This window comes from Oncorhynchus clarkii, chromosome 29, assembly GCF_045791955.1.
Source record: "Oncorhynchus clarkii lewisi isolate Uvic-CL-2024 chromosome 29, UVic_Ocla_1.0, whole genome shotgun sequence".
Lineage (NCBI taxonomy): Eukaryota > Metazoa > Chordata > Actinopteri > Salmoniformes > Salmonidae > Oncorhynchus > Oncorhynchus clarkii.
This window is the reverse complement of record NC_092175.1, coordinates 23,633,339-23,921,696: the sequence shown is the minus strand read 5'-3', so window position 1 is coordinate 23,921,696 and position 288,358 is coordinate 23,633,339. Positions and strand designations below refer to the sequence as shown.

The 288,358-nt window shown below is 42.6% G+C and overlaps 7 protein-coding genes and 1 pseudogene across 13 annotated transcripts; 6 read left to right on the top strand and 2 right to left on the bottom strand.

Moving 5' to 3' along the window:
• The first annotated feature begins 14,415 nt into the window (after positions 1-14,415).
• LOC139387926 (glutamate receptor ionotropic, NMDA 1) lies at positions 14,416-44,368 on the top strand. 5 transcript variants are annotated; one of them, XM_071134311.1, is made up of 23 exons: positions 14,416-15,074; positions 19,244-19,378; positions 19,748-19,924; positions 22,888-22,950; positions 23,654-23,751; positions 24,011-24,132; positions 25,510-25,684; positions 25,793-25,937; positions 26,172-26,258; positions 27,366-27,504; positions 28,265-28,392; positions 29,010-29,174; positions 29,299-29,417; positions 29,787-29,899; positions 30,151-30,299; positions 30,565-30,722; positions 31,233-31,394; positions 31,646-31,755; positions 32,105-32,250; positions 32,555-32,611; positions 36,996-37,022; positions 37,821-37,934; positions 41,262-44,368. In XM_071134311.1, exons 1-23 carry the CDS (start codon positions 14,826-14,828, stop codon positions 41,328-41,330), a joined length of 2,907 nt encoding a protein of 968 aa, XP_070990412.1. In that variant the 5' UTR covers positions 14,416-14,825; the 3' UTR covers positions 41,331-44,368. The 5 variants fall into 5 exon arrangements, with proteins under 5 accessions (XP_070990412.1, XP_070990414.1, XP_070990411.1 ...); XM_071134313.1 differs by lacking the exon at positions 32,555-32,611; XM_071134310.1 differs by lacking the exon at positions 22,888-22,950 and having other exon boundaries at positions 37,821-44,368.
• A 30,857-nt stretch (positions 44,369-75,225) lies between these two features.
• On the top strand, positions 75,226-109,269 carry LOC139388605 (ectonucleoside triphosphate diphosphohydrolase 2-like). The gene is made up of 9 exons (XM_071135364.1): positions 75,226-75,431; positions 100,321-100,438; positions 102,057-102,207; positions 105,083-105,242; positions 105,649-105,876; positions 107,592-107,864; positions 108,075-108,194; positions 108,377-108,511; positions 108,739-109,269. The coding sequence occupies exons 1-9, from the start codon at positions 75,315-75,317 to the stop codon at positions 108,952-108,954; spliced, it is 1,518 nt and encodes a 505-aa protein (XP_070991465.1). The 5' UTR covers positions 75,226-75,314; the 3' UTR covers positions 108,955-109,269.
• A 50-nt stretch (positions 109,270-109,319) lies between these two features.
• On the top strand, positions 109,320-113,172 carry LOC139388361 (14 kDa phosphohistidine phosphatase-like). Its single transcript, XM_071134979.1, has 3 exons — positions 109,320-109,637; positions 112,352-112,479; positions 112,634-113,172. The coding sequence occupies exons 1-3, from the start codon at positions 109,472-109,474 to the stop codon at positions 112,724-112,726; spliced, it is 387 nt and encodes a 128-aa protein (XP_070991080.1). The 5' UTR covers positions 109,320-109,471; the 3' UTR covers positions 112,727-113,172.
• Positions 113,173-114,084: 912 nt separating this feature from the next.
• LOC139388359 (MAM domain containing 4) lies at positions 114,085-132,431 on the top strand. Its single transcript, XM_071134978.1, has 29 exons — positions 114,085-114,236; positions 114,833-114,925; positions 115,223-115,384; positions 116,930-117,055; positions 117,203-117,439; positions 119,040-119,165; positions 119,245-119,403; positions 119,502-119,605; positions 120,063-120,218; positions 120,410-120,500; positions 120,675-120,791; positions 125,491-125,577; positions 125,766-125,903; positions 126,039-126,178; positions 126,306-126,414; positions 126,558-126,662; positions 126,864-126,998; positions 127,173-127,300; positions 127,466-127,679; positions 128,294-128,431; positions 128,961-129,088; positions 129,334-129,424; positions 129,513-129,662; positions 129,873-129,998; positions 130,161-130,285; positions 130,805-130,910; positions 131,004-131,209; positions 131,334-131,408; positions 131,511-132,431. Exons 1-29 carry the CDS (start codon positions 114,182-114,184, stop codon positions 131,544-131,546), a joined length of 3,663 nt encoding a protein of 1,220 aa, XP_070991079.1. The 5' UTR covers positions 114,085-114,181; the 3' UTR covers positions 131,547-132,431.
• Positions 132,432-137,463: 5,032 nt separating this feature from the next.
• Positions 137,464-139,883, top strand: LOC139388174 (glutamine synthetase-like; annotated as a pseudogene).
• A 6,679-nt stretch (positions 139,884-146,562) lies between these two features.
• LOC139388127 (arrestin domain containing 1b) lies at positions 146,563-207,170 on the top strand. The gene is made up of 8 exons (XM_071134702.1): positions 146,563-146,698; positions 181,026-181,136; positions 196,867-196,917; positions 199,492-199,646; positions 201,493-201,675; positions 203,034-203,210; positions 203,785-204,250; positions 204,432-207,170. The coding sequence occupies exons 1-8, from the start codon at positions 146,581-146,583 to the stop codon at positions 204,497-204,499; spliced, it is 1,329 nt and encodes a 442-aa protein (XP_070990803.1). The 5' UTR covers positions 146,563-146,580; the 3' UTR covers positions 204,500-207,170.
• A 5,732-nt stretch (positions 207,171-212,902) lies between these two features.
• LOC139388579 (myosin-IIIb-like) lies at positions 212,903-266,295 on the bottom strand. 3 transcript variants are annotated; one of them, XM_071135323.1, is made up of 30 exons: positions 265,917-266,295; positions 263,153-263,218; positions 262,664-262,794; positions 249,174-249,276; positions 240,107-240,209; positions 239,787-239,943; positions 238,936-239,038; positions 238,599-238,724; positions 236,386-236,494; positions 232,008-232,124; positions 231,785-231,885; positions 230,203-230,289; positions 228,672-228,737; positions 228,335-228,448; positions 227,765-227,876; positions 227,317-227,360; positions 227,072-227,137; positions 226,748-226,867; positions 221,526-221,611; positions 221,315-221,362; positions 221,119-221,166; positions 219,903-219,994; positions 219,313-219,423; positions 218,905-219,026; positions 217,853-218,097; positions 217,463-217,552; positions 216,913-217,078; positions 216,386-216,763; positions 215,419-215,491; positions 212,903-213,249 (listed from the first exon to the last, which is right to left on the bottom strand). In XM_071135323.1, exons 1-30 carry the CDS (start codon positions 266,016-266,018, stop codon positions 213,242-213,244), a joined length of 3,294 nt encoding a protein of 1,097 aa, XP_070991424.1. In that variant the 5' UTR covers positions 266,019-266,295; the 3' UTR covers positions 212,903-213,241. The 3 variants fall into 3 exon arrangements, with proteins under 3 accessions (XP_070991424.1, XP_070991425.1, XP_070991423.1); XM_071135324.1 differs by lacking the exon at positions 212,903-213,249 and having other exon boundaries at positions 215,314-215,491; positions 217,857-217,966; positions 218,041-218,097; positions 265,917-266,161; XM_071135322.1 differs by lacking the exon at positions 212,903-213,249 and having other exon boundaries at positions 215,314-215,491; positions 265,917-266,209.
• A 13,002-nt stretch (positions 266,296-279,297) lies between these two features.
• On the bottom strand, positions 279,298-281,688 carry LOC139388721 (boophilin-H2-like). The gene is made up of 6 exons (XM_071135578.1): positions 281,601-281,688; positions 280,832-281,041; positions 280,389-280,553; positions 279,953-280,021; positions 279,729-279,807; positions 279,298-279,547 (listed from the first exon to the last, which is right to left on the bottom strand). Exons 1-6 carry the CDS (start codon positions 281,662-281,664, stop codon positions 279,493-279,495), a joined length of 642 nt encoding a protein of 213 aa, XP_070991679.1. The 5' UTR covers positions 281,665-281,688; the 3' UTR covers positions 279,298-279,492.
• Between the last annotated feature and the right edge of the window lie 6,670 nt (positions 281,689-288,358).

The window sequence follows — 288,358 nt, the reverse complement described above, 5'->3', positions numbered from 1 at the left end:
AACGCTATATCCACCAATTCTTCACTGTTATGGGTACCTTTATGTTTGTGTAAAATATTACTGTCCTCAGATTTGTAATGAATTGATTTGGTTGAAAAACGCCACACCCGTTGTTTAGCTGAATGGAACGTTCATACCCTGTATATTTAACATACTGTTTAAATTCAACACATCATAAATCTAGTCTCATGATATAGTGTTTGGTTAGAGTTAGGGTCTTGTCCCAAATGGCAACCTATTCCCTATATGGTGCACTACTTTTGACCAGAGCCCAGATCTCATATTGTATTGATTCATTTTTTTCTATCAATTTTTTAAATATTGATGTCACAAATCATTTGTACGGTTCTTTATCATAAATGCCATTATTTGTCACATTTGACTGTGTAATCCAATGCAATTATACTTTATTCTCTGAGAGTGAGGTGGATATATGTAACGGTTTTCTTCTATCTCCTCCTCTGATGAAGAGGTAGAACAAGGATCGGACCAAAATGCAGCGTGTGGTTTACGATCCATGTTTATTAATAATACGAAACACGAATCTCCAATACAATACTACAAAACAAAACGTAACGGACGTAACGAAAACCTAAAACAGCCTATCTGGTGAAAAACACATAGACAGGAACAATCACCCACAAACACACAGTGAAACCCAGGCTACCTAAATATGGTTCCCAATCAGAGACAATGACGAACACCTGCCTCTGACTGAGAACCATATCAGGCTGAACATAGAAATAGACAAACAAGACATGAAACATAGAATGCCCACTCAGATCACACCCTGACCAATCAAAACATAGAAAATACAAAGTAAACTATGGTCAGGGCGTGACAATATATCTCCTTTTGCATCAAAATGTGATTGTCTCTGAAATGAAACCATCTAGTAAAAGGTTTCAAACAAATACATGTCTGTCATTTAACAACCCCATGCCATGATGAGATGGGGGAACACACCAGTCTCTTCCATAAGTTCATTAAACTGTTGGATTCGAGCTTGAAATATGCTTATTCATGTTACCATACCAGAACTTAGTGATTCCTTTAATATGTATAAGGAATGTATATGTTGGGGGTCAAGGAAGGGTAAAGAGGAACTTTGTGTATGGAAGTGAGTGAGAAAAGGGGAAGTGCATAAAGTTAATATTCTGTGTGTTATTGTTGAATGTGAATGTTCCTAAGGGGGAGACAAAGAGCAACAGTCTAGTTTAAATTCTTGACGAGGCAGGTCAGCTGCTGAGGAACTAGGACCATGAGGGATGTGGAACTCAACTCGAGATAAGGTCAACAGTTGAAGAGAGAAGACACTGCTGGGAGGGGTCTGAAGACCATCTGATTACAGTCCTATCACACACACACACACACACACACACACATTTCCATGCCCATAAGGGTACTAGATTTAGGCAGGGCCATGACAATACCAATAAGATGAACCTACTGTGTTTCTGCCTAACAACAGAGAAGCAGTGTTTTTCTTAGACATGCAAGGAGGTACAGGAACTCTGCCTAGTCGCAAGGTATAAATATGTGCTTGTGTGACTTGTATGTTGTGTTCGTAGCTGAAGCACCTAGTGGGTTGAATAAACTTCTTGGGTTTGAGCTTTTTCTAGTTGTCTGTTTGAGTTTTCACTCTGTTTGTTCAGAACCTAACAAAACAAAAAAATAGAATTTACCAACATTTCTGAAAATGGATAAAAACTTAAAAAGTCACTAATTAGCAATTTTTTGCTTTTTATGTGAACATTCTTTTCAAATTCATCACTCTTTACTGAAGGTTTTGATGTGTAACTAACCATTTTTTGTTCTGACTGTTTGTGTCCCAGTTTGAGTGGGACGTGATGATCTGGAACAATAAGAAGGACATCTCTAAACCCCTGCAGGTGGAGAACTCTACCATCCAGAAACACAGGCGCTGGTTCAGTCAGTTCTACAGCGACAACAGTCCTCGCCTGCACTACCAGCACAACACACTGGACTTCTTACCTCACACACTGGAGGAAGCAGAAGAAATCCAACAGAGGCAATGGCCCAAAAAGACATTAAATCTCCAAAATGCATTAAAACATAAAAAAGAAGAGGACACCCTTGGAGAAAATGAACACCAGAAAACGGTTAGTCTTTTGCAGAAACCATTACTTTAATCCAGCCAGTTCCTTCATGGTTATATTATGTGATTCAAAGCAGCGTTAATTAAAAAAAGCATTTGTTATTGTTTTGATAACTGAGCTTTAACCAAGTGCCCAAAGGGCCGGTTATTCTACCAAAGCCCAAAACGAATTCCCTGCTCAATGTTCGCTACATACTTCAGTGTGAAATTGCCATCATTAAATTAGTTTGTGGTGATCTGAAAATGAGGGGCGTTGTACTAAACAAAGTAATCAGCGGTTGGATCATCTCTAACCAAAGCAAATGACACATTTTTTTAAACGTTGCTTTGCCCACTTGTGTTCTGTCTCTGGCCTAAGCCATCGGATTCAGGGACCAATCAGAACGGTTAGAATGTGTTTGCGTTCTAGAAATCATTGGGGAGGTACTTAAGAGGTAGTCATGTGCGTAGAATAAACTAACGTCCGTGGGCGTGGCGTAGAGTTTGGTCGGAGCAAAGCATTTGTGCTCCACATTTTCTCTTCATTGGACTTCCATAGCAAGACAAAGTGCTGGTGGGAGGTTTTTTCTTTTCCCTTTCTTGTTATTTTTCAAACAAAGCAAAACAATTCCCTCAAATCTCTCATCACCGCTGTACAGGTGTAAAAAGTTACCAGACTATCTTTGGGCTGTTCAGTATAGGAAATGACCGGTGGCTGTGATCTTGTAGGATTGAGGACTGCTCCCCTTTCACTTCTCTTCCTTCTGATTTCTTCTGATTGTCTTAAATCCAGTTTATCCCCATCTCAGTCGTACAGGATCCAGCCCATAGTACCGGGAAAATAAATCAGATCCAAGCAATATGAATAGATATGCCAGAATGCCTAGCCTAACTGATAGTAAGACTACATACTGTGTGAATGAACAAGAATGTATTGAAAAAATGTATGCTGTCTGTACATTGTTATATGATTCCAGCAGGCTTCAGTTTGATCTTTGTATCTCCAGGAACCATGGACCTGTGAGTACCATACAAAATAGGCCAGTGTGAAAACATTCACTCCCAATAACTGAAACCACGTCATTTATTTTCGGCCTAAGCTCTCAAGGAAGTCCCAAATCAAGCAGTCGTGGCTTGTGAGTGTAACGGATGTGAAACGGCTAGCTTAGTTAGCGGTGCGCGCTAAATAGCGTTTCAATCGGTGACGTCACTTGCTCTGAGACCTTGAAGTAGTAGTTCCCCTTGCTCTGCAAGGGCCGCGGCTTTTGTGGAGCGATGGGTAACGATGCTTTGTGGGTGACTGTTGTTGATGTGTGCAGAGGGTCCCTGGTTCGCGCCCGGGTATGGCTGAGGGGACGGTCTAAAGTTATACTGTTACATGAGGACAACACTAAGTGTTCCAAAACGAGTGCTTAAAGCATTCATGTAAGAGTCGATGTCCGCGCCCAGTGGAAATCTAGTTAACGTAATAAAAAAATCCCCATAAAATCTGTCAGTTTAAGCTAGAGATATCAATTTCTTTGCATTGGATGCGTCTCAATCCACCGTATCCGCCGATGTCACACTTTCACATCTGAAAGGTGACAGAGCTGGAGCCGTGTCAGACCATGACACATCCTGAATATCGATCTTCTCATCTGTAGTTTCCGAACGGTTTGGCCTACAAACAATCATGACTCCTATATGGAAAGATGACACTCTGTTTTGCTCTACGATCCCTACAAGCGTCTTGGGAATCGTTTGAAGTCGGCACAGCCGATCTGCCAGCTTCTGTCTGTAGCATCCGAACAGTTTGACTAAACACTAATGTGACCCGTCTGTGGAAAGGTGAGACTCGCATGAACACGTACATGATGGTTGTTTTGAGGAAAGATGAGAGTCTCTCTAGGACGCCCATAGGCTTCACAAGACTCTGAAGGCCCCCCAGGACCAGTTGAAAAAATGAATGTATATAGAGTACCAGTCAAACGTTTGGACATTGTAGAATAATAGGGAAGACATCAAAACTAAGAAATAACACATATGGAATCATGTAGTTACCAAAAAAGTGTCAAACAAATCAAAATATGCTTTATATTTTATGTTCTTCAAAGTAGCCACCCTTTGCCTTGATGACAGCTTTGCACACAGTACTTGTTGGTTGCTTTTCCTTCACTCTGCGGTCCAACTCATTCCAAACCATCTCAATTGGGTTGAGGTCGGGTGATTGTGGAGGCCAGGTCATCTGATGCACTCCATCACTCTCCTTCTTGGTCAAATAGCCCTTACACAGCCTGGAGGAGTGTTGGGTCATTGTCCTTTTGAAAAACAAATGAAAGTCCCACTAAGCGCCAACCAGATGGGATGGCGTATCACTGCAGAATGCTGTGGTACCCATGCTAGTTAAGTGTGCCTTGAATTCTAAATAAATCACTGACAGTGTCACCAGCAAAGCACCATCCCACTTCCTCCTCCATGCTTCACGGTGGGAACCACACGTGCAGAGATCATTCGTTCACCTATTCTGCGTTTCACAAAGACATGGTGGTTGGAACGAAAAATCTCAAATTTGGATTCATCAGATCAAAGGACAGATTTCCACCGGTCTAATGTCCATTGTGTGCTTTTCTTGGCCCAAGCAAGTCTGTTCTTATTGGTGTCCTTTAGTAGTGGTTTCTTTGCAGCAATTCGACCACGAAGGCCTTGTTCACGCAGTCTCCTCTGAATAGTTGATGTTGAGATGTGTCTGCTACTTGAACTCTGTGAATCATTTATTTGGGCTGCAATTTCTGAGCCTGGCAACTCTAATGAACTTTTTCTCTGCAGCAGAGGTAACTCTGGGTCTTCCTTTCCTGTGGTGGTCGTCATGAGAGCCAGTTCCATCACAGCACTTGATGGTTTTTGCAAATGCACTTGAAGACACTTTAAAAGTTATTGAAATGTTCCGTATTGTCTGACCTTCATGTCTTAAATTAATGATGGACTATCATTTCTCTTTGCTTATTTAAGATGTTCTTGCCATAATATGGACATGGTCTTTTACCAAATAGGGCGATCTTCTGTAAACCACCCCTATCTACACAACTGATTGGCTCAAACGTATTAAGAAAGAAAGCAATTCCACAAATTAACTTTTAACAAGGCACACCTGTTAATTGAAATGCATTCCAGGTGACTACCTCATGAAGCTGGTTGAGAGAATGCAAAGCGTGTGCAAGGCTGTCATCAAGGCAAAGAGTGGTTACTTTGAAGAATATAAAATGAATAAATAAAATATATTTTGATTTGTTCAACACTACTACATACTACATGATTCCATATGTGTTATTTCATAGTTTTGAACTATTATTCTATAATGCTATAACCTTTGAATGAGTATGTGTGTCCAAACATTTGACTCGTACTGTCTATGCACTCAAATGTAGCAAATATTATGTGGCAAAATTGTTTGAGCTACTTCACTTCAGACTCTAAAACATGCTCTGTAATGAGAAAAGCTGTGAGAGTGCTAACATGGTGCTGATGATGCAGTACATTATTTCTGTGTTAGGCCTACTGTATGTGACTGTGTAGGTCTATGTGTGCCAATGGTATGGACTTGCATTGTATGATGCTGTGTTACTTGCTGTGCTCTAACAATCCTAAATACAGCCATATTCTGATTGCACTCTGTGACAACAATGCCTTTAGGTTGTACCACATACATGTTTTTCTGTCTAATCTGTTCTGATGGAAATGTGAGCGTAATGACCCGTGGATGAGTGAATTGAATGTGCTTTGTGACTGCATTGATGCTCTGGGTCAGGCATAGTGTGACTGCCTTAACTTATCTCAGTTGGCCCACTATGGCCAACAGTCACATATTCCCCAAAATGGGGAGGTTTGTTTAAAAAAAACGATCAGCAAAGGTGGAATATCACAATAAAATAACCCACCTTTCTCACATGACATATGAGATTCAAAATATTATTTTGTAATTGAGTTCTCTAGAAATTCAGTGTTTATGTAAATCAGCAGAATAAAGCTACTCTGATCTAATGTGTTTGCTCATGCATTGTAACAGTTGAAGGCGAACTCGTCCAATGCATGATTTAAAATGTTAAATTGAGTGGAATGCTTAGTGTACTGCTTGGCCATCGGCATTTCTGGATTGTAGACACTTGTGCTTATTGCTCCTTATCTGTGAAAGTGCTTATTGGGACTGAGGTCACGGAGGAAGAAGCTTTCCTTCTCTGCAATAAACAATCATTATGTGAACACTTCTGCCTACTTTCACGTTGAGTCAAGCTTTGTCCACATAGAGAGTTGTGACTGACAAATAGATCTGCTTTGTAGATGCCACTGCAATTCTGCTCAGCCTAATCTTAAATGTGATACAGGATGCTGTTTAGTTTTATCTAACGAAATATGGATGAAGCGGTGGGCGACCATGAAACGGGGCAAGCGGGGAGTGAGGTGACACTTGAGAAAAATTATTTTGCTGTTGTTGGAGTGAGGTGACACTTGAGGAAAATGATTTTGCTGTTGTTGGAGCGAGGTGTCCTGCAGTGTTAAGTACGGTTGAGGAAACTGAGAAGGTAGAGGGAGCAGGGAGAGGAGCGCTCGGTGAAAAAAAGCCCCTGCTTCCACAACAGCATGTCCAGGGAGAGGTCAGGCAAATTCACTGACCAGTCACGCAAACAGGGCAAACAGATGGGGATGACCAAAATACATCTGTTCAACAAGAGCTCCATTCTGACAACACAGAGCAGCCTTAAAGCAAAGGGACAAGTGTCGGGAGTCAAAGCAATAGTGACAACCTAGGGGACAAAGAGCACTCCATCTGCAGTGAACTGTACGACTCTGCACACCATCGGATGGCTTTGTTGAACTGTGACCACACGTTGTGCCATCGCTGTCTGGCCAGCATCTAAAGCGTGCAGCAGATCCTAGCCGGGTGCAGCGCCCCTTATGTCGATAGAAAACTCCCCTACGTCACTGGGAGGTCAAGAGGATTCAGGAGGATACAATACACCACCAGGCCAGTAGCTCTAATCCTGGACTCATCACAGACCATCTGCCTGAGCCTGAGAACATGCCAGCTCCACGACTCTGCTTCGCCATGGAACCGAGGCTGCAGTCTTGCATGGACTCGACATTGCTGTGTGGATGCTGCCTGTGTACCCTTCTCGTCTGAGTCATATGCAAGATGATGCTGTAGATGATGCTACCTGACATTCCTTGTGCTTCTCTTCCTGATAGAGCTGAGCTGTCTGCTGGTTGTCTTCCTTCCTGTTATCGTGCTTGTGTTGTTATTCACTCTAGTGAAGTAGATGGTTGGTTAATCTATGCATATTCATCTCCTCTAACATCTACTGTATATCATTATTAATAATAGTGTTGTCTGTCTTTGGAATGTGCCTTTAGTTATAAAAAATCATAATTGAACCATGTGTTTCTCTCATATTGCTCAATAACGAAGGAATCCTCCATGGACCTTGGCTTAAAATTAGACCAGGATTTAGTGTTTATCAAATGCCACCATCTTTCACACAGAAAGGATGCAAATTAACAGCACACTTCTTGAAACATGGCGACACCGCCTCTAATATATTAGCCAAATATTTCAATGTCTCTTGCAGTGTCTGGGCCCTCAGCTTTTCCTCTGACCTACTTTAGCAGTTTGGATGTCTGCTATTGTGTATTCCTGCTGTTTATTCCTAACTACTGTAGTCCCGCTTGTTCTATTTTCATGATATGCACTTGGATGTTTTCAATAAGACTTAGTAGTAAACCCTGGTTTGAGATACATGATTGATCAGACATTTAAATTGCCTCAATTACTCGAAACATTACCATATTTGAATGTATATACTTTGTAAGTAAGTAAGCCATCTCTTTTCCAGGATGTATACACTGAGTGTACAAAACATTAGGAACAGCTTCCTAATATTGAGTTGCACCCACTTTTGCCCTCAGAACAGCCTCAATTCATCGGAGCATGAATTGAGGCGTACAAGGTGTCATCGGAGTACAAGGTGTCAAAGCTGGCCCATGACTCCAATGCTCCCCACAATTGTGTCAAGATGGCTGGTAGTGGATCTCTACTCCTAATAGCTCATTCCCTCTCATACCACAGATACTCAAATGGATTGAGATCTGGTGACTGGGCAGGCCACTGCAGTAAGCTAAATTGTCATGTTTGTAGAACCATTCCTGGACAATCCTAGCTTTGTAGCATTGGCACTATCCTGCTAGATGCACTGCTGCCATGAAGGGATGCACCTGTTTGACAATGAGATATTGTGATAGAAAAATTAAATACTTACCTGATATGTTTGATATTAATAGTAAACAATATATATTTAACTAAGAGTAAGACTGGCCTGCTACGGCTGAGTTTCATGGTGTCCACTCTAGCTTCCTGCAGCTAGTCTGGGTGTCATGGACCAGGGTTTTACTAGAGATAGCTTGAAGCTGACAATTGATTAATTTCTCTGTTATAAAAATAAAAAGACAGCCACATTCCAGTCTAACATTAGTGGTGAATGTGAGACATATGTCTCTGGTCTGATTGAGCCTGCATTCCATGGGCAAAGATATGGTATATGTTTAGCTGGGATAAAGATAGCCTGGAGGAGCAGAACAAAGGCATCAGTATTCCTAATTATCCTGGCATCTGGGAAACTAAGACAAGGTGGGGTTAGAAATAACACCAGAGGCAGATGAAACTAAGGAGATGAACCCAGAGTGGCTTATGATGCCCCTAGTCTGCATGGGATGTGTGGAGCCAGCCATGACAGCATGTTTAGGTTTAATTTATATACAACTCTGCATTTCTGTAAGAGTTAAGCACTCGGTCCGACAGTCAAGACTGTTTGATTGACGGCTTTATTATTGCAATAAATAATCAATATTAATTAAAGATAATTGTTTGAAGAAATGACCAAGTCTCTCTCAGTACTGAATTTCCACGACAATATCCTGTGGCATTCAAAAATTGCTCAAATTTTGTCAAGGGGCCTAATGTTTGCCATGAAAACACACCCCACACCATCACACCACCACCAGACTGCAATGTTGACACACATAATGGATGAATGTACTCATGGGATTTTCTCCATACCCTAGTCATCCCATCAACGTGAAACAGCAGGAACCAGGATTCATCAGTCGAGGCAATGCTTTTTCAATTCTCCATTGTCCTGTGTTTTCGTTCCTTAGCCCACTGCAACCGCAGTTTCTTGTTATTTGATGAAAGAAGTGGAACTCTGTAAGGTCGTTGGCTGCAATACCCCATTCGTTTCAAGGTACGATGAGTCGTTAATTATTTAATGTGTCTTCGGGCACCAATGTTGTTCATGGGTCCTTCGTCCTCTTTCTTCAATGACCCGTTTTCCACCACTGGTCTGCCGTTGGCTGGATGCCCTTCGTCCTCTTTCTTCAATGACCCATTTTCCACCACTGGTCTACCGTTGGCTGGATGTCCTTTGGGTGGTGGACCATTCTTGATACACACAGGAAACTGTTGAGGGTGAAAAACCCAGCAGAGTTGCAGTTCTTGACGCACTCAAACCGGTGCACCTGGTACCTTAAAGGCACTTAAATATTTTGTCTTGCCCATTCACCCTCTGAATCGCACACCTCCTCAATCCATGGTTCAATTGTCTCAAGGCTTAAAAATCCTTCTTTAACCTGTCTTCTCCCCTTCATCTACACTGAGTGAAGTGGACTTAAAAAGGTGACATCAATCAGGGATCATAGCGTTCACCTGGATTCACCTGGTTAGTCTATGTCATGGAAAGAGCAGGTGTTCTTAATGTTTTGTACACTCTGTGTACATCTAAGTGAATGTTGAATACTGCAGCTGGCAATTGGGACATGGCCAAATAAAACGAGGGAGAGCTGCTCATCCATAATTGATGCAAGGACCGCTCTCTACACAAGAAACGCATCATACATGCATCTTAGAAGGCACGGTTAGAAAACCTGCCTGTATGAATAACAATACTCTATTTGTGCGAACATATTGACAGCAGAAGAATGCTTCACGCACACCTCTCAATCAACCAATGTGGCTAAACAGTCACAGCACTTGATGAATACATACGCATGTAGATGAAATTAGCAATGCAATGTGACGCTGGTGAAATACTGTGTTTTACTGGTTCCGCTCCTGGAGGCGTACCTGTTTTCTGCTACTTTTGATTCACATTGCAACATGTAACTAAAGGTAATGGCTGGCATATAAATAGATTGCTGCCAGGCTATGTGTTAGTGTGTAGGAGGGGAGGGAGAGATTGAGAGAGACATACACACACACACACACACGCACATAGGTCCCTTAACCCTCTTACCTTCCACTGTGTAGGTGGTGTGTATGTATGTATGTACTTGTCTCTGTGTGGGTCGATGATTGTGTGTGTATGTGTGAACTTTAGAGCGAGTGTATGTGTGAACTCTAGAGCGTGTGTGTGTGTGTGTCATTGCTGTGCATGAGAATCTTGAGTCTTTGTTCTCTGCCAGTGCACATCGTTATATAATGTCTGCATTGCAGGCTGGCCAAGCTGTATTGATGTATGAGTGGAGGGAGGAGGGACACTAATGGCTACAGGAATCCAGCAAACAAGAGTCCTTGTCGCTGTTGGCCATCCCTCAGAGTGGCTCTCATTAGGCAGTGTTTAACACATACACACACAGTGCCACAGTCTTACAGCTGTCCCACAGCCATACAGTATATAGTAATACATCTCTATGGATCTGAGCTATCTGAAAACCAGTCATGCTGTTAAAATGTTCTATTCTCGACACCCGTGTTTTAAAATATTACTCTATATCACATACAGTAAAATATAGGTTATTTAAACCAATCGAGAAGCATGAGGGAGGTGTTTAAGATGTTGGCATTGATCTAAATATAATTTAATACTAAATAAATCTATTGAATAAGTCTATAATAATACTCGTTTTTTTTCCATTACTGCGGAAACACACACTTCATAATATGTTTCCTATGCCTACTAAAGACGTGTCTAGCCTATCTACATGTTTCCTATGACAGGTAGGACAGTCAGCATCTATGGATAACAGAATGACTGGTTTGCCAGTTTGAATCCCGGGGTGAGCTTGCAACTGAAGGGTTGCTGGTATCAAATCCTAGATGCCAGTGCCCGTCATTGTTCCTTTGAGCAAGGAACTTAACCCCCCCCCCCCCCCATAACAACAGCTCCCCCGGGCGCCCAGTGTGTCTTTTCGGGAGGGGTTGGGTTTAAAAGCGGAAGTGAAATTTCGGGGGGGCCTTGTGTGCAATTGACCAATCAAGTGATCTTAATATCTTATTCTATATGCCGACTAAAAATATAAAATCTCTATACGTGTGCCTCTCGTAGAGAGACATCTCTGCCATTCCCACGGTGTAAAAGCCAGTTGCTTTTTGCCATAATTGCATGGGATTTGTGCAAGCTGTTTGGCTGCTACCTAATACCATATTTTGGTATTCTATATCACATGCACTTTTAGGGGCCTTAACAAAACAGACCAAAACAGATATGGAAAATACTCAACCATTACAGTTTTGTGACTTGCTGCCATTTCAATCTATCCCCTATACACATTTAATTGTTGGGGCACTACTACCACATATCAATGAAATTGGTACAGTACTCTCCATCACTGGTGGCACAAATGTTACCTCTTACAAGACGCCTCAAAATATGTTCATGAGCCTGAAACAACAATACCATGCAACCACTAGCGGTCAAAATGACTCTTGCATTTGAAAATCTATGACATTTACATTGTAAACACACAACAGGGCTCACAGATTACTTCCTGCTAAATAAAATATTGATTAACTATTGATTAAAGGAGATAAAACAGATTAGATTTCACCATTAATCATCTGGTTTATAAACAAACCATCACTTTTACAGCCCTTGTTGACCTTGTAGCCTAACTTCCCTAGATGAAACATATGATTTTACTTGGAAATGTGTGGGGTTTAATGTGGGCAGAACAGTGTAAAAAAAAGTTGATTCAATGAACAATTCTAAGGCAACCAGCTACAATCGGATTGTGAGTTTGGGTAGCAATGTTGTTGTGCAAACTCACAACAAACAGTTTGTGTGTGATTTTTTTTAAATAGCAAACTCACAATCCTATTGCAGCTGATTGCCTTTCAACTGTACATTGAATTATCTTTTTCTTTTTTACTTTTTCTTTTACAGTGAACTAGGATAGGCTTTAGGCCTATCTTCCAATAGAGCCCCACAGTGGAGGTGTCATAATACCCATAAAACCTAGCGGTCAAACATGGAAATGGTTCCAATCATTTTCCCACCATTCCTTTTTCCCATAGGGCATTTTAGAAACACTTCAAATAAGAGCTGTGTTTCTTGTAGTCTTACCCTGGCATGACATTTTGATAACCATGTAAATCTCTCTCGGACAAGGTGACATTTATTAATATATTTGGCTCTATTTACTCTCAGATTCGAAAATGCTAATTAGCATCAAAGAAGACGTCATGCAAGACCACAAATCCCTGCAAGCTCCTGCACGTCATCTCTAGCTGACACCTTTGCTAACAGGTATTGTATCAATTTAAAACTTGCACAACACAGTTCCCAGAATTGTCAATTTAAGTATATTCAGCCAATTTATTCCTTACCAAATTTAGCTAACATTAGGTAGTTAATCCAGAGATTCTTACCCTAACCTTGATTCGACAGTCTCATCCAGATCATGGCATTTGGAGTTCTTTATGGTAGCCACATTAACATTTCATTTTTTGGGGGGGTAAATATCAGCAAATATATTAATAAAAGTAATCTTGTTATTAAAATGTTACCCTGCGGTAAGCCTACATGAAACACAGCCCTTATTTTAAGTGTTTCTAAAATCCCCTATGGGAAAAATGAATGGTGGAAAAACGATTGGAACCAATTTCTTGTTTGACCGTTAGGTTTTATGGGTATTATGACTCATACTGTGGTACTCTATTGCAATGACATTAAGTCTAAATAAACCTAGGCTACTCTGCTTTGTCAATACTCCAGTGTGATGTGCTTCAAAGTAATAGCTGTGCCATAATTTATTTGATGTTCAATAGCCTACATGTTATTTGATGTTAGGCATTATGAATGTTCAGAAACTTAACACTGTGGAGAGAGAGGCTTGTTTCCTAGGTAACCAGAATGGTTGAACATTTTCCCCCTGCTTAGCAAGATGGATGCTCTTGTGCCTCCTGTGGTTACTTGGACACCTTGCTCCCGTTCTCCATTCAGGGACATCTCAAATGACATTACCCGCCCCCACAATCAAACAAAACATCTAACCAGCACACATATCTGTCAATACAAATAAGGTAAAACGACACATTCATGTCACACTTTTGGAAGAAGTCGAGCTTCAATATTTCATTGTACACCAGGCTGGGCAATGCTTTAAGATGCAACTCTATAAATGATTCAGCCGTTTTTATATTTGTGTATCCCCATGTCAGTGCTCGCAGTAGCCTAGACAAGCAGCATACTGTGCTTACGTTGGAGGTTTTGCATGATTGAAGAGGTTGAAATATGGATGACATGGTTACATAATTGATTGGCTGTTTGAAAGTAAGGGAGAGGGACGGGATGTAGCCTACAAGTAATTGGTGGTCCTGGTTGGTCTGAGTCTATGAAATGATGGGGATTTACAGCAGGAGCTAGTTCAACTGAGACCGGAGACACATCCCCAGCCAAATAAACAAGCAGGCTTCCAACTGGGCACAGACATCAATTCAACATCTATTGCACGTTGGTTCAATGTAATTTCATTGAGATGACGTGGAAACAACGTTGATTCAACCAGTGTGGCCAGTGGGTTGGGTCCATCTACTCCGTGCATTATAGGAGTACTGTTTGAGAAGAAATCTCACATATTGGAATCGTTGGGTCACTGGATTATTGAGCTGTCAATTTTCATTGCAATGGCAGCAACCATCTGCAATATGTATTTATCCTACCTAAAGTAACCTACAATATTCACACTTTAAGAAATAATTCGTTTTTCATCACATATTATGTTTTTTTAATGAGATCAATTGTTGTTGTTCTCACACACCAATTGTGTCTTGCTTTTCTTTGATGCCCTATTCATAATCTAAACTGCCTACTACCATTCCTGTCATATAGTGAATAACATTGTTGTTGAGATGTTGAAAATACTTTTTGTTGATGATTAGCTTCCTTTGATTCATTTCCTGTGACATTCTAGAAGAAGAACGCCAACGCGAAATCATAGATAGATCGCGGAGGCGCGCGCCACTGCGCGTGCACAGCTGTCAGCACCAAGGACAGCCGCTCAGCCCCGAGCATAGCGTCAGTATTATCACCTCACAGAACAGCCCGCGCCGAGCCCACAGAGGACCGGTAGAGCAATAATACTGTGCACAAAGGGAGCCGCATACGCCGCGAAATATGCTCTAACTCGTTTATATCGACATTGGAAGAAAGACAATGGGGGAAATAGACAAAGGAAGATAATAATCTTTGAAGAAATGCTTCTGAAACAGCGGAGATAGTTCAACAACGGATAAGGTCCTGACCATGCACATTCCTCCGCATTGCACTTAAATCAAATGTGCAGATTGTCCACACTGTCCAGCGGGACGGTGGTTCAAGTCGTGGTAACCGGGTGAACAGTGCAGTCCAGAATCCGGGAAAGCCCACCTGCCAACACGAGGGAGAGACGGATCTGGGGTCCACTGTGCGTTTTGGTCGTTTACACGATGCGTTTGTTTCTGCTGGCGGTGTTCCTCTCGTGCTCCTGTGCGCGGGCTGGCTGCGAGCCGAAGATAGTGAACATCGGAGCCGTCCTGAGCCAGAAGAGGTACGAGCAAGTCTTTAAGGATGCAGTGACCCAGGCGAACCAGATATACGGGAGAGATAAATTCAAGTTGACCGCCATCTCCGTAACGCACAAACCCAACGCTATCCAGATGGCTCTCTCCGTCTGCGAGGACCTCATCTCCAACCAGGTATCTCAGGAGTGCGCCAGCGTGCCAGCATTGGTGTTAAATGATAATAGCCTAATAACATGAGTCATGAGCACATATATAGCCCATCTATTCAATGTCAATCATATGAATCCAAATCATTTAGAGGGCTCAGAGAATTGTCCAACATTTGTATGAAGCCTATGGCCACTATTGGGGGGGAAATTAATCATCCTCTTTAGTGTGTTGCATCTTCCCGTTTCTGCTTCAAGGGAACTGACTGATGTGAGTAATTGGGCAGATGAGGTCGATATATTGTGACGATCACTTTATTTGCAATGAACAAACCAGTAAGCATCTCATTCTAGACTATAACCTCAGTGCCTGCGAAACAATGTGCCACCTGTTTCCTGCCTGATCTCATAGATCAAACATAGCAGTAAATCCGGGACACTCAAATTAGTATGATATGTAACGTTTGGTATGTGTAACAGTGTTGCTTCCATCCATCTCTTTGCCCCAACCTGGGCTCGAACCAGGGACCTGGAAGTATAAAAAAATATCTATATATAAACAATTATTGGAATAAACATTTAATTTGGCCTTACTGCTATTAGCGCATAGAAACGCATTGAATAACATATTTATACATGGCAAAACAGGTAGTTAAAAAATGATTCAAAAGGAAGTATGTTTTAAAGTGAATCCTATATGAAAAAATGTTGAATCCAATTTTATTAATCACATGTGTAGACCTTACAGTGAAATGCTTACTTACGAGCCCATAACCTACAGTGCAGTTTAAAAAAATACAGATAAGAATAAGAGATAAAAGTAAAGTAATTAAAGACCAGCAGTAAAAAATTCAATAACAATATATACAGGGGGGTGCCTGTACAGAGTCAATGTGCGGGGGCACCGGTTAGTTGAGGTGGTATGTACATGTAGGTAGAGTTAATTAAAATGACTATGCATAGATGGCAACAGAGAGTGGCAGTGGTGTGGAAGGGGGGGGGGGGGGGGGGGCAATGTGAATAGTCTGGGTAGCCATTTTACTAGATGTTCAGGAGTCTTATGGCTTGGGGGTAGAAGCTGTTTAGAAGCATCTTGGACCTAGACTTGGCACTCCGGTACTTCTTGCCGTGTGGTAGCAGCGAGAACAGTCTATGACTAGGGTGGCTGGAGTCTTTGACATTTTTAGGGCCTTCCTCTGACACCGCCTGGTATAGAGGTCCTGGACGGCAGGAAGCTTGGCCCCCGTGATGTACTGGGCCGTCTGCATTACCCTCTGTAGTGCCTTGAAGTCGGAGGCTGAGCATTTGCCATATGATGCAACCAGTGCTCTCAATGGATGCTCTCAATGGTGCAGCTGTAGAACCTTTGAGGATCTGAGGACCCATGCCAAATCTTTTCAGTCTCCTGAGGGGGAATAGGTTTTGTCGTGCCTGCTTCACAACTGTCATGGTGTGCTTGGACCATGTTGGTTTGTTGGTGATGTGGACACCAAGGAACTTGAAGCTCTCAACCTGCAGCATGTTAGCTAATCCTTCCCCTTTAACCTAACTCCTAACCTTAACCTTAACCCCAAACCTAACCCCTAGATTAGTTGAAGTTAGCCACCTAGCTAACATTAGCGTTAGCCACTTATAACCCGAATGTCTACCAACCCAAAGGTTGTGTGTTCGAATGTCATCACGGACAACTTTTGCATTTTAGCTAATTAGCAAGTTTTAGCTACTTTGCAACTACTTAGCATGTTAGCTAACCCTTCCCCTGATCCAAACCATTTAACCTAACTCCTGGCCTTGCTAAAGTTAGCCACCTAGCTAACATTAGCCACAACAATTTGGAATTCATAACATATCATACGTATTGCAAATGTGTCTACCCACCCCTGAGTCCAGGTTGCTATTTATTTATTTTTTATTTATTATCTAACTAGGCAAGTCAGTTAATACAGGATCGATGCCCCCCGGCCAAACCCTAACCCAGACGACGCTGGGCCAATTGTGCTCCGCCCTATGGGACTCCCAATCACGGCTGGTTGTGATACAGCCTGGATTCGAATCAGGGTGTCTGTAGTAACGACGCTAGCACTGAGATGCAGTGCCTTAGACTGCTGCGTCGCTCGGGAGCTGATTGCAACAATATCAAATGTTTTATTGCAGTTTATATTTTTTGTTTAAAAAAAATGGGACAGTTTATATGGTTAAAAATGGGACTGTATATTAGGGAAAAAGTCAGTTTCTTGCAAATATACACTGTGTTACTCTAATATACAATATTTCTTCAAGCCGAGGCTATGATAACAATACAATGAAACTGCAGCCAAGCCTTTAAGAGATCCATCACATATGGTAATACAGATGGAAGCTGAAGTGAAATTCTACCTATTTATGTTGGATATCCATATGTTGTTGTTACACAAACAGTAGCCAATAAAATGAGTAACTACCAAACCAGAACTTGAGGCCAAACATTAAAAATAAAATGGGCAGTGAGCCTGTGGCTAAGTCTCTATCCCCATATCTGTAGTCTATTATCCAGACAAAGCTATGTGTTCAAGGGTTAATGTAAATCTTATACAAAAGTTATTCTTTATCATTTAGAACTGGACAATCAATATATCCTTTAAAAGCCATGGACGGATTTTTTTTATCTAAGGGCCAAAAACACACAGATTTGTGGGGGATGAGAGGCCAACTCACTTCAGTGTACACAGCTGCAGATCCACTGAACTGCAAACAAACTAACTAACCAAGAGAGAAATGAGTGATGCATCCTTAAATGAGTTTTACTGCAGTTTCTATTTTCACAGCTCGTGCCATGTGACAAAATGTTGCCTAAAAGGAGGCCAACATGGCCACGTACGCAATGGGCACGTCCATCAAAGCATCACGGGTAGCAGCTGGGGTGAATGCCTTGGTTCATTTGCCGTTATGTCACCGAGAAGGGCGTTTAGTTTGTATTATGGAAAATTGTATGATTTAATCATTAGAAATGGGTAGTTAGAACTGGTTTATGTTATTACTAGATCAATAATGAGACACACAAGTGTATGGAAGGCAATGGTTTTTGGCTCTAGACTCGAAAAATGACTGTGTTTTTCACTTCAAGTGTGATTATTTTTTAGGTCATAATATCTTTTGTGTATACGACTGGTGCAATTTAAACCTAACAATGAAAACAACATTAATAAGTTATGCATTGCGATGTTACCCCTTTGAGATTTGTTTCAACACTGAAACACATTGCTAAAACCCTCGTCCATCCCATTCACATTAAGCATTACATTGCTTCTGAAAGCAGCAATATCATGTAGTGAAGAGAACTGAGGCGTGAACCACCCCTCCCCCATCCCTCTTTCTCTCTCTCTCTCTCACACACACACACACACACACACACACACACACACACACACACACACACACACACACACACACACACACACACACACACACACACACACACAAAGGTCTCTCCCTAATTCCTCCACTCAATTCCAATGTCCCCGGTCCTCTTCATTGTAATGATTGTTGTAATTGATAGAGATGGTTATGTGCTGACATATCTTTGCTCCCTACGTTCCACAATATCTGAGTCCCATCCTATTATCTCAGAGGGCTGCAGGGATGAGAAAGGTGCCAATGTTCTACATGTACCTTTACTTGTCAAATGCATGGAACAGTGCCTACTAACTGCCTAGATGGAGACCTAACCATGTGAGAGACTCAATGAGATGGTCTTGGCTCTGTGGTCATGTTAGTCACTCGAGAGAGGGTCCATGACAGATGGTATGGTAGATGCCTGGAAGCGCTCTTCGGATGAAAGAGGCCCAACCATACGGGCTGCACACACTAACCATCATGCCTGCATATCATGCCAGTTTTGTCTTCCCCCTCAGTTGGATCAGTTTTCCATTTCTAAAGAATCCTATTAATCTAAGAATCGATATACAGTTAGTAGAGCTGCATTGAGGAGCATCTATCTACTTCATCCAGGATAAGTGTCATGCAGCTTTGAGCCAAATGAATAACCATCTACCATGCAGCAATTATGCTAATGAAAAGTGAGGATGGTTTAAAAGAGGAAAGAGCTGATTTGACATTTCCATGTCGCAGTGTGGAATCAATAGTCCATACACTTTATTATCCTTTCACCTCTCTTTACAGGTGTGTGTTTTTCTTTAATCCCTGTACTTGTGTCTGCAGGTGTATGCCATCCTCGTGAGTCATCCTCCCCAGTCCAACGACCACCTCACCCCCACGCCTGTGTCCTACACCGCAGGCTTCTACCGCATCCCTGTTGTGGGCCTCACCACACGCATGTCCATCTACTCCGACAAGGTGAGAAATGACAGAGAGAAAGAGAGAGAGAGAGAGAAAGAGAGAGAGAGAGAAAGAGAGATAGAGAGAGGGAGGGAGGGAGAGGGACAGAGGGAGAGGGAGGGGGGGAGAGAGCTGAATGATGGAGCAGACCATGGGGATCTAAACAAATAAGAGAGACATACATTCTACTCCACTTCTTCTCTAGCTACCAAAATAGCTGTGGACAAATTACATTCTGCTCCAAATGTCCTGCAAGGACAAGACATTTCTGTTTGATTGTGAACAACTGCAAAGGCCTCATGAATATGTTAGAAAGAACAGAAAAACCGTGGATAACAAGCAAATAATTTCCTCGCACTCCTTCTTCTTATTTTGCTTTCTCCCCAGAGTATCCACTTGTCTTTTCTGCGGACTGTCCCCCCGTACTCCCACCAGGCTCACGTGTGGTTCGACATGATGCGAGAGTTTCGATGGAACCACATCATCCTGATCGTCAGCGATGACCACGAGGGGCGGGCCGCGCAGAAGAGACTGGAGACCCTACTGGAGGAGAGGGAAACAAAGGTGAGACGCTCGGGCTCGCCGGACCCCCAGTGTGTGTGGTGTGTGTGTGTGTGTGTGTGTACTCTCTGTTTAACTCTCAAAGGTCTTCTATGTATATAACTGTTTTCCTTTCTGTCGTGTGAACACATCTCTCACTGACCATTGTGTAAACATTGGCTAACATCAAAATGCTAGAGACATCTACAGCGTCTAATGTGTTCTGATCTGAGTACATCTTTTACTCATCTCATGTTGCTTTTCACCATAGTCAAATTCTCCTGGGTCAATCCACAACGGGAGCCAAATAGCGGACTTTAACCTGGGGCTTTGCAAAATATCAATGACTCCCAAACAGAATGATGGTTCATAGATCCTTGATGAATATTTGTGCTGTGGTACATGTATGTTGTTTGGAAGGGATGCAGTTCACAAATTCAGTGTAATGCTCACTTGGAGACTTGTAATGTGATGGATGGTTGACATACAGTAGTATATCAGATGGTCATCGTGTCCTGTGCTAAGAGACTAAGATGGTGAAATACATATCTTTGGTTTTATTGTGTCTTTGTCAAATGATGGACTGAGACCATACAAGTGAAATGACAGGCATGTGACAAACTGTCCATAAGCATTACTTTAGCCCAGAGTCACCTCTGAGGTTGTGTTGCTGGGTAGCTAGCTCATTAAATGTGCTGATCCACCTAAAGCCTAAAACACAGCAGGGATGAACACATGTGTCAAACTCATTCCACGGAGGGAATGGGTTTTCACTCCACCCCTGTACTTGATTGATTAATTAAGGTCAGTAATTAGTAAGGAACTCCCCTCACCTGGTTATTTTGTTCTTAATGTGAAAAAAACCTGCCGACACTCGGCCCCCCGGGGAATGAGTTTGACACCCCTGATCATGTTCCCTAAAGGAAAAGAGAAGGACCAATTTACATATTGTTAAAAAGACAGGATGTGGTTAAGACTTTTTGACACTGCGCTGTTTGTTCCCCTCAAGGGCTCCTTCCTGTAATTGTGTGACGGAGTGAAATGAGTCCTGATTTGAAGAGTAATTTAATCAGAGGCTGGTAAAACGGTTCATGTGACAGACACATGCTCACGATAATCCACACCGAAGGGAGAGGTGAAATGTCAAACATGTTGTGGTTCATCAGTCACACTCAAACATGATCAAGATTGATTAGGAGTTACTAAGTATACTTTTTGTCAATAAATCATCTTGTTATAAAGGATTTTGACTTTATTGGATCATACAATGACTTTACCTGTGTTGAAGTGGTGTTTTCTATGGTAAATACCTACATTAGATTATATAATAGTTGGTTAACCGCTAGCTACATGTTTCTTCCTTCTTGGAATCCATCTTGTCTGACCTTGGCTCTCTCTCTCTCTCTCTCTCTCTCTCTCTCTCTGTCTCTCTGTCTCTCTCTCTGTCTCTCTCTCTCTGTCTCTCTCTCTCTCACTCTCTCTTTTAAATAATGCCATAAGCAACAATTGGATAGATTTACAGTTACCAGATTGAATTAATCTATCAATGTCACAGAATCCTTGGGATGGTAGATAGTGTGATGTGATGCTGTAAGGAAGTATCTGTGTTCTTTATCAGTGGTTTTAAGAAATTACTCAGCCAGCTAGTTTGGCAAATGCTGAGTTTGCCACATTTGGGGAGTTTGTGTCATTTCCTCATTTAATATAAATATTCTATTTATTCACATTTCATATTCCGTATCGTGCAGATTATTCACACTGTAATTGCAGGTTTATGTGCTGTGCTGCTGTGACAAGTCACAGGGACAGTAGTTATATGGGGTTCTATACCACAGCCGGTAGCGAGAATCTTCTACCTGTAGTGGATTCAGTCAGAATACTGACATGAGCGACACAACATACAATATTCATGCTTGCCTGAAGTAGCAAAAATAGAGCCCCCAAAGAACTCTTTTGGGAAAACAAAGCCAGTCATCTAGACAGTTTTTTTTTTACCAAGGCATTGCAGTGCCACACAGAGACAGCTGCAAGATGGTGGAGCGCTAGAGAAAGAAATTTACAAAAATAGATTTGGGTTTGGGGACTCAATACATAATTTGATTATTTATATTCTAAATGAAGACTGTAGTCCCATTCACTCCAGTTTGATTAATACTTGTTTTGTAATGCCATGATTTATGATTGTGCACTGACCGTGAAACACTACGACACAATAGCATGCAACATTTGGAAGGGGAGCAGTGTTTTACAGAGCAGCAGTGACTACAATAACTTCAGATTACATTTGAGGCATAACAGATCTGTAATCCTTTCAATGGAGTGAGCGTGAATACAATTGAGGAGAACGGGATTTACTTTGGATTTGCTTGTCAGGCAGTATAATGAACAAATGTGGCAGAGTCACTGTAGCATTTGGGATGTGGAGGACGTAGATCCTGAGCGCTCTGCCTGCCTGCGGTCTGAGCTGAAAGGTCGGGCATCAGGGGAGGCAGGTCTGTCAAGCAGAAGATGCTGTGTTTCACTGCAAAATGGCTCCCTGACTAAGGCAAAGCAGGAGACTGCCTTGCGGCTCCTTTCACAATATACAGGAACTGAGTGGAATTCAAAATGGAGAGAGCCTGAGGGCCATTAGTTTGCAGAATCAGACTGTTTACCTGTTGGGATTGCTGACACACAGACATTTTAGCCCTCTCAATCTCACAGTTGTACAGAGAGTATGACTGTTTCTGGACCAATGCTGGACAATGGTTTGAGGGTCTTGAGTTGTATTTGAAAGATTGTGAATGAGGTCATATGACATAGCATTAAATAGGATTGCTAGTTGTCAGTGGCTGTCTTTGATTTACTTTGCAAGCCCCAGTGTTAGGGATCCCAATTTGAAGCAGAAAAGTGAAGATTTGTTGGAATGCTTTACTGCGATCCATTTTCAACAGTTTTTTAATATTCTTCTGTGTCTGCATATTTTCTCTGTGCACATTACTCATCAGAATAAAAAAAGGAACTATGAAAACCTCGACCAACTGTCCTATGACAACAAGCGAGGACCAAAGGTATATTTGCATGGTCAATGCACGCCGCCCACCAACTTTCCAAACGTAGCAACTAGAAACCAGCCCAAGCAGTCACCAGCCGACCCAGAAATGCCCCTATCTTGGTAGCACGTGTTTTTTTTTACTTTGAGACATTATCCCTATAATTTCACTGAACAATGATTTTGTTATGGAAAGACTATAAACATTAACAAATGAACAGCGCTCCGTTTCAACCATTTTCATTTTTTTCATTCAAATAAAGGAATGCATGTTCTCAGAAGAAAAAAAAAGAGATTGCAAGTCTATTCCTTTGTGGAGATCCGGTAGTGTGGGACAAACACTTTCCCAGATTACTACCCCCTCTTGTTTTGTAGCACCTCCCTAGTTTTCAATAGTTTTTTGTTGGGGGGAAAAGTTTCCCCGTCATTCCTCTTTACCTGTTTTTAGTTACTGGTTGCATTGACCTTCTTCTCCCCCCTACCTAACATGCACGTCCTTCTTTGGAGCCTTGATAACCCTCAGTTTGCATGCGAAAAATGCAAACATTTTCCCCCTCCAATTTTTTTTTAGTTGAGCCGATTTCCCTGGATCGCTTTCCTTTTTTTCCTCTCTCCCTTTTTCAACAAAATCTGCCAAATCGAGCACAACAGGTAAAGAGTCAGCATGGTTTCTGAGGTGGGGGTAAGTAGTTGGCTTGACTTATTTTGTGCCCCAATCACAGGCAGAGAAAGTCCTCCAGTTCAGCCAGGAGACTAACTTAACTGCGCTGCTTCTAGAGGCCAAAGAGCTGGAGGCTCGCGTCATCATCCTCTCCGCCAGGTGAGACCCTCTTACAGCACCTCCCACTTGTCCCATCAGGCCCCTCCCATCAAAAAGCCCCTCCCATAAGTACATTTTCACTATTCCTATTTAGACCACAACATGATTTACAATGACTTACATTTTACACTTCAAAGTGGTATAGTTTACACCTCTATTGCTAAATGCTGGCATAATGTCACACAGTAGTGATTTACTGCAATGATTTAAATTAAAGATAAGTAACCATGTCTATGTCACTGAACATCTCCCTTTTCAGTGAAGAGGACGCTGCTGCAGTTTACAAGGCTGCCCGTTTCCTCAACATGACGGGCTCGGGTTACGTGTGGCTGGTGGGAGAGCGGGAGATGTCGGGTAAAGCCCTGAGTGAGGCACCAGATGGTACGTACCGTACGCTGCTACCCAGCAGCCACTTGGAAAACACTTCAGAATGCTGCCCTTTTTCTGGGGTCACCTTTCATCTCACCTCTACGAATAGGGCGAAAACCCATAATATCGAGAATGCCTCGTTATTAACAATGTATTATGTATGATTATTTGTTGAGTGTTAAGCATTTAAACGTTTAAGCATTTTTTATGTTTAAAGGTTTTAAATGAGTCACAGAAATGTACACTATAATCTCTTAAACAAATGTTAACACAGTGTTAAGTCCTGTGTCTCCGAACCTATTTATTTATAGACAGAACTATTGATAGGTTAACTCGTACATGTATGTTTCCTAAAAATATATGTTGGGTTATCCAAAATTTCGCTTGCTGCCTTTATAGTGCCATTCTGATATTTTAATAGCTTGGTTCTCATGAGTTTATAAAGGGTGTTTTGCAACCCCCACATTGAAGTGTAACTGAAATAGAATGGTAAGCTACAACTGTCCTTTCTTATGTCCCGGAGTCTGCACAAGTCTCACGTAATATGTCACTTTGTGGTCACAAACGTAAGCGTAAACCCCTAGGCACTCCAACACCCCTGACGCCCATTGTCTTACGTTAGGTCGCGTCACTCCTACGTGACGCTCGTCCCTCAGTGCAGACGATTAGTAGCGCTATCTAACGTAAGGCAATGCCCCGATCCCTGCAGATAATTCTTTGTCAGTCATGTCCATGTCTCAGCATCTGTTGCTGTCTTAAACTCACCTCTGTGGCTTCTTTCAGGAGTCTGCAAGACTACTGGACCAGTTGCAATAAGAAAACTTAGCTGAAGTTGGATTGTTAATGTCATTTGTACATTAATTCTCTAATCTAGTTGATGTATGTTTGTTTGGTCCCACACATACACTATAGCTTTCTGCTTGTGGTATTTTCCAACCTAACCCCTATAAAGTGGGTGATAGAATTGAATCGATCCAACTTCAAGGGACTCTTTTTTTCCCCCATGCTGGGCAAAGTTCACTAACAACCTCAAAATATTGATCTAGCTATTACTCTCTGATCATGTTGCCTCTTCTTCTCGGAAAGGAATAAAAAAGAACATCCGAAATCAATTTCCATCAAGATGAAGTTCATGCTTCAAAGACTTCCAGGGCTTGTTTATTCCAGTGCTTGTTTATTCCAGTGCTGGATGATCCAAATTAATTTCACAAATAGAGCAACAGGATGGTGCTGGATCAAAAACTTGCGGTTGGACCTTTCCTCGTGATGGCTGAACAAGAGGTTCCTATAAGTTTTTAGTGTGTGTATTGCAAAAGGATCCGGATGGTTGGTAGTCTAGCAGGTCACTGATTTACTTTGTTCTGCTTGCTGTTGGTGTGATGTGAGCAGGTCTCATTGGCCTCCAGCTCATCAACGGCAAGAACGAGTCGGCCCACATCAATGACGCAGTGGCCGTGGTGGCCCAGTCCATCCAGGAGCTCTTTGAGAAGGAGAACATTACTGAGCCACCCAGAGGCTGCGTGGGAAACACCAACATCTGGAAGACCGGGCCCCTCTTCAAAAGGTACATTTGTATAATTTAGGAAGACACCAACACACAAACACTTTCTCACTCTGCCTATTCCCCTACACTCTCACACTCAGATCTACTTCAATTTCTCCTCTCGCTCAGGGTTCTGATGTCATCAAAGTACCCAGAGGGCCTCACTGGACGAGTGGAATTCAATGACGATGGCGACAGGAAGTACGCTCACTACAGCATTCTCAACTACCAGAAGAGTCGACTCATTCAAGTTGGGATTTACAATGGAACACAGGTAACTTCATGGCAACAGTGATTATTTCTGTTTTTACTGTGATCTTCCTGTCTATTGCTATTACACCTCTATGAAGAAGTAAGCATGGTAGTTAGAAAGCAGGTTTTATTAGCTAGATGCTGAGCTGTTGCTAAAGCAGCTGACTCTTCAGTATTGGACTCCCCTGTGCTTGGCTCTCATCAGCTCCACACACTATGTCAGCACTCCTCTAATCATGGTGTCATGACCATGTAGGTGGTTATGAATAATCAGAGGAAGATCATCTGGCCGGGAGGAGAGACAGAGAAACCGCGGGGCTTTCAGATGTCCACGAGACTAAAGGTATCGCATTTTACCCTCTTCAAACAATGATATTCCGTATATACAGTATATATATATATATATACTGAACAAAAATATCAATCGAACATGTGAAGTCTTGGTCCCATTTTTCATGAGATTAAATAAAAGATCCCAGAAACTTTCCATATACACAAAAAGCTCATTTTTCAAAAATGTTGTGCATGAATTTGTTTACATCCTTGTTAGTGAGCATTTCTCCTTTGCCAAGATAATCCATCCACCTGACAGGTGTGGCATATCAAGAAGCTGATTAAACAGCATGATCATTACACAGGTGCACCTTGTGTTGGGGACAATACAAAGCCACTCTAAAATGTGCAGTTTTGTCACACAACACAATGCCACAGATGTCTCAAGTTTTGAGGGAGCGTGTAATAGGCATGCTGACTGCAGTAATGTCCACCAGAGCTGTTGCCAAAGAATGTAATGTTAATTTCTCTACCATAAGCCGCCTCCAACGTCATTTTAGAGAATTTGGCAGTACGTCCAACCGGCCTCACAACCGAAGACCAACTATGCCAGCCCAGGACCTCGACATTCTTCACCTGCAGAGACCAGCCACCTGGACAGCTGATCAAACAGGAGTATTTCTGTCTGTAGTAAAGCCCTTTTGTAGGAAAAAACTCATTCTGATTGGCTGGGCCTGGCTCCCAAGTGGGTGTGCCTATGCCCTCCCAGGCCCACCCATGGTTGCGCCCCTTTCCAGTCATGTGAAATCCATAGATTAGGGCCTAATGAATTCATTTCAATTGACTGATTTCCTTATATGAACTGTAACTTGTAGCATGGTGCATTATATATATTTTTTGTTCAGTGTATATATATATAGATATATTATAAGTTAAACAACTCTTTATATCTTACAGAATCTTCAATGGAATGGGCCTGCAAAGGATTCTACTATTCTTTCTCTCTCATTCTCTCTCATTTTCTCTCTCCATTTCTACCATGTGTGTGTGTGTGTGTTTTATGTGTTCCTTGTGGAAGGGTTGTTGTCTGGAGGGCTGGTGATGTAGAGCTCCCTCAGGGTCAGTGTGAGCTAAAGCCCACTGTGTGATAAACAGCATTCTCTCCCGTCTGTTATAGATAGTGACCATACACCAGGAGCCCTTTGTGTATGTGAAACCCACTGAGCAGGATGGAACCTGCAAGGAGGAAAAAACCTTAAATGGAGTGGCAGATATTAAAAAGGTGATCTGCACTGGACCAAATGAGACCATCCCAGGTAACACAACAGGGACGTTTATGATATCACTGTGCTTTTACTACGCCCGCTAAGTACCAACTGGAGATGCATACATATATATGCAGTAGGTATCTATATATGTATGCATGTTGCTGATTGTGCCTTTGTGTGATTGTTGGCATGTGTGTGTGTGTGTGTGTGTGGTGTGTGTGTGTGTGGTGTGTGTATGTGTGTGTGTGTGTGTGTGTGTGTGTGTGTGTGTGTGTGTGTGTGTGTGTGTGTGTGTGTGTGTGTGTGTGTGTGTGTGTGTGTGTGTGTGTGTGTGTGTGTGTGTGTGTGTGTGTGTGTGTGTGTGTGTGGTGTGTGTGTGTGTGTGTGGTGTGTGTGTGTGTGTGTGTGTGTGTGTGTGTGTGTGTGTGTGTGTGTGGTGTGTGTGTGTGTGTGTGTGTGGTGTGTGTGTGTGTGTGTGTGTGTGTGTGTGTGTACAGTGTGTACAGTGTGTACAGTGTGTACAGTGTGTATGTACAGTGAGTGTACATTGTGAATACTGTATGCTAGAGTGTTTGCTTAAATGTTTGCCAACAGTGTGGGCATGTTCCAGCCTGTTTTAAACAAAGAGTGTAAGTGTGTGAAGTCTGGTTGCAGTGAACATATGTGCAGTGTGTTACTGTATTATTAAGTGAATGGGTGATTTTGATTGAATAGTGTGTGGGCAAGTGATGTCTGGTGTTATAAAAAAAATAAAAAAAATGTTGATTGATTGATTGTAACTTGCAACCCTCTGCTGGTTTGGTTACAGGACGTCCAATTGTACCTCAATGTTGTTATGGATTCTGTATTGACCTACTTATCAAGTTGGCTGGAACCATGAACTTTACCTATGAAGTACACCTGGTGGCTGATGGGAAATTTGGAACACAGGAGCGGGTCAGTTCCTATAAAAACTCAGACTTCTCTCTAGATAGAAAACCTTACTGGCCAAAAATGATTTGACCAACAATTGTCTATTTGCATATTTATATTCCATTCTATTAAGTAAGTTATGAAGCAAATTACACAAATCTTATCACTGAGATGTGCTTTTTGCAGTTGTAACGTTTTGAAAATTACACAGAATCCTCTTATGTTATTGCACTCACAAAAACTGTTTTCACTAACTAAATCACTAACTAAAATAAGTCCTTTAGCCGAGAGAGCCATGGAAACCTAGGGTCCCACCACATTGGGGACTTTAGGTCCGTGTTGGAGGGACAAGGTGGTGGTGAGACCCACGTTGATCTGTCAGGATTTACTGAACAAGCAAGATGGGCTGAATGGAGCTTCTCTGGAGATCCAAGCTCAGTTACCACATCTCTGAGCCAGAGAATACCATTCAGACCATACTGCTCATTTTCATTTGGGTTAAAGGCACCCAGGTTTTCGCCTTTGGCTACTCACCAGAGTCAAGAGAGGGCTTACTTGTTGTTTCTGATATAGGACAATTCATTCTGAAATTCATTGTCAGGTTGTTTTGGTTATTAACCTTTTACACCCATCTACCACAGGTGAACAACAGCAACAAGAAAGAGTGGAATGGCATGATGGGAGAGCTCCTGGGGGGTCTGGCAGATATGATCGTTGCCCCGCTGACAATAAACAACGAACGAGCCCAGTACATCGAATTCTCCAAACCTTTTAAGTACCAAGGCCTAACCATCCTTGTTAAAAAGGTATGTCCCCGAATTCCTCCCAAAACCTATGAGACAAACTATACCTGATTTAGTCCTCATTGCAGATGGGATGGTTGTAGACTGTAAGTGGTCTGTGAATGACTGTCGGTGCTGTGTGTTACAGGAAATCCCTCGCAGTACACTGGACTCGTTCATGCAGCCGTTTCAGAGCACACTGTGGCTGCTGGTGGGTCTTTCGGTGCATGTGGTGGCGGTGATGCTTTACCTACTAGACCGGTTCAGGTACAAGGGGATCCATGTGTCCGTCTGTCTATATGTGTGTATATGTGTGTGTGTGTCTGTGTGGGTGGGTGCGTACGTGTGGGTGCATTCGTGCACACGTGTTTTTGTGTGTGTGTGTGACATACTCTACCTCTGCTTATGCTCCAGACCTCTCCAGATGCTTCACAGTGGATGAGGGGACAGAGGTGAAGACTGGCTCCAATCATTCCACTGCTCGGCTCATCTGGCCTTCTCTTTCTCTTTTCTTTCTGTGCTCTAGCTCGCTCTTACGTAGCCACTTACACAGACTTCCTCCCTGTCTGGTGTTGCCAGGGTTTTCTCCTCTGTCTTCTCGTGTATGTCTCACTTCACATCTTGCTCTCTCTCTAGCCCGTTTGGGAGGTTTAAAGTAAACAGTGAAGAAGAAGAAGAAGACGCCCTCACCTTGTCGTCAGCCATGTGGTTCTCCTGGGGAGTGTTGCTTAACTCCGGTATTGGAGAAGGTAGGAGAATTACTATCACTAAAGAACCGTTAAAGATCAGTACAGTTGTTAGTATACTAGCTAGTTAGTGTACTATTTCTGCAAATACTACCCGTTTGTGATACTGATATTAACTGTGGAAATATTAGTGTTGCATGTCGATAAATAATGTCATATTTGGGAGATGCTACACATACATCAATATATTGAGCCACATTTGATGTCCCCTAGAGTGAACATAATGTAACGTTTTATGGGCTTTTCTTATCCAGGCGCGCCGCGCAGCTTCTCAGCGAGAATCTTGGGCATGGTGTGGGCCGGCTTTGCCATGATCATAGTGGCATCGTATACTGCCAACTTGGCTGCCTTCCTGGTGCTGGACCGGCCTGAGGAGCGCATCACCGGCATCAACGACCCGAGGGTGGGCATCAAGAAATAGTCCTGCTTTAAATACATACAGAGAATCTTTGAGTACACCTCCACCTCGATAACTTGTGGATAGTAGGTTACATACTACCAAAAATGTACATGTTTAGCGAGGTGCGAAAATTATTGGGGTTTAAATGCTGTAAAGTAAGTGGTTGTGTAGCGTCAAAAGTTTTCATTTTTACAGAATTCCAGAATTGGTCAACTCTATGTGAATGCTGAATGTAATGTTCCCTCCAACCATTCCTATCCTTCAACAGCTGAGGAACCCATCAGACAAGTTCATCTATGCCACAGTGAAGCAGAGCTCTGTGGACATCTACTTCCGGCGGCAGGTGGAGCTTAGCACCATGTACCGCCACATGGAGAAGCACAACTACGAGAGTGCCGCTGAGGCTATCCAGGCCGTGCGCGACAAGTGAGTCCCGGCCGGGCCGGCCTGGCCTGGGCGTGTCGGCCGGAGCTGGTCAGATAGTCAGGTTAGGGAGAGAGAGAGAGGGTCAGTCAGTCAGACCTGGGGGTTGTGGACCTCTGGAACAGTGAGACCCAGCAGGTCTTACTGCAGCGCTCCTTCTGGTCCAGGCCCATCATCCAGCCAAGACAGATCCAGGCTCAGACTTAGAACAGGGCTGCATGAACTGTGTCAGTAGCACTGACACCAGTCTATAGTTGAGCTAACGTTGAGTTGAGGAGCACCCTTTTTCAGGTTTTATCCAAGACGAGCTTCTTTGAGGTGGGGAATCCAATGGGGGACGCGCCGTCGTCCGTCCGGCATTGGATTTCATTTTTCAAGCGGCGGTAGACATGGCTGGTAACGCTGACTCACACGCTTTGTGTGGCCAAAGGGGAGCCGTAAATGTGTGTTGTGACAATCACTGTAATGTTGCACCGTAACCCCCTCCTCCCCCCTGCCTCCCTCCGCCAACAGCAAGCTGCATGCTTTCATCTGGGACTCTGCGGTGCTGGAGTTTGAAGCCTCGCAGAAGTGCGACCTGGTGACCACGGGAGAGCTGTTTTTCCGTTCGGGCTTTGGCATAGGCATGCGCAAGGACAGCCCCTGGAAACAGAATGTGTCCCTGGCCATTCTCAGGTCTGTCCCAGCCCAAGCAGCATTGTGTGTATGTTGTTATTTTTATTTTCCTTTTTTAACCATCCGACACACCGCTGTGTCAGCTCTCTTCTCTCTCTGTATCTCCTCATTCCTGCCCTTTGTCTGTCAGTCAGTCTGTGTTTGTTTGTGTCGTCTGTGTTAGTAACATTCTGGGATTTCTCTTCTGGAGTGTATGGCTTGGCTTTTTGTTAACTGTCTTACCTCTCTGCCCACTCCCCCCACCCCTGCAGTTCCCATGAGAATGGCTTCATGGAAGATCTAGATAAAACCTGGGTGAGATACCAGGAGTGTGACTCACGGAGCAATGCCCCAGCCACACTCACCTTTGAGAACATGGCAGGTAGGGTTCCTCTTTTGGGTTTTAAGAAACCTAAAAGTGATTGGACAAAAACTACAGTGGTAAGGTACTGTAGCCTTTTTTTTTGTCCAATACTTTTTTTTTCGTTGTTACGTGAAGTGTGTAAAGTCATTTGTTGTGGGTTACTGTAGTTCTAGTTGTTATAGTTGTGATCCTAATATCAACTTGCAAGGTTTGCAGCGGACGGCGTGAAAGCAGGTCGACGAAAGGACAGCAATCGTTGACCTATTAGACTAGATTCACACAGACACAGTCATGGTCAGTGGGTTGCGGTCAGTGTCAGACGGCGACTCACCACCCATCCCTGTGTCTGTCTGTCTCTGTCTGACAGGAGTGTTCATGCTGGTGGCAGGAGGCATAGCAGCAGGGATCTTCCTCATCTTTATTGAGATCGCCTACAAGCGACACAAAGACGCCCGAAGGAAGCAGATGCAGCTGGCCTTTGCGGCCGTCAACGTCTGGAGGAAGAACCTGCAGGTATGGCATCTCTTTCCCCCCGTAAGCACTGGCACCCGGGGGGGGGAGGGCAGAGATGGGCTGAGACACGCCCAGCATAGCCCTTCCTGCAGGTTCCTCCAATACAGGTGTACGACCAATCTTTTTTTTTTGTGTCACTATTAGCATCCTGTCTGACCTTGTTGCCAACTGGTGACAGTCACTCACGGATTGCTGTGTCACAATCAGTGATGAAGTTGTTCCCAAGGCATTACCATGAGCCACCGTGGGTCCATCCTCCAGTCCCTTAGACCAATGGCCCCTATGTCTCCTCTCTGTGCTGCAGGACAGTAAGGAGGCCTCTGGAAGCCAAGCTGTGGGCGCATCGATGACCCCATCGTTAGTATGTAACATAGACAAGAAACATTTCCACCCCACGTCACCCTTCGCTTTTCGAATAAGAGTTCAGCTAAAATAAAAGTAGCTCTAACATGAGAACATTTGAAACTAAAATATGCATTCCACGTTCATGGCATAAGCCAGTTAAGCCTTAACGCTTACTTTAGCACGTATGCAACGCAAGAACACAATTAGCTACGCAAAATGGCCCTTCTGCATACTTGCTTTGTAAAAATATGCAAAACTGTGCAGCCCAAAATGTATAATGCATTGCAACTACGCAGAAGGGCCATTTTGCGTAGATAATTGCGTTGTTGCATTGCGTACCTGCATAGGGTATAAATTTGACTTTGTATGCTGCTGCTATAAAGCTTTTAGGCTTTGTAAGGTCAGATGATGAGGACATGCAGGGGAATAAGGTAGTCAATGAAAGCTATTTAAATAAGGAGAATCTCACATAACTATGAGATTCATAGATAAATCTCATGCTTTTTAATAGCTGTAACAGTGTGTTGTTACACTGTAATTTCTGACCCCGACTCTCCTATGCTTGACGTCTATACTTGTCCAGTATTTACATCACTCCATCCCCCAGTATCCCCACCCCCTACAGTGTTTATGGACCCTAAACATGAGTCCTCTCAGAGAAATCCTGCGTGTCAGTGACTTATTTCAGAATGGTGGTCACCTAAAGATAATCAGGCAAAAAACATTCCAGCTACAGCTGAGTTATGTGCTCGCGCCTCAGTGCGTCTAGTCGCTGAAGAACATGATTTGCCCTTAACTCCAATATCTTCCGCTGTGAAGCGTTGGTGCCCCCCCCCCCCCCCCCCAACTCCCTCATTCGCCTTTCCGCATCTTCCCGCCCCACCCCTACCTACCCTACCTCCCACCCTGCGCTGACCTACCATCCTCAGCAGGAGGAGCGTGGTGTGGGGGTACATGGGAGGGAGGTGACGGGGGCACACGAGCTGAGACGGGCAGTGGACACTGTGAGCCTGTGATGTGGCTCTGGCAGCCAGCCTGCCCCCATGCTGGCTCTTTGTTAAGCACTCACAAAAGGTCAGTGGTGCACCGGTTGTATTGACAGCAGGGCTGGAGGAAGGTACGGTAAGATCACAGTCTCCAGTGCGTGTCAGCAAATCAATGTCCTTCCGAGACTGTCTGTCATCTACCTTACTACCAGATGTAACTGTTGTCCATGTCTTCATGTCTGTGTACATGTATAGGCACATACAGTAGACAAATGCATGCAGGCGCCCGCTGAGAAAGGAAAAGGTCTGTGTAATATCTGTGTTAAAGACAAGGTTATGTTGACACAGTTTATTAATAATTCCAGCACTACTGAACAAAGATGGCTTCATCCATGCAAATCGTACACAGCATTATTCTCAATAGGGCCTAGAGCTAATATGGGGTTCACATGCTTTAAACAAATGACAGTTTTCTGCTCTTATTCCTTAACTGGGGTATCATGCTTGGAGTAGCAGAAGCGAGCAAATCATTGAATCTAATACAGTATGAAATGAACATTATTCAAATGAATTGTCTCTCGATGCCATCAATGTGATTACTTACAGAGGAAGTATAATTCATACAGTATTTCACACTATTCAGTATACACGATTATCATAACAACAGGGTTCGGTGACAGTTTATATGAACTTTTCCTTTCTCTGTGGGTATTTCCAGCTAGGTGTCCAGCATCATTTTTACTGCTTGTGTGTTTGTATTTTTATATTTTTGTTTGTTTTTATACTTCTGTGCATAATGCAACATGTTTGTACATCTATGCCTTCCAACACAGGTACCTCCAGAGGACGTGTAATTCTGAATAACCTGTTTGAGTCCCTCTTATCGTTCACTATGTTGCTGCTCTGAACTGCTTACACCTTAGTATCTTCTCCAGTAACTAACCGACCCATTCCAGCTAGGGCTAAATTCCATTTGGAATTTCAATTCACTTCCTGAATTGATTCAAATGAATTATACTTTACCCCAACTCTCAGCACCTTTGTTTGCTTGTATCTACTGAAAAAGCATTGTGAACTGTCCCCCTCCCTAGTTTAAGAGAAGCTACGGTATCTAGCCGTTAGTTTTCTCTGTTGTAGCAGGTCTTATTCAGAAGTGCACTGCCTTAAAGTGGAGGAGTTATTAGGAGTGAGATCAACGAAATGTCAACGAGAACTAATGCACTCTAGTGGCTGTTGTTTCCTATTGGAGACAGGAAGCTGCGGCACATGCGTCCAGTGGGAAGCTTCCTCCATTGGACCAGCATGCTTTGCATGACCGGAACTTTGCAAACACAGCACTTCACAAGCGGTCGGTGTCGATTGATGTCACGTGAGACCTGGATATTCTACGCTGAAAAGTACAACAAGAAAAAACAATTTTGACGAGAAACAGAAAAATACAAAAGAATATAAAAAAACAATGCTTTGAGTTGCTTGGGCAATGAGCATTATTTGTTCAATCTAAATGTCTCTATGCCTCATCTTTACCTCACTGATGGAGTTTTAACATGAGGTGACTTTGACCATTGACTAACGTCTAGATGTCATCTTCCAACAGGAAATCCATTTTATTTACTTTTTTCTCACTGGTGACTTGTCCATCACTCCTCAGCCAATCAGCTCCACCCATCTTCCACACCACCCAATAGAACATCACCTCTTAATGCTGTGGCATTAAGATAATGGGGATGGTTTGGGTGGTGATGGGTGGCTCAAACAGAGGCCCAGTCATGTGATCTGATGACAGGGGATGTTCTGTGGGTCCAGTGCTGGCCTGGGTTGACTGTCATGCTTTATGTTTTTTGTCTCCTTCTCTACCCCTTCCCTTACTGTCCCTGCCAAGCTCTTCCCATCCTTCCGTACCCCTTTCTGCATGTTCTCAGATTAAATTCACACCACACTGCCCCCCAAGTGCCTTCTCAACTCCTAACTCACCTTACTCTCTAAATCTCTTACCCATCCACTCCTAGGGCCTCCCCATTCCCTATGACTAATTCACCTTACTCTACATCTCTTACCATTTATCTAGGCCTAGGACCTCCCTAACTCCTACATCTCTTAACATGTATCTAGGCCTAGGACCTCCCTAACTCCTACTTTCTACATCTCTTACAATTTATTTAGGCCTAGGACCTCCCTAACTCCTACTCTCTACATCTCTTACCATTTATCTAGGCCTAGGACCTCCCTAACTCCTACTCTCTACATCTCTTACCATTTATCTAGGCCTAGGACCTCCCTAACTCCTACTATCTACATCTCTTACCATTTATCTAGGTCTATTATTTAGGCCTAGGACCTCCCTAACTCCTACTCTCTACATCTCTTACCATTTATCTAGGTCTATTATTTAGGCCTAGGACCTCCCTAACTCCTACTCTCTACATCTCTTACCATTTATCTAGGTCTATTATTTAGGCCTAGGACCTCCCTAACTCCTACTTTCTACATCTCTTACCATTTATCTAGGTATATTATTTAGGCCTAGGACCTCCCTAACTCCTACTTTCTACATCTCTTACCATGTATCTAGGCCTAGGACCTCCCTAACTCCTACTCTCTACATCTCTTACCATTTATCTAGGCCTAGGACCTCCCTAACTCCTACTCTCTACATCTCTTACCATGTATCTAGGCCTAGGTCCTCCCTAACTCCTACTCTCTACATCTCTTACCATGTATCTAGGCCTAGGTCCTCCCTAACTCCTACTCTCTACATCTCTTACCATTTCTCTAGGTCTATTATTTAGGCCTAGGACCTCCCTAACTCCTACTTTCTACATCTCTTACCATTTATCTAGGTCTATTATCTACGCCTAGGACCTCCCTAACTCCTACTCTCTACATCTCTTACCATTTCACCTAGCTAACCATCCCCATCCAGACCTCACAACAACTTGGCCAAAACCTCTCATGCTGCCTATCACCAAAACCTTCCCACACCCCCTACCTAACCAGCTCGCCAAAATCTCTCATATTTCTAAATTCCACCCCCAATCCCTGCTCTAACAGTTAGTAGTATACTGTATATAGTACATATACTACCACCCCAACACCATCTATTTCACTCCCTAGGGAATTTCCATTATACCCAGCCACAGGTATAATGACTCAAGGAGCTTAAATTATATACTATTATTTGTTGTTGTTTATCTTATGTTGGTATGCATTTTAGTGGCTCCCCTGCCTTATTGAGCACCTTTTTATGACTGCTTGGCTTGTGATGTGGTTGTTTCCTTTGCTAGCTTTTCTATTGGCTCGTTTGGTTCCCTTGGCTTTGCTTCTGGATCTTAAAGTAATAACTATCTAATAGCAAGAAGATGGATGTTTATTTATTGTTCTTTTCTCCCCCCCCCCCCTCCTCCCCCCATGCAGCCCTCTTCCTCTCTAGAGACTCAGGATGTAAGAATACCTTAATATGAGCTTTTGCACATGAACACTGCCACGTACCTATAGAGAGTAGCTGTGGGGCACTTTGATGGCATGAGGGAGGGAAGAAACACAGTTGATGTGTGAACATGTTGTAAGGATATGGCTAAACATGGGTTTGGGAAGATGCTTGAACCTCCAATGAATACAGTTGATTCTGTTGACTGTGACATTTCATAGTCATAGTATACTGCCCATTTAGTTGTTCCTCAGTCCTGGCTAATGTTTATTTTCTCTCTGAAAGGTTGTGTGTCTTGGGGTGAAGGGGTGGAGGTAGGGTGGAAGTGATTATTTGATGTGTGGGTGTGTGTGTGGGTAAGAGTGAGTGTGTGAGTAGGATGTGGTAGATGATTAAAGCAGCATATCACAGGTGTCACCTACACATGCTCCTCAAACCATTCCAATACATTTCTAGGGGCATGGGGGTGTTTGGATGTGTCAATGCTTGGCTAGGTATTTTCCATCATGTCCAGTCCCACTATGATGAAATGGCTGCTAGTGTAAAAACATTCTTATGGGATTGGCCAGACTACAGTGCCAGACAGTCCCACCACTAAAAGAGGTGCAAAACTCCTGTTGCCTCCAATATCCAATGGAGACAACTTTGTGTCGGGAAACTCACTCTCATACCACTTCAGATATGAAGTGAAATGGAAGAGGGAGGGAGGGAGGGTGTGGAGAGAGGGTGAGTGGGTGAATGGGTGAGACTGAGACCAAGGTATCACTCCACCCCAAGAATATGAATAATTGTTCTACATATATTTATTTTAGGATAGGAAAAGTGGTAGAGCAGAGCCCCCCGACCCCAAAAAGAAAGCCTCTTTTAGGTCCATCAGTACCTCCCTGGCCTCCAGCATCAAGAGACGTAGGTCATCCAAAGACACGGTAAGGAGATGGAGAAGGGAACAACATCTTCCCTTACTCTTCCTACTCTTCTCTCTCTTTTCTTTTTCTCTACCTCTGTCTCCTCTTCTCTCTCAATCTTCCTCTTTTTCCTCTGTCTTTTCTACCGCCATTCCCATCTCTTAATTGTGAGAGAGACCCATTTCTCTCACCCATCCTACATGGCTCAGCAGCCATGGCCACATGTCTGTCAGTCCACCATCGATCAGCCATCCAACCAGATGCCATTTGTAAGCCGATGCCCCCTTCAGGATGCTAGGCAGCAGTGCAGGGCAGAGCAGGGCAGGGACTTGAGCTGGTGTGCTGGCAGTGGGGAGAGCAAATGCAGGGCCAGGCTGGGCTGGCTTCATGGGATTAGTGGGTGTAGTACTGGAAGAGAGGGCAATTCAGCAGTCTGTCTTGCTTGTTTGGGCTGCTCTTCCTCCCTGCCAATGATCTGGATGTGGTTTTGACCAATTTGTCTCTTGGTGACTTTGTAGTGTGTGTATGTGTGTGTATTTGTGTTAGTCTCCTGTTTCTTTGATTGCCTGATCCTGTTCAATACATATTTTATACACTTAAATCCTGCACTTCTGTTTTGTTTGTTTGTTGGTTTTGATTTCAAAGCATGTGCCAACGTTATGCCATTTGCCAAAGTCAGTCAACCGTTCTGAAAACAAACTAACATATTTTTTTTTACCAACAGACCATCTATTTCAGGATTTTCTTCGTGGAGTTATATTATTAGATCTACTGTCTACTTTTGATTTGTCATGTTTACTTTGTGATGTTTGCAATCATATTGTCTGACAAAAGGATTTTCTGTGTCAATTTTGCATGCCTTTTAAGGTCTATTTCTAGGTTGTTAACGCAGGTGGTTCTATCATGTCTTCCTCTGTTTGTTGCCTTTCTCGGCTTGAGATTCTTTGAAACATCACACTTCTATTGTGTCCGCAGCTTAGACCCACTATAAAACGAACTCAGGCCTTATTCACCTCTGTTTCTATTGGATCCTTGCTGCAGCACAATAAGAGTGGGATGCTCTCTCATTTTCTCCACAGTCCAGTTGGAAGGGTCTACTCTTTGCTGGTGGGGAGGCTCCTTCACAGTGGTCTGACAATCCAGTGAATTGCAACGTTCTCTGTCCTGCTGTTCACCCTAACATAGCTGGCTGATGTCCAAAATCTGAGTTAACCAGCTATGCTCAATCGGGATTTAGCTGAGAGTTGCACAGTAGATATCAAAGCTTTTTGGTTTTCCTTAATTACATATTGGCCAAATCGAACATGGAAAAAAGGTCTCTGTTGGTCTGTCTTTGTTTGATTTTCTCTTTTTTTCTTGATCTTATATCTATTGTCTCTGACATTTAGAGTGATGTTATTCCTTTGATCCAAATCAAAACTACAAATCTGCCATCCGCCACCTACTATCACCTGGAGGTGTTTCTATAGAATTGGTCAACTATTGGAGTGGAGAAGATGGAATGACTGTTGCTGTTGTGGGAGGTTTGGGATGGTGGTTTGGGAGTTATCGTGCTCTTACACAAATCTATGGTGAAAAAGAGAAACCACACAAGTTACAACTAGATTATAACCAAATATGTACCATCCTCAATCTTTGACCATTATTTTGATTTTATATAAGTGTTCTTCTTTTATATTAATGGTTATCAATGGACTTTTGAGTGTCAGTGTCCCTCACCCACATGCCACACTGCTCCTCTCTCCCTCTACAAGCATGTGAATTACTGTTATTGTTGTCAGTAGTGGTACTAGCAGTAATACTAGTAGTTGAGGTAGATGTAGTAGTATCAGTAAGATATATTATTTTAGTACTAGTAATTGTAATAATACAGAATTCATTGTGGTAGTGGCCATACTGTAAGTATTGACGTATTGAAGGGTCTCTCTTTTGCTGGTCCACCATCGGCTAGTAGGGGGTGCCCTGAAGTAGGCCCACGTGAACGTCTAAACAGAGGTTGTAGCCCTGTGGTGATGCAACGTTTAGATCTAAGTGTTAGGTCTTTTGTAATTATTAGTCAAACATCTGTGTTTTTTTTAAATCTATAATACCCTATGATGATGTTGACCCTTGACTTAGCATGGTAGTTGCATCATAACTTATAAAACGCAATATGGGTCAATGCTTGAAGAAAAACATCAACACAGCTTAAAATGAGACAATCATCAACATCTAAAATAATAATAATAATTTGCGGATTTGCGAAATTGACACACAAAATAGATTTCATCAGGAATTAAAAAATGTATTTTTGTGAAGATAGAATGGATGGAGGTACACGGTGGATTATGATTGGCTTGTACTGAAGTGACCCTTTTCATCAAGCCATTTTCTTTAAGTCTTTTCACAGTGTGAAAAGGTGATGTTAATCAGGTTTTTCCAACTTTTACACTGTAAATCGGAATCAATGGCAAAGTAAGTTGGATTTCGATTTGACATGTTGGAAACAACGCTGATGAAAACAGTATGTCTTGTAGACAGCATGATTCAGCACAGTGGTATGGTATGGAATTATAGGAAGGCAACAAACTTTACAAAAACACTCCCTTATATTTTGCAAGATCAGTTCATGGCCATATTTGCAATGTATAAGGAACAATCCACAGCAATTGCAGTGGTTAGTGATATTGCTACTGCGTCAATTGCTAAAGGAACCATCCTTACCATTGTCAAGTATGTTCCCTGACATTAAGCCCAAGGCAGATTACACAATCAATGACACTAAGTTACGCAATCCCAAAGTCACAGTTGCCATAGTAACTGAGCACCTGCATGGTGCTGGGTATGTTGCTACCCAGCACTGTAGATACCCATTAAAATCAACAACTCTGCTCCTCTGGAGTACAGTGAAATATGGCCTGGAAGTAAGAGTCCAACTGCACAGCACTTTGAACCAGCCGAGAGGCTCAAGCATAAACCATATTTTTCTCTCAGCTTAGCTGCGGAAAATTAAACAATGTCTACATACAAATGAGTGGTCTTATTTTTTGGCTGATTCAACTGTGTTCTACGCTCTGGGCCTTACCTCCACACCACTGTAGTAATATGATAACCCTCCTCAGACAGAGCAACCAACACATGTATTCCCATGGTTGTATTGTACTAATCTGAGAAACCCACAATGGAACCAAAATGTTTCCACCTTTCCTAACTACACTGCCTTTGGGGGGGGTTATAAAACATCTCTGCTTCGACGATTCCGACTGAAATGGAGCATAGATGTTCTCTTCTATATCAGACTTCTGTTTAGGGCTTTTGTAGGGGACTGACCGTGGCTCAGTTTGTCTCATGTTCTCTCCATCTCTGCAGCAGTACCCACCCACCGACATCACGGGCCAGCTCAACCTGTCCGACCCGTCTGTCAGCACGGTGGTGTGAGAGGGACAGAAGGAGAGAGAAACATTCACTCCTTGGAGAGAGAGAGAGAGAGAGAGGGTGGGTGGACAAAGATAGGCTTCCCCCAGCTCGCTGCATTATTGGATCCATCACTGCTGAAGCTTTTTGTCCCATTGGCTTTACAGTGGAGCCATGGAGATAACCCTACATTGAAGAAAGGACTGATCTGATCATGGCACTTGTTACAGCTGGATCTAGCCTGGCATTAGTCAGCTCTAGGGTTCTGAGCTTACTTACACATACTGTGTTTTTTTCTGTTTTCTCTAGTCACGCTCAATTTATGCTTAAAACAGTCCTATCTTTGTCTAATTTTACTTACTGCAGTGCAGACATTGTGGTGTTGGATACAACTACTATTTAATATATCTACATTATCAATGTTGCTGTTTAAAAAGTCCTGTTTAGTTATATGACTTAAGTAGAAAAACAAGTGGACTTAAGCACTGTACATATCATTTAACTGACAAGAACTGACTGTAACACACATTATTATTTCACAGTATGAAAGGTGCACTGCTAAATATCAACGTTTAAGAAATACCTGTCTTTTAACTCCACATATTTAAATAAAATATGTCTGATAAGTTGGACATGTTTTAATAGTGAGAACATAAACTTCTGTGCCAATATAATATTTTGAAGCAACGATACTAGAGATGGAAGCATGCATGTATTGTAAATGCATACCCACTGGGCACAGACATCAGTTCAACGTCTAGTTTGAACTTACATTTTGTTGAGTTTTCAACTAACGTAAATTTAACGTAAAATCTACAAAACATTTCACCATGTCATTGGATATAGATAAACATTTGGGTGGAAAAAAACAGTGCCCTGACGTTGATGACTCTTTACAAGTCCAATCAGTTTTCCACATTGATTCAACGTCATCGCATAGATTTTTGGTATTGAAATGACATGGAAATAACGTTGATCCAACCAGTTTTTGCCTAATGGGTAGATGCAAATGAGTATTTATTTAATTAATTATTTGTCCCCATGGTGTTAATACTGATACTGCTATTCTAATCACGTACGTTTTCTGAGATAGAAAAATGGTGATCTTTGTTTCGATTTTATTCTTTGCCCCTAAATAATGAATTGAATAACTGTCCAGTCAGTATTATCCCTTAGCGCCCCTTGAAAACTTTCTGCCTGTGACGTAATGTTCACATTTACCTGTATTTGGTCCAATGAGGTCTTTACACCTTTGGTATCGAGAAAGTGGCAATACTATATTCTTATTTGAAGGGGATTTTCAGTCACTAATCCAGTTCGAAACTATAGGAAATATGTTATTTGTTATCACTCTCTGAAAGTACACTATCAATGTTTCTTAATCCTGGTCATTGGGACCCAAATGGGTGCACATTTTTGTTTTTGCCTTAGCACTACACACCTGATTCTACTAATCAAAGGTTTGATAATTAGTTGATTAGTAGAATCAGGTATGTAATGCTAGGGCAAAATCTAAAATGCCCACCCATTGGTCGTATTCCCCTGCTCCGATGTTGCTGACACATGCGAGATCTTACACAGCCTGGATAGGTATTTTACATGTTAGCTTACCACATCATATGTAATAGCAATCTGGTACCAGACTCCACAGTCGATGACATGACACGCAACCATTGGTTGATGCATGCAATGTCTGGGAAGGGGAACATGACCGTTGTTATCGGCCATATGTTTGGGAACACCCTCTCCCTTGCTTTCATTAGTCTTTCTCATCTCCAGTTTCAAGGGGTTGCATCAAAGGGCCAGGTTTTTCACCCAACCAGCACTTGGTATTTCATGCAAAAACCTCCTACCTGTGCACAACAGTCTATCTTCCATTTGCACTTTGGTATGTCTTACATGGAAGGAACCCAAGTGAATTGATAATTCAGCTTAACTTGCAGTCTTTGTGATGTGAGGTTGTGTACATATCTTGGTTAGATGCGAAAACGGGCCGTTTCCCAGGCTCTGGAGTTGAGAAACAACTGTGGCATGTTGAAAGAAGGACTATTGCACAGTTCTGGCATGGCACTGCAGAGCACTTTAAAGGGATACTTCGGGATTTGGTAATGAGGACCTTTATATACTTCACCAGAGTTATCTACTTTGCCAAGTCATGGATACCATTTTTATGTCTCTAGTATGAAGCAAGTTAGAGGTAGTTTCACGAGTCAATGCTAACTAGCGTGCTAGAAGATACCCATAGACTTCCAGTCATTGCACTAACACTAGTTAGCAATTGCGCTACCGGTTGTTAGCAACTTCATTCAAACTGCACGCAGAGACATACACATTTTATCCACGAGTTCATCTGACTGGGGAAGTAGATAAAGGGACTCATTGCCAAAATCCCGAAGTATCCCTTTAACTTGAGGGCTTCCTCACACTGTTCCCATAAACAAGGCTGATTGAGATATTATTATGCATTCAGCAGGCAAGTACATAAAAATGTATATGAATAGTAGTAGAAAAAGACTCACAACAGAGATTATAGTCTAATTGTTATAATATGAGTATCTCATACAAACACACATTTCTTTATTTGTTTGGTGGCCAAGTTTTTTATGAAACATGTAGACTGTAGTACTTCGCTGGAGAAAAAAACACATATTTGTCTATTTAAAGCACTAAAACAGCATTTAGTTTCTGAATGTGAAATTTGATCATTTAAAAAGTTACTTCTGGTCATGTTCTCATTCTGGCCTATGCATGCTTATGTGTGTTTAGCAGTATTCTTTTTTGGTTCTTGAATGCCTATTGATTATTGGCCATGCAGATCTTGTTTCGTTTTCTGAAACGCATACTATGAATGCAATGTAAATAGAATATTGCACTTGTCGTAATACTGCTGAAGAGAATGTCATTTTCACACACACACACACACACACACACACACACACACACACACACATGCACTGTACACATTTTTACGTTTTATCTCCTCAATTATAAAGATGATATAGAAAATGATTTTCAATAAAATAATATTGTTTGTATAGATGCACTTGTAAATAAAATGTATCTATTGCCAAATGTAATTATAGATGCTTTCATTTTTACACATATACAACGTAGCCTACACACATTGCAATCTAGCTTGGGACACAACATCTGACGTCTGTATTGGTTGGACTCCCTGAGTTGTGCATCATTTTGGCGGGTGGCGATGGAAAATAACCCTACCACAATATAGCCGGCAACAAGGCATATGTACCAGTAACTGCCAAAATGAAAGGAAACACCAACATAAAGTGTCTTAATAGGGCGTTGGGCCACCACGAGCCAGAACAGCTTCAATGAACCTTGGCATAGATTCTACAAGTGTCTGGAACTATTGAAGGGATGTAACACCATTCGTCCATGTGAAATTCCATCATGTGGTGTTTTGTTTATGCTGGTGGCACCGCTCCAGAATCTCCCATAAGCGTTCAATTGAGTTGAGATCTGGTGACTGAGAAGGCCATGGCATATGGTTTACATAGTTTTCATGCTCATCAAACCATTCAGTGACCGCTTGTACCCTGTGGATGGGGGCATTGTCCTCCCATGGGGGAACAGCCATGGGAGCTGAAATAATGGCCTCCCCAGCATTTTTATACATGACACTAAGCATGACGGGATGTGTATTGCTTAATTAACTCAGGAACCACATCTGTGTGGAAGCACCAGCTTTCAATATAGGCCTACTTTGTAGCCTATCCCTAGAGCAGAATTGGGTAGCAAATTGGAGCCCTTTACACCTCCTTGCCCTCAGAACAGCCTCAATTGGTCAGGGTGTCTCAATCTATGTCATGGAAAGAGCATGAAAAAGCGAAAACCTACAGGATGGTAGCTCTCCAGGAACCCTACAATACATACAGTATATTATGAAGGCACACAACTTTCACTGGGGACGGAGACTGTTTCAGGCAGCTGGATTTAGGACCACCCGGACACCACAGAGAGGGCGGAAAGGCTGTGTGAAGGCAAAGCTTCTGAAAGGCTGGCTGGACCAGCACGGGAGAGTTGAACAGAGGCAGCTGTAGAGCAAGCAGAGCAGCAACTGGCTACTCTTTAGTTGACTGATGTAGCTGACAAGGTAACTGCTGTATAACTTAAAAGAAACAAAACTAAACTAGTGTTTTTTCCCAGTGTTTTTTTCCCAGTGTTTTTTCCCACTTGATGTATCGTTAGAGAGAGCTGGCCAAAACTAGGTTGGGATTATTTTTGCCTCATTCACACTAGACCTGAATCAAACGATGAAACCAGCGGGCAAACGATTGAAGACCTATAATTCTGACATTTCTTTTGTGCAATGTGAGTTTTTATTAGAGTCAGGATAGCGATGTAATGTTATCGATTTGTCAGGTTCCCTAGCTAATTGCCTACTTTTAACACTAACACAGTAATAAACAGCTCTACAGGCTTCACCGTCAGGACACAATACTATGATCATCATGTCTTAACAGGATCAGATGGTGACATGTGTCCCAGTAACGGTCAGACAGCCAGTCTATAGAGCTCAGGTGAATTTTGCAGTATACTAACAATAACAATATCAGTGAATGATACAAAGTTCCATCTTGAGTTGATGGTTGGACCTACAGTAGCTACAGGACAGCTTATTACAGTCTGGGATCTGGTTCAATTACTGAACCATTGATTATATTCTTGGAAAATATAATGTATAAATGTTCACCAAGTAAATCTATGTCATGCCTCATTTTAGGAGGATCAGATTGTGCCGGGTCTCAGCAGGGTCAAGCAGCCAGGGAAGTCCAATCTGTGATGGAGCAGAGGTGAATTTTTGCAGATACAACACTTTATTCTCTTTGTGCAGCAACACTGGGCAACGCAGATGGTTCAAAGATTTAAACTATTGTATAGCAGTCTGACAAACCTCCAAAGTTGATTTCAAACTGTAACAAGTGTTGATAGAGGCTTTTCCTGATGACACAAAGCATGTAAAATCAAAATGTGAGGAAGACATGCTAGAAGCTATTGATGATGAATTGATACAGATATGTTTGAATGCCCAGTCATGTTCATATAAATCTCAGACACACAGGGCATTCGGAAAGTACTCAGACCCCTTGACCTTTTCCACGTTATGTTACATTACAGCCTTGTTCCAAGATTTATACAATAATCTTTTCCCCTCATCAATCTACACACAATACCCCGTAATGACTTACCGAAAACAGGTTTTTAGATTGTTTTGCAAATGCATTAAAAATGCTAAGCAGAAATACTTTATTTACATAAGTTTTCAGACCCTTTGCTATGAGACTCGAAATTGAGCTCAGGTGCATTCTTTTTCCACTGATCATACTTGAGATGTTTCTACAACTTGATTGGAGTCCACATGTGCTAAATTCAATTGATTGGATATGATTTGGAAAGGCACACACCTGTCTATAGAAGGTTCCACACAGTTGACAACGCATATCAGAGCAAAAACCATGCCATGAGGTCGAAGGAATTGTGCGTACAACAGGATTGTGTCGAAGCACAGATCTGGGGAAGGGTACTAAAATATTTCTGCAGCATTGAAGGTCCCCAAGAACACAGTGGCCTCCATCATTCTTAAATGAAAGAAGTTTGGAACAACCAAGAATCTTCCTAGAGCTGGTCAAACTGAGCAATTGGGGGAGAAGGGCCTTGGTCAGGAGGTGACCAAGAATCCGATGGTCACTCTGACGGAGCTCCAGAGTTCCTCTGTGGAGATGGGAGGACCTTCCAGATCGACAACCATCTCTGCATCACTCCACCAATCAGGACAGACGGAAGCTACTCTTCAGTAAAAGGCACATGACAGCCCGCTTGGAGTTTGTCAAAAGGCACCTAAAGGACTCTCAAACCCTGAGAAACAAGATTTTCTGGTCTGATGAAACCAAGATTGAACTATTTGACCTGAATGCCACGTGTCACATCTGGAGGAAACCTGGCACCATCCCTATGGTGAAGCATGGTGGTGTCAGCAGCATACTGCGGGGATGTTTTTCAACGGCAGGGACTGGGAGACTAGTCAGGATCGAGGGAAAGATGAAAAGAGTAAAGAACAGAGAGATCCTTGATGAAAACCTGTTCCAGAGCGCTCCTGGACCTCAGACTAGGGCGAAGTTTCACCTTCCAACAGAACATCGACCCTAAGCACACAGCCAAGAGAACGTAGGAATGGCTTCGGGACAAGTCTCTGAATGTTCTTGAGTGGCCCAGCCAGAGCCTGGACTTGAACCCAATCGAACATCTCTGAAGAGGCCTGAAAATAGCTGTGCAGCGACAATCCCCATCCAACCTGACAGACCCTGAGAGGATCTGCAGAAAAGAATGGGAGAAACTCCCCAAATACAGGTGTGCCAAGCTTTTAGTGTCATACCCAAGAAGACTTGGGGCTGTAATCACTGCCAAAGGTGTTTCAACAAAGTACTCAGTAAAGAGTCTGAATACTTATGTAAATGTGATATTTCTGTTTTTTTTAAACATTTCTAAAAATGTTTTTTTACTTTGTCATTATTGGGTATTGTGTGTAGATTGATGGGGGGGGGGGGGGGACAATTTAATACATTTTAAAATAAGGCTGTAACATAACAAAATGTGGAAAAAGTCAAGGGGTCTGAATACTTTCCGAATTCAGTGTACATACCTGCAGTTTGAGACCATCAATAGAATGTACTATATGCAAGTGTAACTGAATAACATTGACTCAGAAACTGCCTCTGGAAGCAACATCAGGACACAAACTGTTCATCGGGAGCTTCATGAAATGGGTTTCCATGGCCGAGCAGCCGCACACAAGCCTAAGACCACCATGCGCAATGCCAAGCTTCTTCTGGAGTGGTGTAAAGCTCGCCGCCATTGGAATCTGGAGCAGTGGAAACGTTATCTGGAGTGATGAATCGCGCTTCACCATCTGACAGTCCGACGGACAAATCTGGGTTTGGCGGATGCCAGGAGAACGCTGCTTGCCACAATGCATAGTGCCAGCTATAAAGTTTGGTGGAGGAGGAATAATGGCCTGGGGCTGTTTTTCATGGTTCGGGCTAGGCCCCTTAGTTCTAGTGAATGGAAATCTTAACACTACAGCATACAATGACATTCTAGACGATTCTGTGCTTCCAACTTTGTGGCAACAGTTTGGGGAAGGCCCTTTCCTGTTTCAGCATGACAATGTCCCCGTGCACAAAGCAAGGTTCATAAAGAAATGGTTTGTTGAGATCGGTGTGGAAGAACTTGACTGGCCTGCACAGAGCTCTGACCTCAACCCCATCAAACACCTTTGGGATGAATTGGAATGCCGACTTTGAGCCAGGCCTAATCGCCAACATCAATGCCCAACCTCACTAATGCTCTTGTGGCTGAATGGAAGCAAGACCCGCAGCAATGATCCAACATCTGGTGGAAAGCCTTCCCAGCATGGAGGATGTGCTGTTTCTCTGTGTAAATTTACATGTGTAGTTGTAGTTTTTTTTTTTTTTTGTTATTTTTTAAACTTTTGTTTTTAAAACTTTCTTGGAATAAAACTTTTTAAAACTTTTTTGGAATAAATAAAAAAAGGTGGAGAAAAATGTGTTTTGGGAGAGAGTTTAGGTATTGACTAGACTGTTGGGGGTGCAGGTGGCTCAGGCTAGCTCGGCGGTCTGGCAGAAATTTTATATAGAGGATGTCTTAAAGAATGTGTTTGATTGTTAGGCTATTAGTTAAAAGTGCAACACTATATTGATTATTGAATTACTTTTTATCTAGTTCAGTCTTATCAATCACTTAAAAACATATTTAACAATGATCTCTTGCCTAGCTTGATGACTGGGTGCATTTTTTCTTAATTTGAGTTGTTCTGAATAGAGAGGGCTAGAAGTGCCATGGGTTATATTGGATTGTGTAGAAATGCAGGAAATTTGCTTTAGATGCCAGACCCCTCGCAAAGTTATGCTCCCCCCACTTCTAAAACCAAAGCTGGGCCCCTTATATTAAGGTATTTTAATGTTGCGTGAACCACATCCAAACCGCACGCGGGCAAGCTAAATCAAGCTCTTTCGTTTTCAGTGGCTGGAGGTGGGTTCAGTGTTGCCAGCTCCTCAGTAAGGAAAGTAGCTATTGGCTGTCCTAAAAGTCACTAGAAATCGCTAAATGATGTCATCACCTAATTTACATAATTGGCCATGTGTATGTAATTGTGATGGACGCTGTAGGTGAGAGGAATAACGTCATGGGAGGGACAAAAAGTGAGTGAAAAACACTAGAACTACAAATGAACTTTCTTCTGTTTTTTATGTCACAATTCCAACCCTCCTCCTCTATCCGGGCTTGGGACCGGCAAAAGTGACCCAAAAGAGACACTCTGGCGGAGTTACTCAGTTTTTAAAAAGTTTTTTTTATTTAGTTTTTTTTAGTTTAGTTTTCTTAATTTGGTTTGGTTTTTAACTTTATTGGGAGCCTACAACAAGTCACAGTAAAACATGAACATTTTTAACCATAACATGTTTAACATTTAAAAAAAAATACAATCTGCATTAATACATCTAAATGGACCAAAAAGAGACAATAGAAAAACAATGTCAATGGTAATGTGAGAAAATGATTTTCAGGTTAATAAAATTTAAAAAATGGAAACCAGGGCGGGATCAGCCAACTACGGCTTCCCGCATGCGCGATTCATTTGCAGTCTGGACGCGGAGGAGTGCTCTGACTGAAGCTGGGAGGGACTGCTATGCGAGGACTGGGCCGCCTGTGAGTGCTTTGGGACAGGGGTGCTCGTTGAGAAGAGTAAGAACGATACGTTCTTTCACGTCTCCAATAACACCAGAAAGGGGTCTGAATACTAAAGGGGTCTGAATACTCGCTAAATATAGCGACACATTCGCTAAGTTGGCAACACTGGGTTTCCACTAGATACCACAGCCACAAAGCTGTGTCATACTACTTCAATATTGACTATATTGTAAAAATTCATGAAAACACACATTTGCTTTATGGGCTTCATTTAAGGTTAGTGCTAGGCATAAGGTTAGCAGTGTGGTTAATGTTAGGTTTAACATCAGATTTGAAGAAGAAATGGTAGAATTAGGCGGGGTTTATAATTTTGTGGATGTGGTAACTAGTGACGACCCCGGAGGTGGAGGCTAGGACAGCAGGACGTTCTCGCGCCTGCTCATCAGGTAGAAGGTTTCCAATTGGGTGTGGCTTACGTATTTTTGTTTTGTTTTTGACTGTTGTTGTTTCTTCAGAGGCGATATGGGTCGTGAATCGTTTTTTAAGTGTTAGGTATATCATATGGGACTATTTTATAGAGAAATATACCTAGACGTGTTAAAACCGTCCACACCTGTTTGGAGCTGAACCTCATCTGAGTTCTGGAGTAAGGTAAGAAGCTCGACGAACTCAGGGCTTTTCCTTTTCAGTAAAATATGTAGACGGTCATTTACAGTATTCACCCGCAGGGTTGTGTGCCGTTACTGTACAGACTACTTCTCTTGTATTTAAACAGTAACAAATTGCAACAACAAACATGTCCCATATCCGTTTGTGACTTACTGTGTAGAAAAATAATTTACAGAATATGGGTATGTATGCCTAACTTTAGAAGACTACTTCACTGCTGAATCTACTGTACTAGTTCACATCAACACCCACAGATTCAGTCTTGAGACTGCATAGCCAGACACTTTTTGATGTCTGGGTTTTACAAAAATGACAGTACAAACTGATGTCATAATGGCAAATTGTAGTAATAGTAGGCCTAGAGTATCAATAAGAAGTAGTATGACACTACCATTGTCTTTTGTCCAGCTTGCCTTAAGTTCTCAAGTGAGATCTATACAAGGATCAGGATGGCTGAGACTGAGCCATGGATCAGGGCTGGAGGTCCATGGGAAGCCACTGTCCATCGCCTCCCTGTCTCATGGATCAAACAATGGCTGTGGCATCCTCCAACCTCCAGACCCAAGGTTGAAGACCTGGAGAGACATTATGCAGGACTGTTAGAAGACAGCACTACCAGTCCCTCCAGTTGCTGCTCTCGCCAGCGCATCCTCCTGGCCATCCTCATCATGGTGGCCCTGACAGTCATGGCACTGCTGCTACTGTGGAACTACCAGTGCATCATGGTGTGGCACCTCTGCCAGGAAGAGCACTCTGGCTTCCCTAAGATGATGGAAGGGGGTATAGGACTGGCACGTTGGGGGAGAGACTAGGGCAGCTTGAACAGGTTTAAGGAGTGATAATGCGAAAGCACATTAACCCTATCCAAACATATACACTAGCTAGCTCATTTTTGTCCTGATTTTGTTTGTTTTTCTGCTTGGATTCTATGGTGCCATACATTTTGCACAATGTTAGTTTGTCCATATAAGTTATGAACAGGTGACAGGTTTTTCAGTTACTGTCAGATTTGTTTGTTTGAAACGCAGGTTCAGAAATAAACAAGGCCAAAAGTATGTGGACAGCTTATTCCAAAATCATGGGCATTTAATATGGAGTTGGTCCTCCCTTTGATGCAATAACAGCCTCCACTCTTCTGGGAAGGAAACTTGATGTTAGAACATTGCTGCAGGGACTTGCTTTCATTCAGCCACAAGCATTAGTGAGGTTGGGCACTGATGTTGGGCGATTAGGCCAGACCCGCAGTCTGCGTTCCGATTCATCCCAAAGGTGTTCGATTGGGGTGAAGACACGGCTCTGTTGGTCAGTCAAGTTCTTCCACGCCGATCTTGAAAAACCATTTCTGTATGGACCTCGCTTTGTGCACAGGGGCATTGTCATGCTGAAACAGGAAAGGGCCTTTCCCAAACTGTCGCCACAAAGTTGAAAGCGCAGAATTGTCTAGAATGTTGTGTGCTGTTGCATTAAAATTTCCCTTTACTGGATCTAAGGGGCTTAGCCCGAACCATAAAAAAACGCCCCAGACCATTATTCCTCCTCCACCAAACTTTACAGCACTATGCACTTGGCCATCCCGTTCTGTGAGCTTGTGTGGCTTACAACTTCGCAGCTGAGCCATTGTTGCTCCTAGAAGTTTCCACTTCACAATAACAGCACTTATAGTTGACTGGGGCAGCTCTAGCAGGGCAGAAATTTGATAAACTGACTTGTTGGAAAGGTGCATCCTATGACGGTGCCACATTTGAAAGTCACTGAGCTCTTCAGTATGGGCCAATCTACTGCCAATGTTTGTCTATGGAGAGTGCATGGAAGTGTGCTCAATTTAATAGAACTGTCAGCAACGGATGTGGCTTAAATAGCTGAATCCACTCATTTGAAAGGGTGTCCACATACTTTTGTATAAAACACACTTTCAATGGTTTATTTTTGCCATGTGTATTACTCAAGCTGGAATATATAAACTCTTATGCTCTTATTTCTTTTGTGAATATTAGAGGGTGATTTTATATTTTGTAAGTGTTCCTACACTACAAATAAATTACGATACCTGTTTGTCATATTAAGCTTGACCCAAGTTTGCCAACCTACTATAGTTTTGTTGTTGTATTTTACCACAAGGGGGAGTTATTGTCCATAAATAAAACATCAAGTCCCAGCTCTCAGATGTTTCAAGGTGCAGCACTAACTGTTGTTTTGCATATCTTTTGGGGTTGAAGGTGGTCTCACTGATTTTCCTGCTAATTTAAACCAAGGGTTGGATAAAAAGAAATAAAACAGTGTGGCTCTCAAATGGACTGTGTGTCTGTCTACATTGTGATGCCTCTGTGTGGTCAAGCATGGGGGGAAATGTGTGTGTGATTATGTGAATGTGATTTTCACTTTGGTGGTATCGGGTGTAATCATTCCGCAGATTTTTGCAACAATCTTTTTATTCCAAACGGAAAATGTTTTGTAATGAAAACAAGAGTTTCTATTGGACAAGTTCATGTAGCTCCTTCGTCATTTCATTCCATTTGGTTGGTTCTTAAACGGTAAATGGTTTCCATTGCAAGACATAACGAATACCTCCCATGCAACAGTGTTCCTGTGATAAGTGAGTCTTGTGGAACACAGTCCATTCTGACCCTTAGATTCTGGTGTCCCAGGGCCCTGTCTGGTTTGAGGAAATGACCATTTGTCCCTTGGAATTGGCTGTTTAGCCATGTGTGTCTTTAAGGATAAAAGGTATGTTGAGCGGACACAGGTCCTTCTTGTTAAGGACCGGTAGTTGTGCCATTCTTCAGGGGATCAATCACATATTTTCCAATGGAGGCAATGAGGCATAAGCCCAAGGGATGGAGGGGAAGTAGACACATCGGAAGGCTGGTAAAGAACATTCTGAAAGTGGACAATAGGACAATCCCTGTTTGTCATCAAAATTGTTTTACGACTATCACACTATCTTGTATGGTGTCTTATTGTCGTTCAAAAAGGTGAGGGCAAATTAAAACATGGTCATTATTGCACTTGTTGTGGAATGAAGTTGCCATGTAGGCCTAGTTTATAATGCCAACCATCATTTTTCCAACACTGGTGCAATGCTGTACTAGCCCACCATCTTTATTGTCCCCGGCGATGACAACCGGGAGGGGACTGTGGATCTGTCCCAGTACGTTCGTTTGTGTGTTCTTTCTTACAGTCGTCACACGATAACTCAGACAGCACTGGCCCGATTTTCTTAACAAAACTTGGGCGAATGATGCGTCTTGCCATAGAGATCCAGCATTTACAAAAGTACACTGATTTTGCAGATTGTGGCGCTATAACAAGATATTGAAAATGCAAAGTTTGAAACGTCAAGCCCCCCTCACCCTGTTTGACCTAAAGTATGAAATTCGGTGCATGGGTCCCTCTCCTCAGAAGGAACAAATGAGCCCCAGGGACCCATAAGGTCTGAAATGATGGATTTTCCGTCATTTTGAATTTCGTGAAAAATAATTTACGCAACACTTCAGGCAGCAAATTACCTATTTGCATGCAACTTGATATGTGGCATCTATGGACAAAGGTGTCTCAATGCAATATTTTCCAGACTAGTGCTTAAAACAACATTCAGCCTTGGCAATACAGCCACACCAGCCCACATCAATGTGTGTCTGTCTGACACTGTTTTTCTGTCTTTGTTCCTCTGTTGTCACTGTGTCTGTCTGTCACTCTTAAGTGTTAATTGCTATAACAAATAGAGCCAACAAATTAAGGAACTGGCAGTACATCTGTGTCTCTCTGTTTTCTTCATACCTACACTGCACTCACCTCTGAGCTGTGTCTGCTAAGCCTAGCATCCTTTCCCACATCACTGGTACCAGAAGACCAGAGGATCACACTGCCTGTGCTGGGTCGAGCAACAACCTAGTTGTGAATGAATAAACACATTTATTTGATAAAGAAGAAAGATTATTGAACCTTTTTTTTTACATTGTAGAATAATAGGGAAGACATCAAAACTGAAATGACATATGGAATCATGTAACCAAAACAGTGTTAAACAAATCAAAATATATTTTATATTTGAGATTCTTGAAAGTAGCCACCCTTTGCCTTGATGACAGCTTTGCACACTCTTTGCATTCTCTCAACCAGCTTCATGAGGTAGTCACCTGGAATGCATTTCAGTTAACAGGTGTGCCTTGTTAAAAGTTAATGTGGAATTTATTTTCTTAATGCATTAGTAGTGTTGTGACAAGATATTGTTGGTATTAGTGATGCACTGATATGACATTTCTGCCCAATACCGATATCCAATATTTTCCTTGCCAGAAAAACCAACACCAATAACCGGCAGGGTAGCCTAGTGGCTAGAGCGTTGGACTAGTAACCGGAAGGTTCAACCCCCCGAGCTGACAAGGTACAAATCTGTCGTTCTGCCCCTGAACCCACTGTTCCTAGGCCGTCATTGAAAATAAGAATTTGTTCTTAACTGACTTGCCTAGTTAAATAAAGGTAAAAAAATAATAATTTAAAAACAATTTTAGTGGCCTTTTAAGCATTCTAGTACAGTTAAATAGTTGGACGCAGTGGTCTAAGGCACTGCTTCTCAGTACAAGAGGCGTCACTATAGTCCCTGGTTCGAATCCAGGCTGTATCACATCGTCCGGGCCATCATTGTAAATAAGAATTTGTTCTTAACTGACTTGCCTAGTTAAATAAAGGTTACACACACACCACACTGACCAAAAAGTTATTTATGTCCCCATTACCAGTAAAACATAATCAAAACCAATTTCTTTCACTTACTTGCTGTGCTGTTTCGTTGTTCATTTGTTCAGTCGTTTCATTCTCAACCAGGATTTCTATGTAACACCGTTTGGGTCTTTGCGTGTCAAAAAAGATACACGTCAAATAACACTATTTGACGTGTCAAATAATACAACAATCTGTTGGTAGCTAACCTCACACTCAACGTCAACAAAACTAAGGAGATGATTGTGGACTTCAGGAAACAGCAGAGGGAACACCCCCCTATCCACATCGATGGAACAGTAGTGGAGAGGGTAGCAAGTTTTAAGTTCCTCGGCATACACATCACAGACAAACTGAATTGGTCCACTCACACAGACAGCATCGTGAAGAAGGCGCAGCAGCGCCTCTTCAACCTCAGGAGGCTGAAGAAATTTGGCTTGTCACCAAAAGCACTCACAAACTTCTACAGATGCACAATCGAGAGCATCCTGGCGGGCTGTATCACCGCCTGGTATGGCAACTGCACCGCACTCAAACGTAAGGCTCTCCAGAGGGTAGTGAGGTCTGCACAACGCATCACCGGGGGCAAACTACCTGCCCTCCAGGACACCTACACCACCCGATGTCACAGGAAGGCCATAAAGATCATCAAGGACATCAACCACCCGAGCCACTGCCTGTTCACCCCGCTATCATCCAGAAGGCGAGGTCAGTACAGGTGCATCAAAGCTGGGACCGAGAGACTGAAAAACAGCTTCTATCTCAAGGCCATCAGACTGTTAAACAGCCACCACTAACACTGAGTGGCTGCTGCCAACACACTGACACTGACTCAACTCCAGCCACTTTAATAATGGGAATTGATGGGAAATTATGTAAATATATCACTAGCCACTTTAAACAATGCTACCTTATATAATGTTACTTACCCTACATTATTCATCTCATATGCATACGTATATACTGTACTCTATATCATCGACTGTATCCTTATGTAATACATGTATCACTAGCCACTTTAAACTATGCCACTTTGTTTACATACTCATCTCATTTGTACATACTGTACTCGATACCATCTACTGTATCTTGCCTATGCTGCTCTGTACCATCACTCATTCATATATCCTTATGTACATATTCTTTATCCCCTTACACTGTGTACAAGACAGTAGTTTTGGAATTGTTAGTTAGATTACTTGTTATTACTGCATTGTCGGAACTAGAAGCACAAGCATTTCGCTACACTCGCATTAACATCTGCTAACCATGTGTATGTGACAAATAAAATTTGATTTGATTTTGAGCTAACTATTAGCTAGCTAACTATATAGCTAGGTGTCATCATCTAAAAAAAAACAAATTTATAAGACAGTTCTTATTTGATTTATTAATGGTGGTCGGACCCATCTATGTGAAGCTAGCCACAATAATGATTATCCACAATAGTGGACTTTGCAGGTAAGCCTTCAAAATAAAAGTATGGCATTCTACTATTTGTATTACTGTCAATGCCATACTTTTATTTTGAAGGCAAACAGCAATTTCCACTATTGTTCCTAATCCTTATTGTGGCTAGCTTCACAAAACAACCCGGTGTGGTCGAGCCTCACTAGCCAGATAGCTGGCTGCTTACAACGTTAGTTTTTGGCAACAGGGTTAAGTTGCTGACTAGCTATTTATTTTCATGAAATGAAGTTCAATTTCAATAGGCAAACAACAAGTGGCAACCTAGCAAATACTTACAAGGATTCCTAAATCATTGCTAAGATTGAATGAAAATGACTGCAGGTTCTACTGGTCATTGTTTTCAGGCTGATTGTATGGGGGCTAGCTAGGTACTAAGCTAAAGATAGCTACCCCAGACTTTGTGGTCGAACAAATGATGCTTAATTACCAGCGCGATATTGTAAACACATCGTTTGTGGCCGGTGTTTGCTTGTTTGCAGACTTTTGTACAGCTTTGACCGTGCTACTGTATCTTTTTTGACAGGCAAAGACCCAAAGGCATTCCATCGTATGTATGCTGTGAAGCTAATAGCAGTGACGCTATTACTGTGTAACTCCGGTAGGGCAACATCTGAAAAATAGCGCACTTGGTAGTGTGGTCGAGCACCGGTACAGTCGGCGAAAACCAACATCACCCACAAAAGAGAACGGTTGATTGCCAAGGGCAATGAATTCCATTATCTTGGTATTAATGGATTAAGCCTTTTCGTTGTCTCGCTGAAGTTTTGTTACTCTTTCAAATGACTGCTCAACTTGTTGTCTGTTCGATCCACACAGCAGACATTGTGGGCTAATTTAGGAATGCTGTGTTGCATGAATAGCGCCAAATTTTACGTGGCGTCATTACGTCATGTACCTCCGTTCTATAGGTATGCACGTCAGCTTTGACATCAGTTTTGCACATCTGGGTGTCCATAATATGGCAAGAACAGCACAAATAAGCAAAGAGAAACGACAGTCCATCATTACTTTAAGATGTGAAGGTTAGTCAATCTGAAAATGTCAAGAACTTTGAAAGTTTCTTCAACTGCAGTCGCATAAACCCCAGGAAATCTTAAGTCGTATTACATACACCCGGGAAGAACTATTGAATAAAATAACGTCAACTTACCAACATTACGACCAGGAATATGACTTTTCCGAAGCGGATCCTCTGTTCGGACCACCATCCAGGACATTTGAGCTAATTCCAGTAGGAGATCCAAAACAACGACCCCGCAGAAGGGACAGATGAAGCGGCCACCTGGCCAGGGTCCGTAGATGTGCACACCGCTCCCGAGTATTCTACTAGCCAATGTCCAGTCTCCTGACAACAAGGTAGACAAAATTTGAGCAAGGGCTGCCTTCCAGAGAGACATCAGAGATTGTAACATGTTGTCGGAATCGGTTCAGCCACCGGGCTTCTCCATGCATCGCGCTGACAGAGATAAACACCTCTCTGGGAAAAGGAAGGGCATTTTACCTACCAAGAGAATTCTCATCAGTTATAGTCACAGCTGTGTACATTCCCCCGCAAGCAGACACCAAGACGGCCATCAAAGATCTTCACTGGACTATATTCAAACTGGAAACAATACATGCCGAGGCTGCATTTATTGTAGATGGGGATTTTAACAAAGCAAATTTGAGAATAAGTACCTAAATTCTTCCAGCATTTTGACTGCACTACATGCATGCGCAATACCGTCGACCACTGCTACTCTAACTTCCGCGATGCATACAAAGCCCTCCCCTGCCCTCCCTTCGGCAAATCCGACCACAATGCCATCTTGCTCCTCCCATCTTATAGGCAGAAACTTAAATGGGATGTACCAGTGACAAGAACCATTCAATGCTGGTCTGACCAATCGGAAGCCACGCTTCAAGATTTTTTTGATCACGTGGACTGGAATATGTTCCGGTCAGCCTCCGAGAACAACATCAACCAATACGCTGACTCGGTGAGTGAGTTTATAAAGAAGTGCATTGGAGATGTACCCACTGACTATTAAAACCTAACCTAACCAGAATGGCGGAATTCGTGCAAAACTGAAAGCGTATTCCACCGCATTTAACCATGGAAAGAGATCTGGGAATATGTCTGAATATAAACAGTGTAGCTATTCCCTCCGCAAGGAAATCAAACAAGCAAAATGCCAGTACAGGGACAAGGTGGAGTCGCAATTCAACAGCTCAGACACAAAACGTATGTGGCAGGGTCTACAGGAAATCACGGACTACAAAAAGAAATCCATCCACGTCACGGACACCGACGTCACGCTTCCAGACAAACTAAACACCTTCGCCCGCTTTGAGGATAATACAGTGCCACCGTCGTGGCCCGCTCCTCTGTGGCCAACGTAAGTAAAACATTTAAATGTTAACCCTCGCAAGATTGCTGGCCCAGACGGCATCCCAAGCCGCATCCTCAAAGCATGCACAGACCAGCTGGCTGGTGTGTTTATGGACATATTCAATCCCTCCCTATCCCAGTCTGTTGTCCCCACATGCTTCAAGATGGCTACCATTGTTCCTGTACCCAAAAAGGCAAAGAAAACTGAACTAAATGACTACTGCCCCGTAGCACTCACTTCTGTCATCATGAAGTGCTTTGAGAGACTGGTCAAGGATCATATCACCACCACCTTACCGGCCACCCTAGACCCAGTTTGCATACCGCCCCAACAGGTCACATGGCACACTGCCTAATCCCATCTGGACAAAAGGAATACCTATGTAGGAATGCTGTTCATTGACTACAGCTCAGCATTCAACACCATAGTCCCCTCCAAGCTCATCATCAAGCTGGAGGCCCTGGGTCTCAACCCCGCCCTGTGCAATTGGGTCCTGGACATTCTGACGGGCAGCCCCCAGGTGGTGAAGGTAGGAAACAGCATCTCCACTTTGCTGACCCTCAACACTGGGGCCCCACAAGGGTGCGTGCTCAGCCCCCTCCTGTACTCCCTGTTCACCCACGACTGCGTGGCCATGCACGCCTCCAACTCAATCATCCAGTTTGCAGACAACACAACAGTAGTGGGCTTGATTACCAACAACGACGAGACAGCATACAGGGAGGAGGTGAGGGCAGTCGGAGTGAGGTTGTTTTTCTGATACCAATCACTCAACGTCAACAAAACAAAGGAGATGATCGTGGACAGGAAACAGCAAAGGGAGCACCCCCTATTCACATTGAATGGCAATGGAGAACGTGGAATGTTAAGTTCCTCTGCGTACACATCACAGACAAACTGAAATGGTACACTCACACAGACAGTGTGGTGAAGAAGGCTCACAGCGCTTCTTCAACCTCAGGAGGCTGAAGAAATTTGGCTTGTCACCCAAAACCCTGACAAACTTTTACAGATGCACAATCAAGAGCATCCTGTTGGGCTGTATCAAAGCCTGGTATGGCAACTGCACCACCTTCAACCGCAAGGCTCTCAAGAGGGTAGTGCGGTCTGCACAATGCATCACCGAGGGCAAACTATCTGCCCTCCATGAGGCCTACAGCACCCGATGTCACAGGAAGGCCAAAAAGATTATCAAGGACATCAACCATCCGAGCCACTGCCTGTTCACACCGCTACCATCCAGAAGGCGAGGTCAGTACAGGTTAGAGGTCGACCGATTATGATTTTTCAACGCCGATACCGATTATTGGAGGACCAAAAAAGCCAATACCGATTAATCAGCCGATTTTTATTTATTTATTTATAATAATGACAATTACAACAATACTGAATGAACATTTATTTTAACTTAATATAATACATCAATAAAAATCAATTTAGCCTCAAATAAATAATGAAACATGTTCAATTTGGTTTAAATAATGCAAAAACAAAGTGTTGGAGAAGTAAATGTGCAATATGTGCCATGTAAAAAAGCTAAAGTTTGGGTTCCTTGCTCAGAACATGAGAACATATGAAAGTTGGTGATTCCTTTTAACATGAGACTTCAATATTCCAAGGTAAGAGGTTTTAGGTTGTAGTTAATATAGTATTTATAGGACTATTTCTCTCTCTACCATTTATTTCATATACCTTTGACTATTGGATGTTCTTAGGCACTATAGTATTGCCACTATAACAGAATAGCTTCCGTCCCTCTCCTCGACCCTACCTGGGCTCGAACCAGGAACACATTGACAACAGCCACACTCGAAGCAGAAAGCTGTGGCCCTTGCAGAGCAAGGGGAATAACTACTCCAATCTCAGAGCGAGTGACATTTGAAATGCTATTAGCGCACACCCCACTAACTAGCTAGCCATTTCACATCGGTTACACCAGCCATTAGGCTTGAAGTCATAAACAGCGCTGTGCTTGCGAAGAGCTGCTGGCAAAACGCACGAAAGTGCTGTTTGAATGAATGCTTATGAGCCTGCTGCTGCCTACCATCGCTCAGTCAGACTGCTCTATCAAATCATAAGACTTAATTATAACAAAACACACAGAAATACGAGCCTTTGGTCATTAATATGGTCGAATCCGGAAACTATCATTTCGAAAACAAAGTGTTTATTATTTCAGTGAAATACGGAACCGTTCTGTATTTTATCTAACGGGTGGCATCCCTAAGTCTAAATATTGTTGTTACATTGCACAACCTTCAATTACGTAAAATTCTGGCAAATTAGTTTGCAATGAGCCAGGCTGCCCAAACTGTTGCATATACCCTGACTCTGCAACAGCGCAAGAGAAGTGACAATTTCACCTGGTTAATATGGCCTGCTAACCTGGATTTCTTTTAGCTAAATATGCAGGTTTAAAAATATATACTTCTGTGTATTGATTTGAACTTCTTGCTCCTACTTGAGACGCAGATGTCTCAAGTAGACACCTGGAAATGCAAATGCGCTACGCTAAATGCTAAATGTACTCGTTAAAACTCAAACCTTTATCAAAATTCACATGCAGGGTATTGAATTAAAGCTACACTCGTTGTGAACCTAGCCAACAAGTCAGATTTTTAAAATGCTTTTCGGCGAAAGCATGAGAAGCTATTATCTGATAGCATGCAACACCCCAAAATGCCTGAATGCGACGTAAACAAAGATTTAGCTTAGCCGGCGCTACACAAAACGCAGAAATAAAATATAAAACATTCATTACCTTTGACGAGCTTCTTTCTTGGCACTCCTATATGCCCCATAAACATCACTATTGGGTCTTTTTTTCGTTTAAATCGGTCCATATATACCCAAAATAGCTTTCTATGGAAGCTGTGTGATTCAGAAAAAAACATCGTTTTAAAACGCAGCGTAATTTTTTAAAATGAAAAAAGTTGACGATAAACTTTCACAAAACACTTCGAAATACTTTTGTAATCCAACTTTAGGTATTAGTAAACATTTATAATCTATCAAAATGATTACAGGGCGATGTGTATTCAATAGCTCCTCGTCTTCAAATCAATGGCTGAAAATGTGCACCTCACAACATCCTGGCTGAGACCGGAAGAAATTGAATCCAGTTAGTTGGATTTACCAAGAAAAAAGTCCCTGGAAAATGACGACAATGGCGACATCGTGTGGAATCTGTAGGAATTGCATGCATGTCCATAATTAATTTTGTGCCCTTTTAACAGCCCATGAAAGTGACGCATGGAAATTATTTTTAGCTTTCAGAGAGCAGTTTTTATTGCGCTTTTCGATGAAACACACAATCTGTTATAGTCACAGCCGTGATTTAACCAGTTTTAGAAACTTCAGAGTGTTTTCTATCCACACATACTAATCATATGCATATACTATATTCCTGGCATGAGTAGCAGGACGCTGAAAAGTTGCGCGATTTTTAACAGAATGTTCGAAAAAGGAGGGGGTAGACTTAAGAGGAAAGGCATTGGTGTTTATAGTTAGGTACAGCCGTCCAACGATTGTGCTTTTTTCGCAAATGAGCTTTTGTTAAATCATCCCCCAGCGTTGCATCGATTATATGCAACGCAGGACACGCTAGATAAACTAGTAATATCATCAACCATGTGTAGTTATAACTAGGGATTATGATTGTTTTTTTATAAGATAGGTTTAATGCTAGCTAGCAACTTACCTTGGCTTCTACTGCATTCGCGTAACAGGCAGGCTCCTTGTGGTGTGCAAATAGAGGCAGGTGGTTAGAGTGTTGGACTAGTTTACTGTAAGGTTGCAAGTTTGGATCTCCCAAGCTGACAATGTGAAAATCTGTCGTTCTGCTCCTGAACAAGGCAGTTAACCCACCGTTCCTAGGCCATCATTGAAAATCAGATAATAATAATCTGCGCCCAAAAATACCGATTTCCGATTGTTATGAAAACTTGAAATTGGCCTTAATTAATCGTCCATTCCGATTAATCGGTCGACCTCTACAATGGATATTAGAATGGTTGAAATCTATCCTGTCGTCTGATGAGTCGAAACTTGCGATTTTTTATTCCACCCGTTGTGTCTTTGTGAGACGCCAAGTAGTGAAACGGATGATCTCCGCATGTGTGGTTCCCACAGTGAAGCATGAAGGAGGAGGTGTGATGGTGTGGGGGTGCTTTGCTGGTTACACTGTCAGTGATTTGATTTAGAATTCAAGGCACACTTATCCATCATGGCTACCACAGCATTCTGCAGCGATACACCATCCCAACTAGTTTGTGCTTAGCGGGACTATAATTTGTTTTTCAACAGGACAATGACCCAACACACCTCCAGGCTGTGTAAGGGCTATTTGACCAAGATGGATAGTGATGGTGCTGCATCAGATGACCTGGCCTCCAAAATCACCTGACCTCAACCCAATTGAGATGGTTTGGGATGAGTTAGACCGCAGAGTGAAGGGAAAGCAGCCAACATGTGCTCAGCATATGTGGGAACTCCTTCAAGACTGTTAGGAAAGCATTCCAGGTGAAGCTGTTTGAGAGAATGCCAAGTGTGTGCAAAGCTGTCATCAAGGCAAAGTGTGGCTACTTTGAAGAATCTCAAATATAAAATACATTTTGATTTATTTAACACTTTTGTGGTTACTACATTATTCCATGCGTTATTTCATAGTTAAGTCCTCACTATTATTCTACAATGTAGAAAATAGCAAAAATAATGAGTAGGTGTGTCCAGACTTTTGTCTGGTACTGTGTATGTATGTGTTTCTTTGCTAGGTAATTAACATTAGCTAGCAGTAGTCGACTCCACCTGCGCAAAAACTTTGGTATTTCTCCTTCTACAGCTTTGCCTCTAATCTTATTTTTACTGGATGGTGAGACATGTTTCCAGCACTTTTATTTCCATGATTTATCAAAACTAGTTTTCTCGGGGCTCTATTGTCCCTCTGCAGCAGATATATATATTGATATATATATTTATAATTAGCAATAAAATCGCAGTATTGAATCGAAAATACATGGGTCATTTCACAAAATTAGTGCCTTTTGCATCCCTTTGACATTTTTAGTAGAAATTGTGCACAGATATTGAATTGTAAAAGCCTGTTATTTTAAATGAACTGCCCTTTAATATAGACCACATGGAAAATTCAATAAATCATTTTTTTTATATGTTTAAATATTTGCTAAGGTGCTCAAATTCAGTATTTTGATATGTCCCTCTGCGACTTCTAGGAGATTTTAACCCAATTAATTTTATTTTGTTGCTTTGACAGTAATTTCTGATGATTATTTATTTAATATGATTAGTGAACCATGTAATGTGAACTGAACTCTCATTTCAATATAGTGAAACTATTCCTTTTTTTAAATATATATTTTTTAAACATTGAACATCTAATTTAATTAGATCAAATTTTTTGCAAATGGATAAAAAATAAAAAACATACCTTATTGACATAAGTATTCAGACCCATGAGACTCAAAATTGAGCTCAGGTAATCCTGTTTCCATTGATCATCCTTGAGATGTTTCTACAACTTGACTGGAGTCCACCTGTGCTAAATTCAATTTATTGGACATGATTTGGAAATGCGCACACCTGTCTATATAAGGTCCCACAGTTGACAGTGCATGTCAGAGCAAAAACCAAGCCATGAGGTCGAAGGAATTGTCTGTAGAGCTCCGAGACAGAATTGTGTCGAGGCACAGATCTGGGGAAGGGTACCAAAACATTTCTGCAGCACTGAAGATCCCCAAGAACATGGTGGCCTCCATCATTCTTAAATGGATGAAGTTTGGAACCACCAATACTCTTCCTAGAGCTGGCCACCCGGCCAATCCGAGTAATCAGGGGAGAAGGGCCTTGGTCAGGGAGGTGAGCAGGAACCCGATGGTCACTCTGACAGAGCTCTAGAGTTCCTCTGTGGAGATGGGAGAAGGACAACCATCTCTGCAGCACTCCACCAATCAGGCCTTTATGGTAGAGTGGCCAGATGGAAGCCACTCCTCAGTAAAAGGCACATGACACTGTCGATTGAACCCAATCGAACATCTCTGGAGAGGCCTGAAAATAGTTGTGCAGCTACGCTCCCCATCCAAACTGACAGAGCTTGAGAGGAACTGCAGAGAAGAATGGGAGAAACTCCCTAGATAGAGGTGTGCCATGCTTGAAGTGTCATACACAAGAAGACTTGAGGCTGTAATTGCTGCCAAAGGTACTTCAACAAAGTATTGCGTAAAGGGTTTGAATACTTATGTAACTGGTTTATTTTTAATAAATTACCAAAAATGTGCTTTGTCATTATGGGCTATTGTGTGTAGATTGATGAGGGGATAAAAACAATTTAATCAATTTTAGAATAAGGCTGTAACCTAACAAAATGTGGGAAAAGTCAAGGGGTCTGAATACTTTCCCAAGGCACTATGGCTGATTTTAAGATGAAATCGTCAACGCTTGCTTTATTTATTACGTAATATACGCTTACTATAGTCATTTTTATTTAACCTCCTGAGATGGAAAATAACATTTTTGATTAAGTTGAACATGTGCTCTTTTATTTGTATTTTTTTTAACTCTTAAGTTTTACACACACACAGACGAGACAACACAAAGCAATATAAATCATATACTCAACTAGAAAAAATACAAAATATACATTTAAAAAAAATAGTTTAAAGATACCATACTTTAGACAAGTTAAACACACCAGGCAGAAGGCTACAAAGGTTAAAGGGCAATTTATAGTACAGGGACAGAGTAAACACCTCACCATTTGTTCCTGTATACAGTCAAGGGATAGGAGTGGAGAAATGCAACCACTCACAGACCGTCATGGCCACAGACCGACCATCCAGAAAAAACACAAAGAAATGCTCATCCAACCCTTAAGTCACAGGGGGGTCAAATACAGACTTATTTTGGTTTTAATAGGAATGCCATCAGAGGATGGACTGTTTAAAGTAAGACCGGAATGGAGCCCAAGCCTCAATAAACAGTTTGGGGTTCCCACGTGAATTGAATATAATTTTTTCTCGTTTCAGACAGCACAACACATCTCTCACCCAATATTTATAAGATGGGGGAGCTGCCATTCATTTTACATCTGACACAGGTAGGATCAAAATCAGAGAACATTCTTCCAAGTTTGGCCCCAGACCAGTGGATACAGTGAACCACCTTGAATTGAATGAGGCTGTGTCTAGTGCTAAAAGAGGATGAATGCACCCTGTGCAGCACAGATTCCCAGGTGTCTTCCCCAAGTTCCTTCCACAAATCCTTTTCCCATCGAGTCTTTAAAGGCACCAAAGAAGGGTTCTGTAAGTCATGAATGATTGCATATACATCTGAAATTGCGCCCCAGGAAGCTTATTCAGCTCCAAGATGCTCTCTATGGCTGTATTCGCAGGCCTATGGGGAAATTGAGGTGTGTTAGCTCTGACAAAGTTCCTAGTCTGGAGGTAGCGGAAAAAGTGGAATTGGAGGAGGTTGAACTTTTCCTGTAGCTGAGCAAAAGAGGCAAATGTATCATCAAAGAATAATTGGGCTAGTGAGGAGAGGCCTAGTGAGTGCCAGATGGCAAAAGCCCCATCATTCAAAGATGGAGGAAATAAAATGTTATGATTAATTGGGCTTGATAGAGAAAAGCCTCGGAGGCTAAAGGCTAAACGGAACTGATTACAAATTTTAAGAGACTGCTTTACAATTGGTTTGACACACCTTTTGCCTAGGGACACTGGGAGAGATGAGCACAACACAGAAGAAAGTGCAGCAGGTTTACATGATTCAGACTCCATCTGGACCCAGAGTGGTCTAGGATCAGTCTGCAGCCAGTACAGTAGGGCTCTGAAATTTGCAGCCCAATAGTAAGTCTGAATATTTGGTAGAGCTAAACCCCCCAACGACTTAGGCTTCTGTAAATGTTTTCTACCAATCCGTGGTACCTTGCCATCCCAAATAAAATACATGAATGTGAAATAAAAAAAGATTTTGGAATAAAAATGGGTAAATATTGAAATAAATATAAAAATTTGGGCAACACACTCATTTTAATGACATTAATCCTACCGATAAGAGAAAGAGGTAGCGAATTCCAAAAAGTTAAAGATTGTTTCAAACTGTCTGCTAGAGCAACAAAGTTTTCCTGAAACAAATTTGAATATTTCCTTGTTACTTTAACTCCCAAGTAGGTGAATTGATCCCAGACAATCCTAAACTGAGAACTTGTAAAAGAGCACTTTAAAGCAGCCTTATTTACAGGAAAAAGCTCACTCTTGCATAGATTCAGTTTATACCCTGAGATTGATCCAAACTTTTTAAGAACAGAAAAGGCACGTGGCAATGAGGTATCAGGGTTAGAGATAAACAAAAGGAGGTCGTCAGCATATAGCGAGACTTTCTGCTCTAAGCCCGTCAGCATATAGCGAGACTTTCTGCTCTAAGCCCGTCCTGATTATTCCTTGAATGGCAACATTAGAGTGTAGTGCAATGGCGAGAGGCTCGATTGCCAAAGCAAACAACAAGGGGGAGAGTGGACAACCCTGTCTGGATCCGCGGTGCAAGGGAAAATAGTCAGAGGACAAGTTGTTAGTCCGTACCGAATCCATGGGGGAAAAATAAATAATCTTTATCCATGCAATGAATTTGGGGCCAAAGCCAAATCTATAAAGGGCAGCTGTTAGGTAATCCCACTCAACGTGGTCAAAAGCTTTTTCCGCATCAAGTGAGACCACCACCTCCGGGTCCTCCGACACTGGGGAGTACAGTATATTCATAAGGCGCCTAATATTGAAAAACAAATGCCTATTTCTCACAAAGCCAGTCTGGTCAAAGTGTATTACTTGGTGCAGCAAGCCTTCCATACGGATGGCTAAAAGCTTGGATAGGATTTTGTAATCACAATTTAAAAGCGAGATTGGGCGATAGGATCCACATTCCAGGGAGTCTTTGTTTTTCTTGAATAGTAATGAAATTGAAGCCTGATAAAGACAAGGCGGTAGCTTTGAGGTATTAAGGCACTCTGCAAATAGATGTTTGAAAAAAGAACTAGAAAGACAGAATGACAACATTAGAACTGAACAATTCAACCTCCCCCAACCCCCCATCCCAGACAGTACCTCCCCAAACGAGGTACAAGCCTAAATAGAACATGTTCTCTTCGCACAGTATGTCTGTGAGAGTGCGGTCTTAAATCTAAACCCACAGTCCCACTCTTTAAAGTCGCGTTTTGTTAGTGGATCAAACAGAAAAAAGAGAGATTTATTTTTTATAAGTTAATCCCTTGTGCAAACAAAGTTACAAAAGCACCACTTGTAGATGTATATAATTATATTCCCAGTCTTATAACAGGCATTGAGAGAGAAAATAAATAAAATGTATAAAGGCTCTCAGCCAAAAACCTAATTTGAAGTAAGGAAATCGTAGTAAGACAATAAAAAATAAAAAAATTATAATAATAGTTGTCTAGTTGACGCTGAGACAGCTTACAACCAAGACCAAAAAACTACGTGTGCGCAATGTTGAATGTTTGCTGGGCATAAATGATGCTCAAAACTTTTAAAATTGAAGTGAAGACCCCGAAAAACATGTAGCCTCAGGAAACATTTACCGTTTACTGGGTCAATGCAAACGGATGCAGTAAAAAAATAACCAAAAATATTTTGAGTCACTGAGATACTATGTAAACAAACTGAATAGGTGAACGAGACAACTCCTGTGTTTCTAGGCTAAGTAAAACCTTAGTACAATTAAATTAAAATGACTGAATGGTTGTAAGGCAAGCACACTAGATGATCAAAACATTAGATCACATAAAATAAGCCTGAATGGGTTCGCCAACTCCCCAAATATACAAGACTAGCATGTTATAACTTAACATAATTGTACCACAGGTGGGATACTTACTATCCACAGTTCGCAAGCAACAGTTGCTGAACTGTGAGCAAGTTCAAGACTTCTTGATGTGACGTTGAATGTGAGCCATAGCCTCATCCGGAGACTCAAATGTGTAGTCTTTACCATCATGACATAGCCATAAACGGGCTGGGAATCGCAGTCCATACTTCACACTTGGATGGTCCCGAAGTAGTCGTTTGGCTTGTCTGAAAGCTGAGCGCTGCCTGGAAACGGGGGAGTAGTCCTGGTAGATGGAGAAGCTCTGTCCTTGAAAGCTCAGTGGTATTGCGGGCTCGTCGGAGAATCTCCATCTTCTCATGGAAAAAGTGCACTCGAAGAATTATGTCATGGGGCCTCTCCCCATCCCAGGGCTTTGGGTGCAGCGACTGGTGGGCACGATCAATCAGGGGCTTTTCATCTAAGGCAAAAACATCCTTCAGCAGCCCGGAAACTAAATCCGTGGCGCGAGGCATTTCCGCTGACTCTGGAACCGATACAAGTCTCAGGTTATTGCAGCGAGAGAATCCCTCTAAACTCACACAGCTAGAACCGGAGGTCTCCAGTGCTGCAATCGTTGTAGTGTGCGACGCCGTTGTTGTTTTGAGTGATGTGATTGCTGGCACCGTCTCGTTCCGCAGGATGGTTAGATCTGCTTTTAAAGTATCCGAAACCTCCTGTATTCGGACCTCAATCGTAGCAACCACCTCCGTTTTCAGTTCAACTATCTCAGAGCGTAGTAGTTTGATGGCCTCGAGAATGTTCATTTTAGCGCCGCCAGACCAAGCCGCACCCCCGGGTAAAGTGTGAGTCTCCGGGCCCTCAGACTCAGGAGAGGGCGGTGATGAGAGTGAGTCTTGTAGGCCGGGTTCTCAAAGTCATGGTTTTGGCCTTATGTTTCGTCGACATGCTGACATTCGAAAGCAAAGTAGTCTTGGTTTTTACGGAAAGGGATCACCAAACTAATATTTGAAAATAAATACGGTTCTGCTGCAAAATTCACATAAACTTTAAGAATACCACGGGAGCAAACGGAAAACACGTCAGTCGCACATGGCGTCCCTCCAATCCCCCCGCACATGTGTTCTTAATGCCAGAATGTAAAAGCGGCAATCTGGAGTTGAAACAGTAAAGTGGAATCCCCACCCATTTCGTAAAGAAACTGAGGGATGGGGCTGGAGAATGTAGCCACTCTGGAAATCATAGACAGAGCTATGGATGTAAGGACTGACCATCCATGATATACATTTTTGTAGTTTTAATCATGATTTGAGGCTATAGTGTTTGTTTACATTTGGCACCGAAGGAGATGGCCGCCTTTTTACGATCGCATAACCAATTGTGTATGTTTTTTCGCATTATTTGTAATATACACTGCTCAAAAAAATAAAGGGAACACTAAAATAACACATCCTAGATCTGAATGAATGAAATATTCTTATTAAATACTTTTTTCTTTACATAGTTGAATGTGCTGACAACAAAATCACACACAAATTATCAATGGAAATCAAATGTATCAACCCATGGAGGTCTGGATTTGGAGTCACACTCAAAATTAAAGTGGAAAACCACACTACAGGCTAACAAGTCAAAATGAGGCTCAGTAGTGTGTGTGGCCTCCACGTGCCTGTATGACCTCCCTACAACACCTGGGCATGCTCCTGATGAGGTGGTGGATGGTCTCCTGAGGGATCTCCTCCCAGACTTGGACTAAAGCATCCGCCAACTCCTGGTTAGTCTGTGGTGCAACGTGGCGTTGGTGGATGGAGCGAGACATGATGTCCCAGATGTGCTCAATTGGATTCAGGTCTGGGGAACGGGCGGGCCAGTCCATAGCATCAATGCCTTCCTCTTGCAGGAACTGCTGACACACTCCAGCCACATGAGGTCTAGCGTTGTCTTGCATTAGGAGGAACCCAGGGCCAACCGCACCAGCATATGGTCTCACAAGGGGTCTGAGGATCTCATCTCGGTACCTAATGGCAGTCAGGCTACTTCTGGCGAGCACATGGAGGGCTGTGCGGCCCCCCAAAGAAATGCCACCCCACACCATGACTGACCCACCGCCAAACCGGTCATGCTGGAAGATGTTGCAGGCAGCAGAACGTTCTCCACGGCGTCTCCAGACTCTGTCACATGTGCTCAGTGTGAACCTGCTTTCATCTGTGAAGAGCACAGGGCGCCAGTGGCGAATTTGCCAATCTTGGTGTTCTCTGGCAAATGCCAAACGTTCTGCACGGTGTTGGGCTGTAAGCACAACCCCCACCTGTGGACGTCGGGCCCTCATACCACCCTCATGGAGTCTGTTTCTGACCATTTGAGCAGACACATGCACATTTGTGGCCTGCTGGAGGTCATTTTGCAGGGCTCTGGCAGTGCTCCTCCTGCTCCTCCTTGCACAAAGGCGGAGGAAGCGGTCCTGCTGCTGGGTTGTTGCCCTCCTACGGCCTCCTCCACGTTTCCTGATGTACTTGCCTGTCTCCTGGTAGCGCCTCCATGCTCTGGACACTACGCTGACAGACACAGCAAACCTTCTTGCCACAGCTCGCATTGATGTGCCATCCTGGATGAGCTGCACTACCTGATCCACTTGTGTGGGTTGTAGACTCCGTCTCATGCTACCACTAGAATGAAAGCACCGCCAGCATTCAAAAGTGACCAAAACATCAGCCAGGAAGCATAGGAGCTGAGAAGTGGTCTGTGGTCCCCACCTGCAGAACCACTCCTTTATTGGGGGTGTCTTGCCAATTGCCTATAATTTCCACCTGTTGTCTATTCCATTTGCACAACAGCATGTGAAATTTATTGTCAATCAGTGTTGCTTCCTAAGTGGACAGTTTGATTTCACAGAAGTGTGATTGACTTGGAGTTACATTGTGTTGTTTAAGTGTTCCCTTTATTTTTTTGGGCAGTGTATTTTTTACATAATGTTTCTGCCACTGTGTCTTATGACCGAAAACAGCTGCTTGATATCAGGACAGCGATTACTCACCCCGTACTGGAGGAATTCTTCTTCAACGAGTCGAACGGGAAGGATTTACTCCAGACACCCGACATGGCCCTCATTCCTGTCACTCGCAGGAGGAAAAGATGGAGGTATCATGTACGACGGTCCAGGTGCCTTGTAAGGATCCGATACCGAGAGGGTAATCTACCTTTACCATCGGTCCTATTAGCCAAAGTACAATCAATCGATAATAACATAGATGAACTACAAGCATGTATATCCTACCAAAGGGACATTATAAACTGAAATATCTTATGTTTCACAGAGTCGTGGCTTAACGCCGACATGATTAGCGTACAGCTGGTGGATTTTAAGCTTTTACGGCAGGATACAACAGCGGCCTCTGGTAAGACAAGGAGTGGCGGCCTATGCATATTTGTAAGCAACAGCTGGTGCAAGGAAATCTAGAGGTTTTAAGCATTAGACCACACTATTTACCAAGAGAGTTTGCATCTATATTTTTCGTAGCTGTCTATATACCACTACAGACCGATGCTGGCACTAAGACCGCACCCAACGAGCTGTATAAGGCCATAAGCAAACAGGAAAACGCTCATCCAGAGATGGCGCTCCTAGTGGCCGGGGACTTTAATGCAGGGAAACTCATCAGTTTTACCTCATTTCTATCAGCATGTTAAATGTGCAACCAGAGGGGAAAAAACTCTGGACCACCTTTACTCAACACACACAGAGATGCGTACAAAGCTCTCTCTCCCTCCATTTGGCAAATCTGACCATAATTCTATCCTCCGGATTCCTGCTTACAAGCAAAAACTAAAGCAGGAAGCACCAGTGACTTGGTGAATAATAAAGTGGTCAGATGAAGCAGATGCTTTACTATAGGACTGTTTTGCTAGTACAGACTGGAATATGTTCCGGAATTCTTTCGATGGCATTGAGGAGTACACCACATCAGTCACTGGCTTCATCAATAAGTGCATCGACGACGTCGTCCCCACAGTGACCGTACGTACATACCCCAACCAGAAGCCATGGATTACAGGCAACATCCGCACGGAGCTAAAGGCTAGCGCTGCCGCTTTCAAGGAGTAGGACTCAAGGAGTGGGAAGCTTATAAGAAATCCCACTATTGGGTTCTGATGGGGTATGGCGATTGAATTAAGCTCATGAGGCATTTATAAGTTATATTCTTCAAGAATCAATGGGTAGGCTACATATCAATAATTTACATATTTCATGAGCTGAATAAAAAGATCCCAAGTTTGTGCATGTTTGGGATGCTCTAGATCGACTTGACGACAGCGTGTTATAGTTCCCGCTAATATCCAGCAACTTCGCACAGACATTGAAGAGGAGTGGGACAACATTCCACAGGCCACAATCAACAGCCTCATTTAATTCTATGTGAAGGATATGTGTGGGCTACATGAGGCAAATGGTGGTTACACCAGAGACTGACTGGTTTTATTTATTTATTTGTACTTTTTACCCCTTTTTCTCCCCAATTTGTAGTTAGTCTTGTCCCATTGCTTCAACTCCCGAACGGACTCGGGAGAGGCGAAGGTCGAGAGCCATGCGTCCTCCGAAACACTACCCCGCCAATCCGCACTGCTTCTTGACACACTGCTCACTTAACTCGGAAGTCAGCCGCACCAAACTGGTGACCAAAGTCAGCATCCATGCGCCCAGACCGCCACAAGCAGTCGCTAGAGCCCCAAATCGACAAGGACATCCTGGGATCAAACCCGGGTCTTTAGTGACGCCTCAAGCACTGCGATGCAATGCCTTAGACCGCTGCACCACTCGGGAGGCTACTGACTGGTTTTCTGATCCACACCCCTATATTTGCATATCTGTATTGCCAGTCAGGTGAAATCCATAGATTAGGCCTAATGTATTTATTTTAATTGACTGATTTCTTTATATGAACTGTAACTCAGTAAAATCTTTGAAACCTGTACCCCCGCACACTTACTTGGTACAGGTACCCCCTAGAGGTCGACCGATTTAATTAGGGCCGATTTCAAGTTTTCATAACAATTGGATATCGGCATTTTTGGACGCCGATTACATTACACTCCACGGGGAGACTGTGTGACTTCAAGCCTATCAACTCCTGAGATTAGGCTGGCAATACTAAAGTGCCTATAAGAACATCCAATAGTCAAAGGTATATGAAATACAAATTGTATAAAGAGAAATAGTCCTAGAATCCTTATAATAACTACAACCTAAAACTTCTTAACTGGGAATATTGAAGACTCATGTTAAAAAGGAACCACCAGCTTTCATATGTTCTCATGTTCTGAGCAAGGAACTTAAACATGAGCTTTTTTACATGGCAAATATTGCACTTTTCACTTTGATTTTGCATTGTTTAAACCAAATTGAACATGCTTCATTATTTATTTGAGGCTAAATAGATTTTTATATGTATTATATTAAGTTCAAATAAGTGTTCATTCAGTATTGTTGTAATTGTTATTATTACACACACATTATATATATATATAAATAAAAATCGGCAGATTAATTGGTATCGGCTTTTTTTGGGCCTCCAATAATCGGTATCGGCGGTAAAATCATAATCGGTGAACCTCTAGTACCCCCTGTACATAGCCTCCTTATTGTTATGTTATTGTGTCACTTTTTATTATTTACTTTATTTGGTAAATATTTTCTCAACTCTTGAACTGCACTTTTGGTTAAGGGCTTGTAAGTAAGCATTTCACGGTAAGGTCTACACTTGTTGTATTCGGGCATGTGACAAAGTTTGATGTTGTGTTTATATTTTTGTTCAATGTGCAAGATTTTAACTGCAATTTTAAATTCTGTGAAATAAACCTTTTTTCCCCCACCAATTTACACAACTCAAAAGGCACCTAATTTTTGGAACAACCCACATAGAATCGTGATACATGTAGAATGGCAATACATATGGTATCGCCAAAGTAAAAGTGATAATATCTTATTGTGAGGCACAGCCCTACTACCAATGGTTCTATCTGTGGGGTTTTGTGATGGGAAGTAAATAAGTAATTGCAAGTCATGCCGAAGTGACTTAAATTATGCTTTGTATGAAGCCAAACCCATTGTGTTATCCAAACTCCCTTGCCTTCACTGCCAAATCAGGCAGCGCACGCACTGTGGATTTCATCTGCAAGAAGAGCACTGCTCAATTTTTTAACAATGGCCAAGCGACGCTGTCATATATTCGCTACGGTTGCGCTATTACTGTTTGGGATTGTAGCCATTCTCCTTCTAACAATTCCCACGGATGACTTGACCGAACCTCCGGAATTTATGGTAAGATTCGTTGGGCTATTTTTGGACTGTGTATGTCAGCGTTTTATGCTGGTTCGTGAAATGTAAGCTGAAAACAATTAGCCTCACCAACCCCTTACGAAAAAAGATTGCAGTCAGAGTGCAGTTTAACTGTAGTATAATGCAGTATAACTGCAGTTAAAGCGGAGTTAACTGCAATATGCTGCAAATACTGCTTCCAAAATACTTTTTTTTTACAACTAATTTTGCAGTGCGACTGCAGTTATTCTGCAATTACTGTGTCCAAAATACTACAGTGGACTGCAGTTACTGCACTTTTACTTCAGTTTCAAAAGTGCTATATATTTTTTGTAAGGGACAGTGTAGGCTGTGAATGGAGTGGAGTGAGGTGTCTATCTGCAGGCAGCAGCATGCAGAATATAAACGGCATATTCGACAAGGTAATTTATGTCTACAACACTGAAGATAATAAAATTGTCAACAAGCATTCAACAATTCTGTCAGTCTATCCATCTCTGCAACCTGGTCCCGAAGCATTTCATATTATTCTTTATGTAAACCCAAGATGCTCCTTTTAGTATGCATGTCACGTTTCATATGGTATGTGTACATTTTTGGATGCCCATCATCCATTTCATATGTTACAAATTACAATTTGTATGATATGTTATGAATTGTTACATTTGCAAATTCGTAACATATTGTACAAGGTATGAAGCCTTACGAATTGCAGTTTATTGTGGCTAACGTTAGCTGGCTAGGGATTAGGGTTAGCTAACATGATAAGTAGTTGCAAAGTTGCTAAAATGCTAGTGTCCATGATGAGATTTAAACACGCAACCTTTTGGTTGCTATACATTCACATTATACACCCACTCATCCACCCTGACCAATGACCCTCTCGTTTTTTGCCTCAAGTAACCTGTCTTATGTAACCATACCAAAGGTAACACATACTAATTTGAATGTTTACTATGCTAAGTCTAAATCAAATCAAACTGTATTTGTCACATGTGCCGAATACAAGTGTAGACTTTACCGTGAAATGCTTACTTACAAGCCCTTAACCAACAGTGCAGTTTAAGAAGAGGTAAGAAAATTTTTACCAAATAAACTAAAGTAAAAAATAATGAAAAGCAACCCAATAACATAACAATAACGAGGCTATATACAGGGGGTACCGGTACTGAGTCAGTGTGCGAGGGTACAGGTTAGAGGTCATTTGTACATGTAGGTAGGGGTGAAGTGACTATGCATAGATAAACAGCGAGTAGCAGCAGTGTACAAAATAAATGGAGGTGGTTAATGTCATTGTCCAGTGGCCATTTGATTAATTGTTCAGCAGTCTTATGGATTGGGGGTAGAAGCTGTTCAGGAGACTTTTTGGTTCTAGACTTGGCACTCCGGTACCTCTTGCCGTGCAGTAGCAGAGAAAACTGTCTATGACTTGGGTGACTGGAGTCTCTGACATTTTTATGGGCTTTTCTCTGACACCGCCTATTTATATAGGTCCTGGATTGCAGGAAGCTTGGCCCCAGTGATGTACTGGACCGTATGCGCTAACTTCTGTAGCGCATTACGGTCAGAATCCGAGCAGTTGCCATACCTGGCGGGGATGCAACGGGTCAGGATGCTCTCGATGGTGCAGCTGTAGAACTTTGAGGATCTGGGGACCCATGTCAAATCTCCTGAGTCTCCTGAGGAGGGGGAAAAGGTTTTGTCCTGCCCTCTTCACGACTGTCTTGGTGTATTTGGACCATGATGGATCGTTGGTAATGTGGACATTTCTCTGACCACCTCCCTATAGGCTGTCTCATCGTTGTCGGTGATCAGGCCTACCACTGTTGTGTCGTCAGCAAACTTAATGATGGTGTTGGAGTCGTGTTTGACCACGCAGTCGTGGTTGAACGGGGAGTATAGGAGCGGACTAAGTGCACACCCCTGAGGGGCCCCAGTGTTGAGGATCAGCGTGGCAGACGTGTTGTGACTTACCCTTACCACCTGGGGGCTGCCCGTCAGGAAGTCCAGGATCCAGTTGCAGAGGGAGGTGTTTAGTCCCAGGGTCCTTAGCTTAGTGCTGAGCTTTGTGGGCACTATGGTGTTGGATGCTGAGCTGTAGTTAATGAACAGCATTCTCACATAGGTGGTTCTTTTGTCCAGGTGGGAAAGGGCAGTGTGGAGTGTGATTGAGATTGCGTTATCTGTGGATCTGTTGGGTCGATATGCGAATTAGAGTGGGTCTAGGGTATCTGGGAGGATGCTGTTGATGTGAGCTATGACCAGCCTTTCAAAGCACTTCATGGCTATCAACGTGAGTGCTACAGGGCGATAATAATTTAGGCAGGTTACCTTCGCTTCCTTGGGCACAGGGACTATGGGGATCTGCTTGAAACATGTCGGTATTACAGACTCAGGTTGAAAATGTCAGTGAAGACACTTGCCTGTTGGTCCGCAGCATGCTTTAAGTACACGTCCTGGTAATCCATCTGGCCCCGCGGCTTTGTGAATGTTGATCTGTTTAAAGGTCTTGCTTACATTGGCTACCAAAAGTGTTATCACACAGTCATCCAGAACAGCTGGTGCTCTCATGCATGCTTCAGTGTTGCTTGCCTCGAAGCGAGCATAAAAGGAATTTAGCTCGTCTGATAAGCTCGCGTCACTGGGCAGCTCGCATCTGGGTTTCCCTTTGTAGTCCGTAATAGTTTTCTAGCCCTGCCACATTCGACGAGCGTCTGAGCCCGTGTAGTAGGATTCAATCTTAATCCTGTATTGACGCTTTGCTTGTTTGATGGTTCATTTGAGGGCATAGCGGGATTTCTTATAGGCGTCCAGATTAGTGTCCCGCATCTTGAAATTGGCAGCTGTAGCCTTTAGCTCGATGCGGATGTTGCCTGTAATCGATGGCTTCTGGTTTGGATATATACGTACGGTCACTGTGGGGATGACGTCGTCGATGCACTTATTGATGAAGACGATGACTGAGGTGGTATACTCCTCAATAACATTGGATGAATCCCAGAACATATTCCAGTCTGTGCTAGCAAAACTGTCCTGTAGTGTAGCGTCCGCGCCATCTGACCACTTCCGTATTGAGCGAGTCACTGGTGCTTCTTGCTTTAGTTTTTGCTTGTAAGCAGGAATCAGGAGGATAGAATTATTGTCGAATTTGCCAAATGGAGGGTGGGGGAGAGCTTTGCATGCATCTCTGTGTGTGGAGTAAAGGTGGTCTAGAGTTTTTTTTTTCTCTCTCTGGTTGCGCATGTGACGTGCTGGTAAAATAATTGGTAAAACTGATTGAAGTTTGCCTGCATTAAAGTCCCTGGCCACTAGGAGCGCTGCTTCTGGGTGAGCATTGTCTTGTTTGCTTATGGCCTTATAGAGTTGGTTGAGTGTGCTCTTAGTGCCAGCATCGGCTGTGAAGGTAAATAGATGGCTACGAATAATATAGCTGAGAACTCTCTTGGTAGATTGTGTGGTCTTCCTTAGGTGAGCAATCCTCAGGTGAGCAATACCTCGAGACTTCTTTAATATAAGACATCGCGCACCAGCTCTTATTGACAAAAAGACACACACCCCCACCCCTCGTCTTACCAGACGCAGCTTCTTTGTTCTGAGGGTGCATTGAAAATCCCTCCAACTCTATATTGTCGGTGAAACATAGGATATTACAGTTCTTAATTGGTAGGATAATCGTAATCGTAGGTCATCCATTTTATTTTCCAATGATTGCATGTTAGCAAGTAGAATTGATGGCAATGGGACTTTACTCGCTCGCCTACAGATTCTCAAAAGGCAGCCTGATCTGCGTCCTCTTTTCCTCCGTCTTTACTTCACGCAAATGATGTGGATCTGAGCCTGTTCCAGGGAGAGCAGTATATCTTTCTCGTCGGACTCGTTAAAGGAAAAAGCTTCTTCCAGTCCGTAGTGAGTAATCCCAGTTCTGATGTCCAGAAGTTATTTGTGGTCATAAGAGATGGTAGCAGCAACATTATGTACAAATAAGTTACAAACAATGCAAAAAAACGTCAACCATCCTCTTCAGTGCCATTCTACCACTACTGGTCTGTGAGACCAGGCTGATCCACCTCATACATAAAATAATATAAGAAACTTGTAGCAATTTAGTTAGCCTACCATCTTAGGGTTAACATTCTTCCTTCCATACGTTTGAATAAGGTTGATAGCTAACCTTGCTGAGCATCTATCCAATATTACAGTCACTGAAAAGTACCAAAACATATTTGGCCATTAATGTGTCTGGGTCACATTGTCATCATATAATATTCACCCTGAGAAGTGTTAACATGGGTGTGAGTTGCTAACAACCTAGTGACACTACTTTGTGGTGTCCAAAGCAATCTGCTGAGACAATGTATCTTTCACCTTATGTCACTTACTGGGGTCCAACATATAAAGAAAAAGACATTACAGAAAAGACTACAATTTACATACATTAACATGTAGTGTAGAGGTCAACCGCTTAATCTGCTTTTTTAAAGTTTTCATAACAATTGATAATCGGCTTTTTTGATGCCGATTATGGCCGATTACATTGCACTCCACAAGGAGACTGCGTGGCAGCCAGACCACCTGTTACACGAGTGCAGCAAGGAGCCAAGGTACAGTGGGGCAAAAAAGTATTGTCAGCCACCAATTGTGCAAGTTCTCCCACTTAAAAAGATGAGAGGCCTGTAATTTTCATCATAGGTACACTTCAACTATGACAGACAAAATGAGAAAAAAACATCCAGAAAATCACATTGTAGGATTTTTAATGAATTTATTTGCAAATTATGGTGGAAAATAAGTATTTGGTCAATAACAAAAGTTTATCTCAATACTTTGTTATATACCCTTTGTTGGCAATGACAGAGGTCAAATGTTTTCTGTAAGTCTTCACAAGGTTTTCACACTGTTGCTGGTATTTTGGCCCATTCCTCCATGCATTCCTCCTCTAGAGCAGTGATGTTTTGGGGCTGTTGCTGGGCAACACGGACTTTCAACTCCCTCTAAAGATTTTCTATGGGGTTGAGATCTGGAGACTGGCTAGGCCACTCCAGGACCTTGAAATGCTGAAGCCACTCCTTCGTTGCCCGGGTGGTGTGTTTGGGATCATTGTCATGCTGAAAGACCCAGCCACGTTTCATCTTCAATGCCCTTGCTGATGGAAGGAGGTTTTCACTCAAAATCTCACGATACATGGCCCCATTCATTCTTTCCTTTACACGGATCAGTCGTCCTGGTCCCTTTGCAGGAAAACAGACCCAAAGCATGATGTTTCCACCCCCATGCTTCACAGTAGGTATGGTGTTCTTTGGATGCAACTCAGCATTCTTTGTCCTCCAAACACGACGAGTTGAGTTTTTACCAAAAAGTTATATTTTCGTTTCATCTGACCATATGACATTCTCCCAATCCTCTTCTGGATCATCCAAATGTTCTCTAGCAAACTTCAGACGGGCCTGGACATGTACTGGCTTAAGCAGGGGGACACGTCTGGCACTGCAGGATTTGAGTCCCTGGCGGCATATTGTGTTACTGATGGTAGGCTTTGTTACTTTGGTCCCAGCTCTCTGCAGGTCATTCACTAGGTCCCCCCGTGTGGTTCTGGGATTTTTGCTCACCGTTCTTGTGATCATTTTGACCCCACGGGGTGAGATCTTGCGTGGAGCCCCAGATCGAGGGAGATTATCAGTGGTCTTGTATGTCTTCCATTTCCTAATAATTGCTCCCACAGTTGATTTCTTCAAACCAAGCTGCTTACCTATTGCAGATTCAGTCTTCCCAGCCTGGTGCAGGTCTACAATTTTGTTTCTGGCGTCCTTTGACAGGTCTTTGGTCTTGGCCATAGTGGAGTTTGGAGTGTGACTGTTTTAGGTTGTGGACAGGTGTCTTTTATACTGATAACAAGTTCAAACAGGTGCCATTAATACAGGTAACGAGTGGAAGGCAGAGGAGCCTCTTAAAGAAGAAGTTACAGGTCTGTGAGAGCCAGAAATCTTGCTTGTTTGTAGGTGACCAAATACTTATTTTCCACCATATTTTGCAAATAAATTCATTAAAATTCCTACAATGTGATTTTTCTGGATTTTTTTTCTCATTTTTTCTGTCATAGTTGAAGTGTACCTATGATGAAAATTACAGGCCTCTCATATTATTAAGTGGGAGAACTTGCACATTTGGTGGCTGACTAACTACTTTTTTGCCCCACTGTAAGTTGCTATCTAGCATTAAACTTATATTGTAAAAAACAATCAATCTTAACAATCACTAGTTAACTACACATGGTTGATGATAAGTCTACCCCTTCCTTTTTCGAACATTCTGTTAAAAATCGCGCAACTTTTCAGCGTCCTGCTACTCATGCCAGGAATATAGTATATGCATATGATTAGTATGTGTAGATAAAAAACACTCTGAAGTTTCTAAAACTGGTTAAATCACGGCTGTGACTATAACAGATCGTGTGTTTCATTGAAAAGCGCAAGAAAAACTGCTCTCTGAAAGCTAAAAATTATTTCCATGCGTCACTTTCATGGGTTTTTAAAAGGGCACAAAATTAATTATCGACCTGCATGCAATTCCTACAGATTGTCGTCATTTTCAAAGGAGTTTTTTCTTGGTAAATCCAACTAACTGGATTCCGTTTCTTCCGGTCTCCACCAGGATGTTTTGAATGTGCACATTGGCAGCCATTGATTTGAAAACGAGGAGCTATTGAATATACATCGCCCTGTAATCATTTTGATAGATTATAAACGTTTACTAATACCTAAAGTTGGATTACAAAAGTATTTCGAAGTGTTTTGTGAAAGTTTATCGTCAACTTTTTTAATTAAAAAAAATGACGCAGCGTTTAAAAACAATGTTTTTTTCTGAATGACACAGCTTCCATAGAAAGCTATTTTGGGTATATATGGACCGATTTAAACGAAAAAAAGACCCAATAGTGATGTTTATGGGGCATATAGGAGTGCCAAGAAAGAAGCTCGTCAAAGGTAATGAATGTTTTATATTTTATTTCTGCGTTTTGTGTAGCGCCGGCTAAGCTATATCTTTGTTTACATCGCATTCAGGCATTTTGGGGTGTTGCATGCTATCAGATAATAGCTTCTCATGCTTTCGCCGAAAAGCATTTTAAAAATCTGACTTGTTGGCTAGGTTCACAACGAGTGTAGCTTTAATTCAATACCCTGCATGTGAATTTTGATAAAGGTTTGAGTTTTAACGAGTACATTTAGCATTTAGCGTAGCGCATTTGCATTTCCAGGTGTCTACTTGAGACATCTGCGTCTCAAGTAGGAGCAAGAAGTTAACTAGCTTGTCCCGCGTTGCAAATAATCAATGAGGTGCCCGTTAATTTATCATCGAATCACAGCCTACTTCGCCAAACGGGTGATGATTTAACAAGCGCATTCGCAAAAAAAGCACTGTCGTTGCTCCAATGTACCAAACCATAAACATCAATGCCTTTCTGATAATCAATACACATGTATTTTTTAAACCTGCATATTTAGTTAAAATAAATTTATGTTAGCAGGCAATATTAACTAGGGAAATTGTGTCACTTCTCTTGCGTTCTGTGCAAGCACAGTCAGAGTATATGCAGCAGTTTGGGCCGCCTGGCTCGTTGCGAACACCATTTCTTCCTAACAAAGACCATAATTAATTTGCCAGAATTTTAGATAATTCTGACATAACATTGAAGGTTGTGCAATGTAACAGCAATATTTAGACTTATGGATGCCACCCGTTTGACAAAATATGGAACAGTTCCGTATTTCACTGAAAGAATAAACTTTTTGTTTTTGAAATTATAGTTGCCGGATTTGACCATATTAATGGCCTAAGGCTCGTATTTCTGTGTTTTATATTATATTATAATTAAGTCTATGATTTGATATATGATAGTCTGACTGAGCGGTGGTAGGCAGCAGCAGGCTTGTAAGCATTCATTCAAACAGCAGCTCTTAGCAATGTGGGATGCACAGCGCTGTTTATGACTTCAAGCCTATCAACTCCCGAGATTACGCTGGCAATACTAAAGTGCCTATAAGAACATCCAATAGTCAAAGGTATATGAAATACAAATGGTATAGAGAGAAATAGTCCTATAATTCCTATAATAACTACAACCTAAAACTTCTTAACTGGGAATATTGAAGACTCATGTTAAAAGGAACCACCAGCTTTCATATGTTCTGAGCAAGGAATTTAAACGTTAGCTTTCTTACATGGCACATATTGCACTTTTACTTTCTTCTCCAACACAGTTTTTTTGCATTATTTAAACCAAATTGAACACGCTTCATTATTTATTTATGTATTATGTTAAGTTAAAATAAGTGTTCATTCAGTATTGTTGTAATTGTCATTGTTACAAATATATATATAAAAACCGTCCGATTAATCGGTATCAGCTTTTTTTGGTCCTTCAATAATCGGTATCGGCATTGAAATATCGTAATCGGTCAACCTCCAATGTAGTGTGTGTGTGTGCATCAACATGCCTTCTGTTTTCACAAGTGAAGCCTTGACCTCCACAGAAACTATGCCTCACTGACATAGGCCTGCATTACATTGCAGCCAGGGTCCTTGGAACTACATTACCTTCATCTGAAATATCCTATTGGTGGTGTCTGGTGTCTGCTTTCTCACCTCTCTCTGTGTCTCTCGCTTTCTGTCTCTCTGTGTTCTCTTCACTGCTCATGGAGCAGTCGCCTGGACTTCTTCAAAATTCTCTTTACACGGATGGCATGTAAACTAACAACACAATGTGGGCAACATGATGTGTGGTCAGGTATAGTGAAGTGTTTGCATTTTAACAGTCACATACCCTAATGCATGCCTGGCTCTTTGTGCAATGCTGAAAGGAGCCTCTGTTTGCTCGAACGGATGTTGCCAATGGCTCAACCCTGTGTATGTTTGGGTGAATTTAAAAACCTCAGAGGGAAGAGTAGTTGAATGCCTTGAACCATAACAGATAACTACTACTTGCATGGGTTATTGACCGTCTGTGTATATAAAGAATGTGAATCAAATCTCTACTGGTCCTCATATAAATGTTATGAATACCCTTCAAGTTGTATGAATACCCTATATGGTGTTGTCAATGGAAAAACAGGAAAGCAGCTCTTTGTGGAGGACTGGTCTGCAGTTCTGTCTGATCACACCGTAGAACCCTACGAATGACTACTGCTGTATTTTTTGTCAATGGGGCATATTCATTATGTTAATTTAGTTGCATATCCATGTTGCTCTGTTTTTGGAAGACTCTTCTTCCTTCTCTGCCTCTTGCCTCTCATTGGGTGAGTTTGTGTAATTGAGAAATCTTTGTTTAAAAATCAGAAAACCTATCATCACAGCTAGAGACTACTATTAGTTTTCTGTGTGTCGCCCCTACCGGCTCGCTCTCTTCCCCCCCATACCGAAGCCATCGACCACAGCTTCCTGTTAGCTGGTGAAATGGTTAACAGTCAGTTTGTTTAGAAAAAGTTTGAAGGTCTCATCCTGTTCCACCCCCGCCCCATCAAGCATGTCATCGGGTGAGCTCGTTTTCAACTGAAGAGTTTTGGGGGGGTTTATTGGGAGGTCAAAACAGGAAGTTGTAGTCCTGGGGTGGAACATGCCGGCCATGCCAATCAGCTGTTTCTATTCCATTTAGTGCCAGATAAATGTACAGAGACAGCGCTTCAGTTAAATATAATTTCAGCTATCTACAGTATGCAAACCAACTCAGTGACCTTGTGGTTTCAAGGTTGGGAGTTAGATCCCCTGCCGAGTCGTACCAAATACTGTAAAAATGGGACCCAATGCGTCTCTGCTTGGCTCTCAGCATTAGAGCTTCAGTGCATTCGGAAAGTATTCAGACCCCTTCCCCTTTTCCACATTGTTACATTACAGCCTTGTTCTAAAATGTATTAAATACATGTTTTCATCAATCTACACACAATACCCCATAATGACAAAGCGATAACAGGTTTAGACATTTTCGCCAAAAAATAAATAACCTTATTTACATACGTATTCAGATCCTTTGCTATGAGACTCGTAATTGAGCTCAGGTGCATCCGGTTTCCATTGGTCATCCTTGATGTTTCTACAACTTGATTGGAGTCCACCTGTGGTAAGTTGATTGGACATGATTTGGGAAGGCACACCTGTCTATATAAGGTTGAACAGTTGATAGTGTATGTCAGATGAATTGTCTATAGAGCTCCAAGACAGGATTGTGTTGAGGCACAGATGTGGGGAAGGGTATCAAAACATTTCTGCAGCACTGGAGATCCCCAAGAACACAGTGGACTCTATCATTCCAAGTGGAAGAAGTTACTCTACCTAGAGCTGTCCGCCCGACCAAACTGAGCAAACAGGGGAGAAGGCCTTTCGTCAAGGAGGTTACCAAGAACCCGATGATGACTCTGACAAAGCTAGAAAGTTCCTCAGTGGAGATGGGAGAACCTGCCAGAAGGACAACCATCTCTGCAGCACACCACCAATAAGGGCTTTATGGTAGAGTGGCCAGATGGAAGCCACTCAGTAAAAGGCACATGACAGCCCACTTGGAGTTTACCAAAAGGCACCTAAAGGACTCTCAGAACATGAGAAACAAGGTTCTCTGGTCAAATGAAACCAAGATTGAACTCTTTGGCCTGAATGCCAATCCTCACGTCTGGAGGAAACCTGGCACCATCCCTACGGTGAAGCATGGTGGTGGCAGCATAATGCTGTGGGGATGTTTTTCAGTGGCAGGGACTGGATAGACTAGTCCAGATCGAGGGAAAGATGAACGGCGCAAAGTACAGAGATCCTTGATGAAAACCTGCTCCAGAATGCTCAGGACCTCTGACTGGGGTGAAGGTTCACTAAGCCATAACGCAGGAGACAAGTCTATGAATGTCCTTGAGTGGCCCAGCCCAGAGCCTGGACTTGAACCTGATCCAACATCTCTGGAAAGGCCTGAAAATAGCTGTGCAGCGGCGCTCCCTGTCTAACCTGACAGACCTTGAGAGGATCTGCAGAGAAGAGATAGGGGAAACTCCCCAAATACAAGTGTGCCAAGCTTGTAGCGTCATTCCCAAAAAGACTCGAGGCTGTAATCGCTACCATATATTTTTTGGGGGGTGGGGTGGTAAATGTCTAAAAACCTGTTGTTGCTTTGTCATCGTGGGGTATTGTGTGTAGATTGATGGGGGGGAAACACTTGAATACATTTTAGAATAAGGCTGTAATGTAACAATGTGGAACAAGTCAAGAGGTCTGAATACTTTCCTAATGCACTGTAGATTGGGAGTAATGGTAATCAAGCATTCTCACGCTACAAAAACAGTAAATAGCCTCCTGCTCCTATGAGCTGTTCAGGCTTGCACAAGCCAAGTCTTGTCCTAGGCTACTTACTTATGATGTATGTTAGTATCACGTTTCCTTTTTGCAGGTTCACATATGCATGAATGCTCTGAGAGACATACAATCAGGTCAAAAATGATTGGCACCCTGTATAAAATTAATACATACTGAGCTATATTGTATGTAAAATAGCTCTTTTCATGTGATCTGATTCCAATCCAAGTGCCAATGCTGTTTAGCAATCTCCAAGCATTTACATTTGTTAGATGACATGAAGATAGAGCTCTTTGCCCACGCACACCAATGGTGGGTTTAGTGTCGAAAGAAAGATGCATGAAAGATGAATTCACTGAATCCCAAGGTGGAATGTACAAGAAATGTAGCTAGGCCAACTGAACATGTAGCCGATAAATGGACGCACTCGCTTTGGCTCTACTGGTGCCTATATTGCATTGTTACAAGTCAGTATACCACCCTGCTCTTAGTGAGCTGCCCGTTTTGAAAACCAGTGCGCCCCTATCGGTGGTTGTGTGCTATATAATAGAACTGTAGGCTACTTCAGTGATTGTATGCCTGCATCTGTACTATAGATGCCTAATTCCTAAATAATCAAATTCATTTTATTTTCAATTAACACTGTTTTTCACAGTGTTTTTCCTTTGTTATTGACCCTGAGAGGGATAACATATCCCTTAAAAAAAACAAGAGGTAGGTCTATCACACTAGCCAGGACAAATTATCAATGTATATTTTAATGTGACAATATATATTTTTGTTCTTTGGTATTTTACTTATCTATTTTTTACTCAACAGTTATTTTCCTTAACTGCATTGAGGGTTATGGTCTTGTAAGTAAGCATTTCACTGTAAGGTCTACTACACCTGTTGTGTCTCAGAAGGCAGAAGCAGACCTAGACAGGGCTCATTAATAATATTTACTATATTTACTTCAAACACTCTAAAAACAATTATAATAATAAAGGAATTTGAAGAAAAAAAGTAATTTCATCCTAGTTATACACTCAGTAGCCAGGTTATTAAGTACACCACCCCTTTCAATAAAATTGTTCACTCCTACAGATACAGTTGAAGTCGGAAGTTTACATACACTTAGGTTGGAGTCATTAAAACTTGTTTTTCAACCACTCCACAAATTTCTTGTTAACAAACTTTGGTTTTCGTAAGTCGGTTAGGACATCTACTTTGTGCATGACACAAGTAATTTTTCCAACAATTGTTTACAGAGATTATTTCACTTATAATTCAGTATATCACAATTTCAGTGGGTTAGAAGTTTACATACAAAGTTGACTGTGCCTTTAAACAGCTTGGAACATTCCAGAAAAGGATGTCATGGCTTTAGAAGCTTCTGACAGGATACTTTACATAATTTGAGTCAATTGGAGGTGTACCTGTGGATGTATTTCAAGGCCTACCTTCAAACTCAGTGCCTCTTTGCTTGACATCATTGGAAAACCAAAAGAAATCAGCCAAGACCTCAGAAAAACAATTGTAGACCTCCACAAGTCTAGTTCATCCGTGGGAGCAATTTCCAAATGCCTGAAGGTACCACATTCATCTCTACAAACAATAGTATGCAAGTATAAATACCATGGGACCACGCAGCCGTCATACCGCTCAGGAAGGAGACTCGTTCTGTCTCCCAGAGATGAACATGCTTTGGTGCGAAAAGTGCAAATCAATCCCAGAACAGCAGCAAAGTATCCATATCCACAGTAAAACGAGTCCTATATCGACATAACCTGAATGGCCGCTCAGCAAGGAAGAAGCCACTGCTCCAAAACCGCCATAAAAAAAGCCAGACTACGGTTTGCAACTGCACATGGGGACAAATATCGTGCTTTTTGGAGAAATGTCCTCTGGTCTGATGAAACAAAAATAGAACTGTTTGGCCATAATGGAGGAAAAAGGGGGAGGCTTGCAAGCTGAAGAAAACCATCCCAACCGTGAAGCACGGGAGTGGCAGCATCATGTTGTGGGGGTGCTTTGCTACAGGAGGGACTTTTGCACTTCACAAGATAATGGCATCATAAAGAAAGAAAATGATGTGGATATAATGAAGCAACTTCTCAAGACATCAGTTAAAGCTTGGTCGCAAATGGGTCGTCCTTAAGCCATTTTGCCACAACTTTGGAAAACAAAGTCAAGGTATTGGAGTGGCCATCACAAAGCCCTGACCTCAATCCTATAGAATTTGTGGGCAGAACTGAAAAAGCGTGTGTGAGCAAGGAGGCCTACAAACCTGACTCAAATACACCAGCTCTGTCAGGAGGAATGGGCCAACATTCACCCAATTTATTGTGGGAAGCTTGTGGGAGGCTACCCGAAACGTTTGACCCAAGTTAAACAATTTAAATGTAATGCTACCAAATACTAATTGAGTGTATGTAAACTCCTGACCCACTGGGAATGTGATGAAAGAAATCATTCACTCTACTATTATTCTGATTATTATTATTCTGATTTCACATTCTTAAAATAAAGTGGTGATCCTAGAATATTTACTAGGATTAAATGTCAGGATTTGTGAAAAACTGAGCTTGAATGTATTTGGCTAAGTCAGTTCCAGTATCTCAGAAGCGGCCGGCCTTCTGGGCTTTTCACACACATCAATCCAGCAGCAGTCCTGTGGGCAAAAACAGCTTGTTGATGAGAAGTTCGAAGGAGAATGACAAGAATCGTGCAAACTAACAGGCGGTCCACAAACAGGAAAATAAACAATTAAGTAAAACAGTGGTGTGCAGCACGGCATCTCAGAACTCGTCCTTGTCACGGATGGGCTATTGCAACAGATGACCACACCGGGTTCCACTACTATCAGCTATAAACAAGAGACTCCAGTGGGCAACCGATCACCAACACTGGACAATTGAGGAGTGGAAAAACATTGCTGGTCTGACAAATCCCGGTTCCTTTGCATCATGCTGATGGCAGAATCAGGATTTGGCGTAAGCTGCATGTGTCTATGCCCCATCCTGCCATGTGTCAACGGTACAGGCTGGTGGTGTAATGGTGTAGGGAATGTTTTCCTGGCACACGTTAGGTCCCTTGATACCAAATATAGCAACATTTCTAGGCCCCAGAGAATTCAGACTGTTCTGGGGGTAAAGTGGGATCCAACCCAGTACTAGATGGGTGTACCTAATAAATTGGACTTACCAATGGAATCATGAATCGTGTTATTATATAGGTTATATCTTGTTGTTTTTTTATACACACCTTATTTAAAATATTACATTTGTGGTTGACTAGAGCACAATTAAGTCTGGCCAAGACTATATATTTTTTCTTTGTATTGCATAGAGACAGTCACTGACCAATATCCTGCATTTAAGGGAATTACCACTACAGAGGCACCAATAAGGTCGCTCTCACTGGTGCATCAGTACAGGACAGATTCACGCAGGAAGCATCAAAGGGGAAAGGGGAGGAGGTGAAAGAGGAACATGGGGGATTTGTATTTATTTTTTTATGTCTTGTGAATACATGCCCACTTAGAAGCTTAAGGGTTGATCAATACTGCTTTCATTGTAGCTGCTTATGTAGTGTATCAACACCTTACATAAGGTATGGAGTCAAAATGAGAAAATATATGAAGACCCATCTCAATGTTATGTGTTTTTGTGGGAGGGGTATTGGAGGACAACTGGAGGTCTACTTAGAGTTAGTATGGAGAAGTATTTCAAAATGGTTGTAAGGACAGCGATGAGTATCTTAAAATGTAACCCATCATGGTCATCAGTGTATTAAGTATAGCTAGCTATAATTCCACTGTTTTTATGCTGATAATAAGAAAATAATTTTTACATGGCTAAAGGACAAGGATTACATATTCTCTTCTGGAAGCTCATTCAATATCTTTAATGAAGTGCCCTGGGAAAAATAATGGGATGGTCAAATCTATTGCGGTCGGTGGGTAAAGAAATTCAAAAGGTGTTATGATCCTACTCAAAAACAATTTGGATCTTGAGGTACGATATGTTACAATGGATTTGGAAGGAAGATGGATTGCCTTGAATATACTATTTGATGATTAACAGTTGTCTCAAAAAATGACGACACCCCTTTAAATGAGTGGATTAGGCTATTTCAGCCAAACCTGTTGCCCACAGGTGTTTAAAATCGAACACATGGCTATGCAATCTCCATAGACAAACATTGGCAGTAGAATGGTCTTACTGAAGAGCTCAGTGACTTTCAAAGTGGCACCACCGTCATAGGATGCCACCTTTCCAACAAGTCAGTACTTCAAATCTCTAGCCTGCTAGAGCTTCCTCGGTCAACTGTAAGTGCTGTTATTGTGCCGTGGTCTGGGAGCAACAACGGCTCAGCCACGAAGTGGTAGGCCACACAAACGCACAGAACAGGACCGCGGAGTGCTGAACTGCGTAGAGTGTAAAAATTCTGTCCTCGGTTGCAACACTCACTACCGAGTTCCAAACTACCTCTGGAGCAATGTCAGCACAAGAACGGTTAGTTGGGAGCTTCATAAAATGGGTTTCCATGGCCAAGCAGCCACACACAAGCCTAAGATCACCATGCACAATGCCAAGCGTTGGCTGGAGTGGTGTAAACGCACGGCCATTGGTCTCTGGAGTGTTGAATCACACTTCACCATCTGGCAGTTCATCGGATGGATCTGAGTTTGGCGGATGCCAGGAGAACACTACGTGCCCCAATGGATAGTGCCAACTTTAAAGTTTGGTGGAGGAGGAATAATGGTCTGGGGCTGTTTTTCATGGTTCGGGCTAGGCCCCTTAGTTCCAGCGAAGGGAAATTTTAACTCCATAGCATACAATGACATTCTAGACGATTCTGTGCTTCCAACTTTGTGACACCAGTTTGGGGAAGGCCCTTTTCTGTTTCAGCTTGACAATGCCCCCATGCACAAAGCGAGGTCCATACAGAAATGGTTTGTTGAGATCGGTGTGGAAGAACTTGACTGGCCTGCACAGAGCTCTGACCTCAACCCCATCAAACACCTTTGGGATTAATTGAAATGCTGACTTTGAGCCAGGCCTAATTGCCCAAAGTCAGTTCCCAACCTCACTAATGCTCTTGTGGCTGAATGGAAGCAAGTCCCCGCAGCAATGATCCAACATCTGGTAGAAAGCCTTCCCAGCATGGAGGATGTACTGTTTCTCTGTGTTAATTTACATGTGTAGTTGTATGTGATTTTTAAATATTTTTAAAAACTTTTGTTTCTAAACCTTTCTCTTGGGAATAAAGACGAAAAAAAAGGTTGGGAAAATGTGTTTTGGGAGAGTTTAGGTATTGACTAGACTGGTGGGGGTCAGGGGTGCAGGTGGCTCAGGCTAGCTGGGAGGTCTGGCAGAAATTTGATATAGAGTATTTCTTAATAAAGGCATTTTTTTAAAGTGATTTGTTAAAGGTGCTACACGATATTGATTATTGAATTCCTTTTTATCTAGTTCAGTCTTATCAATCACTTAAACCTATTTAACGACGATCTCTTACCTAGCTTGATGACTGGGTGCATTTTTTCAATGTTTTTGTTCTGAATAGAGAGGGCTAGAAGGGCCTGGTTATATTGGATTGTGTAGAAATGTAGTAAATTTGCTTTAGATGTCAGACCCTTTGCAAAGTTATGTCCCCCCCACTTTAAAACCAAAGTTGTGCCCCTTATATTAAGGTATTTTAATGTGTGAACCCCATCCAAACCGCATGCGGGCGAGCTAAATCACGCTTGTTAATTTTCAGTGGCTGGAGGTTGGTTTCCACTGAAATTATTTGTTGATTAGTGTAGAAGAACTTGACTGGCCTGCACAGAGCCCAGACCTCAACCCCATCGAACACCTTTGGGATGAATTGGAATGCTGAATGCGAGTCGGGCCCAATTGCCCAACATCAGTGTCGGACCTCACTATGCTCGTGGCTGAATGGAAGCAAGTCCTCGCAGCAATGTTCCAACATCTGGTGGAAAGCCTTCCCAGAAGAGTGGAGACTGTTATAGCAGCAAAGGGGGGCGGGCAACTCTATATTAATGCCCATGATTTTGGAATTAGATGTTTGACAAGCAGGTATCCACATACTTTTGGTCATTGTGTATTTATAAGAATCTAATTTGACTCATAACTATTTTACAATGGTAGGGAACTAGGAAAGGGGATACCTAGTCAGTTGCACAACTGAACGCATTCATTCATGCATTCAGTTCTCATGTCTTCTGCATTTAACCCAATCCCTCTGAATTAGAAAGGTGCACACTCTATTAAGTACATCAATAAACCGTAAAGGCAATAATACTGCTCATTTTCACCCTCTGGCGCTCATATTATGAATTATGGACACGTTGGCACTGGTTGATGTATGGACGCTTAAAAATTCGGACATACTTGTCCCAAAGTCACTCCTGCGTTTGTCTTGGGTGTGTGCTTAGGGTCGTTGTCCTGCTGGAAGGTGAACCTTCGCCCCAGTCTGAGGTCCTGGGTGCTCTGGAGCAGGTTTTCATCATTGATCTCTCTATACTTTGATCCATTCTTCTTTCCCTCAAAACTAGTCTCCCAGTCCCTGCCGTTGAAAAACATCCCCACAGCATGATGCTGCCACCACCATGCTTCACCGTAAGGATGGGGCCAGGTTTCCTCCAGACGTGAAGCTTGGCATTCAGGTCAAAGAGTTCAATCCTGGTTTCATCAGACCAGAGAATCTTGCTTCTCATAGTCCGAGAATATTTAGGTGCCTTTTGGCAAACTCCAAGTGGGTTGTCATGCCTTTTCCCGAGAAGGGTCTTCTTCCATAAATGCCTGATTGGTAGAGTGCTGCAGAGATGGTTGTCCTTCTGGAAGGTTCTCCCATCTTCACAGAGGAACTTTAGAGCTCTATCAGAGTGACCATCGGGTTCTTGGTAACCTCCCTGACCAAGGCCCTTCTCCCCCGATTGCTCAGTTTGGCCGAACGGCCAGCTCTAGGCAGAGTCTTGGTGGTTCCAAACTTCTTCCATTTAAGAATGGAGGCCACTGTGTTCTTGGGGACCTTCAATGCTGCAGAAATGTTTTGGTACCCTTCCCCAGATCTGAGCCTCGACACAATCCTGTCTCTGAGCTCTACAGACAATTCCTTTGACCTCATGGCTTGGTTTTTGCTCTGACATGCACTGTCAACTGTGGGACCTTTATATAGACAGGCGTGTGCCTTTCCAAATCATGTCCAATCAATTGATTTTACCACAGGTGGACTCCAATCAAGTTGTAGAAACATCAAGGATGATCAATGGAAACAGGATACACCGGAGCTCAATTTCGAGTCTCATAGCAAAGGGTCCTAATACTTATAATAAGGTTTGCAAAAAAATTCCAAAAAACCATTATTGCTTTGTAATTATGGGGTATTGTGTGTAGATTGAGGATTTCAAAAATTATACATAATCCATTTTAGAGTAAAGCTGTAATGGAACCAAATGTGGAAAATGTCAAGGGGTCTGAATACTTTCCGAAGGCACTAAATCCTAACTGGTTATCCAGTAGGCTACTAAGAGAGACACATCCAGTGTTTCAAAGGGGTCTCTTTTCTGTTATACAGAATAAAATCATACATTTCCAGTCGCTTGACAATGGAGCCCTGTTTAAATTATCCTCTTTTTTAAAATGAGGCTTTACAGAGTTGGCTACTATTCCAATTTTATCACCCAGAAGAGGCACAACATATTACAGCAAATAATATGGCTAGACGCCAATATACGGAGAAGATAAACCAGTTCTCGTGTAGATAATGTTTTAGGAACGTATGGTTATGAATGATATAAAACAGTCAAATTATGTCACGCAATTAATCAAGGGGTATGGAGATGTATGCTCAATACAAAATGATAACCAACTCATCCCAGCTCTGCCACAAAAAGGTGAGGAGGATTATTTAAGATACTGTTTGAAGAGGTAAGGTTCCAGATGTTTTCAAAAGATATGCATGGACTCTGTATGGGTGGGAGGGCAAAGAGACCGGAGGTGGCACAACGGAGTGCTGGGGTGTAGGGTTTTAGCGTGGTCTGAAAGTAGGGAGTAGCAGTTCCTCTTGCTGTTCCGTAGGTAAGCACCATGGTCTTGTAGTGGATGCGAGCTTCGACTGGAAACCAGTGGAGTGTGGGGAGGAGCGGGGTGACATGAGTGAACTTGGGAAGGTTGAAAACCAGGCAGGCTGCAGCGCCCTGTATAAGTTGCGGGGAGCCCAAACAACGAGTTGCAGTAGTCCAGATGGGAGAGGACAAGTGCCTGGATTAGGACCTGCGCCACTTCCTGTGTAAGGTAGGGTCGTACTCTACAGATGTTGTAGAGCATGAACCTGCAGGAGCGAGTCACTGCTTTGATATTTGCAGAGAATGATAGGGTGTTGTCCAGGGTCACACCAATTTTATTTGCACTCTGGGAGGGTGACATTGTGGAGTTGTCAACCGTGATGGAGTTATTTGAGCTGGCAGGCCGTCCCTGGCAGGAAGAGCAGCTCTGTCTTGTCGAGGTTGAGCTTGAGATTTTGAGATATCTGCCAGGCATGCAGAGATGAGTGTTGCCACCTTGGTGTTAGAAGGGGGGAAAGGAGAAAAATAGTTGAGCATAGCAATGATAGGAGAGACGATGTGAGGATATGACGGCGCTGAGTGACTTGGTGTATAGAGAGAAGAGGGCCTAGAACCGAGAACTGGGGGACACCAGTTGTGAGAGTATGTGGTGCAGACACAGAATCCTCTCCACGTCACCTGGTAGGAGCGGCCTGCCAGGTTTGATGCAATCCAAGAGTGTGCAGAGGCTGAGACGCCCAGAACAGAGAGTGGAGGGGATATGATGGTTCATGGTGTTGAAGGCAGCAGATCGATCTAGGAGGATGATAACAGAGGAGAGTCAGCTTTGGCATTGTGGCGAGCCTCCATGACACAGAGCAGTCTCGATTGAGTGACCTGTCTTGAAGCCTGTCTGGTTAGGGTCAAGAAGATCTTTGTGAGAGCGTTTAGAGACCGCACACTCAAGTGTTTGGGAAAGAAAACAAAGGAATAGGTCTATTGTTTTTGACGTCAGGAGTCGTGTTGTGTGTTTGAGGAGGGGAGCGACTCGGGCCATTTTGAAGACAGAGGTGTCACGACCAGTGGTCAGGGCTGAGTTGATGAGGGAAGTGAGGAATGAGAGAAGGTCTGGAGAAGGGGATGGGGTCCAGCAGGCAGGTTCATTGAGAGGCCAGACCTCACTGTCGCAGGATTTCATCTGGAGAGAGAAGGGAGAAAGGTCAGGGCGCAGGGTAGTTCTGTGTGAGTGAGACCAGTGGACTCAATAGGCTGAGTGAATGAGTAGCAGATGTCGTGAACCTTCTTTTCAAAGTGGTTGACAAAGTTGTCTGTATGGAGGGAGGGGGAGATTAAAGAGGGAGGAGAAGGTAGAAAATAGTTTCCTAGGGTTAGAAGCAGAAGCTTGAAATTTAGAGTTGTAGAAAGTGGCTTTTGCAGCAGATGCTGAGGAAGAGAAGGTAGAGAGGGAGCGAAAGGATAGGTACACCGGAAGATTTCTCCATTTTCGCTCAGCTGCCCGTAGCCCAGCTCTAAGCTTGCAATGAGTTACTCAGCCAAGGAGCAGGAGGGGAGGGCCGAGCCGCCTGGGAGGAAAGCGGACAGTGCGAGTCATGGTATGCGGAAAGAGAGGATAGTAGGGTAGAAGAGGCAGAGTCAGGAGGTGGGAGGGAGAAGGATTTAGCAGAAGGGAGAGATGACAGGATAGAAGAGGAGAGTAGTGGGAGAGAGTACTGCTACTACCAGCAGTACAATACCTGCACCTGTCAACGACACAAGCTGTTCTGCTTCCACAAGCACATCCAATGCTAGCATCAGTAATTCTACATTTGTTGCTAGCCCAGCTAGCATGCATACTGACAGTTGGGAATCTGATGCAGCCGAAGAGCTACTGCCCCCTTACCCAGGAAAGCACCGAACAACAGACAGGGACGTTGGACCATCGAAGAGGCGCAAATTTGATAACTACATTGATTTGGGGTTCACTTATATTGGGAGTAGTGCCTTTCCAGAGCCACAGTGTTAAATGTGCAAAAGTACTATCTCACAACTCGATGAAACCTTCACTCTTGCGCAGACATTTAGAGACAAAACATGCCAATTTGAAAAATAAGCCTCAGGATTTTTTTGAGCGAGAATTAAGATGACTTTCGAGTAGTAAGACATGTATAAAAGCAACAGATACCATTAATAAGAAGGGGCTAGAAGCGTCTTATATGGTGAGCTACCGAGTGGCTAGGACAGGCAAGCTCCACACTATTGTGGAGGACTTAATTCTTCCTGCTGCTGCAGATATGGCTGGGACAATGCTGGGGGAAAAGGCCCAAAAACCTATACAGACCATGCTTTCATCAAACAACACTGTATCACGATGCATCAGTGACATGGCTGGAGATGTTTTGAAACAATTACTGTTTTGCATACAAGCCAGTGAATTATATGCGTTACGGCTGGATGAGTCAACAGACATTGCAGGCCTGGCACAGCTCCTGGTATATGTCCGTTACATTTATGGGGGGTCAATTAAGGAAGACATTCTCTTCTGCAAACCACTGGAAACCAGGACAACAGGAGAGGATAGTTTTTAAGTACTGGACAGCTTTGTGACATCAAATGGACTTTGGTGGTCAATATGTGTTGGTATCTCTACCGATGGCGCAAAAGCCATGACAGGGAGACATAGTGGAGTGGTAACGTGCATGCAAGCAGTTACTCCCGACGCCACTTGGGTACACTGCAGCATCCACCGAGAGGCTCTTGCTGCCAAGGGAATGCCTAACAGCTTGAAAGACGTTTTGGACACTACAGTGAAAATGGTTAACTTTGTTAAAGCAAGGCCCCTGAACTCTTGTGTATTAAATGCATAATGCAATGATATGGGCAGTGACCATGTTACGCTTTTACAACATACAGAAGTGCGCTGGTTATCAAAGGGAAAATTATTAACAAGTTTTTTTAATTGAGAGACGAGCTTAAAGTTTTCTTTACTGACCATAATTCTCACTTGTCTGACCGCTTGCATGAGGACTAGTTTCTCACACAACAGGCCTATCTGGGTGATGTTTTTTCTTGCCTGAAAGATCTGAATCTAGGATTACAGGGACTCTCCTCAACAATGTTCAATGTGCGGGACAAAATGAAGGCTATGACTAAGAAATTGGAGCTCTTCTCTATCTGCATTAACAAGGACAACACACAGGTCTTTTCATCATGCAAATGAACTCAAGCTTACAGACAATGTCAAATGTGATATAGCGAGTGAGTGAGCTGAGTGCGCAATTACACAGGTATTTTCCCGAAACAGACAACACAAACAACTGGATTCGTTATCCCTTTAATGCCCTGCCTCCAGTCCACTTACCGATATCTGAACAAGAGAGCCTCATCGAAATTGCAACAAGCGGTCTGTGAAAATTGAATTTAATCAGAAGCCAGTGTCAGATTTCTGGATAGGGCTGCGTTCAGAGTATCCTGCCTTGGCAAATTGCACTGTTAAGACACTGATGCCCTTTGCAACCATGTACCTATGTGAGAGTGGATTCTCAGCCCTCACTAGCATAACTAAATACAGGCACAAACTGTGTGGGAAATGATTTAAGACTGAACTCTGCAATGTTGGGTTGTATTGGAGAGAGTCTATGTACATCCTTTCAAGCACACCCTTCTCATTAGCCTGTGGTGAGTTATTCACAATTGTTGATGAACAAATAAGGTTTTATATGTAAGATGGCTAAATAAAGAACAAAATTATTGATTATTATTATTTGTGCCCTGGTCCTAAAAGAGCTCTTTGTCACTTCCCACGAGCCGGGTTGTGACAAAAACTCACTCATTCTTATGTTTAATAAATGTGTCGTATAGTTTTGTGTGTGGCAGGCTTACAATGATGGCAAAAAAACAAAATTTGAGAGTGTGCTGACCCTGGTGCTAGAGGGGGTACGCAGCTGGAGGTTGAATGTTTGAAGGGGTACACGATTATAAAACGTTTGGGAACCACTGCCGTAGGCTATTCCCAAACACCCCCTTCCACCTGCCTTACCTTTGGTCTTGGGTCCTACACCCATAGTTACATATTTTAATTGCTGTCTCTCTTTCTCTGACACTGCTGTTGAAACTTGTATAATTACCTGACTGTTTGGCATCTGACTGGTTTATGATATTTGTTTCGTGATGTATAACTATACTGAACAAAAATATAAACGCAAATGCAATAAAAACGCAATTTCAACAAATTTACTGAGTTACAAGTTAAATCAGTAAATTTAAATAAATGAATTAATCTATGGATTTCACATGACGGCAGGAGCGCAGCCATGGGTGGGTCCACCCACTTGGGATCCAGGACCTGCCAATCAGAATTAGTTTTTTTATTACAGACAGAAACACTCCTCAGTTTCATCAGCTGTCCGTGTGGCTGGTCTCAGATGATCCCGCAGGTGAAGAAGTCCTGGGCTGGCGTGGTTACACGTTGTCTGCGGTTGTGAGACCAGTTGGAAGTACTGCCAAATTCTCTAAAATGATGTTGGAGGTGGCTTGTGGTAAAGAAATTAACATTCAATTTTCTGGCAACAGCTCTGGTGGTCATTCCTTGCAATCTGCATGCCAATTGCACACTCCCTCAAAACTTGAGACTGTGGCATTGTTTTGTGTGATAAAACTGCACATTTTAGAGTAGCCTTTTATTGTCCCCAGCACAAGGTGCACCTTTGTAATGATCATGCCGTTTAATCGGCTTCTTGATTTGCCACACCTGTCAGGTGGATGGATTATCTTGGCAAATGAGAAATGCTCACTAACAGGGATGTAAACAAATTTGTGCTCATAAGAAATAAGCTTTTTGTGCGTACATTTCTGGGATGTTTTATTTCAGCTCATGAAACATGGGACCAACACTTTACATGTTGCATTTATATTTTTGTTCAGCATATTTTGGTCATAGCAAGTTCCGCTGTAATAATGTCATCATTACAAAGTGGCCTCATGCAGGATGTTGGCCCAAGGGTTTTAATAGAAGACAATATCTTAGAAAGTTAATGTTGCCTTACTCATTTGAATATTTACACACAATTTACCATGTTTAGAGTTTATGATTCATAGCATAATCACGATTGGAGCGTACACACTCTAAACTGTTCCTTCATGATTTGCAATCATGGGTTGTTCTCAGACCAGACAGGGCCTCTTACTTCTCCTAATTAATTCCCTCATCCTCTTTCACATCCTCTACAACTTTCCATCTATCTTACCATGACGTAAACATGCAAGCAACATTCTTGCTGCCCAAAATGTATACACGATGTCATAAAAGCAAGAGGACAGGCCTTCAATCTAGTTAAATGTCTTCCAGATGTCTCTATCCATATTAAATGTCTTGGCATAGATGGATTTCAAACACCTGATCGTTTGTAACCTGTTATGGTTTGGAGTATACCCAAATAGGTTGTCTTTTCTTGGGTATTATTCTGAATCAGCTCTTTTTTCTCAAGATTTGTCTCTAATCTCCCTCTCTTCTCTTCTCTCCAACCCTCTCCCCAGTATGGGATAGTTCTGGACGCAGGCTCCTCTCACACAGCCATGTACATCTACAAGTGGCCGGCAGACAAGCAGAATGGCACGGGTGTGGTCACTCAGCACACTGAATGCCACCCCAAGGGTAAGACAGTATCCCAATGGAAGGATTCTTCCAGGTGGTTGTCTGCTATTTACCAAATGTTTACATAGAAATTACTTGGTAGAATCGTAATTAAATTGTTATTACTCTTTTGTTCCTTTTGAGACTTAAAACAAGTAGTATTACCATGTGTTACCAGTGAGTAACCAATTATTTGAAGTACCAGAAAGTACAGATTTGCATCCAAAATGTTTATCAAAGAGCAGGCAAATGGGGTGGCAGGTAGCCTAGTGGTTAGAGCATTGGACTTGTAACCGAAAGGTGGCTAGTTTGAATCCCCGAGCTGACAAGGTAAAAAATCTGTCATTCTGCCCCTGAACAAGACAGTTAACCCACTGTTCCTAAGCCATCATTAAAAATAATAATTTGTTCTTAACTGACTTGCCTAGTTAAATAAAGGTAATAAAAAAAATATATATATATTTTTTAAACAATAATAATTGTAAAATACTGTATTACCCAAAACCTTAACCCCAAGAAGAAAACTTTTTGGGCGCTCCAGTTGGCAAAGAACAGTCCCCATTGTGTGCTGTGTTCACGCCGTGTGGGTTACGGTATCTCATCACACAAGGCCAGAGATAAAGAAGCAGAAAAACATAGATGCCTAGCAACGGTGGATCTGTCAATAGTTCCGCAGTGACTCAGTGCACTGTGTGGTTTTCCAGTCCTGTCATGCCTAGAAGAGTTACGTGTTTGTATAGATCACAGTAGTTGGCTGCTTTAATTCATGTGAAGTATTTGTAAGTACACCAGCTCTCCTAGAGTACATGTAAACAGCATATACATTTACATTTTAGTCATTTAGCAGAGGCTCTTATCCAGATCGTTAGGTCAGACAACTACATGTCATAGTCATAGTAAGCACAGTAAGTTATCAGAGAAGTCAGTGCAAGTAGGTTGCAGCTAGGGAGTTCTGTATAGCACTTTGTGACATCGGCTGATGTAAAAAGGATTTATAAATACATTTGATTGATTGAAGCAGCAACATCAACTCCTCAACAGCTCCTCCCATCTGTCATCACCTGTACCGCTAGTGCCAGGAAACAATACATGCTTCACTTACTGTACTTTACTGTCTTTCAGCAACCGCATGGGTTAAGACCTTTAAATATCCTGGGATTCTCTGACCAGTATAACATGATGGGATCAAACACTGAAATCTCGACATCTTCTTCCTCCTCTACCTCACAGGGTATTAGAAACAAAGAGTTCAAGGGTGTTAGACTCAAGGTAGCACCTGGGCAGTTTGGTCTGTCTTGGAATTCGTCGGGCTCCAGCTATGCTAGCTAACTGTATTGGAAAGTAGTTTGTGTGCGTGTGTGAGTTTTGTGTGTTGGAACAGAAGCATTCCAAGGGGTGAGACTACCCAACTTCTCCCTCACAATGTAATGTGTTGAGCAGAAAGCTCTGCCTCCTGCTTCAATGCCCCACAGAATGCAGGGAATTCTCTTGATCTGGTCTGAGTTAGGGGAAGGCATACATGACCTGATCCCTGGGTCACTGCCTGGGCTTAATCCTGCTCCATGAACCAGGGCATGGACACCCAGGTGAGGGGTGTTTGTTCTGCCATAAAGTATGTCTGGGTGTTCCCGCTATGCAGGTGGAGGAATCTCTAGCTATGCGGGACAGCAGCGAGAGGCAGGGAGAAGCCTCCAGTCTTGTCTGGACCAGGCCACTCGGGACATCCCCAGAGCCAGGCACCACCTCACACCTGTCTACCTCGGAGCCACCGCTGGCATGAGGCTGCTCAAGTGAGTTATAGTTTGTGTATGCATCTGTGTGTGTTTGAGTGTGAGTGCACAAGCATTTGTGTCTGTGTATCTTTGTGTGTGTGTACCTTTGTTTACATACAATCAGTGGGTAAGGATTTCACACTCAGAGGCAGACAGGCAAGAACAAGCCCCCACCTTTCATCTGCCGAGCTCTAAGCAAACACTACCACACCTGTTTAAAACACAAGGGATGTCATATTCCTACATTTTGATCAAAGAAGCATACACAACAGTAGAGGCAGCTGAGGGGAGGACGGCTCATAATAATGTCTGGAATGGAGTGAATGGAATGGTATCAAACACATCCATTCCGTCATCCTCCCCTTCCTCCCCTCCACTGATACACACACATTATGTACACACAAAGTTACACTAAGACACCCATGTCCATGCAGATATGTACACATATACATTTCTCATGCTCTTGCACACAATGGTTTTAAACACAAGCAAAGTTAACAGAATGTACTGTACATCAAAGAGACAGACAGACGGACGGACGAAGTCAGAAGTTTACATACATACAGTTGAAGTCAGAAGTTTACATACATACAGTTGAAGTCAGAAGTTTACATACACCTTAGCCAAATACTTTAAACTCAGTTTTTCACAATTCCTGACATTTAATCCTAGTAAAAATTCCCTGTTTTAGGTCCGTTAGGATCACCACTTTATTGTAAGAATGTGAAATGTCAGAATAATAGTAGAGATAATTATTTATTTCAGCTTTTATTTCTTTCATCACATTCCCAATGGGTAAGACGTTTACATACACTCAATTAGTATTTGGTAGCATTGCCAAACGTTTCGGGTAGCCTCCCACAAGATTCCCACAATATTTTGGGTGAATTTTGGCCTATTCCTCCTGACAGAGCTGTTCTATAGGATTGAGGTCAGGGCTTTGTGATGGCCACTCCAATACCTTGACTTTGTTGTCTTTAAGCCATTTTGCCACAACTTTGTAAGTATGCTTGGGGTCATTGTCCATTTGGAAGACCAATTTGCCACCAAGCTTTAACTTCCTGACTGAAGTCTTGAGATGTTGCTTCAATATATCCACATAATTTTCTTTCCTCATGATACCATCTATTTTGTGATGTGCACCTCCTGCAGCAAAGCATCCCCACAACATGATGCTGCCACCCTGTGCTTCACGGTTAGGATGGTGTTCTTCGACTTGCAAGCCTCCCCCTTTTTCCTCCAAACATAACGATGGTCATTATGGCCAAACAGTTCTATATTTGTTTCTTCAGACCAGAGGACATTTCCCCATGTGCAGTTGCAAACCGTAGTCTGGCTTTTTTAATGGCGGTTTTGGAGCAGTGGATTCTTCCTTGCTGAGTAGCCTTTCAGGTTATGTCGATATAGGACAAGTTTTACAGTGGATATAGATACTTTTGTACCTGTTTCCTCCAGCATCTTCACAAGGTCCTTTGGTGTTGTTCTGGGATTGATTTGCACTTTTCGCACCAAAGTACGTACATCTCTGTGAGACAGAACGCGTCTCCTTCCTGAGCGGAATGACGGCTGTGTGGTCCCATGGTGTTTATACTTGTGTACTATTGTTTGTAGAGATGAACGTGGTACCTTCAGGCATTTGGAATTTGCTCCCAAGGATGAACCAGACTTGTGGAGGTCTACAATTTTCATTCTGTGGTCTTGGCTGATTTCTTTCGATTTTCCCATGATTTTAAGCAAAGAGGCACTGAGTTTGAAGGTAGGCCTTGAAACACATCCACCACGGGTACACCTTCAATTGACTCAAATTATGTCAATTAGCCTATCAGAAGCTTCTAAAGCCATGACATCATTTTCTGGAATTTTCCATGCTGTTTAAAGGCACAGTCAACTTCGTGTCCCAGTGGAATTGTGATACAGTGAATTATTAGTGAAATAATCTGTCTGTAAACAATTGTTAGAAAAATTACTTGTGTCATGCACAAAGTAGATGTCCTAACTGACTTATAAAACTATAGTTTGTTAACAAGAAATTTGTGGAGTGGTTGAAAAATAAGTTTGAATGACTTCAACCTAAGTGTATGTAAACTTCTGACTTCAACTGTACATAACGTTACTATAAAATACATTCACACACAAAGTTGCACAATAAGAGATTCTATTTCGAATTGTCGCCTTGTCTTTCTCTTTGTGTTATTGCAGGGTAAAATGTGAGTCAGGTTGGGGTTCTGAGATGAGTCAACAACAAGATTGAGAGATGTGCGTGTCTCGTTAATAGGTTATTGTCAGTGGTGGAAAAAGTACCCAACTGTCACACTTGAGTTAAAGTATAGACACCTTCATACAAAGTTACTCAAGTAAAAGTGAAAGTTACAGAGTAAAATATAGCATAATTAAAAGTCTAAAAGTATTTGGTTCTAAATATACTTAACTATCAAAAGTTAAAGTATACATCTTTTCAAATTTCTTATATTAAGCAAAGCAGACGGCAACATTTAATTGTTTTTCAATTTACGGCTAGCCAGGGGCACACTCCAACACTCAGACATAATTTTCAAACGATGCATTTGTGTTTGGTGAGTCCACCAGAGGCAGTAGGGATAACCACGTATTCTCTTGATAAGTGCATGAATTGGACCATTTTCCTGTCCCGCTAAGCATTTCAAATGTAACGAGTATTTTTGGGTGTCAAAGAAAATGTACATTATTTTCTTTAGGAATGTAATGAAGTAAAAGTAGTACTTTAAACTATTTCTACTTAAGTACTTTACGTCACTGGTTATTGTTGTCAAGCTGAGTAATGTTGTTCATTCAATACCCCCATGTTGATTCGTGCCTGTATCTTCTCTTTGCGCATCTAAAGTATCTGAAGTGGTACATTTCCCTTTCTCAACAGTATCTCCAGCCCTGTCCAGTCAGCTCAGGTCTTAAAAGAAGTGGGTCGAACAATCCAGTCCTATCCTTTTAACTACCAGGGGGCAGCCATCTTAAGTGGCCAGGAGGAGGGAGCGTACGGCTGGGTCACTGTCAACTATCTCTTGGAGAACTTCATCAAGGTACCATGGCTCAGCTTTCACCATTCTATAGTTATTTATGGCACCCCAAATAAGTGTTTATTTATACAGTTGTTTGTAAATAAAGATCCTGCATAAACATTTCTATGGTGGTTGGAAATCGATCCCTGCCTTATGCTTTTCTTTCAATGCAACCATAAGCAGTTAAAAACTTAAGGACCCTGTGTTAGTTTCATTTCAAGCTTCTGTAGACATTCTTTGAAGATTGAAAGGAAATTGATTATAGCTACCAAATGACCGATTTCCACTAAGGCTGATTCTTGTGTTAGGATTAATTGGTTGAGTAGATGGCTACCTGAGGACCTCTAGTGACCATTACAGCACAGCTGACTAGACAAGCTACCCACACACCTCTCATATTACTCATGTCCCTATGTGCCCGCTGCAGTATGGCTTTGTGGGCCATTGGCTGAGCCCAGGCAGACAGACTGTGGGGGCGCTGGACTTTGGTGGGGCTTCCACCCAGATCACCTTTGTGACCAAGGACGAGGTGGAGGACAAGAGGGACAGGATGAATCTACGTTTGTATGGCCATGACTACTCCCTGTACACACACAGCTTCCTGTGCTACGGACGAGACCAGGTCTTCAAACGCCTACTGGCTCACTTGGTGACGGTAGGAAACACTCTGTTTGGCCACAACAACATCAGAACCCTCTAAAGACTACTTACTGTAAGCTTCACTCCATTTCACTGCCTGTTCACCCTGCCATCATCCAGAAGGCGAGGTCAGTACAGGTGCATCAAAGTTGGAACCGAGAGAATGAAAAACAGCATCTATCTCAAGGCCATCAGACTGTTAAATAGCCAACCCTAGCCGGCCTCCACCCATTACCCTGCCCTGAACTAAGTCACTAGCTGGCTACCACCTGGTTACTCATCCCTGCACCTTAGAGGCTGCTGCCCTGTGTACATAGACATGGAACACTGGTCACTTCAATAATGTTTACATACTGTTTTACCCATTTCATATGTATATCCTGAAGGTTGGCCTTGAAACACATACACAGGTACACCTCCAATTGACTCAAATGATGTCAATTAGCCTATCAGAAGCTTCTAAAGCCATGACATAATTTTCTGGAATTTCCCAAGCTGTTTAAAGGCACAGTCAACTTCATGTATGAAAACTTCTGACCCACTGGAATTGTGATACAGTGAATTATAAGTGAAATTATCTAGAAGATTGAAATTCTGCTTGTTTTTAATGACTGCATGCTTCCGAAAAACGAGCAATCTCGCCCCAATGCTAGGATTCGCATTTTCATGGAATCCAATTGGCTGCAATAGCATGCTGACAAAAAACTAGCAGTATTTCAATATTCTCGATGTGTCAGTTGTGATAATGGGATAATTAGGAGTACACTTCCATCTCCCACCCCTGGGTTGAGGTCCGTTTTCTCAAGCTGGCTCCGCTCTGTCCTGACCATGGCATAGTCGCATTCTGACTAGAGAGAGAAGATAATGAAGGTCTAGACGGATTTTGGTTAATATAGTCTATATATCAGATCAAGGAACCAAGCGACAACACTGCACCCATGTCTGCAAAAGGAATGAGCCACTTTTCAGTTTTTAGGTTGTACAAAATTGCGCCGAATCCCGGACTGTATTACAAGGAGCCGAAAAAGGACATTGCAGTACCGTGCAACGCTCTGTACCTTCCGTCTCCATCGTGTGTGTATTTACCTTTATGCACTCCAGCAAGGGCCCGGAGTCTTTCCCAGTCATGTCACGTTACAAGAAATCTAGAAACTTTGTTATAAATCATTGGAAACCCACCCACTAATATATCACCCCCAGATTGTTTCTATGTGTTGTATCTATAACAGATTAAGATAACCATGTGTATTTGAAAGTCATCCCAGGCATTAATTCCAACAATAGATATTGGTCCTCAGTACCATAGTACTCCATTTATGACTGTAGCTTGGTCTCTACTTGTTATAGGAAAGTGTCAAGTTACTGTAATAAATTCTCTCTCTCTGTCTCTCTCTCTCTGTCTCTGTCTCTCTCTGTCGTCTCTCTCTCTCTCTGTATCTCTCTCTCTCTGTCGTCTCTCTCTCTGTCGTCTCTCTCTCTCTGTCTGTCTCTCTCTCTCTGTCGTCTCTCTCTCTCTGTCTGTCTCTCTCTCTCTGTCGTCTCTCTCTCTCTCTGTGTGTCTCTCTCTCTGTCTCTCTCTCTCTCTCTCTCTGTCGTCTCTCTCTCTCTCTCTCTCTCTCTCTGTCTCTATCTGTCTCTCTCTCTCTGTCTCTCTCTCTCTGTCTCTCTCTCTCTGTCTCTCTCTCTCTGTCTCTCTCTCTCTCTCTCTCTCTCTCTCTCTCTCTCTCTCAGGGTCAGGGTCACACAGGGAAAATGTCCCACCCGTGCTTCCCTGCAGGCTACAACGTCACCATGAAGGTGGGGACATTGTTTGACTCTCCCTGCACGGTGGGCCTGACACCCAGCTCTGGCTACAATCCCCAGGCAGCCCTATCTGTGGAGGGCAGTGGCGACTATGATCACTGCCTGGGCAACATGACTGAGATCTTCTCCTTCCACAGCTGCCCCTTCTCCCAGTGCTCCTTTGACAAGGTGTTCCAGCCCAATGTCAGTGGCAGCTTCATGGTGAGAGGCATTAGGAGGGGCCCATACAGTGGTTGAATCAACCCTAACCCTATCCTCAACTACAACCCTAAACCTAGTTTCATGTCCACATTGTGGTTCAACCCTAACCTTAAACCCAACCCTCAAAACACAAACCTAACCCTAACTACAGCGCCGACCCTAATCATAACTCATCCTTTTTTTCTCTCTTTCGCTCCATTTGTCCATCAGGCGTTCTCAGCCTTCTTCTACATTCACCAGTTCCTACAGACTACTACAGGAATTCTTGTTGCCACCCCTGCCCAACTGGAAGAGGCAGCCCGTGCTGTCTGTAACATGAGCATCAATGAGGTCAGCAGCCCTCTCTTTGTGTGTGTGTGTGTGTGTGTGTGTGTGAGAGAGAGAACATTTGTGTGTGAAGGGGAGAGAGCCTGCATGCATGTGAGAGACCCTGTCAGTGTTTGCATGTGTTTTCATGGATTTCTGGATGGATTTCATGGCTATGCAGTACACATTTTTGTATCCTGTTTCAGATGTTGGTGCTGGCCCCAGACCAGGAGCCTCGTCTGCAGGACTTCTGTGCTGCTTCTGTCTTCACCAAGGTGCTCTTCACGAGAGGCTATGGCTTTGACGAGATCTCATTCCCCCGCATTTCTTTCCAGAAAAAGGTAAGCTTGCTTGATGTGAATATGATTTATTTCTCGATCTCCTTATTTTACTCCAGATACCAGCATTATCATTGACATTACACAAAGTCTTGTTAGTGTTTGTAATTTACTTATTTTTAGGCTACAGCCTCTCCATTTCAGCTTTAACCCCTAGTGCATCAAGTGCCTATCAGAATGCTCTGAGTGTACCCAGGCTAACCTGAGGTGTTTTTTTGAAATGTCACTAGGCAGGGGATACCTCTGTGGGCTGGGCCCTGGGCTACATGCTCAGTTTGAGCAGTCTGCTGCCGGGGGAGAGCGTAGGCCTGAGGAAGGCTCTGAAACCTGGAGCCTGGGCGGCCCTGCTCTTCCTCTTCGCCCTACTCCTCACCACCGCCCTGATGTACGTCTCCCTGCAAGCCTGCCGCGGGAAGAAGAAAGGAAGCAGTGACATTGCCAGCTAATCATCATAAGGGAGTCCCTTATGCTGGTGTTACTATCCTGGAGTGTGTAGATATAATGTTGGATAAAGTATTAATTATATTGTCTCTCTTTACACAGAGATAAAAAAGTGAGTCCTCCCAGGCTGTCAATACATTTTAAATATCTTCGCTTTAACAAATAGGGGGTTTTCTGTACAGCACGCAATGTAGGCTATAATTAATGTTCAACATCACTCTCACAACACATTTACCCAACATTTAAGTGCCATTTGTTCGTGATTTATATTAATTTTGTATTTTGATAACAAAAAATAAACTGTTTTGTTTTGTACATGAGAAGTGTTTGTATATTGACTACAACTGACTAAAACTACAAGTACCATAATAGCATCTTTCTGTATTTCCGGAAGTGTGCTACGGATCTTTCTTTCCACATTGATCATCGCAGGAAGAATTGTCTACTATTTCAAATTCAATCATTATCAGCTGTGCGAACTAGCTAAGTACGTTGCATTTCGTGGAAGTATTTTAAGGAAAAATGTGTACTCAAACGAAGGCTGCTTCCCTAATGGCGAACATTCCAGAGGCAGAAATCGACCCGACGGGTGTGTTCAAATACGTTCTCATTCGAGTACACAGTAAAGAAGACGGCGACGATTCGAGCCTAGATATTGTACGTGGATATGCCTGGGCCGAATATCATGGTAAGAGGACCAAGAATGAGGATGCTTTTTGTATTTCACTTTTAGTATAATTCATGCATATGTCACTGATCTACTCGTACTGTGCCGGCAGTGACGCTTGCGAGCCAGTAGGTGGGGCTTATGTCACTGAAAATGTCAGAGGTCAGTCAGTCCAGCCCTACCTTGCTATATTGTTGTCTTAGGTCTCTCTTCATGTAGTGGTGTTTTGTCGTGTGTGTGTGTGTGTGTGTGTGTGTGTGTGTGTGTGTGTGTGTGTGTGTGTGTGTGTGTGTGTGTGTGTGTGTGTGTGTGTGTGTGTGTGTGTGTGTGTGTGTGTGTGTGTGTGTGTATACAGTTTAAGTCGGAAGTTTACCTAGACTTCGGTTGGAGTCATTAAAACTCGTTTTTCAACCACTCCACAAATTTCTTGTTAACAAACTATGATTTTGGTAAGTCGGTTAGGACATCTACTTTGTGCATGACACAAGTAATTTTTCCAACAATTGTTTACAGACAGATTATTTCACTAATAATTCACTGTATCACAATTCCACTCGGTCAGAAGTTTACATATGCTAAGTTGACTGCCAAAAACAGCTTGGAAAATTCCAGAAAATTATGTCATGTCAATTAGCATATCAGAAGCTTCTAAAGCCATCATTTGAGTCAATTGGAGGTGTGGATGTATTTCAAGGCCTACCTTTAAACTCAGTTCCTCTTTGCTTGACATCATGGGAAAATCAAAGAAATCAGCCAAGACCTCAGAAAAAGAATTGTAGACCTTCACAAGTCTGGTTCATCTTTGGTCAGCAATTTCCAAATGCCTGAAGGTACCACGTTCATCTGTACAAACAATAGTATGCAAGTATAAACACCATGGGACCATGCAGCCGTCATACCGCTCAGGAAGGAGACCCGTTCTGTCTCCTAGACATGAACGTACTTTGGTGCGAAAAGTGCAAATCAATCCCAGAACAACAGCAAAGGTCCTTGTGATAATGCTGGAAGAGACAGGTACAAAAGTATCTATATCCACAGTAAAACGAGTCCTATATCAACATAACCTGAAAGGCCACTCAGAAAGGAAGATGCCACTGCTCCAAAACCACCAGAAAAAAGCCAGACTATGGTTTGCAACTGCACATGGGGACAAAGATTGTACTTTTTGGAGAAATGTCCTCTGGTCAGATGAAACAATAATAGAACTGTTTGGCCATAATGACCATCGTTATGTTTGGAGGAAAAAGGGGGAGGCTTGCAAGTCAAAAGAACACCCTCCTAACCGTGAAGCACGGGGGTGGCAGCATCATGTTGTGGGGATGCTTTGCTACAGGAGGGACGGGTGCACTTCACAAAATAGATGGTATCATAAGGACGGAAAATGATGTGGATATATTGAAGCAACATCTCAAGACATCAGTCAAGTTCAAGCTTGGTCATAAATGGGTCTTCCAAATGAACAATGACCCCAAGCATACTTCCAAAATGGCTTAAGGACAACAATGTCAAGGTATTGGAGTGGCCATCACAAAGCCCTGACCTCAATCCTATAGAAAATTTGTGGGCAGAACTGATAAAGCGTGTGCAAGCAAGGAGGCCTACGAACCTGACTCAGTTACACCATCTCTGTCAGGAGGAATGGGTCAAAATTCACCCAACTTGTTTTAGGAAGCTTGTGGAAGGCTACCTGACACGTTTGACCCAAGTTAAACAATTTTAAAGGCAATGCTAACCAATACTAATTGAGTGTATGTAAACTTCTGACCCACTGGGATTGTGATGGCTGAAATAAATCATTCTCTCTACTATTATTCTGACATTTCACATTCTTAAAATAAAGTGGTGATCCTAACTGACCTAAGACAGTTAGGAATTGTCAGGAATTGTGAATAACTGAGTTTAAATGTATTTGGCAAAGGTGTATGTAAGCTTCCGACTTCAACTGTGTGTGTGTGTGTGTGTGTGTGTGTGTGTGTGTGTGTGTGTGTGTGTGTGTGTGTGTGTGTGTGTGTGTGTGTGTGTGTGTGTGTAATGACAAAACACATCACGACGAGAGACAACACACCACTACATAAAGAGAGACCTAAGGCAGCAACACATGACAACGCAGCATGGTAGCAACACAACATGGTACAAACATTATTGGGCACAGACAACAACACAAAGGGCAAGAAGGTAGAGACAACAATGCATAATTGCCTCCACTCTCCTTGGCAGTGGTGTAAAAATACTTTGAAGTACTACTTAGTTATTTTTGGTATCTGTACTATACTTTACTATTTTTATTTTTGACTAATGAGCCGTTTTTGCGCCTAGACGTTTCCACTTCCACAATAACATAACTTCCAGTTGACTGGGGCAGCTCTAGCAGGGCAGAAATGTGACAACATTACTTGTTGGTAAGCTGGCATTCTATGACGGCGCCACATTGAATGTCACTGAGCTCTTCAGTAAGGCCATTCTACTTCCAATGTTTTCCTCTGGAGATTGCATGGCTCTGTGCTCAATTTTATACACCTGTCAGCAACGGGTGTGGCCGAAATAGCCAAATTCACTCATTTGAAGGGGTGTACTTTTGTAGATATAGTGTACATTCCTCATACAAAAAACAACAGACATTCACTGGGTTATTCTGCACATCAGTGCTTTTGAAATATTGTGTATTTTGAGTATTTCAAAGAGATTGGTTCTGAAACCTTGAGTACATGAATGATTTTGTGTTTTTGTCCCTGCAGCGGATATCTATGACAAGGTAGCAGAGGAGCTTGAGAAAGGAGGGCACCTGGACTGTGAATGTATTGGAGGAGGAAGGATTAAGCACGACTGCCAGTCAAAGAAGATCCACGTCTATGGCTACTCCATGGTAAGAGAATGCAGAATAGCGTTGTTCTTTCAGTGGAACTCGTGCGTCTATTGATTGGGTTTTCTGATATTGCATGGCTGATATTACATCTCTTGAGGTTCGTTATTTCCTAGCAGCCAAGTTATCCTTTGAATTGCTTTCTTGTTCTTTGCAGGGCTTTGGCAAAGCAAATCACGCTGTTTCCACAGAGAAACTGAAGGTGCGCTATCCTAAATACGAGATCACCTGGGCTGATGAGGGATACTGACCTACACTGGACCCACCTCTGTGCTTGGACTTGGTTCGGGCCTAACTCCTTCCTGAGTGTGGACCAACAGAACACTGCAAAACCTCAGTGGCATCACAGTATGTGAGATCTGAAGACAAACCTGTCGGTACAAAGCTGGGACTAAGACTGACACATTACCTAGTTCATCGTTTCCCAAACTCAGTCCTAGGGACCCCAATGGGTGCATATTCATGTTTGTTGCCTTACACACAGTGTATTCAAATGATCAAATCAGCATCAAGCTTTGTTTATTTGAATCAGCTGTGAAGTGCTAAGGTAAAAAAAGTTTGGGAAATGCTGACCTAGTTGCTGACTAATATACCCAGAACCCTGCTTGATTTTGTATTTTGTTTCAGTGAAACAATACATGGATACATACTTTTCATGTTTAACCATAAAACGAATAAATGTTTCCATTGATTTAATACATTGTAACGTATGCTTTATTAGCATGAATTCATGTTTAGTAAGGACATTTTATATCATACAATACCGGTACCTGAAAACGAATGAGTATGAAATTCCATCTCCGGTCATGTAGTCATAAAACCATTATCGTGTTGAGCAATGTGGTTCAACATAGGGGAAATATAACACTCCATCTTTCAAATAGTGCACTCCTGGTTTTATAACAGAAAAAAAACGCATCTGTCATTACGTTTCTCTTTACTTTTATCTCACTGTGTAGCTAACTACAGGAAGTTCATATGGTTTTGGGAGCCACTAAACCTCAAATTGCTGAGCAACTGCTACATGAGTGATTTATAAATGTGGATATCAGATAAGGTCAGATGAACTCATTGATCTGAAATGTGTTAACTTCCGATGTTGCCATACAGGCACAGTGGTATAGTGGAGGGTAAATGCAGTTTACATGAAAGTATAGGGAGTGTTACTTTTTACACCACAATCAGTTTACCCACCTATTGTTTTTACCATTACATCACTGTATACTGCAAATCTACACTCAATCATGTACCTAAAATATACCTTGCTGTCAGTATGTGCTACTGCCAATTAAATGATGTATCTATAGTGAATTTAAAGTATCCATATCACAAGTTGGTACCTTCATAAAGGTATACATTGCAAATTAGTATCCTATCACTATTCAGTGCCTTGGCTCTGAGCATGTAGAAGTCAGGTTTCTACATGATACTGAGCACTGCAGCTCTGCCATGAAGAGGAATTCAGGACCTTTGATGAATGCTTGCAGCCACAATATTTAGTCCTCTATTCAGTAAAGTACCTTTAAAGATGGAATGTGCTGTTTTACGACCGACGGCTCTGACCGATGCAGGTGGATGTAAAGTCTACCTGTTATCTATCAGCAGATCAGAGGAGGTCAGAGGCAGACAGTGGCTGTTATCACAGTCTAGTAGGTGCCAGGTGGTGTTCAGACGTCCACAGCTCCAGCAGAAAGAGAAGGGTAACATGGGATTTAACAGAGGGATTTCAGCACTGGTTTTACTGCTGACGTTTCTCTGGGGTAAGAACATTGACACTAGTCTTCATGCAATACTTTGCTAAACGTAGGCTAGTGTTTACTGAACTCACTGTTCGTGTCAGCAACAAGGACATTTTTTAAATTCACAGTTATCAAGGAAGTGCAATATCGTTTTTGTTTTTGACTTGAAATAGGCTGTGTAGATCACAGGTGCATGATGAACCTAGGTGCTGTGGCTTTGGAAGTTACTGCTACCACAAAAATGGTTGTTTATTATTTACAGTGTTACTTTATGGACTCTTGTGACATGGATTCTGTAATAGCTGCTGTCAGGGACCTTGGATTGAACATTTCCCAGATTACTGCACTGTATGGCCTTTGAGCCTGCTAACATTAGCAGCCTCATAAAACGTTGATTATAATGGGTTCTGATAAGAGGGGAATTAAGGGGTTAGTTACTGCCCGGGTAATTATTGCACGTACTCACTCGGGTCCGAGAATGGAAGATCCTACTGGGGCATTTATGCAATTGGCCACTTAAAAAAGACAGTTTTAGTTTTTTTTGCTTAAATCACTCTCCTACTGTACTGTAGATTGAGATTATTGTCAAAGTCAATGATGAGTCTGTTGTTTTGCAGCGATTGGCTCACAGACACTTGCATGCCAGACCCCAGAGCTGAAGTGTGACTTTGTTTGTGACTGTACAGACTGCATCGATGAAAACGGCTGTGGTAAGACTCCCTCTGCTCTGACTGAGCCGTACAAATCAATTCTAGTACCTGCGCTCCAGTGACTGTGCCCATTTGCCACTGAACACCAATCATGCAGCTCTGACATTTACCAAACGTTATGTTATATCACTAGAACGGGATGGAAAAAGGAAGAAAAACCAATTTCCAAGAACACACACTGCAGCTCCCTCAGACAAACACATTGCAATACAAGCTTTTGATTTTAAGTGATGCCTGTCTGTCTGCTTGCCTATCTGTCTGCCTGTCTGTATCGTGCGTGTTGGTGTGAAACCCAAGGCTACAGAGGGATGGACTTTGTGTGTGACTTTGAGGACCCAGACGTGTGTGGCTGGCAGGACCAGTCCTTGGAGAAGGCCTACTCCTGGGAGAGGCGTCAGAGAGGGGACACACTGCCAGACAGCGGACCCTCCTCAGACTTCACCATTGGGACAGCCACAGGTACACTCTCGACAGTACTACAACACACAGATAGGGACTCGGTGCACTCAGATACTCACACTCCTGCTCTCCCAGTGAATGTACACTAATTTTAAAAACACTAAAACACAGGGCTAAGAAGATTTGTATCACACACTACTAAAAAATGTAATTCACATCTATTTTTTATTTTATTTTTTTATTTAACCAGGTAGGCCAGTTGAAAACAAGTTCTCATTTACAACTGCGACCTGGACAAGATAAAGCAAAGCAGTGCGACACAAACAACAACAACAGAGTCACACATGGAATAAACAAACGTACAGTCAATAACACAATAGGAAAGAAATCTGTATACAGTGTGTGCAAATGAGGTAAGGCAATAAACCGGCTGTAGTGGCGAAGTAATTACAATCTAGCAATTAAACACTGGAGTGATGGATGTGCAGAAGATGAATGTGCAAGTAGAGATACTGGGGTGCAAAGGAGTATTTTTTAAAATAAATATATAACAATATGGGGATGAGGTAGTGTCACGAGAATTTTCAATCCCAATGATAATAACTGACAATATATAGCTCTGACCAATCCCTGAGATCTGTAAAACAATGGGTTTAATAATAATTAATCAAAAGCTCAGCTTATGCAAAAAGATAGAACGTTCTTTGAATAAACTGTACTAAAGTCCATTATACAAAGACATCCATTTTATAGCTGCGCACATACTTCCACACAAGCAGTAGGGGAGTTTTAAACTTCTCCATAGTTCTCACCACTGTGTATCACTGCCCAGCCGACAGTTCCATTCCCCCGAGATTAGGGAAACCTTGAGAAGTACTCCCTATGCTATCATAGGTTCCTCAGAGGCCTAGCCAGGTCGGTCCAAACACAGTTTAACTGTTCTGTTTTTTTCTTCGGCACACACATACAAGTTCAAACACTAAACTACGCCTTGTTCAGACAGTCTGTGTTTTTCCACTATACAGATACATTGTTTAACCTAATTCTGACTAAAACTACACACATCATCAGATTATAATTTTATGATTCTAATCAATTTCATACAGTTATAAGGTTTCAGAATGGAATCAATTTATCATTATCTTTCAACATATACATTATTTTATCAGGTAGTTGGATGGGCTATGTACAGATGCAGTGATCTGTGAGCTGCTCTGATAGCTCATGCTTAAAGTTAGTGAGGGAGATATGAGTGTCTCCAGCTTCAGTGATTTTTGCAATTCGTTCCAGTCATTGGCAGCAGAGAACTGTAAGGAAAGGCGGCCAAAGTAGGAATAGGCTTTGGGGGTGACCAGTGAAATATACCTGTGCGTGCACACACCCGTAGCGCGTGCTACGGGTGGGTGCTGCTATAGTGACCAGTGAGCTGAGATAAGGCAGAGCGTTTCCTAGCAAAGACATAGATGACCTGGAGCCAGTGGGTTTGGCGACGTATATGAAGTGCGGGCCAGCCAACGAGAGTGGTGGGTAGTATATGGGGCTTTGGTGAATGGGGCTATTTGTGTGTGGGAGATTATACAATGACTGCGTGTTTTATTTTTTCAGGTTGGTTTATGGGAGTGACCGAAGTGAAGGCACATTCTCCCAGCACTGCAGTGATGGCATCTCCAATGATGAAACAGTCTTCTCCCTCATGCCGAATGCACCTCAGATACTTCCTCTGGGACCCAGGTAACACAATAGCATTACAAAATCAAGGGTTTTACAGTAATATTTAGCTAGTTCTTCTGATCAATTTTAGCATGGGAAACACAGGGGTTAGCCACTGTGTAGAATGAGGTAAATTCCCCCAAAATCTAACCTTTATACTATTATCAGGGTTCACAGGAATGGGGCCTGCCCCACTGTGGGCATCTGTGTATAGGGAGGACAGCACCCAGCAGGCAGTGGTGTGGCGTCCTGAGAGCACCAGCGTGCGTGGCTGGAGGGAGGCAACCGTCTTCCTGGGACGCATCCCCACCACCTTCCAGATCCGCCTCCACTCCCAACGCACCGAGGGGCGCCGCGGAGACGTGGCTATAGACCAGCTGCAGTTCTTCGACTGTGCCCTGCCTTGTGAGTCTCGCTCTTTTTCTGTCTTTTGATTCCTCTGTTTCTTTATGCACTCTTCCTCAGATCTGTTATTCTGTGTCAGTGTGTTAACCTTTCTAGCGCAGGGGTTCCGCTAGCGGAACACCTCAACAACATTCCCCTGAAAAGGTCAGCGAGCGAAATTCAAAAATATTTTTTTGAAATATGTAACTTTCACACATTAACAAGCCCAATATAGCAAATGAAAGATAAACATCTTGTTAATCTACCCATCGTGTCCTGTTTCAAAAAATGCTTTACAGCTAAAGCACAACATATGATTATGTTAGATCACCACCAAGTTGAAAAAACACAGCCATTTTCCCAGCCAAAGATTGGAGTCACAAAAAGAAGAAATAGAGATAAAATGAATCACTAACCTTTGATGATCTTCGTCAGATGACACTCATATGACATCATGTTACACAATACATGTATGTTTTGTTTGATAATGTGCATATTTATATCCAAAAATCTCAGTTTACATTGGCGCCTTACGTGCAGTAATGTTTTGATTCCAAAATATCTGGGGATTTTGCAGAAATACTAATAATAAACATTGATAAAAGATACTAGTGTTATTCACAGAATTAAAGATAGACTTATCCTTAATGCAACTGCTGTGTCAGATTTAAAAAAAACTTTACGGAAAAAGCATAATCTGAGAACGGCACTCAAAACAGCCAGAGGAATAGCCGCCATTTTGGAATCAACAAAGTTAGAAACAACACCATAAATATTCACTTACCTTTGATGATCTTCATCAGAATGTACTTCCAGGAATCCCAGTTCCACAATCAATGACTGATTTGTTCCATAAAGTTCCATCATTTATGTCCAAATAGCCACTTGTTGTTAGCGTGTTCAGCCCAGTAATCCATCTTCATGAGGCACAAGCATTTCATCCAGACATAAACTCAAAGTTCCATTACTGTCCTTTAGAAACATGTCAAACGATGTATGGAATCAATCGTTAGGATGTTTTTAACATAAAACATCCATAATGTTCCAACCGGAGAATTTCTTTGTCTTCAGAAAAAGCACTGGAATGCGAGGTAACTCTGTCGGGAGTGTGCGTCATGAGAGCAAGGCTCTCTGCCAGACCACTGACTCAAAGAGGTCTCATGAGCCCCTACTTCATAGTAGAATCCTCATTCAAGTTTCAAAAGACAGTTGACATCTAGTGGAAGCCCTAGGAAGTGCAACCTCATCCATATCTCAATGTGTACTCGGTAGGTCAAGCATTGAAAAACTACAAACGTCAGATGTCCTACTTCCTGGTTGGATTTTTCTCAGGTTTTCTCCTGCCATATGAGTTCTGTTATACTCACAGACATCATTCAAACAGTTTTAGAAACTTCAGAGTGTTTTATATCCAATACTAATACTAATATGCATATATTAGCATCTGAGACAGATTAGGAGGCAGTTCACTCTGGGCACGCTATTCATCCAAAAGTGAAAATGCTGCCCCCTATCCCAAAAAGGTTTTAACATCACTTTGAGTTAAGAGAGATTACTCTTTTAACTCTTTCTCTCTCTTTTCTCTCTTTCTCTCCACCTCTACCTCTCTCTTTGTTCTCAGTGCCAGTCCCAGGGGAGTCGTGTGCTGCAGGGTTACTGCAGTGTAACAGGGAGGGCTGTGTGGAGCAGCGTCAGGTCTGTGACGGCACTGATGACTGTGGTGACAAAACTGATGAGCAGAATTGTGGTGAGAGTCACCTTATTTCATCCTTATTTTAACCCTGTTCCACTATTTTTATGAACTCTGTATGGCTTTGTGTGTTTAGGAGGCTACTGGGGCTGTGACTTTGAGGAAGGAGTGTGTAACTGGGACCTGAGGACTCTCTCCACTAGTCTGAAGTGGACAAGGACCAGTCAAGCCAATATCTCCACAACAGACCCTTTTAAAGGACCTGGTAGAGACCATTCCGACAATACTGCATCGGGTACAAGCTCAATGACATTATAGAAACATAGTAATACTTGTTCTGTCCTGATTTTTTTCCTCAGTGAGATGTCTTCAACTTGTGTTATTGCCCTGAAGGTCACTTCCTGTATGTCACTGTACCTGAAGGCGGGCTCAAATCTGATTGGACATCCTTTCAAAGCCCTCTACTGGAACCAACCAATAGCACACATCCTTGCAAGGTATGCACTAAGGCACAATAATGCTGTCTCCACACACACACACATGGCTTCTACCTTGGCAGGCCAGTCTTTTGAACTTTATACGCACATTTACATGTAACATTTTTTGCCATTTAGCAGACGCTCTTCTCCAGAGCGACTTACAGGAACAATTAGGGATAAGTGCCTTGCTCAAGAGCACATCGGCTGATTTTTCACCCTGTAGACTCAGGGATTCAAACCAGCAACATTTATATTACTGGTGTAAGGCTACCAAACGCACATCACACATACACACACTATCACACACTATATCATCACTCTTGACAGTCATCATATTGCTAACCTCTCAGTCAAGGTAACAATAGTTGAATCAATCATTATGTTCACTTTTATTACTAATGTACTACAGTCTGTATAGATACTTGTCTTTAATGTGAGCAAAAACACCTAAATAAACATCATGTCTGCCCTGTAGATGGTGATGTACAGCCACCAGTTTGGGCCAAGGTCTGGAGGCCTGTCTGTGCTGGTGGCAGACACTGAGATCTACCCGGTGTGGCAGAGGGGGGGTGCCCTAGGGGACCTCTGGGTCAAGGCTGAGGTGGAGATCATTAGCAACACCAGCTTCCAAGTGAGTGGACTGGATAGGGCTTTGTGGACATAATCAAAGCGTGGACATCTGTTTCAGATGGTTTTCCAGATAATCAAAGAGCTTTACATTGTATGAGGGACAGTATTGTTATAAAAGCCTGTTGAATACTGACCACCTTTTCATTTGCATATTGCTCTCTTTCTCCTTTTAATGACATTCATCTGTCTTAGCTTGTGTTTGTGGCTGCGATCCGAGACAAGGAGTATGGAGGGGTTGCTATAGATAGCATTATGATGTCTCCTAACTGCCGTCTCTCTAAAGGTGAACCAAATAAACACATACAAGGAAGGTATCTTCTGAATCACACAATGTATACAGAACTGAACTACTAATAATGTAAACCAACAGCACAGTGCAATATGAGCATAACATAGCATGTATACTACATCAATTTACGCCACTTACTCTGTCCCCTTTCCACCTTTCCTCTTGCAGAAAATTTTACATTAGCAAATTTCCCCAAACCTCCTGGGCATCCTTGCACTAGCGATACCAGTAAGATCTGTGACTTTCGTGAAGACTGTGAGGATAAAGATGACGAGGCCAAGTGCGGTGAGTACTCTGCGTTTACGATGTATGTATTATTGTAGGTGTATTATACAGTTGAAGTCGGAAATTTACAACACCTTCGCCAAATACATTTAAACTCAGTTTTTCACAATTCCTGACATTTTAATCCTAGTAAAAATCCCACTTTATTTTAAGAATGTGAAATGTCAGAATAATAGTAGAGAGAATTATTTATTTCAGCTTTTATTTGTTTCATCACATTCCCAATGGGTCAGAAGTTTATATACACTCAATTAGTATTTGGTAGCATTGCCTTTCAATTGTTTAACTTGGGTCAAACATTTCAGGTAGCCTTCCACAAGCTTCCCACAATAAGTTGGGTGAATTTTGGCCCATTCCTCCTGACAGAGCTTGTGTAACCGAGTCAGGTTTGTAGGCCTCCTTGCTCGCACAAGCTTTTTCAGTTCTGCTCACACATTTTCTATGGGATTGAGGTCAAGGCTTTGTGATGGCCACTCCAATATCTTGACTTTGTTGTCCTTAAGCCATTTTGCCACAACTTTGGAAGAATGCTTGGGGTCATTGTCCATTTGGAAGACTCATTGCGACCAAGCTTTAACTTCCTGACTGATGTCTTGAGATGTTGCTTCAATATATCCACATAATTTTCCTTCCTTATGAAGCCATCTATTTTGTGCAGTGCGCATATCCCTCCTGCAGCAAAGCACCCCCACAACATGATACAACAAGTTCTCATTTACAATTGCGAACTGGCCAAGATAAAGCAAAGCAGTTCGACACATACAACAACACAAAGTTACACATGGAGTAAAACAAACATACAGTCAATAATACAGTAGAAAAACAAGTCTATATACAATGTGAGTAAATGAGGTGAGATAAGGGAGGTAAGGCAAAAAAAGGCCATGGTGGTGAAGTAAATACAATATAGCAAGTAAAACACTGGAATGGGAGATTTGCAGTGGAAGAATGTGCAAGGTAGAGAGAGAAATAATGGGGTGCAAAGGAGCAAAATAAATAAATACAGTAGGGGGAGAGGTAGTTGTTTTGGCTAAGTTATAGATGGGCAATGTACAGGTGCAGTGATGTGTGAGCTGCTCTGACAGCTGGTGCTTAAGCTAGTGAGGGAGATACAGTGCCTTGCGAAAGTATTCTGCCCCCTTGAACTTTGCGACCTTTTGCCACATTTCAGGCTTCAAACATAAAGATATAAAACTGTATTTTTTTGTGAAGAATCAACAACAAGTGGGACACAATCATGAAGTGGAACGACATTTATTGAATATTTCAAACTTTTTTAACAAATCAAAAACTGAAAAATTGGGCGTGCAAAATTATTCAGCCCCCTTAAGTTAATACTTTGTAGCGCCACCTTTTGCTGCGATTACAGCTGTAAGTCACTTGGGGTATGTCTCTATCAGTTTTGCACATCGAGAGACTGAAATTTTTTCCCATTCCTCCTTGCAAAACAGCTCGAGCTCAGTGAGGTTGGATGGAGAGCATTTGTGAACAGCAGTTTTCAGTTCTTTCCACAGATTCTCGTTTGGATTCAGGTCTGGACTTTGACTTGGCCATTCTAACACCTGGATATGTTTATTTTTGAACCATTCCATTGTAGATTTTGCTTTATGTTTTTGATCATTGTCTTGTTGGAAGACAAATCTCCGTCCCAGTCTCAGGTCTTTTGCAGACTCCATCAGGTTTTCTTCCAGAATGGTCCTGTATTTGGCTCCATCCATCTTCCCATCAATTTTAACCATCTTCCCTGTCCCTGCTGAAGAAAAGCAGGCCCAAACCATGATGCTGCCACCACCATGTTTGACAGTGGGGATGGTGTGTTCAGCTGTGTTGCTTTTACGCCAAACATAACGTTTTGCATTGTTGCCAAAAAGTTCAATTTTGGTTTCATCTGACCAGAGCACCTTCTTCCACATGTTTGGTGTGTCTCCCAGGTGGCTTGTGGCAAACTTTAAATGACACTTTTTATGGATATCTTTAAGAAATGGCTTTCTTCTTGCCACTCTTCCATAAAGGCCAGATTTGTGCAATATACGACTGATTGTTGTCCTATGGACAGAGTCTCCCACCTCAGCTGTAGATCTCTGCAGTTCATCCAGAGTGATCATGGGCCTCTTGGCTGCATCTCTGATCAGTCTTCTCCTTGTATGAGCTGAAAGTTTAGAGGGACGGCCAGGTCTTGGTAGATTTGCAGTGGTCTGATACTCCTTCCATTTCAATATTATCGCTTGCACAGTGCTCCTTGGGATGTTTAAAGCTTGGGAAATCTTTTTGTATCCAAATCCGGCTTTAAACTTCTTCACAACAGTATCTCGGACCTGCCTGGTGTGTTCCTTGTTCTTCATGATGCTCTCTGCGCTTTTAACGGACCTCTGAGACTATCACAGTGCAGGTGCATTTTTCCGGATACTTGATTACACACAGGTGGATTGTATTTATCATCATTAGTCATTTAGGTCAACATTGGATCATTCAGAGATCCTCACTGAACTTCTGGAGAGAGTTTGCTGCACTGAAAGTAAAGGGGCTGAATAATTTTGCACGCCCAATTTTTAATTTTTTGATTTGTTAAAAAAGTTTGAAATATCCAATAAATGTCGTTCCACTTCATGATTGTGTCCCACTTGTTGTTGATTCTTCACAAAAAAATACAGTTTTATATCTTTATGTTTGAAGCCTGAAATGTGGCAAAAGGTCGCAAAGTTCAAGGGGGCCGAATACTTTCGCAAGGCACTGTAAGTGTTTCCAGTTTCAGAGATTTTAGTAGTTTGTTCCAGTCATTGGCAGCAGAGAACTGGAAGGAGAGGCGGCCAAAGGAAGAATTGGTTTTGGAGGTGACCAGAGAGATATACCTGCTGGAGCGCGTGCTACATGCGGGTGCTGCTATGGTGACCAGTGAGCTGAGATAAGGGGGGACTTTACCTAGCACGGTCTTGTTGATGACCTGGAGCCTGTGGGTTTGGCGACGAGTATGAAGCGAGGGCCAGCCAACGAGAGCGTACAGGTCGCAGTGTTGGGTAGTATATGGGGCTTTGGTGACAAAACAGATGGCACTGTGATAGACTGCATCCAATTTATTGACTAGGGTATTGGAGGTTATTTTGTAAATGACATCGCCGAAGTCGAGGATCGGCAGGATGGTCAGTTTTACAAGGGTATGTTTGGCAGCATGAGTGAAGGATGCTTTGTTTCGAAATAGGAAACCAATTCTAGATTTATTGGAGATGTTTGATATGGGTCTGGAAGGAGAGTTTACAGTCTAACCAGACACCTAGGTATTTGTAGTCCACATATTCTAAGTCAGAACCGTCCAGAGTAGTGATGTTGGACGGGCAGGCAGGTGCAGGCAGCGATCGGTTGAAGAGCATGCATTTAGTTCTACTTGTATTTAAGAGCAATTGGAGGCCACGGAAGGAGAGTTGTATGGCATTGAAACTCATCTGGAGGGTTGTTAGCACAGTGTCCAAACCGTAGTTAGCTGAATAATAACGTTAGCCAGTAAACTGGCTAGCTTCTTGCTAGCTTCTGGTTAGCTTCTTGCTAACTTCCGGTTAGCTTCTGGCTAGCTTCTATTGTGGATTACAGATTTGAGGTAAATAATACTTGGCGGGTTGCAGGAGAGTGTTTTGAAGTTGAGTTTTTGTAAAAAGAAAATATATAAAAGATATATACGAAGAAAGATGTAAATATATATATACACGGGACACGAAAAGAAAGAGGATAAAGGACGTCTGACTGCTATGCCATCTTGGTTTATTCATGATGGTCATTATAGCCAAACAGTTCTATTTTTGTTTCATCAGACCAGAGGACATTTCTCCAAAAAGTACAGTCTTTGTCCCCATGTGCAGTTGCAAACCGTAGTCTGGCTTTTTTATGGCGGTTTTGGAGCAGTGGCTTCTTCCTTGCTGAGCGGCCTTTCAGGTTATGTCGATTATAGGACTCGTTTTACTGTGGATATAGATACTTTTGTACCCGTTTCCTCCAGCATCTTCACAAGGTCCTTTGCTGTTGTTCTGGGATTGAGTTGCAGTTTTCGCACCAAAATATGTTCATCTCTAGGAGACCGAACGGGTCTCCTTCCTGAACGGTATGACGGCTGTGTGGTCCCGTGGTGTATATACTTGCGTACTATTGTTTGTACAGATGAACGTGGTACCTTCAGGCATTTGGAATTTGCTCCCAAGGATGAACCAGACTTGTGGAGGTCTACAATTGTTTTTCTGAGGTCTTTGCTGATTTCTTTTGATTTTCCCATGATTTTAAGCAAAAGAGGCACAGAGTTTGAAGGTAGGCCTTGAAACACATCCACAGGTACACCTCCAATTGACTCAAATGATGTCAATTAGCCTATCAGAAGCTTCTAAAGCCATGACATTATTTTCTGGAGTTTTCCAAGCTGTTTAAAGGCACAGTCAACTTAGTGTATGTAAACTTCTGACCCAGTGGAATTGTGATGCAGTGAATTATAAGTGAAATAATCTGTCTAAACAATTGTTGGAAAAATTACTTGTCATGCACAAAGTAGATGTTCTAACCGACTTGCCAAAACTATAGTTTGTTAACAAGAAATTTGTAGAGTGGTTGAAAAACAAGTTTTAATGACTCCAACCTAAGTGTATGTAAACCTCCGACTTCAACTGTATTTGTCAAAAAATGTTTGGTGTGAATCTGCATGTTCTTAGTGTGTGTGTTTGTGTAGGAGACTTCTCCTATGAGAAGGGCAGCTCTGGATGGACAGACAGCAGCATTGGAAGCCAGCAGTGGGTGCTGAATGACACCCCCAAAGGTAACTTTTGGACAGATGAGTGTGTGCGTATGCGTGTGCATACTTGCTTCTGTGTGTTATGCTTGTGTGCATATCAAGATACTATAAGGTATGAGTGGCCATGTCTGGTCAGCTGTACATTTTGTTTAGTTTGTTTTTCAGTATAGTGATAGACCTCCAACTCTCTCCATCTCTCTCTCTGCCCTCAGACAAGTACCTGTTTTTAGCTGAAGCCCCAGGGCAGCAGTTAACTGAGGCCCAGACACGCACCCCTCTCCTGGGCCCCTCGGGGCCAGCCTGCACCCTCAACTTCTCCTACTCCTTGACCAGCAAGAGCAATCACACCGGTAACACGGCCTCAGACACCTGCAAGAAAACCCTAACAATCCCCTTAACCAAAACCTATGTCCCTCCTACAGTTCAGGACATCTGCCGCTCCTTGTCTTTACCTCTGCCTCTTTGTTCCCTGTTTTCTCCCCTAGGTGAGCTGTCCATCCGGGTGATTGACAGTCTGTTGGGCATTCTGCCCAGGCTGTGGGAGTTCAGTGGGAAAACAGGATCTGTAGAGGGGGTGTACCAGCAGGCGCAGGTGTACATCGGAGCCAGGGATCACCGCTTCCAGGTATGATACCTTCAGGACATGCTTATGGTTTGGTTTGGTTTATCTTGTATTATCTACTACCATATTAATTGTATTCATTTTTTGATGCTGTGGTTACTCTTTCTTTCACTCCTCCTCTCTTTACAAGATGGAATTTGTGGCTCGTGCTAGGAAGTTGTGCCCATGTGCCAGAATATCTGTGAAGGATGTTCGTTTCATCAACTGTCACGCTCAGTATTTCCCATCCTCTCCCACAGGTAAGCAATTTATGTTTCAGTTTGAACAAATATTGTTTTGTTGTGATCATTTAGTATTTCAGTATGGTCACACACATCCTGTATAGTATATAGCATTTTATTTTGTTGATTTTCTGCTGATATGATTTGTTTCTTCTGGACAGCTCTGTCATGTAACTTCGAAGAGGGACTGTGTGGCTGGTACCAGGATCAAACGGACAACTTTGACTGGAGCCTGCTCACAGGGATGGACCATTCCATTGGCGTCGGTACTAACATGACCTTACACCTGCATAGAATAGTTAGCTAGGTTCACATAACCACATACCAGTTTTACATTCTAAACATGTCGTACTTCTCACATAGTAGCTTTACTCCAAGTGTTCTCTGCTCTCTATGTAACCAATGGACCTGATCATTAAGTCATTAGGGATCTATAACGCCTTAATTAATCCTGCCTTTGATTACAGGTAAAAACCTTGCTGTAGACGTATGGAGCCCCTTGTTACGGGGTGTGTCTGGCCGTCTGTTATCGTACCGTCAGCCAGGCACCCCCGGACATCACTGCCTGTCCTTCTATTATAAGCTCTACGGGCCTGAGACAGGTGAGGATGAAGGGCTCTCCTTGACTTCCAGAAGAGTCACTCCTGAACACAATGAACACCACTTTCACATTCTATTTCTATCTCCCTCTTCTCTTCCTCTCACATCCTCTTCCTATGTTTTTACTCCTTCTCTCTCAACTCCCCTCCATCTCACCCTCTCTCTATCCCTCTCAGGTGCACTCAGTGTTAAGATGCGTGATGCCTACGGCGGTGAGAGTCTGCTATGGAGCCGCAGCGGTGCCCATGGCAACTTCTGGCATGAGGGACACTGTCCAGTATCTGAGCAGCTAACTAGCTTCCAGGTATGAGTGGGTTCAATACACGATTCAGGTCCAGTTACACGTAAACATAATAATAACAAAAATAGAATATGTCTGTTCATGTTGACATTGATATGACACTTCCATCTCCACCCCTGCTCCCCGCTCCCCTCTCCTTCCTCCTCTCTGATTCACAAACACACACAGCTGATATTTGAAGCAGTGCGCTCCGGCTTTGACGGGCGGGTTGCACTAGATGACGTGGCGTTTGTGAACGGCCCATGCACCGTGCCCAATAAGTGCTCCTTTGAAGGCCAGCAATGCGGCTACACCAGCGCTGGCACTGCCAGCTGGCTCCACACTAACTGGCAGTCCTCCAACACTGGGCCAAAAACAGACCACACACTGGAGACAGTGATGGGTGAGAGACGGAGAGAGAGAGAAATAGAACGACAAAAGGACATACTTTGTATTTATTATGGATCCCGTTACTCTTCCTGGAGTCTGGCAAAATTAAGGCAGTTATACAATTTTGAAAACATTACAATACGTTCATAACAGATTTCACAACACACTGTGTGCCTTCAAGGCCCTACTTCACTACTACATATCTACAACACAAAATCCATGTGTATGTGTGTGTAGTGCGTATGTTATCATGTGTGTGTATGCATGTGTCTGTGCCTATGTTTGTGTTGCTTCACAGTCCCCACTGTTCCATAAGGTGTATTTTTATCTGTTTTTTCAATCTGATTCTACTGCTGCATCAGTTACCTGATGTGGAATAGAGTTCCATGTAGTCGTGGCTCTATGTAGTACTGTGCATCTCCCATAGTCTGTTCTGGACTTGGGGAGTGTGAAGAGCCCTCTGGTGGCATGTCTTGTGGGGTATGCATGGGTGTCTGAGCTGTGTGCTAGTTGTTTAAACAGACAGCTCAGTGCTTTCAACATGTCAATACCTCTCAGAAATACAAGTAGTGAGAGATACAAAGATACATGGAATCTACTTAAACATATCCTATTGTTGGTCCTTAGGGTACTACATGATGGCAGACAGTGATGTGGAGATCCTACCACAGGGCAGTGTAGCCACCCTTAGATCCCCTGTGCGAGTAGGCGTGGCACAAACAGAGTGTGTTCACTTCTGGTACCACATGGGGGGAGAGAATCCTGGTGAGTATATACCTTTTACAGTACATACCCACCCTCAATCACACGTCACACTTTGCATGCTGGGGCCTCCAGAGTGGCGCAGCGGTCTAAGGCATCGAAATGCTTGAGGAGTCACTACAGACGACACACAATTGGCCAGGCGTCGTCCGGGTCAGGGGAGGGCTTGGCCAGCTGGGATGTCCTTGTCCCATCGCGCTCTAGCGGGAGTTGCAGCAATGGGGCGGCAGGGTAGCCTAGTGGTTAGAGTGTTGGACTAGTAACCGGAAGGTTGCAAGTTCAAACCCCCGAGCTGACAAGGTACAAATCTGTCGTTCTGCCCCTGAACAGGCAGTTAACCCACTGTTCCTAGGCCGTCATTGAAAATAAGAATTTGTTCTTAACTGACTTGCCTAGTTAAATAAAGGTAAAATAAAATAAAATAAAAAAATGGGACAAGACTGTGACTACCAATTGGATATCACAAAAAAGGGTAAAAAATACTACAAAAAAATATGTTCGCCAACATTAGTGTGTGTGTGATCTATTTTAGGTTTGCTGACTGTGTACATGAAGCCAGTGAAAGGAGATAGGGTGAAGATCTTCTCCAACAACCTGGACCAGGGAGATGTCTGGCGCCAAGGCAACGGCAACATCAGCAGCACCATCACAGACTGGCAGGTAGTGTACATGATGTCATGTGATCAAGCCACTGGTCAGACACTGCAAGCACTGAAAGGTCAGATGTAAGCAGCCTAGTGTTGGGCCAGTAGCCGAAAAGTCGCTGGTTTGAATCCCCGAGCTAACTAGATGAAAAATCTGACGATATACCCTTGTGCAAGGCACTTAACCCTAATTGCTTCTGTATGTCGCTCTGGATAAGAGTGTCTGCTAAATGACTGAATTGAAAATTGTTTGTGTTTCAGTTGGAGTTTGAGGTGCAGGGAGCGGGTGGCAAAGGCACTCATGTCTCAGTTGATGACGTAATTTTCTCAAGCCATCCTTGTCAAACACTTGGTCAGTACTTTACACACTCACGAACACACTGAGAGATAATTATTCTTATTGTGTGTGTTAGTGACATGCATGCTGGTGTGTTTGTCAGGTACTAAGTGTGACCTGGAGATAGGAATGTGTGACTGGACCAACACTCAGAACCCTGAGCTAGACCAGTTGGACTGGGAGCTGACCAGTGCTGAGGCAGAGACCCACTACCCCATCCCATCCCATGACCACACCCTTGGGACAGAGAGAGGTGACACACTGACACATTTAAATGCATTTACTGTAAGCTACGGTCTTGATTAATCCTCACACTTTACTTACAAGATGCAGGTATGATGCAGTTATAATGCATTATAAGAGTCGTCATAAGCATCAAATTGGCCTCTGAAATCCTACTCTTCCAGATTAGAATCCATGTTCTGATGGTCCCAGTCTTATTGTCCTTGTGTCCATTCTGCAGGTCACTTCCTGTTCCTCCCCAGTAGCACCAGGGACACAGCCAAATACAAGGCCTGGTTACTGAGTCCTCATCTGCCCTCCACCATGGGCACCTGCCTGCGCTTCTGGGTGTACAAACCAGTCTCCCGTAAGACCCAACCTACACCACTGGACTTTACCACTGCTGTCTTAACTCTATCAAACAACCTGCCTTACCTGTCTGTTTCTATGTGATGATGCCGACCATGATGGTGGTGATCCTGGTTGCCAGTTTGTTAATGCCGTAATATTCCATACTGTGTCCATGCAGATGGTAGTCATCTGAAGGTGTGTAGGCAGTCTGAAGGGAACCTGGAACAAATGTTGAGTGTGGAAGAGGTTGGAGCAGTTTGGTCACGCTTCAATGTTGACATCACTTCTGCTGAAGAGTATCAGGTCAGACATCACACAAGCACATACACACACACACACAACACAGGTGTGGTTCCTGAGTTTATTAAGCAATTAACATCCCATCATGCTTCAGGTCATGTATAAAAATGCCCAGTTACCCATTATTATGGCTACCATGGCTAGAAGAAGAGATCTCGGTGACTTTGAAAGAGGGCGTCTCAACGGAGCATAGGGGGCTTAAAGTGTGTGTGTGCGATCGTGTACGTGTGCATCTCGGTCACAAGATTTGAACCCAATTGAACACTTAGGGGAGATTCTGGAGTGACGCCTGAGACGACGTTTTTCACCGCCATCAACAAAACACCAAATGCTGGATTTTCTCGTGTCGCATCCCTCCTATGCCAAGGCACATTGGAGCTGTTCGGGCTCGTGGTGGCCCAACGGCCTATTAAGACACTTTATTTTGGTGTTTCCTTTATTTTGCCAGTTACCTGTATATATTGTCTCATATTGTATTATTGCAAGGAAGGGTTGTTGTTCATTGAGAATGTGTGTTTCTAGATTATATTTGAGGGTTTCAAAGGATACGCTGGAGTCTTGGCCCTGGATGACATTGACTATGACATAGGATTCAACTGTGCCGGTGAAGCAAAAGACCCACTAACAAGTAAGACACAAGCATTATCTTTTTCATGGCTCATGCCACTCCCCAGGCCTGGCTGAGCAACCCTTATCTAATAGCACCTTATGTCCAATACAGCCACACCAGAACCAGACAACGCAGGAGGTATTGTTGCTTCCATCATCGTGGTACTGCTGCTGCTGGCCACTCTGGGAGTGTTGCTGTACTACTACCTGCGCACCCAGGACAAAACAAAGGCAATGACTGGCGGAGCTGTGGAACAATCAGCTTCGCCTTCCGCTATCGAAGGCATTGCCAATGACATGTATGACCCACACCCCACAGTGAGTATTATGGCTTGGGGTTTTTTCACCTGATTCAAGAACGGTTCAAGGAACGGCTCAAGAAGGTGTTTCTAACATGAAATATTTGCACATTTGTTATCATTCTCCTTTTGTCCATTTTCAGCAGGACCGAATGACCGTGTCTCCAGTTCCGGCACAACCAATGGCGGGGGACTTCACTAATGAAGTATGCGTCTCTGTAAGTACATGTCCCACTTAGAATCAATTAACTTATGTTGACTTATTTATTCTAATGTGCTCTGTGAATAACCTACAAATATCTGTTTTTGTGTGTCTGCAGGATTCCTCAGAATTAGTGAGGAAGGAGATGGTGTAGAAGGGGAGACTCTGCTGCCTAGTGGCGGCTTTGTGAAATGAAGGCGATATCACAGCAGAAGAACTGCTTGTGTCGTCTTGCACCTGACACACACACACACACACACACACACACACACACACACCTGGATATCAGGATAGCATTGACTTGTTAACTTTGAGTGAATGGCTATAGCATCCACTGCACACCTTCACAAACCCTACACACAAACACACGCACTCTCATCCATGTACCATTGCAATCAATGAAGCAGCTGCAGATTTGACTGACTGGGTCCTGAAGTCTGGGACTTCTGCTGGTGGACTGTCAGGATAGTTGGAGGTCAGTGAGATGAGATGGCTCACTGTATGCAGTTCTAGCTGCCAAAGCATGAAATTGCCCCTTCGGTCCTCAGAGATAAGACAGACACTGCTCTGCTATGGTAATTCTACTAATAATGAGTTAGATGAAGTAGAAATGAAGAACACTGACAAAAATGTCTGTCGCAGAATCCTATCTGTTGGCTACAGTGCTAAATTGTACTTATAGCTTATTGATATGAGAGCCATGCTATATAGCTGTTTATAAACACTGTCATAGAAGGCAGCTGGTTCAACTTCAAGTAAGAGAGACAAAGACAGAGAGAGGGATGTGATGCATTATATTAGAATCTGTGAAAGAGAGGTGCCTTGTTGCAATTTGCTTCCAAATACAGTGTTGATGTTCTGGGGCAAATAAAAGACTAAAAGGAAAACATAATGATGAGCATGTATTTCCAAGCAAAATGCTATTGAAATGTAGCTTAGTTGTATGTTTTGTGATGATGAATAATACTAATTAAATCAGAATGTCATGCACCATATTGCTTCAGTTCAGTTTTACAATAAATATCATCATTTATTTGATTATGAGGCTATTATATATCTTGTGACAAGTAACATGCATGGTAGATATATTAAACTAAAACCAGTCAGACCTATGTGTAGCCTAATTATGGGTCTAATGTGTAATCACAAGGTAAGTAAATTGTCATGTTATTTATCTTGGCTTCCTGATCAAGAGTCCAGAAGGCTTTGCCCTGGTCAAATGAGATTGATCAAAAAAACAGATGGACAAGGGAATCACGACACGACATCCCACCCTAGCAACCGCCATGTCTCCACGGCAACATCCTCCCCTGTCCTCTTCGGTGGCATCAATAGTATTAAAAGCATAATGGTCACTTGCACAGTAGCATGTTTTCGATTAGATGACCAACTCGTACGAAGATGGTTGGGGTACACACTGTATTGATCGGTGGGGGGGGGGGGCATCATTTCGGCTGTAGCCTAGTCTATAGTGAGATTAGCACGGGTGGGGTAGGCTACACAGTGACAGCGCACACACCCATAGATGTGGGTGGTTATTAGGCGCAAATTAGGAAGGAGCAGGACTCGAGAAAATCTCGGTTGCAATTCCATTAGGACAAATTACTTAATTGCTCTCGAGAATAAACGGAGTATACCACGCGCGAACCAATTCTGGCTCCCGCTCCCTGGACAACCTCATTTCCAGACTCGCGCCATCCGTCCTCTTCGAATACCTGCACAGCAGCCCGTTACCGTTCGTTCGGATGGATCCCGCTGTTCTCATCTTCCTGCTGTATATGATGATCGCTCATGAGCTGGTCTGCGGCTGGTTGCAGTACCGGAGGCAAGCTGCCAAGCCCCGCAAACGAGCCGGGCCGATGTGGAGTACCAGGTAAGGGCTATGTGAATGCTATTATGGGATGAATAACAAAATGCATCCATGGTAGTAGACTAAGGCTATTATAATTAACTTTTTTGTGTGTTTGAATAACTAATATTCATCATTACAGGCTATTATGCAGTTATTACAATACAGCATGACAAATACATTATTCATTCAACTGTTACTCCCTCCTCTCTACCCCTCAGTGCCCGAGTTTGCCCTAGCAGCTGGCGGGTCAGTAGCCAGCCTTGCAGGACAGAGAGAGGACGAGACTGGAGGAGGGCTGCTGGGAAAAGTGGGCGACGAATTGTCAGAAAGGCCTGAGCTGGAGAGAGCATCTGTTGAGCAGAATTCCAGACAATTCCACAACCCCAGAGTGGATTGTTGGACTGAAAGACCTCTTCTTGTCTTGAACTTGGAACTTTGACAGGTTTGAAGAGCTTGATCTGCTGCAGCATCTCTTTGCTGTGATTGAGCAGCACATTGCCCATGGGGATTTGGTCAACACAGCTACGAGTCTAAACTCCGGAGAGCAGTACAACATGAGGAAATGTCTGTGGATGTGTGGGAATTTTGTCTATTTATTTGTTAATCTATATGGTCATAGTCCTATGTTATCATGTTATTTGGTGATGTTTGTATTCCAAATCAGCTGTTAGCCTCCCTTCAGGATCTGTCTTTTAGACCACACTTCCAAAAGAATGCTATATATTCCATCAGATCCATCCAGGAAGTTTAAGTGTCCTTTTCATTTAGACACTTAATTCTTTCTCAAAGAGAAAAATACATGTTTGTCATGTTTCCCACCAATGTAGAGACCACCAGGTGTGTTTACTGTGGATGTGGCTCTAATAACGTTTGTATTAACACACACTTCTGAAATGAACCGTTGAAAGACTGTCTGTGATGGAGCAGCCAGTATACTGAACAAAATAATAATGCAACATGCAACAATTTCCGAGACTTTACTGAGTTGCACTTCATTTAAGGAAATCAGCCTATTGAAATAAATTAATTAGGCCCTAGTCTATAGATTTGACTGGGAATACAGATATGCATATTTTGGTCACAGATACCTTTTTTTTAAAAGGTAGGGGTGTGAATCAGAAAACCAGTCAGTATCTGGTGTGACCACCATTTGCCTCATGCAGCGTGACACATCTCCTTCTCATTGAGTTGATTGTGGCCTGTGGAATGTTGTCCCTCTCCTATTCAATGGCTGTGCGAAGTTGCTGGATATTGGTGGGAACAGGAACACGCTATTGTACATCCGGAGCATCCCAAACATGCTCAATTGGTGACATGTCTGGTGAGTATGCAGGCCATAGAAGAACTGGGACATTTTCAGCTTCCAGGAATTGTGTACAGATTCTTGTGACATGGTGCTATGCATTATCATGCTGAAACATGAGGTGATGGAGGCAGATGAATGGCACAACAATGGGCTTCAGGATCTCTATGGTATCTCTGTGCATTCAAATTACCATCGATAAAATGCAATTTTTTTGTTTTCCATAGCTTATCCCTGCCCATACCATAACCCCATCACCACCATGGGGCACTCACTGTTCACAACATTGACATCAGCAAACCGCTCACCCACATGATGCCATACACGTGGTCTGCGATTGAGGCCAGTTGGACGTACTGCCAAACTCTCTAAAATGATATTGGAAGCCATATATGGTATAGAAATGAACATGACATTTTCTGGCAACAGCTCTGTTGGACACTCATGCAGTTAGCATGCCAATTGCGCTATCCCTAAAAACTTGAGACATCTGTGGCATTGTGTTGTGTGACAAAACTGCACATTTTAAAGTAGCCCATTATTGTCCACAGCACAAGGTGCACCTGTGTAATGATAATGCTGTTTAATTAGCTTCTTGATATGCCTCACCTGTCAGGTGGATGGATTATCTGGCCAAATGAGAAATATTCACTAGCAGGGATTTAAACACATTTGTGCACAACATTTGAAAGAAAAAATAATAATTGTGTATGGAACATTTCTGGGATAATTTATTTCAGCTCATGAAACATGGCACCAACACTTTACATGTTGCGTTAATATTTTTGTTCAGTATATATCAAATATGTTGTGTTATAGCACAATATTGGACTGTTGTATCGAATACAAAAGAATAAGAGACTTGATCGGAGATAATGTTACATGTCAATTTTGGTAATGGCCTGCAAAACATAGCATTCCCTTTGAAACAATTAGAACTTTATTTGCATCTTTTTCTTATAAAATTGGAGGAAGGATTCAGTGGCTTCATACCTACTTTTCAAAAGATGACTCATACAGTTTAGGCTTACATAGCACCTCTCCCAATCTCAGTATATTATCTGATTATACACGAGAGAGACACCCGATCTCTCCCTCCTGTAGTCGTTGACTTTGTCAGCAGACGTTGAGCATTGTGCCACATCAGACTCAGAAATACCCACCCCTTCTGTCTTGTGGCCAGTCCCCCAATGTCAGATCAGTAGTCCGTGTCATTAGAAGACCGTGTCAGTCTCAGGAAAGCCAGCCTAGTGGAAAGTAGGTGCGTTTCATAAGGAGCCGTCCTCCGTACTGGCCTGTAATGTGTGCTCTTGTGCACTGAGCTGCTTACAATGCATGGATCACTAAACAGCACTAGTCCTCTCTCAGCAGATGGCCCGCCTGCGATAGCACAGGTGGGTGCTCATGTTTTATTTTTCATGGGAAGGAAGCATTTGGCTGCCGCAGTCTTCCTGGTTCAAAGGTCCATGCTTGTCGAAATCTGGTTGTATTTTTGTAAGAGGGTTTTGTGTTCATTTAGGGGTTAACATGTGTAGGATGTCAACAAATGAAACAGAATTTGAAATTGTTGTTGGTGTTTGCATATAGGATCACATTGTGAATTTGAGTTGGTCGGTGCTTTTGCTTCTCTTCAGTTTATTTTTTCACAGATGTGGACCTGTGAAATACTAAAGGATGTTGTCAACTCAAAGTTAAATGTACATCATAAGACTTACATAGTTGACAACTAGTCAAAGCCGGATGTAGATTACGGAAACCCTTTTAGAAACAAGTTTTTAAGGTGTTTTAATGTTAATTCAAATGTTTGTGTAATTAGTTATACGGTAAAACAATGAACTTCAAAGCAGTTTAACTAGTTGATTGATAGCTCAGCTGTCAGTGATGAGAGGACATGTGAGCCTCTCTTCCATGTCACAACAAGCTAATTTCCATAACCTGTGTAAAAACTCTAAATGGGTTTAGACGTCTCAATCGACTTGGATGATGAGGCTGACAGGAAGAGAGATCAGAGCCCTGCTTCAGTAGAATCAACTCTCCTCACGTCACCCATAAAACAGCAAGTGAAGAAGTTGGAAGTTTGGATGATGTAAAAGAAAGTGAAACGCCTCGCCCACTGGGCACACACTGGTTAAATCAACGTTGTTTCCACGTCATTTCATTGAACCAATGTGGACTGGCTGTTGAACTGATGTCTGTGCCCAGTGGGAGGACATGCTTTACATTAATTTAATGTGTGCACAACCAGCTAAACTTACCAGGTGTCAGGTAGAGCAAATTGTTCAATATAAACAAAATAAAAACTCACAAATACCGTTGTGTGCTCACAAATGATACATTTTGTTAAAGAGGTTTTTTTGATGAAGACCAATTGACAAAAGATTATTGTCCTAGAAAAACATGATATTTGGGAGAATACAACAGTGTGCAGGTTTATTTTGTATGCCTTTTCTTTCTGCACTGAATGTCTACACAGTAACGGAGAACTGTAAATTATATAGTAATTTGGTGTTTTATCATCAGTAAAATACTCTGCAGCATACTGTAAATGATGGTGCATTGTGGGAAATATGGGCAGGGAAAGAATTGCTGTATTACGAATGGTACTGTAATTCCATCTGACAGAATACAGTACCGTACCATACCTTTTAGAGCGCCAAAAACCTCTTGACCACTAGAATCCTGTAACAGTTTAACTCCTATGTGGTTACAATGCCCCATCAATTTGTATTGGGTACAGATCGGAGTGGCAGCAATGGAACATGAATAACAATACAAAATATGGTTTTGTGCAACACCTGATGACACCGTCTGATGAAACAACCATGAGGAATTACCTGCTGAACTATGTGTCACTATACAGCAAGTGTTCTCAAGTATCTGTTTCTCTGTCATTTTAACCCCCTTAGACTCTAAGCCATGGCATCTGTGTCAGTCAGCTCTCATCTAAACAAGGCCATCTATCAGCACTACCTGTCCCTCCCTCAGGGGACCTGTGCCACGTTATCTACATCTGGATCGATGGCTCCGGGGAGGGGCTGAGGAACAAGACTCGTAACCTGGACAAAGAGCGCTGGGAATAGAAGGTAACTTACCAGACCACTGTGCCTGTGTCAACAGGTTTAACTGTGTGGCCAAAACTTCCCACTCAGCAAAACATGTTTTTTTCCTTTGTACCTCTGCAGGAAGGTAAAAATAAGTTCTGACTTTGACTTGTAGTGTTTACCTGACAAAAAAGCATACTTGTCCAGAGGTGACATGTATAATAAAGTTTTGCTTGCTTCATCAAGCCCAAAGCATTAGGCCCATCTCTCAGAACATTTTATCTCTAGTACAGTGATGTTAATGCTGGAATTGATATTGGCAGAACTTTGATGGCTCCAGCCCCTACCAGGTCCAGGGATCCAACAGTGACAAGTACCTGATCCCAGTGGCTATGTTCCCCCTCAGGAGACTGAAAAGATTTGGCATGGGTCCTCAGATCCTCAGGTTCTACAGATGCACCATCGAGAGCATCCTGACGGGTTGCATCACTGCCTGGTACGGCAACTGCTCGGCCTCCGACTGCAAGGCACTACAGAGGGTAGTGTGAACAGCCCAGTACATCACTGGGCCAAGCTTCCTGCCATCCAGGACCTCTATACCAGACGGTGTCAGAGGAAGGCCCTAAAATTTGTCAAAGACTCCAGCCACCCTAGTCATAGACTGTGCTCTCTGCTACTGCACGGCAAGCGGTACCGGACCGAACAGCTTCTACTCTGAGCCATAAGACTCTTTAACATCTAGTCAAATGGCTACCCAGACTATTTGCAGTGCCCTCTCACCCCCTCTTTACACCACTGCTACGCTCTGTTGTCATCTATGCATTGTCCCTTCAATAACTCTACCTACATGTACATACTACCTCAAATAACCAATGTCCCCGCGCATTGACTCTGTATCGGTACCCCCCTGTATATAGTCACGCTTTTGTTATTTCGCTGCTGCTCTTTAATTACTTGTTACTTTTATCTCTTATTCTTATCTGTATTTTTTTTAAACTGCATTGTTGGTTAGGCGCTCGTAAGTAAGCAAGCATTTCACTGCGCATGTGACTAATAAAATTTGATTTGATGTTCCGGGACCATTTCACCCTGTCACCCAACAAACTGGTACTGTGTGAGGTCCTTAAGTACAACCACTTGCCTGCAGGTACTTGTAAAAAAAAATAATTACTGCAAGAGATCACTTTTCTACATCAGTTGACAGAGACCAACTGGTTTTGGTCAAGATAAACAGCAGCCTGTAGGCTTTGACTGTCTAATATTTCCCTGTCAATCAAACTAACCCTACAGTATGCCTATTCTCTCCTATACAGAGTGTAACATACTTTCAGGCTGTAAGAAGGTGAAGGACTATACCCCCTAGTTTTGAATGGAGCAGGAGTACACTCTACTAGGGATGGATGGTCACCCTTATGGCTGGCCCCAAAATGGATTCCCAGGTCCCCAAGGTGACTGACTCTATTGTATTATACCATGTGTCCTTGTTCATTTCATAATTTAAATGGTCTTGTGCACTCGGAAAAGCACTACATGTATTAAATCTACCTCAATCTATATGTCCATATACAATCTTAATGTTATTAAATAGGCCTTTGAATTTGGTTCCATTTAACTCTCTCTTTCTCCTTCAGGTCCACACTACTGTGGGGTTGGTGCAGACAATATCTATGTCAGGGATACTGTGGAGTGTCACTACAAGGCATGTCTCTATTCTGGGCTCAGAATCTCTGGCACCAATGTTGAGGTCATGCCGACTCAGTAAACTTAGACTTTTTTTTCTCCAATGCTGTATAACAAGTCTTTTAGGATGGTTTTAAAGGGGAACTGGAACGGCGCGGGCTGCCACACCGAAGTTAGCACCAAGGAGATAAGTGAAGAAGGGTGGCTGCAGTGAGTATTACTGTAAAAACATTATTGCACTGTCAGGTTCTGTAAGGCTGTATAACTATGAGATTTGGTTCAATACCTAACCCCTCCCCTCTTCAAACAGACATATTGAGCAGGCCATTGAGAAGCTGAGCAAGCAACACGCCGAGCACATCCGTGTGTATGACCCTTGCGGAGGCCAGGACAACATCAGATGCCTCACAGGATTCCATGAAACCTCCATCACCCGCGACTTCTATGCCAGGGTGGCCAACCGCGGGGCCAGCATCTGGATCCCACGCTAGGTGGGCCAGGAGGAGAAGGGCTACATTGAAGACTGTCGGCCCTCCGCCAGCTGTCACCCTTATGCCATGATGGCATCACAAGCACCTGCCTGCTCGGGTGGAGGAGGAAGAGGAGAGTACATGAGAGAGTGACCAGACTCATACAGTATGGTACTGTAGCTGCTGGTTCGGGGAAACCGGCCCGTTGCAGGATTGTAGGAGAGAACTATATTGTAGCCAAAGCAATCTGTAGTGATGTTTTTTGTTTTGCTGACTTTGAATAATCATTACTTGAAGGTAGGTTGAATGTTTATGGTCAATTATAGTTTGACATCTTTCAGATTACAGCTGGTCCAATTGGCATATTATTCAGTTTGTCTGAAATTGAGATTAAATAAAGAGGTGCAGAATTGAATGAGCCGCATGTTCTTTAAAATGACCACTAGGTGGAATCATGATGCAAGTTTTGATTGTCACCCCTCATACTGGACGTGAATGACAATAAAATGAATAGCACGATAAACTCACATTAACCTTTGATTATAAACTATTTGAATATATTGACAACACATGACAACCAGTCAAATTAGACTGTAAATGCATTGAATCAGGTTAGCTTATTTATTACCAACATGTCAGCTGTGGTTAAAACAACACGCACATCACGTCAAGCCATACTGCATCTCACCCATTGACAAAACTTGAATGGTGATGGAATGGTATTACTTTAGTTTGGCATCATGAATTTCTCATCATCAGGAGTTGAAGTGGGAATTTGGAGGTGGAGGAGCCCTGCTCACTGTCATCTGCCATGTCTCTCCACACTTTCCTATCGTCTTATGTTCACACTCTGGCTCAACAGTAACCCTAGCCATAACCCTAGCTTCATGTTCGCACCCTGGCTTAACCCCAACCCTAACCATAACCCTATCTTCATGTTCGCACCCTGGCTCAACCCTAGCCATAACCCTAGCTTCATGTTCGCACCCTGGCTCAACCCTAACCCTAGCCCTAACCCTAGCCCTAACCCTAGCTTCATGTTCGCACCCTGGCTCAACCCTAGTCCTAACCATAACCCTAGCTTCATGTTCGCACCCTGGCTCAACCCTAACCCTAACCCTAGCCCTAACCCTAGCCCTAGCCCTAACCCCAGCCCTAACCCAAGCTTCATGTCTACACCCTGGCTCAACGCTAACCCTAGTCCTAACCATAACCCTAGTCCTAACCCTAACCCTAGCTTCATGTTCGCACCCTGGCTTAACCCTAACCATAACCCTAGCTTCATGTCTGCACCCTGGCTCAACCCTAACCCTAGTCCTAACCATAACCCTAGCTTCATGTTCGCACCCTGGCTTAACCCTAACCCTAGTCCTAACCATAACCCTAGCTTCATGTCTGCACCCTGGCTCAACCCTAACCCTATCCCTAACCCTAGCCCTAACCCTATCCCTAACCCAAGCTTCATGTCTACACCCTGGCTCAACCCTAACCCTAACCCTAGCTTCATGTCTGCACCCTGGCTCAGCCCTAACCCCAGCCCTAACCCAAGCTTCATGTCTACACCCTGGCTCAACGCTAACCCTAGTCCTAACCATAACCCTAGTCCTAACCCTAACCCTAGCTTCATGTTCGCACCCTGGCTTAACCCTAACCATAACCCTAGCTTCATGCCTGCACCCTGGCTCAACCCTAACCCTAGTCCTAACCATAACCCTAGCTTCATGTCTGCACCCTGGCTCAACCCTAACCCTAGTCCTAACCATAACCCTAGCTTCATGTTCGCACCCTGGCTTAACCCTAACCCTAGTCCTAACCATAACCCTAGCTTCATGTCTGCACCCTGGCTCAACCCTAACCCTATCCCTAACCCTAGCCCTAACCCTATCCCTAACCCAAGCTTCATGTCTACACCCTGGCTCAACCCTAACCCTAACCCTAGCTTCATGTCTGCACCCTGGCTCAACCCTAACCCTAGTCCTAACCATAACCCTAGCCCTAACCCTAGCCCTAGCCCTAGCCCTACCCCAAGCTTCATGTCTACACCCTGGCTCAGCCCTAACCCTATCCCTAACCCTAGCCCTAGCCCTAACCCTAGCTTCATGTCTGCACCCGAGCCCTAACCCTAGCCCTAACCCTAGCTTCATGTCTGCATTCTAGCCCTAACCCAAGCTTCGTGTCTACACCCTGGCCTAACCCTAACCCTAGTTAAAACCATAACTCTAGCTTCATGTCTACACCCTGGCTCAACCCTAACCCTAACCCTAGCTTCATGTCTACAACCTGGCTCAACCCGAACCCTATCCATAACCCTAACCCTAGCTTCATGTCTACACCTTTGGCTCAACCTCAACCCTAACCATAATACCCCTGGCCAGTCTCTTTGGCAAGGAGTGGAATGTTAGCTGATGATATTGGTACCAAACTACCTTACCCTAGCCATAACCCTAACATATTTAATGTAAACGCTATGTATACAGTGCCTTGGAAAGTATTCAGACCCCTTGACTTTTTCCACATTCTGTAAGGTTACAGCCCTATTCTAAAATTGATTACATAATTTTTTCCCTCACAATACCACATAATGACAAAGCAAAAACTGTTTTTTAGAATGTTTTGCTAATTTAAAAAAAAGAAGAAAGAAATATTACATTTACATAAGTATTCAGACCCTTTACTCAGTAGTTCGTTGCAGCAATTGCAGCCTCGAGTCTTCTTGGTTATGATGCTATAAGCTTGACACACCTGTGTTCTCCCATTCTTCTCTGCAGATCCTCTCAATTCCTGTCAGGTTGGATGAGGAGCGTTGCTGCACAGTTATTTTCAGGTCTCTCCAAAGATGTTCGATCGGGTTCAAGTCCGGGCTCTGGCTGGGCCACTCAAGGACATTCATAGACTTGTCCCGAAGCCACTCCTGCGTTGTCTTGGCTGTGTGCTTAGGGTCGTTGTCCTGTGTGCTTAGGGTCGTTGTCCTTCATTAAGGATCTCTCTACTTTGCTCCATTCATCTTTGCCTTAATCCTTACTAGTCTCCCAGTCCCTGCCGCTGAAAAACATCCCCACAGCATGATGCTGCCACCACCATGCTTCCCCATAGGGATGGTTTCAGGTTTCCTCCGGACGTGACGCTTGGCATTCAGGTCAAAGAGTTCAATCCTGTTTTCATCAGCTCTGTCACAGTGACCAGTGGGGTCTTGGTAACCTCCCTGACCAAGGCCCTTCTCCCCCAATTGCTCCGTTTGGCCGTGCGGCCAGCTCTAGGAAGAGTCTTGGTGGTTCCAAACTTTTTCCATTTAAGAATGGAGGCCACTGCGTTCTTGGGGACCTTCTGTGCCTCGACACAATCATGTCTCGGAGCTCAACAGACAATTACTTCGACCTTGGCTTGGTTTTTGCTCTGACATGCACTGCCAACTGTGGGACCTTATATAGACATGTGCGTGCCTTTCTAAATCATGTCCAATCAATTGAATTTACCACAGGTGGACTCCAGTCAAGTTGTAGAAACATCTCAAGGAGGATCAATGGATATTGGATGCACCTGACCTCAATTTCGAGTCTCATAGCAAAGGGTCTGAATACCTATTTTATTTTTACTAAATGAGCAGAAACGTGTAAAAAGCTGTTTTTGCTTTGTCATTGTGTTGTGTGTAGACTGCTGAGGATTTTTTTTTAAATGTTAATCTATTTTAGAATAAGGCTGTAATGTAACAAAATGTGGAAAAAGTCAAGGGGTCTTGAATATCTTCCGAAGGCACTATATGTTGAACATAGCTGAATCTGGGACCAATTTAACAACCGTCATGTATACAATTTGAAGGTTGGTTCAAACTGCCGTTGGTACTACGCTTGTAGTTAAATCCATAACACATCATCAAACCACCCAGCAGTAAATGTCTACAAACTGGTTGCATAATACATGTGTTTACCTGATTTGAACCTAGTAGGTGTCTGGATGAGGATGTTGAGTATAATAATAGCCTTCTGAGACCAGAAAGTTAATTTTTTATTTTTTACATAATGTAAAAAAAAATTGATGTGAAAAATTAACTTATTACCTAAACATGTTATTTATTTTTTATTGTATGTGCAAAATTGTCCTCCGTAGTGGTCATTAGGACGTAAATATTAAAACATTAACATTACAGCCAATGGTACAGTAGGTGAAAAACATAGTTGCGGCATCCAGGTGTCCACTACTGAGGGCATTTCTTGATAAGCTCTTATTTATTGTGAAAAAAATATATTACACAGTCCTCATAACTCACGTAACTATTCCTGAGATATTCACTTACTAGAAACAATTTGAATATCAAACTCACAAAAATGTTAATTAATAATTACATACATTTCCATACACACTTCCATAAAATGTGCTAATTTTGACGGCAGCCATTTAATTAAGAACCAGGAAGATAAAGTTGTCAAGGTCACACCCCCACATGTGATATCAGTGAAAAGCCAAGTGTCAATGGTGGGTGTAGCTGGTGCATGGAAGTCAGGCGCAGGAGAGCAGAGATGAATGGACAAAGCACTTTACTTAGGCAATCATAATACAGAACGCAACCGAGTCACAACACAAATGCCCAAAGAACAAATGAGGCAGCACAAAGTATGAAACCCAAGTACAAAGTACCGGCTGCCACAAATCACAGGTATAAATAAAACCCGCCGCAACCCAGCCCGGAAGCATGCCAACCTTGACAATAAACAATACCCCACACAGACATGGAGGGAACAGAGGGCGAAATACACATGTAAATTAGTAGGAGATGTAAATCAGGTGTGCAGGAAGACAAGACAAAACAAATGGAAAATTAAAGGTGGATCGGCGATGGCTAGAAGACCAGTGACGTCGACCGCCGAACGTCTCCCGAACAAGGAGAGGAACCGACTTTGGCGGAAGTCGTGACACCAAGAATGTCCTCTCAAAGGGACAACAGGACTTATACAGTGGTTTGTATGGCATCAGATGTATGGACCAAGAACTGATGTGTACTAGAGAGGACAAAAATGAATTGCTGGATCTCAGGAGGATATGATGTGTGCTACTGATATCAAGTCCTGATATCTGAATGCCTCTATATGCTGGTGTTACTTCCATCTACGCCTTCAGTTGCCATTTCATGTGGCTATGGACTGCTGCTGGAATCACGTTTATATTAATTGATTTATCCCATGCATTTGAAAATGGCTCATAAATTCAGTAATAGAGGTGGAGTGAATGTCAAAGAGGGTCATTTCAGATACTTCTACAGGCGTTTGAACCTACAGTGAATCAGCAACCTGGAGGCATATACAACATGCTGCTTCAAAATTAAATACTTATTCAGACAAGATGAGAGCCATTTCCATGGATACTGGCAGTAACTTGGCAACTACTGTGTCTGTCTGTTGTCATGGAAGCATCTGTCTCATTGCATGTGATGTACTCTGCTTTTTTAACAGCCCAGTCATTGTCTCTCTCTCTCTCTCTCTCTCTCTCTCTCTGACACACACACAAGCTTGTGTGTGTGTGTGTGTGTGTGTGTGTGTGTGTGTGTGTGTGTGTGCAAATGCAATAACTGTATGTTTCACAAGCTTGCACTTCAGTATATCACCTTACTACATGCACTAATAAAGCAATAAGCGTAGATAAATTACTTACTCAGCTTAAACGGGGAACAACTAGCTCCTCATTTGGGAACAGAAGTCCCATTACCACTTCAGCTTGGGAGCTCATTCTCTCCAGGACACTTTCATTATTTTCTCTGAGAGCTGTGAACTATCACATTCCTTTGCTCCAGGGGTAGGCAACCATGGTCCTGGTGTGCCGCAGTCACTTCATGTTTTTGATTTAAACACTCTGGAAAACCAGGTGTGTTGAATTGTGTCAATCACTGAACTAATCCATTAGCTCAGTTGGTCTGACGTGGTGCCCAGTTGGGACAAAATCCTGCAATATCTACGTCACTCCAGGAACAGGGTTGCCTACCTCTGCTCTGATCAGCCATCCTTTCTGAGTGAGACAAATTTCTGATGTCAGCAGCATGTAGCTAATCTCGATCTGGAGATGGGGAGTGCCCTGCTGTCTACCATTTTCTAGTGAGGTGGGGATGGAGGTGGAGATGGGTGAAGAGAGGGGTAACCCACCATACAGTGTTTGATGCATCCGTCCTGTAATTCAGTGAATGTGTGGTCCAACTCAATCAATGGCTCAATGTCTGCAAAATAGCATGTTTAAGAAATATAGAACATTTCAGAGACCAATGTTGAGTAGTGTGTAATGTGTACTGTGGTTATTACAGTGTTATCTCCACTGGGAGGTGTACTGTGAATATGCCAAGATGACCTAAACGCAACTGCTTGAATAACATATATTTACATTATGTGGCTATTTATGAAAGAGTAGGCTACCAACCTTGAATATTTTTTTAGAAATATATATTTGTTATTATTAACAACAAGTATAACAAAATACACTTGAATATAATACATATTTGTTTATTGACGTCACTGCTCTTGAAAACTCGGTGGAATGCATGCTGCAGGTGAGATTAGAGAGCCAGAGACGGAAGGGGAAGCGAGACATCCCACTCCCTCGTTTTTCTGGTTATATTACAGTCCATGAACTAGCAGACTAGACCCAGCTGCTATCGCATTGGTGCCTATCGGGAGAGCCACCCCCTTAAGCAGACCGAAACTAACCATGTTTTTCAGTGGTAACGGCCTTAGTAGTACATCTTTATTTATCCACCATCTTCGAGAGAGCTCGGTTCAAATTTCCATAGGCGGCGGTAGGGTAGACCTGTCCCTCGCGCACCATAATCCGTTTTTTTGTTGTGAGACGCGGAGGGTAGCGAAGTCATGGGCAAGCTTCAGGAATTCGATATTACTTTTACCAACAACAAAGTGGTATACAGCCCTGGCGAATCCATAAGTGGAACTGTGAAAATTACAAGTGGTAGCTCACTGCAATATAAGGGTAAGATTTAATTATTTGTTGATACATTTACCACTGGCTCAACGAAGCGCATTAGGATTCGATTTCGGTGGACGAACTGCGGGAGGGGTGGAACTTTTCCGCTCTTTACATGGTTTAAATGAAAGATGCTGTCCTTAATTTCCAAAAATGACATGTATGAGTTTTCTATTGTCTATTGTATTTGCCTTTTGTCATGTAACATTGTATTAGTAGTATCCTACAATTATGTTTGGATAGCTATTGTGCATTGGTGCTGGGTAGTGGGCATGCCTGTTCTTGACTGTGACAGCTGCTGATTTCAGATGTTTACAGCAGTTTTGGTAACAGTTACTTTCAGACAGTAGCAACATCCCGTAACATTATCGCATCCTGTTTAGTTCTAGTTTAGTATGACCTGTAGTTTAGTTATCATAGTTGTATATATGTTGCCAGTTATTCCAATATGATGTGGAGAAAAACCACAAGAACAGAAAGTCAACAGGTGTGGCAGTGTAGTGTTTTTTTTTCAAGGTGTGAATGTCTGATTTTAATCTGGTCAATTCCCACTGGACAGACGACAATTCAACGTCTATTCCACGTTTGTTCAACGTTTAAATGAAATTTAAATGACGTGGAAACAACGTTGATTCACCCAATGTGTGCTCAGTTGATTGTTACTTAAAAAGACGGATCATTTTAGGTTTTATATAGATTATGTTTTTGAGATGGTAGAAGGTCGAACATAGGTTAGGTAAGGTGGAGGGCAGCTTGTGAGGTTTCCATGAAGGTACACAAAGCACTCGTTGTTTAAATTGTGTGTAGAAGTGATCTTAGATGAGATTCCTGGCAGATAATAGGGGAATGCAATCAGCCCATAGCCATAGACAACTTCACAATAAGTATATTTCACTTCACATGATATATGACTATTACACAACATCATTAACAGCTCCTTGCTTGCAATAATACAGTATATGCAATTTTCAGACTTGTTAGATGGCAGTCTCATCTCACAGACAAGCCTAGTGCGATGGCAATAATCTATTAGGCAATAAGATTTTGGCCCTTTAAATTGGCAAGTATGGTTACTTGAAATGCAAACCCTTCCCAGAATCCCCATTAATGTAGTTTGACTAATGCCAAGTATTTTGCAAGCATCCTTTGTCTGACTTCCACTTTAATCTGTTTGCTTTCTTTATTAAACACCTGCATATGGATCTGATCTAAATTTGAAATCACATGTGTGTTATTCAAGTATTGCTATTAAGTTTGAATATCATATATATATTTTTCTGTCTCAATCATGTCGTGTGACATGGTGAATTTAAGGAGACTGAGAAATGTTGGCTTAATCCACCTGATCCACCTTGACATGTATGTATTAGTAGATTAAGACCGTCCCATGTTTGCAGACCTGTGACACATCGCATTAAGACGGGTCGTGGCGCGTACTGTGAAACGTTACACTGGGAGGTCATATTGGCACCGGGCCGGCCGATCACACATCCCTATGGTGACTGATGAGACTAGTAGGTGTGAGCTCCGACGACGGAGACACTTGGGGGGTAGTGTTAGTGGGTAGGTGTTGTCATCAGCCTAACACCAACACCCTCATAGAATCCGGCAGTTGTCAGTAGATAGTCTGTAACTTGCCTACCACATTCTCTGTTTAAGTAATACACTCACAGCATTCACATTAGACTTCTAGTGTGAAACCTGTGACCAGACCATGTTATCATCCCCCAATGTGATATATGGCACATCCTTGTTGAATGAAGGCTCCTTAGGTTAAGAGATTCTGGACCCATTTCAGGCTCTTTCTCAGGCATGACATCACCCTTTACTGTAAATGCCCGTCTATGTGATCAATGACATCATCCTTTTAGATGCAATGGCTCCCCTATTTGATTGATGACATCATTATCCATTAAATGCCTTGACTCTAAATCTAATTAACGACAGAATATTTTAAATGCCCTGGCTATAACCGGATAAATTGTCTTGATTTCTTTCCAGTAGTAATGCCAGCCATGTTTTTTTAGACTGTGATTGGTGAAACATTAATACCAGACAAATAGGGTCCAGGAGTACTCTGTATTCCTATCACAGGCTGTTCCCTCTCCCAATACTCTCACTATCTATCTCAAAACACCAGACATATAAACCTGTTTTTTGGAGACCGAAAGAAAATCTATGTAGATTAGTGAGAACAGAAAATACATCATGTTTTCTGTGTCCACCCCTAATGTTCAGATTCAAATTCAGAATGCCATTGTTCAAATGTATCCCATCTTCTCTTGATATGGTTGCTGCTGCCTCATTCCAAACCGATGGTGATATATACCATACTTTCCTGTGTGACAAATGTCAGCACTCTTGTCTTCTCTCCCACAGAGGTTTGTTCCTCAAGCTTCACTGCCGATTGCCGGAGGGCCACTGCCACCCCGCAGAGAGAAAGGAGGGGAAATTGGTTGAAATTGATCTCTGTCTCCTAGCCACACCATTGTCCGTGAGCTACCTAGTGCCTACACAATCAGCCTAGTCTCTCCTCTCGTTTAGTCAGTATGCATGAAGTCTGTAAGGCCCCAGGAGACAATGGGTACTCAAGAGCTTTTTAAAATCATTCTGCTGATGTGTAGCCATGTCTATTTGGCTTTAGAGCCAGCCCTAGCAAGCCCTGAATCATGTTGAGGTCAATCGGGTGTGTCGTTTCTGTGGATAAATATGTACTTTTGTGTGTATACACTATCTGGCACTACAGTACATACTATTATGTGTATGCTATCCATTACATGGATGTCTTCATTATGTGAGCTTTATGGACTGGCTCAATACCTGCCTTGCATCTGCATTGTGGTCTGAGTGAGGTGTATACAGTTACCCAGTGTTGTACAGCAACAAATAGAATAGCAAGAACAGTGGTGTGGTGCAGCCTATGGTGTGTCTGTATGTAGAGACGGACCTTGAATGATGAGGGAGATTCACTGGCCCACTGTATTATTGATGAAGAGTAGACCATTAGTCTATTTCCATTGATTATCTAGCAGAGGAAGACAAACACAAGGGGCGGCAGCATTGGGCCAGTAACTGAAAGGTTGCTAGATCAAATCCCCGAGCTGGCAAGGTAAAAAAAACTGTCATTGTGCCCCTGAGCAAGGCAGTTAACCCACTGTTCCCCAGGCGCCGTGTATGTTGATTATGGCAGCCCCTCACATAAAGGCTAGCTCAGGTAGGCATAGGTAGACCATGGTGTTCTGTTTTTCTTTGGTTACTTAGCATTCATTCAGTGGCAGGGGAACCCACAGAGTCAATAATAAGACTGTGACCGTCCCTTTATAGATCTGACGTGGTGGCTGTGAGAATCATGGTGTCTATTACATGTATGTTCACTGTACTGCTCTGTGTTGACTGGCTGTCTGTCTTTCCTGGAGCTTCCCCTGGGTGAGCAGCATGGTGGGCCCCAGTCTGAATATGTGACCCGATTCAGGAAACTAGGCGTAGGTCGCAAGTCACGACTTCACAGGAGAGCAGTTTCAATGTAAAAACATTTTTTATCGAAATGTGTTTTTTTTGTCGGCAGAAATGCCTTCTTGAACATGTTAACTTTCATGTGCCTTAATAACAAACTTGTATGCCATCTGTAAATATGAATAAAATTGTTCAATTATGAGCCTTGTTGGTTAAGCCACATAAAAAGATAGCAACCTTCCACCTAGTCATGATTGGCTGAGATAATGAGTGGGCTGGACACGCCGAGAGATGAGTTCGGATTGGTCTGCCATACAGAAGGCTTTTGTCTATTTTAGCTGGTCAGTCTGTGTTGGAATTCTGTCGAACGCTGATTTTTTAAAATGTAGCTGCATAATGTTTGCTCTCCACTTTCTGGAGGATCGAGTCTTGAAATCAGTGGAATTAGAGTACGATAGCTAGAGAGATGGCGAAAACACTTGTTTCCGGATTACGTCTTAAAACTAAAACCATTTGTGGCATAGATTCATGACAGGGAGACGCGTCCACCATGTATGTAAGATAGTCTAGCTAGCTACATTTTCAGATATTACACTTTTAACATTTTTACAAAGTGGTTTCATTTCAAGCTAAAGTGTATTGTTAGCTACTGTTAGCTGGCTGGCTCGTTAGCTAACGTGATGTGATGTGTGTGATCTTACATGTTGTTTGCCTAGCTACGTTCCTTGTTTACCTAGGTAGCTAGCTACAACACCCATTGAATATGGCCGGTGTCAGTAAAAGTCGGCAAAAAAGCATAATGAAATTGTTGCCGGCAGAGCCGTTTAGGCTGTTTTCATGTTATCCAGAGGTAAACAAATTATCGTCCAGAGCATTAACGAGATGGGGGGGGGTTAAAGCTTAAGAGGGTGTGAACAATGCTAAATGGGTGTAGACAAAGAAGAGCTCTCTCACCGAAACACTAAAATGCAATTTTCTCACAAATGAGTTGACAAGTTTATCAACTTTCAAAGCAGAATTACTTTCCCATTGTTCTTCAAATGCAATGCAACGATATACCATTTTGTAGCTCTGAGTCTCTACTTTTATCCAATGTAAAAAACAGAAATTAAAATATTGCTACATGAGACTGAATCCAGGTGGTGAGTCACATATAGACATCTGATACAGTAAGGTAACCCCACTGTATTGATACTGCTGGTTTCATCAGGCTTTGGGAAGCTTGTGGTCAGGATGTATATAATTGACTCACACATTTGATGTCCATCTGACTTTCACTGGAAGTGTCCAATTATGAGGCTGGTAGGAAATGAAACTAACATTTCAGGTGAAAACGCCACATCAGTCTGATGAAGTCCCATCAAAGGGCTCTTCGAGAGTTATACGTAAGGGGAGGCTGGTTTTTCCCAACCTGACATTTCAGGTGAAAACGCTATCTGATAACCTCTTGCAACTAGGCCAATAAAGAGAAACCAGAAACGAAACAGGTTTTCAGACCCAGTATGGATGGTTGATACTAGCATCTAGTCTGTTGTTCTTTTGAAGTGGCCAGTAATGCATGTTTGGTTTAACTTTACAAGCCTAAGCAGACTGTAAAGAGCAAGGTGGGGAAATTAGACCTGGACCTATTCATCCTATTTGTTTGTGGCTGGCTGATAATGGATGATGCCTGCGCTTGCAGAAAACAGAAACAGACAAACATTTACTGTAACCCAACACTCATGAACTGTAACGGGAACAACTTCCCTCATGCCAACAACACTAAAGACTCTTTACTTTCTCCTGTCATGTGCTGTTTCCATGACTGACTAGCATGTTTCAGTTTGCCTTGCTAGGCCTACAAAACACAAGGCTTTCAAACGCATGTCATTTGGATGGTGCGACTGTGCAAGGTTTTGTTATCACTATCAGTTTGAACTTTTATGGTTCATTCCCTAGTGATCTGGGAAACCACCAACCAGCATGAACCTTGATGACTCTTCCGTCTCCCCCAGTTCAGCACACACTCCCTGCCTTCCTGGCTGCAAATTGTAGTGAGTCACAAAGAAAGCCTTCCCCACAGGGCCAGAGTCTCAGTTTCTCCCTGGTCTGTATAGATTGAGGGGTTTGACTAAATCATGATATCATCATAGCCCTGAAGTAGTGTGGAGGGAAAGTTGTTGGTGATTAACCTAGATGTATCAGACTCAGGTGGCAAAAGGCCCAATCATCAGACTTTGACTGGACTACTTACCAAGGGTAAAAAAAATATTTATACAATATTGTTTCATGGCATCCCTAACAGCCACCAACCACTACCTCCCCCTTGGCTTAGATATGATTTAACCTTTTCTGGCCTGCGTACCCCAACTCCCTCATAAACCCCTAATCTATCAGAATCCATTGGTGGAATCCCACGCCTTCCTCACCTCACACATCTCCCCCACTCTTTTTTTCTAAGTTAACAGGACTTAGTTCCCTTATTGTATTGTAATATTGTAATATCTGCATGGCGAGTGTACTTGGCTCCACTGGAGACATTGGTTTTAGTAGACTTCCTTTCCGCTTGTCTCTTCTGCAATGATCTGTAAAGGTGTAAGCAACAAGTTCATTCTCATCATTTGACTGGCTTTAACTTGTTCAATCGTTACAGATCCATGAAGTCAGAGGAAAGGATGTACTGGAGACTGCCAAAATAAAGCAAACACCAACATAAAGTGTCTTAATAGGGCATTGGTAGAGTTGGGACGATATGGACAAAAATCCATTGCAATAAATTGCCTAAATTAATGTGATAACGATAAATAGAAAGATAATTAATGTGCAATAAAAAAATATGATCCTTTAAACTACTAGTACTAGTTTGATTGTTGTAGCCATCAATTGTCCCATTAACAGTCACCCATTTTAGCAAACATATTTAATTTCAAACTTCACATTCCTCTAGTAAATATCGTTGTAATGAACGATATGTGACCGACGGCCTTGATTTGGTCTTATGTGTTTATTATTATATATATTTTTTAATTCTACCCCCTTTTTTTCTTCCCAATATCCAATTGTTAGTAGCTACCATCTTGTCTCATCGCTACAACTCCCGATTTCGTGGTATCCAATTGTTAGTAGCTACCATCTTGTCTCATCTCTACAACTCCCGTACGGGCTCGGGAGAGACGAAGGTTGAAAGTCATGCGTCCTCCAATACACAACACAACCAAGCCGCACTGCTTCTTAACACAGCGTGCATCCAACCCGGAAGCCAGCCGCACCAATGTGTCGGAGGAAACACCGTGCACCTGGCAACCTTGGTTGGCGCGCACTGCGGCCGGCCTGCCACAGGAGTCGCTGGTGCGTGATGATACAAGGATATCCCTACCGGCCAAGCCCTCCCTAACCCGGACGACGCTATGTCAATTGTGAGTCGCCCCACGGACCTCCCGGTCGCGGCCGTTTTATGTTTGATGAAAGGAGAGACACAGAGCTACAAAATAGTATATTATACACTGCATTTGAGGAACAATTGGAAAGTAAATCTGCTTTGAAAGTTGACAAACTTGTAACCTCACTTTTGAGAAAGTGGCCTTTGAATGTTTTGGTACCTACTGAAGAGCTCTTCTTTGTCTACACCTATTCAGTATCATTCACAACCTCTTAAGCTTTAGCTCCACCAATCTCTTTAATTGTTGATCCGAGCATTCTGTCCTAACAACAGCAGTCAAGCACCCAAGCGAACTGGCTAACAGTTGTTGCATTGACATTCTATTAAAATGGACACTTGCATAGTGGAGTCTTTTGTTAAGACATGTAGCTAGCTAGCTAAACAATGAACCATAATCCCAACTCATGACATTACTACCCTGCATGAATCTGCAGGTAGCTAACCAAACAGGTTCAATGTTAGCTAGCTAATATTAGGCTATAACTAGCAAAGCAAATGGCTCTGAGATACGAATAATAGGATCATACATGTAACGTTAGCTAGCGAGCCAGCCGGCTAAAGCTAGCTAGCTAACAGTACACTCTAACTTGAAATTAAAAGATTTGATGTCAAAATTAGAAACGTGTAATATCTGAAAATGTAGCTAGCTAGACTATCTTACATTATGGTTGTACGCTTCTCCCTGTCACAGATGCCATGATTGCCCTTAGTTTGAAAATGTAATCCGGAGACAGGTGTTTTCTCCATCTCCTTAGCTATCAAACTCTAACTCCTCTGATTTCAAAACTTGGTCCTCCAGAAAGTGGAGAGCAACACTTATGCAGTTCTACTAAGCAGTATATTTTTTTAAAAGCTGCGTTAGACAGGATTACCTACACATACTAACCAGCTCAAATAGACAGAAGCTTGCTATATGGCAGACCAGCCTGAACTAATTTCTTGGCATGTCCAGCCCAATCATTATCTCAGCCAATCATGGCTAGCAGGAATGTTGCTGGCTTTTTATGTGGCTAAACCAACCAGGCTCGTAATTTAACAATTTTATTTGTATTTACAGATGGTAGAGATGGAAACTCGAGTCCGAGACTCGGTCTCGAGTTGCACTTAAGTCGCAAAACGACTTGCGACTTGACTTAGACTCGTGATCAGTTGCCTTGAGACTTGACTTGGATTCTAGATGAGAGACTTGTGAACAATGTAAGTCAGTACTGGGATAAGTTTTTGTTGTACATTCTGTCAGATAACATGGAACACGTCTGTAGCCACGAAGTGCTTTGAAAGGCTGGTCATGGCTCACATCAACACCCAGAAACCCTAGACCCACTCCAATTTGCATACCGCCCCAACAGATCCACAGATGATGCAATCAATATTGCACTCGACACTGCCTTTTCCCACCTGAACAAAAGGAACACCTATGTGAGAATGCTATTCATTGACTGTAGCACAACGTTCAACACCATAGTGCCCTCAAAGCTCATCAATAAGCTTCCTGATGGGCCGCCCCCAGGTGGTAAGGCTAAGTAACAACACATCTGCCACGCTGATCCTCAACACAGGGGCCCCTCAGAGGTTCGTGCTCAGTCCCCTGCTCTATTCCCTGTTCACTCATGACTGCACGGCCAGGCACGACTCCAACACCATCATTACATTTGCTGATGACACAACAGTAGTAGGCCTGATCACCGACAACAACGAGACAGCCCAAAGGGAGAAGGTCAGCGACCTGGCCATGTGGTGCCAGGAGAACAACCTCTCCCACAACGTGATCAAGACAAAGGAGATGATTGTGGACTACAGGAAAAAGAGGACCGAGCACGCCCCCATTCTCATCGACAGGGCTGCAGTGGAGCAGGTTAAGAGCGTCACGTTCCTTGGTGTCCATGTCACCAACAAACTAACATGTTCCAAGCTGACCAAGGCAGTCATGAAGAGGGCACGACAAAACCTATTCCCCTCAGGAGACTGAAAAATATTTGCCATGGGTCCTCAGATCCTCAAAAGGTTCTACAGCTGCACCATGGTTGCATCACTGCCTGGTATGGCAACTGCTCAGCCTCCGACCGCAAGGCACTACAGAGGGTAGTGCGAACGGCCCAGTACATCACTGGGGCCAAGCTTCCTGCCATCCAGAAACTCTATACCAGGCCGTGGAATGAGGCCCTAAAAATTGTCAGACTCCAGCCACCCTAGTCGTCGACGGCAAGCGGTACCGGAGAGCCAAGTCTAGGTCCAAGAGGCTTCTGAACAACTTCTACCCCCAAGCCATAAGACTCCTGAACATCTAGTCAAATGGCTACCCGGACTATTTGCATTGCCCCCTCCCCCCCTTTATACCACTGCTACTCTCTGTTGTCATCTATGCACAGTCACTTTAATAACTCTACCTACATGTACATACTACCTCAACTAACCGGTGTCCCCGCATATTGACTCTGTATTGGTACCCCCCTGTATATAGTCTCGCTATTGTTATTTTACTGCTGCTCTTTAATTACTTGTTACTTTTATCTCTTATTCTTGTCCATATTTTAAACTGCATTGTTGGTTTTGGGCTCGTAAGTAAGCATTTCACTGTAAGTTTGTATTCGGCGCATGTGACTAATACAATTTGGTTTCATTTGAACAGGCGGCATTGTAACACAAAGTAGTTTAATCCAGAGGGCTGAATAGCGTTCTAGAATGTCAAAAAATATGCAGACAAGAACGTACCGATTTCAAGTGTTGGCTGTGCCTGCCACCAGTGCCCCAGTGGAGAGAGTGTTTAGTCATGGAGGCCTCATCATGCGCCCTCATCATGCCAGGCTCAGTGCAGAAACGCTGACAAACTTGATCTTTCTGAAATGTAAACTGTCTGCAACAGAAATGTTCTCCGTCTTAGGGCACAGGATGTAATTTGCTACTTGTATTTCTGTTAAATGTCATGGTCAGTAAGTATATTTTAGTATATTTTTTTCAAATCAAATCAAATTCATTTGTCACATACACATGGTTAGCAGATGTTAATGCGAGTGTAGCGAAATGCTTGTGCTTCTAGTTCCAACAATGCAGTAATAACCAACGAGTAATCTAACCTAACAATTCCACAACTACTACCTTATACACACAAGTGTAAAGGGATAAAGAATATGTACATAAAGATATATGAATGAGTGATGGTACAGAACGGCATAGGCAAGATGCAGTAGATGGTATAGAGTACAGTATATACATATGAGATGAGTAAAGTGGCATAGTTTAAAGTGGCTAGTGATACATGTATTACATAAAGATGCAGTAGATGATAAGAGTACAGTATATACATATACAGTGCCTTGCGAAAGTATTCGGCCCCCTTGAACTTTGCGACCTTTTGCCACATTTCAGGCTTCAAACATAAAGATATAAAACTGTATTTTTTTTGTGAAGAATCAACAACAAGTGGGACACAATCAGGAAGTGGAACGACATTTATTGGATATTTCAAACTTTTTTAACAAATCAAAAACGGAAAAATTGGGCGTGCAAAATTATTCAGCCCCTTTACTTTCAGTGGAGCAAACTCTCTCCAGAAGTTCAGTGAGGATCTCTGAATGATCCAATGTTGACCTAAATGACTAATGATGATAAATACAATCCACCTGTGTGTAATCAAGTCTCCGTATAAATGCACCTGCACTGTGATAGTCTCAGAGGTCCGTTAAAAGCGCAGAGAGCATCATGAAGAACAAGGAACACACCAGGCAGGTCCGAGATACTGTTGTGAAGAAGTTTAAAGCCGGATTTGGATACAAAATATTTCCCAAGCTTTAAACATCCCAAGGAGCACTGTGCAAGCGATAATATTGAAATGGAAGGAGTATCAGACCACTGCAAATCTACCAAGACCTGGCCGTCCCTCTAAACTTTCAGCTCATACAAGGAGAAGACTGATCAGAGATGCAGCCAAGAGGCCCATGATCACTCTGGATGAACTGCAGAGATCTACAGCTGAGGTGGGAGACTCTGTCCATAGGACAACAATCAGTCGTATATTGCACAAATCTGGCCTTTATGGAAGAGTGGCAAGAAGAAAGCCATTTCTTAAAGATATCCATAAAAAGTGTCGTTTAAAGTTTGCCACAAGCCACCTGGGAGACACACCAAACATGTGGAAGAAGGTGCTCTGGTCAGATGAAACCAAAATTGAACTTTTTGTCAACAATGCAAAACGTTATGTTTGGCGTAAAAGCAACACAGCTGAACACACCATCCCCACTGTCAAACATGGTGGTGGCAGCATCATGGTTTGGGCCTGTTTTTCTTCAGCAGGGACAGGGAAGATGGTTAAAATTGATGGGAAGATGGATGGAGCCAAATACAGGACCATTCTGGAAGAAAACCTGATGGAGTCTGCAAAAGACCTGAGACTGGGATGGAGATTTGTCTTCCAACAAGACAATGATCCAAAACATAAAGCAAAATCTACAATGGAATGGTTCAAAAATAAACATATCCAGGTGTTAGAATGGCCAAGTCAAAGTCCAGACCCGAATCCAATCGAGAATCTGTGGAAAGAACTGAAAACTGCTGTTCACAAATGCTCTCCATCCAACCTCACTGAGCTCGAGCTGTTTTGCAAGGAGGAATGGGAAAAAATTTCAGTCTCTCGATGTGCAAAACTGATAGAGACATACCCCAAGCGACTTACAGCTGTAATCGCAGCAAAAGGTGGCGCTACAAAGTATTAACTTAAGGGGGCTGAATAATTTTGCACGCACAATTTTTCAGTTTTTGAGTTGTTAAAAAAGTTTGAAATATCCAATAAATGTCGTTCCACTTCAAGATTGTGTCCCACTTGTTGTTGATTCTTCACAAAAAAAATACAGTTTTATATCTTTATGTTTGAAGCCTGAAATGTGGCAAAAGGTCGCAAAGTTCAAGGGGGCCGAATACTTTCGCAATGCACTGTACATATGAGATGAATAATGTAGGGTATGTGAACATTATATTAAGTAGCATTGTTTAAAGTGGCTAGTGATATATTTTCCATCAATTTCCATCAATTCCCATTATTAAAGTGGCTGGAGTTGAGTCAGTGTGTTGGCAGCAGCCACTCAATGTTAGTGGTGGCTGTTTAACAGTCTGATGGCCTTGAGATAGAAGCTGTTTTTCAGTCTCTCGGTCCCAGCTTTGATGCACCTGTACTGACCTCGCCTTCTGGATGATAGCGGGGTGAACAGGCAGTGGCTCGGGTGGTTGTTGTCCTTGATGATCTTTATGGCCTTCCTGTGACATCGGGTGGTGTAGGTGTCCTGGAGGGCAGGTAGTTTGCCCCCGGTGATGCGTTGTGCAGACCTCACTACCCTCTGGAGAGCCTTACGGTTGTGGGCGGAGCAGTTTCCGTACCAGGCGGTGATACAGCCCGAAAGGATGCTCTCGATTGTGCATCTGTAGAAGTTTGTGAGTGTTTTTAGTGACAAGCCGAATTTCTTCAGCCTCCTGAGGTTGAAGAGGCGCTGCTGCGCCTTCTTCACGATGCTGTCTGTGTGGGTGGACCAATTCAGTTTGTCTGTGATGTGTACGCCGAGGAACTTAAAACTTACTACCCTCTCCACTACTGTCCCATCGATGTGGATAGGGGGGTGTTCCCTCTGCTGTTTCCTGAAGTCCACAATCATCTCCTTAGTTTTGTTGACGTTGAGTGTGAGGTTATTTTCCTGACACCACACTCCGAGGGCCCTCACCTCCTCCCTGTAGGCCATCTCGTCGTTGTTGGTAGTCAAGCCTACCACTGTATTGTCGTCCGCAAACTTGATGATTGAGTTGGAGGCGTGCGTGGCCACGCAGTCGTGGGTGAACAGGGAGTACAGGAGAGGGCTCAGAACGCACCCTTGTGGGGCCCCAGTGTTGAGGATCAGCGGGGTGGAGATGTTGTTACCTACCCTCACCACCTGGGGGCGGCCCGTCAGGAAGTCCAGTACCCAGTTGCACAGGGCGGGGTCGATACCCAGGGTCTCGAGCTTGATGACGAGTTTGGACGGTACTATGGTGTTAAATGCTGAGCTGTAGTCGATGAACAGCATTCTCACATAGGTATTCCTCTTGTCCAGATGGGTTAGGGTAGTGTGCAGTGTGGTTGCGATTGCGTCGTCTGTGGACCTATTTGGGCGGTAAGCAAATTGGAGTGGGTCTAGGGTGTCAGGTAGGGTGGAGGTGATATGGTCCTTGACTAGTCTCTCAAAGCACTTCATGATGACGGAAGTGAGTGCTACGGGGCAGTAGTCGTTTAGCTCAGTTACCTTAGCTTTCTTGGGAACAGGAACAATGGTGGCCCTCTTGAAGCATGTGGGAACAGCAGACTGGGATAAGGGATGATTGAATATGTCCGTAAACACACCAGCCAGCTGGTCTGCGCATGCTCTGAGGGCGCGGCTGGGGATGCCGTCTGGGCCTGCAGCCTGGTTCTACAATGTAAAAGGAAATTTCCACACATTGATGCATTTGTCTTAATCAGACTTAATGATTATTAATGATATTTCAACACAATGCATACATAGAACAATAAGTTTCTCTTATTCAACGTTCTGACTCCAAAGCGTGGATTGCAGGCCACGTAACATATTTCTATGCACACTGAGGCACGTGTGATTCTATTTCGCACAACCAGAATGTCAGAGACATAGGACACAGACGTACGAATCTCTGAACTATGGTGCGTCTTTGCCACAGTAATAATTTTTTTGAATCAAATTCCAAATGCAAGCTTCATAAGTAAATTATCAATTTCAAGCAACTGTTACTTCCTAAAATACCAGTAGGCCTATGCTAGTAATTATTGACCCATTACTGATGGGCTTGCAATGTAAAAAGTTAATTTTCTTCTTCCCAAAAATGTTGATACTGCATATTTATTTATTACGGCAATCTTCTCTTCCTATAATTTGACTTTTGCGCTGAACCCAATCCTATAGCTGTACAGCAAATCAGCAATCTGTTTGCTAGCTTGCCACCAGACCTGTATTGATTGACAGTTTGCTGGTCCAGTCAGAGTGCCAATCTGTTGCAGGTTGTTTTGTAAGAGCGATGGTGCTGCTACTGTCTCTGGCTGTGTGTAGAGTAAACCACGTAGACTCTGTGCCACAAAATTAGTGACAAAACATTACCAAACCTGGCCAGATAAGATCAAGTCATCAGTCTCAAGTCAAAGTCGAGTCCCAAGTCTTAAAGCTCCAAGTCAAGTCTCAAGTTAAATTATTTTCTGTCGAGTCTCAAGTCATCAAGTTTGTGACTCGAGTCAGCCTTGAGTCCGTGTCATGTGACTCGAGTCCATAACTCTGCTCTATACCATCACGATACTCGTTACCAAAACGATACCACGGCAAAAAAAGAAGGCGTATTAGCCAAAGTCAGAGAATGGCACTTGATTCAGACAGATCTTTTGAGTTCATTATTACATTTGAAATGTTATTTTTTTAAATGAATTAATCAATTATACAATCATACAATCAATTTGACATATATTTTTTAATCAATCTAACTACATAACATAAGGGTAATCATTTATTTGAATTGTAAATCTCGAGTCTATTAAGGAACTAGGTAAATCAAGATGTAGCCTAGGCTTATTCACAATACAGGTGAATGCATATTCAATAGGAGTGCATGCATTGAGTTATTGAGCTTGTTTTGGTTGATTTCATGAGGCTACAGAGGAAAAACAGTCTGTTCCCTTCCATTTGGGACTTATTTTATTGTACTGATCAACAGCTTTTCCATAGAAGAATCAACCCTTTATTTTATGGAAGTGCGCACTGTTTCTATACGTTATTCTCACGCACAGAAGATGATATTGAGAGATGTGAGGCAGGGGAGATGAAGAAAATGAATAATGTTTTTGGTGACAATCAACTTTGAAATCAGTAATATTTTGCATTATCACTGTTTTGTACTATGGGTAGTGAATTGATGTTGTAAGCTAGCAAGGAATGTTGACCTACAAAGCTTGAAGCTACCGGTATCTTCTTGCATTGTAAAGTGTTCTAGCCTGTAATGCTAATGGGCATTGTTGTGTGAACAGTAATTAACAGTTTAAAAAAAAATGTACATGCCTTGTAGCATTATTCAAGTGTGTTAACTTCTATGCAACATAAGGGACGATACAGCCCAGACTCCCAAGGGAGTGCAGTGTCTCCTCAGGACAGGCTACAGCTAGCAATGAGTAAGTGGAGCAGGCATGGAGCAGGCACGGTGGCAAATTTTCGGTTTATCGTCCCAGCTCTAGGCGTTGGGCCAGCACGAGCAGCCAGAACAGCTTCAATGCGCTTAGGCATATATTCTACAAGTGCCTCTATTCGAGGGATGTGACACCATTCTTCCACAAGATGGTGGTGGAAAATGCTGTCTTAGGTGCCGCTCAAGAATCTCCCATAAGAGTTCCATTGGGTTGAGATCTTGTGACTGAGACACACATATACACACACACTCTTTTAACCCTCCATGCACTTTTGAGATCCCTCTTTCAAAGTCACTGAGATTTCTTCTTCTATCCATGGTAGCCAAAATAATGGGCAAGTGTTTCCTTTATTTTGGCAGTTACCTGTAACTAGTCTAGAGATCAAACCCTTCCTGGGTGGAGATGGATGAGTCACCTACCACTTGTACATTGTGTAAGAGACAGAGACATTGGTTTCCTGCTTAGAGATACAGATTACATTTTGATTGTCATTATCTACACACCAAGTGGATTTTCCAGTTAGCGTGTGCTGTTCTCTGTTGTTAACTTGACATAATGTGACAGGCACTTAGCCTGGTGTTGTATTGTTTAAGGCTGTATGAGCTCACAAAACTATCTGGTTTCCTGTAACCCTCATGATAACAAGGATCCAAACATTGATCAAGCCTTGGAATGATTGTCTTGAAAGGCCAGGGTTCACCCATCCTTGGAGACAGAGGCCCTTGTAGACAGATGGGATGGGAGAGGTTGTGTTGGGGGTGGTGGGGAGCTGGAAGATTGTCTGGAATGTCACACATTCCACAGTTAACAGAACCACTCTCTACTGCTGGACACAGAATGGGTGGTTTGATGGATCTGAGCTGACTACACTACACACAAGACCACACTGTACACTGAGTGTATAATAGCCACTATCACTTGAGACAGGTAAGCAAGCCAGCAGCTGTTGTGTGTGTGTGTGTGAAGGTAATGTGTTGGTTACCATGACACCAACTCTGATCAATGGCCACTGGAGAGAGGAGGTTTCTACCTTCCCCCTTCACCTCTCCACCTGTGATAGCCCTCCCCTCTCCTCCCCCTCTCCTCCCCCTCTCCTCTCAAAACAAAGGCTCCTCTTGCCTCAGGAGTCTCTTTATCTTCATCTAGTTTACATCATGTCACACAACAGTTTATGCTACTTGTCATTTTTTTGTATGGTTATGGAATCATGCTCAAAATGCATTTATCAGGTTTCTTTCATTTCTTTATTTGACCTAGTTTTCTGTATGTCAGATCAAGTGGCAAAATTCCCAACCTGGCCCAATTCCATCATGGCTACCTAATTATCCCCCTCATTCCTAATCGGCATATATCACTCCTCACCTCACCACCTGATAGCTGATGTGTGGTGAGTGTTCTGGCACAAAAATGGTCACCGTGCATCACCCATTTGGGGTGAGGTGAGTTTCTCCCTACTATGTAAAGTGCTTTGACTATCCATGTTGGTAGAAAAGCACTATATAAATCCAATCTAGTATTATTCTTATTCTTATTATTATTAGGTTGAGTATTTAAGGATTCAACGCAACATGACCCAAACTGACATGATTATTTCCTATTGCACCTGGGTAAATACAAGAGTAACAACATTCACCCGTTTTTGAACTTCTCAGGATTCTAAGAAATGCTATGAAGTAGTAGTTGAAGTAGTAGTTGAAGTAGTTTAACTACTTTGATGAGTATTTGAACAGGCCTTTACATAGACACATTGATGTGCATAGACTTCACAGATTTCCTCAAATTACAATCTACTTCTTCCACAATAATTCAGCAGATCCTCCAACTCAACAATGTGTAACATAATTAGGATTTTATTTAATCAGATTTTTACAAGATACTACGAGGCAACAAACCAGTTTGTACAGTAGGCTATACATCGTTTTATATAGGCCATATGATATAGTCCTATTTCCAAAGGCTCAAAGATTAACATTATAGACAAAAGCATAATGGCAATCAGTCACAATCAACATTTCGAAAAACTGCCTTTTTGATGGATGATTTAACATATACTCATCTTGCTGCTGTGCCTTATCTGTATGTACACAATCAAAGCAGATCCCATATTGCAAATAAATCCCTCTGAAAGGCAAGGCAGGGTTTAGGCCTACCTCTGGCTCTTATTTTAACTTTGCAGGATGGTTGGTGGAAATGTACAAGGCCTGTACAAAGTCTTAAAAGGAGAGCGAGGATGCCAAGAGTAGCCGACTCTACAGTTTTGTTACATGGTTTGTAATGGCTCGGCTGTGGGCCAGACTGGCTCAGACAGAGGATGCTTGGTAGGGAAATGTGTGGAGGGGAACTGCATACTCTTCCAATAATATACAGTGCATTCGGAAAGTATTCAGACCCCTTGACTTTTTCCACATTTTGTTACGTTACATCCTTATTCTAAAATGGATTAAATCGTTTCCCCCCCTCATCAATCTACACACAACACCTCATAATGACAAACCAAAAACTTAAATATTTGGTTTTTTTTTATACGGAAATATAAAATGTACATAAGTATTCAGACCGTTTACTCAGTACTTTGTTGAAGTACCTTTGGCAGCGATTACAGCCATGAGTCTTCTTGGGTATGATGCTACAAACTTGGCATACCTGTATTTGGGGAGTTTCTCCCATTCTTCTTTGCAGATACTCTCAAGCTCTGTCAGGTTGTATGGGGAGCGTCGCTGCACAGATATTTTTATGTCTCTCCAGAGATGTTCGATCGGGTTCAAGTCCGGGCTCTGGCTGGGCCTCTCAAGGACATTGAAAGACTTGTCCCGAAGCCACTCCTGTGTTGTCTTGGCTGTGTGCTTAGGGTTGTTGTCCTGTTGGAAGGTGAACCTTTGCCCTAGTCTGAGGTCCTGAGCGCTCTGGAGCAGGTTTTCATCAAGGATCTCTCTGTACTTTGCCCCGTTCATCTTTCCCTCGATCCTGACTAGTCTCCCAGTCCCTTCCGCTGAAAAGCATTCCCACAGCATGATGCTGCCACCACCATGCTTCACCGTAGGAATGGTGCCAGCTTTCCTCCAGACGTGACGCTTGGCATTCAGGCCAAAGAGTTCAATCTTAGGGACTCCCGAGTGGCTCAGAGGTCTAAGGCACTGCCTCACAGTGCTAGTTGTGACCCTAGAGATCCTGGTTTGAGTCCAGGCACTGTCGCAGCCGGCCGCGACCGGGAGACCCATGGGGGGAGCAAAATTGGCCCAGCGTCGTTCGAGTTAAGGGAGGGTTTGGCCGGCAGGGATATTCTTGTCTCATCACGCACTAGCGACTCCTGTGGTGGGCTGGGCGCATTGCACACTGACACGGTCACCAGGTGTACGGTGTTTCCTCTGACACATTGGTGTCGGGTTAAGCGGGCATTGTGTCAAGAAGCAGAGCAGCTTGTCTGGATTGTGTTTCGCCTCTCCCAAGTCCATACTGCAGTTGTAGCAATGGGACAGGATTAAGGAGATAAAAAAACAGAGAATCTTGTTTCTCATGATCTGAGATAGAGGTCGACCGATTATGATTTTTCAACGCCGATACCGATTATTGGAGGACCAAAAAAATCCAATACAGATTAATCGGCCAAGTTTTTTATTTATTTTTAATTGTAATAATGACAATTACAACAATACTGAATGAACACTTATTTTAACTTAATATAATACATCAATAAAATCAATTTAGCCTCAAATAAATAATGAAACATGTTCAATTTGGTTTAAATACTGCAAAAACAAAGTGTTGGAGAAGAAAGTAAAAGTGCTATATGTGCCATGTAAAAAAGCTAACGTTTAAGTTCCTTGCTCAGAACATGAGATCATATGAAAGCTGGTGTTTCCTTTAAACATGAGTCTTCAATATTCCCAGGTAAGAAGTTTTAGGTTGTAGTTATTATAGGAATTATAGGACTATTTCTCTCTATACCATTTGTATTTCATATACCTTTGACTATTGGATGTTCTTATAGGCACTTTAGTATTTTCAGTGTAACAGTATAGCTTCCGTCACTCTTCTCGCCTCTACCTGGGCTCGAACCAGGAACACATCGACAACAGCCACCCTCGAAACATCGTTACCCATCGCTCCACAAAAGCCGCGGCCCTTGCAGAGCAAAGGGAAGAACTACTCCAAGTCGCAGAGCGAGTGACGTGACCGATTGAAACGCTATTACCACGCACCCCGCTAACTAGCTAGCCATTTGACATTGGTTACACCAGCCTAATCTCAGGAGTTGATAGGCTTGAAGTAATAAACAGCTCAATGCTTGAAGCATTGCGAAGAGCTGCTGGCAAAACGCACAAAAGTGCTGTTTGAATTAAATCGTACAAGCCTGCTGCTGCCTACCATCGCTCAGTCAGACTGCTCTATCAAATATCAAATCATAGACTTAATTATAACATAATAACACACATAAATACGAGCCTTTGGTCATTAATATGGTCGAATCCGGAAACTATCATTTCGAAAACAAAACGTTTATTTTTTCAGTGAAATACCAAATGGTTACCTGGACTATTTGCATTGTGTGACCCCCCCCAACCCCTCTTTTACACTGCTGCTACTCTCTGTTTATCTTATATGCATCACTTTAACTCACATATGTCAGAGTCAAGGCCCGCGGGCCACATCCGGCCCGCAAGAAGGTTTTTTACGGCCCCTGGGATGATCTTGATTTATTATTAGAACCGGCCCGCAGCAAGCCGGCAGCCCGCAGATCTTTTACACGCACCAATACTACATTTCCCACAATGCAAAGGTGACGCACCGAGCAGTAGGCTGCTTCATTTCAATATTTATTGGCACAGCAGTCGTCAGCATCACAGTAAAATTAACTTTCAGATACCCATCAAAAATGGCAAAACGGAAGGTGGATACTGAGAACCGGGGGTTTCAAACAAGGTGGGAGTCGGAGTATATGTTCACGAAGGTAGCTGGAAAACCTGTGTGTCTTCTGTGTGGAGAAAGTGTGGCGGTACTGAAAGAGTATAATCTGAGACGACATTATGAAACGAAACACGCGGACAAAAACAAGAATATGGACATGGAACAAAGGCTACAAAAGGCAGAGGAATTAAAACGAGGCCTCAAATCTCGACAGGCTCTGTTCAAAAAAGCCAAATCACAAGGCCAGGCTGCTGTCAAGGCCAGTTTTATTTTGGCAGAAGAGATCGCTAAATCAGCCCGGCCATTTACGGAGGGGGATTTCATCAAAAACTGCATGATTAAAGTTTGTGACGAAGTTTGCCCAGAAAAAAGGCAACTCTTTTTAAATGTGAGTCTGAGCAGAAACACCATTGCCGAGAGAGTAGACCAGTTGTCCATCAATCTAAAAGAGCAGCTTGTGAAAAAGGGAAAAGATTTTATTGCATATTCCTTGGCTGTGGATGAGAGCACCGACATTTCTGACATTGCCCAGTTGTCAATTTTCATCCGCGGAGTGGACTCCAACCTAAGCGTGACAGAGGAGTTTTTGGCTTTACGTCCTATGCATGGCACAACTACGGGGCATGATTTGTATGAAGAGGTGTCAAGATGTGTAAATGAGATGGAGCTGCCTTGGGAAAAACTCGTGGGTTTGACAACCGACGGAGCACCTGCGATGTGTGGACACAGGAGCGGACTGGTGGCGAAGATACGGGAAAAGATGCAAGAGGAAAACGCGACAGGTGAGCTGACAGCTTATCATTGTATCATACACCAGGAAGCGTTGTGCGGTAAAGCCTTGAAAATGGAGCATGTAATGAGCATCATCACGCGCACAGTTAACTTTATCAGAGCCAAAGGTTTGAATCACCGCCAGTTCAAGGCATTTCTGACGGAGTTAGAAACGGAGCATGGTGATTTGCCTTATCACACAGAGGTGCGATGGCTAAGCCAGGGAAAGGTGCTTCAAAGATGTTTCGAGCTTCGTGAGGAGATTTGTCTGTTCTTGGACAGCAAAGGGAAAGACACAACACAACTCCGAGACGAAATGTTTCTGTGTGAAATGGCTTTTCTGTGTGACATTACGAGTCATCTGAATGCAATAAACTTGCAGCTGCAGGGTCGGGATCGTGTCATCTCTGATATGTACAGTACAGTGAAGGCATTTAAAACCAAACTGACTCTGTGGGAGACGCAGATGCGGAAAGAAAATTTGAGCCACTTTCCCAGCTGCCAGACCATGAAAGAGAAGCTCTCTACCAGTGCGTTCCCGAGCACACAGTTGGCTGATAAAATAGGTATGCTTGCCGCTGACTTTCGACGCCGATTTGCTGACTTTGAAGCACAAAAAAGCAGGTTGGAACTGCTCGGTAACCCATTTGCTGTTGACGTGGAAAGCTCACCACCAAACCTCCAAATGGAGTTGATTGACCTCCAATGCAATGATGCACTGAGGGCAAAATATGCGGCAGTGGGTGCTGCGGAGTTCGCCCGTTTCCTCCCCGGCACAATGCCCCAGCTGCGCATCCAGGCTGCTCAAACGTTGTCTATGTTTGGCAGCACATACCTGTGTGAACAACTGTTTTCTTTGATGAACCTGAACAAAACATCACACAGAAGTCGACTTACTGCTGAACACCTCCACTCAATTCTGAGGATTTCTTCAGCTCAGAGCCTTACCCCGAACATTGATGAACTTGTGGAAAAGATGGGACACCACCAAGTATCACCCTCAACCTCAAACAAGTGAACATTACTGTGCAATCACATATTTAGAGTTTTTACTCAGTTCAAGTTTAAAAGTTAAAATTTAATATTTGTTTTCACTGCATGTTACTTCTCCTTAAACAAAGTGTTGTTTTTGATTAATAGATTTTTGCACTTTATTTTTTTGTATTTCAATCCAATTATATTTTAAAAATATTTCAGTTGAGTGGATGATAGAAAATTGCTATTATTGTTTTTTCTTTGAAGTAAATTTAGCCCACTTTTGCTAAAATAGAAAGTATAGTCTACTGATGGTGCCTTGAATACCGGTTTCTTTCATTTAATGTTCATGTTATGGGGATATTTATATAAAGGAAATTTGTCTTTTGTGTCTGTTGAAAATTAAAGATTACTGACAGAGCCATAAGAAAATATTGCTTTATTTATCTGATCATATTGTAATATATTTGTTAGGTTTTCAGTAGGTTCAATTAGGTTCACTAGACTATATGCGTCATTTAAAAATTTTTCAATGAACATTCGAACAGTCCGGCCCTCGTCTTGTAGCTGATTTTTTTATTTGGCCCTCCGTCCATTTGACTTTGACACCCCTGCTTTAACTATACATTCATGTACATACTACCTCAATTGGCCCAACCAACTAGTGCTCCCGCACATTGGCTAACCGGCCTATCTGCATTGTGTCCCATCTGCATAGTCACTTTAACCATACCCACATGTACATACTACCTCAATAAGCCTGACTAACCGGTGTCTGTATATAGCCTTGCTACTCTTATTTTCAAATGTATTTTTACTGTTGTTTTATTTCTTTACTTACCTCCACACCGAGACACACATACTTTTTCCCCCCTGCAGTATTGGTTAGAGCCTGTAAGTAAGCATTTCACTGTAAGGTTCGGCGCACGTGACAAATAAACTTTGATTTGATTTGAACCGTTCAGTTTTTTATCTGACGGGGTGGCATCTCTAAGTCAGGTTTAAAAATATATACTTGTGTATTGATTTTAAAGAATGGCATTGATATTTATGGTTAGGTTTGGTGCAACGACAGTGCTAAATCATCACCCGTTTGGCGAAGTAGACTGTGATTCGATGAGAAATTAACAGGCACCGCATCGATTATATGCAACGCAGGACCCGCTAGATAAACTAGTAATATCATCAACCATGTGTAGTTAACTAGTGATTATGTGAAGATTGATTGTTTTTTACAAGTTTAATGCTCGCTAGCAACTTACCTTGGCTTCTTGCTGCCCTCGCGTAACAGGTAGTCAGCCTGCCACGCAGGCTCCTCGTGGAGTGCAATGTAAGGCAGGTGGTTAGAGCGTTGGACTAGTAACCGGAAGGTTCCAAAAACGAATCGGTAACGCTTGTCGTTAGGAGATGGAGAGAAGGACCAAGGTGCAGCGTGGTAAGTATTCATATTCTCTTTTAATGAAAACGAATACTCAAACAAAAACAACAAAACACGAGAACGAAACGAAAACAGTCCTGAACGGTGAAATACAAACACAGAAAATAAACACCTACGAAACACAAGTGAGAAAAGGCTACCTAAGTATGATTCTCAATCCGAGACAACTAACGACACCTGCCTCTGATTGAGAACCATACCAGGCCAAACGCAAACACAACATTAAAAACGGAACAGAGACCACCCACCCAACTCATGCCCTGACCATACTAAAACAAAGACATAACAAAATAACTAAGGTCAGAACGTGACAGTACCCCCCCCCCCCCCCCCCCCCCCGGACCTCGGACTGGGGACCCTCGCCATGGGTCCCAACTGGACGGGAGATTCCGGCAGAACCGGACAGGCGGGAGACTCCGGCAGCTCCGGAGTGAAGGGCGATTCCGGCAGAGCCGGCGTGACGAGAAACTCTGGCAGCTCCTGGCTGACAGACGGCTCTGGCAGCTCCTGGCTGACGGACGGCTCTGGCAGCTCCTGGCTGACGGACGGCTCTGGCAGCTCAGGACTGACGGGCGGCTCTGGCAGCTCAGGACTGACGGACGGCTCTGGCAGCTCAGGACAGACGGGCGGCTCTGGCAGCTCAGGACAGACGGGCGGCTCTGGCAGCTCAGGACAGACGGGCGGCTCTGGCAGCTCAGGACAGACGGGCGGCTCTGGCAGCTCAGGACAGACGGGCGGCTCTGGCAGCTCAGGACAGACGGGCGGCTCTGGCAGCTCAGGACAGACGGGCGGCTCTGGCAGCTCAGGACAGACGGGGAGCCTCTGGCAGCGCTGGGCATGAGGAAGACTGGTAGCACTGGACAGGCGGGAGCACCTGTAGGGAGGAGACGGAGAGACAGCCTGGTGCGGGGGGTTGCCACCGGAGGGCTGGTGCGTGGAGGCGGCACCGGATAGGCCGGACCGTGGAGGCGCACTGCAGGTCTCGAGCACCGAGCCTGACCAACCATACCTGGCTGAATTGCTCCCCGTAGCCAGGCCAGTGCGGCGAGGTGGAATAGCCCGCACTGGGCTGTGCTGGCGAACCGGGGACACCATACGTAGGGCTGGTGCCATGTACCCCGGCCCGAGGAGACGCACTGGAGACCAGATGCGCTGAGCCGGCTTTATGGCACCTGGCTCGATGCCCACTCTAGCCCGGCCGATACGAGGCGCTGCTATGTACCGCACCGGGCTATGCCTGCGCACCGGGGACACCGTGCGCCTCACGGCATAACATGGTGCCTGCACGGTCCCTCTCTCTCCAAAGTAAGCAGGTCAGGTCTCCTACCTGACTTAGCCACACTCTATGATTTTTTTTTTTACAGTGCCAAGTAAGACAACTGAGATGGTAGCCTATGATTTAAAAGTAAGCTATTTCATCTAACATATCCAGGAAATGCATGATTTATATTTTGATGTGCAACATTTCAAACATGTCAAAATAGGATCCAGAGATGTATTTTTGGCTCTTCAGAGGATTTGCCAACAACTTTGTGCATATTGGTCCCTATAGGCTATATTATTCACCACCTGAGATAGAGGGAACTCAAAACACTTATCTAGATTGCTAACTCTAAATATGATATTGTTGCTATATAGCCATGTAGGGTAATTAAATAATATGTCAGTAAATGTAGGCTAATGTCCTACAAAAAGCCTAGACCTATTCACTGCAAATAGCTCGCTCTGCTCCACTCTGCGGGTGCATCAAAACCATACTACAGCCTACTCCGGTTGAAAAGTGGTACCATGAGTTCAACATTAAGAGGTGAAAAATAAATTATATACTCACAGAAAACGTCAATTAAAAATAAAAAATCTAAATGCATTTTTGGGCATTAATTCCTCTGTAACGTGAACTTTCATGTGCTTTAATAACAAACTTGTATGCCAACTGTAAATACAATATTACGAGCCTTACCACAGAAAAAGACAGGAACCTTCCTGCTAGCCATGATTGGCTGAGATAATGGGTGGGCTGGACATGTCGAAAGATGCGTTCGGATTGGTCTGCCATGTTGCACGCTTCTGTCTATAACATGAGCTGGTCAGTATGTGTAGGTAATCCTTTCTAACGCTGTTTTTTTTTATGTTCTGCCGTTTGATTGCAAGTATGCAAGTAGGCTGTTGTATAAAACACCTGTCTCCGGATTACATCTTCAAACTAAGGCCACCATGGCATCCGTGACAGAGAGGGAGAAGTGTCCATCCATGTATACCCACCCATGTATTCGGGTAAGATAGTCTAGCTAGCTATCTACGTTTTCAGATATTACACGTTTCAAATTTTGTCAAAGTAATTTTCATTTCAAGTTAAAGCTTACTGTTGCCGTATTTCTCTCCCTTCCACTCCATCTCCTTCTCTCTGTCTCTCAGTAACGCTCAAAGAGCACACAGTGAGTTCATCTAATGATCTAGTTCAAATGCCTGTAAGTGAATCCTGCACAGACAGGACTGCAGGAGCTGTCGGTTCAACTAAGGTCCCACAGGGCCTGGGGTAGATAAAGAAATATTTGCATTTAAATTGCAATTCCTCCAAGATAAGTCTGGGTGAGAGTAACCAAGAGTATCTTTATTCAGTAGTAGAAGGTAGTAGGCTAACAGAAGGGTCTGAGGTATTTTGCATATACCATTTCCTCTGGTATAGTAGGTCAATTATTATGCGTCTGCATGCAAAGCGATTGTGTGTTTATGTGTGTGAATTAAAGCTGGGAATTTTATGATATTATCATGATACGTAAGTGCTGGTACGCTCAACAGTTTTCCGTGTGTATCTCTAATGGTCCACCAACCAAAGGACATCCAGCCAATTTGACACAACTGTGGGAAGCATTGGAGTCAACATGGGCCAGCATCCCTGTGGAGCGCTTTTGAAACCTTGTAGAGTCCATGCCCCGACAAATTGAGGCAGTTCTCATGGCAAAATATTAGGAAGGTCTTCTTCTTAAAGTATTTTACACTCAGTGTAAATATATTACAATTCGATACAGTGGTTCTACTGAGATTCGATGTTCCAAACATATTGTTCACCATACAGTGCATTCGGAAAGTATTCAGTCCCCTTTACTTTTTCCACATTTTGTTACGTTACATAATCTATGAAATAGATTTTTTCCCTCATCAATCTACACAAAATCTACACACAATACCCCATAATGAAAAAGCAAAAACATTTTTTTATACATTTTTGCAAATGTATTACAAATAAAAAACGGAAATATTACATTCACATAAGTATTCAGACCTTTTACTCAGTACTTTGTTGAAGCACCTTTGGCAGAGGTTACAGCCTCGAGTCTTCTTGGTTGCACAGCTATTTTCAGGTCTCTATAGAGATGTTTGATTGAGTTCAATTCTTGGCTCTGGCTCGGCCACTCAGGACATTCCAAGACTTGTCCCGAAGCCACTCCTGCGTTGTCTTGGCTGTGTGCTTAGGGTCGTTGTTTTGTTGGAAGGTGAACCTTCACCCCAGTCTGAGGTCCTGAGCACTCTGGAGCAGTTTTTCATCGAGGATCTCTCTGTATATTGCTCCGTTCATCTTTCCCTCGATCCTGACTAGTCTCAATCCCTGCCGCTGAAAAACATCCACACAGCAAGATGTAGCCACCACCATGCTTCACTGTAGGGATGGTGTTGGCCAGGTGATGAGCGGTGCCTAGTTTCCTCCAGACGTGACACTTGGCATTCAGGCCAAATAGTTCAATCTTGGTTTCATCAGACCAGAGAATCTTGTTTCTCATGGCCTGAGATTCCTTTACGTGCCCTTTGGCAAACTCCAAGCGGGCTCTCATGTGCCTTTTACTGAGTTGTGGCTTCCGCCTGGCCACTGGTAGGTGGAGTGCTGCAGAGATGGTTGTCCTTCTGGCCGTCATTGTAAGAATGTGTTCTTAACTGACTTGCCTGGTTAAATAAAAATGTATTAATTAACATGGACAGGACTAAGGAGTTTAGAAAATGTGATGAGTTTTTCGCTTCCTGGACCAAACCTCACACGGGTAAAGCGCTCACTAAATAACACCTTTCCAAATAGGAGATGCTACGTCTGTCCTTTTATAGGGTACCCCTCTCTGACGCACACTTCTCGACGTCCAGCCAATCATGGCTGGCATAGTGCAATGAAGGCTTCTGATGAATATACTGGGGGTGTATCCCATAGTGAAATACCTCACTTATACTATCAGAGAAACAGGGTTAAAGTCATAACCTAAAGTTTTCACTTTGGGTGCTCCTGCAGTAGCACCGTGCCCAGACCCCAAACATTTCCCCCCAATTAGGCTCAGGTCCAGGCCTCATGACCTGAGAAGTTTGGTTATCCCCAAAGAGCACATAATGGTATCAGTGGAAATCAGCAGAGATTAAGAAGGGGGATGGATGTCTGTTCTGCCCCTTCTTTTATGGCCAGTTAGCAGACAGAGATGAGGAGTCAGGCATGAGCACTTACTGACCACTATACTCTCAATTAGAGCTAGGACGATAAACAGAAAGTTACCGACATTGCCTTCCTCTTACTGAAGCATTTTGCATAAGCCAGTAATTTTCTTTGATTTTGCAATACAACCTTCCTGCAGATAGGCTAATGGTTTTAGAACAATTTGATCAACAGTAATAGCCTATGCATTATTTTGTATTCCTGCTATGAAAGTATCTGCTTGTCCACTTTTGCTGTCGGCTGCTGTGTGAGCAAGCCACTTGGACTCCCTCTCCTCACTGTGAGCATGGAGAAGTGAGAGATGCGGCTCAATCTTATTTGGCAAAATTTTAAATTGTGTCTTTTACATTGGATAAAAGTAGATACTCAGAGCTAGAAAATGGTATATCATATACTGCAGGAGGAACAAAAAGTAAGTAATTCTGCTTTGAAAGTTGATAAACTTGTAACCTATTTTGTTTGAAAATGTCTCTTGAATGTTTTGGTACATCTTTAGTATTAGAGAGCTCTTATTTGTCTTCACCCATTCAGCATCGTTCACACTCTCTTAAGCCTTGGCCGCACCCAGCTCTTTAAGGAGACACATGTGAGGCCATGTATTAAACAACCAAATATTTCAGACTAAAGGCTGGTTTATACTATGGGTGTGATCATATATTCAATCTGGAGTGCTAGAGTGTGCTCAGAGTGCGCTCTGGACGTTCATAAACTCAGAGCTTTGTCAAATTGTCCGTTCATAAACACAGAACTTTCAGAGCTCACACTGGACACTGGCCGAAGAGTAGGGTTGATCGAGCTTTCTGACCGAAGAGTAGGGTTGATCGAGCTTTCTGACCTAACAACAGCAGTCAAGCACCCAAGCTAACTGGCTACCGTTGGCTAGCTACTTCCAGACACAAATGAGGGAACAGTTCACTCTGAACATTTTACTAGCCCTAGCAGAGCTGGTTACGTTATTTCTATGTTATACCGAGCGTTGGTGACTACAAATGTGCTGCTGGCAAAAATTTAATTACGCTTTTTTGCCAACCTTTACTGACCAGTTCAACGGGTGTTGAGCGTTCGAAAATTCGTAAATTCGTCAGTTATTCTGCGCTCTGGCACACTCAGATGAGTGCTTTGAAATCAGAGTAGATAGCCAGAGCGAATTTACCAGCTACGTCTTATGACAGTTGTCGCAGTGACATCATGAACATTCTATTGAAATGGTTACTTGCATAGTCGAGCCAGCCAGCCAGCTAACATTAGCTAGCTAGCTGAAAGCAAGAGGCTCTCTAATTGTTTGCAGCTCTTTAAGATTGAATGAGGATAGTGAGCGTGGCATTGGATTACTGGAGTGTAAGGATGGGATATGTTGAAAATGACGAAGTACGGGTGATCTCTGCCCTGCTAATGGGCCTCATGTAAAACTGGAGTCTACAGGTTTTCATTGGTGTTGTAACTTAAGTGATATGTGCGGTGAATAGAAACATTCAAGTAAAGTGAAGGTGGACAGATCTCAACAGGGAGTATCAAGTCTTCAGCTTTCTCTCTTGTTGCAAACACCTTTCTTTATTTAGGGGAAGTCAGCGTGGATTTGGCTCCTTAAAAGGTACCACCCTTTTTTATCTTAGGATGCTTTATCTTATGTGAACTTGTGTGTATATGTGTGGGTGTGTATGCTACTGTTGACATCACGTGGACCTCTAAGACTCTGAGAACATCCATGGAATGTTCCTCCTGGTCTCCCAATAAATTCAGCAGACCTTTTTAATCTGCTCATTAATACTCCTGATCTAGCTGTGATGAAATACCAGCCTCTGGACAGACACAATCCTCCCCTTGTTTGAGCCACAGTTCCGCTCCTTGTTTTGGCTGGAGGAAAACGAGCTACCGCTGTCTTTTATTGTTCTCTTAAATGCCAGACCTTAAACAAACCCACTGTAGCTCCTCTGTTTTCCGCCCCACCAGTTGAAACCCTTCTAAGGGTGCTCGTAAACAAGGAAATATCATTATCAGCCCAAAGTTAGCAGTCTGTCTTTTGTTTTCCCTGCCAGTTCCTCTCTCCTGACACACACGCTGACTCATTGTTGCCATGCAGGGATGTCACTAGGGGTCATGTTCTCTAACTGAATGACTTCATATCATGGCCCTGATTGGTTGCACTGTCAGGGCAACCCTCTATCTGTTACCGAGGAGATTTCTTCCCAACAAGATAGTTGCATTGCCCACCTAGGCATGTACCAAAAGATTAACTAGGCCAATAACATTAAGGTTTAAAAATCCATGTCAAATCACAGGAACTCTAGGTTCTATAGTCCTGTGTAGCTAAATTGGTAGAGCATGGCACCAGGGTTGCGGGTTCGACTCCCACGGGGGGACCAGTATGAAGAAAGTATTAAAATGTATGCAGTCACTACTGTAAGTCGCTCTAGTTAAGAGCATCTGGTAAATGACTAAAATGTAAAATGTTTGAAAGAACACAGACACATGCAATATTGCATAATAGTTTCTATGAAAGTGTGCCCTCAAAGACATTCCTGTGGGAAGAGGAGAAAGGTTGTAATGTCAGGTATAATAGGTCCTAGACAAAAAGTCCTTCAAACCTACACAAAGAAGTAGGGAAGGGGAAGAAAATGTGAACTATTCTAAACTCTCAACCAAGGGATAAGGAGTGCTTATAATTAGAGGTCGACCGATTAATCGGGATGGCCGATTAATTAGGGCCGATTTCAAGTTTTCATAACAAAGGGGTAATCTGCATTTTTGGACGCCAATTATGACCGATTACATTGCACTCCACGAGGAGACTGTTTTCCGCCCCACCATCATATTGCATTTGGACATTTCTTATGGCATTTGGCCAAAAAAAAGTGACTTTTGACTTCCTATGAAATCATATTCCACATGGACAAAACATATGCCTTATGCACAAGTTTTAAAAAATTAAAAATAAAATAATGATAATAAAATTTGACAAAAGTATATTCAGCCTACGCTGCCTTAATCACCACCTGTTACACGAGTGCAGCAAGGAGCCAAAGTACGTTGCTAGCTAGCATTAAACTCATCTTATAAAAACAATCAATCTTAACATAATTACTAGTTAACTACACATGGTTGATGATATTACTAGTTTAACTAGCTTGTCCTGCATTGCTAATAATCAATGCGGTGCCTGTTAATTTATCATCTAATCACAGCCTATTTCGCCAAACGGGTGATTCGCAAATAAAAGCACTGTCGTTGCACCAATGTACCTAACCATAAACATCAATGCCTTTCTTAAAATCAATACACAAGTATATTTTCTTAAACCTGCATATTTAGTTAAAATAAATTCATGTTAGCAGGCAATATTAACTAGGGAAATTGTGTCACCTCTCTTGCGTTCTTTGCAAGCAGAGTCAGGGTATATGCAGCAGTTTGGGCCGCCTGGCTCTTTACAAACTGTGTGAAGACCATTTCTTCCTAACAAAGACCGTAATTAATTTGCCATAATTTTACATAATTATGACATAACATTGAAGGTTGTGCAATGTAACAGCAATATTTAGACTTATGGATGCAACCCGTTCGATAAAATACGGAACGGTTCTGTATTTCACTGAAAGAATAAATGTTTTGTTTTCAAAATACGTTTTTACGGATTTGACCATATTCTGTGTGTTTATTATATTGTAATTAAGTCTGATCGAGCAGTAAGCATTCATTCAAACAGCACTTTCCTGTGTTTGCCAGCAGCTCTTCGCAATGCTTGAAGCACAGCGCTGTTTATGACTTCAAGCCTATCAACTCCCGAGATTAGACTGGCAATACTATAGTGCCTATAAGAACATCTAATAGTCAAAGGTATATGAAATACAAATGGAATAGAGAGAATTAGTCCTATAATTCCTATAATAACTACAACCTAAAACTTAACTGGGAATATTGAAGACTCATGTTAAAAGGAACCACCAGCTTTCATAGGTTCTCATGTTCGGAGCAAGGAACTTAAACGTTGGCTTTTTTCACATGGCACATATTGCACTTTTACTTTCTTCTCCAACACTTTGTTTTTGCATTATTTAAACCAAATTGAATGTTTCATTATTTATTTGAGACTAAATAGATTTTTATTTATGTATTATATTAAGTTAAAATAAAAGTGTTCATTCAGTATTGTTGTAATTGTCATTATTACATTATTGGTATCGGCTTTTTTGGTCCTCCAATAATTGGCATCGGTATCGGCGTTGAAAAATCGTAATGGTCGACCTCTACTTATGATACAACCATCCATGGTGGTCAAGGTCCTGATCATATGAACACTTCCAGTACTGGAGTAGCCTACGCTGGCTGATCCTTTGGGGATCAGCTTTAATCTGTATCCTGTGAACGGGGAGAATAAACGTTGAAAATTGAAACTAATAAATGGAGCCGGTGTTCTCCACGCCTACTGACATGTTTCTCCTACACTTATTGAACCGTGGAATAGGCCTTGGAAGGACTCCAGCATATTAGAGTGAACACAAAGACAGACACTGAGTCAGAACTCGCTCTAGTCTCTCCTCTCTCCCACCCAGCAATGCATTCTCTGATCATTTGTTGTGTTTGTTTGATGCTCAGAGGTTGTAAATACTTAATGTGTGATCTGATAAGGGATGGCTCAAGACTGCTAAACTTCTGTTAACATTACTATGTGTGAGTGATTCTTGTAGGCACTGCTGGTAGGTGTATGAAGGCATATAGTTCTGCTGACACAGGAAGTCATGTGCTGCCTTACAGTCAGTATATCTGCTGTGGTGGTGGGGTTAGCAGATTAGAGATGGCTCCCCTCCACTGGTGACAGTAGAGTTAGCGAGCTATCTTCTACTTGTGTGTGTCACTCGGTCACACAGTCCATAACTGCGCAGTGTCATATGCTACCACTTCCGTCCCTGTACAGATCTCTCCATCTCTGACCTCTCTCTCTCTCCCTCCATTTTTGACAATGTGAGGCCATGAGGGAACATGATGCTATAAGAGAGGAGGAGCGTGACCTTGTGTGAACATGGTGTTCCACTGCACATTATCAAAAGGTTTCAGTTCTGAGAGATATGGACAGAGTCAGACAGAGCTCTGACTACAGGGAAAGGGGGATATCTAGTCAGTTGTACAACTGAATGCATTCAACTGAAAAATCTCTGAATCAGAGAGGTGCAGGGGGCTGCCTTAATCAACTTCCATGTCAACAGCGCCCAGGGAACAATGGGTTACCTGCCTTGCTCAGAATGACAGATTTTTATCTTGTCAGCTTGGGGATTCGATCCAGCAACCTTTCACTTACTAGCCCAATGGTCCTACCCGCCAGGCTACTTGCTGCCCCTACAGCCATTGACGTGCTGTAATGCAGTGCTGTGTGGTGACTTGGGCTTTAGAACATCCCCCAGGCTTACCCAACCAGAATTTTTTTCCCAGTATGGATTTTTCTAACAATCATTGGACACAAAATGGTCCCCATTCAACACTTGTTTCATATGAATATTGGCAAACACTGATACTGTTTCTTCGCTGTTTCCTCCACGTTCTCTATCTGTTAACTACACAATACAATCAAGTGTCTGTTTTGTTTTATTATTTACAACCAAGAGAGAATAGAGCCACCCTACCCAGCAGCAGCAGCCGCCGCTAATGGCAAAATTTAACCCATTGTGCTTTTTACAGCAAAACATATGACTGGCTCAACTGTTATGGGGAACTACTGTAAGCTTCATATTGTAAAATAATGTGACCAATGAAATGAAGGATGGAATCTGCTTTATCTCCTAACATATTGCACAAGTTGACTCTACGTATTTATTAGCTTAAAAAGTAGCCTTAAATATTAAAATGTATTGAACAACTTCAAAGAAATTGTTTTGACAGTATTGACGCTATTGGAAAAACCATCCTGTGAAGTTTTCCAAATACCCCAATATACAATTTACCACCCAAGCCTAGTATTGAACTCAACACAGCGGTCCTTAAACCACACAGAGCCTCTCCATACATCACGTCACATGTGTTGTGTCTGCTGTGTGCGGTGTGATCATGATGTCACTCTCAGATCCCTCTGAGGATCACACTAACCCTCTGGGGAGAGATAGGAGCTTATCATAGATTAGTAGTGGCTGCATGTATGCTACATCATTAAACATGATAAAAATCTCCTGGAACACGTCTAGGTTGACCTTTACTTACATAATGATAATATTACCCAGAAAACTTCGGGTTTATCTGAAGTTTGATGTAGAGTCTGCCTATCCCGATAGGGCAAGGGTGGCTGGCTTCCCCGATTATAGGCTAGCAATTGGAATTTACTTGCATTAGCTTCTTAGTAACATATTCAATAGCCCCATCGAACAGGTGAGTGGTGAGGCTATTCCAGTCTATGATACAGATCACTCTACAAACCCCTCGCTATTGAATGTTTAGTGCTGCTATTTTTACACAGCACAGTGAGCACACCAGGGCCAAGGGTTTCATTTAAAGGGGTTCATGTTGAACATGTGGCTTCCTGTCAACAGCAAAACATATTTATAGACACCATTCATTGAAAACTCTGCTATTTGGTGTTTATAGCATCCATATGTGGGCTTTTTTTTTTATACCAACTCATGACAGATAGAAAAACTCATAATGGAAACACCCATTTTAGGGAACTATGAATGATAGACAAAGTTAGTTAACTGCACAGTTGATTGAATCTTTTATTTCTTTCCATTCCAGCCATTAAGGTGAACTGCCTGGGATCATGTGGGGTCTCCAACAAAATGAACGACACGTCGTGGACACTGGAAGAGCAATACTTCAGCAGCACACTGTCTGTAGCTGACAAAGGTGAGGATTATGGAAGCCATTTTGGGGCTACTGATACAAAATATATAGAGTATTATCATATAGAATGAGAATCTAAATAGAGGCTGGTCGAGTTGCAGCCCTCTTCTTCTGTTGAATTATAAAATGCTGTGAAAATAATGTAGCATTCTGCCGCTCGATTAGGTTTTTGTCCTAAAGAGCGGTTTTGAACTTTTTATAGTGGTGATAATTCTGAAGTATAATTGCAATTTTACACACCTCTTGAGACAAAATACTGAAACTGCCAATCAGCTGAAGTAATAGGTCCCTGCAGGGGTGTTCCTGTACTAAATGTTCTGTCTGCGAACGTGGCTCTACCTAACAATTGCTGATAAAGAGAAGGGATGTGCTGTGCTCCACAGAACCCGTCTGTTTGTCTCCCAATGGTCTTGTGGTGGTGTTCTGGCGTAGAACATTCATAGTCATTTACTCTGTGTAATTCTGTAATTGTCACACCCTTATCTATTTCACTTGTCCCTGTGATTGTCTCCACCCCCTCCAGGTGTCGCTTATTTTCCCCGGTGTATTTATCCCTGTGTTTCCTGTCAAGTTCGTCTTGTATGTTTTCAAGTCAACCAGCGGTTTTCCCGTTCTCCTGCTTTTTGCATTCTCCTTTTTCTAGTCCTCCCGGTTTTGACCCTTGCCTGTTTCTGGACTTTGTACCCACCTGCTTGACCATTCTGTCTGCCTTGACCAGCCTGTCTACCACTCTGGACTCTGATCTGGTTTGGACCTTTTTGCCGGTCCACGACCATTCTCTTGCCTACCCCTTTGGATTAATAAACATTGTAAGACTCCAGCCATTTGCTTCCTGTGTCTGCATTTGGGTCTCGCCTTGTGCCTTGATAGTAATGTATAAAGTATTTCATGTACACTGTAATTGTTTTGAGTGTTAATTATTTTATGACTAATACATTCTATTAGTTGAGTTGAGTAAATGTGTTCCTCGTTTTACAGTGTAATTCTTTGATTGACTAAACGCTTATATTTTAGTAGGTCTATTGATAGTTGTTAATTACACTATACACATAGCACATGCTGGGGTACCACCTTGTCATCTATGATCTGCTTGCCTCTAAATGAATGCTAGAATATTGGTTGCCAGGATTAGCTATCTAGTCTCTTAATAATCACCTAACGGTGCAAGTTAGACACATGTTCATTATAGTCATACTGAGAGGCCTTAATGAAGAACCCAGTTAAGTTGCTTCCTGTGAGCAACAGGTGCACCTTTTTTTGTTTATTATTAGTATTATTTTGAAGCTCTTATGGAAAACAGCAGAAAATGTATGTAAATAATGATTGTGAAAAAAGAAAGAAGCATTACTACAATGTGACGTCATCTATAAATATGGGTGACGAAGGCTGCTGCCAAAACGCATCTGTTTGTCCTGACCTCTGTTAAGAAGGCATTAAAATGTAAAGACTATTTCAGTGAGTGCAGAGTTTTCCTTCTAGTGTGTTAATATTGTCCATACCTCAACATGTGAATGATCTGCCATGCATACGTGGTGAAACCTGTTGAGAATGTAGATTTGAGTGGAACAACACACTGGTACTGGAAGTCATTAAACCCAGGCAGGCCTGGTTGTGCTGTATGTGAGCTGTGGAGCATGCCCAGTAAGCAAAACGAGTATTTGACATTGACATCAGGTCATTTTACGTGCTGAGTGAAAGGTGAAAATATGTCATTTCTGGACGTTGAAAAAAAATATGAAAAAAGTGTTATTTTGATATAATGCTTAAGGCATTGAAAATATATGTGTAGTTGGCCATAGAATTTTCAACATCTGTAAATTACGTATTTTCAACATCTGGAAAATATGTATTTTTACGTCCTGAAAATACGTAATTTACAGATGTTGAAAATATGTATTTTTACGTCCTGAAAATACGTAATTTACAGATGTTGAAAATGTGTATTTTTACGTCCTGAAAATACGTAATTTACAGATCTTGAAAATATGTATTTTTCGGTCATTAATTCTATGGCCAAATTTCAACTACACATATATTCTCAATGCAGTAAGCATTACATCAAAATAATCATTTTTCATGCCTCTTAACGGGATACTTTGGGATTTTTATCTACTTCTACTGAATAAAGTTAGAGGCTATTTTGTGAGCCAATGCTTACTAGCATAAGCGCAATGACTGGAAGTCTACGGTATCTACCAGCATGCTAGCTCATACCATAGACTTCGAGTCATCGCGCTAACTCTAGTTAGCAATTGCTCTAACTCTAGTTAGCAACTTCCTTCAAACTGCAAGCAGAGATATAAAAATGGTATCCACGAATTCATCTGACTCTCGGGAAGTAGGTAAAGGGCTTCATGGCCAAGATCCTGAAGTATCATTTAATAGGACAAATGAGCCAACTGAAGATTACAACAGAATATTTATTATTACTCCCATCTGTCACATGCACTTATGTTGGTGTTTATCTACCTTAGTTGAATGCGCTTGACTGACTAAGTCTCTCTCTAGATAATAGCGTCTGCTGAATGACCAACATGTACACTTACAAAGCATGCTGGGTATTATTGTGATGAGCTCCACCCCCAAACAAGTACATATTTGGTCTGTGCGGACCAGATCCAAATCTGAACAAATCATATACTTCTAGGCTATGTTTCACAACTTTGAACATCACATTATAGTACGGCACAGCTTAGTGCAGTAGAGCACAGTAGAGTCATGTACAGGACAGTCATCAAGTTTTATTCAGTAGAGTAGAGTGTAGTAGAGTACAGTACGGTATAATTCAATTCAGTAGACTACCGTGGAGTTTAATTCAGAAGAGTACAGTACAGTTTAGTTTAGTTCATTATAGAAGAGTACAGTACATTAGAGTAAAGTTGGGTACAATACAGTACACTATACTTTACTCTGCTGTACATAACTGTACTATATTCTACTTTTCTTTACTATGTACTGTAATGTACTGTGCTGTTCAAACTTGTGAAACATGGTTGTCTATGATTTGGTCCGAACCTGATTTGGTCCGGACCAAATCTGAACCAATTATAGACGTCTATGTTTGGGCCAAATCAAGGCCAGTCCAGACCAGATCAAATCTCAACCAAACATAGACAGCTTTTTTTGGTCCTGTCGGGACAGACAACTGGGTATAATCCATGCTGGTTAGGTTAGCACACCACTACTATGTTGCTTAATGTTTAACTCTGCCTCTCTCACCTATAGGCTCAGTGGTTTTTCACAGAGCTGGGAGGTGTTACTAGAGAGCAGTCTATTCAGCTCTGTCTTCCTTCTTTCTGTCTTCATTCTTCCAGTATACTCCATAGACTTTCCTTGTATATTCATATATTCAATATCCATACAGATTCATTAACCCATAATTTTGGTGTTGCAAGCACTTTTCTCCAACAACCCACTGAGCCGCCTGACCACAAACATTTAGAGAAAAGCCCCTCGTGTTGTGTTTGTGTGAATGTGCTATTGGGTATCGTCAAATACACTCCATGGCCAAAATAATGTGGACACCTGCTCATCGAACATCTCATTCCAAAATCATGTGCATTAATATGGAGTTTGTCCCCCCTTTGCTGCTATAACAGCCTCCACTCTTCTGGGAAGGCTTTCCACTAGATGTTGGAACATTGCTGCGGGGACTTTCCATTCAGCCACGAGAATTAGTGAGGTCGGGCACTGATTTTGGGTGATTAGGCCTGGCTCAAAGTCTGCCTTTCAATTCATCCCAAAGGTGTTCAATTGGGTTGAGGTCAGGGCTCTGTGCAAGCCAGTCAAGTTTTTCCACACCAATCTCAACAAACCATTTCTTTATGGACCTCACTTTGTGCGCAGGGGCATTGTCGTGCTGAAACAGGAAAGGGTCTGTTGCCACAAAGTTGGAAGCACAGAATTGTTGTATGATGTAGCGTTAAGATTTCCCTTCACTGGAACTAAGGGGCCTAGCCAAAATCAGGAAAAAAAGCCCCAGACCATTATTCCTCCTCCACCAAACTTTACAGTTAGCAATATGCATTCGGGCAGGTAGTGTTCTCCTGGCATCCGCCAAACCCAGATTCGTCTGTCGGACTGCCAGATGGTGAAGCGTGATTCATCACTCCAGAAAACGCATTTCCACTACTCTAGAGTCCAATGGCAGAGAGCTTTACACCACTCCAGCCGACACTGGGCATTGCACATGGTGATCTTAGGCTTGTGTGTGGCTGCTCGGCCATGGAAACCCATTTCATGAAGCTGCTGACGAACAGTTATTGTGCTGACGATGGTTCCAGAGGCAGTTTGGAACGGGTGTTGCAGCTTTAGCAGGGCGGAAATGTGACAAACTGACTTGTTGGAAAGGTAGCATCCTACGTTGACAGTGCCACTTTGAAAGTCACTGAGCTCTTCTGTCAATGTTTGTCTATGGAGATTGGATGGCCGTGTGCACGATTTTATACACCTGTCAGTAACGGGTGTGACTGAAATAGCCAAGTCCACTAATTTGAAGGAGAGTGTGAATGTGAAACTATCAAACAGTTATTTATTTATTCAGTATTTATTGAAGCTGGTGTGATCACAGATTGTGAATTGCAAATATGAATCTATTCAGATTTGGCTGGCCATGTTACTACTTGTCCAATAGACATTTCTTGCAGTCAATATTAATTACTGTCTCATTAACACTCAGTTGTGTAACGACAGATCAGTTCCATGCCTGTTTGTTTTATGTCCTAGTTAGTGTTTGTAATGTTCTGTCAATTCATTGGATCAGTTAAGGGGAATTTAATTAGATGCACTTGAATGTCTTTGCTGCTCAAAATTCCAGTCGATAGAGCTGATTTAATATTTTTGATGTAGATTAGCCTCACAGAAGCATGTGAAATCCAGGACTATTCTTAGATCAAAGAACAACCATTTCCGAGAGCTGAAAGCAGTTGGAATCCAAGTACTGATTGTGCATGTTGCATACAAATAGGCGGAGGCATGCACAAACTCAAGCACGAGCCTTTACAGTGATTGTAGATGTTCTAGCATGCATGCATACAAATATGTTGGAGGTCGTTTAAGAGTGAAACCTTATTTGTTTTCATTTCTTTGTAGAATTCCAATGTGTGTACCGATCCTATACCACACATCCATCACGTAAACATCCCAAGAGATTATTAGAATCATCACTGGATGGGTTTGTGTAATTTACCACTTTTAACTATCCCAACACCTCTGACACACACACACACACACACACACACACACACACACACACACACACACACACACACACACACACACACACACACACACACACACACACACACACACACACACACACACACACCAAAACTGAAGAGTCATAAATAATTAATTTCACATCCTCCTCCTTTTTATCTCAATGTTTTTTTCCTATCCCATTTTTCCTCCCAACAATGGGCTCCTCTGCCTCTAGGTTATGTGACACAGGCACAGTAGGGACACTGAGACAGGGAAGGGTACAGCAGTGGCCAACCACACAAGGGGACACGGACTGTCAATGTGGTATGCCATGAGGTATGCCAGCCACACATGTAGGGGGGTTACGGGGATGAGGCAGCGTACCCTCCCATACTCTCCTACTTCTGTTCATGTGACCCTCAGATATATCATGCAGATGGTAGGGTGGTGTGTGTGTGTGTGACTGCGGTAAGCTGTCAGTCATCTTTAGCCAAGCTGTGAATAGGTGTTTGCATCTCATCTCTTTCCCAGTAGTCAGTGCATCAGTGCAAATTTCCTGTACAAGTGTCTTAAAGGCCTCTATTGCTGGCTTTGGGTTTTTAGGAACAAATAACAAGTGATTCTGTAACCAGGTTTCTATCCAACCTTTTTATGCAAGTAAAGTACATGTCAGATAAAAAAAATCTGAAAAAACTAAATATGCTAGACAAAGTGGGATCTTTTTGTGTTGGTAATATGAATTAAATGAGAAATGTTGAGGGAAATGCTTTTATGCGAAAATATGGATATATTAACCATCATATGGAAGTAAACATGGAGTCACCTTGTGTGATCCTCCCACTACGTCTGGAAAGCATGCAGTTTATTAGGCTACAGATGAAATAAGTTATGATGAACTTCACAGGGTGGTAAAAGTGCAAGGTGATGTGCTTGAGGCTCCTTTACAATACATCTTAAGGGTTTTATTCTGGTAACAATGATCATCGACGCTAGGTTGTGTTAGGCAAATAAAAATTGTTTTTGTCCGTACTAATCTCATCATGTAGGCTATAGGTGCGCTCTAGTCAGCAGCATGCAGATACAGTTCTGTAGCAAAACAAAACATTTTGGTGAGAAAGTCATCAGTGGAGTTGGAAATTTGATGGAAACCCATTTAACCTGTTACGGATGATGCAAATTCTCGCAGCTTTTCGCAACTTTTTGTTAAAAATCGCGCAACATTTCAACGTCCTGCTACTCATGCCAGGAATATAGTATATGCATATGATAAGTATGTGTGTATAGAAAACACTCTGAAGTTTCTAAACCTGGTTAAATCATGTCTGTGGCTATATGTTCACCAAAAACACAAAAAAAAATATTCATCCGCCAGTCTTTGAATTGTCTAAGGCGATAGAAAATAGATGAGGTTCCGTTTACAACGCCTACAGCTTCCACACGATGTCGCCAATACTGGCATTTCGTTGCAAGTTTATCCTTGGTGGGATGACGTATAGGCACTTCCTGTCTTGGGGTGCACCCAGGAAATTATGAAAGTGAAAAAAATGGACGATGATTTCAAGACTTGCTGCTATCGAATACAGATCGCCCCGTGATCAATTTGATCGATTATTAACGTTTATTAATACCTAAAGTTGGTTTACAAAAGTAGTTTGAAGTGATTTGTAAAAGTTTATAGGCAACTTGAATTTTAAAAAGTGACGTTGCGTCTTGTAAAGTTGAATTTTCCTTGGATCAGACGGCCTTCATAAATGGACATTTTGGGCATACTTTGACGGATTTAATCGGGAAAAAGACCCAATTGTGATGTTTATGGGACATATAGGAGTGCCAACAAAGAAGCTCGTCAAAGGTAATGAATGTTTTATATTTTATTTCTGCGTTTTGTGTAGCGCCAGCTACCGCAAAATCTTTTGTTTAGGTCTCGTTCAGGTATTTTGGGGGGTGCATGCTATCAGATAATAACTTCTCATGCTTTCGCCGAAAAGCATTTTACAAATCTGACATGTTGGCTAGATTCACAACGAGTGTAGCTTTAATTGAGTACCTTGCTTGTGTGTTTTAATGAAAGTTTGAGTTTTATCGAGTACTACGAGTGGCGCTCTGAAATTTCCGCTGACTTTGGTTCCTGTACAGGAACCACAATACGTAAGAGGTATTTTTTATTCAGTACATGGGAATTTAACCACAAAATGTATGTTTATGTGTGCTGCACCATCATGCACTGCCTTTTATCTGCAACAACTCAATTTGATGAAAACACATTTTGGTAGGAAAATGTGCATATTGTTTTTATGCAGAGTTTTGAATATAAAATCTGTCGCCAATTGGATGTTAACCTAGCTGGTTACCATGAGGGGCCCCTGTGTTGAGGATCAGCGTGGCGGATGTGTTGTTACCTACCCTCATCACCTGGGGGCGACCCGTCAGGAAGTCCAGGATCCAGTTGCAGAGAGAGGTGTTTAATCCCAGGGTCCTTAGCTTAGTGATGAGCTTTGTGGGCACTATGGTGTTGAACACGGAGCTGTAGTCAATGAAAAGCATTCTCACAGGTGTTCCTTTTGTCCATGTGGGAAAGGGGAGTGTGATTGAGATTGCGTCATCTGTGGATCTGGAAATTAGAGTGGGTCTCAGGTTTCCGGGATGTGAGCCATGACCAGCCTTTCAAGGCACTTCATGGTTACCGACATGTTACCTTTGTTTTCTTGGGCACAGGGACTATGGTGGTCTGCTTGAAACATGTAGGTATTACATACTCGGTCAGGGAGAGGTTGAAAATGTCCGTGAAGACTTGCCTGTTGGTCCGCGCATGCTCTGAGTACACGTCCTAGTAATCCGTCTGGCTTGTGAATGTTGATCTGTTTAAAGGTCTTGCTCACATCGGCTACAAAAAGCTCACAGGTCTTGCTCACATCGGCTCACAGTCATCTGGAACAGCTGGTGCTCTCATGCATGCTTCAGTGTTGCTTTCCACAAAGCGAACATAAAAGGTATTTAGCCCATCTAGCAGGCTCGCGTCACTGGGCAGCTCGAGGCTGTGTTTCTCTTAATCCTGTATTGACGTTTTGCCTGTTTGATGGTCCTTCTGAGGGCATAGTGGGATTACTTGTAAGCGTCCGGATTTGTGACCCGCTTCTTGAAAGCGGCAGCTCTAGCCTTTAGCTCGGTGCGGATGTTGCCTGTAATCTATGGCTTCTGGTTGAGATACAGTTGAAGTCGGAAATTTACATACACCTTAGCCAAATACATTTAAATTTAGTTTTTCACAATACCTGACATTTAATCCTAGTAAAAATACCCTGTCTTAGGTCAGTTAGGATCACCACTTTATTTTAAGAATGTGAAATGTCAGAATAATATTAGAGAGAATGATTTATTTCAGCTTTTATTTCTTTCATCATATTCCCAGTGGGTCAGAAGTTTTCATACACTCAATTAGTATTTGGTAGCATTGCCTGTTAAATTGTTTAACTTGGGTCAAATGTTTCGGGTAGCCTTCCACAAGCTTCCCACAATAAGTTGGATGAATTTTGGCCCATTCTTCTTGACAGAGCTGATGTAACTGAGTCAGGTTTGTGGGCCTCCTTGCTCGCATACGCTTTTTCAGTTCTGCCCACAAATGTTCTATAGGATTGAGGTCAGGGCTTTGTGATGGCCACTCCAATAGCTTGACTTTGTTGTCCTTAAGCCATTTTGCCACACCTTTGGAAGTATGCTTGGGGTCATTGTCGATTTGGAAGACCCATTTGCGACCAAGCTTTAATCTCTTGACTGATGTCTTGAGATGTTGCTTCAATATATCCACATAATTTTCCTCCCTCATGGTGCCATCTATTTTATGAAGTGCACCAGTCCCTCCTGCAGCAAAGCACCCCCACAACATGATGCTGCCACCCCCGTGCTTCACGGTTGGGATGGTATTCTTCGGCTTGCAAGCCTCCCCCTTTTTCCTCCAAACATAACGATGATCATTATGGCCAAACAGTTCTATTTTTGTTTCATCAGATCAGAGGACATTTCTCCAAAAAGTACGATCTTTGTCCCCATGTGCAGTTTCAAACCGTAGTCTGGCTTTTTCTGGTGGTTTTGGAATAGTGGCTTCTTCCTTGCTGAGCGGCCTTTCAGGTTATATCGATACAGGACTCGTATTACTGTGCATGTAGATACTTTTGTACATGTTTCCTCCAGCATCTTCACAGGGTCCTTTGCTGTTGTTCTGGGATTGATTTGCACTTTTCGCAGCAAAGTACGTTTCTCTCTAGGAAACAGAATGCGTCTCCTTCCTGAGCGGTATGATGGCTGCGTGATCCCATGGTGTTTATACTTGCGTACTATTGTTTGTACAGATGAATGTGGTACCTTCAGGCGTTTGGAAATTGCTCCCAAGGATGAACCAGACTTGTTGAGGTCTACAATTCTGTTTCTGAGGTCTTGGCTGATTTCACAGTTTGTTTTACTCACTGCTTTAGCACACTCTGCCAACCCTGATGTCCTTGCCGTGTCTGAATCCTGGTTTAGGAAGGCCACCAACAATTCTGAGATTTCCATACCCAGCTACAACATTTTCCGTCAAGATAGAACTGCCAAAGGAGGAGGAGGTGCAATCTACTGCAGAGATAGCCTGCACAGTTCTGTCATACTTTCCAGGTTTATACCCAAACGGATTGAACTCCTAATTTAAAAAATGAACCTCTCCAGAATTAAGTCCCTCATGTTTAAGCCTGCTATCAACCCCCCCTCCCCTCCCAGCTGTGCCCTGGACACCATTTGTGAATTGATCGCCCCCCATCTAGCTTCAGAGTTCGTTCTGTTAGGTGACCTAAACTGGGATATTCTTAACACCCCGGCAGTCCTACAATCTAAGCTAGATGCCCTCAATCTCACACAAATCATCTAGGAACCCAACAGGTACAACCCTAAATCTGTAAACATGGGCACCCTCATAGACATTATCCTGACCAACTTGCCCTCCAAATACACCTCCACTGTTTTCAATCAGGATCTCAGCGATCACTGCCCCATTGCCTGTGTCCGCTATGGGCCCACGGTCAAATGACCACCCCTCATCATAGTCAAACGCGCCCTAAAACACTTCTGCGAGCAGGCCTTTCTAATCGACCTGGCCCGGGTATCCTGGAAGGATATTGACCTCATCCCGTCAGTCGAGGATGCCTGGTCATTCTTTAAAAGTAATTTCCTCACCATCTTAGATAACCATGCCCCATTCAAAAAATGCAGAACCAAGAACAGATATAGCCCTTGGTTCACTCCAGACCTGACTGTCCTTGACCAGCACAAAAAAACATCCTGTGGCAGACTGCAATAACATCGAATAGTCCCCACGATATGCAACTGTTCAAGGAAGTCAGGAACCAATACACGCAGTCAGTCAGGAAAGCAAAGGCTAGCTTTTTCATGCAGAAATTTGCATCCTGTAGCTCTAACTCCAAAAGGTTTTGGGACACTGTAAAGTCCATGGAGAACAAGAGCACCTCCTCGCAGCTGCCCACTGCACTGAGGCTAGGTAACACGGTCACCACTGATAAATCCATGATAATCAAACATTTCAATAAGCATTTCTCAACGGCTGGCTACTCCAACCCTGGCCAACAGCTCCGCCTCCCCCGCAGCTACTCGCCCAAGCCTCCCCAGCTTCTCCTTCACCCAAATCCAGACAGCAGATGTTCTGAAAGAGCTACAAAACCTAGACCCATACAAATCAGCTGGGCTAGACAATCTGGACCCTCTCTTTCTAAAACTATCCACCGCCATTGTTGCAACCCCTATTAGCAGCCTGTTCAATCTCTCTTTCGTATCGTCCGAGATCCCTAAAGATTGGAAAGCTGCCGCGGTCATCCCCCTCTTCAAAGGGGGTGACACCCTAAACCCAAACTGTTACAGACCTATATCCATCCTGCCCTGCCTATCTAAAGTCTTCGAAAGCCAAGTTAATCAACAGATCACTGACCATTTCGAATCCTACCTTCTCCGCTGTGCAATCCGGCTTCCGAGCCGGTCACGGGTGCACCTCAGCCACGCTCAAGGTACTAAACGATATCATAACCGCGATCGATAAAAGACAGTACTGTGCAGCCGTCTTCATCGACCTGGCCAAGGCTTTCAACTCTGTCAATCCCCGTATTCTTACCGGCAGACTCAATAGCCTTGGTTTTTCTAATGAATGCCTCGCCTGGTTCACTAACTACTTTGCAGACAGAGTTCAGTGTGTCAAATCGGACCTCTGGCATTTTCTATCGGGGTACCACAGGGTTCAAATCTCGGACCGACTCTTTTCTCTGTATTTTTCAATGATGTCGCTCTTGCTGCAGGCTATTCCCTGATCCACCTCTATGCAGACGACACCATTCTGTATACTTCTGGCCCTTCCTTGGACACTGTGCTAACAAACCTCCAAACGAGCTTCAATGCCATACAACACTCCTTCCGTGGCCTCCAACTGCTCTTAAACGCTAGTAAAACCAAATGCATGCTTTTCAACCGTTCGCTGCCCGCACCCGCCCGCCTGACTAGCATCACCACCCTGGACGGTTCCGACCTAGAATATGTGGAAAACTATAAATACCTAGGTGTCTGGCTAGACTGTAAACTCTCCTTCCAGACTCATATTAAACATCTCCAATCCAAAATTAAATCTAGAATCAGCTTTCTATCTCGCAACAAAGCCTTCTTCACTCACGCCGCCAAACTTACCCTAGTAAAACTGACTATCCTACCGATCCTCAACTTCGGCGATGTCATCTACAAAATAGCTTCCAACACTCTACTAAGCAAACTGGATGCAGTCTATCACAGTGCCATCCGTTTTGTTACCAAATCACCTTATACCACCCACCACTGCGAACTATATGCTCTAGTCGGCTGGCCCTCGCTACATATTCGTCGCCAGACCCACTGGCTCCAGGTCATCTATAAGTCTATGCTAGGTAAAGCTCCGCCTTATCTCAGTTCACTGGTCACGATAACAACACCCGCCCATAGCACACGTTCCAGCAGGTATATCTCACTGATCATCCCAAAGCCAACACCTCATTTGGCCGCCTTTCCTTCCAGTTTTCTGTTGCTGAATCGCTGAAGTTGGAGACTTTTATTTCCCTCACCAACTTTAACAATCAACTAACCAATCGCTGCAGCTGTACATAGTCCATCTGTAAATAGCCCACCCAATCTACCTACCTCATCCCCATACTGTTTTTATTTTATTTACTTTTCTGCTCTTTTGCACACCAGTATCTCTACTTGCACATCATCTGCTCATTTATCACTCCAGTGTTAATCTGCTAAATTGTAATTATTTGCTCCTATGGCCTATTTATTGCCTACCTCCTCATGCCTTTTGCACACACTGTAAATAGACTTTCTTTTTTCTACTGTGTCATTGACTTGTTTATTGTGTTATTGGCTTGTTTATTGTTTACTCCATGTGTAACTCTGTGTTGTTGTCTGTGTCACACTGATTTGCTTTATCTGGTTTGCTTTATCTGGCCAGGTCGCAGTTTCAAATGAGAACTTGTTCTCAACTAGCCTACCTGGTTAAATAAAGGTGAAATAAAAAAATAAATAAAAAACAGTCAACTTAGTGTATGTTAACTTCTGACCCAGTGGAATTGTGATACAGTGAATTATAAGTGAAATAATCTGTCTGTAAACAATTGTTGTAAAAATGACTTCTGTCATTTAGATGTCATGTCAAGTAGATGTCCTAACCGACTTTCCAGACAAGACATTTGTGGAGTGGTTGAAAAATGAGTTTAAAAAAAAATTACTACCTGGAACTACCACCATTCTCGTTGTCGGAGAGTCAGAGAATGCATTTGGCATCATGGCTGCAAGGATGAAGATTTTTGATGTACACACAGACCCAGTTCTTTGTGTGCACTGTGTTTTAATTTAGATTAGCTTGAACTACACCAGAAGTAGAAAAAAGCCAGTAAAATCTGTGGCACACAGCTCTTCTGTACTTCGTCAGCGCAAATAGAATGCGTTCAAACACCTTGTGTCGCGATGAAGTAATGCTTTTTCAGCACACAAATAAACCTTTATTATTGCTTCTGAAAGTAAACCACAGTACAAAAGTCTCTGCTGAGAACAGACATGTAAACAAGTGTCTATGGAATAAAACATGTCAGTATAGTTACAAATATTTCTGAATATACGTATTTCTTAACAGTAGTACAACAGTATCTGCTATGAACAGACATGTAAACAACAAAAGGGTGAAATATGAAGTGTCAAGAGTGTAGATACAAATATTTATGAGCCATATAAATATTTCGGAACAATAGTAAAACAGTGTCTTATGAACAGACATGTGAGACACACAACATTGCGAACAAGACATGCTCGGAGATCTTGAGATATGTCTTCAATCAATGCCTTTGTGAGTGATGTCTGCAGCTGTTTTCTCCCTTCTTCTCACACCCCTGCTACAGAACTACTGCTGCTGCTCTGTGGCATCAGTGGAGTAGGTCTTGGAGGTGGGCCCAGGATAGAGCTTCCCAGGTCCAGCATGGAGATGTTTCTAATTCTGCACTGCAACTCAGTGCGGGAGATGGGCTGGGAGGCGACCACCAGTCAGTACTGGGGGTAGAGGTAGTGCTTGGGGCCGGTGAACAGGCTGTGCTGGGACGCAGAGAACAAAACCAGGTGCTGTCTCCATTCACTGGTGTTTGTGTCTTGAAAATAAAAAAGTAGAGGGCTATTTAGTACACATCCAAAACATTAATGAACGTCAAAAATCATTAACCGAGACTACAATATAATGTACAGTATAACTTCCTTCCATCTCATATTGCTCAAATAAACAGCAAACCTGGTTTTAACAAAAGGTAAAGCGGCACAAACAAAAACATCACAAAATGTCATCATAATATATGTCGAACTGTACCAAACTGGTGTTGAAAAGATCTTTATAATACAACTGCTCTATATTGTTGCATAGCTAGAAACGCTGTACGCGTTTTAAACTGTCTTGAACTGCAGTAGACGGCTCTGTCTCTCACCTAGAGCTCATTTGAAATACAGCCCCATCAACTTTGTTTAAGTTTCCCTGTACTGTACTTTCTCTCAGCAGCATGTGGAGACTGGTTCTCTACAAGGTTGAGTGAGAAAGTTTTACAGAGTTGAGTGAGAAAGCTCTACAGAGTTGAGTGAGAAAGAGAGAGCGAGAAAAGGTGGAAGAATGTGGCTACTACATGAGGCACCTGCAGAGTTGCTTTCATAGCGTGACACCCTTGCCTTTTCTTGCAAAGAGATGCTTCCTCTAACAGTAAACAAGTGATGTAAATGAAAATGTGGAAATCCCTGAGCGCTTCCCCTTTAGGAAATGGACACAAACGAAAAACACATTGACGTCTTGATGCAGTGAACGAACACTGCTATTTGAACAATTTTAATTGGACTGTCGGCTTATGAGGAAATGAATGGCCAGAGAGGCTTTAATGTCTACAAGGTTTTCTATATTATGAAACCTACAGTATCTATTGGTTTATCGCCTCCATTGGCACAATGTTCTTTTAAAACCACATTATGAGTGAAATATGAGTGTATTCCCACAAAACTTTCAAAAACTCAAGTTGTGTTATCTGTATTATCAGAAGTGAAATGATGTCTCTGGAACTGCAGTTGAACAATGTTGTTGGTTTATCACATAAACTTCACTCTTAAATTAAAAAAAGGTTTCCAAAAGGTTTCTGCGGCTGTCCCCATAGTATAACCCTTTTTGTTTCCAGGTAGAACCCGTTTTGGTTCCAGGTAGAACTATTTTGGGTACCATGGGGTTATTCAAAGGGTTATCCTATGGGGACAGGCAAAGAACCCTTTTTGGTTCTAGATAGCACTTTTTTTTTTTTTTTAAGAATGTAGGTGAACCCTCAGCCCTGCAGGTGTGGCGCTTAACCTAGGGATCTCCATGGTTACCCACTGAGCTGTTCATACACACACACATCGTACTTGCACACCTTTGTGCTGAAATGTCACAGTGGGTTGATATAGAAAAGCAGAGTGAAAAAACATAATCCCTTATTGTACACCATTGTGAGAGCTGTTAAAAATGTGGGGCTCGATTCTATCAGATCTGCTGTTGTTTTGGTGATGTCGGAGGCGGAACTGCATTAGAGCTGTCAAATCCACAAGCGGCTCCTGACATTATACCTAAAGCAGACATTGCCATTGACTGCACAGTGCCGCATTAAGATAAATCCCATGCAGCCTGGTTTACAAGTTCAAACACTGCGCTATGAGATGTAATCTACACCTCGATTAGGCTGATAGTGGTTGTGGCAATGACTACGCGAGCAGCCGCTCTGATTTGACAGCTCTAACGCAGTTACACCTCCGACACTGCCAAAACACCAGCGGGTGTCAGATATCGCCAGTTAACGCTTGATCTGATTGAATCAAGGCCTTAGACTGGCCACTAGTCTACCTTGCGCTCTGTGTCTGTGTCTGTACTTGTCTGTCTGTCTAAATGTGATTTTGCCTGTCTATCTGACCAAGCTATCTCTATCTCTTACAGGTACCCTGGCAGCTGGCGAGCACAGTTTCCCTTTCCAATTTGTCATCCCAGGTAAGTTTGAGATAATTCTGGAAAACCTATTGAACTGCATTCCTCCATGTCAACCACACTGAGGTCCATATCATTATTTTTGTCAGTGCAGTACAGCTGAACTCTTGTTGGTGACTTTTTGAAGGAATCTGGTTTTCAGGTATAACCACTGATAGCGTGAAGTTTCTGAATAGGCACAGTGTGTGTTGCTTTTGTAGTATTGCTTAGGGCCCTTGGCTCTTTGTCTAACAATGAAACAATTGGACTGGATATAATATAGCATTATGAATGGTATAAGAACGTTCAGTACAGTTTGTTCAGGTAAATAAAGAAATGCCTTTTCATATCAAAAGTAGGGTACATTATTGAAACTAATGTCTCTGCCCTTGTGCTACATGCACTTTAATTGTAACTGCCTTAGTCAGCCAGCCCCCCTTGTGTCAGCCAACATCTCCTGTCTGAGTGGGTGATATATGTCAAAGTAGGCCATGTTAGTCACCCCTGGCCAAGGACTAACACAAAGCAAACAAGTGCCAGTAGCCTAGAGACGTATCATGTCCCTACAGACACTCCTTTGTGTCGTAACACATGACATGTAGAATGCTATTCCTTGTTTTCTCCGGAATGCTTTTGACTGGACTGTGAACTCGAGTACATACAGGTGTGAGGGCACAGTGCAGTGGTTGTCTGTCTATTAGGCTACACTCTGTCTATATATAGTCCTTTAGTCCCGTAGTGCTGTCACTATTTAATTGCTCCTTGTGGGCCCCCTGCAATCACCCTGCTGCTCTCCACGTCCCTCCTTCCCCCGTCGTCAACAGAACAGCAACAGAATACATGATAATTATAGAGCTGATGATTGAATCATCCAGGCACTTAATTGAGCTGCGTGACCCAGTGGCAGTGCCCCTTGCTGGTTGTCAGGTCAAGGGGTGACAGGGGAGGCTTTAAAATCCACATTTTATAGCGCCTCCAAATGGGATGCTACATTAAAACTGGTGTTCGTGCTGTGAAGATTGTTGAATGTACATAAACACTTAAAGTAAAGACTTGAAAAAAGGAGCCCTTGGTTCTGTGGAGGAGGCTGGAGAAGAGGAGCAAGTGGTAGAAGAGGCCAGACAGCCACTCTTTCCTTAGGGAGACGTGACTGGCTGGCCTGGTGCTGGGTTCCCTCTGGCCAGGAGCCTGTCTGTGTCTGTTCTGCCAAGCCTTCTGCACCCAGACTGCTGCTCCTCACTAATCCTTTTTGACAGCAGGCAATTCCCCTGTGAGGCACCCGCTGCTGACTTGATCATTTAACCTTTTACTGCAGTGGGCTAAATCAGGGTAGTCTTAAACAAGTCTACTTTGGAAAAAAAAGTATACACCTAACACTTATGGTTATGGGCTTAAAAAAAGAAGACACCAGTACCATGTCAGATATAGAGTTGAAATGTATTACATTTTTTGTTTGCATCCCAATATTACACTTTATATACACCACAGAAGACTGAAATATAACAAAACAGTTTGACATAGAAACACCAGAGTTTTGGCAGGTTTTTTATATTAATAACATTCCACCCGTGAAGCCACTAGAAGATGATTTGGTCATTTGTCTGCAGGAAAGGGCTGCAAGAGGAGGAGGGCTGAATTGGAATTGATAATATTGAGAATGTGAGAGACTGAATTGTGTGTTCTGTATGCATCTCTGTCCTTCATAAGTCTTCCATTTTGCATTATCTATTTATTCCAATGATTCATAGGAAAATCCTATAATGTATTTGGTTAAAAGCATGACATTGGACACAATTACGTTCCAATTTGAATGTATCAGCACCTATCGTGCTTTATGAGCTGAATACAGTAGATGGATATTCAGTATGAACATTTCTTTAACCCAGTATGACATTTGTAAATGTATTCAGATTGTAGATAACAACATGTTTTCCAAGGTTTTTCTCTCATCTCTATCTCTTTTTGTACTAAACTTCATCCTACCATTCTCCATTTCCTCTCTCCTTCAAACCTCTCAGAATTGTTATTTTTGTCTTTCTCTTCTTCAGTTTCCGTTCCTCCATCTCTCCTCCTCTATCCTCTGTCCTTTCGGGAGTCTGTAAATAAACTCTGTCCTCCCCCTGTCCTGTTAGGAGGGGATCTGTGCAGATCAGACAGATAGGCACAGAGCCCTGAGTATCTGTCCCCCTGTCCTGTTAGGAGGGGATCTGTGCAGATCAGACAGATAGGCACAGACACTTAGTGACAGCGCTGCTAGGAGCCCTGAGTATCTGTCCCCCTGTCCTGATCTATCTGCTTCCCACTGCTCAGACCAAGCACTGACTGGCCCTCCTCTGATAAAGTACACACACTGACCAGCCACCATTTTAGACTGCCACCCTGTTTAGGTCAGAATCTCGCATTCCCATTTATAGGTTTCACCTGCAGACAGCAGAGGCTTTATGAAATAAATTAATCAGCTGTGGTCTATGTTGCTGCTGTAGCAGTTGATATTGTGAAATTATTTATGTCCAAGAGTTACATTTAGTATACAATCTTAAACTCTCTGTAGTCAATCTCGCTCTGTCTAATAACTGTGTTTGTATTTGTCCAACTCAGTGGCTGCCCCAACCTCCTTTGAAGGGCCCTTTGGGAAAATAGTTTACCGTGTGAGAGCCGTCATAGACACACCTCGCTTCTCCAAGGACTACAAGGCCCAGAAGCCCTTCTACCTACTCAACATGCTCAACCTCAATCAAGTGCCCGACATTGAGGTAAAGACCACCAGTCACCAATGTCTCAGCACTGTCTCACTGTCTGAACTTGTGTTATTATGCAGTCATTTCCATGAAAACATACATGAAATTAGTTGCAAAATTAATAGGAAATGTAGTCAAGACGTTGACAAGGTTATAAATAATGATTTTTAATTTAAATAATAATTGTGTCCTTTAAAACTTTGCTTTCATCAAAGAATCCTCCATTTGCAGCAAATACCGCCTTGCAGACCTTGGCATTCTAGTTGTCAATTTGTTGAGGTAATCCGAAGAGACTTTGTCCCAAGCTGCTCCCACAATAGCTCAATAGGGTTGAGATCCGATAACTGTGCTGGCCACTCCATTATAGACAGAATACCAGCTGACTGCTTCTTCCCTAAATAGTTATTGCATAGTTTGGAGCTGTGCTTTGGGTCATTGTTCTGTTGTAGAAGGAAATTGGCTCCAATTAAGCGCTGTCAACAGGGTATGGCATTGCAAAATGGAGTGATAGCCTTCCTTCTTCAAGATCCCTTTTACCCTGTACAAATCTCCCACTTTACCACCACCAAATCACCCTCAGACCATCACATTGCCTCCACCATGCTTCACAGATGTCGTCAAGCACTCCTCCTGCATCTTTTCATTTTTTCTGTGTCTCACGAATGTTCGTCTTTGTGATCCAAACACCTCAAACTTAGATTTGTCTGTCCATAACAGTTTTTTACAATCTTCCTCTGTCCAGTGTCTGTGTTCTTTTGCCCATCTTAATCTTTTATTTTTATTGGCCAGTCTGAGATATGGCTTTTTCTTTGCAACTCTGCCTAGAAGGACCAGCATCCCGGAGTTGCCTCTTCACTGTTGATGTTGAGACTGGTATTTTGCGGGTACTATTTAATGAAGCTGCCAGTTGAGGACTTGTGATGCGTCTGTTTCTCAAACTAGACACTAATGTACTTGTCCTCTTGCTCAGTTTTGCACCAGGGCCTTCCACTCCTCTTTCTATTCTGGTTAGAGCCAGTTTGCGCTGTTCTGTGAAGGGGTAGTACACAACATTGTACGAGATCTTCAGTTTCTTGGCAATTTCTCACATTTAATAGCCTTAATTCATCAGAACAAGAATAGACTGATGAGTTTCAGAAGTAAGTTCTTTGTTTCTGGCCATTTTGAGCCTGTAATCGAACCCACAAATGCTGATGCTCCAGATACTCAACTAGTCTAAAGAAGGCCAGTTTTATTGCTTCTTTAATCAAAACAACAGTTTTCAGCTGTGCTAACATAATTGCAAAAGGGTTTTATAATGATCAATTAAACTTTTAAAATAATACACTTGGATTAGCTAACACAATGTGCCATTGGAACACAAGAGTGATGGTTGCTGATAATGGGCCTCTGTGCGCCTATGTAGGTATTCCATTAAGAATCACCCGTTTCCAGCTACAATAATCATTTACAACATTAACAATGTTTACACTGTATTTCTGATCAATTTGAAGTTATTTTAATGGATTAAAAAAAGCTTTTCTTTCAAAAACAAGGACATTTCTAAGTGACCCCAAACTTTTAAAAGGTGGTGTGTATATATAGTACTTGGCTATAGGCTGTGTACTAGAACAGTATATATTTCTGAAGAGGACAGTGGACTGACTACCTGTAGAGTGCCCACTTATTTGATCATGCCTTATTTTGTTTGATAGTTATGGGATTTGATTTCTGCACGATGAGCGCAGTAAAACCACTTTCTCATCCATAATTGAAGATTACACGAGGTCTTCCCCCCCAGCTCTTATTTCTGTTACTACGCTCTGTTCATCTGTCCCTCAGAACTGGTTGTTTTACCCTTCCTATGACTGCTTCTCCCCAGCAACCCAGTTATGCTGTGACCACTAAGAGGTTCAGCTATCTCCTGGTGAAGACGGGCACCCTCATGCTGAAGGCTTGCAGTGACCTGAGGGGATACACACCAGGCCAGATCATCAGACTAGCCACTGAGATCCACAACAAGTCAGGCAAGGACACGGGCTGCGTGCTGGCCAGTCTCATACAGGTACCACACGACCACGTCTCACGGTTTCATGTTGCTACTGGTGTAACTTTTGATCAAATGCTGATACACTATATATACTAAAGTATGTGGACACCCCTTCAAATTAGTGGATTCGGCTATTTCAACCACACCGTTGCTTGACAGTTGTATAAAATGTAGCACACAGCCATTTAATTTCCATAGACTAACATTGGCAGTAGAATGACCTTACTGGAGAGCTCAGTGACTTTCAACGTGGCACTGTCTTCCAACAAGTCAGTTCATCAAATTTCTGCCCTGCTGGAGCTGCCCCGGTCAACTGTAAGTGCTGTTATTGGGAAGTGGAAATGTCTCTGAGCAACAATGGGTCAGCCGTGAAGTAGTAGGCCACACAAGTTCACGGAACGGAACCGCCGAATGCTGAAGCATGGAGCGCATAAAATTTGTCTGTCCTCTGTTGCAACACTCACTACTGAGTTCCAAACTGCCTCTGGAAGCAACGTCAGCTTAAGAACTGTTCGTCAGAAACTTCATGAAATGGGTTTCCATAGCCGAGCAGCCGCACGCACACAAGCCTAAGATCACCATGCGCAATGCCAAGCGTTGTCTGGAGTGGTGTAAAGCTCACAGCCACTGGACTCTGGAGCCGTGGAAACGCGTTCTCTGGAGTGATGAATCACGCTTCACCATCTGGCAGTCAGACGGACGAATCTGGGTTTGGCAGATGCCAGGAGAACGCTACCTACCCCAATGCATAGTGCTAACTGTAAAGTGTGGTGGAGGAGGAATAATGGTCTGAGGCTGTTTTTCAGGGTTCGGGCTAGACCCCTTAGTTCCAGTGAAGGGAAATTGTAATGCTACAGCATACAATTACATTCTAGACTATTCTGTCCAACTTTGTGGCAACAGTCTTGGGAAGGCCTTTCCTGTTTCATCATGACAATGCCCCCATGCACTAAGTGAGGTCCATGCAGAAGTGGTTTGTCGAGATTGGTGTGTAAGAACTTGACTGGCCTGCCCAGAGCCCTGACCTCAACCCCATCAAACACCTTTGGAATGAATTGGAACTCCGACTGCGTGCCTGATCTCACTAATGCTCTTGTGGCTGAATGGAAGTACCTTTAGCAATGTTCCAACATCGAGTGGAAAGCCTTCCCAGAAAAGTGAAGGCTGTTATAGCAGCTAAGGTGGGACCAACTCCATATTAATGCCCAGGATTTTGGAATAAGATGTTCGACGAGCAGCTGTACACATACTTTTGAGTATTTTTAGTGTATATATTTGATCTGTAGTGTTTGTCTGTATTGTTTACTCTAGGCTTTATGTTTGTTGGATGTAGATCTTGTCTCTGATACCCCTCCTCCTTTTCTCTTGCTCAGAAAGTGACTTATAAGACCAAACGAGCTTTGTACGACCTGCGGACCATAGCAGAGGTAGAGGGGGCGGGAGTGAAGGCGGGGAAACACGCTGAGTGGCGAGAGCAGATCATCGTACCGCCCCTCCCCCAGTCTGCCCTGGCCGGCTGCAGCCTCATAGAGATTGACTACTTCATCCAGGTTAGTAACATCCTCAATCGAGTGCTCTGATGGGCATCCACCCGATTAAAGCATGTTGTTCACAGGTGGTATTTCAGAGTTTTAGCAGTTGTATAGTGTTCATTCTATAGAGTTCAGGTGGGTACTTCGCGCTTCAGCAAACAAAGGCAAGGAGGAGTGCTCAACAACAATGACAAAAATAATGAGAGTTGCTTACCAAGAAAAACTTCCAAAAGGACAAATTAGAGGTTAAAAGGTCATTTTGGAAGTTTTTCTTGGTAAACCATTCTCATACTGTTCATTCTGTAGTTATAGTTGCAATATGAACCAGACAATGTTCCTCATACAGTACCATACTGTAGTAATCCTCTCATTAACCCAATGCACCTGCCATGTAGTATGCTGTAAGTCATTCATGCTCAATTTCAGAGGTCTCTTTTGAGTTCAGGGATTATAACTATGGTAATCTGAACAGATCAGATGTCTTGGTCGTCATACAGTATGGCAAAGCGATTTGTGTCAGTACTGTACTTAAAGGATCACCTGGGATGACAGGATATTTAACATTTACATTGTGTCTTTGTGAACGCTGCAGGTATCACTAAAATCCCCTGAGACGGTTGTCACTTTACCCATCTACATCGGGAACATCGCTGTCAACTTGACCCGGTCACGAGCTATGCCCTCAACCCCAGCCCCAACACCCATCAGCCCTAACACCGGCCTGGAAGGGGTTACCCCCAGCGCACCCCCAGCTGAGGAGGACCTGGAGGAGGAGTTGGGTGCAGGGGGTTCAGTCAGCGAGGAGATCCCCACTAAGAGCCACTCCCAGCAGGACCAATCCGGCCAGCCCCCCATCATGTCCCCCAGTGCATTTAGCTACGCTCCCGGTGCAGCTTTCCCACCCAGCCAGCGACGTGCCGACGACACCTCTGCGCCTCTGTTCTGTGTGTCCACTGGGTCCACCATCCCTTTCTTTACAGAGGGAAACGTCACCCCAGTACCCACGTCCTGTCCTCTCATACTCCCCCCTGAGTACAGCACCTGGGACTACCCACATGGTGAGTTACCCCTGCATAATACATCACTATTACATAGTTAGTCACCACTTGCTGCTCCTACACACAGTTTAACCTGTCTGGAGTTGATTCTGTAAATCACTTCTGTTTCATTATGATGATAAATGAACAATAGTCTACTATTTGTCGGACTGTTTCTCTGGTTTGTATGTGGATCTTACAGAACCCCCTCCCACCTATGAGGAGAGCTGCAGCAGCAACAACTCCAGCTTCAACAACAGCAGGCCGTAGAGGAGAGGGGACTGAGCATAATGCAGCTCAAAACTGCAATTACACTCCCTAAAGGACAAATAGGGTACTGCAGCCCTAGCTCCAAGGGGATAGAAGATGCTAACCTCCTAAATGTTACACTTAAACAGGGCTCTCCAACCCTGTTCCTGGAGCTACCCACCTGTAGTTTTTCATTCCGACCCTGTTCCTGGAGCTACCCTCCTGTAGGTTTTCACTCCAACCCTGTTCCTGGAGCTACCCTCCTGTAGGTTTTCACTCCGACCCTATTCCTGGAAAACCTACAGGAGGGTAGCTCCAGGAATAGGGTTGGAGTGAAAACCTACAGGACTGTAGCTCTCCAGGAACGGGGCTGGAGTGAAAACCTACGGGACGGTAGCTCTCCAGGAATAGGGTTGGAGTGAAAACCTACAGGACGGTAGCTCTCCAGGAACAGGGTTGGAGAGCCCTGCTCTAAATATGTTTAAAAAAGGGATCATATCTGTTGTTTTTTATGTGTGTGTCATGATGGTTTATACCCCTTTTTCTCCCTGACTAAAATGTCCTGCTATTATATAGATTGCTTGAGAGAGAACATGAACTGTGTCTAAAATTAGCACTTCAGAGTAAACATATAGTGGGTATGATATTCCATGATTAGAGCCCATTGGAGGCTAAACATTTTTGCATTTGAGAATATTCTTGCATCTATGATGCCTTGAAATTGTTGTAGGCCCGCTACTGTCTCTCCTTCATCCTTCAGACACAACCAAAAGCTGGCCTTTGTTGTAGTTTCTTTCTAAATGTGCACACTACTGTAATTCCGATCCATCACTATCCACTTCCACCACAGTGGCGCCGTCTTTTGATGGGTGGAGTCGGGCTGGTCTAGCTGGACATCAGGACCTGAGCATGCCTACCCCCTGGTGGCCATCAACGGAAGAGAATGTTGCCCATCAACAGAAGAGAATGTTGCCCATTGGGAAAGCTTCTGACCATCACTAAGGGCACTATTTAATCTGTAAAGCTGAAGCGTTGCAGATTCCACGATAGAAATGTAGAGGTCAATTCCCATTGAGCCGACATCTGCAGCGTTTACAGTGAATGCAGTCTCCGCTAAAGCAGGAACATGGTCTTTAAATTTCAAGCACGCTGTAAAGCTGCAATGCAGATTGAATAGAGCCCTAAAGCACTGGAACTCAATGATGCCTGCTAAGTAGAACATACTCCTTCAACCTGTGATCTACTGACCAGGGGCTTCATATCTTGTCACACATCATCATCTTGAAACAGACAAGCGGGACATTGTACTCTTGGGTGTGTAGGGGTAATTGACATAGCAAGGGTTGATATGCATTTATGACATCTGATGCAAACACTTTTACCTTCCTCTTTTTTTTTTTTTACCCTGGATACAATTTTTACCCTGATTTTCCCCATGTGGCCTTAACTCCTTCTGTTCTACCTACATTACTATGTGGTGATGAAGACGGTTGTCTTCAGGGTTTCTGTTGCTTTTGAAATGGCAGTCAATGCAGATAACACATTTGTTGGTGCGACAACCAACAGTGTGAAATGTTCAAGCACAAGACAGCACTTTTTGGCAGTTTGAAACAGTGCATGTATATGTTGTTTTGTGTGAATGTGTATGTAGCGTACCAGTTCCTGTTGGTGATCGCCCCTCCTGTCTTTGGCAGTTGATAACGTTGGACAGCTCAGTTTTACAACTTGACATCAGGCAATATGATCCACTGTGTGTTTATGTTGATTTGTATGTCTTGTTTCTGTCTCAATGACAGCCTCCTTTTGTATGTCTAGGCCAACCACACTGTGGCTTATGTTTCATACAATTCTGTAATTACAAACTTTAGCACCTGCTGTGGGAATAAATGTATATAGCCATCCCTCCTGTAATGGCAGCCTCGTGCTGTCAAAGCCTTCATATACCAGAAAAAAGATGGCAGATGATATTGGGAATTGATCTGCGGTTTAGACCACTGCTCTAAAGTAATAAGGCATCAACTCTGAAAGAACCATAGAAATCACACCTCTACTTTATTTACCATCTTCTCAGAGTTTACTTACGTCACTAACAAATTACATCTACTATTGTGTGAAACATACGATTCCCGAAAATAAGGCCAAGCTGCTAAATCAAAATGTGCAATATATTGTCAACATTTATGGTTTTAATTTGAGGTTAGGATTAGGAATACGGTTAGCAGGGTGGTTAAGGTTAAAATATGATTTGATTTTAAGAAGAGAAGTAGATCTTCCGGCTTTGCAGCTTGACCAGAAAGTGACATCCGAAATATACTATGTAATACACTCATTAAACATCACTAGACATAATATTACACCTTCTACTGTGTGAAACATACTGTGTAATGTACATGTCCACTGAGTTGTTGTTAAACCAAGCCTTAACTACATGATCCCAGTTCCCATTAGTCTGCATAGTCATCATCCAGGTGCTAGAGGTTTGGAATAGGATCTCTTTGTCTAGGAAAATATTGGGAGTGCTTTTGTGGCCCTCCCTGTTTTATCTACTGGTCACCCCTGGACTGAAGATGCACTGAATGAATACTAAAGTAGCTGTGAAACCCGTGAGGATTTTCCTCAAATGTATTTCAGCTCTGCTTGTAGACCTTGGATCTCCTCTTTTTTAATCCTAGAAAAAGAACAAGACAAAAAATGTGCAATTCTGTTATCTCCGTGTTTGGTACGGCAGCTTAGTTCTCAAGTCATTTCATGCTGCGTTTATCCATCCTGCCCCACTGTTTTTATTTCTCTTCACCAAAGGTACTATAGCTTTCTAAACTCCATGTTTTCATTGTACATTCTTTCCCCTCACAAATCGGTGAGTGGTGTACATGTGGTTTTGTATTTTTCTACTTGTGAACAGTTTTCTGGTGCAAATGGTAGCCATTTGAGAGAGAGAAAATATTATGGAGAAAAAAATGTAGCACCATAGTAAATCAAAATTGTACAGTTTACCAATAAAATGATAATCTGACATATCCTTTGTACTGGTTTTGCAAAGGAAAATGGTTTCTTGGGCCCTATATTTACCTGTCCCAAAGCACAAAGATATCATGTTATGATACTATAAATGGTTGGATGATAGAGAATTAAAGGTGACCTCAGACCCATTTCCTTTGACGGCACCTATCAACTGCTTTAAAAGATGGGAACATATGCCTTGTGTTCTGCCTGTGTAATCCTACATGCCTTGGTGTGACTGAGATGCTATACTTTAGCCTCCTTCCTTATAATGTTTTGACAATGACATGGCCCAAAGACTGTCCAGTAGCCATGACAATGGGAGCAGCAGGGTAGAGCGTGAGAAGAGCAAGGAAGAAACAGCCTTTTCAGGCATCATCCCCGGGCTCGCCACCTCACTGTTTACCGCAGCATCGCTCATCCTCTGTTGCCATAGAAACTGCTTAGCCCCAATCCGACAGCCTCCCTGTGTCACACATGGACCACAGAGCTCATGTCTGCTTGCATACCTGCCAAGGGATGGAGGGAATATAATCTGCAAGGGCAACCTAATTTCACATTTCACATAATGTGCAGAATCACTGCTGGATATTCTATGCTGGTATGTGGCCATTGCTTAATTTTTGTCATGCTGCAACAGCTACACTGTTGGATCTTTTATAATGGAAGTAAATATTGGGGCCAACATCTAGACTATTGCCTTGTCTTCAGCTCCACCACCTGCTGTGATGATATAATGACCCAAACAAGGTGTGTGGGCTACAGGCCTATATCATTATCAACCACAGGAGACAGAGCTAGTGGTGAGTTAAAGTTAGCCCCTGTATATACGGTATATCGTTTGACATTATTTTCATAATTTTTTTACATACACCAGAATGTACAAACCACTTGTGAGGTAAATCATTTGAGGGTTTAGAATGCGTGATGTCAGAGAGCGCACAGAAAACCCCTCCCTGACACCCCCCCCCCCTCCCGCTGACCTATTTGTTACGTCACTGGCCTACTACAGTGTCCTTGGATGACTGACCTATCGTCGATCATAACCAATTTGCATTTCATCATAGTAAATTGGACGAGCAATCCAACGCATACATGGATGAAGAAATGGTAAATTGCCTACTTAACTAATGAAATATGGAAGAACTACAAAAAAAAAAATCAAAATTATTTATATAGCCCTTCGTACATCAGCTGATACCTCAAAGTGCTGTACAGAAACCCAGCCTAAAACCCCAAACAGCAAGCAATGCAGGTGTAGAAGCACGGTGGCTAGGAAAAACTCCCTAGAAAGGCCAAAACCTAGGAAGAAACCTAGAGAGGAACCAGGCTATGTGGGGTGGCCAGTCCTCTTCTGGCTGTGCCGGGTGGAGATTATAACGGAACATGGTCAAGATGTTCAAATGAGATTAATGGCAGTATGGTTAAGTGATTAGAATGATCTAGGCCTAATTATCTAGGGTAACCATACAATGAGCTCACTACCCATTGATAAAAAAATGCTGTTTAGTGTTTCAACCAATTAATCTGGTTGTCAGATCCAAACCAGTTTTTATTCTGAGCCAATCAGATGTTTTTGGCCTATGGTGGTTTTGAAAAATGTAGCAACTCTGTGCACTTTCCTGATGAAGTCTACGACTGAGCCTCTTTATCAGCTACTATGGCCTTTGCCAAGGTCAGAATACTTTCTGTTAACAGTCTCTTTTGTGTGGCTTCACTCCGTATGCCACATACTAGTCTGTCTAATGGTGTAATTTAGAACATAAATAAACTCAGAGAATTGTGAGTTAAATTAACACAGCAGCAAACATTCTGCAGCGATACGCCATCCCATCTGGTTTGCGTTTAGTGGGACTATCATTTGTTTTTCAACAGGACAATGACCCAACACAGGCTGTGTAAGGGCTATTTGACCAATAAGGAGTGATGGAGTGCTGCATCAGATGACCTGGCCTCCACAACCACCAAACCTCAACCCAATTGAGATGAGTTGGACCGCAGAGTGAAGGAAAAGCAGCCAACAAGTGCTCAGCATATGTGGGAACCCCTTCAAAAGTGTTGGAAAAGCATTCCAGGTGAAGCTGGTTGAGAGAATGCCAAGAGTGTGCAAAGCTGTCAGAGGCAAAGGGTGGCTACTTTCAAGAATGTCAAATATAAAATATATTTTGATTTGTTTCACACTTTTTTGGTTACTACAGGATTCCGAATGTTACTTCATAGTTTTGATGTCTTCACTGTTATTCTACAATGTAAAAATAAAAACCCTTGAATGAGTAGTTGTCCAAACTTTTGGCTGGTACTGTATGCAAATTAGATATTTCAGTACCTCATTTAATAAAATGTGCTAAAAGTTATAAAAACATGTTTTCACTTTGTCATTATAGGGAATTGTGTGTAGATGGGTGAGGAATAAAAATATATTTAATCCATTTTGAATTCAGGTTGTAACACAACAAAATGTGGAATAAGTCAATGGGTATGAATACTTTCTGGCCATTTTGAGCCAGAACCCACAAATACTGATGCTCCAGATACTCAACTAGTCTAAAGAAGGCCAGTTTTATTGCTTCTTTAAATCAGCACAACAGGTTTCAGCTGTGCTAACATAATTGCAAAATGGTTTTATAATGATTAATTAGAATTTTAAAATGATACATTTGGATTAGCTAACACAATGTGCCATTGGAACACAGGAGTGATGGTTGCTGATAATAGGCTTCTGTACGCCTATGTAGATATTCCATTAAAAATCAGCCGTTTCCAGCCACAATAGTCATTTACAACATTAACAATGTCTTCACTGTATTTCTGATCAATTTGATGTTATTTTAAATGGACAACAAAAATGCTTTTCTTTCAAAAACGAGGACATTTAAGTGACCCCAAACTTTTGAACAGTAGTGTAGGTAGGGGTAAAGTGACTAGGCAAAATAGATTTAAAAAAAATCCGTAACAGCAGTGTATGTGATGAGTCAAAAGAGTTAGTGCAAAGGGGGTCAATGCAGATAGCCCAAATACCTACTTGGACTAACTATTTAGCAGTCTTATAGCCTGGGGGTAGAAGCTGTTCAGGGCCCCGTTGGCTCCAGACTTGGTGCATCGGTACCACTTGCCGTGCGATAGCAGAAAGAACAGTCTATACTAGGGTGACTGGAGTCTTTGACAATTTTTAGGGCCTTCCTCTGACACCACCTGGTATACAGGTTCTGGATGGCAGTGAGCTCGGCCCCAGTGACGTACTGGGCCATACGCTTTATCCTCTGTAGCGCCTTGCGGTCAGATGCCAAGCAGTTGCCATACCAAGCGGTGATGCAGCCAGTCAAGATTCTGTCAATGGTGCAGCTGTACAACTTTTTGACGATCTGAAGACCTATGTCAAATCTTTTCAGCCTCCTGTGTTGGTGTGTGTGGACAAAGTTAATTCCTCAGTGATCTGGACACAGGAATTCAAAGCTCTCGACCCGCTCCACAACAGTCCTGTCGATGTGGATGCAGGCGTGCTCGGCTCTCCGTTTCCTGTAGTCCACAATCTTTGTCTTCCTGACGTTGTCCTAGCACCACACTGCCAGGTTATTGACCTCATCTCATAGGCTGTCTCATCATCATTGGTGATCATGCCGACCACCGTTGTGTTGTCAGCAAACTTAATGATGGGGTTGGAGTCGTGCGCGAACAGGGAGTACAGGAAGGGACTAAGCACGCAACCCTTTGAGGGGCCCCCTGGTCAGCATGGCGGATGTGTTGTTGCCTACCCTCAACCCCTGGGGACGGCCCGTCAGGAAGTCCAGAAGCCAGTTGCAGATGGAGCTGCAGGTGGGCAGGTCAGTGTGAAGTGCAAAAGGGATTTCGTGATCTGTTGTTGCAATTTGGAGTGGGTCCAGGGTATCTGGGATTGATGGTGTTGATGTGAGCCATGATGAACACTTCAAAGCATTTCATTGCTAGATGTGAGTGCTATGGGGCGATAGTAATTTAAACAGGCTATCTTGGCATTCTTTGGAACAGGGCCTATGGTGGAGGTGAAAAATGTAGCAACTCTGCACTTTCCTGAGCCTCTCAGGTTCCATGGAAACACTGACTTCTATGGCCTTGCCAAGGTCAGAATACTTTCTGCTAACAGTATCTTGTGTGGCTTCACTCCGTATGCCACATACTAGTCTGTCTCTAATGGTGTAATTTTGGACACAAATAAACTATCAGAGCATTGTGAGTTAAATTAACACAGCAGCAAACATTGTCACTGATTCTCCCCATTTCTGATTTCTCTCTTATGAACCTAAACCTTTCAGCAACTAGTGGTTTTGGTGAAAAGTCTCCTTTCATGATTCCCACAATATCACCATACGTCATTTTACCTGTTCTGTCTGGCTGTAGCAGGCTGTGTAGTAAATTAAATGTTTGGCCCTATCACACAAAAAAAAATGTAGGCACCATTTTGTCCTCAATGTCATTTGCAAGAACAAAAGATTCTAACCATTCTGTATAGGAGTTCCACTGCTCAATACTTTTATCAAACTGTCCAATGATTCCGACAATTCCAGCCATTTCTTGTTTCTCAATAGGCTCCTGATTGTCACTCACTTCAATATTATCCTTAACCACGGCAATATTTTCCTCAGATCTTCATTAATTTCACTCACAAGTTCTCATTTAGCACTTTTCCGCTGCAACGTCCGTCTCGAATCATTTTCTGACATCCATGAGTTGTGCACAACGTATATCCATAACAGTTTCACAGCAGCATCACATTACCTTGGATGGAGTAGACGGTGACACAGTGCGAGAGCCAGAACCCTGAGATCCATCAATGAGATTTGGAGTCCTACAGTGTATGGTCGATTTAGATCTATGGCCCAGTGACTCCTGTTTGCCTGATCTGATCATAGAGATCGAGGACTCATCTTTGTATCGGTGTCATTATAGTGTGACAGCACCAAAAGATGGACTCAGATTAATAAAGTACTCTTTCTATTTTGAAGTAGTTAATTTTCTTCTTCATGATTGGCTGATCGCTCCTGATGACCCGGACTCCAACAGAATCACCAGGAGGGATCAAACAATGAAGTTGGAAGTCCCACCCAGTTGGCTACATTAAAATGGTGGAAGCCCTCAATGGCACTGCCCATGACAACATGGCTTTTTGATAGAGGCCTCTATGGTTTTGGGCCCGGTGTTCAAAAGCATCTTAAGGCTAATAAATTCATCGTTAGAACCATAGGTCATATAAGATGAGATGCTTTTGGGAAACTGGGCTGTGATCTGTCTACTACTCTGGATATCACTGGTTGCTAGTAATATCTGTTGAAGTCCAAACCACTCCTCTGCACAGGTCTGTAAGCATATTGGATGATTATTTAACTGTTAAAAATAAAAAATAATAACTCAATGATGACTGATGGTGAAACTAAAGAAGGAATACATGGCTGTGGCCTAAGCTTTTTTGACTGCAGATTTTATTATTATGAAGAAAAAAAAACTTGCACAACCAGATATCTAAAATGTAAAAAACACATTCAGTAAAACAGTGAATGTAAAATGCCCACTGAATAATTTACATACACACATAAAACAATATTCAGAAACGTAAACAAATTTATATTAAAATTGTGACTAAATAAAACACTAGTAAAACAAGGAAGTATCTCCTTACAATTTGTTTATAAAAACCTGGTTAACGCTTGACAGAATAAGGTACAGTTAACTCATTCAGATGGGCAAAAACAACAAATAGCAGCTTTGAATGAACTCCCTCCATCACATGGGTTATGAATCTGCAACAGAAACAAAAATAGCATAAGTCAGTTTAAATCACTGCTTAGCTAAATATTCTACACGACAAAGACATGTCTGGACACAATATATTGCACAATGCCTTGTTGAGCCCTGCTGGCCAGAACTATGAGTAGAAACATGCATATAAATTGTTAAAAGGTTTTTAAAAACAATTCTAATAAATACAACAGTTGGACAATGGTTTACATTTTAAAAACTAATCAGATGTTGACTGAATTATAGCACAAAGTTCAGGGATTTTGGTGGGAATTCAGGTATTAAATGTGTCAAATTACACATCTCTTTTCTTAGAATGCGCTCCTATATATATTTTCTAATGCTATTAGGTTTTTTTTTTTTCTTTTTAAATATGTTGCGTTAACTTCTTGAGTGTAGGGGGTAGGATTTTTGTTTTTGGCTAAAAAACGTACCCATTTGAAACGGCCTATTTCTCAGGCCCAGAAACTAGAATATGCATATAATTGTCAGATTAGGATAGAAAACACTCTAAAGTTTCAAAAACTGTCAAAATATTGTCTGTGAGTATAACAGAACTGATATTGCAGGCGAAAGCCTGAGGAAAATCCAACAAGGAAGTGCTGTTTTTCCTGAAAGCTCTCTGTTCCATTGGATGCCTTGTTTCCATTTAAAGGGATATCAACCAGATTCCTATGGCTTCTTCAAGGTGTCAACAGTCTTTAGACATAGTTTCAGGCTTTTATTTTGAAATATGAGCGAGAAAGATCACACCGCGTCAGTGGATAGCTGGGTGTTCGCAGAGTTTTGCTTGCGCAACAGAGTGGGGCAGCCATTGTCTCTCCCTCTCCTATTGAAAAAGCTATAGTCCCGGATGATATATTATCGATTATATAATTTAAAAACAACCTGAGGCTTGATTATAAAAAACATTTGACATGTTTCTGTGGACATTACGGATACTATTGGAATTTTTGTCTGCGATGTCGTGACCGCTCGAGCCTGTGGATTTCTGAACATAATGCGCCAAACAAATGGAGGTAATTTGGATATAAAAATCATCTTTATGGAACAAAAGGAACATTTATTGTGTAACTGGGAGTCTCGTGAGTGCAAACATCTGAAGATCATTAAAGCAATTTAATTTATTGCTTTTCTGACTTTCGTGACCAATCTACTTGGCTGCTAGCTGTTTAATATTGTCTACTGAGAGAGATGTTCTTACATAAACGCTTGTTATGCTTTCGCCGAAAGCTGTATTGAAATCTGACCAGGTGGATTAACAACAAGCTAAGCTGTGTTTTGCTATATTGCACTTGTGATTTCATGAATATTAAATATTTTTAGTAATTTCATTTGAATTTGGCGCTCTGCAATTCAGCGGATGCTGATGAAAATGATCCCGCTAACGGGATAAGTGTGTCAAGAAGTTAAACTAAAGAAAATTATATGTGCCTCATTTGTATAAATGCACTGGGTATATTTGCATATATTAATATATTACCAATGGGGTGGAACAGGTCAGCAACCACCAAAACCGTGCTCTGTTTAGGCCCACCTGCACGGCCTAGACTGCCTCACTAATTACTGTCGTCACGTTCTGTTGCATAATTAAACAAGTGTCAATAGCAGGATACCCTCTTGAAAATCAACAGGCATAATCTAGAGCCAAGCGTATCTATACATACTTTACATGGTTTGCGAGATCAGACACAATATCACTATAATTTGTGTTCATTTTCAGCAGTTGCTTTTATTTCAGCGCCTCTAGTTTGTAAATATTTCAACTGTACAATTATTTTTTTAATTTTTTTTTATTAGTGAATTTTTTTTACATCCATCAAAATAAAGTTCTTTCTTCTCTTTCTTGTGTTGAAAGTGTCGAGATGTGTTAAATCTCCAACGAAACTTAGCATTTTTCTCGATGCCACGGGAAGACAACGCATTCCATTGAGCCCATTTCAGCCATTATCGGGGTGTGTTTGACAGGTCATTACAAACATTTCCGCGGTCGTAACATTATATCATTTCATTTTAGTCCTGCGACAATTTAGTTGCAGGACTAAAATGAAAGCAATCAATTCAGCAAGGTTTACGTGACAAGTGGATTCTGCACCCCACAGGGGAAACAGACGGCTGAAAAAGACAGATCCTCAGGTGGGCGGGGTATGCGCGTAGCTACTATGACCTACCTGTCCTCCTCCGGGAGGGCTTGGGTGTACTGTGAGAGACAGCGGGGCTCTGTTCCTGGACATCTGAAAAGTGCTGCAGACACAAGACAGAAAAGATCACAAATGCATCCACAATTCTTTATTAATGCAGATTAATGAACACTCGGGGCACAGTACTCCAGCATGAATTGTGTCAGTTTGGCTATCTATTCAGATAAACATGGTTCAGCATAAAAGTCAGGTCCTAAAATCAACCCTGAGGTTCTGAAATGATCTGGGTTGGAAGAAAACAAAGACAGGGTTCAACCTATGATCTGGGTTGGAAGAAAACAAGACAGGGTTCAACCTATGATCTGGGTTGGAAGAAAACAAAGACAGGGTTCAACCTATGATCTGGGTTGGAAGAAAACAAAGACAGGGTTCAACCTACATTGTATACATTCAAAAAGCCCATTTGATAATAGTGAATAATGAAGTAGTATGTTGCGTCATGACAAGTTTTAAAGAATAGGCCTACAGTGTAGCTATTCTAATGGTTTAACACCATATACTGACTGCCATCTATACGCAGATGTAACTGACCCAGTTCTAGCGATAGACCAGATGTGCCCAGCCAGTTATATAGACCCTGACATTCCAAGAAGATGTTTGTGTAATTTTATTGAGAAATTAGCTGAAACTGAGAAATTATGACTGACTGGATCCAGCATTAAAAGGATACTTCGGGATTTTGGCAACGAAGCCCTTTATATACTTCCCCAGAGTCAGTTGAACTCTTGGATACCATTTTCATGTCTCTGTGCAGAGACATAAAATGGTTTCCACAAGTTAATCAGACTCTAGGGAAGTAGATGGAATGGCTTCATTGTCAAAATCCTGAAGTATCCCTTTAATACGTAGGTCATAAAGTCTAAACTATATGTCCAATCACCTTCTCATTGAACATATTAAGTCTCCCATCTATCCACCCTCTTCCCTTTCCTCTCACCTGTTGGATCTGCTGGATCTCCCTCATAGCCAATCGGATGGAAGGATACAACCGGGGAAAGGGCCTGCTCTTGCGGTCCCGCTCATCTCCCCACGCTCTTCCTCTCTCCCCATCTCTGAGCTTCCCTCCCAGGGCCTCCCCTCCTCCTTCAGCCTCGGCCCGGTGTCTGCGGTCAGATATCCGCCTGAGGACAGGGGGTCTCTGGGCCTCCAGGGCGGGGTTCTGCCCCGGAGGCAGGAAGAGCTGCTGGAACTCCAGGTGGACCTGATCCGGGCTCAACTCGCCCTCCTCTTCCCCAGACACGGTGCTCCTGCGGTCAACCACGGCCAGGTGATCCAGGCCCTTCAAGTCCTCGTAGTCTGTATTGTGGTCACATGTCTGGAACAGCAAACATAATAACATTAGTGCATAAAATGTTTGATTATCCCTTCTTAATGTACAGTATTACACACAGGTCCTGCCAGAGCCTGTGCCAACAGTGAGTAAATTCCACAGGAGCCAGACCCTAAAGGGGTCCAATTGCTGACCTGTCCACAGGAGGTGGTGAGCAGCTCGTTGAAGGGTTTGATGCCCACCCGGCTGTGGTGCTGCACCAGGTCAGGCAGGGAGGGGTGGGCTTTATCCTCCCCCAGGATCACATACTTCCCGTTGGACTGCATCTCAATCATGTAGTGCCTACAGCGATTTGCCCCCCTGACATCGGATAGATGGAGAGGACAGAGGGTAAAGGGTACATATCGGTCAGACAGGGTGAGGGAGCAAACAGGAGTTAGGGGTTTAATGTCTTATATCTCACGCTATAGCGCCGGGTCGTTTTCAGCACACTGTAGTAAAACAATTTAACGAAAAACAAAAATCCCTCTAATGGGGACAAGTTCAGTTAGTACCTCCCCATTCCAAATCTATATCAAAACGTTTACTGCCTACTGAACACAACCCTGTCTTCTGTTCTTGTTTCTACTCGTCTATCAACCCCTTTCAAATACACTTAACTGCACCCTTCCTCAAGGTGACCACTGAGAACAAGACCCAGTAGGGGAAGGTCATTTGGATCCAGATTGTCATCCGTAGTCTTACTTGTATGTTAGTGTGTAGCCCTCCCGGCTCTGTCCTACACGAATCAGGAAGCAGCCTACAGGCTTGTCCGTCATCAGATCCTCCGCTTGTCTGGAGAGGAGACATACACAGTGCGTTTAAAACCACCCTGAAATCTGACAGAATTAAGTCTGAAGTGTGTATTACTATCCTCGTTGGTACTGGACAGTAAAACAAGGGCAATTCTCCCTCGTGGGGACATTTTACAGGTCCCCATGAGGAAAAGGCCATTTCAGGCTTAGGAGTTTGGGTTACAATTAGCGTTAGGTTTAAGGTTTGGAAAATAGGATTTTTAATGTCAATCAATTTTAGGTCCCCACAAGGATGGTAAAACATATGCTGTGTGTGTGTGTGTCCTCCTGTCTTACGGACCTACGTGTTATCATGCCATGGAACCAGCAGGGGAAGGCACCGTTGCGGACCACCTTGCGGGCCTGCGTCTCCTTGAACCAGCGGATGTTGTCCCTTCTCTTCTTGCTCCTCTCCCTGGCCCGCTCCTCTCCCTGGCCCGCTCCTCTCCCTGGCCCGCTCCTCTCCCTGGCCCGCTCCTCTCCCCCCACCTGGCCCATCAGCTCAGCCAGTTCACTGTGCACCTCCAGGTTGTCAAAGGGAGTGGCCTGGGAGAGACCGAGGGAACCGCATAGGGTCAATCTTAGGGTAGTTTAAGGCTCAGTTTAGGGTTCTATTCAATCAGATCTCATTAGCCAACATCCGCATAGTGGTTGTTTTGGCGGTGTCGGAACTGTGTTACAGCTGACCAATCCATAAGCAGCTCCTAGAATTATACCTAAAACGGACATTGCAATTGGCTACATGGAATCGTAATAAGAAAAATCCCATGCAGCCTTCTTTACAAGTTGGAACCCTGGAATGTGAGATGTAATCTACACCTCGATTAGGCTGATATAAATCCTCATTATTTAGTTTAATGATTTTTTATTTGAGTGTCTTTATTTCTATATAGCCTACACTTTCCCGTTCTGAACTTCTAACGTGAGTGGGACGCTTTAGGCTTTATGACAATGATGAAGAGCAGCAGCTCACCTATTGGACAACTCCAACGCTTGATTTGATTGAATCTAGGCCTTAGTCATCAGAGAGTAGGAGGGGATGTCAAGGAAAGAGGGGGAGGGCGATTGTCGAAGGGTACAAGATCAGTCAATAGCAGGTTTTAACTAACATGCTGTCTATGGGCTAGCTAGCACCAGAGATCGCGAGACTAAACATGAGATTACTTTTTGAAAATTACTTTTCACTGTTTCAAATTAATTAAAGGTTACCAGGGTCTTGAGTGTAGAAATGTACCATCGAGGACCACTTTGGAAACAAGCATTTTAAATAATACTTTCAAGTGATACCCTCTAGGTTCACATTGTTTATTGCATGTCTGTTATCCAAAATAAATTCATTTCAATATGGCCCACCTCAAACTGTTTGTTGCGGGGCCGGGGGACTGGGGCCAGGTGGGCAGCTGTGGGCATGATGGAGCGAGGCCGGGGCTGAGGCTTCTTCCTCCTGGGTAGGGGCACGGGTGGAGAGACGGGCCCTGAGACACACACACAATACTGTTGATACAGCACTAATAGGGCTGCATATGTTGAGTGACAAGGATCCTTACAGTGCTGAAATATTCAAGACATCATATAGAATTGTCTTTGACAACAAGCATGTAGAGGGGTAGAGAAAGAAAGAGTTGAGGGGTAAAGAGGTCAAGAGCAAAAATAGAACAGTGGTAGGGAGAAAGAGAACAAGTAGGGGGATTGGAGGGAAGGTGAGCAAGAGTGAGATGAGAGGGCAAAAGAGAAAAGGAAAGCGATATTCCTTCTACTTACTCTTGTTCTCCTCCTCTAGCTCCTCCTCCCTCTCTCTCTGAGCCTGCCTCTGTCTGCTCACCTCCAACAGTAGGGACAGGTACTTCCTCCTGTAGCGCAGAGAGAGGTAGTCTGCAGCAACACAGCAACAGAGACAATGTGAACAGAGAGCCAGAGGGGGAGAGAGAGCCAGAGGGGGAGATACAGTGAAGAGAGATTACTACATTACTACTGGATGACATGGTAAAGAACCACATTCCGACACAAAATGATGCAACAGTCATCACAGGCCTTGAAATCAAGATACCAGACAGTAGAACAGTATAACAGGGAAACTATCATCCATCTTACAGGGTTGTGGGGAGTTGCAACACAAAGACTGCAGGTAGCACTTAAAACACCAAGTAAGGTGCTGATGGCAATGTCTGAAATACATCATGATGGGATATGATTCAACAATGTCAACGTCATCTACCTAATCTACCTACCTGCAAGGTTTTCTAGCCTCAGGCCTGAGTTTAAAAGCAGTAACATCTCACAGAGGCCAGTGAAGCTGTTTGACAGACATTTGAGAGACTATGTTCCAGATACTATTGATGAGTGACCCTCACTTTTCTGGATGACAAGTGCTGCCTTGCCCAGTCTCTCCAACAGCTTGGACAACTCCTCCTGGTGCCAGTACTTAAAGAACAGACGAGACGACCTGCCATAGTGAGAGAGAATGTTTGAACAGTGTTCATAGATATTAAGTACTATTTGCAGGGGGAATTGTTGCATAGAGCACTGTTATAGTTGAGAAAGATTGAGATTACCACTTAACTCCAGTAATCATTAATCCATATTCATAACTTTGGGACATTTCTAAAGAACAACACAGCAGTAGAAAGCAGGAGCTGGGGACCAAGAGGGTGAAAGAGTGTAACTGAGATAAAGACCTCTACTCAATATAAACCCTGAGCTGACCTCCCAGTACAAGCCACTGCCTGTTCACCCCGCTATCATCCAGAAGGTGAGGTCAGTACAGGTGCATCAAAGCAGGAACCGAGAGACTGAAAAACAGCTTCTATCTCAAGGCCATCAGACTGTTAAACAGCCACCACTAACATTGAGTGGCTGCTACCAACATACTGACTCAACTCCTGCACACTTTAATAATGGAAATTGATGTAAAAAAAATGTATCACTAGCTACTTTAAACAATGCCACTTAATATAATGTTTACATACCCTACATTACTCATCTCATATGTATATACTGTACTCTATACCATCTACTGCATCTTGCCTATGCCGTTCTGTACCATCACTCATTCATACATCTTTATGTACATATTCTTTATCCCTTTACACTTGTGTGTATAAGGTAGTAGTTGTGGAATTGTTAGGTTAGATTACTCGTTGGTTATTACTGCATTGTCGGAACTAGAAGCACAAGCATTTCGCTACACATTCGCATTAACATCTGCTAACCATGTGTATGTGACAAATACAATTTGATTTGAAGCCAATGACAACGCTAACCTGTTAACTGAAGAATGAGCTGCTTTTGACAGACTGATTTTCACTTGACTGATTGAGTTTTATAAGACTTGAAATTTAATGTTGGAATCTAGGAGGCAGCTACCTAAATGTCTTGAAACTGAAATCTTATCAACACTATTACCTCTAGCGTAAACGCATGAAAACATCTGATGAGTATAGCCTGAATGACATGCTTTGATGAACGGATATATTATAAAAAAAGGACGATTCAGGAGTAAGTAAGTTAGTCTTCTAGGACCGATTGACAATTAATTTAACACAACAAAAGCAACTACTGTAGACTTACCCACACTTCCAGCCATGTATCGCAGTAGTGTTGAGGATGGACAAGCAGCTGAAAAAGACCCACAAACCACACAGGTTACATTTGATAAGATGTAACAAAACACAGCTACAAAGATCTGTTTAATATCTCAAATGGACTTTGATGTATGTCATATTTTTTAAATTGCTGGAATGAGAGCAAGTGTCTTTAAACATACCTTTCCTTGGTTAGTGGTAAATCTGGCTTGATCAGCAGAATGTTATATCTGAAGACAGAGAGTTTAGCATGGTGCAGCGAAAATAAAACGGCAGTGTACAGAAATATCATGCATACAAGTTTATGTGTTGGTCAAGATTATTATACAAATAATACAAATTATACAAATAATGCAAAGTTTGATAAAAATATATAAATTCACACACACACACCTCTGAGCAAATTCTTTGAATGAGGGTCGCCAGGAGAAGCCATCTCTTCGTATCCTGATGGTTTCTAGCAGGCCGTTGTATCTTAGCTGGAAAATATTTAATTATTCTTAGTTAACATTTGAATATGTTCCACAGAGACCAAACAGAATCAGGTGTTACTGATGGCCATATTAGGGACCTACTGGACTTATTTGAAACTAAATGCAATCTCAAGGATGAACAGCAGGTGGCGATGTAACATAATGCACCGTTATGATGATTATTGTTTAAAACACACACACCACAGATGGCCAAGCAGCTCCAGAATGATAACTATTTTGGCTTGTCTTGAACTAGTCTTTAACTAGTCTAGCTTATGGAGGGCAATAGATCTACAGAACAGAGATCTCAATGATGAACATTGTAAAAATCTGTATATTATGCCCCTATAACAACATACATGGGTTGTGCCACAAAAACACTGCCTTTTGCATGCCTTTGATATTTTAAGTAGAAATTGAGCACCAATATTGAATTGTAAAAGCCTGTTATATTAAATGAAGTGTCCTTTAATATAGACCACATGGAGAATTCAACAAATTAATAAAACATCCATTAAAATTATTTTATTTATTTTATTTAAAGAAGCCCTGTATCACTTCCAGGAAGATTTTAACCCACTTAACCAAACATGTATCCAAGTTTCATCATCGTAAAGCCTTGGTTATTTTGTTGCTTTGACAAAGTAATTTCTGAAGATTTACTTATTTCATGTGATTATTGATTGATTTACATCTGAACTCTCATTTTAATATGGTAAAACTATTTTTTAAATAAATCATACAGTAAAAGCAGGTGAGCTGGTTCTACTCTTCTTGGTCATTTCCTGGTGTTTTGTGGAGGTAAACGGAGTGGACCGAGCAAAACACGTCAACCCTGTTACCCATAGACAGACCGGCTAGAAATGCTTTAAAATTATTCCCTGTTGCACACACCAAGCTTCCATTCCCCCTGTCACAAGGGGATTTATTAATCATTTAAAACACGTCAACCCTGTTACCCATAGACAGACCGGCTAGAAATGCTTTAAACTTGCATTCAAATGATTCCCTGTTGCACACACCAAGCTTCCATTCCCCCTGTCACAAGGGGATTTATTAATAATTTAAAACACGTCAACCCTGTTACATTTGGCACTTCCATTTTTTTTTGAGATGGGAAAATTAGTTTTTTTTTATGAAGTTGAACATGTGCTCTTTATGACAGAATGTAAACATTTTGTGAAATAAAAATATATATATTTACCAAGTTACACATCTCAAAAGTCACCGTATTGGTGGAATGACCCACATATGTAATGAAAAAGACCTTAAATCAGCTTTAACAGACTATTCACAGTAATTAATTAACAATAGTTCCAGTTTGACTATTGTCCACCCACCCGCCAATACTGCATTGTACTGTTTTATCAGTTCAGCCCTAGACAAACAAATTAAAAAGCACTACAGATGAGGAGGAGAGGCGAGGGAAGAAAGACCCCTGGTGTCAGACTAGACAGCAGTGTTCACTGACAGGGCAGAGTATTGACCGGCTTCATTGTGCCATCAGGGCTATACTAACCCTCCCCTGGGGCCAAATCCACTTCCTATGAACATCATCAGACAGTCACACACTGACCCACTAACCTAGTACCTAGTCCCAGGGCTGGCAGCAGAATGAATCCGTTGGAGGGGCTTTTGATTTAAATAGGCGTGCACATTTTTTCACAGAACATTCTCGTTTCTCAAAATCATTGTCACGTGGTTAATCATACAAATCTGAAGTAAAATTATTTAAAAATATATAAATTCAACTAAGGCGAGAGCACCAGTCTCTGCCATATGGACACATTGATCCATTTGCAAAGGATGTTAACCTCTCTAGGATATTCAGGAAGGTAGCATCCCACCTTAACAACAGCCAGTGAAAGTGCAGGGCGCCAAATTCAAAACAGAAATCCCATAATTAAAATTCCTCAAACATACAAGTATTTCATACCATTTCAAAGATACATTTGTTGTAAATCCAGCCACAGTTTACGATTTCAAAAAGTCTTTACGACGAAAGCACACCAAAGGATTATGTTATGTCAGTAGTCACAGAAAAGCACAGCCATTTTTCCAGCCAAAGAGAGGAGTCACAAAAAGCAGAAATAGAGATCAAAGGATAGTGATTCATTTTATGATCTTCATCAGATGACACTCATTGGAGTTCATGTTACACAATACATGACTGTTTTGTTCGATAAAGTTAATATTTATATCCAAAAATCTCAGTTTACATTGGCACGTTACGTTCAGTAGTTCCAAAACATCCGGTGATTTTGAGCCACATCAATTTACAGAAATACTCATAATAAACATTGCTAAAAGATACAATTGTTAGGGCCTCCCGGGTGGCGCAGTGGTTAAGGGCTGTGCCACCAGAGACTCTGGGTTCGCCTATGTCGCAACTGGGAGGTCCGTGGGGCGACGCACAATTGGCCCAGCGTTGTCCGGGTTAGGGAGGGTTTGGCCGGTAGGGATATCCTTGTCTCATTGTGCACCAGCGACTCCTGTGGCGGGCCGGGTGCAGTGCACGCTAACCAAGGTTGCCAGGTGCACGGTGTTTCCTCCAACACATTGGTGCTGGCTTCCGGGTTGGATGCGCGCTGTGTTAAGAAGCAGTGCGGCTTGGTTGGGTTGTGTATCGGAGGACGCATGACTTTCGACCTTCGTCTCTCCCGAGCCCGTACGGGAGTTGTAGCGATGAGACAAGATAGTAGCTACTAACAATTGGATACCACGAAATTGGGGAGAAAAAGGGGGTAACACATTTTTTAAAAAGATAAGTGTTATGCATGGAATTTTAGATCCACTTCTCCATAATGCAACCGCTGTCAGATTTCAAAAAACCTTTACCGAAAAAGCACACCATGCAATAATCTGAGTACAGCTCAGACAACAAAACAAGCCATACAGATATCCATCGTGTTGTGGAGTCAACAGTCAGAAATAGCATTATAAATATTCACTTACCTTTGATAATCTTCATCAGAATGCACTCCAAGGAATCCTAGTTCCACAATAAATGTTTGTTTTGTTCGATAAAGTCCATCATTTATGTCCAAATACCTCCTTTTTGTTCACGAGTTTAGCCCAGTAATCCAAATTCATGAGGCACGAGCAGACAAAGTCAAAAAGTTCTGTTACAGTCCGTAGAAACATGTCAAACGAAGTATAGAATCAATCTTTAGGATGTTTTTATCATAAATCTTCAATAATGTTTTAACCGGAGAATTCCTTTGTCTGTAGAAATGCAATGGAACGCAAGCTAACTCTCACGTGAACGCGCGTGGTCAGCTCATGGCACTCTGGCAGACCCAGACCCATGACGCTCTCATTCCCCCCTCCACACAGTAGAAGCATCAAACAAGGTTCTAAAGACTGTTGACATCTAGTGGAAGCCTTAGGAAGTGCAATATGACCCATAGACACTGTATATTCGATAGGCAATGACTTGAAAAACTACAAACCTCAGGTTTTTTGCCTGCCATATGAGTTTTGTTATACTCACAGACATCATTCAAACCGTTTCAGAAACTTCAGAGTGTTTTCTATCCAAATCTACTAATAATATGCATATATTCGCAACTGGGCCTGAGTAGCAGGCAGTTTACTCTGGGCATCTTCATCCAAGCTACTCAATACTGCCCCCCAGTCTCAAAGAAGTTAAGTTGTGAGGTTACTGTGTGAGGTGAATAAAACATTTGTGAGAAGCTCAGCTTATTAGTGGTGGACGCGGTGAGTTAAGACAATCAGAAATCATACATTGCCACTGTGTTTCTCACAAGCGTAGCAGGTTGTGAAAATTTTTCCACTCCGGGAAAGAGAACAGTAAATGACTAATTAATACATGCATTAACAAATGACTAACCAAATGACTGGGGATTAACAGTATATTTACTGGGCCTACTGGTGACATTTGTAATGGGGAATTGATTCATTTAAAAAAAATAAAAGAACAATCAAAAGGGCAAACAACGCCTATAAGGAAACCATGAAGGCACATGAATTGTCAGGAGACCACTGAGCACATTCTGGAGGAAGTACTTTGAATGTTTTTATTTAGACAGTAGGAATTAGAGAATTTTGGCAAAACATCAACTTACTTTAGGAGAAGCCATTATCCTAAACAGTGCACTGTGCACTTGCCAACTTTCCTTTCACAAGAGTCTGAAACCAGAGCTCTGTATATAACGACAAGATGCTCATGTCTCCACCCTAACAATAGGAGACGTTGTCCCAAAGGCGGGAACGCAGGCGACAAGCTTTAGGTCTGCATATTATACCCATAAAAACACACAGGGCATATTCTGGACAGATTTTGGCGCGAGCGAGCCCACCCGCTTGCTTCGCCTCTTCCCCTCTGCTGAAACTCTCACCGGAGAAAGCATCTTAGTGAGCGAAACAGCACCTCTGTCTTATTATATGTAGAAATAGTATGACATGCCATACTCTTTTGGTCCAGACAGAATCAGATGCATGGTCTACACATACTGAGACAGATGGGCTCGGATGCTTTATCTGAGATTGATGAGTCTTTGTCGGCATGTCTCAGTCAAATAAAGATCAATATTTCAATATGTTTTTTGGACAGGCAAGGAGGTACGGTAGGGCGGGCCCCCTATGGCCCTGACCTAGACCCTGTTACTGCTGCTGCTTAGTCAACCCCTGATTGCCATACTGGGAACTGAATCATGTTCATTAGGACACACCGGAGCAAAACATTTTGCTACGGAAAAGGAAAACAAGCGTTTATTATTGGTCAAATTCAGATAGGTTCAGTCCGATTTCTTCCATTTCGTGCCTATTGAACACAACCCTGACGCTGACGTTCACTCAATCTACACTCACTCTTAGGATCAATACTGTGTTATAGATATAACTTTTAGCACTGACAATTATGCACCGTTCACATAGCTTTTGTAATGCACCTTTGCTTAGCTTTTGAAAGCATAGATGATTCTGAAAAAGGGTTAAAACGTTGAGGGCACAAAAGTACTGGTGTTGTATCAGTAGGCTTGTGCACCCTTCCCAGGAAGTAATCTACAGTAGCTAGGGGAAATACATAAATAAAGCATTGGATGATACCTGGTTAATCTTCAGTGTAAGGTAGATATGAACAGTGCAGTATCTGAAAGGATATGATATATTGGTTCTCACCTGGTCCATGACCCTTTTGTTGTCCACCTGGTCAGGAAGCTTGTTGCCGTTAGGTTTAATGCAGCGAACAAAGTGAGGATTGGCCACAAACATCTTCTCCATCAGCACAGCTAGAGAGTGCTGCAAGGAAGACACACATACACATTGTGGAGATTACTAACTTATCTGTGCATCTTTAATTTACAGCAGTCCAGTCTATAGGTAGGCATATTTAGGATTTTCAGTTTGGTTCATACTTAGTGCTCAGACATTATGAAACCAAATGCTCAGAAATAAGAGGTTTATAAAGCCAGATGTGCTATATAGAGTCAACTTCCATCTTACCTTAAACTGGGCCCCCACCGACTGTTTCCTAGTTGAGTTAAAGTTGTCATCTGCCTTTTGCATGACCTAAAGGAAAAAATATTAACATCCTTTACACCCCCCCCCAAAAATCCACTTTATGCCTCTGACTTGTACTGTAAGAAAGGTCAAAATATGGCCTTGCTGTTAGTTACCAATAATTATTCTACAGAAACTGTCATAAAAAAATAAAAAACATCACTGGACTTGTGATCTACAATGCCGACCTTTGCTTTGCGTGGCATCAAGGTCCCTGTCCTGGAGATTGTGGCTGAAGATACATAAAATATAAAATCATATGAATATTAGATATGAGATGCCAGACAGACTGTGATCAATGTTTTAAACTAGAACAATGCTCAAACTAACCAGAGGCTGTACATGTGATGGTGGTGTGTTCAGATAAGAGTAAGCATGTATTATTTATAAATGCGTACTACATCATTTTCTAAGAGGTGTATTTGTCCACAAGCTCTCATTGGGAACCAGCAAACGTCATTGTGTATCAGCTCTGATTCATGTCAAGCATGTGTACACAACTGATTTAATAGCTACAGTTTAACAAATCACTGTGCAAAAAGACAAATAAGAGATTGCATCAGAAATAAAAACAAAGCCATAGACTGGTTCCTTTCTGGCTAAACGCAGAGCTGTAGAACACAGACACATTCAGACCGGCAAAAAGGACACTGAGTAGAGGGGTGACACTGTTGATGAAGAGGTCTCTGATGCTGGCTGGGATGGTATCTCTGTTCATCTCTAGGAAGCCTCCTCCATTATACTGGACCTGGACACAGGAAGTACAGAACACGTACACTTCATTTGAAATCCATATCTACAATGCTTCATAAACACACTCAGTGAGTTATTATGCAGTCATAATGTAGTATAAGTGTAGTTCTAAACAATAGCTTATAAATGGCCTATATCAATACTCATAGTGCATTATAAAGTACCATTATAAAGGCGGGTATGTAACCTCACCTTCCCAGCATAGTGAACCACAGTGAAGAGGGGGCTGTGACTCCGGACCCCCTCATAGTGCATTATAAAGGAGGTATGTAACCTCACCTTCCCAGCATAGTGAACCACAGTGAAGAGGGGGCTGTGACTCCGGACCACCTCATAGTGCATTATAAAGGAGGTATGTAACCTCACCTTCCCAGCATAGTGAACCACAGTGAAGAGGGGGCTGTGACTCCGGACCACCTCATAGTGCATTATAAAGGAGGTATGTAACCTCACCTTCCCAGCATAGTGAACCACAGTGAAGAGGGGGCTGTGACTCCGGACCACCTCATAGTGGGGGCTGCTTTTAAATTTACTGTTCAACTTGTCCACAAAGTCTCTGTCTGATGCCTTAGGGGACAAATAGGGAAAAGAGATTAGAATTAATACACAAAAATTTATATCAAGGTTGGGGTCAATTTCATTTCAATTCCAGTCAATTCAGGAAGTACAATGAAGTACAATGAAATTCTGTAATTTGGTGTACTTTCTGAATTGAGTGGAATTGAAATGGAAGTGAGCCCATCCCTGATGAATACAGAGATGTATGGGTGTATGGAGACCACTACAGTACCTGAGGAAAGGCACTCTGCTCATCCAGGAGAGAAAGTATGCCAATAGGTTTAGTAAGGATCAGGTCCTGTGGGAGAGACACACATTAGTTGTATACGAGACAAGGAAAAACACCTAAACAAACACATTCTATTGTGAAAATGCATATATTTGGGTTAATCTAGCCAATTGTTAACTGGGTAAAACAAACATGATACACAACTTCATATGACTTTAAAACAGAACATTCTCACAGTACAAGGAGAATCATTTGTTTTCCTGAAGATTGGTTAACAAGGTTTCCAGGTTTTTATTGACTAGGGCCCCTACACTGTAAAATGCTCTTGAAGTTGTATAGTGCTCAGTAGGCATTAGGACAGAGTGGGTACACAGCAAATTACCTGTGGATCCAGGTTGTGCATTATTCGCTCTAGGTCTTCCCACAACTCCTAATGTGTCCATCTTATCCCATAACTTACAGACAGGCTCTACTCATACCTTCAGCCATGGACAGGGACACTATTTTCTGCCAAATGACACCAGGTGCTTCTATATAGACAAGAGGATGATGCCACAGGCTGAAAGCTGAAGTGCCTATTAAGCTACTGGCATGTGACTGAACACTGCCCCGTCAGCATTTCCCCTTCCTGGGGTCTGCGTTCTTTTATATCTGCCAGACTCAGTGGGTTTACACAACCTGTCTGTGTTATTACTGAGAGAGAGGGGGAGGTAAACAGAGTGAAAGGGAGAGCAAAAAAAGTATGCGATAGAGAAAGGGTGTAAAAAGGGGATGCAAAAAAGGCTGAGAGAGAAAAAGAGTACTACTGTAAGTGATGAGGGGTAAAAAAGAGTACTACTGTAAGTGATGAGGGGGAAAAAGAGTACTACTGTAAGTGATGAGGGGGAAAAAGAGTACTACTGTAAGTGATGAGGGGGAAAAAGAGTACTACTGTAAGTGATGAGGGGGAAAAAAGAGTACTACTGTAAGTGATGAGGGGGAAAAAAAGAGTACTACTGTAAGTGACGAGGAAAAAAAAAAGGGGGTACTACTGTAAGTGATGAGGGGGAAAAAGAGTACTACTGTAAGTGATGAGGGGGAAAAAAGAGTACTACTGTAAGTGATGAGGGGGAAAAAAAGAGTACTACTGTAAGTGATGAGGAAAAGAAAAAGAGTACTACTGTAAGTGATGAGGAAAAAAAAAAGGGGTACTACTGTAAGTGATGAGGGGGAAAAAGAGTACTACTGTAAGTGATGAGGAAAAGAAAAAGAGTACTACTGTAAGTGATGAGGGGGAAAAAAAGAGTACTACTGTAAGTGATGAGGAAAAGAAAAAGAGTACTACTGTAAGTGATGAGGGGGAAAAAAAGAGTACTACTGTAAGTGATGAGGAAAAGAAAAAGAGTACTACTGTAAGTGATGAGGAAAAGAAAAAGAGTACTACTGTAAGTGATGAGGAAAAGAAAAAGAGTACTACTGTAAGTGATGAGGAAAAAAAAAAAAGGGGTACTACTGTAAGTGATGAGGGGGAAAAAAGTAGGTTGTGTCTTTTTACCAGGATAGGCTTGTTGTCTTTGAAGGAGATCGTCTCCCACTCGATGCCCTCTTCCTTGTATTCATTCTGCTCCATCAGAAAGATGTGCTGCAGGATGACAAATGCATACAAAGACGCATGAACGACTAAAAACAAAAGGACAGCAGGTATTTCCAGTTTCTTTCACAAGAGCTTTGGTCACAGGGGAACATCTTTCATTGGATCAATCTGCTTTGTCCAATCGTTTCATGAGAAGATAGCACATTCAATAGTGTGTTGCCTTCAGTCACAAAAACGCCAACAGAAGCCCTGAAGCCCTATGCAGTAGTAATCTAGTGATCCGACAGTAGTAAATCATCATAAGCAGATTCCTATGGCATTTGTACCAAATGTATTCAGTGCTCAAATGGACAGGCCCCAAAGGTAAACTGTAATGTTTACTAGCAGAGAGTAGTCCACAGCAGTGTGACTAGTACAAGTAGACTCTTTAACTCCAGCATCCCATGCATACAGTACAGTGAGCTCCAAAAGTATTGGGACACATGTTGTTTTGGCTCTGTACTCTAGCACTTTGAAATAAAGATGATATAATGATGATGAGGTTAAAGTGCAGAATGTCCTCTTTAATTTGAGGGTATTTTCATCCATATTGGTTAAACTGTTTAGAAATTACAGCACTTGTTGTACATTGGTCCCCTAAAACATGGGGACTAAGGTATTGGTACAAACTCACTTATGTGTATCAAAAGTTTAGTATTTGGTCCCATATTCCTAGCACACAATGATAACATCAATCTTGTGACTCTACAAACTTGTTGGATGCATTTGCTGTTTATTTTGGTTGTTTCAGATTATTTTGTGCCTGATAGAAATGAATGGTAAATCATGTAGTGTCATTTGAGACACTTATTGTAAATAAGAATAGAATATGTTTCTAAACACTTCTACATTATTGTGAATGCTACCGTGATTACGGATAATCTTGAATGAATTGTGAATAATGATGAGTGAGAAAGTTACTGATGCACAAATATCATAACCCCAAGACATGCTAACCTCTCACCAATACAATAACAGGGGAGGTTAGCATTTTTTTTTGGGGGGGGGGGTGTGATATTTATGCCTCTAACTTTCTAATTCAGGAATATCCATAATCATGGTAGCTGACAGTCTGCACATTAACCTAATATTCATTGTATCATTTTAAATTCAAAGTGCTGGAGTACAGAGCCAAAACAACAAGAAGAAAAAAATGCACTGTCCCAATACTTTTGGAGCTCACTGTATGTACTGTAGGCCAGCTGACCTAAAATTACATGTTTTTCTGAAGCCTTCCACTGAAAAATAACATTTAAAAAAGATACACTAATAGGCGTTCATAGCCATTTCAAAAAGCAGAACCAATTGCAGACTATGTTTGGATTCCTGTTCCTCTACTAATACTAAATAAAGAGACAAGCTGACCACGTGTTTCTTTTAAGTGTTTGGGTCTTACGCTAACAAACCCTACAGGCTGTCATTTTAGGGGACTTAAATAGAGAATCACTTCTAAGGGACCCAAGATGACAGGGCTACTTCTTTGTGCACTGATATTTACACTTACATGGTTAAAGAAGTACTGCAGCTGTTCATTGGCCAGGTTGATGCAGAGCTGCTCAAAACGGTTCACGGCAAAATTCTCAAACCCGAAAATGTCAAGGATACCTGTATTATATAACAAGAAAATAGAATGGTCAATCTGACATTGATCATCTCTGGTTGAGAAGACGAAAATGTAAAAAGAGTTGTGGAATTTTGTTACATTTAAAGTTTCCCTTGAAACGGACCTATTTCATTCAGCTCAACGTCAAAGTCAACATTGGGAGCCAGCAGTTCGTTAACTTTACTGACAATCCAGCCGAATACTCTCCCATAAGCCACTTTGGCAATGGAGTCCCTGGCATCTGTAGATAAACACACAACAACAACATATTAACGGAGTCAAGTGCTCTTGAAAACATGATTAATAGTATTTCTATTTTGAGCTTCAGTTTATTTTTTTCTTTCCCATTGATGCTAAAGCAGTCAGGCCTGGAGCGAAGCAAAAGTAATCCGCTAACCAAAAATACTAGCTCAAATAGCCAACGAACCAGCCTGTTACCAACCCTTAGTAAACTTTCAGAAAAAACTATGCTTGACTATGCATATACAATGATATTTTACTATAAACAAATTGACAACAGACTTTCAGCATGCTTATAGGGAAGGACATTCAACAAGCATGGCATTAGACAAATTACTGATTGGCTGAGACACATTTATGTTAAAAAAGATTGTGGGGGCTGTTCTGTTAGACTTCAGTGTGGCTTTTGACATTATCGATCGTAGTCTTCTGACGGAAAAACGTACGTGTTATGGCTTTACACCCCCTGCTATATTGTGGATAAAGAGTTACCTGTCTGACAGAACACTGAGGGTGTTCTTTAGTGGAAGCCTCTCCAACATAATCCAGGTAGAATCAGGAATTCCCCAGGGCAGCTGCTAGGCCCCTTACTTTTTTCAGTCTTTACTAATGACACACTATTGGCCTTGAGTAAAGCCAGTGTTTCTATGTATGCGGATGACTCAACACATGAGCTACTGAAATTACTGTAACACTTAAAGAGCTGTAGTTATTTTTGGAATGGGTGGCAAGGAATAAGTTAGTCCTAAATATTTCAAAAACTAAAAGCATTGTATTTGGGACAAATCATTCACTAAACCATAAACCTCAACTAAATGTTGTAATGAATAATGTGGAAATTGAGCAAGTTGAGGTCACTAAACTGCTAGGAGTAATCCTGGATTGTAAACTGTCATGGTCAAAACATGTTGATACAATAGTAGCTAAGATGGGGAGAAGTCGGTCCATAATAAAGTGCTGCTCTGCCTTTTTAACAACAATATCAACAAGGCAGGTCCTAAAGGCTCTTGACTGTTCAGTCTTGTGGTCAGTTGCCACAAAGAGGGACATCGGAAAATTACAACTGACTCTGAAGAGGGCAGCACGACTGGCCCTTAAATGTACACGGAGAACTAACAATAATATGCATGTCCATTTTTTCTTTATTTAAATACATCTCTAATGGCTCAAAGTGGAGGGATTGACATCATCATTAATTGTTTTTGTAAGAACTTGAACTACTAGCACACAGCTCGGACACCCATGCATACTTTTTTTAAATGTATTTTTTATTTCACCTTTATTTAACCAGGTAGGCTAGTTGAGAACAAGTTCTCATTTGCAACTGCGACCTGGCCAAGATAAAGCATAGCAGTGTGAACAGACAACACAGAGTTACACATGGAGTAAACAATTAACAAGTCAATAACACAGTAGAAAAAAAAGAGAGTCTATATACATTGTGTGCAAAAGGCATGAGGAGGTAGGCGAATAATAAAAATGTTGCAGATTAACACTGGAGTGATAAATGATCAGATAGTCATGTGCAGGTAGAGATATTGGTGTGCAAAAGAGCAAAAAAGTAAATAGATAAACAGTATGGGGATGAGGTAGGTAAAATTGGGTGGGCTATTTACCGATAGACTATGTACAGCTGCAGCGATCGTTTAGCTGCTCAGATAGCAGATGATTGAAGTTGGTGAGGGAGATAAAAGTCTCCAACTTCAGCGATTTTTGCAATTCGTTCCAGTCACAGGCAGCAGAGAACTGGAACGAAAGGCGGCCAAATGAGGTGTTGGCTTTAGGGATGATCCGTGAGATAAACCTGCTGGAGCGCGTGCTACGAGTGGGTGTTGCCATCGTGACCAGTGAACTGAGATAAGGCGGAGCTTTACCTAGCATGGACTTGTAGATGACCTGGAGCCAGTGGGTCTGGCGACGAATATGTAGCGAGGGCCAGCCGACTAGAGCATACAGGTCGCAGTGGTGGGTGGTATAAGGTGCTTTAGTAACAAAACGGATGGCACTGTGATAAACTGCATCCAGTTTGCTGAGTAGAGTATTGGAAGCTATTTTGTAGATGACATCGCCAAAGTCGAGGATCGGTAGGATAGTCAGTTTTACTAGGGTAAGTTTGGCGGCGTGAGTGAAGGAGGCTTTGTTGCGGAATAGAAAGCTGACTCTAGATTTGATTTTAGATTGGAGATGTTTGATATGAGTCTGGAAGGAGAGTTTACAGTCTAGCCAGACACCTAGGTACTTATAGATGTCCACATATTCTAGGTCGGAACCATCCAGGGTGGTGATGCTAGTCGGGCGTGCGGGTGCAGGCAGCAAACGGTTGAAAAGCATGCATTTGGTTTTACTAGCGTTTAAGAGCAGTTGGAGGCCACGGAAGGAGTGTTGTATGGCATTGAAGCTCGTTTGGAGGTTAGATAGCACAGTGTCCAAGGGCGGGCCGGAAGTATACAGAATGGTGTCGTCTGCGTAGAGGTGGATCAGGGAATCGCCCGCAGCAAGAGCAACATCATTGATATATACAGAGAAAAGAGTCGGCCCGAGAATTGAACCCTGTGGCACCCCCAAAGAGACTGCCAGAGGACCGGACAGCATGCCCTCCGATTTGACACACTGAACTCTGTCTGCAAAGTAGTTGGTGAACCAGGCAAGGCAGTTATCAGAAAAACCGAGGCTACTGAGTCTGCGGATAAGAATATGGTGATTGACAGAGTCGAAAGCCTTGGCAAGGTCGATGAAGACGGCTGCACAGTACTGTCTTTTATCGATGGCGGTTATGATATCGTTTAGTACCTTGAGCGTGGCTGAGGTGCACCCGTGACCAGCTCGGAAACCAGATTGCACAGCGGAGAAGGTACGGTGGGATTCGAGATGGTCAGTGACCTGTTTGTTGACAAATTTCTGCCTGAAGAAGCTGGCCTTTGCTTTCCTGACTAACTGCGTGTATTGGTTCCTGACTTCCCTGAACAGTTGCATATCGCGGGGACTATTCGATGCTATTGCAGTCCGCCACAGGATGTTTTTGTGCTGGTCGAGGGCAGTCAGGTCTGGAGTGAACCAAGGGCTATATCGGTTCTTAGTTCTGCATTTTTTGAACGGAGCATGCTTATCTAAAATAGTGAGGAAGTTACTTTTAAAGAATGACCAGGCATCCTCAACTGACGGGATGAGGTCAATATCCTTCCAGGATACCCGGGCCAGATCGATTAGAAAGGCCTGCTCACAGAAGTGTTTTAGGGAGCGTTTGACAGTGATGAGGGGTGGTCATTTGACTGCGGATCCGTAGCGAATACAGGTAATGAGGCAGTGATCGCTGAGATCCTGGTTGAAGACAGCGGAGGTGTATTTGGAGGACCAGTTGGTCAGGATGACGTCTATGAGGGTGCCCTTGTTTACAGATTTAGGGTTGTACCTGGTGGGTTCCTTGATGATTTGTGTGAGATTGAGACATACCACCAAAAGGTCTCTTCAAAATCCCCAAGTCCAGAACAGACTATGGGAGTCGCCCAGTACTACATAGAACCATGACTACATGGAACTCTATTCCACATCAGGTAACTGATGCAAGCAGTAGAATCAGAGTTTTTTTTTTAAAACACCATATGGAACAGCGGAGACTGAAGAGAGACACACACATGATAAGACACTCACTCTACACACGTACATATGGATTTTGTATTGTAGATATGTGGTAGTAGATTAGTGGCCTGAGGGAACACACTAAATGTGGTATGAAATGTAATGTCATGTAATATTTTAAAATTGTATATATAACTGCCTAATGTTGCTGGACCCCAGGAAGAGTAGCTGCTGCCTTTGCAGGAACTAATGAGGATCTTTAATAAATACAATACAATTTACAGTGGTTGGTCAGACAGACATGGGCCTTCTTTAAACACACGAGGAGGAAGTTGTGGTCAGTTTACCCTCCCTTAATCCTAACCTTAACCATTAGGGTGAAAACACAAAAAATTGTCAAATATCTTAGGGACATCATTGGCTGGCATTAGTAAGACACGGTACATTTACTGTATTAAACCGTATCCTGTAATGTTCTTTCATACTGTTCTAGCACTGTCAGGAATGTACACAAACCGTGTGCTCTCCAGTTTCATGGAAAGCCCAAATGAATGACGAAACTGGGTTCTAGAGAACCAACAACAGTTAGTATCCATGGTGGTTAATACGGACTCAGGCCCTCCTTTCTAATGGCTAAGGTGATGTGGTAAGGGAAGCGGATCCTGGACCAGAGCTTTTCTCCTTACCCTCGGCCTGCTGCTGGTTGTGCAGCCTGCGGATGGCTTCTCCTCTCGTCACAGACAGAGTACAGGTCAGACTCCTCAGCAACTCCTCCTCCTGCACCCCAAACTGACCCTGAGAAGGCAAACACACCAATATTAAAAGGGATACTTCAGGATTTTGTCAATGATCCTTAATGATCCGTCATCTACTTCCCCAGAGTCATTTGTATGTCTCTGCATCCAGTATAAAAGAAGTTAGAGGTAGTTTCGCAAGCCAATACTAACTAGCGTTAGCACAATGACTGGAAGTTTACGGTATCTACTAGCATGCTAACAGTTACCATAGACTTCATCATTGCACTAGTAATTGCGTTAATGACAGTCAACAACTTCCATCAAACTGCACGCAGAGACAAACGGTATCCACGTGTTAAAGGGATACTTCCATGATCAGATTAACACACAAAAACATAGGCACAGAAAGTGTACAAAGTACACAAGCTTACACACAATAGCTCCTATATAACCCAGCCCCAAGGCCCTTTTAGCCCAGACGTGGCCCTATTGAACATGCAAAGCTAAAGTCATGGCATTGCTAGGCAATGCTATCATGCAAAAACCTGCCAAACATCAAACAAAGACCATCCTCAGACAGCAATACTTTCAATTAATCAATGTTAAAAAAAGGGGAAACAGTCCTAATGCTATAGATTTGTACTATTAGCCCCCAAAAAGGTATATTTCACTCAAACTATACATTTTCTTCATATCTGGATACCCAGTAATAGTCAGTGGACAGTCAGGAACCAAATATTTTGTGTTTGTCTATATTAGCAACAGTTTAGCATTAGGATCACGAAGGGAGAAGCAATTACAGTGGTCGGACACCTGTTGCTAGCGTGCCCTAATCACCCCTGTTGCTAGCGTGCCCTAATCACCCCTGTTGCTAGCGTGCCCTAATCACCCCTGTTGCTAGCGTGCCCTAATCACCCCTGTTGCTAGCATGCCCTAATCACCCCTGTTGCTAATGTGCCCTAATCACCCCTGTTGCTAGAACCCAAATCCCCTCAGTATCCAGATCTGTGAAGATGTTTTGCTCATAATGATGACGATGAAAACTGGGCAAAGACCAGCTGATCCTGCGTCAGGTGGAAGTTAACCTAGCATCGTGAGCAGTACCTCTCCATTAAACTCCAAATATAGCCCCTCGTGACCCTGTGTCTTATCTAAGCTGGCCAGATGTTGCCTCAGCCCACTGCCGGCCTGGGAGGGCTGCTAATCAAGAGGGACTGCGGAGCAGGGTGCAATCATTCACCTGTTTAAATTGAAGGCACGCACACACACGATTACCTGTTTAAATAGCATGTGGATCTATGCATACGCAAACGAACAGACGCAGTAGAACGTTTAAATATCATGGACACACAAACTAGTTGAAAAGAACACACAAAGTGTCAAAACTGTCTCCATGAGCCAGCAGCTGCCCATGTTAGAAAGGTCAGAGGTGATTTTGTAAAGAAAGTACTGTAGTGATTGCCTCAAAAATCCCCTTGTTTGTTTTTTTACCATGTATGCTCAGGACTGATAATCAACAGTTTCTTCCCCTAGCTTAGTCGTTGGACCCCTTCCTTCTGCTGCATAAACCACTATCATATGACTCTTCTACTGTAAACTGTTGATTGGAACTGTTCTTGTAGTTTATATTTTGCTATGTCAATACCACTGATGAACATTTATGGAGGAAAGGGTAAAAAATGCCTACTGTAATCTTAGAAAACACCAATAGGTCAATAAGTAAACTGCATATGTTAACAGAGCTGCTACTAAACGAGGCCAAATGGAATTAAATGTTTATTTTATTTAACTAGGCAAGTCAGTTAAGAACAAATTCTTATTTACAATGACGGCCTTCCCTGGACAAACCCTAACGACGCTGAGCTAATTGTGCGCCGCCCTATGGGACTCCCAATCCTGGCCGGTTGTGTTACAGCCTGGAATCAAACCAGGGTCTGTAGTGACACCTCTTGCACTGAGATGCAGTGCCTTAGACCGCTGGCCCACTCGAGAACCCAAAATATACTCTGTAGCCACCCATTTTAATTAGTTTATTCATGAATCTATTGGTTTGGCAGTACCATCCTCTCACGTTCGTAATAATTGATACTGCCAGACTAGCCATTTCCTTGAGAGCAAAAGAAAGAATGGCAAAGAAGGAGTGGAGGAGGATGTAGACTCACAGCTGTGGCTTTGAGCCAGCCCATGGACTTGCCAGTGACCCTGAGCACGTCGGTCTCTGTGGGCTCAAACATGATGTTTCCCAAAGACAGGATCCCTGCCAGGATAGTCATCATGTCTACCTTCTCCTGATGACACAACATATACATATATACAATCAGTCCATCTGTCAGTCAATCAATTGGTCATTTATCAACTGGTTAATAACATCTAACAATTTGTTTATCAGTCAATCAACCAATTAGTCCAACAAAGTACAATCAATCAGATTCAGATGTTGCCCTCATGGCTGACATACTGCAAACGGATGGATGAGAAAGAGTTTCAGAGAGGTCTTACCTGTTCCTGAAATCCCACCATGTCCATTGCGTTACACACTTCACTGTACTTCTCCCCCCATTTCCTCACTATGTCCTCAGAGCCGTACCGCCCATTCAGATACCTGACAGACACAGCCACAGAAACACATTTATACAGACCTGATGAGTGAGCACAGAACACACACACAGGCTACATATGTAGGGGGCATAACGGTCAACGCATTATGCATATCTGATTGACAAACACTGAGGCTTCTACATTGCTGCACTGTATCATAGGGCACTACAACATAGCTGGACAGCCACTATCGCAGGGCACAACAACTGACTGCATCATAGGGCACTACAACATAGCGGGACAGCCACTATCGCAGGGCACAACAACTGACTGCATCATAGGGCACTACAACATAGCAGGACAGCCACTATCGCAGGGCACAACAACTCACTGCATCATAGGGCACAACAACATAGCAGGGTAGCCACTATCGTAGGGCACAGCAACTGACTGCATCATAGCGCACTACAAACACCACATTGTTTAAATAACTAGCATTTCACTCCAGGCCTAGGCCTGTTCAACTGTCAAGAAGAAGTGAAATACAAGTAGCATTACACATACTGAACAACACTGAGAACTATATGTGGTCGCTATTTGTATAAGCCATAAGAACCAAAAAAGGCAGGAAGGAACATTAAGACTAGATATCAGAGTTCCAAAACAAAAACCTTGGTTTATGGTCAGAAACATAACATTTTTAATTATTACAGTGTGACCCTATGACTCTGTGTAACTTCCCAGACCACACCCACAGTCATCACTACCTGTGGAGGAAACGTTGCAGAATGATAACATCACAGTGGACCCACCTGTACTGCGTGGGGTCCAGGAGTCCATACATGTCTTTGTCCTCCGGGGAGATGCCCGCCAGCATGCAGTAGAAGATATGGAAGTTTCTCTCGCCCTCATCCTGGTGGACCACACGAGACTTCTCCAGGAGGTACTCGTTGATCTTAGCTCCTTTTACTGTTAAGAGCACAGCACCACACACAAGGACACACACAGGATCAAGTCATGCTACATGTCTGTCGTATCAATGCAATCACCACATACATTTAGTGTATAAATAAACAAATATGAACATAAGTACACACAATAGATGAATACACACCCCCACCCCCCCACCCACCTGAGGAGTTGTGGAAGCGCAGCTGAATGTACTTCCCGAAGCGACTGCTGTTGTCATTCATCACAGTCTGGGCATTGCCAAAGGCCTCCAGCAGAGGATTCACCTAGAAATACCATACAGCACAAGATCAGTACAGCACCAGAGCTTACATCATGGTGATCCTACATGGAGCCAGGAGTTTAACATTTCCAAGCCCTAATCACAAGACATCGATAGATTTGCAACTTTCCAAGAGGTATACAGCATTTGTGTAGTTCACTAGCCGTGTGCCTGACCACACTATATTAGAGGGGCACGGTTTATTCAAGGACAACCACCACCCGGGCCACTGCCCATTCACACTGCTGCCATCCAGAAGGCGAGGTCAGTACAGGTGCATCAAAGCTGGGACCGAGAGACTGAAAAACAGCTTCTATCTCAAGGCCATCAGACTGTTAAACAGCCATCAATAACACAGAGAGGCTGCTGCTTACATTGAGACACAATCACTGGCCACTTCAATAAAATGGATCACTAGTCACTTTAAACAAATGGCACTTTAATAATGTTTACATATCTTACAAGTACAACAAGTGTAGACCTTACCGTGAAGTAAGCATTTCACGGTAAGGTCTACACTTGTTGAATCTGGCACATTTAACAAATAAAGTTTAATTTGATGTATATACTGTATTTTATAACATCTATTGCACCTTGCCTATGCAGCTCGGCAATCGCTCATCCATATAAACTCAGCAAAAAAGTAAACGTCCCTTTTTCAGGACGCTGTCTTTCAAAGATAATTTGAAAAAATCCAAATAACTTTACAGATCTTCATTGTAAAGGGTTTAAACACGGTTTCATAGGGCACTACAACATAGCGGGACAGCCACTATCGCAGGGCACAACAACTGACTGCATCATAGGGCACAACAACATAGCAGGACAGCCACACCATAGCTGGTGGCCACACCAGATACTGACTGTTACTTTTGATTTTGACCCCCCCTTTGTACAGGGACACATTATTCCATTTATGTTAGTCACATGTCTGTGGAACTTGTTCAGTTTATGTCTCAGTTGTTGAATCTTATGTAAACACAAATATTTACACATGTTAAGCTGTTTGCTGAAAATAAACGTAGTTGACAGTGAGAGGACGTTTCTTTTTTTGCTGAGTTTACTTACATGTAGAGTCGTGGCCAAAAGTTTTGAGAATGACAAATATTAATTTCCACAAAAGGTTGCTGCTTCAGTGTCTTTAGATATTATTGTCAGATGTTACTATGGGATACTGAAGTATAATTACAAGCATTTCATAAGTGCCAAAGGCTTTTATTGACAATTACATGAAGTTGATATTTGCAGTGTTGACCCTACTTTTTCAAGACCTCTGCAATCTGCCCTGGCATGCTGTCAATTAACTTCTGGGCAACATCCTGACTGATGGCAGCCCATTCTTGCATAATCAATGCTTGGAGTTTGTCAGAATTTGTGGGGTTTTGTTTGTCCACCCGCCTCTTGAGGATTGACCACAAGTTCTCAATGGGATTAAGATCTGGGGAGTTTCCTGGCCATGAACCCAAAATATCAATGTTTTGTTCCCCGAGCCACTTAGTTATCACTTTTGCCTTATGGCAAGGTGCGCCATCATGCTGGAAAAGGCATTGTTCGTCACCTAAACTGTTCCTGTACGGTTGGGAAAAGTTGCTCTCGGAGGATGTGTTGGTACCATTTTTTAATTCATGGCTGTGTTCTTAGGCAAAACTGTGAGTGAGCCCACTCCCTTGGCTGAGAAGCAACCCCACACATGAATGGTCTCTGGATGCTTTCCTGTTGGCATGACACATGACTGATGGTAGCGCTCACCTCATCTTCTCCGGACAAGCTTTTTTCTGGATGCCCCAAACAATCGGAAAGGGGATTAAGAGAAAATTACTTTACCCCAGTCCTCAACAGTCCAATCCCTGTACATTTTGCAGAATACCAGTCTGTCCTTGATGTGTTTCCTGGAGAGAAGTGGCTTCTTTGCTGCCCTTCTTGACACCAGGCCATCCTCCAAAAGTCTTCGCCTCACTGTACGTGCAGATGCACTCACACCTGCCGGCTGCCATTCCTGAGCAAGCTCTGTACAGGTGGTGCCCCGATCCCGCAGCTGAATCAACTTCAGGAGACGGTCTTGGCGCTTGCTGGACTTTCTTGGGCGCCCTGAAGCCTTCTTCACAACAACTGAACCGCTCTCCTTGAAGTTCTTGATGATCCGATAAATGGTTGACTTAGGTGCAATCTTACTGGCAGCAATATCCTTGCCTGTGAAGCCCTTTTTGTGCAAAGCAATGATGACGGCACGTGATTCCTTGCAGTTAACCATGATTGACAGAGGAAGAACAATGATTCCAAGCACCCCCCTCCTTTTGAAGCTTCCAGTCTGTTATTCAAACTCAAATCAGCATGACAGAGTGATCTCCAGCCTTGTCCTCGTCAACACTCACACCTGTGTTAACGAGAGAATCACTGACATGTCAGCTCGTCCTTTTGTGGCAGGGCTGAAATGCTGTGGAAATGTTTTTGGGCTATTCAGTTAATTTGCATGGCAAAGAGGGACTTTGCAATTCATCTGATCACTCTTCATAACATTCTGGAGTATATGCAAATTGGCATCATACAAACTGAGGCAGCAGACTTTGTGAATATTAATATGTGTGACATTCTCAAAACTTTTGGGCACGGCTGTACAGTTGAAGTCGGAAGTTTACATACACCTTAGCCAAATACATTTAAACTCAGTTTCTCATATTCCTGACATTTAATCCTAGTAAAAATTCCCTGTCCAGGGGTGAGTCAGGATCACCACTTTATTTTAAGAATTTGAAATTCAATGTCAAAATAGAAAATAGAGAATTACTTATTTCAGCTTTTATTTCTTTCATCACATTCCCAGTGGGTCAGAAGTTTTCATACACTCAATTAGTATTTGGTAGCATTGCCTGTTAAATTGTTTAACTTGGGTCAAATGTTTCGGGCAGCCTTCCACAAGCTTCCCACAATAAGTTGGGGGAATGTTGGACCATTCCTCCTAACAGAGCTGGTGTAACTGAGTCAGGTTTGTAGGCCTCCTTGCTCGCACACACTTTTTCAGTTCTGCCCACAAATTTTCTGTAGGATTGAGGTCAGGGCTTTGTGATAGCCATTCCAATAGCTTGACTTCGTTGTCCTTAAACCATTTTGCCACAACTTTGGATGTATGCTTGGGGTCCTTGTCCATTTGGAAGACCCATTTGCAACCAAGCTTTAACTTCCTGGCTGATGTCTTGAGATGTTGCTTCAATATATCCACAATTTTCTTTCCTCATGATTCCATCTATTTTGCGAAGTACATCAGTCCCTCCTGCTGCAAAGCACCCCCACAACATGATGCTGCCACCCCCGTGCTTCACAGTTGGGATGGTGTTCGTCGGCTTGCAAGCCTCCCCCTATTTCCTCCAAACATAACGATGGTCATTACGGTCAAACAGTTCTATTTTTGTTTCATCAGACCAGAGGACATTTCTCAAAAAAGTACGATCTTTGTCCCCATGTGCAGTTGTAAACCGTACTCTGGCTTTTTTAATGGCGGTTTTGGAGCAATGGCTTCTTGCTTGATGAGCGGCCTTTCAGGTTATCTCGATATAGGACCTGTTTCCTCCAGCATCTCACAAGGTCATTGCTGTGGTTCTGGGATTGATTTGCACTTTTCGCACAAAAGTACATTCATCTCTTGGAGAAAGAACGCGTCTCCTTCCTGATTGGTATGACAGCTGTGTGGTCCCATGGTGTTTATACTTGCGTACTATTGTTTGTACAGATGAACGTGGTACCTTCAGGAGTTTGGAAATTGCTCCCAAGGATGAACCAGACTTGTCTAGGTTATTTTTTATTTTCCCATGATGTCAAGTAAAGAGGCACTGAGTTTGAAAGTAGGCCTTGAAATACATCCACGGATACACCTGCAATTGACTCAAATGATGTCAATTAGCCTATCAGAAGCTTCTAAAGCCTTGAAATCTTCTGGAATTTTCCAAGCTGTTTAAAGGCACAGTCAACCTAGTGTATGTAAACTTCTGACCCACTGGAAGTGTGATACAGTGAATTATAAGTGAAATAAACTGTCTGTAAACAATTGTTAAAATTACTTGTGTCATGCACAAAGTAGATGTCCTAACTGACTTGCCAAACTATAGTTTGTTAACAAGAAACTTGTGGAGTGGTTGAAAAACAAGTGTTAATGACTATCCTAAGTGTATGTAAACTTCCGACTTCAACTGTACTTATTCTCATTCACCTCTCTAGATTGGAGTGTATTAGGTAGTTGTTGGGAAATTGTTAGATTACTTGTTAGTTTTTACTGCAGTCGGAACTAGAAGCACAAGCATCACTACACTCGCATTAACATCTGCTAACCATGTGTATGTGACCAATAAAACGTGATTGTATCATCGGATAAACAAGGGAAGAATGATAGCATTGTTCTCTGGATGCAATACAATACAGAATTCATGACCAGTGAAACCTTTCACTTGTTTCCTGACTAGTAAAGAGCATGAAAGTTAAGGATGTGGTACTTTGAAACCAAGATATCACAATAGCAGAGGAGCAAGGTCAAGAGTTTTCCCCAGGGGAAATGAATAAAGTTAAAAGGTCATTGGATTCATGTGTAAATTAATGATATATAGACACCTCAGGAGAATGAAGTGAAAGTTGGACGAGGAATACAATGCAGTTATTCAGGGAAAACTGATGGCATATTGAAGCTATAAAACACTTTGTAACATCGCCTTCAACTCGATATAACTAGATTACAAGTCATGTCAGTGTGTTGACCTCTAGCAGACCATCAAAAATGTGGTGGTGATGACTTATCAACCTGTGTGCAAAAGTTAACAAATGAACATTAGCAAACATATAAAAGAATGCAGCGAGAGCAATATACTTGTTTTTAAACAATAATGCAAAACACATGATTGTAATGAAACCAATGTCCTGGCTGTGACCACAATGAGGGGATTGCATGCCGAGGTAGGAGTAAATGACACAGGATTTCCTGTCAGCCTTTCAACATATTTCACTCTTAACCTCTAAGTTCTCACTTCCCCCATCCCGTCAATTACCAGGCCAACTGTTGACAACAGTCAGAGAGGGTAGAATATGTACCATATTAGGAATAGTCAAGTGAGATCGTCAATACCATGTACTTGTTCCAGGGAGCACTTTAAGTACAATGAATGAAACATAACTGTATGGTGTGAACAGTGATTTATGAAAAAGTGTTTGCATTATGAATGTTTACTTGGACTCAGTGAACCTACGATTGTCTCAAACTCATCAGAAGACCGCAGCAGAACAGCAGGGGGAAATGGAAGATGTGAAGCTCTGGAAAATATGTTTTATTGACTGCTGGAACTCTGTACTCCCCCTTTGGCTCTCCCAATTATCCCTGCTCTGCAGACACGCAAGCAAACCATTACGTGGCATAGAAAAAGTTGTGACTTTGAACATGTGGCTACAGTATATCTGAAAACCCATATTTCCATTCTTACTCTGTTTTTTAGTGGTCAGTTGAACTGCATTTTCCACTGTTCCAAAAAGGTCTAGAATACTTCATCAGCACCCTGACTGAAGAGAACATGCAGCTGTAACACTTGTGAGAATAACCAGCGAATGTACAGTACATTACAGAATACTGACCTAAGCCATACAAGCTAATCAAATCCATGTCTACTACAACCACATGTACCCTGAAATAACATCAGTGTAATAAAAAGTGTTGTCAAACACAGCCTTTCTCTGAACCCTAGCTCACAGCCAAGGAGCCAGCCAATCACTCCCACCAAGTCCCAGTGATGCAATTCCCCAGAAAGGCTGGAGGAATTTCCCCACACTTCCTAGTTTTCCTCGAGGCCCTCAGTCTCATCCCGTGTCCCACAGAGAACTTCTCGTACCATGAGACAGGCGTGAGAAAACAGGGGCCGGAGAGAGGCGTCGGTCACGTCTGTGTGTTTACCATAGTAATCATCACAGTGGGGGAGCCAAGAGGAAGTCAAAAAGAGGAAGAAAAGTATAACATCCATGATGTTATGATATTCCGTTTGAGATTCCAAAATGGTAGGAAGGAAGTGTCTCTTGGGTTGTGGCAGAAATCCAGAAACGTGGTTGTGTGTATTTGGTGGGTCACAAGAAAATTCTAAAGCTTTTCATTTCGGTCACGATGAGAACAAGTTTGGTAACCAATGCAACACAGTGGACCGTACTGTAGTACACGAAGAAAAAGCACAGCGCTATACCACCATCTTATTTCAAAAGGACCATCCTCAACATGTGTCCAATGACATTTCAAAGGGGTGTGCATTAGATCATACTTCTCCAATATCAAAGCAGATAATAACCTTTGGTCATGATGGATGACAATCCTGCAACATAATACTGTATATGTAGCCATTAGATAAGGTTATCATAGCATCACTTGATTGATGCTATATCACGTTCAACTATCACTGAACACTACTATGAATGAGGGGGAATACACAGCATAGTTAATACAACAGAAGATAGAGACCATCTCTCCTGCCCCCTTCCCCTCAAGCGGTCAACCATGCTGAACAGGGGCGCAACTTTGGTTTCAGAAGTGAGGGAGGGATTCTATTTTTTTTTTTACCCAGTCGGATGCACACTCCAAAAACAGCCTACCCGACCACTCGGAGGCGGCCGCATGGTCCTAAAGCACACCGTTTCCCTGTTTTATACCACATTCCAATGATAAGACTGAGGGGGACAAATCATATTTCAGAATGTGGGCACCACGTCCTCAATCTACCTACACACAATACCCTACAATGACAGAGAAAACAGGTTTAAATTTTTGCACATTAAAAAAAAAAAAAAAAAAAATCCAAATGAAATACCTTATTTACATAAGTATTTAGACCCTTTGGACATGATTCGGAAAGGCGCACAAACCTGTCTATATAAAAATGTGCCACAGTTGACAGTGTATGTCAGATCAAAAACCAAGCCAAGAGGTTGAAGTAAATGCTCCATAGCCCTTCCATACAGGATTGTGTTAGGACACAGATCTGGGGAAGGGTACCAAAACATTTCTGCAGCATTGAAGGTCCCCAAGAACGCAGTGGCCTCCATCATTCGTAAATGGAAGAGGTTTGGAACCACCATTCCTAGAGCTGGCTGCCCAACAAACTGAGCAATCAGGGGAGAAGGGACTTGGTCAGGGAGGTGACCAAGAACCCTGATGGTCACTGACAGAGCTCCAGAGTTCCTCTGTGGAGATGGGAGAACCTTCCAGAAGGACAACCATCTCTGCAGCAATCCACCAATAAGGCCTTTATGATAAGAGTGGCCAGATGGAAGCTACCCCTCAGGAAAATGCACGACATCCCGCCTGAAGGAACCTAAAGGACTCTCCAACCATAAGAAACAAGATTCTCTGGTCTGATGAAATGAAGATTGAACTCTTTGGCCTGAATGCCAAGCGTCACATCTGGAGGAAACGTGGCAACATCCTACCGTGAAGCATGGGTGGCAGCATCATGCCGTGGGGATGTTTTTCAGCGGCTTGGACTGGGAGACTAGTCAGGATCGAGGGAAAGATGAACGGAGCAAAGTACAGAGAGATCCTTGATGAAAACCTGCTCCAGAGCACTCAGGACCCGATCGAACATCTGTGGAAAGGCCTGAAAATAGCTGTGCAGCGATGCTCTCCATCCAGCCTGCCAGAGCTTGAGAGGATTGGCAGAGAAGAATGGGAGAAACTCCCCAAATACAGGTGTGCCAAGCTTGTAGCGTCAAACCCAATTAGACTTGAGGCTGTAATTGCTGCCAAAGGTCCTTCAACAAAGTAAAGGGTCTGAATACTTATGTAAGTGTGATACTTCTAAAAACCTGTTTTTGATTTGTCAGTATGGGGGTGTGTAGACTGATGAAGGGAAGAAAACAATTGAATACATTTTAGAATAAGGCTGTAACGTAACAATGTAGAAAAAGTCAAGGAGCTTGAATACTTTCTAAATGCACTGTATAGGCATAAAACGGTAGTAGAATCCAGAATTTGTTGTTGTAAAATTGGAGAGAACCTTGAGCTAATACATGCCAGACAACAATCAAGGCTATTTTAAGAAAAGCCAAACCCTTTCTTTGATGCAATCGTGACATTTCATTGTTTCTCGCCCATAACAAAACACGTCAACCTGAAGGTGGGACCGTAAAAGAACAAAGTATGACCTTAAACATCCCTTTTTCAACTGAGTGACTCACTAAAATGGCTGACACACAGACGTTGGAATGATGTCGCGTTCAAAACAACTGGGAACTTGGAAATCTTCGACTTCCGACTTCAGTGCGTTCAAAACAACTGGGAACTCTGGGGGGAAAAACAAGCTCCGACTGGGAAAAATAGATTTGAACGGTCATCCAACTCGGGAACTTGGGCCTCTTTCTAGAGCTCAGACTTTCTGACCTGAAGATAACGGACGCCATGATATGACCATAGTTCCCAGTTGTTTTGAACGCGGAATGAGTGTTACGAGCAGGTCACAAGCCCTGTATTTACCGTGACAACTACACACAGAGGTGAATATCAAGATGATGTCAAGGTGGGACCACACGTCATTCATCAGTCCATCAGTGCTACTGCTGCTGAATACTCTGAAAGTAAGCTGGCAAAGTAGCCTTGGATCAACATCCAACTCCTATTCAAACTATGTCTGAGGCATTGGCAATAAGAGGAGTGTCCCATTCTGTTCATATCATGCAAATTCCATGTCCATATTGATTTAAACTGAGGTATGAGGGCAATCCTGAAGTGTTGTAGAAGGGACATGTCAAAACTGGTCTAGCTGCAGTATGTCTCTCATACCTCCAGCAGCCAACCCAATTTGTTATTACTGTCATTTGTCTGATAAAAGACAGCATTGTTATTGGTATAATAACAGACCTCTGTCTTCCCGGCAATTTCTGTTGCTCATAGTATGGAGAATGACAGATCTCTTTCCTGCAATATGTTAGCATTGGTGTAGGTATGCGCATGGTAGAGTCTTACCTGTAGTATCTGTTGCTCCAGCTGTGAGTTGGCTCTGCACAGCTCCATGATCTGTCTGAGCAGCAGCTTGGTGCTCTCGGTCTTCCCTGCTCCACTCTCCCCACTGTGTAACAAAGTACAGGAGACCATTCTAAATAAGTGCCAGTGTATCAGTGGCGCCATATAGTACGGCTGTATTACAACATTGAATAAGGCAATTTACTCAATTGCTCAAATTCAAAGAGAAAAAAAAAGCAGTGCATTGCTAGAATACACAGACTAGAGAAATAGACATTCTGAACACTGACTGGCAGATTAATTTGGTACAGATAACACAATATCACCTCAGAATGTCGACTTTTTAATCTACCTTGTTCAGAACCATATTCCTAATTAAGCTAGGCTTCAACATGATTGTTTACAAATGTGTTCATGTTTCTAGTGACCCAGAATTAGAAGGACATTTGGCAGCCAAATTACAGGAGCTTGATGTATCTCTCTACCAAACTGATAAGCAGTACACATGAGTGAGTACTTGAAAACCAGTGCAGGGTTTTGCATGAGCAATAGGACATGCAAATGTGCATGTGCAGCTGATAGTGTAGCCTAAATACAGTGAAGCTACTGTTGATACCAGGAGTCGCCATTCTGCCAAGGGGAGAAAGCCAAGCGTGGCCTAGGGCTATTGTTATAAGCTCTGATCGCAAATGGCATTTCACAAATAAATGTTTTAAATCTAATTTAAATGTTTCCATGACATCAACGCTGGTTGTATTTCCATTATTCCATCAGTCTTCTTGACTTTCTGCATAACGTTTGCGTTAAAAAAAAAAAAAAACTCTACATTCACCAACTGCAAGTTAATGTCCAAGAACAACACTCAGTTTAAAATCCTGGGAGAACTGATAAGGCTTGGCAGTTGAATGCATTTCTTCCTTATCCCCATGTAAAATCTAGGCTCCATGGCAACTCTATAGCATATTTATTGTCCTACAATGAAGCAAGAAGTAAAAAAGAAAGTCAAAATAAAATAAAAATAAAGTTTGAATGACAGAGGGACAGTATCGTTACAGCTAATGCCTGTTTGCCTGAGCCTGAAGCCTTGCAGGTGTTTGAACACATGCATATACACACACACTCTCATTCAAAATGCACACACGTGCACATACATGGACACACATGTAAATAGTGCCATACATGCACTCAAACATATTCAGTTGGCTTTGCTTTCATGATTTTTGCTCTCTATTTTCCTTTGTCTTTCTCTTTTGTTCATTTGATGGTCGCTGGTGCATTGGGGGACGGGGCTGTGGGGGGCAAAACTGTCAATGTAATTTCATTTTGTCTACTGAACATTTGACACCTTTTGTCTGGCCCTTTCTCATTAAAATAAGAAGTGTTATTTACATCCTAACATTTGGGTATACCTATGCATTTAGGATAGTGTTTTCTCTCCCTGTCATTGTATACTGTAGGTCATAGGGCTGGGCGATATGGCCTAAAAGTAATATATAAAAAAAATTGAGGTTTCGAAGAGTCACAAGATTTTATTTATATATAAATAACAAGAAATTGAGGTGTGTACAAACAAACAAACAAACAAACACACACATCTATTTGTGCAAAACAAATTAATAACACCCACACGTATATTCTATTGTTAAGTCATGTTTGACCACTAGCTGTTTGAATATGTAATTTATATAATCATTTTTGGGAATACAACAATCAGTTGTTCAAGAGCCATGCTTTTATCATGTTGCTCCTGCTGTCAGTTGTCATGTACACCTGTTGGTCTTCGCTCATCTTCCACGATGCCAGAGTCGTTGAGATCCTGGGCCATTACTTCACCCGTATGATCATCGGGGAAGTAAGACGTCTGGAGGCAGACATTTCGCAATTTCCAGTGTTCATTGATGTAGTGGACTGTCAAACTTCGGTACGGCTCTGACGTTCTGCTCGACCATAGATCGACTGTGGTGGAAAAATAAGAAACACTAGCCAGCTTCTCTGCGACTCTTTCGCCGGTAGCAGTGTATAATCGCGGCAGGCCTTCTTCAGTTAAATACCTACGGCTTGGCAGCTGATATTTGTGGTCAACTGTACCTAGCAGCTTTTTAAAGCATGACTTTTCTACTGTAAATACTGAAACCATATACAGTGGGGAGAACAAGTATTTGATACACTGCCGATTTTGCAGGTTTTCCTACTTACAAAGCATGTAGAGGTCTGTAATATTTTATCATAGGTACACTTCAACTGTGAGAGACGGAAACTAAAATAAAAATCCATAAAATCACATTATATGATCTTTTAAGTAATTAATTTGCTTTTTATTGCATGACATAAGTATTTGATCACCTACCAACCAGTAAGAATTCAGGCTGTTCGTTTTAGTTGTTAGTTTTTCTTTAAGATGCCCTCCTGTTCTCCACTCATTACCTGTATTAACTGCACCTGTTTGAACTCGTTACCTGTATAAAAGACACCTGTCCACACACTCAAACAGACTCCAACCTCTCCACAATGGCCAAGACCAGAGTGCTGTGTAAGGACATCAGGGATACAATTGTAGACCTGCACAAGGCTGGGATGGGCTACAGGACAATAGGCAAGCAGCTTGGTGAGAAGGCAACAACTGTTGGTGCAATTATTAGAAAATGGAAGAAGTTCTAGATGACGGCCAATCACCCTCGGTCTGGGGCTCCATGCAAGATCTCACCTCATGGGGCATCAATTATCATGAGGAAGGTGAGGGATCAGAACTACACAGCAGGACCTGGTCAATGACCTGAAGAGAGCTGGGACCACAGTCTCAAAGAAAACCATTAGTAACACACTACGCCGTCATGGATTAAAATCCTGCAGTGCACGCAAGCCAGCGCATGTCCAGGCCCGTCTGAAGTTTGCCAATGACCATCTGGATGATCCAGAGGAGGAATGGGAGAAGGTCATGTGGTCTGATGAGACAAAAATAGGACTTTTTGGTCTAAACTCAACTCGCCGTGTTTGGAGGAAGAAGAAGGATGAGTACAACCCCAAGAACACCATCCCAACGTGAAGCATGGAGGTGGAAACGTCATTCTTTGGGGATGCTTTTCTGCAAAGGGGACAGGACGACTGCACCATATTGAGGGGAGGATGGATGGGGCCATGTATCGCGAGATCTTGGCCAACATCCTTCTTCCCTCAGTAAGAGCATTGAAGATGGGTCGTGGCTGGGTCTTCCAGCATGACAACGGCCCGAAGCACACAGCCAGGGCAACTAAGGAGTGGCTCCGTAAGAAGCATCTCAAGGTCCTGGAGTGGCCTAGCCAGTCTCCAGACCTGAACCCAATAGAACATCTTTGGAGGGAGCTGAAAGTCGTATTGCCCAGCGACAGCCCCGAAACCTGAAGGATCTGGAGAAGGTCTGTATGGAGGAGTGGGCCAAAATCCCTGCTGCAGTGTGTACAAACCTTGTCAAGAACTATTGGAAACGTATGATCTCTAATTGCAATCAAAGGTTTCTGTACCAAATATTAAGTTCTGCTTTTCTGATGTATCAAATACTTATGTCATGCAATAAAATGCAAAGTAATTACTTAAAAATCATACAATGTGATTTTCTGGATTTTTTTTTTAGATTCCGTCTCTCACAGTTGAAGTGTACCTATGATAAAAATGACAGAATTCTACATGCTTTGTAAGTAGGAAAACCTGCAAAATCGGCAGTGTATCAAATACTTGTTCTCCCCACTGTATTTCGCCATGTAATAGGTCAATGCATCCATTCTCCTTCCACCTCAAACTTTTCTTGTGAAAGGCTGTCTAGGGCTGTGATTGGTGGATAACCTCTGTGCATGTGTTGGCACGCGATTGGGACATGATTCGACATTGGGCTGACAGAGACAGTGAGATGCTGCATTTGTAAAACGTTACGTTATAACAGAACCTCGATTATTGCGATACAGGCATTTTCCATATCGCGCTAAAACAAACTCGAATATATCGCCCAGCCCTAGTAGGTCGTCAATCACAGTCCTTCCTTGTTGCCTAAACAATTATCAGCCTCATTCAACCCCTCCCACCGCCTGACTGGCTCATTCATCAGTGGCGTCGCTGTAACCCAGAACGACTGGCCCTATCAAACACTGCCGGGGCTGCTGGGAAGGCGTGTGCTTGGAACAACAAATGGGAAAATACTATACAAGCAACAACCGCATAGATCTGTAAAAGTGCATTAGTCCTTCCATTCATGCTTTAAAGCATTTAAGCCCCCCTCTTTCCAGATGGATCCACAAGCTTCTGTGGATGTAAAACAGAACATCTCACTTCCATTGCAGGAGTTTACCAATCAACATGTCCACAGATGCAAACTACATGGTGTTCACCCTTCCAGTCTACAAATAATTCGCAATAACACCTGTTTCCGGCCCTGAATACCCTCATGTATCACTTTCCTAAAAAGGACACAGCTGGAGATACACATCCTGTAGATACATGTATCTGCAATACTAGAATCCATGGTCTGGTTTGCTGATGTTACTTTTCATTCCAAAGTTGTATGTTATGCCATTTGACATTTTATCTTAGAGAAAATGGATAAAAGTGGCTTAAATATTTAAACATTCACACGCAGGTTGCATATTCATTTAAGGTGACAAAGTGTTTGAAACGACCATATTAAAATCTATACACAAACATCTAAAAAAAGGTCTGTAGCCTGCAGCAGTGGAGAGCAAAGTACAGTACAAAATATCCTCCACTGGAATGATTGACAGGGCTAAAGTTAAGCTCCTAAACGTCTGATAAACCCATTGAGGAGAACCTCCCTCGTGTTAACCAAGTTTACTGTAGCTTTATGCCGGGGCAGACCTTCAGTGTAAATGTATTTCTTAGGGAGGAATCCACATTACTGTAGTGGAAACCTCTGTAGCTTGATACTGGATGCTATAGTGGTATTGTAATTAAGAGACCCAAAACTGCTGTAAAATCATTTCCAGGAGATTTTGGGGGGATAACACACAGGAACCATGAGGAGAGTAGGTTGTGAGAAATGCTCAGATAAGGGGATTCAGACAGACAGACAGAAAGTAAAAAAATATGTTTTTCTTCCATCTGCAATAGAAAAGGGTGCCATATTTCAAGCTAGATGAAGGTCACCAGAGGCAGATAAGGAAAACGGTGTGTTCTCACCAGGAGGCTACACAAGACCTCTTCACTATGGCAGCATTTAGCAGCAGGATAATGCTGACATGACGCAAGCCTGCTGATCTGCAGCCACAACAAACACAGACACAGCTAAGCTGTCAATGTCAGCATAAAAGAGAACCGCGAACGCTGAGCAAAACAAAACCCTGACATTGGTGTTTGTTGCTGTTTGTCAGGAAATGTCTGGATAGTGTTCAAGACAGCTTATGAAAAACCGTTCACACCATCGTGCCAACCCAAACTGAACCATGCTTGTAACAACGGTTCATGTAATAACTTGCCGGTTAACGTAATAAAACATTGAACAGGATGTATATCTCCAGCTGTGTCCTTTAAAGGGATAGTTTGACATTTACTGGGGTAGGAGAGAATAGAGGGTTGATAAACTTTAATTTTTTTTGCTTTGGGGAGGGTTGTGTTTTTTTTATTGGACACAAGGGAGGGTAGTGTGTTTTTTCCCCTGGTTTTACTATATACACACATTTCAAATCAAATCAAATGTTATTTGTCACATACACATGGTTAGCAGATGTTAATGCGAGTGTAGCGAAATGCTTGTGCTTCTAGTTCCGACAATGCAGTAATAACCAACGAGTAATCTAACTAACAATTCCAAAACTACTACCTTATACACAAGTGTAAAGGGATAAACAATATGTACATAAAGATATGTGAATGCGTGATGGTACAGAACGGCATAGGCAAGATGCAGTAGATGGTATCGAGTACAGTATATACATATGAGATGAGTATGTAAACAAAGTGGCATAGTTAAAAGTGGCTAGTGATACATGTATTGAATAAAGATGCAGTAGATGATAGAGTACAGTATATACGTAGACATATGAGATAATATATTTACATACCCTACATTATTCAAGTAGCATTGTTTAAAGTGGCTAGTGATATATTTCACATCAATTCCCATTATTAAAGTGGCTGGAGTTGAGTCAGTGTGTTGGCAGCAGCCACTCAATGTTAGTGGTGGCTGTTTAACAGTCTGATGGCCTTGAGATAGAAGCTGTTTTTCAGTCTCTCGGTCCCAGCTTTGATGCACCTGTACTAACCTCGCCTTCTGGATGATAGCGGGGTGAACAGGCAGTGGCTCGGGTGGTTGTTGTCCTTGATGAGCTTTATGGCCTTCCTGTGACATCGGGTGGTGTAGGTGTCCTGGAGGGCAGGTAGTTTGCCCCCGGTGATGCGTTGTGCGGACCTCACTACCCTCTGGAGAGCCTTACGGTTGTGGGCGGAGCAGTTGCCGTACCAGGCGGTGATACAGCCCGACAGGATGCTCTCGATTGTGCATCTGTAGAAGTTTGTGAGTGCTTTTGGTGACAAGCCGAATTTCTTCAGCCTCCTGAGGTTGAAGAGGCGCTGCTGCGCCTTCTTCACGATGCTGTCTGTGTGGGTGGACCAATTCAGTTTGTCTGTGATGTGTACTCCGAGGAACTTAAAACTTACTACCCTCTCCACTACTGTTCCATCGATGTGGATAGGGGGGTGTTCCCTCTGCTGTTTCCTGAAGTCCACAATCATCTCCTTTGTTTTGTTGACGTTGAGTGTGAGGTTATTTTCCTGACACCACACTCCAAGGGCCCTCACCTCCTCTCTGTAGGCCGTCTCGTCGTTGTTGGTAATCAAGCCTACCACTGTTGTGTCGTCCGCAAACTTGATGATTGAGTTGGAGGCGTGCGTGGCCACGCAGTCGTGGGTGAACAGGGAGTACAGGAGAGGGCTCAGAACGCACCCTTGTGGGGCCCCAGTGTTGAGGATCAGCAGGGTGGAGATGTTGTTACCTACCCTCACCACCTGGGGGCGGCCCGTCAGGAAGTCCAGTACCCAGTTGCACAGGTCGGGGTTGAGACCCAGGGTCTCGAGCTTGATGACGAGTTGAGGGTACTATGGTGTTAAATGCTGAGCTGTAGTCGATGAACAGCATTCTCACATAGGTATTCCTCTTGTCCAGATGGGTTAGGGGTAGTGTGTAGTGTGGTTGAGATTGCGTCGTCTGTGGACCTATTTGGGCGGTAAGCAAATTGGAGTGGGTCTAGGGTGTCAGGTAGGGTGGAGGTGATATGGTCCTTGACTAGTCTCTCAAAGCACTTCATGATGACGGAAGTGAGTGCTACGGGGCGGTAGTCGTTTAGCTCAGTTACCTTAGCTTTCTTGGGAACAGGAACAATGGTGGCCCTCTTGAAGCATGTGGGAACAGCAGACTGGGATAGGGATTGATTGAATATGTCCGTAAACACACCAGCCAGCTGGTCTGCGCATGCTTTGAGGGCGCGGCTGGGGATGCCGTCTGGGCCTGCAGCCTTGCGAGGGTTAACACGTTTAAATGTTTTACTCACCTTGGCTGCAGTGAAGGAGAGTCCGCATGTTTTGGTTGCAGGCCGTGTCAGTGGCACTGTATTGTCCTCAAAGCGGGCAAAAAAGTTATTTAGTCTGCCTGGGAGCAAGGCATCCTGGTCCGTGACTGGGCTGGTTTTCTTTTGTAATCTGTGATTGACTGTAGACCCTGCCACATACCTCGTGTCTGAGCCTTTGAATTGCGATTCTACTTTGTCTCTATATTGACGCTTAGCTTGTTTGATTGCCTTGCGGAGGGAATAGCTACACTGTTTGTATTCGGTCATGTTTCCGGTCACCTTGCCCTGATTAAAAGCAGTGGTTCGCGCTTTCAGTTTCACGCGAATGCTGCCATCAATCCACGGTTTCTGGTTTGGGAATGTTTTAGTCGTTGCTATGGGAACGACATCTTCAACGCACGTTTTAATGAACTCGCTCACCGAATCAGCGTATTCGTCAATGTTGTTGTCTGACGCAATACGAAACATATCCCAGTCCACGTGATGGAAGCAGTCTTGGAGTGTGGAATCCGATTGGTCGGACAAGCGCTGAACAGACCTCAGCGCGGGAGCTTCTTGTTTTAGTTTCTGTTTGTAGGCAGGGAGCAACAAAATGGAGTCGTGGTCAGCTTTTCCGAAAGGAGAGCGGGAGAGGGCCTTATATGCGTCGCGGAAGTTAGAATAGCAATGATCCAAGGTTTTGCCAGCCCTGGTTGCGCAATCGATATGCTGATAGAATTTAGGGAGTCTTGTTTTCAGATTAGCCTTGTTAAAATCCCCAGCTACAATGAATGCAGCCTCAGGATATGTGGATTCCAGTTTGCAAAGAGTCAAATAAAGTTTGTTCAGAGCCATCGATGTGTCTGCTTGGGGGGGAATATATACGGCTGTGATTATAATCGAAGAGAATTCCCTTGGTAGATAATGCGGTCGACATTTGATTGTGAGGAATTCTAAATAAGGTGAACAGAAGGACTTGAGTACCTGTATGTTGTTATGATCACACCACGTCACGTTAACCATGAAGCATACGCCCCCGCCCCTCTTCTTACCAGAAAGATGTTTGTTTCTGTCTGCGCGATGCGTGGAGAAACCAGCTGGCTGCACCGACTCCGATGGCTCACTGGAGAGACGCTATGTTTCCGTGAAGCAAAGAACGTTACAGTCTCTGATGTCCCTCTGGAATGCTACCCTTGCACGGATTTCATCAACCTTGTTGTCAAGAGACTGGACATTGGCGAGAAGTATGCTAGGGAGTGGTGTGCGATGTGCCCGTCTCCGGAGTCTGACCAGAAGACCGCTTCGTTTCCCTCTTTTACGAAGTCGTTTTTTTGGGTCGCCGGCTGGGATCCATTGTCCTGGGTGAAAAGGCAGAACACAGGATCTGCTTCGCGAAAGTCATATTCTTGGTCGTACTGATGGTGAGTTGACGCTGCTTTTATATTCAGTAAGTCTTCTCGACTGTATGTAATGAAACCTAAGATGACCTGGGGTACCAATGTAAGAAATAACACGTAAAAAAAACAAAAATCTGCATAGTTTCCTAGGAACGCGAAGCGAGGCAGCCATCTCTGTCGGCGCCATAGCCAAAATGTCCTCATCTGCTTGCACTATTAAGGTGTTTTGGTACTTCCCGTATGCACTAGGCTTTTCCACACGCTTACGAAACCACAGGTCAATATAGTCTACTAGTCTGCCTAATCCTGTCCTCTTTCCACCATTCAGTGACAATAGTGGTAGGTGGATTGTTTGTCCAGATCTACAATAAGCAAACAACCAATCATACCACAAATAAAATCATTCAAATCTGCACCAATTTTCAATATAAATCCACCAGAACATAGAGGAATAGCTGATAGGCAGCGGAGAGGACAGGTGCGTCGTTGCACATTAAAGAACAGTGAAGACATGAGAAACGCAGCTCAAAAAGCTCCCCTATTGATCTTGTTTTAGATGTGGCACCAACACAACCAGTCACAATGTTTTAATCTGATTAGGCTACTTAAAAAGTATCCTGTAGGCTACCTGTGCATGTTCATCAACTCTACTAATTCCAGCATCCAAACTGGTCATTTGATGAATGGAAAGAGACATCTGTTACAAACCCCAACAAGTTTAATGAAAGTGAGCTTGTCCATGCAAGTGGTAAAGTCGATCTCCACGTTCATAAACACAGGGTCGCTACAGTTATTGTTATTTGAGGTTGTAATCATAATTGTTGGTTAATTCAATGAGGGGAGAGGCGTGTGCAATGTTTAAGTACAAGGGGATGTCCATGTCATTGTTTTGACACAGAGTAAAAACATTTCATAATTAAAGCTGCAAGCAGCTATTCCGGGGTTCAGATGTGTGTCCACTGTGTCACCATCAGGAAAAATTGCACACATTGTCCTAGGACGAGTTATATTTGTACTGTTTACTAAGCTTGCCAAATATCAGAACACAAAATCAAGCTGCTCATGCAATATAATATGCTTTTCAGGTTTTTTGGACCATTTTTAATGATGTTGACCACTTTAAACGTCTTCTTCTCCAGGACCGCTGGACCGAGCAGCACGAATAATAATAGTCAACAAATATAATAGCTTTCACAAGCTTCGCTGCTAAACCCCTAATAAATGTCATCAGAGGTATCCTTTGGGTGCTATAATTCATTGTTTTTGATAAAAATATAATTTGTGTGATGTCAGAACTCTAGTCCGCCCACACCAGTCGCCACTCAACTCCATCGTAAATCGTGGAGTTGGATTTAGTCAGCTAGTTCTGCACAGAAATAAACCAGTCAGTAAGTGGGCTCCCGAGTGGCACAGCAGTCCAAGGAACTGCATCTCAGTGCTAGAGGCGTCACTACAGACACCGTGGTTAAAATCCAGGCTGTATCACAACAGGCCATGATTGGGGGTCCAATAGGGCGACGCACAATTGGCGTCATCCAGGTCTGGCCGGTGTAGGCTGTCATTGTAAATAAGAATTTGTTCTTAACTGACTTGCCTAGTTTTATTTATTATCTATATATTTTTTAACACCAGCAACGATCCAGCTCAAACAACACCAGATATTTCTAATATAAAATAACTGGTAATAAAAACAGGTTGACATTTAAAGAATCTGCAGCATTTACTCAATGCAATCTTCGCGACAGGGGTAACATTGCCTTTAAATGGTGAATAGCCGAAAAGGGGTGCTTGAATCCTGGCCTAAGTAAAGATGTGTTCCATTACAACTTTTATTTAGAAAATTCCATTTCACTGATGTCATGAATGGCATTCATGAAACCTTCTATGAAACCAATCAAGTAAAGTGTTACCCGAGTTTATGTGTGTCTACATTTCAATTTGGTTTGGTAGTTTGGTGAACCACACTTTACCAAACTATGTCTTCATGTAGGAGTACGCAGTTAATTTGGTGTGTGTACATTTTAATTTGTGCGTCTTTACATTCACCTGCAAATTTATTTAGGTACACCCATCTAGGACCGGGTCGGACTTCCCATTGCCTCCAGAACAGCCCGATTCTTCTGGGAATTCTACAAGATGTCGGAAACATTCCACAGGGATGTTGGTCCATGCTAATGCGATGGCATCACTCAGTTGCTACAGATTGGACGGCGGTACATTCATGCTGTGAACAGCTCATTCCATCTCATCCCAAAGATGCTCAATTGGTTTGAGGTCTGGGGACTGCGCAAGCCACTCAAGTGAACTGAACTCGCAGTCATGTTCCAGGCAATGTTTTTCCACTCCTCAAATGTCCAGTGTTAGTGATTGTGTGCCGACTAGAGCCGCTTCTTCTTGTTTTTAGCTGATAGGAGATGAACCCGGTGTGGTCATCTGCTGCAATAGCCCATCCGACAAGGATCGACCATTTGTTCGTTCCGAGATGCCATTCTGCACATCACTGCTGTACTACGCCATTATTGATCTGTTTGTGGCCCGCCTCTTAACTTGCCCTATTCTTGCCATTTTCCTTCGACAAGCTGTTTTCGCTCCGGGACTTCCACCGAATGAATGTTTTCTGTTTATTGCACCATTCTCGGCAAACCCTTGACACTGTGTGAAAACCCCCGGAGGGCGGCCATTTCTGAGATCCTGGATCCAGCTCACCTGGAAACAACGATCATACCACACTCAGTCACTTAGGTCACTTGTTTTGCCCCTTCGAACACTCAATAGAACAGTAACTAACGATGCCTGTCTGCATGCTCTATATAGAAAGCCACATTACTCCCCATCTGCAGGAGCGAGCCATTTGAGAACGAGGTGGTGTACCTAAAACTGTCCGGTGAATGTCTACGACTGTGCATGTGTGTACATTTCAACGTGTGCTTGTGAGTGTTCCTGTATGATGGGCATGTGTTTGAGTTGTAATTGTCAGTGGGTGGTAGTACAGTTGAAGTTGGAAGTTTAGCCAAATACATTTAAACTCAAGTTTCACAATTCCTGACATTTAATCCTAGTTAAAATTCCATGTCTTAGGATCACCACTTTATTTTAAGAATGTGAAATGTCAGAATTGAGAGAATTATTTATTTCAGCTTTTATTTCTTTCATCACATTCCCAGTGGGTCAGAAGTTTACATACAGTCAATTACTATTTGGTAGCATTGCCTTTAAATTGTTTTACATGGGTCAAATGTTTCGGGTAGCCTTTCACATGCTTCCCACAATAAGTTGGATGAATTTTGGCCCATTCCTCTGACAGAGTTGGTGTAACTGAGTCAGGTTTGTCTGCCTCCTTGTTCGCACACACTTTTTCAGTTCTCCCCACAAATGTTCTATAGGATTGAGGTCAGGACTTTGTGATGGCCACTCTAATACCTTGACTTTGTTGTCCTGAAGCCATTTTGCCACACCATTGGACGCATGCTTGGGGTCATTGTCCATTTGGAAGACCCATTTGCGACCAAGCTTTAACTTCCTGATTGATGTCTTGAGATGTTGCTTCAATATATCCACATCATTTTCTTTCCTCATGATGCCATCTATTTTGTGAAGTCATCTCTAGGAGACAGAACACGTCTCCTTCCTGAGCGGTATGACGGCTGCGTGGTCCCATGGTGTTTATACTTGCGTACTATTGTTTGTACAGATAAACGTGGTACCTTCAGGCGTTTGGAAATTGTTCCCAAGGATGAACCAGACTTGGGGAGGTCTACAATTTTTTTCTGAAGTCTTGGCTGATTTCTTTTGATTTTCCCATGACGTCAAGCAAAGAGGCACTGAGTTTGAAGGTAGGCCTTGAAATACATCCACAGGTACACCTCCAATTTACTCAAATGATGTCAATTAGCATGTCAGAAGCTTCTAAAGCTATGCCATCCTTTTCTGGAATGTTCCAAGCTGTTTAAAGGCACAGTCAGCTTAGTGTATGTAAACTTCTGACCGACTGGAATTGTGATAGATTATTTCACTTATAATTCACGGTGTCTAAACAATTGTTGGAAAAATTACTTGTGTCATGCACAAAGTAGATGTCCTAACCGACTTGCCAAAACTATAGTTTGTTAACAAGACATTTGTGGAGTGGTTGAAAAACAAGTTAATGACTCCAACCTAAGTGTATGTAAACTTCTGACTTCAACTGTATGTGCATCAAATTGAGAAAAGTAGCACATAAAAACATTGATTTTGGTATGTTATTACATGATTGGTTGAAGTTATTACATTATTCAGCCACAAAGTTGTTACTCACCGGTTAATGTAATAATTACAGGTTAATAGCGGAACATTTTATTACGTTAACCAGCAAGTTATTACATTAACCCGGTTTTATTACGTAAAAAATGTTAAAGTTATTACAGTAATCAGTGTATTACATTAACCGTTGTTACAGTGCTGGCTTGGATACTTTCTATACATTGTCCATTACAACATGTTTCCAGCAACTATTATAGTGGATATGTGACCAGGCTAGTCCAATACAGCTTGGCTCAGTAGTGTAAAATAAGTAGTAGACTGTTAATGGATTTACCTGATAACAATGCATTGGTTTCGGGGTCCCGTGGCTAACCTTCCCATCATGGACTGGTAGGCTCTGTCTGCCACAGCGAATATATGAGGAGGTAGCTTGCTCTTCTCATGGTACTTATACCTCTCTGACACCTGCACAGATACAAGGAGGAACATCTTTAAAGCCATTGTCTACAAATAGTTTAGTAGATTTTTTTTTTTTAAGATTCCTGGTCAGTTATGTCACCTAAGATAATAAAGGCAAGCATAAGTGCTAAAGCCTCAATATTAGTTGGAGCTATTCAAAAGTCCCCAAAACAATTGCAAGTTCAGTGTCTAGTCCTATTCCAAGAAAATAAGTTATCTTCTGGGTTGAAGTGCCATTATTAATTGCAATATGCCAACTTTAATGTTTTCCAGGTTATAATGAGTCACAAGATAACTAGGGCAGCTTTTAGGAGAAAGTCTGCCAGCACAGCTTAATGCTTATTGGTCTTGTGGGAGTACTTACCTCTTTCACATAGAGAGGGAGGTATTTAAATGGATTTATGGCCACCAAGATGTCCCCAATGTAGGTCTTGTAGAGATAGGTGGTAAGAGGGAAAGAGAGAGAGAGTTTACTAGGTTACTGGCCCAACACTTTAACCGCTAGGCTACCTGCCGCCCAATTAATGTGTATTGTACTGTATTTTCAAACACACACACCACTCCACTCACTGCATAGAGTCAATGTCACTGACTCTACGCACACACACTTCTACACACGCTGCAGCTACTGTCTATTATCTATCCTGTTGCCTAGTCACTTCACCAGTACTTACAGTATATGTACATATCTACCTCAATTTCGTTGTACACCTGCACATCAACTTGGTACTGGTACTCAATGTACAGTGCATTCAGAAAGTACTCAGAACCCTTGACTTTGTCCACATCTTGGTTGTGTTACAGCCTTATTCTAAAATTGATTAAATAGTTTCCCCCCTCATCAATCTACACACAATACCCCATAATAAAAAAGCAAAAACTGTTGACATTTTTGCAAATTTATAAAAATAAATATCACATTTGCATAAATATTCAGACCCTTTCCTCAGTACTTTGTTGAAGCACCTTTGGCAGCGATTACCGAGTCTTCTTGGGTATGACGCTATAGCTTGGCCCACTTGTATTTGGGGAATTTCCCCCATTCTTCTCTGCAGATCCTCTCAAGCTCTGTCTGGTTGGATGGGGAGCGTCGCTGCACAGGTATTTTCAGGTCTCTCCAGAGATGTTCGATCTGGTTCAATTCCGGGCTCTGGCTGGGCCACTCAAGGACATTGAGACTGGCCCAGAAGCCACTCCTGTGTGGTCTTGGCTGTGTGCTCCATTCATCTTTCCCTCAATCCTGACTCATCTTCCAGTCCCTGTCGCTGAAAAACATCCCCACAGCATGATGCTGCCACCACCATGCTTCACCGTAGGGATGGTGCAAGGTTTCCTCCAGACGTGACGCTTGATACCATCTACTGTATCTTGCCTATGCTGCTCTGTACCATCACTCATTCATATATCCATATGTATATATTCTTTATCCCCTTACACTGTGTACAAGACAGTAGTTTTGGAATTGTTAGTTAGATTACTTGTTGGTTATTACTGCATTGTCGGAACTAGAAGCACAAGCATTTCGCTACACTCGCATTAACATCTGCTAACCATGTGTATGTGACAAATAAAATTTGATTTGATTTGATTTGATTTGGCATTCAGGCCAAAGACAACAATCTTGGTTTCATCAGACCAACAAACCTTGTCTTTCATGGTCTGAGTCCTTTAGGTGCCTTTTGGCAAACTTTAAGTGCGCTGCCGTGCCTTTTGATGAAGAGTGGCTTCCATCTGACCACTCTACCATAAAGGCCTGATTGGTGGAGTGCTGCAGAGATGGGTGTCCTTCTGGAAGGTTCTCCCATCGCCACAGAGGAGCTCTGTCAGAGTGACCATCGTGTTCTTGGTCACCTCCCCAACCAAGACCCTTCTCCCCCAATTGCTCAGTTTGGCCGGGCTGCCAGTTCTAGGAAGAGTCTTGGTGGTTCCAAACTTCTTCCATTTAAGAATGATGGAGGCCACTGTGTTCTTGGGGACCTTCAGTGCTGCAGAAATGTTTTGGTACCCTTCTCCAGATCTGTGCCTCAGCACAATCCTGTCTCAGAGCTCTACGGACAATTCCTTCGACCTCATGGCTTGGTTTTTGTTCTGACATACACTGTCAACTGTGGGACCTTATATAGACAGGTGTGCCTTTCCAAATTATGTCCAATCAATTGAATTGACCACAGGTGGACTCCAATGAAGTTGTAGAATCATTTCAAGGATGATCAATGGAAACAGGATGCACCAGAGCTCAATTTCAAGTCTCACAGCAAATAAGGTATTTCGTTTTTTTATACATTTGCAAAAACTGTTGTTTTCGCTTTGCCATTATGGGGTAGTGTGTGTGTAGATTGATGAGGCAAATTTTTTATTTAATCAATTTCGGAATAAGGCTGTAACGTAACAAAATGTGTAAAAAGTCAAGGGGTCTGCTTTCCAAATATATATTCCGTATATAGCCAAGCTATCATATCTAATTTTGTATTTATTCCTTGTGTTACTATTATTCTTTTTTATTTGTTGTATTCTGCATTGTTGGGAAGGGCCTAAATAAGCATTTCACTGTTAGTCTATACTTGTTGACGAACCATCTGACAATTACAATTTATTTGTGACAAAGGTTTTGTTCTGGCAGAAAACAATGGCATGAATTAAAATTATATGTTGATATATGACTGAATATCTGTGTTGTACATAGATCCCAACCCTTTAACATTGTTGAGGGTTTTTTTTGCTCAGAAAACTTGGGGGGCCAAATAAAACCACTCCCGGGGGAATCAGTTACGAAACTCTGCCCTAACCCCTAGCACTAACGTTAGCCCTGCTAGCTAACCTTAGTGTTAGCCACCTAGCTAACGTTAGCTACAACAAATTGGAATTTGTAACACATCATACTTCCTTTTTCAAATTCGTAACATATCATACAAATTGCAATTCGTAACGTAACATACAAATTGTAATTCCTAACATATCATACGAAATGAATGATGGACATCCACAAATTAATACCATGCGAAAACGTAACATACCACACTAAATTAAATGTGTCGGATTTACGTACAGAACAATAGGACATGCTCTGAAACCACGTTGCTTTTCCCAAAACAGTCACATACACATTTCAAGTCTGAACATGTACTTACATAGATGCGATCTTGTTTGAAACGTTGACTCAGGGATTCCAACAAACTTTGTTCATCCAAATCTGACAAGGCTGCCAAATCTTCGTGGAAGAGCCCCTCCATTTCTTTCTAAATCGTATTTATTCGATAAACTCGGATGCAATAATTATATGTAACGTTACTGGACTATACTGAAGCTTGATAAAAACAAATAAATTTGCCTTGGTTTTCTGACATTAAAATCCAACATATGCGCCTAAAAACGACAGCGGCGTCATAAAAAGTCTACTGTGACAGCAGTGCACACAGCGTAACTGAACAGAGTTTACTCTACTCCCAGGGGAGTACTGAAGTTAAAAGGCGTGCAAAGCAAGGGTTCCCTCTCTTTCGTTGCTATACTGTATCCTTGGGACGGCCAACCCTGACGTCACCCCGTTAAAATTAAAATTTATAATGGTTAAAGGAAAACTCCCCCAAACTATATTTTAGTATTTGTTTCATTCGTCAATTGTTGATATAGTCCAGTCATATAGCCTTGATTGGCGGCTCGCAGTAATATTTATATTTTAAATGTACAGACTACCAGGGTTGGGGAGTAACATATTATATGTAATGTGTTACACGTACGGGATTACAAAAAATTAACTGTAATTTGTTAAAATACCAGCAAAACATATTGTAATCAGATTACAGATACTTCGAGGATTACTTTGAAATTCAGAAAGGATGTTTGCGAAAAAAAATCTTTGACACTTCTCTGTTTCCCAATGAAATTCAAAACAGCATTGAAAAAAGGAGCAGAAATGGTCTCTGACCATAAATCAGAGACCACTATGATGACACCAAATGTGTTTGATGGATTGCGGGAAAAGAGCAGGAATAGGCGTTTGTAGGCTACAATCCAAGCTGTTTTTCAATTGTGCGACTGCTGTCAGCATCCAAAGATTATCCAACTTGAATTAAAGCTTGGAAGTAAGGATGACAGCAGTGGACAGCTTTTTACCAAAATAGAGGCGAGGCGGTCCGTTTTGTTATTGTTTCACTGTGGATTTTCCCTTTAAACATATTGTAATGAAACAGCAGGGAGCAGGTCTCAAACCCTCGACCTTCGAGCCCGAGGTCCGGCGCGCTATTCACAATTATCAAGATATCAAAGTGTCACCAACAAAAAGGTAAACAATGGACCCATAGCAAATGCAGAATATGGCATTAATTTCTCACATGTATATAGCACCTTTCAGTAGTGCTCAAAGCATGCCATTCCATGTAACGCAGCATTTATTCAACTTGAATCGATGAGCCCAATCAGTCCTCCATGACAACAAAATCATAAACAACAGAGCAGGGCTGGCTAATAAATCCTTACTTTTGGGGTTATGCTCAGGTAAAATACTTTGGCTAATCTATACTTCCAAATTATATTTTTGAAGATCAAGAGGTATTGCATTCATTGGAATGACTGGAATTCTGATAGACTTTGGTTTTTAATGTAAAGATATCATTTTTTTTGTATTAATATATTTTTAATTTACTAGGCAAGTCAGTTAAGAACAAATTCTTATTTACACTAACGGCCTACCCTGGCCAAACCCTAACCCAGACGATACTGGGCCAATTGGGCACCACTCTACTGGACTCCCAATCACAGCCAGTTGTGATACAACCTGGAATCAAACCAGGGTCTGTAGTGACACCTCTAGCACTGAGTTGCAAAGCCTTAGACTGCTGCGCCACTCGGGAGCCCATGTGTAATAGAAAGTGATGGGTTAGAAGAAGCCTACATAACCATCCCATAATGTAAAATGTAACATCCATATATGGCCACCTATGTAAACTTTAACATGGATTTATCTTGCAATAGATGTGTTCAATTGGTAACATACATTTTTGTCTTCTAATGCATTTTAAGGGGAAAGTAATCTAAAAGTAACTGAATGTAATCAGAGTTTGAGCAGTGAGTTTGGGTAATCCAAAAGTTACATTACTGATTACTATTTTGGACAGGTAACGAATTACATTTAACAGTAACTGTAACAGATTACATTTAGAAAGTAACCTACCCAACCCTGCAGACTACCAAATACAGCACAATTTCAAATAGTTTCTGAGCAGTCAAATTACACAAACACAAACTGCACTATTTTGCTTGCCCAATAGGTGGCAGTATAATATGATGTTGAGCTGCTGAATCAACATCTGTAGTTGAGTAAACTGTTGCTATGCTCTCAACAAGGCTACTAGATACAGAGGCGGGAGGTGGAGAGCAGAATGAAGGTTTTGGGCTGCATCGAAGTCAGTATTTATCCCCATCTTTGGTCGAATCAAACTACCAAACTATTTGTAATAGTCAAGCGCATGCAAAAATGAAATAATGAGCAACCAGTCACTGCAACTGAACATGACAATGAGGAGGGTGAGGATGAGTAAGCTAGTGTACCCGCACACAAAAATGAGGGACAATTTAGCAAAAAGAGAAAGGTACGGCTGTTGAAAGATGAATATCGAATATCTACATCGGCACCAACGATGTTAGGATGAAACAGTCAGAGATCACCAAGCGAAACATAGCTTCAGCGTGTAAATCAGCTAGAAAGATGTGTCGACATCGAGTAATTGTCTCTGGCCCCCTCCCAGTTAGGGGGAGTGATGAGCTCTACAGCAGAGTCTCACAACTCAATCGCTGGTTGAAAACTGTTTTCTGCCCCTCCCAAAATATAGAATTTGTAGATAATTGGCCCTCTGTCTTGGACTCACCCACAAACAGGACCAAGCCTGACCTGCTGAGGAGTGACGGACTCCATCCTACCTGGAGGGGTGCTCTCATCTTATCTACCAACATAGACAGGGCTCTAACTCCTCTAGCTCCACAATGAAATAGGGTGCAGGCCAGGCAGCAGGCTGTTAGCCAGCCTGCCAGCATAGTGGAGTCTGCCACTAGCACAGTCAGTGTAGTCAGCTCAACTATCCCCATTGAGACCGTGTCTGTGCCTCGATCTAGGTTGGGCAAAACTAAACATGGCGGTGTTCGCCTTAGCAATCTCACTAGGATAAAGACCTCCTCCATTCCTGTCATTATTGAAAGAGATCATGATACCTAACATTTCAAAATAGGGCTACTTAATGTTAGATCCCTTACTTCAAAGGCAATTATAGTCAATGAACTAATCACTGATCATAATCTTGATGTGATTGGCCTGACTGAAACATGGCTTAAGCTTGATGAATTTACTGTGTTAAATAAGGCCTCACCTCCTGGCTACACTAGTGACCATATCCCCCGTGCATCCCGCAAAGGCGGAGGTGTTGCTAACATAGCAAATTTCAATTTACAAAAAAAAAGACGTTTTTGTCTTTTGAGCTTCTAGTCATGAAATCTATGCAGCCTACTCAATCACTTTATATGGCCTCCTGAGCCATATACAGCGTTCCTCATTGAGTTCCCTGAATTCCTATCGGACCTTGTAGTCATAGCAGATTATATTCTAATCTTTGGTGACTTTAATATTCACATGGAAAAGTCCACAGACCCACTCCAAAAGGCTTTCGGAGCCATCATCGACTCAGTGGGTTTTGTCCAACATGTCTCTGGACCCACTCACTGTCACAGTCATACTCTGGACCTAGTTTTGTCCCATGGAATAAATGTTGTGGATCTTAATGTTTTTCCTCATAATCCTGGACTATCGGACAACCATTTTATTACGTTTGCAATTGCAAAAAATAATCTGCTCAGACCCCAACCAAAGAACATCAAAAGTCGTGCTATAAATTCACAGACAACACAAAGATTCCTTGATGTCCTTCCAGATTCCCTCTGTCTACCCAAGGACGCCAGAGGACAAAAATCAGTTAACCACCTAACTGAGGAACTCAATTTAACCTTGCGCAATACCCTAGATTCAGTTGCACCCCTAAAAACTAAAAACATTTCTCAAAAGAAACTAGCTCCCTGGTACACAGAAAATACCCGAGCTCTGAAGCAAGCTTCCAGAAAATTGGAACGGAAATGGCGCCACACCAAACTGGAAGTCTTCCGACTAGCTTGGAAAGACAGTACCGTGCAGTACCGAAGAGCCCTTACTGCTGCTCGATCATCCTATTTTTCTAACTTAATTGAGGAAAATAAGAACAATCCGAAATTCCTTTTTGATACTGTCGCAAAGCTAACTAAAAAGCAGCATTCCCCAAGAGAGGATGGCTTTCACTTCAGCAGTGATAAATTCATGAACTTCTTTGAGGAAAAGATCATGATTATTAGAAAGCAAATTACGGACTCCTCTTTAAATCTGCGTATTCCTTCAAAGCTCAGTTGTCCTGAGTCTGCACAACTCTGCCAGGACCTAGGATCAAGAGAGACGCTCAAGTGTTTTAGTACTATATCTCTTGACACAATGATGAAAATAATCATGGCCTCTAAACCTTCAAGCTGCATACTGGACCCTATTCCAACTAAACTACTGAAAGAGCTGCTTCCTGTGCTTGGCCCTCCTATGTTGAACATAATAAACTGCTCTCTATCCACCGGATGTGTACCAAACTCACTAAAAGTGGCAGTAATAAGGCCTCTCTTGAAAAAGCCAAACCTTGACCCAGAAAATATAAAAAACTATCGGCCTATATCGAATCTTCCATTCCTCTCAAAAATTTTAGAAAAGGCTGTTGCGCAGCGGTCTCAACCTTTAAGTCTTTACTGAAGACTCATCTCTTCAGTGGGTCATATGATTGAGTGTAGTCTGGCCCAGGAGTGGGAAGGTGAACGGAATGGCTCTGGAGCAACGAACCGCCCTTGCTGTCTCTGCCTGGCCGGTTCCCCTCTTTCCACTGGGATTCTCTGCCTCTAACCCTATTACAGGGGCTGAGTCACTGGCTTACTGGGGCTCTTTCATACCGTCCCTGGGAGGGGTGCGTCACCTGAGTGGGTTGAGTCACTGATGTGATCTTCCTGTCTGGGTTGGCGCCCCCCCCCCCTTGGGTTGTGCCGTGGCGGAGATCTTTGTGGGCTATACTCAGCCTTGTCTCAGGATGGTAAGTTGGTGGTTGAAGATATCCCTCTAGTGGTGTGGGGGCTGTGCTTTGGCAAAGTGGGTGGGGGTTATATCCTTCCTGTTTGGCCCTGTCCGGGGGTGTCCTCGGATGGGGCCACAGTGTCTCCTGACCCCTCCTGTCTCAGCCTCCAGTATTTATGCTGCAGTAGTTTATGTGTCGGGGGGCTAGGGTCAGTTTGTTATATCTGGAGTACTTCTCCTGTCCTATTCGGTGTCCTGTGTGAATTTAAGTGTGCTCTCTCTAATTCTCTCTTTCTCTCTTTCTTTCTCTCTCCTTGAGGACCTGAGCCCTACGACCATGCCTCAGGACTACCTGACATGATGACTCCTTGCTGTCCCCAGTCCACCTGGCCGTGCTGCTGCTCCAGTTTCAACTGTTCTGCCTTATTATTATTGGACCATTTTGGTCATTTATGAACATTTGAACATCTTGGCCATGTTCTGTTATAATCTCCACCCTGCACAGCCAGAAGAGGACTGGCCACCCCACATAGCCTGGTTCCTCTCTAGGTTTCTTCCTAGGTTTTGGCCTTTCTAGGGAGTTTTTCCTAGCCACCGTGCTTCTACACCTGCATTGCTTGCTGTTTGGGGTTTTAGGCTGGGTTTCTGTACAGCACTTTGAGGTATCAGCTGATGTACGAAGGGCTATATAAATACATTTGATTTGATTTGATATCGAATGTTTAAAGAAAAATGGACAACATAATTTTTCTTTGTACTTAATGGCACATCCACTTTGTTTAATTTGCAAGAAGATGTGTGCTGGTTTTAAAAGGGGCAACGTCATTTCAACACCACACATGCAATGAGAAATACCCACCTGGCAGTGACCTACGGAAAAATTATATTCAGCAACTTACTGAAAGCACAGCAGCAGTTGAACAGAACAACTTCTGCTGCAGAGAAATCGACAGAGACAACATATGAGATTGCATGGATTACGGATGCAGACAGTGAAAAAATGTTTTTTGTATTCAGCAGAAATAATTTATGCTTATTTCAGTAACAAAGATGCAATTCTAAAACAAATTAAAGGACTGCAACTATCGGACACAACCATAATAAGAAGGGTTGAAGAAATAGGAAAGTACATTGGTAAGGATCTAAACGAGGATATATCAGCGGCTCCGTGTTTCAGAATAGCATTGGACGAACGCACAGATGTTTGGGACATCGCTCAGTTATGTATATGGGTCTGGTTCCCGAAAGATGAATCTAATTGGTAAGAACTGTTGTGCTTACTACCACTGCAAGAGTCAAATGAGAGGAGAGGATGTGTTGAATGCACTTCAGACCTTTATGGATGAGATCAATCTGAACAGGTCAAATCTCGCATGTGTGTGCACTGTTGGAGCCCCAAACTTGCCTGGGAAATAGAAGGGACTTGTCGGGGTAATGAGAAGAGAGAAGGGATCCCCAACTTCGCTGTGTTTCATTGCATCATACATCAGGAGGGACTCGTGGCAAAACTCAAGAACAGTGAGTTGAAGAATGTGATGCAACTGCTTGTACAAGTGGTCAACTGTATTGTTTCAAGAGCACTGAATCATCGGCAGTTTCGTGAACTGCTGCAGGAGTATGAGACAAAATACAGTGACAGTCACGACTTCCGCCGAAGTCGGCTCCTCTCCTTGTTCGGGCGGCGTTCGGCGGTCGACATCACTGGCTTTCTAGCCATCGCCGCTCCATTTTTCATGTATCCATTTGTTTTGTCTTGTTCCCTGCACACCTGTTTTTTATTCCCCAATCAATTCATATGTATTTATCCCTCTGTTCCCCATCATGTCTTTATGTAGGATTGTTTGTGTTACGTGTATTTTGATATTGTGGATATTGTTACGCGCATTACTTTTTGTCTATGTTCCGGTTCTGCTCTCCTGCACCTGACTTCGCCTCCAATACACACTCCTAACAGTGACTTGGTGATGCACAACGAGGTGAGATGGTTATCTTGTGGCAGAGTACTTGAGTGGTTTTTGAGTCTCCTCCCCCAAATACACAAATTCCTCTCAAATAAGGAGACAGACGAGCCGGACTTGGAAATTCCTGAGTGGATAATACATTTGGCCACGTTGACTGACATCACTTGCCATCTGAGTACACTGAATCTCCAGCACCAAGGGAATAAAAAAGTCAGGTAACTAGCGGTGGAATTGGGAGAGCGAGCAAAATTATAAAACAGTTTAAAAATATGTTTTAGAATAGAATAGAATAGAATGTGGAATATAAGATTTTACATTGGTGTGTTCCCAGAGCAACTTTTTACTCTAAAATGTAATCCCTGCAAGTAACATGCTACGTGTTATCACAGCGTTCCAAAACAAAATCACAACACTGTTCATATCTCAGAACATTTGTGCACTTCCCAAAACTCATAGCAGTCACCACAAATGACCCAGAACCTTTGCAACATTTCAACTACGATGCATTTGTGGAAGTGTTGGAGGAGCTGAGGAGGGATTTTGAATCAAGATTCCAAGATGTACAGGAGTGCAAGGAATTTTTCCATTTCAGTGAGAACCTCTTCCAAGTCCCAGGGACTTCTCTGACCGCAGTCATCGCAGGCCTCTCCCCTGACCATGCTGCAGTGGAATGTGAAGTTGTTGAACTGCAGGCAAATGACACCCTGAAAGCTGAGCTCATAACAGGTGTTTCCCACTTCTGGAACATGGTCCCTGACACAGAGTGCCCGGCTCTGAAGCCGTGTGTTCAAAAGGTGAGCACATACACTTGTGAATCAACATTTTCAACCATGAACTCTGTGAAGAGAAAACACAGGAACAGACTAACCAATGCACATCTGGACTCCATTACAAGGATTGCCATGAAAAAGTACAAGATTACATGAGAGTCAAGGAGCAGCTGGCACAGTTCCGCTCATCAGGCTATTAAGTATGTTGTTCTTACATAGTGATGTTTATGACACATGATTAGGCCTATATGTTTATGGGAGGAATCAAGGAGCAGCAGGTACACTTCTGCTCATCAGGCTATTAAGCAGGTTTGCTCTTCAATAGGGGTGTTTAAACGAGGCAGCATTTCTGGTGGTCGGAGGCTAACGTGGGGAGACTTAAAACCGCACTACCTCACGTCTACCAACACATCTCCTGCGCCACTAGGGGGCGCTAAAACGAGACCACATTTATTCTACTCATTATTCTACCCATGGTCCTCCCTTTGGCAAATCTGACCATGACTCCATTCTCCTGCTTCCAGTTTACAAACAAAAGCTCAAACAGGAAGTACCAGTAATGTGCTCAATACGGAAGTGGTCGGATGAAGCAGACCAGAGGCTTCAAGACTGTTTTGCTAGTACAGACTGGGATATGTTCTGGGATTCATCCGATAGCATTGAGGAGTTTACCACAGCAGTCACACGCTTCATCAATAAGTGCATAGACGATGTCGTCCCCACAACGTATCCAAACCAAAAAACATGGATTACAAGCATTATCCGCTCTTGGCTAAACGTTGGTGTTTATACTTGCGTACTATTGTTTGTACAGATGGTATCTTCAGTCGTATGGAAATTGCTCCCAAGGATGAACCAGACTTGTGGAGGTCTACAATTTTTTTCTGAGGTCTTGGCTAATTTCTTTTGATTTTCCCATGATGTCAAGCAAAGAGGCACTGAGTTTGAAGGTAGGCCTTGAAATACATCCACAGGCACACCTCCAACTGACTCAAATGATGTCAATTAGCCTATCAGAAGCTTCTAAAGCCATGACATCATTTTCTGTAATCATGTTGTGGGGGTGCTTTGCTGCAGGAAGGGCTGGTGCACTTCACAAAATAGATGGCATCATGAGGATGGAAAATTATGTGGATATATTGAAGCAACATCTCAAGACATCAGTCATGAAGTTAAAGCTTGATCACAAATGGGTCTTCCAAATGGACAATGACCCCAAGCATACTTCCAAAGTTGTGGCAAAATGGCTTAAGGACAACAAAGGCAAGGTATTGGAGTGGCCATCACAAAGCCCTGACCTCAATCCTATGGAAAATTTGTGGGCAGAACTGAAAAAGTGTGTGCGAGCAAAGAGGCCTACAAACCTGACTCAGTTACACCAGCTCTGTCAGAGGAATGGGCCAAAATTCACCCAACTTATTGTGGGAAGCTTGTGGAAGGCTACCCGAAAAGTTTGACACATGTAAAACAATTTAAAGGCAATGCTACCAAATACTAATTGAGTATATGTTGACCTCTGACCCACTGGGAATGTGATGAAAGAAATAAAAGCTGAACAAAAATTATTCTCTACTATTATTCTGATATTTCCCTATTCTTAAAATAAAGTGGTGATCCTAACTGACCTAAGACATTGAATTTTTACTAGGATTAAATGTCAGGAATTGTGAAAAACTGAGTTTAAATATATTTGGCTAAGGTGTATGTAAACTTCCCGACTTTGTACATCACATACCCAACACAAAGACACACGCACTTTCACAATCATAATTTGCTGCTGCTACTCTGTTCTTTATTTTACTATTATTATTATTATCTATTCCGATGCCTATGTAAAGGACAACACCCTGCTTACTTACCGAGTACCACTTCGGCCTATACCTGGCGCGAACTCTGCCATACACGTGATCGCCCACCTCAAGCGGCTTAGCCTATTGCGGCACCTCAAAAGCTTGCTAATGAGACGACGCATGCGGGACACCTCAGGCTGATGAGCACGTTTCACACATCCCCATGTGCTATACACCGAGTCACTTTGCCCTGCCTTCATGTATCAGTGGAGGCTGCTGCAAATGGGATGGCATCTGGAAACCATGTGTTTGATGTATTTGATACCGTTCCACTTATTTCAGGGTAAAATCTACACCAGTTGTTTTCGGTGCATGTGACAAAATAAAATAGGATTTGATTTGACATGGCTAATTGTTTTTTGTGCTGTATTTTAAGTGTATTTTTATAAAAAAAATATGAAATTAGCAGACAACTACTTGGTTATTTTAATTTGCGGTTAAGGTGATGGCTCTCAGTGCATTCGGAGATTATTCAGAAGCCTTGCCTTTTTCCACATTTTTGTTACGTTACAGCCTTATTAAAAAAGGTATTATATTATTTATTTTCCTCGTCAATCTACATAAAGAATGTCGCACACTCCATGTATAATCTCCCAGCCATTTAATGGGTTTCAGCATCACTGTGCCTTCCTCAGGGTAATGTCATGAATACTTGAACCAAGTTATGTATACACACAGTGCAATTAGTGTAACCAATGACAGTGGTGAGGGGTGTGTCATAATGATTAAGTTCATTAAAATTAATTAGTGAAACTGTTAAAAATGGTTAAAAAATAGTATATGGCATATTAAATATATTAAATATATTATGCTATTGTTATCATATTGTTATCATATAGAAACATAATGGAATAGTGCACATCATATTAGCGTCAACATACATTGTTGTTTCATTCAATTTCACTTAATTTCGTATTTCATTTTTGTTACATGTTATATTGGTTCAACCTTAATTTATAATGATCATCATCAACAGTGTAAGCTGTAAAAAGAAGATTTTTTACATTTACAAGACTTGTTCATGAAGGAAAATGTGTTCATAAGGGCCTGAGATCAAAGTCAATATTCAGACCACCAGGGGTCAATGTTTTTAGATAGGACATCCAGTAAGTCTCTTTTTGTAGTAGTGGGATCTCAATGTTACCTCCTCTCCTTGGTAGAGCAACATGCTCAATGCCTGTGTATTTGAGGGAGGAAATGGGATGGTTAGCTTCAACAAAGTGAGCTGTTTCCAGATAGTCAAATGTTCTTACACCTGATTGAGCTGCGGTGTTCAGCTATGCGTTGTTTTAATTGTCTTTTCGTTTGTCCTACATAGGATTTTCCACATGAACAGGTGAGGAGATGGATTACTCCCTTGGTCTTGCATGAGATGATACCCCTAACAGGGATCTTTTGACCTGTATGTGGGTGTCTGAAGAAAGACGTTTTTATAGTGCTATTACACTGTGCATTATACACTGCTAAAAAAAAATTAAGGAACACTAAAATAACACATCCTAGATCTGAATGAATGAAATATTCTTATTAAATACTTTTTTCTTTACATAGTTGAATGTGCTGTCAACAAAATCACACAAAAATGATCAATGGAAATCAAATTTATCAACCCATGGAGGTCTGGATTTGGAGTCACACTCAAAATTAAAGTGGAAAACACACTACAGGCTGATCCAACTTTGATTTAATGTCCTTAAAACAAATAAAAATGAGGCTCAGTAGTGTGTGTGGCCTCCAGTAGTGTGTGTGGCCTTCACGTGCCTGTATGACCTCCCTACAACGCCTGGGCATGCTCCTGATGTGTCTGGACAACTCCTGGACAGTCTGTGGTGCAACGCCATGTTGGTGGATGGAGCGAGACATGATGTCCCAGATGTGCTCTATTGGATTCAGGTCTGGGGAACGGGTGGGCCAATCCATAGCATCAATGCCTTCCTCTTGCAGGAACTGCTGACACACTCCGGCCACATGAGGTCTAGCATTGTCTTGCAGTAGGAGGAACCCAGGGCCAACCGCACCAGCATCTCACAAGGGGTCTGAGGATCTCATCTCGGTACCTAATGGCAGTCAGGCTACCTCTGGCGAGCACATGGAGGGCTGTGCGGCCCCCCAAAGAAATGCCACCCCACACCATGACTGACCCACCGCCAAACCGGTCATGCTGGAAGATGTTGCAGGCAGCAGAACATTCTCCACGGCGTCTCCAGACTCGGTCACGTCTGTCACATGTGCTCAGTGTGAACCTGCTTTCATCTCTGTGAAGAGCACAGGGCGCCAGTGGCGAATTTGCCAATCTTGGTGTTCTGTGGCAAATGCCAAACGTCCTGCACAGTGTTGGGCTGTAAGTACAACCCCCACCTGTGGACGTCGGGCCCTCATACCACCCTCATGGAGTCTGTTTCTGACCGTTTGAGCAGACACATGCACATTTGTGGCCTGCTGGAGGTCATTTTGCAGGGCTCTGGCAGTGCTCCTCCTGCTCCTCCTTGCACAAAGGTGGAGGTAGCGGTCCTGCTGCTGGGTTGTTGCCCTCCTAGGGCCTCCTCCACGTCTCCTGATGTACTGGCCTGTGTCCTGGTAGCGCCTCCATGCTCTGGACACTACGCTGACAGACACAGCAAACCTTCTTGCCACAGCTCACATTGATGTGCCATCCTGGATGAGCTGCACTACCTGAGCCACTTGTGTGGGTTGTAGACTCCGTCTCATGCTACCACTAGAGTGAAAGCACCGCCAGCATTCAAAAGTGACCAAAACATCAGCCAGGAAGCATAGGAACTGAGAAGTGGTCTGTGGTCACCACCTGCAGAACCACTCCTTTATTGGGGGTGTCTTGCTAATTGCCTATAATTTCCACCTGTTGTCTATTCCATTTGCACAACAGCATGTGAAATTTGTCAATCAGTGTTGCTTCCTAAGTGGACAGTTTGATGTCACAGAAGTGTGATTGACAAAAGTTACATTGTGTTGTTTAAGTGTTCCCTTTAGTGTATAACAACATAAAATCTCTACCCTCTAGTATAACTGAATTTCACCTCCATTTTGTACATATGTACATACTAATTGCCATTGTGAGTACGTCACACAGGACAAAGCAGTGAAATTGTCTCTGAGGCATGGATGGAATTTTAAAGCCTTTGAGCGAGGGAATGTTGTCAGTGTTTGTATATTTAGAGACCTAAAGTACATTTTAAATGTAATCCATCTAAAATATGCCATGGATTTTTGGGAGATCAAAAATCATAAGTGGGATTTTTTATATATATTTCACAGAGTAAAACAATCACTTCACAAACAGTTGACTTTTTCATATCAGTTTATTTTTCCATGTGCTTGGACAACTTGGAAGAAAAAGACCATACCAAATTATGAAAATGCATTTATTTTCACGTTTGTACAATAAAGAACAAATGCAAACATTCATATCCAAATGTAGAAACGTAAATCCTTTCAACAATCTATTGAATTGTTTATAAGATAGACTTAGTTGAAAAATAATTAACTTAAAACCAGTGGAGGATGGTGGGAGGAGCTATAGGAGGACAGGCTCATTGTAATGGCTGGAATGAAATAAATGGAACGGTATCAAACATATGGCAATCACATTTGACTCCGTTCCAATTATTTAATTCCAGTCCTTACAATGAGCCCATCCTCCTGTAGCTCATCCCACCAGCCCCCACTGCTTAAAACATGGCATTTTAATTTGAACATGAATAAGTGTTTAGGTTTCTGAAAAAGAGAGTTGATCAGTTTATACGTCTGAGACCAGTTTGAGGGTTGATCAGATCAGTCCTTGTTACAAAATTCAACATACAGGCATTATTTACAGTTTGGTTAATGTGCATCACCTGCTAACTTTGTCAACATCCCACAGTTTGTAAACCAAGAAATATATAGATAAGGCATGGGATACATTTTCCTTTTTTATTCAACTAAAATAGAGTACAACATTTAAAACATAACACATTTAAACAAAATCCAAAACAAGGCTTGAGGGTGATGCATCTCTACTTCATCTCAAGAGTTGGTACCTGCTCACTCCCTTTTCTTGATTTCTCTTTCCTGTGAAGTAAAAAAAAAGTAAAAATTTCAGTGTAATCAAATCTTAAATCTGAATCTATAATTTCCAGAGTTAACATACATTGATATTACCATGAAATCCAAAGATGGATTCTCACCCCTTTCCTTCATTTATTTTTACTGTATTGACTTTGTAAGAGTACATTGCTGCACCTTTGCTTACCTTTGGACAACAAAAAGAACAATAGCAGAGATCACCGCAACTGCGAACACAATTCCTCCTAAAATACCCACAATCAGTCCTGAGACAAACACAACAAAGACAGTTAGGATTAAGAACCAAAAATACAAAAGCAACTCTTTCATAACCACAATATAGCTCAATTACAAAGATTATCATCAAGATATTAGCTAATTTCTTATCTGTACACAAAGGTATTGATGTACCTGCATTAGTGGAACTCTCATCTGGGTTGGTTCCTGGTTCCATAGCACCACCAAATCTTCCTGCTTTGGCTGCAGAAGAATAAAATCTCACATGAACGGGACAAACAAGCATAATAGAGACAGAGTTGCAATAACGTTGTGGAGGAAGGACCTCTAATGGACTAAGAAGAACAGTCCAAACAGTTAGCCAGGTGAATGTCTGTTGTAAAGGACAATTGCACCTTAATGATTCAAATGCACTTCAATATCTACAAACTATTTTCATACAGAAACGAGCCTTTACACATGGCAGTAGAGTGAAATAAAGAAATGTGTAGGTTCATTATATTGAATATGATGGGTTGTTGATTTTTGAGTGCATATTGAGGTATATTGCCATTACCTCAGAGGAAGAGATGAGAAATAGTGGCATCACAACAATAAATAGTGAACTGACCCATGCATGTCTGCAGACACTGCTCTCGGGTCTCGAAGCGGTTGCCATTGCCCTGACAGCCGCTGTAGTGGAAGACACGACAGTTCCCCTCGTCTGCGTTGTAGTAGTGCATCAGCAACAGAGCAAAACAACTACCATGGTCCACTGGGAGGCCACACACTCCATCTGAGAAAGCAGAGAGAATAGATGAGGAATATGAATTGGTTTGACAAACTTCTATGAACAGCTCAACGATTCCTCCTTAAATGGATGGATCATTTTGAGAGGTTAGTGTAGCATAATAATCAGATTATAGGATTGCTGTGTATGCTGTCTGTTTGCTTTTTATGTGGTTTTGTTAATATCTTATATTTTATGTTCATGAATCCTCTTAGAATCTACACCTAACAAAATGGCCGCCATACAGCAGCCGCTCTCCCTCCCCACCCGCTGTAGCAGCCTACCTGCAGCTGGATAGAGCTCTTCAAACTTGTCAGAGCAGGCATTCATACACTGCCTGTCTGTGTTGAAGCGGTTCTCATTCCCTTCCAGTCCTTTGTAGAAGAAAGGAAAACAGGCGCCTTTTCCCTCATTGTAGTAATACTGCAGTTGTTTGTCGTCTTCCTTTCCCTCCACTGCCTTCCCCTCGTCCATCTTACTACTGCAAAGTGGCTCTGACAGAAGATGGCCACTTGTCAGTCACTGAGTAGTTACAGTACATGTTCTCTTGACAGTTTTGACAGAGTTCTTCAACAGCAAAAATACAGTTTCTATTAATGATTTGCAAGTGCATTCTAAATCTAATTTGAACCATCTCAGCTGTCTGATTCATTTTTTATTTCTGAGTCTGACACACCTGCGCTTGAAAAGCAAGGTTTTCCATTCCTAGCATCATCTTCACACTTCGCTCAACATTTTCTCAATATTCATCACAATCATATTGATAAATGATCCCACTCACAAATGTAACTTCAGCCTTACATTGGATGGGTTCATTCATAATTCATTCATTTCAGAGAAAAAAATACAACATTATTTACAATACTAGACTTAGTAACCGTGTTTGCCTTACTTTGATTTTGCTTTGATATAACTGGACATAAAGGAATTATGACAAAGTAGGAGCTCAGTGACCTGGTTACAGTAGCACACATACTATAGTTAAAGCAGTCAAAGCGATTAACAAGGGTTCGTAGAGAAAATGCAGGATGTTAAGAAACAGAATATACTCACTCATGGACGAAGCTACAGGAAGCATAACTCCAAGTAAAAAGACATGTAAGAGTGGATATGCCATCGTTTTGACGCTGGTAGGCCAAGACTGTAGATTCCCCTGGGCAGAAGATGTCAAGTTTCTTTTCAAATCCTGTTCTATGAGCTTCTGTCCACAGGCAGGGAACGTCCTTTGGACCCCTTATCAACAAGTAGGTTTTTATTACCTAGGAGTGTCTCGCTGTCGGTCATAGACCCCATGGTTTCAGTCATAAAACATGGAAATGACTGGCAGTATCTTGGAAACACTTTTCCAGTGTTCATGTTTTTATTGTAGTTGAGTAATCAAGCATTTCACAAACAGAAATTGAGAAATAAAGAAGCCTATCCCCAACTACAAGACCTTATGGTTACCTTTCTTGTATCTTCAAGTAAATATTGTCAATTTTCAAAATGTAAAGTCCTGTGCAGTGGTTACATTGAGCTGGAGCAACCCAGAGCTGAGCTCCTGAACCTAGGGTCAAAAAGCAGGATAGAAAGTAGGATAAAAGTACTAACCCTAACCATACAATGGGAATACATTTTACTTACAGCAGTAACCCTATCCATAGTCATAACCCTTAGCCCAACCCTATTTTCATGTCCAGATCTCAGTTCAACCCTAGCCTCAACTATAACCCTAACCTCAGCCTCAACCATAACCCTAACCCTAACCCTGGCTAACCCTGGCTTTTTGCTATTGAAGAACTGTGGAAACTGGCAAGAGAACATGTACTGTAACTACTTTTGTTACTGACAAGTGGCCTTCTGTCAGAGCCGTTTTGCAGTAGTAAGATTAATGAGGGGAAGTCAGTGCAGGGAAAGGAAGACAACAACAAACTGCTGTATTACTACGATGAGGGACCAGGCGTCTGTTTCTCTTTTTTCTACAAAGGACTGGAAGGGAATGAGAACCGCTCAACACAGACAAGCAGTGCAAGAGGCCTACAGAGGGTGGGGAGGGAGAGTGGCTGCTGTACGGCAGCCATTTTGTTGATTCTACATCTAACAAACAGGAAGACCATATGACTATGCAAATTATACAGTGCCGCATTGGTGTATGGGTTTTTATTATAATGTTTAAGACCAGGCACCACAGGCTAAAATGATAGTTTTGCATCTACTTTTAAATGTTGGGGCATTTTGGTCCATTAATATTAGTATTTCCAAAAAGTAAAAAGGGCAGGTTTACCCTAGCTTCGTGTCCACATCCTGATTTCTTTTGATTTTCCCATGATGTCAAGCAAAGAGGCACTGAGTTTGAAGGTAGGCCTTGAAATACATCCACAGGTACACCTCCAATTGATTCAAATGATGTCAATTAGCCTATCAGAAGCTTCTAAAGCCATGACATCATTTTCTGGAATTTTCCAAGCTGTTTAAAGGCAAAGTCAACTCAGTGTATGTAAACTTCTGATCCACTGGAATTGTGATACAGTGAATTATAAGTGAAATAAATTGTTGTAAACAATTGTTGGAAAAATTACTTGTGTCATGCAGAAAGTAGATGTCCTAACCGACTTGCCAAAACTATAGTTTGTTAACAAGAAATGTGTGGAGTGGTTGAAAAACAAGTTTTAATTACTCCAACCTAAGTGTATGTAAACGTCTGATTTCAACTGTATGTTTACTTATCGTATAATTTTAAGACGTGCATAAGATTGCTGAACAATGTTGTATTTAGACTCCGACACCTAGGGTGCATTGCAATAGTCTAAAGGGGATTCCTCTCTCTGTCTGCTTCCCCTTGTCTGCACTGATATGAAAGAACCTGAGAGGTAATATCACATTTCTGAAATCCCCCAAACAGCTATGTCTTACCCTTTGTTGTCAGATTAGTGCAGATGAAGTGCAGAAGTCTATGAAAGGAAGCCAATTTAGACTACTGTGATGAAGCCTCCATACAGGTAGTAAGTAGCCTACAGTCTATTGGACAAAAGCATTTGGATGAAGTCCACTATGAGTCAAGTATCGAGTTAAAGCAGTCTCACTCTCGCCTATAAACCAAAACAGGTATCAGTTTACAGTCAGTGAAGATAATATAACAGAGCTACGTCAGAGAAGTTGGCCTAAATATTATGACGGCGTCAACAGAGCAGTCTTTATGACCAGCAATGAGAATGATGGTACAGTGATATTTCATATATGATGTTATTTCCTTGTATCTTAGGCCCACTCCACTGTATGTGTTCAAGATTGTATGGTATATATTATGGACATAAAGTACACAATACAAGCGTCCAGTGTGGCTTTTCAAAAGTTATTTGAAAAGACCTCAGACAAATGTAGAAAAAAAACGAAGAGTGTGTGGATCTTATGAGTTTAAAGTTGATTCCAGTCAAGATAATTCAAAGATGACCCTTCTCAGAATGATGATGATGAAACAGCCTTTCTTGTGCTGGCAGTGAGTGCTGAGGGGTCCTTTGCTCTGCCTGTACTGTCTGACAGGGCATAGGTGTCCTTCAGTCTTGCCTGTTAAAATATTATTTCTTAGGGTGGGGACCTCTGTTTAAGTGTCAATTTGTTGCTTTAAAAATTTTGACTGCAAAAAAACAATAGGTAGAATACTGTATCTATTGCTACCCATGGCCCAGCTCAGGTTCCAATAACATCTGGTGCTGCTCACATGATGCACACAGGAAACTGGAAGATCACACAGTGACATCCTGGGGATCACAAGACACCATTACACACTGAAACTGTTCCATGTGAGGGTGTCATGAAACAACGTGAAACCCTATCAAACCATACTACTGGTTCCTGGCCCACCATTTGGGAAATGTTGATTTTGATGAGAGAGATACAGGTAACTGCCAAAATAAAGCAAACACTTGATTAAATGAGGGATACAAAGTATATTGAAAGCAGGTGCTTCCACATAGGTGTGGTTTCTGAGTTAATTAAGCAATTAACATCCCATCATGCTTAGGTTCATGTATAAAAATGCCCAGTTGCACATTATTTTGGCTACCATTTCTTTGGGCTGCAATCTGAGGTGCAGTTAACTTTAATGAACTTATCCTCTGCAGCAGAGGTAACTCTGGGTCTTCCTTTCCTGTGGCGGTCCTCATGAGAACCCGTTTCATCATAGCGCTTGATGGTTTTTGCAATTGCACTTGAAGAAACTTTCAAAGTTCTTGAAATATTCTGAATGACTGACCTTCTAGTCTTAAAGTAATGATGGACTGACGTTTCTCTTTGCTTATTTGTGGTGCCAGGACAACAACCCCTCCCTCAACGTGATCAAGACAAAGATGAAATATAGACTACAGGAAAAGGAGTACCAAGCACACCCCCATTCTAGTCGACCGGGCTGCAGTGGAACAGGTTGTGAACTTCAAGTTCTTTGGTGTCTACATCACCAACAAACTATCATCGTCGAAACACACTAAGACAGTCATGAAGAGGGCATGACAAAGCCTATTCTCCCTCAGTAGACTGAAGAGATTTGGCATGGGTCCTCAAGATTTTCAAAAGGTTCTACAGCTGCACCATCAAGACTATCCTGACTGGTTGCATCCCTGCCTGGTATGGCAACTGCTCGGCCTCTGACCGCAAGGCACTACAGAGGGTAGTGAGTACGGCCCAGTACACCACTGGGGCCAAGCTTCCCGCCATCCAGGACCTCTATACCAGGCGGTGTCAGTGGAAGGCCCTAAAATTTGTCAAAGACTCCAGCCACCCTCTCGCTCTACTACCACACGGCAAGCGTTACTGGGGAGCCAAGTCTAGGTCCAAGAGGCTTCTTAACAGTTTCTACCCCCAAGCCATAAGACTCCTGAACAGCTAATAAAAGGGCTATCAAGACCCCACTTTTACGCAGCTGCTGGTCTCTGTTTATTATCAATGCATAGTCACCTTAACTCTACCTACATGTACATATTACCTCAATTACCTTGACTAACCGGTGCCCCCACACATTGACTCTGTACCGGTACACCCTGTATATAGCTTCATTATTGTTATTTTTCTGCTGCTGTTTAATTATTTGTTACTTTTATTTTCAATTTTTTACTTGTCTATGCTCTCTTCCTCAGATCTGTTATTCTGTGTGTTAATCTACCCATCGTGTCCGATTTCAAAAAGGCTTTACAGCGAAAGCACAACATGATTGTTAGGTGATAGCCAAGTCAAAAAAACACAGCCATTTTTCCAGCCAAAGATAGGAGTCACAAAATGCAGAAATATAGATAAATTTAACCACTAACCTTTGATTATCTTCATCAGATGACACTCATAGGACATCATGTTACACAATACATGTATGTTTTGTTCGATAATGTGCATATTTATATCCAAAAATCTCAGTTTACATTGGCGCGTTACTTGCAGTAATGTTTTGATTCCAAAACATCTGGTGATTTTGCAGAAATACTCATAATAAACATTGATAAAAGATACAAGTGTTATTCACAAAATTAAAGAGACTTCTCCTTAATGCAACCGCTGTGTCAGATTTTTTTTTTTAAATTACGGAAAAAGCATAATCTGAGTACGGCGCTCAGAGCCCAATCCAGCCAAAGAAATATCCGCCATGTTGGAGTCAACAGAAGTTAGAAATAACATTATAAATATTCCCTTACCTTAGATGATCTTCATCAGAATGCACTCCCAGCAATCCCAGTTCGACAATAAATTACTGATTTGTTCCATAAAGTCCATCATTTATGTCCAAATAAACACTTGTTGGTAGCGTGTTCAGCCCAGTAGTCCATCTTCATGAGGCGCGAGCACTACGTCCAGACAAGAACTCGAAAATTTCCGTTACAGGTCGTAGAAACAAGTCAAACGATGTATGGAATCAATATTTAGGATGTTTTTAACATAAATCATCAATACGTTTCCAACCGGAGAATTCCTATGTCTGAAGAAAAGCACTGGAACGAGAGCTAACTCTGTCGGGAGCGCGCGTCACGAGCCTGAGACACTGCCACTCTCCCCTCCTTTATAGCAGAAGCCTGAAACAAGTTTCTAAAGACGGTTGACATCTAGTGGAAGCCTTAGGAAGTGCAACTTGACCCCATAGACACGGTGTATTCAGTAGGCCAAGCTTCAGAGTGTTTTCTATCCAATACTACTAATAATATGCATATATTACCATCTGGGACAGAGCAGTTCACTCTGGGTACGCTATTCATCCAAAAGTGAAAATGCTGCTCCCCTATCCCAAAAAGGGGTCTGACCCTTTAAAAAAAAACATTTTCCCTAAAATGACATACCCTAATCTAACTGCCTGTAGCTCAGGACCTGAAGCCTCTGGTGGGACTGTGAGTCAGGTTGGGACTCGTTGTGGAAGTCAAAAGGTTACCAGGTGCACAGGGAGGCCTCCATCAAGGCAGGAGGCACTCCGAGTCCAAGCAGGGGCAGCCAGGCTCGGGGGCTGGGGGCAGCACTCAGGCCATGTAGGTTGGAGTGGGGACTTAGTCTGTGAGCAGAAAAAAGTGGGTGTGTCACCAGTAGCACAGAGCCTGTTTCGGGTTACCAGGTGCATGTGGTTCCTGACAGCAGGACTATAATTTGATTTGATTATAGAAGTCTTAGTAATTCCAGGGAGTAAGCTATACTCTAAGGCCAAGGGAGAGGGGTGTTGACCGGGTAGGGAGAGTAGGTGTGGAGGCATGGAGGTCTGTAGTTCCAGGGAGTAAGCTATACACTCTCAGGCCCAGAGAGAGGGCAGGCAGGCAGGGAATGTAGGCCTAGAGGCCAGGAGTCAGAGGTCACCAGGTCAATGGGGGCCTACCTGGAGGTCAGGAAGGCCCCGGGGAATAGGTGTGTGAGTGACACTGTCCTTCAGCGAGGCAGAGCAGGCAAATTAATGTAAAATTGTGTGAGACAAAATTGGACAAACAAAAGGGTGTGCAATGTGTAGGCCCACTGAGTGGACATTCTGAATTGTTTGAAGTCAGTAGGTTACATGACCAAGGAGCTATTGAAATTAGAATGTTGGAAAAATTCATGTAAAATTGTGTGAGATGAAAAGGGACAAACTAAAGGGTGTGCAATATAGAAGGGTAGTCAGTGGACATTCAGAACCTTGTTTGAGTCCAGTAGGCCACATGACCAAGGAGCTATTGAAATTTGAATGTAAAAAACCTAGGAATACAAAATGCTGCTCAGATTTCCACATGTTTATTAGCTTTTCAAAACAAATGAATGCCCAAATCGTGAAAATAAGACCTGTGCAATGTTGTGCACAATTTTTCCAACATGACACTTATTTGAAGTGGCTCAAGAGGTTTGAAAGCGCGGATATCCGTTGAATATCCAAACTGAAACTGTCTTTACCTCTGTATGCAATGACTGGTTTGGAGGAGTTCGTCATCATTATAATCCCATTCATTTCACAGGTGAACAGACTTTACTGATGTTACCTTTGTGGTTGTTGATGACATTCCTATGTAGCCATAGAATTAGGAATTAGAATACTAACAGTAATTTAATAGGATCTCTATGAGCATAAAGGGTTTATTATAGTCCAAAACATGTACGCACATGCACAGCAGTGTTCTAGAATATTGGACCGTTGGCTTCCATACTTTTTCAAATCCTCAGTGCAGCTCAAGAAATTTCTCCAACTGTCAACACATTAAAATTAGTAGAGGATGCGTACCGGAGACGCGTTGGTTGGGAATTGTGAGGTGCGCGTTCAGGCTGTGCGTTCCCCCTCGGATGGTGGTCTCAAACCTGTGTAGCAATGTCACAGTGGGACACTGGATTATTGCGTCCTAGCGTCTGTGGAC

Excerpts from the sequence above, each read along its gene's own strand:
- LOC139388605 (XM_071135364.1), top strand. The coding sequence starts at position 75,315 with ATGGCCAAGCGACGCTGTCATATATTCGCTACGGTTGCGCTATTACTG. Across the intron at positions 100,439-102,056 it reads CACTGAATGCCACCCCAAGG|GTGGAGGAATCTCTAGCTAT; the intron begins GTAAGACAGTAT and ends CCCGCTATGCAG. Across the intron at positions 105,243-105,648 it reads TCTTGGAGAACTTCATCAAG|TATGGCTTTGTGGGCCATTG; the intron begins GTACCATGGCTC and ends TGCCCGCTGCAG.
- LOC139388579 (XM_071135322.1), bottom strand. The coding sequence starts at position 266,018 with ATGGAGGGGCTCTTCCACGAAGATTTGGCAGCCTTGTCAGATTTGGAT. Across the intron at positions 231,886-232,007 it reads CGTTGAGCTGAATGAAATAG|GTATCCTTGACATTTTCGGG; the intron begins GTCCGTTTCAAG and ends TATATAATACAG. Across the intron at positions 219,995-221,118 it reads ATACATGGCTGGAAGTGTGG|GTCGTCTCGTCTGTTCTTTA; the intron begins GTAAGTCTACAG and ends TCACTATGGCAG.
- LOC139387926 (XM_071134310.1), top strand. The coding sequence starts at position 14,826 with ATGCGTTTGTTTCTGCTGGCGGTGTTCCTCTCGTGCTCCTGTGCGCGG. Across the intron at positions 25,685-25,792 it reads ACCGGGCCCCTCTTCAAAAG|GGTTCTGATGTCATCAAAGT; the intron begins GTACATTTGTAT and ends CCTCTCGCTCAG. Across the intron at positions 37,023-37,820 it reads CCTCTCTAGAGACTCAGGAT|GATAGGAAAAGTGGTAGAGC; the intron begins GTAAGAATACCT and ends TATTTATTTTAG.
- LOC139388359 (XM_071134978.1), top strand. The coding sequence starts at position 114,182 with ATGGGATTTAACAGAGGGATTTCAGCACTGGTTTTACTGCTGACGTTT. Across the intron at positions 119,166-119,244 it reads AACTGATGAGCAGAATTGTG|GAGGCTACTGGGGCTGTGAC; the intron begins GTGAGAGTCACC and ends TTGTGTGTTTAG. Across the intron at positions 126,415-126,557 it reads TTTCCCATCCTCTCCCACAG|CTCTGTCATGTAACTTCGAA; the intron begins GTAAGCAATTTA and ends TCTTCTGGACAG.
- LOC139388127 (XM_071134702.1), top strand. The coding sequence starts at position 146,581 with ATGGGCAAGCTTCAGGAATTCGATATTACTTTTACCAACAACAAAGTG. Across the intron at positions 146,699-181,025 it reads TAGCTCACTGCAATATAAGG|CCATTAAGGTGAACTGCCTG; the intron begins GTAAGATTTAAT and ends TTTCCATTCCAG. Across the intron at positions 204,251-204,431 it reads CACCTGGGACTACCCACATG|AACCCCCTCCCACCTATGAG; the intron begins GTGAGTTACCCC and ends TGGATCTTACAG.
- LOC139388361 (XM_071134979.1), top strand. The coding sequence starts at position 109,472 with ATGTGTACTCAAACGAAGGCTGCTTCCCTAATGGCGAACATTCCAGAG. Across the intron at positions 109,638-112,351 it reads TGCCTGGGCCGAATATCATG|CGGATATCTATGACAAGGTA; the intron begins GTAAGAGGACCA and ends TTGTCCCTGCAG. Across the intron at positions 112,480-112,633 it reads ACGTCTATGGCTACTCCATG|GGCTTTGGCAAAGCAAATCA; the intron begins GTAAGAGAATGC and ends TGTTCTTTGCAG.
- LOC139388721 (XM_071135578.1), bottom strand. The coding sequence starts at position 281,664 with ATGGCATATCCACTCTTACATGTCTTTTTACTTGGAGTTATGCTTCCT. Across the intron at positions 280,554-280,831 it reads AGAGCTCTATCCAGCTGCAG|ATGGAGTGTGTGGCCTCCCA; the intron begins GTAGGCTGCTAC and ends CTGCTTTCTCAG. Across the intron at positions 279,808-279,952 it reads TGAGAGTTCCACTAATGCAG|GACTGATTGTGGGTATTTTA; the intron begins GTACATCAATAC and ends TGTTTGTCTCAG.